Raw genomic sequence first — 241,651 nt, 5'->3', positions numbered from 1 at the left:
TTCCCCACAGTGACATCAGAGGGCAAAAAATTACCGCTGCCAGGTAAATATGAACAATGTAAATATCTATGAATGTATGTATGGCTAAATGTGGGATCGTGATTTACTGTGATGCGCTCCTTTTGCACCAGAGATGTGGCTGCACCCCTCTATGACCTGTAGTGTTCACTCCATTCTGTAGCTCTTCAATGTACTGTCAGACATGTTGCGTATGGTGTGATCAGCCACGATGCCCACATGTTCTGGGGGCAATCTTTTTTTTTTTTTGTTGATAGACAGTGTCCTCTGTTTGACAGCGTTGGTGTGAATTACTTAACGTAGATCTCTCTGAGTGTTTTAGTCTGTCAAAATGAAGGACGGCCTTCAGGTTTTTCCATCATTGTTAAAAAAAAAAAAAATTAGTCGATGATGGAAATTGTTCAGTTAATGTGATCCCTGCTGGCAAGCTGAAGAACAGGGTTTTTCAGGCTTAGTTAAAAGACAAGTATCAGAAGGTCAGAAAAACCAAGGCTGCTGTGGTCGCGGGAGCAGGAACACTGTTGAGGAAAGGGTTCGAGGAGGTCATGAAAGAGGATTTATCTGCCAAACTGTCAGTCGACACAGACAGAGGTGAGACATTGTCTTTCTCAGGCAGATCTCAGCAGAGGAGAAAGGCTGACCTGCTCAAGTGATATTGGATGGTGGAGGGAACGCTTTGAGGCTGAACCTGTCCTCCCTCTGTGGAGGAAGCAAAGTCAGAAATCCTCGTTTTATTTTTATTCCTCTCTCCCTGAGCCAGACCATCGGGACTCCTTGGTGTATTATGGTGTTCGCACAATGGCCACTAGCTACAAGCGAAAAAGAGGAGCTGTGTTTAAAGAGTCATTCATTTTTTAAAGTTTTTGCTTGTAGTCAATTTAATCCATGGTTAGCTCCATTTCACCAGTGAGAATTAACTGACGCACAAGTAATAAAATAAAAGGGGAAGAAATAAGTTCTTTCTGTACCTGATGAATGTAAATGTTGTCCACGATGGGTAGGAAGTAAATGCACTGTGATATTAGCATATAGAAATGTGTACAAATAACAGCAAGGGAACTTTGGCATCATTTCAGACTGTAAGAATGAGAGGCAAACATTTTAAAAAGTTAAGATTTCTCAATAAAGTTGTTTCTGCTTGGTGGATCAGATACACATCCAATTAAACACCAACTCATAACACTGTTAATTGACCATCCATCAAGTGTGTGTACAGATGAGCGATTGCAGAATGGTTTGTTTTATTATGTGATTTTTTTTTAATTAATTAATTAATTAATTAATCTGTTTATTTCTGTGAGATTTTCCTACAAATCTCTGATAATAGCAAAACTGTATGATCAAAAAGTAGAGATGCAAAAGCACACATTTTCTCCCCTAAGTCTAACCCCTTGTCTAGACCGCAGACGTCACATTAGCATCACGCTAGTGTGACGACAGCGTTCATGCTACACTGAAGTGTGTATCTACAGTATGTAGACCCAGTATTATCTGTGGATTTCAAAGCGACTAGCAGCAAATGAGCAGCCAAACCTTCTGCGCAGTCTTCCTTCGATATGTGTGAATGTTCCTGATCTTTTTTTCCAGCAACGTGATGCATTACCACTGCAGTGTGTGTGCGCACAGTGGGTGTGGATGAGCAAAAGAGAGAAAGGAACAATAACAGAGTGACGGGGGCTGCGATCTTGACAGACAGGTGTTGGTGATCAGAGCAGAGGGATTAAAAGTTTAGCTGTGAGGTTGTCTACTGGCAGTAAATGTACAGTTTGCCCACAGAAACACTGCAGAAATGTTCAAGAAGTTCTCGTGTCGTGTTTCCCAGCTGCTGGGTAAAGTGAAGGGAGAGAGTGAGCTGCTGTCTGACTGTGGAAGACACACTGCTCCGACTAGGTTACAAAATGTGGATAAAATATGTTTTCAGTGTCTTTGTACTGGGCACCAGTCTCGTTGTCTTCAGGTTACGTTTACGGTCGTCAGACGCAGCTGGGACGTGAGACACATGGAGCTGGTGTGCACAGCTGCATGGATTAAAATGAGAGCGTATCTATTGTGTGAGATGTGCATGTGAAAAAATGTGTCTGACTCACTTGCAGTAGAGATGGGGGTTAATAATGGAGGTTCAGCTCATCCATTTGCTCCGCTGCTCAGGCGCCTGTACTTCTGCTCACAGATAAAGAATAGTAAGACCTTCTCCGTTCAGCTTTCATCCACGTTATTTCCATTTCTGTTTTTCACTACCTGTTAAACTCTTAATTTCTTCCTGCCTCTCATTTTCTCAGCTCTTCCTGCTTCTTTCCACTCCTTTATTCATTCCTTTATCTTTATTTCATCAGCCCATCATCTCTCAGTCGAAAACAATTAGTACACCCCCTGATATCTCATTAACTATAAATGAGTTGGTAGAGTGGAGTTGAAAATGCCAACGCTAAGCTTTATAACTCCACGGCATACATCAGATTTCACACACACAAACACACACACCGATGCACTGAGCAATAAACAATCAATTTTGAAAGGCGTGTTTTTAGAAATAGGCAGCAGCAGAAATCATTTCAAGGGAGCACTAAATCTTTAAAAACGTTTCTCATTCATGTTTAATTTATTAAAAAGTATAGTAGGAGTGGAATTTCAACTTCATCTTTCAGCTTTTTTTTCCCCACCACCACAGAGAAATATTGATAAGTGAGACCTGCTGAGAAAAGACATTCCCACTACAGAGGAGAGTCTCAGTCGGAAACCAGAGGCTTATGGGACAGAAAGTGTGGAGAGAAAAGGACCTGTCACTTCCTTCTTTCATCTCTCCTCCCTCCTCTCTTCCTGTCTGTACCTTCCTCGCTAAACTCTCCATCTGCCTGTTTCCACTCATACAGGAAGCTCAGTATCTTTCTCTCTGAAGAGTCTTTCTCCCACCTCTTCCTTCAGTCTCCCGCTCTCTCCCTCGCTAAAGTCCCAACAGAGAGAGACAGAGCAGCTGTCATGCTTTCGTTCAGATGTGAGTTTCTTTTCCTCGGGTTTCCCTTAGAGTAGAAGCAGCATGGTACTGTATTCACTGAGAAAGGTGTGCGTGAGAGAGAGATTGTATAACACAGCATCCATGTGTATATACAATAATTTTTGGTTATATGACTTTTTTTTGCACCTGGATTCAGACAACATTCACCTGTAATTGCATTGGTCATTAGAGCTCATGCTCATCTTCTAAAAGGTTATTCCTATTTACTGCAATCTGGGGTGTATTTTCTTAGCTTTGCCATCATTTTGCACTCTAATAATAACATTATGCACACCAAGTTAATTTATGAGATCTATAAGTGCGCCCAAATTGCAAGAAGGAGGTCCAACAGCAGGAAAGGTGAGCAGTCAAATGATCATAAAGGTTTTAAACAATTCATCACTGACCAACTTTCTGACTGAACTCTGACCTGTGCAATGGGTAGGGATGTACCAATACCGATACGAGCATCAGCTATCGGTCCGATACTGTCTTCATGTACACTCATACTCATAAACCTACTCCGATACCCCACACACGATACCACGTCACAAAGAAAAGTCACTCGACACAAGCAAACATCCAACACGACATAGAGTTCAACAAGTTTGCTGATGCGTAGCCTCTTTTTTTTGTTGCGCCATCATTATCAGCGAGGGACTCGCTGTCCGTGTAAAACTGAAACAACCTCACAGAGTGCACTCGAAGACTGCAGCTAGCCGCTGTCCAATAAGTCCCAACGTACGTAAACTTTTTGAATGCCTCGGTTAATTAATCTGAAGACAAAGGGAAAAAACACCACTGCCACCAGTCTGTAACCCTCTTTTCTTGGAAATAAGTTGCTATAACTTCTCTTTGTGTACTCTTCGTTATTCTCCTGTTAATCTTCACTAAAAAGGCCTGACAGCTCAGGACACCCAACTTCACTCTTTGGGGTTCACAGCAGGGTAAACAAAACTGTTGCACACATGGCATCACACTCATACCTGTCCCCCCTAAACAATGACAGGTAGGAACTAATTAGCTCTTAGACGAGAGGGACATGAAGAAGAAGCTTAAATGCTACACATGTAAATGGGTTGTTAAAATACTAGCTAAAATGCTGTAAATAATAATGAATTAATTATCACATGTAACACTATTTGTAACAGTAAACTTAATTCTGCAAGTCCATAATAATGTTATGTAATGTAATAAAATTATTTTACTGAAATATATCACGTGCACAGTAAACTGCACAGCAGTAACAATAAGGAACACAATATTAGTAAAGGAACTTACTGCAAATAACCCAACAGTAACTATGATTATGCTTGTAGAAACTGAGGAACATTTCATGAAAAAAAACATGTTTTTAAAGTTATTGTAAGAACTGTAATGGCATTATTAAGTACTCGTATCACCAACAGTTTTTACTGACACTAAATATCAAACAGAAGCCATATTGTACTTTGTTGCTAGAAGCTGTAGGTTCACTACTTCTTAGCAGAAGACATAAGATAGCATTATCTCAGAGCCTCACTGAACATGGCCTCCAGGCAGCTGCCTCCGTCTCAAAACTGCTATGCATCCTTATGTGTCCGCAACTGGAGTACACATCCGTTTGGGAGTATAATCCAGGCTTTACTCTGACTCAACTGGGACCACAGCTCATTGTACCTGTGACAGACTGCAGTTAGTCCATGAGATCGTCACCAACACTTCAAACCTTCAGAGTTTCTATTTTACCTCCAGATCAAGTGGTTTATGGTTAGGGTTATTCTGAATTATCAGTTGGTTTCTTTACATCCTGTCTGAATGTGTGACTGCTCGAGTTGCTTGCCTCATCATGCCTTTGTTATAGCGATGATCTCAGCAGTTACATTGATTAGTTCGGTGCTATCGTGACTGATAACATTGACCAAAACTATAAAAGTAAGATCCAGTTGTAATGAAAACAGTACCCCACTGATCCTGACCTACAGCACTGACTCAAGTTAAAAAAAAAAAAAAAAGATCAAAATCAATGCAGCAGAACCAGAGATACCACAGATTCTGTTTGTTATTCTGCTAGCAGCTAATGTAGCCTTGAGCTGCTAAAGTCAAGCAGAGATGAGGAATTGAGCTACAGAAGGTCTGGTAAACTCACTTCTTTTTAACTCCACACCCCCAGGTATTCTTTCATTTTCAAGCTTGTAGTCTTCAGCTCCAACTGACACTGACATCATTTTATCAGTTTATCAAATTTCACTGTACTCCCTCAGGAGCTACAAAAGACTTTCTTCACATATACAATAGTACTCCCAAAGACCTGTAAACAGACTTTGATGTTTGAAATCCTTAACCAGAATTGTCCTTTAAATTCAGGCGTTAACGTACCCTACCGTATCCTTGCGTGGCTTAGCTCATTCACCGACTACACATTGTGTTTACTTAAGTTTCTTGCTGACTATTCCAAAGCAAACACTTGTTTTGAACAGCTTTCAAGATTGATTTCCCACCTTTCAGACTTCCATTGTGTTCTAGTATTACCCAGTTTGCAATACAGTGAACTTGCAGAGACATAGGACTTGAAATTGGTAATCCATTATATCGAACACTTTTTGTTTTTGTTTGTTGCTGTTGTCACTTTGTAATACACCCATGAGCAAAGACTTCTTTGAAAGCTCTTGTGGCAGTGACTTCAGCAGTTCTGACATCTGAGACTGAGTGGTTGACTGACAAAAAGCGTTACGTTGACAAGCTACAGTATGTTGTCAGACAACAACAAACAGAAAACGTGTAAAGCATAAAGTGACTTTTCTTCTCTTGCATGAACTAAGTTGCTGTTCTGTGGACGACTGTGAAATGCCAGTTGTCAGTGTGAACTTGAAAGCACCAACAGAGAGGTTTCAAAACACTCTGCGCTCCCTTTTTCATGAAAATAACGTAACTTTGACAAAAACCTAAAGGCGCGGAACTGTTCATTGTGATAACCACATTTATAGTTTCTGCAAGTTGAGTTTTATACTTTACTGACATGAACTTCCAGGCTTCCTGGAAGGTGAGAAATCAATCAAAAAAAAAAAACCTGAAGTGTTTGGAAAATGTTCAGCATATAGATGCTTTTCAGTTAACTCTGTGCATCAGAATCCGATGAACCTGCAAAGTAAAATCTTAACATGGTCATGTGCAGACTGGATTATTATTTATTTTTCCACAAATAAACTTCTACTTCTACAAAAATAAAGCAAAGGATGCTTTAATGACAAAAAACATCAAATAGTGACTTTAAAGGGATAGTTTGGGTTTTCTGAAGTGGGGTTGTATGAGGTAGATATCCATCAGTGTACAACTCAATCCAAAAGAGTTGAGACCCTGTATAAAATGTAAATAAAAACAGGATGCAAATCCTTTTCAACAACTGGGAGAAATCTTTGCATGTTAGGGGCCAAGGCCAAAAACCAACATTGAATGCCCATGACCCCTCACCATGGTAAACATGCTCCTGTCTCAATTTTTCTGGAACATGTTGCAGGAATTGAAAGTTGAAAAGGATTTGCAAATTATTGTATTCTGTTTTTATTTATGTTTTACACAGTGTCCAAACTTTTTGGAATCAGGGTTATATTACCTACAGTAGATTGCAGTGGACATGTCCTCAGTTTAGAGAAGCAGTGAGGAGTAACGGCATGGAAGCTAAGCAGCGTGCTGCTGTGGACAGGGTCAGCAGCAAAACATATTTTAAAATGCTTCAGTGTTGTAAAGGCTCACCAAATAGCACAAACAAACTAACAGATGGAGGCCACAGTAGACCAGTAACTCCTGAGATCTTGGAGGTAAAATGAGTGTTTTTGACAAAGAAGTTGGGTCGCTTTGGAGAAAGCGATATTTGGCATATGTAACAGTGGCTTCCAGACAGAAGAGGCTGTCTGATGGCATGGTAAAGCAATGAAAATATCCTAAATATTGCACACACTTAAACTGATATTGATGTTTGGCTAAAATATATTTTGCTGCTGACCCTGTCTAGAGAAGTACATTGCTTAGCTTCCTACACCGGTACTCCTGCTGCTTCTCCAAAATGTGGCCTTGCCAACCGCCAACTACTGTAGATAAAACTCTGACTATGGATAAATTTCTCATAAAACCCCACTTCATAAAACCTGAACTGTCTCTTTAAGCAGCTCATTTTAAGCTTAATATTGAAACATTTAAAATGCACTCTTCAACTGAAGAGAAATGTGGCCACATTTGAAATTTCCGGTATTTTCAGCCATTACCACAGGCTACTTCATGATTGCTCTCTGGCTTAACAATTAGCCAAAGCTAATGGTGCAATAATGCACTCAGAATTGGTTCCGGACCAAAAGAACAAATTTGGAAGGAGTTGTAACAGGGCAAAGTTTATACCTCTGATGATGGACCGCCACAGAGCAGCTTCATTAACACATATCTCTCCATTCATTATAACATTTTTGGAGCTGTTGCAGTGCTTAACGTCTGGCAAGTGTAATTCTCAACAGCCGCTGCCTCTAATCCTCACTCCCATACAGTATATATGGCTGTTCAGAGGGCCAGTGGAAATGTGCAGGCAGGCAGGTCTCCAGGCAGACTCCAATATGGCTGCCAGAGCAGGAGAGTGACAGTTTGGCTAATTAGAGCGCTTTTAATTTGCACTGCCTTGATCTCTCGTCTTAGCCTCCTTCAATCTGGGAGCTTGTGTGCGTGTGCAAGAATGCAAGCGTGTGTGTGTGTGTGTGTGTGTGTGTGTGTGTGTGTGTGTTTGTATATTTTCGGCTGGTTCAGTGTCACCTTGCGTGGTAATTTAGAAAGGTGAGATAGTTTTGAGAGAGGCTAAACGACCAAAAATCTGTCATTTAGCCTTCTTCAAACTCTGTCCATCCTTTACTTCTCCTCCTCCGCTAATTTATTTGTCTTTCCAAGCATAATTTTCTTCATGGCTCATGTCCCGTCCCTGGTTTTTCTGCATCTGGCTCCAAATTTCCCCCACACATACACACACAAACTCATATTTTCTTAATGAAAGCAGCAGCAGCAGAATTTCAGGGTCAACGATCACCAGTACTCGAGCACTGGTTGTTCAGCCGGTGTCCTTGTTTTGAAACTAAATGCAATGAGTCTTTTTATTTTTTATTTTTTTTAACAAAGAATTCAGACAGGAAACGTGCCGCTCCTCTTCCAGATCTTATCTCCAGGATGATAGGCCTCATAAGATATTTAAACAGCAGAAGGTTAGATACGTTCACGCAGAGAAGAGAAGATAACCAGTGTAACCGCTGACCTAATAACTCATAAGTCGTGTTGTTCGCCTCTCAGCCAGCCTCGACCTTTCCACAGTGTTCTCTCACTTACACTGTACATTATTAATGCTGCTTGGCCTATCGTTTGTGTGTGTCTCTGCGTCTGTGTGTGTGTGAGGGAGAGACGTAAAGGCCCTCCTTTTAGAGGGTTGACTTTAATATGTATTAATACAGTGGTGAGAATGTTTCCCATTATCACTCTTAACATCGTGCTCTATCAAACCGCCTCCTTCTACAGGCTGGCCCACATTAGGCTGTGATCTTTGATAGAGACAGCGAGTCTAATTCCCATTTTTAAAAGAAGGTTATTTCACAAAGAAAACCCCCAGGGCGAGGAGGGAAATCAAAACTCTGAAAATGAGCAAAGAATCCCGTCTTTCTGTCCTCTTTTATCTTCCTTAGCCCCTTATTCTTAATTCCGTTTCCTGCTTCTTTCTCTTTTTTTTTTTCTTCCCTCTCTTCTCTTTCTGTCCTCATATCTCTTCTACCCTCCATCCCTGCCGGAGGTGTCATTGTAAATGCCATGTGGAGAATAAAGGAGGGGGGTTATTGTTTGTGCCTGGGGACGCCTCTTTCTGTACTCGAGCGGGCGTCAGCGTGGACAGCTATAGAGTGACGAGGGGGGAGACGGGCGGCAGCGCACACTCATACGCACGCATAAAAAGACAGATATTTTGGTCACTGCGGCTCCGGCTGTGACGAGCCTGACAACTACTTGTGTTCCAAACTCTGACACCGGGGCAGGCTGGAGGCTCCTTCTCCGCTCTGCGTCAGACTGCTTTGATAAGACCACATCTAGAAAGGGCAGCTCTCAACCACAGCGCTTCAAAACTAGACTTAATGTAGGTTCTCTTCCAGCAGTAATACCGGGAGTTGTTTGGCTGCCCTTTTCAACCGCCCCACCGGGTACAGGACTGAAATCTTTCATTCTGCTGGCCAGGAGTGCTCTTTAATAAGCCGCCCCGCCTCATGACTGCGTTATGTGCATTTCTGTAAATATCACGTGTAATTTTAAAAGTTCAACAACAGAATCAGATTTCGAAAAGTTTTTTAAATTTAACTATTGTAATGCCCTAGAATAATGTTAGAGCATCTGTTAGAGTATAGGGCAGGCGGTATCAAACTGCCGGCACGGGGGTCATGTCTGGCCATCCTCCTCCTCCCTCCGGCCTGAGACATGATGTCAAAAATATAATCTAGTTGTTTCATTCCACTTTAAACAACCCAATTAAATAAAACAACACAATTCTGTTTAAAGGGACAGTTCATCCAAACTTACATATTTTCCCCCTGGCCTATAGTTCTATTTATCCATCTAGATTGTTTTTGTTTTTTTGTTTTTTCAGCCGTAGAGATGTCTGCCTTCTCTCCAGTATAATGGGGCTGAATAGCACTTTGCCTGTTGTGAGCAGTTTCGTGTAGGAACTACTTTCTACTTTCTACCTGAACTACTTTCTTTCTACAAGAAAGAAAATAGTTCCTACATGAAACTGCTCACTACAGTGTCTGTGGATTATCTTGAGTAACTGGGTCATGATTTTTCTCTCTGGCTGATATCTCCCAAACTCTGCAGCTCACACCTACAAAATCTAGATTGATTTCTTAAGGACTGCATGTTGCAATTCGTTGATTTTCTCTGTCCAAAAAAGACACTGCTTATTCATCGGCATTTCACTATCGGCAAGCACAAGGGCAGAGCAGATTATCAAGCTATCAAGTGTTGACAAAGCTAGAGTTTTCAGCTTTTACTCTGCAGCATTTGATGAAAGCAAAACAGACAATGCTCAGCGAGCCATTTTCATTAGCGGTATTAATAACCAATTCACAGTGACAGAAGAGTTGCTGAGCTTGTCCACTGCAGGTGCATTAGATCAGAAGATAAGTGCTGAACTGCTGTGGACGGGGTCAGAAGTAAAATATATTTCAGCCAGCAAAATAAATATCAGTATAAGTGAATGCTATATTTAGAATATTGCTTTGATTTGCTGTCAGACAGCCTTTTCTGACATGAAACTGCTTTAATATAAGTCAAACATCTCTCTCTCCAAACCAACCAAACTCCATGGGTGAAAACAGTCATTTTACGTTGCAGATCACAAGAGTTGCTGATCTACCACTGCCTCGATCAGCTAGTTTGTTTGTTTTATTGTGAGACTTCCGTGTTTTAAAAGAATGGTTTGGATTCACCAAAGTCACACAATAACACAAACTAAGTGACAGGTCGAGGCAGTAATAGACAGGTAATTCCCGTATTCCCGTGAGGTAAAATCACCGATTTCACCCATGGAGTTTGGTTGGTTTGGAAAGAGCAGTATCTGGCTTATATAACAGCGGTTTCTTGTCAGAAAAGGCTGTCTGACGGCAAAGTAAAGCGGGGAAAATATTCTAAATATAGCATACATTTAAACTCTATAGATTTTTTTCAGGTGGACTTTTTTAAGTGGCTAAAATACCTTTTGTATAGTATATTGTTTAGCTTTCATGCTGGCACTCCTCTCTGCTTCTCCAACTGTAAGTAATTGGCTGGCTTTCAATGAGCAACCCCACATTAAATCATTTGAATTAGCCCTTTAAGTTTGCATCACAACAGAGTGCTTGCAGAGTGCCTCTGTCTGTCTGTGGGAGTCAGAGAGAGCAAGATATTTGAGATGTCACAAAGGGAAGAAAATGAAGTTGGGAAAACCGATGATGTAACCATGGAGACATACCAAATTCACCTGCCTTAGGTTAAAATCACACACGACAGATAGGAGATGGAAGGATAATGAAAAGACCCTGTTAGGACATGTTCTGTACGCGCCGTCTTGATAGAAGCCGCCCACCGTCAGGCCCCAAAGCCACTTGTACGGCAGCAGTTTAAAGATAAGGAGTAATGAACCTCGCCGGTGTTGTACTGAAGTTGCGATTTTCAGTCAGTCATTTCAGGGCGGAATAGGATTGGGCTCAAGCACATGAATTACACCACCCTTATGAATCTAAAGGGTTATTTCACCTGGAAAGATTAGTCCCCGTGGTCCAGGCTTCTTGCACTGTGCTGTGCTACAAGATCAGAGTCAGAGTTGGTGTACAAAACAGCAAAATCGTATTTTAGCTTAAACTTGGAGATGAAGGTTTTTGTGCTTTTGGATGAGAAGAGGAGTTGCATGCTTCTCTACTGTCTGACAAGATTTTTTTTTTATATTTGATTGATGACAGTAAGATGAGAAAATCAATACCACTCTGAGTGTTAAAGGTATCTTGAGTAGTTTATGACCACTAGTAGCATTCTGGAGCAGTCAGTTTTTTGTCATCCATAGGTTTCTGAAGTTTTGGAGCTCACAGCGTGAGCCGTTGCCATCTTGGCAGCGCCTGACTTGCTGGCTGATCCAAAAATGAGCAAAGAGGTGCAGCACGGTGCAGCTGAGGTGGCTGAATGAAGCACATAGCCATCTGTGATGGTACCTACTTGTCACTCAAAGCTAGCACACCCTTAATTATGCATAAATTTAAGCCTAAGTATAGTGCAGTTTTCATGAATGAAGAAATTGGCAACCAAGACTAAAATAGTTTTTTGTATCAGGTTGTAAACATGTTTATTTCTGCTGTAAAATTGGACATTTTAATAGAATAGTTGCTGCTCAATTTTTCCCCATTTTGTTTGCATGTGGAAGCAAAAGTGCTAGGGTTGGTGAATTGCACAAATATATCAGCTATCAACGATTGGTTGAGTCCATCGGCAGTTGTATTTTCTTTTTGCAAATGTAATGGTTTGCTGAGTGAAAGCTGCTGCTCACCAACACACTCATTCAGCTGCACAGTACACAACCTCCCCAGAGGAAAACAGCCTGTAAAGCCAGAATATTTTTACATCTAATGTGGTGAATTTAGGATTTATTTCTACCAAATCTAGGTTGGTGATTGTTGTGGAAAAACTGACCTGGTTTTGGTGAGTTTTATTTTATTTTTCTGTTGCGTTTGAATGACTTCAGGAAGTGTACGGTTAAGAATATTTTCTTTCTTGACACTTTGTGAATTTATTTTGTTTATTGGACATAGCAAACGTACACTATGTGTGTAAAGTAGCAGACTTGGTGCTCCCACACATCTTAGTAGGTGTGTGGGGAGGCTACATGCACACACTGGCATAAATATATTGGCAGATGTGTAGACGGCGGCCGGTTTGAAAATTTTAACATATCGCCCAACCTTTGTATGTACGTACACGCATGACGCTACACATAGTCCTGCAGTTGGTTTAACTCTGCTTCTGCCAGCCTCCTTTTACAGGCTGGTAACTTTCCGACAAAGGTAGCGATGTACCAACAAAGACAGTGAAGAAGACTCAACATATTTATTAGACCTTTAAGAGCAATTACATCCTCAAATTCTGCTAGAAGTTGTTGTGTTGTAGCTGAGCTGGCAGCTCTACTATGAGAGGCTCTCTGTTGTGTGGGTGTCTGTGGGAGAGTGTCAAATACAGCTGCAACCATGTGGTTTGTCATGGTTAATGTTAGGCTGCTGTTCGTCAGCCCTAAATATCATGTGCTGTGTTTACTGTCACAGAGGAGGAATTTATCCTGTGTGAGAAGCACAAACTGAGGCTACGGTTAGCTGCTGTGTGCACAGTTAAATCCAAACAGACACATACAAGCTATAAAGGAAACACAAAAAACAGTTTTTATATATAATATATTTTGTTGGAAAGATCAGAAAGATTTCTAATATTGCCATTAAAGGTGGAGTGTGATATTCTAATCCAAGAGTCGGGGGGTGATTATCTTAATCAGCATAATCCTAGGTTAGTTTTTTGTTTCTGCTTCAAGCAGGAGGGAGCTGAAAAATTTACCAGCTTACTTACAAACACACTCTCGATTCCACATACAATTTGTGGTTTTTACGAAGCGTTACACAGTGCAACTATTTCAGCTCTGAGCTCCACTGGTTGCCTGGTGTCTGAAGTCAGATGCTTTGCATTACATGTGCAAAACATGTACTGTCCTTCAACAGACTTTGGTATAAGTCTGTATCTTTTTGGACACACTGCTCAACACGCATCATGTCACTTCCTGACAGCCTGGTTGCAGAGGTGTAGCCATGGTAACCTGTGCCAACGATGAACTCATTCGAAAATATATTACCCCTGTCAAAGTTAAACCTTACTTAATTAAAGCGTTGTTGACATTACACCTTGGTCTGCCTTGGGCACTGTCCACTTTTTCTCTCATGTTGTTGTTGTTGCTGTTGTCTCTACTGCATTGCATTGTGGGATATTAATGCTAGCATACTGTCCAGTGCTTTATAATGTAATATTTCCCCAGAAATAGTATGGCCCTCATGTGCTATTGGTTTCCGCCTCCCAGCTCTGGCTCTTTACTAAACTCAGACTTAGAGTGGTGCCGATCTGCTCCAAAAGAATGAATTAGTGTAATTTCCAAATACCAAACTATAAATTTAAACCAGAGGTCTTCAACATGTTTTTTTTTTTTTTTTTTTTTTTGCCGTGGACCCTATAGGTTATAATGACATCGAGCACTGTGTCATATTGTTTTGAATATTGCCGGTTCTTTTCTTGTTAACACATGGCACACAGCAGCAGTTGGTTTTTTTTGTTTGTTTTTTTCTAATGAATAGACCCCCTTGTCTTATTTTTGATAATAATTTATACAAGCAAACAAAAACTTGTCAAACCATTCTCAAAAATCACAAGAACCTTCAAGGCACTCTTTTTTAAGAGAATTAAAATGCCCTAATTGTCCCAGCATTGTTCTGTTAGACCTGGTAGAAACAAACTCTGACAACGTCAAGTCTTTGTCAGGATGTTTTTGACAAAGGGAGGCATCAGAGCGTGTTTGCTTTAAAGGCCAACATGACCATGCCATGACAATAAAGGGATTTTTAATTCTTTTAAGGAGAATGCCTTGGAGGGTTTTTTGTGATTTTTGAGTACGTGTGCCCCTGTCTAAAGAGAATCTCAATCAAACGCATTTTGAGTCAGGGAAGCGCTCCTACCCAAACATTTTTTTAGTATCAGAAATAATTCAGAGGCCCCCTTATAGCACCTCTGACGACCTCCTGATGGGTCATGAACCGCCTGTTGAGGACATGTGATTTAAACAGTTTAGATGTAAAATGTAGTTTGGAAATCAGCAATGTTTTATTACAAATTATACTTCTTTTAAGAACTCTATTAAAGCACTAGTTCATCAGACTGAAGTCCTTACTGTGGATTAAGCACCAGAAAGCCTGGATCCTAGCTTTTCAAAAATGCACCTGGATTGTGTCTTGTCATTAGACCTCACCTGCCCACATTTTTCAGACTTCACACCCTCGGTTTGCAGCCTGGGCTTTCTGCTCACAGTGTGTAGGCCTCAAGCTTAAGTATGATCCCCAGCGGATGTCACTTAGGTGATTTTGTTCAGACATGACAAAGCTGCCTCCAGAGCCACCACAGACATTATACAACTGTTTTCACAGGTTTAATAATACTCCTGGTGACTGATAAACTCAGCTTGATGTGTAAAATCGCTGGGGTTCATGTACTTACCCACTGCTGGGTGTGACATAACCATCCATGTTGTATAAAGCAATCAGCAGTCGGATAAGCAGTTTTGTTTTTTTTTGGGTGAGATTTTCGTCCTTTTTTTGTAACCACAGTAACAGACCGTTTTACAACATGTCGATGAAAAGTGAAAAAGTGAATCTGCTGCTTTGTGTTGCTTTTGTTGACGTCTCTCAGAGCAAAGCACTTACCTGCTTCATGCACAGTAAAGCTTCTCATTAAAAGCCTCTGAATGAGATTGGATGGTGTAACTGCGTAGAAAATGGCTGTTTGGGGGAAAAGAGCAAGTTAAGATCCCTTTTTGTAAGTAAAGGTAGCCTAGATTTCAGATGATGATGTTTAAGCTGCTGACAGTTAAAACTCCCACCATGTCAAACCTTTTGTTTGGCACAAAAACATCCTGCCAGAGAAGTAGGTTACGTCACCGACGCTGTATCGACAAACACTGTGTAGTTCCTTGCAAACAAAAAGATACTGTCTCTAAGTCTCAAAGTTATTTTAAATGCTGCATTTTCTTAGTATATGAAACTTTAAATTTCAGAATATGTTTTGACTCTGTCAGTGTGGAGATAACCACTCTCAAGACTCTCCTCATTAGGTGGTTCACTTGGTCCATTCTCTCGCTGCTGTCAAATTAAAATTCAGCAAAGTAAGCATCCTAATTCATCTCACCAAGGAGACGCTCCAAATAGACCCTTTCATCCACAGTGCCAGTCCAACATGACATTACTTTACACCCCCCTTTTTTGAAGTGTTTCTCCAAGCAGTATTTTGACTGACGGTGTCTTGGGTTTGTCAGTATCCATGTTCATCCAAGTTTTCCTTCAGCAAATTGGCCCGTATTTACGTTTACTCGCATTTTGTTTGGACTGACTGATAGAAAAAGCATGCATGTTGCCAATTTCTTTCCCCCCATGGGTTATGCAATTCATTTAACAGGATTATATTTAACTAGAAGCCAAAAACTGTCCACAGATTTCAGTCAGTCATGGATTAACCGATTTGAATTATTAATTATTGTGATTTCTTCGTGTTGTTGGGTGATTTTATAACCATCTAAATTGGCTACAAGGTATATGCATCAGCAAGAATGCTGTTTGCTACCACAGAGTTGACCACATATCAGCCAGCAGGACACTGTTAAAGTACTTTGCTCTCTTGCCCCTAGTAGTATCTAGTCATACAGATGGTTTTTGGTACATTTGCCCATGATTAAAGAAACACACAGTTGAATTTGTCAGCCTTTGGACGGCAGTGTTTGGTTGGTCGGTCCAACACTTTGGCCAGACTGAAATATGTCAAGTAATTCCAACTGCATTGGTTTCCCAGAACATGAATCCTGATTATATTGTTGATCCTGTGACTTTTTAGTGCCACCAGTAGGTCATTGCTTTTCAGTTGTCTCTTGGATTGTGTCAGCAGCTACAGAGAGGACGGGCACAAGATCTTGTTCATTTTTTGCCGACATTTATGCTTCCTGAATGATTTATCCTCATGACTTTGGTGACCCAATGACTTTTCACTCAAAGGTCCCGTGTGTAAGACCGACAGAGGTTTATTTGCAGACTATGGCAGAAGTTGAATGTAATATTCTTAAGCATGTTTTCATTTGTGTATAATCATCTGAAATTCGCTTAGAATAAGTGGTATATATCTACAGAGTGTGGGGTCTCTTCACCATGTTTCTTGGATAACCCACACTGGCTCTACATATCGCCTTTCACAGTTTGCATGAGTTTTGTGCCCACTGCAGGTTTCCTTACATGCTTGAAAGGGAAGAGTTAACATGGGTTGTTGGCATTCTGCAAGCTCGCCGCTAGATACCACTTAATCCTACGCACAGGTCCTTTAGAGTAACTTCAGTATTTTTTTGACCTGCCCTATAGTTTTCCATGTATCTGTGTCTAAGTTACTAATGGGGACAGGAATTTTTGAAATTGGTCCAGTATTGAGCGAGAGCACTGCAGCTGTCAGCTGGTGAAAAAGGCTGCAATGTAATCTTTACCGGCAATTGTACCCGTCAAAATAAGTCCACTAAAAGTGCTTGTTTTTACCACTGACAGGCTCAGATTGTTATTTAAGTGTCTGACAACATTATGGATCTATCTTTCTCTCTACGGAGATAGACCTTTTTTGTTCAAGCATAACTAGAAACAGATGTTTTATTGCTCCTGCCAAAGCCACCAGACTCTATTTACTGAAACAGTAATTTTATCATTGCCATCGTCATCTTCATTCAACCTCAGTAGAAACAAAACGAAACAAAAAATGACTTGGCTCATCTCTCCACTGTTCCAACAATCACTAACCCTGGTTTGATTGAAATAAACTCTTAATTCACCTTGTTAGATGTGAAAATATCGACAGATCAGGAGCTAGGGGAGGTTGGACATCAGAGAAGCAGTGGGGAGAGACGGCATGCGCAGCTAGAATATTTTCAAATCTAACTCTGTGAATTTAGGGTTTATTTTGACCAAAACAGAGTTGGGGATTGTTGGAGCAGGGCAAACATAAGCCAATATGTTTTTGGTCAATTTTAGTTTGTTTCTGTCATGTTTGAGTGAAGTCTGTTTTACGATGATAAGATGATGAAAGTTTCTGTCTGGTGGGTTTGGTGTAAACACTGAAACAGCTGTTTCTGGTTGAACAAAACACATCTCACTCTTCTGTTTTCTTCAGGGATCTTTTCTATAATGTTTTCAGACAGAGTAACAGTTTCAGCCTCTGAGTGGCAAAAACAAGTAGTTTTTGTGGACTTACCTACTTACAGTTGCCCGGGGGGATTGAGTTGCAGCTCAGTTTTGCTTCTGCTGGCTGCAGCAGAACAGCCCCTGTATGTCTTGGGCTTGTTGTCTAATTGTCTGGCAGTTTGTCATCGCAGTGTCCCTATTATTCTGGATTATTTTCCAGAATAATAGGGACACTCACTCTGAACAGTTTGCACTGGAACTACTTTATTGAAAACTTTTGATACTCTGTTGTGTGGATGGTCCACTGTAACTGGGGCAGTGCTGTGGAAAGAGATGTTTCTGTTGAATTTTTTAAATGTGATTTTTCAACACTGAGCACCACCAAAAAAAAAAAAAGTATCTCCTCTCAATGAAAGCAGAAAAATCAGAGGATATCTCAAAACAAGTTACACAAACTGTCCAGGCTGTTAAAATACCGTGGGAACTAAGTAAAGGCTCATTTATGCTACACATTAGATATGCGTACGGACAAAGCCGTCTGTAGTCTGCGTTAATTTTGTGCGTATTTGTGCATGTTTTCTGAAAGCTTACAAATAAGGATGAAACGGAGTAGCACTACCAGTAGTTTTGGTGGGCAGTGTAATGGTGCAGCCAATAGATCAAGCAGAATATGAAGAAGAAGTTTTAAAAATCTGAAATGTTGGAAAAGATGTTTGTTATCAGTTGGTTAGTGAAAAGAATCACATGATGTATTTGATGGTCATACAGACCGCCGCTGTCTTTTGCCTTTTTCTCAAGAGATATATTACTACAACCTTCTCCAGCATCGCCATGTTAGTTGTCAGAAAACTTTAACTTTTCTTCTTTGGGGTAACTTGTGACAGCGCCCTCTAGTGGATGCATTGCTTAAGATTCATGCCAAAGCAAAGGATGCACGGAAGTATGTGTGGAGTGATGGCTACATTTTGGTACACAGAGGCGGCATAAATGAGCCTTCAGATTTTTCATTTTTTCATCAAAAGTTATCAATCAAACGTTGGAATGCGAAATGAGAGTCCTGAGTGTTTTTAAAACTTTTGTCATATGTGTGGTTTCTCCAGGGAAAGGAGGCAGTGAAAGAAAGGCTATTTTATTGTGCTCATTTTAATTTTTTGACAAGAAAATAAAGAAAGAAAGCCTCTGAGAGATCCTATGGCAGAGCGTTCTCTCTCTCTCTCTCTCTCTCTCTCTCTCTCTCTCACACTCTCGCGCTCCTGAGTCATTCACTAGAAGAATACAACACAAGCTTCCACTGAAGATTTCCTTGCAGCATGCTCCATTGTCGTTTCTGTCTGTTGTCAGTAGGACCTCTATTTATTTCCACTTTCTAGGCATTGTTGTTTCAAAAACACAGTTTCTCTTCATCACGCTTCAAAGAATAGCAGCGCTGATTAGGGTCACTGTCGACCGGTCACCTCGACCGCCGGCTCGTTGTCGTCTGATTCTAGACGAGCTCTGCTACTCTCTGACACATGATAAATTCAGGCCATTATTGTTCATAAACAGAATGATAAAACAAAACAAAAACAGTAGTTAAATACATCGCTACATTGATATTACTGTTACTCAAAGAATGCTCAAGTGAGGCTTAAGAATCAAGCAATTATAAAATTGCAGTCAGGAAAGTATAAGTTAAGAAACCAGGAAATTGTTCGATTTTCAAAGCAATGCTAAAGTTAAAAAGATTAAAGAAAATCGAATGTTTTAAGGCTGTTGTTTAGTTAAAGCCACAATCTGGGACGTGTAACGCAGAAACGACCACGGCTCATCCGGTTCGCTTTTTCAGATCAGAGTTGGATTGTTTGCTGCAGCGGCAGAGGAGCCGCGTCGGAGCTGCTGCAGCACGAGGGGAGGAAAAAGAAATCTGCCTTCTTTTTTTTTTTTTTTTTCAGCCTCACAAATGAATGTGCTTCTGCAGCGCTACAAACAGCTGTGGTGATTTCACTAACCCGCGATTATGGCTTTAACTGGGCTTAATGACTTGAGCATTCTGAACTCATTATAGCAGAGAAAAAGATTTTATACAGTGTTTCCATTCACCAATAAACTTTTCATTGTTTGCCAGCTCTGTTGTTTCTATTGTGTAGTTTTCAGTGTTGTTTCAAGGAGTCAATTCTGTTTCAATTCAGACAGCGAAGTGGGTGCGATTCAGTCAGTATAAGCATTTGTAATTACAAATCGTTTGTCAATACTGTGAATACTACAAGCCTGTTAAATTCAAAATCCACTGAATTGAAATGTTCTCGACTCCGTCCCTGGGTTATGGTCTTCTTAAATGAGTTGTTGTAGCACAGTTCTGTATAGAATAAACAGCAGTATTTTTGCTATCACATTTTTCTCCTCTTTTCAGCCTCCAGTATTAAGATCCTGCAGATATTGCAGATACACATGTAGTCTCTTTTCACCACACTAGTGACACTAATCACATTTTACTAGAACACTTCTCATATCAGGAACTTTTTCAGTTGAAAAACCTTTGATAAGGCAAAACCCCATTGCTTTTACTTCAATAGACGTTCGCGGTGGCAATTTTGGGCTTGTTTGGGACAACATTTGGTTCACAGACTGATCGTCCGTGAGAATCTGCCCTGAATTTGATTTTTAGAGAGCCAAATATTCTTTTTTTTAATATATATATCCAATTCTGAAACACAAGTGGCCATCTGAACAAAGTTTTCTATCAGACAGATGAGGACACTGTTTGAATACAGCTTGTACGTCAGAAACAGAAAAATCCAGCTGCTAAACAGTTTTAATTTCTCAAAGAATACATTCATCTGTGTGTGGTTGTGGTTGTGTGTGTGCATGAGTACACTTGGATGTGTGCGTGTATGCATGTGCTAAGAGTTGTAACTGTAAGGGGTGATGGCGGGTAAATAGCTGGGGCCGGGTCAGGGGCTATAAGGGTCAATTTACTACCACAGTACTTTGGTCTTTAGAAATGATTGGAGGATAGAAGGGGAGCAGTGAGCCAATGGGGGTGGATCTTTTTGTGCAAATTGTTGTTCTGTTTGGCAAAACTGATGTGTATCGATGTGAAGGAGAAGAGGTCTGTAAATAGTATTTAAAATCAGTTTCAAATACTTCTTTGTGATTTATCAAGTTGGCACGACGGCACCACAGTGGAACCAGAGGAATCCAAAAAAATTAAAAGTAAAAACCTGGGAGAGATGGGAGGATTAAAAAAAAAAAAATGAGTTGTTGATAAAACACAGTGGATCTACAGTGTATCGGGAAGGAAGCTGAGAGTTTTTTTAGGTCTTTTCCTAAGAGTCGTTTTTTGATTTTGAACAGTGCAGATATGTTTCCCGTGTGGGAATTGAAGACATTCATTTGAAGATTAGAATTTTTTTTTTAGTTCGATTTCAAAATCAAAAACGTACCATTGTAAGTGAGCAGGTAGGTAACTAACTTGGGATTCTGGTTTCTGAAAAGTCTGAAAGATTTCAAAACCATGTTGTACAAACAAAACAGTCACCTCTGTTGCAAATATAGAACTTCTCTCTCTCATCTGTACAGCGTTCCCTCTTTAGGAGGATGAGGAGCAGGTGTAGCAGGGGTTCACCAAGAGAAAAGACGGGCTTGTTTTTCGGCTCAGCAGAGAGCACATTCCTCTTGGTAGAAAAGAAGAACTCAAATGTCTCGTCCATCATACCGTTTGTCTCTGTTGGTGTTCAAAACAGTCAAAACACAGTCACACGACAGAGCCATGCCATATTCAAATAATAGAGTATTAATGATGAGGAGCATAGGAATAATAAGAAGACCAGTAATGTAATAAGAATAATTAATAGTAATAACATATCATTCTAGGTTTTTTAAATTCTGTATATAAAAACAGTGGCGAGGAGAAGTTGGTACACAGTAGGGCTCTACTATCCCCTTGGTTGATTTGGCACATTATACTCACTCTCTGGTGAGAGCTACCTACTCATTCTCAGCACAGTTGAATATTACTGTTGCCTGGCGACCCATCCAGAATTTGTCATTTTGATCGTTTTAAATCTTCCAAATCACAGCAAATCTTTCGAAACTTTTTTTTTTTTTCGCAGCGGTATCGCAGGGCGCGATGCAAAAAACGACCCCAGCAAAAGCAAAATCTTGATCAACCCACTGTTGTAATAAGAATCGGTGAGGCTAATCTGCTGTGGACGGGTTTGAGGAATGTCAGTCTCGAGGCAGATTAAAAGCGTAGCCAGGCTCTTCAGGATGGGTCGCCCGGCGACATTTAAGGTTTCTGTTTCTTAATCTTGATTTTTTTTTTTTCGTCATTCAAAACTTAGTACAAATAGCTACATAAGTCTGAGCTATAATTTTCATTACATTACAAAAAGTAACTCAGTCTCTCTATAAGTTATGATTTTTGTTGTTCAATATAATATATTAGTTTGGTCCTCCTTCGTGTTCTCAGAAGCAAAGGCTTGGTTTGTGTAAAGTGTGAGCGTGTGTGTGTGTGTGTTTGTGTGTATAGATGTATGTGTGTGATTTGACTGTGTAGATCCTGTAAGTTGTTTGTGTTTGTGTGTATTTACAGGTCATTTTGTTTCGGTCTGTGTATCTGTATCAGTATGTTTAGGGTGCGGTGTTGTAATTTTCCATCATCAGAGTGTTTGGGGGTCTCCAGATGTGGGATCAGGTCTTCTGCTGGGCGGACACACCCTTCCAGTAGTCCAGTATGTCGTGAAGATCCTCATCCTTGGCGAACTGAACCTTTCGCCTCAGCGCATGTCCGGCTGCCACGTATCCTTCGTCCTCCATGGACGCCTGCCGGTGCCTCTTGCGGTGCAGTTTGAACCTCTCCCAGAGACCCAGGGTCGGGGTGCAGAGAAGCCCTTCCTCCTCCTCGTCTTCCTCGGGGCTGGAGCAGTAGCTGAGGTTGTGGTACTGGGGCGAGAGGGGGTAGTGTGGCGAGAGCTGAGAGTAGGCCAGCTCCCGCTGCTTGGCCTGCCTGCTGAGGGTGAGAGGGTCTAACACGGAGGGCTTGCGGCCCCCTGGATGGTGGTGGAGCTCCTGTAGGATCTGGGGGTGGTGCTGCAGCTCCTGGAGGTGCTGCTGGGAGCCGGGATAGGAGTGTCGGTGTTCGTTGTACTGGCGGATTCTCTGGGCTTCAGCTCGAAGGATAGCCGCTGCTGGAGTGACCGTACGGATGGGCTCTCCACCTCCGCCTCCCCTTTCTCCCCTCTCTCCAGGTGAGGTCCTCTCGATGTAGCGGGTCTCCGACGAGTGGTAGCCTCCCTCTGAGCGGAATGAGCGAGGGCTCCGTGCAGAGCCTGGAGAAGAGGAGGTGCTGGGCCTTTTGGAGGTCGGGGGAGCCTCCATGCTGTGGTGCCGCTGCAGCGAATGATGGTAGCTTCTCCCCCTCTCTTCTCTTCCTCCTCTTCCTCCCTTGTACACCGGAGAGAGGAACTCCCCTCCTCTTTCTGCTCTCTCTACTTGCTCAGAGAGAAGCACCAGCTGTGGCTCTGCAGTGGAAACTGCCCCTCCGCCTGCAGAAGAGGGGGATTTGATCCCCTGTTGGAAGGAGGTAGACTCAGATTTCAGAGCATCTATACAGTTGTTGATGATCTGGTTAACTTTATCGACTTCTTTAGCGATTGTTGAGATCTCTGCTACTGAGCCCTGGGGATTTGCTTGTGGCGACATCTCTCTCTCTCGTTCCCGCTCTCGCTCTCGCTCCCTCTCGATGCCAGACCCTCTTACCTCCATGTAGTTAAGTTTTGCAGGCTTGTGCGGCGGCGTTTCGATCACTTCCTGCAGCTTGTATGGATCTATCTCACCACCTTGAGGAAGGTAGGGCATTCTGGATAGACTGTCCCCGGCAGCAAGCTTCTGGGATCCTCCACTCCCTCCCTCTATATCCCCTTCTCCACCGTACTTGAGCTCTATCAGAGTCCTCTGGATCCTGCTCATCTTCCTTTCCTTCTCCTCCATGATCCTCCTCTTCCTCAGGCAGTGCACAACTAGGCCAAGGAAAAGTAGCATGCCAAACAAACAGCCCAAAATAGTCATAATGTAGTGGGTGGCTGACGACTGATTGGCTATCCTCTCAGGATTCCGGCGGCCAGTGGAGATGGTCAGACAGGTGTGGTTGAAGCGCAGGGAGTTTCGTATAGACGCCACACAGTATGTGTAGTCGGTGTTCGGTTTTAAGTTCTTAAGCTCGATATCTTCTCTTTGATTTTTCAGATTCTGGATATCTGTGAAGAAGCTGTTGTTGTAAAGCACCAGGATGTACATTTTCCTGTATGGATGAGGAATCTGAACCGTTATCACAGCACTCGAATGTAGCACCTGCTTTAGCATCATGATCGGATTGGCGTCTGGGAAAATCGGGCTTAAGCTGATTACCTCGTCAGGAGGGGTCCCAGAAGCACAATCATCCAATCCACAGGGGGAGGCAAAATCTGGGGGCAGCGTGGTGGAATCTGCGGCGCCGAGGACATAGAAGGATGTCACGCTGCCGTCGTCCGTGCATACAAGACTGAGCACGTGCAGAGCGTTGCGCTGGGTAGGCATGCGGGGGTTCTGGCTCAGGAGGTTGTAGCCGAAGAATCCTTGAGGGGAGTCGCACACCATCCTCTCGCTGGTCCTGTTGGGGAAGGACGAGAGCCAGCGCAGGAAACCCAGCAGCTCACAGGAGCAGTTGAACGGGTTGGTGTAAAGTTCACAGGTGGTCAGCTTAGAGAGTCCAGAGAACAAACTGCCGTCCAGCACCTGGATCCTGAAAACGGACAAAGGGAAAATCATATATTTAAATTTCACCTTCAGATACACTGACATAGCTTAATACACCATCATTATTTGGCTGTTCCACCTTAAAATAACAGCTTCATGCTACACTGATTTGTAATAAGGTGAATGGTGCCACTCCCATTCTGCATAACATACGGCTGTTCTTGCACTATGTATCTTTGGTGGCTGAATTGTGAGAAGTGCATAAAGCTTTGTGGCACTAATGAGGCTTTTCAGCTGTCACTTTGGGTCAAACCATGCTGTGCTGATGTGCGTTTTCATTACCAGTTTGATCGCACCAATCTTTATTGCATCTGAAATGGACCTTCTCTTTGTGTGTTGAGCTGTCAGGACTTGTGGCTTCTAATTGAATATTTGTTTAGTTTCTCTTCTGCGCAGCTGTTTAGACTTTCAGGTATCTGCTTTATCTTCCTGTTTCATGTTTGCTTTTGAAAATGACCGTTTTGCAAGTGCGTATCATTGAAAAAAATCACATTCAAGCGGGTAACCTTGCTATAATGGAACTACAAATCCCTTCTACATTGGCTGACATGGCGAGTCAATCCAAGTCAGTCCAGGCCAGCACATGTGTATGGAAAATGGTGGCTTAAGTCACACACCACTCTAACTATGTAACTGATTTTAGTGAAACTGGATTATATTTTTTGGAGAAAATGTTTTCTGGTTTCCCTCAGATGTCCTCCAACTGTTCTGCCTTAAGCCGCTCTGTTTAAAGAGTTTCCTGATGGACAGTGAAGCTTGACAACTTGGAGCACCAAGTCCTGGAGCTCTGGACCTCCAGGAAGAGGTTTTGAGGCCCCAGGCGAGGGGATCCAGCAGGGAATGTTGGCAGGTATCGGGGCAGATGTCATGTCAAAATCACAGCCAGGCGAGTGGGCAACAGAACCGGCCTCAGCAGCCTTTATCATGACAGATATCATGACAGAGCCAGGAGGTGACAGAGCAAGAAGCCGCCAGACAAAAGTAAATGTCGGACTGACTCTTAGCTTCATGAAATAAAAGGCTGATAGACAGACACCGAGCCTGCCCTCTTGCCGTTGGACTAGTCAGTAATATTAGCTGGCATGCTAAGTCTTGTGTTATTGTGCTTGTTTGATGTTTGGCTGTATTTGAACAGTTGTCGATGACTAGTTTTTGATTATAAGTAATGTAATCAGAATTAATGCACATGTACAGCTGTCCATATTTGCGACGTTGGTGTCAAATCACAAAAAGTACCAAATCTTACACAATGTTGCTTCTCCCTTTCTCCTACATTACCCACAATGCAACCCATCCGCAGCAGTACAGTCAGAGATTTGTGTGTGTTAAGCTAGTACCAGCTAATGTAGCCTCAAGCTGTTAGCCTCCAGGTCTGGTGAGCTTATTTCTTTCTCTCCGTACCCCCAGATGTTTTCACATTCAAACCTGTAGTCTTCAGCCCCTTCCACTGATTTGAGGGGTCATTTGAGGTAATTTATCAGACTTTCCACAGCTGTCCTCTGGAGCCACAGAAGGCTTTATATTTCCTAAACTTTTTCCACATATGCAATAGTACTCTCCAAGAACTCTACACAGACTTTGATGTGTAAAATAAGCGCACTCCCCCTTTAAAAGCACTCGGTATCAAGTCTTCTTATAGTTCAGTTTATGGTCTTAAACATCTCCCAAAATACCGTTTATCGAGCCCTGAAGAGCAGTTAAACTTGTTTCATTCAGCTGTTGCTTTTACATTTAAGTCAAGAGATCAATACCAGTTACAGTACTGATAGCAAAGAACAGGACAGTTATTCCCACTGAGAAAAAGTAAGAAGTTCAACTTTTATTGAAAAAATGGCTTGTTGCAGCATTGCATCATGGTTTACTGGGGATACTGTCACTGAGAAAATTACTATCTCTGCATCTACTGTGGTGCTTTCTTTTTCCTAGTAAGACTGCCCGACTTCAGTGCAAATTGGTGAATTAAGAAAGCAGCCCTGGGGATGATGACACCAAGCCTGACATGTTTTGGTCACTTAAGAAACAATATTTTACTACAGTCTCCTATCTAACTGCAGCTGTGCTAAAAATGTTGAAACTTGTTTTCTTCCTTTTCCCAGCTAGCATCATATACCAATGAACCACAATATATGTATAATATACAATTGCTATAGTATGTTTCCAGCGCTCAGTGTTCACCAGTTTTATGTGGCACATAATGGGAACATTAGTGTATAAAGGGGCCTATGTATACCAGAGTTCAGTATACATAGAACAGAGGACCCTGGGAACATAGACATGATTCTCAGTAGCCTTTTTTAGTTTTTGCTTTTCATATCATGAGACTTTTAAACAACAAAACGGCTACAGGGCTGTAATGATTAGAATTGATTAATCATTCAGTTTTACAGTTTCCCAGAGTCCAAGGTTGCATTTTCGAACAAACTATTTTGTCCAACTATGAATATAAAAACTAAGTGTGAACCAACCGTGATGTGGACTACTGGTATGGCATTATGGGGGTTGCCATGTTGTTGTTTTTTTGCAACCAGGGCATGTCCAGTTTCAACAAGAGCGTGGAGCTGGTGGATGACGTACAGCGACTTGGGCGGTGCTTGGTTTTGGCTCATCCGTTTAGAGGGAAACAATGGTGGCCTGCTGGGCCAGAAAGTTTATCCTAATACAACAACGTGTCGTATCTGAAATTATACTGAATACCAGAAATTATACTTTTAAAACGTTACCGGTGCCCAAACCAGAGACTATATAAACATACATTTTTCCCAAAGATTGTTTCTGTTCTGTCATTTAGTTCGTATCATTTTGACGCACCACAGGGTGATATTTGACAGCTCTGCATTTAAGCAGCACAGAAATCATGTTGCAGTTAATTCAAATCAGGAGATACTGGTCATATTGGAACCAGTGCTTTATTCATACTGGATTTCAGCACCCAACCCTAATTATAAACAGCAAACTAAAATATGTCTCTTACATTTTAAGTGAGAAATAAACAACGTAGCAACATAATATTGATCCATATTTGATCAACACTGCCAAATTTGACAGTTTGATCGAGTTTTGGGAGGCTCTGTTGGAAACCAGACACACAACAACGGCCGCCTGCTGACAATCTTTCTCGTGTTAAGCTAGGCGGTGCACTAAATAAAGTTTCTAAAAACAATTTAGGTGAGAAACAGATCTTCACTTTGAAGATCTTGAGGTCCTGTCCACGATTAAATATAGAGTCTGTGACAAAAATCCAAATATATCCCATTTTTAGTGATATAATGAAAAGGGGAAAATAAGATTAAATTGAAAAAGTTTTGGATTTTTCTTGATTTCTTGATTGATCACTAAAATTGCTGCAAATTATTTTCTCTGAAAAGTCATCTAATTAATCAACTAATCAGCACTTCCACAGCAGACGGACCCAGGTCGATACCTGTTCATGGAGAGGTCGATATTCTCTATGTTGGGGCATTCCCAGAAGGTGTTGGGTGTAACAGTCTCGATGAGGTTGGCTTGCAGGTAGAGATACTGCAGCTTGCCCAGGCCCCGCAGCATCCCCTCTGTCAGGTTCCTCAACTTGTTAAAACCCATCTGGAGAACCTGGGGAGACAAAGACAAGTGGGATTATTCTAATCTCTGAAGAGCGGGCCAGCACCAGGCATCACTCACTGCGAGCCAGGAACATACAGAACAAACAGACGACAGTTCTGTACAATTCATGTTTCACATGGTGATCTAAGCCTCTATGCTGTGCTGAATTTACTAAGATCTTGTTCACATTTTACCTCCTGGCACAGCTCCAGCAGCGGGGTAGATGTGTAAGCATGCCAGCTCATTATGGCCGCGTTCAGCTCAGTTTGGTGAAAACACTTTTGCCTCAATGTCTCTGGGAGCCATAATGAGCGGGTGTTGTCTTTCTTGTGTGTGTGTGTGTGTGTCCATCTGTGTGTGTGTAAAGTGGGACGAATTCCTCAAGTAAAAGTAGCAGTATCACAGTGCAAAAATACTCCCTTTGATTACAGTTACAAGTCTTTCCTTGAAAGTTTAACTAAGTAAAAATACTGGAGAATTATCAGATAACTGTAGTTAAAGTAACATACAAAGAGATTTTAACTGGTTATGAAACAGCCTCAGTTTAACACTGATTCCTCTATATGACCTACATAAGTTAACAAGACCGTTATAGCTAGGAGATGGGCTTTATTCTATATAGTTATGCTTAATGACTGCCACTGGGTTGAATTGTTCTTTAAATCAGAGGAAACGAGACTGTGTTTACATTTTCCCCGGCAAAGTCACAGTGAGTGACTAGCAAGTTAAAAAGCAGCAGAAGGAGATTTTTCTTCACATAATTTTATTTGTGATGCTATAAAGTTTGTGGTTATTACATTGGAAATACTACTGCTTTAGTCCACTGGCGTCTCTAAACTCAACATAATATGAAAGCTCTTTGTAGCCACTTTCAGTAAAAGAGTACTGAAGTATTGTCAGTAAAATGTACCTGAATATTAAAAGTAATTCTACTCATCATGAATTGATACATTTTTATTTTCTGCCTCATTCGATAGCCATCATATGAATGGGAGTAATTCTGAAACAGGACTAATCCTTCCGCATTTTATGCATTTATTTTTATCACAAGCAAGCAACAGGCTTGTAGTACAGCCGTACTTTTGAATGTTTGGTGGCATCTTGGCATGCTGAAATGCCAACTCCGTCAGAGTGTTAGACCTCACCGCACCACAATATGTGTGGGTTGTAGCCGCTGTGGTAGTGGGCCGAAAAACGCTTGTGGTGATTGGCTGTGAGCAAAACTATAGCAGTACTCTTTTTCCTAGATCTCAATATAAAAAGGATCAAATGCAGATTTTATTTGACTGGATATGTTTCAGGACTAGTTTGGACGGGATTATTTCGGTCGATACAGTATAGGTATTGAGTCCTAACACTCAGCCTTAATGCTGCTGCATTTTGGGCAGCACCAAAAAACCGGTGGGGTTTGATACCCGGAGTTATATATTACAGAATTTGTGCATTTGTGTGTACTATAAGCTGCATTTTAATACAGGTAATGCTGGATAAACCGGAGCTAATTTTAACTACTTAACATGCTGTCTATCTAATCTTTTTGCATGTACGTAAACCATAATGCTAATGTTATAACTCCCAGATAAATGTAGTGGAGTTACAAGTAAAATATTGTTGTGTTGTAGAGGAGTAAAGCATTTTAACAGCTTGACACACATGTACTTCCTATATTGTGTAAGTCCACTCAGTGTTGACAGTAATTGTAGTCAGTTGAAGCATTACTTTCCTCAGTTTGTTCTATATTGACAAAATAAACTCTTGTGTGCTAGAGTGCATTAGACACATTCACCGCTTCAGCTTGTTGCTGCATTACGTCAGCGTCGGCACATCAAGTGTTTATGATCTACACGGAGAAGGTGAAAAAAAAAAAAAGGCTTTTATTTTTCTAACTTAAATAAATGTCAATGCCCATGTTGCCGTGTATCACCACCCTAGCCTACAGCCATTACTGTGGTGGCTGGAACAGGAGACAAAAATACTCATGTAGCTCACCGCCTTTCTATCCAAGCTGATCCTCCTCAACACCAACTATGTCACTGTGACATCACTGTATGCAGGAAGAGCAATGGACTTTGCAGCAGGAGAATTCAGCTGTCTTTGTCAATATAACACACACTGAGGAATTTATTGCTTTTATTGACTACATTTACCATCAATTCTGACTGGACATCCACATTAAAACTTTCCCTTTAACTAGTGTATCTGTGAATGTGCATTTGTGTGGACGTGGATGTGTCTACAAATGTAGATCCGTCATTGTTGCTCACCTGCAGGTTGAATTGTGCTGAGAACGCTCCGTCTTCCACATAGCTGATATCGTTCTTGGTGAGGTTCAGATAGGTGAGGTTGCCGAAGCGACTGAGTGAGGAATAATGCACCGACCGGATCTTGTTCTCATTCAGCCTCAGATCCACGATGGTGCTGTCGAGAGAAGAATGACGGCCGTGGATGTTCGACGAAGACAGGCAAAAATAATCTGGACAAAACTCGCTCTTATTGTCAAGTTCTCTCACCTGTTAATGTGGGAGGGGATGGCCTCATAAGGCGGCTGGTTCATGCTGCAGATAGCCAGCCACACGAAGCCTTTCTCCCCTTCGATAAGCCAGCAGTCAGCTGTTACCGTTGGCAACCGCATTATTGACAGCAGGGCGAGCCAACAGAGGAAGGAGCTGGCTGTGGACAGCACCACTGATGAAGAAGCTCCAGTCACGTTATGTCTCTGCCGTCCCTGTCCTGTCCTCTGGGCCATTTGGGATGTCGTCACAATATCCATTGCAGAAAGCCGAGCAGAGATGCTTGCCATCTAACATTTATTCATGCAGGCCATCTGAAAGGGAGTGAGGGCTGGTTTATATAGTAATATATATCAGTGTGTAGTGGCTTTGTGTTGCCTTTTATCATCAGATTTGTGTCTGTGATGCTTGAGGTGTAGTCACAGCATGGCAAAATGTTCCTGTTTGTTTTGTCTCGCCTTGTAATCGTACAGCAGATTGAAGTTTTAGTTGACCTTGTGTTAGGATATAAGTAGAAATTTACCTCATTTCTGCCTTCATTGGCAGTATGTGTGTGTAGGTAAACTGTATCAATCATTCAATTAAGGGGTCACATTTGATTTGTTATGTATAAATTGGCAAGTTGAAGTCGTCCTGGTGCCAGATTGGCTGGTGCTCATGTCTTCCGCGGCCATCTGCATCTCTGATTGGACAAGCACCTCTTTTCTTTCTTCCTCATCGCTCGCTGCTCTGTACTTGGTGTGAGAACTCGTCCCTGGAGGGAAAAAAAAAGGGGAGCAAGAGGGAGAGGGGAGGGTGTTAGGGAAGAAGCGCTAATGAAACACTGGTTTATTTTGTGAGATACCAACAAACGCAACCCTGTTACCAGCACGATGAGATGGAAGTAGTTATTTCTACTTATATAACCATCTGCCACGTGCGCACACACATTTCCTGTGCTCTTAAGACGTTTCTTGACAAGTCCAATTAGCACACATTGCAAAGCACCTGCAAATACTAAAAATACACACCGTTTGACCCTGTTTGTACGCACACACACACATATATATTTTCTGCCACATCGTTAGCCTCAGGAGCCTTGATCGACATGAGCTAAGAATGGCCATCACTCTGATACTGTATCTAATTAATTAATCTGCTCTAAATAAAACGCTTCCTGGGAAAACAACTGATGTCTGACGGAACAGGAGAGACGGAGGAGCAGAGAGAGGCTTGCAAAGAGCCGTGGAGTGGCGAGGATGAGGAGGACAAAGTAGATGCAAGAGAGCAGTGTGTTGGGGGGGGGTTGGCGAGATAGAGTAAAGGGTGAAGTAGAGAGGGAAGGATAAGGCGGTGGGAGAGGAAGAGATTCTGTGTGAAAAAGAGGATGCTGGGAGGAGAGAGGGCTGGAGAGTGTCTGTCTGTCTGTCTGGGGAATTTTCTAGAATAGTGGCTCCCTCTTCTCTCTGAGAGCCTTTTTCTCAGCTGCGAGAGCAACAAACAGGATGTGATATCACGGGAGGTGAAGGAGAAAGGGTGGGAAGGAGCACAGGGTCCGGCTGTCCTCACAGGCATCTTTTGGCTGCCGTTCCCTCCTTATTGATTACAGATGAATAGCGAGGCAGTGAGGTGCTGATGTGTCACCTCTAATCTGTGAAGGAGGGTAAAAGAGGGCAATGCTTTTTGTGAATGGGACAAAGCTCCTCTCAACTTTTTGTGTCCTTGCGGGGAGCAAAAGTCCTTACGTCACACCCTGTTATCTCTCAGTGAACAGTCTCTTTGATGTTTCTTTCTAAAAAAAAAAAAAAGGAAACATCTTCCTTGGGTTTACTATCGAGAAGACAAACAACTATCTACTACAGCACTTCACTGAATTTGAACCCTAAATGGTTTTAAGAACATTAAACAACAAATTTGTTAACATTTGGTTTAAGTGACAGTTCACCCCAAAATAAAAAAAAAAGCATACATTTTCCCTGGCGTGTGTTTATCCATCTAGACTTTTTTGGTGTGAGTTGCTAAGTTTTGGAGCTGTCTGCCTTCGCTCCAATATAATGGGACTAAATGGTGTCCTGTGGTGCTCAAAGCACCAAAAACATACATTTGAAAAATTCAAAACCAGTGTCTCTTTCCAAAAATCATCACCAAAATACTCAAGATAATCCACAGATCATGTTGTGAGCAGTTTCATGTAGGAACTACTTTCTCTGTATTAGAAATAAAGTCGTTCCAGTAGATTTTAAAGTAGTTCTGGTAGATTCTACTGCAGAGAGTTCCCCCATGAAACTGCTCACAACAAGCTCTGTGGATTATCTTGTGTAACTGGGTAATGATTCCTGGAAAGAGACATTGCTGTTGAGTTTTCTTGGCAATTTGAGCAGAACAAGCCGAGTGCCATCAAGTTCCATTATACTGGAGACAAGGCAGAAATCTCTACGGCTGATATCTCAAAAACTCTGCAACTCACACCAAAACAGTGTAGATGGGTAAATACCACTACAGGCCAGAGAAGGAGGAGGAGGAGGAGGAGGAGGAGAGAAGAATATGTATTTTTGAGTTCGGGCTGTCCCTTTAAGTTAAACTGTAATGCAAAAAACTATCGCTCCCATGATGATTTGCTGGCACGGCATCACATGTGCTGTACATCAGCAGTGTTTCTTTACGTGCGCAGGCCGCTCAGGTATATTAACAGTTGCTCAAGTGTATTTGGTGACCCATTTGGCTATTTTTGTTTTTATATATCCGAGAGAACGATGCCACCCGCGACCAGTAAACTAGTGGACCATCTCCCCTCACTCTTCCACACTCTGCCCCTCCTGTACCTGCTGTTGTGGGTGTCTACTGATAATTGCACAGGTTCTGCAGAGAAGCACAGAGAGAAATAGTCTCCTGTTTAATGTAACCCATGGGATAGGTTAGTCTTCATTCTGGCACAAATCTTGCTATTATAACCCAATGATTTTGTTCTTCCTAAACTTAACCAAGACCAGCTTTCTGGCAGAGAACCTTGCAGGCTAACTTCTCCCATCAGCTTTAATGTAGGCCTACATCTGCCACTGTTTTGTAAAATCTTGTAAGTTGTTGGTGGTGAAGTAGTTTGGTACCATGTTGGTTTTGATCGTTTCGATTGGCATTATGTCATATGTCATTAACAACAAGCCTCCTCCAACGAAAATGGAATTGCAAGTGTAAAAATCTGAAACAGACATGTTTTTTAGGCAACTTCATAAAACATCCCGGTGATGAAGGACAGGTGAGACACATACAGGGAGACAGAAAACAAAAAAAAAACTGTAATTCTGTGGGAAACACTGACACAAACGTCTTTCCAGCTTCTCATCTATAATATCTGCTGTTTAAACAAAACAAAGATTCTGGAGCGACGCTAGCAGCTCCATGTGACAACATGCTTGTGTTTTGCATTTATTATGTTTACCATGTTCACTATCTTAGTTTAGCATGTTAGCATGCTAACATTTGCTAATTAGCACTAAATATGGGGTACATTTGAGGGCATGGCAATTTCTATTTCTGTCACAAGCATGTTTCTCAGTTACACTGCTAAAAAATGCCCACAATCATAGTCAGATTTCACTTAATGGAGGTAAAAGTGACGGCTTTTTAATCCGTTATTGCTCTTCCTTATTTAAAGACTCATCCTCCCTCAGCGCAGCGCTTCAGAATAAACCATGGCGTATTTCTGTCGCATCTTTTCATTGCAACTCTGCATCAAGAATGATACAGATATCACTTTAAAATCAACAGCAACAGTAAACTGTACTTCAAAGCATGCAGGGGCGATCCGTATGGGCCGGGGGCCAACCGCGGTCCGTTGCACCCCTATTTGTGGATAATGAAGTCACCAAAGTCATTACAGTTCCACCTGAGGGGAGCATTCATGTGTGTAAAAAACTTAAATGGCAATCCATCCAATAGTTGTTGAGATAGTTCAGTCAAAATCGCGAAGGTCAGCCTCATGGTGGTGCTAGAAGAACAATACGATCACCAAATTCATTAGAATCCATCAAATAGGCACCATAAAGAAATGTCTGTTCAAAATTGCATATCAAACCATCTTTTAGTAGATGAGATATTTCAGTCTGGACTGAAGTGGTGGGCCGACAGACTGACCTTGACATCCCCAGAGCCACAGTAAGAGCTTAGAGCAGGGATGGGCAGTTTGATACCTAAAGTACTGATATTACCAATACTTGTTTTGAATATCAATACGAGCATGTTGGAGCGGATTCTTGACACGTGCACTGCTCTTAGTGCATGGTATCTTTGCATCTCTGCTGCTGTTGTACTGTATGCATATGTGCAGCAAATTCATATTTCTGTTGTTCACCATTAAAAACAGAGAAGCATAAAAAGAAATGCTTGGTTTGGCAATTCATTTGATGGTAATGAATATGTATTCAGAGGCCTTTAAATGATAAATGCATGAATCATGACACACGGCTCCCCCTGCACAATAATACATCAAACACTTTTAGTAATAAAAGGAATATTGTTGTTTATATTGGTGATTCTGGTCTTGTACTGCTTGGAATCATATCACAATCAAATTTTGTGACATTACCCACCCCCTACTGTTCGTCTCTCCGTGTTCATTCTCATAGCTCGTCAGTCAACTGGCTTCAGTCTCTCAACCCGGTGACATTTAATCTGCAACAGTCTCGGGCTCGTGGGAAAATTATAAAGACAGCTATAAACAAACATTGAATAGATGACAACATTAGTCATTTTTTTGGAACTGGAGTGAATCACAGAACATATTGTTGAGCAAGGTTATGTTTTAGTGCTGGAATTTTTAGTAAAAATGTTTTACTGCAAATGTCACTGATTTTGAAAAGGCAGTCTTTACCTCTGTAACAGACTCAAGGAAACAATTTACGATTCCTGAATCCATTTTTTTGATTGCTGAATCTATTATTTAGAAATAACCAACACATAGACAGTTAACCTGATGCTAACACATAATGGAAACTGCCATTAAAACACTAATACTAATTAGCATGATCGCAGTAGTGTTATCATATCAAATTGATCCATTTTACTTAACATGCTTAACATAAGAGGACATGTGCTCATACTTTCAGGCATAGATTTTGTCTAATCTGTGGAAACTAAGTGGAAACTCATAACAGTTAACTCAGTCTGCTACTCTGCATTCAAAACTCCACACTGATCAGCTACAGCAGCCTCAGAGGGTCAAAATTCTGACACAAACACATTCTCAGTGGGTTTAAAAATACAGCCAGGTATTGAGTGCCATGAGAAGGCAGCCCATATAAACAAAATAACAGCTAAATATAGCAGTTTAGTTTCCACAAGGTGCAATAAATCGTAATATCAAATCACAATACATATAGAATCGGTACAAATATCGTTACAGTATTGAATCTAAGGTTGGGTGACATGTTGTTTACATTTGTTATACTCAGGTAAAAATTAATGTGCCATATAACAGATGACCGTCATATTTTCAGTTTTCAGTGTCTCCACTGGTCGCTGCTGAGGGGCAGTTACACTTCAGTTACGGCCATGAAGTGTGTGGATCAGTTCAGATCGCAGTATTATGGTTACTGAAAAGGCTGTGAATCTGGTTGCTGCCACAGAAAAGAAAAAGTCCCTGTTTATGTAAAGTCTCTACAGCATCTTCCTGTTCTCTTCACAGCAGAGCCGGTCCACGAAAAGAAAATCACGTGTGAAAAAATGCTGCTTCTAGGTCCGACAAGAATAGTACATAAGACCTCCAGTTTTAGGCTCACGGCAGCTAGCTAGCTCACTTTCACAACAAACCCTCTTGACTCCATCACACAGGTTACCCACAAGTCTGCCTTCTTTAAGGCCGACACACAGGTGCATTCGGCGTGTAATTCAAGTCCTTTACTTAAGCAAAAGTACATATACCCAGCATTGAAAATACTCCACTACAAGTAAAGTTTCTGTACTCTAAACATTACTGAGATAAAAGAATGTCAGTATTATGGCAAAGATTTATGTTAAATGTCAAAAGTAAATGTAGCATGCCTCACTGTGCACTTTATTACTAATAAAGCACTGACAGGGACCATTTTACTGATCAGATCAGATATAATAATATATCTGATGTTTCTGGACTAATATTATTGTTGCATTAATGTCAATGTTGCATTCTACTCCTGTAGAGCTCCTTTCAGCAACTGATTAGTGGTTTAATCTACAGTAATCATCATATTCTATAAGAACATCACATGTTTACACTATCTGAGAAAATGTGTATATCAAGATATATGTTGAATATCTAAAGATAGTGATATTATTTCTAAGCCATGTCACCCAGCCCTAATTGAATCGTTGCATATATAGCAGCATACTCTAGTTCTATTATTCTAAGCTTATTGGAGATGCAATGTTTAATCATGCAACTTGGAGACCAAAAGCAAATAAAAGAATGGGCACATTTTTTTTAGAGGCATTTCTTCAAGGTCACAAAATACGTATGTTCTCACATATGTTCTCCGAGCATCACTCATAGCCTTCAGTAGGTACTGGCACCAGGTTGAGCATGTAATGATCAGAACCAGGAAGTCCTGATTTCATGTCTGCATACAAACATCACATATGTACACTTGTAGGTGTGTACGTTCACACAGAGGCTTTTCCACCCAGTCAGCACAATCTATAATTGAGGGTGAGACTTCCTCCCACATAGCATGAGACAAACTACCCAGTTAGGCCACCAGAGAAAGGCGAGGAACTGCTGCCAGCTACACACACAAACAAACAAACAAGCACACATATGCACAGGAAATGTCCATTTTGCTGACCAAGGGTTAAGCTCGGGTAAACAAACTGTTGACAACGGAGAACAAGGGGGCTATAGCGAGTATGCAGAGCGGGCGGGGACACCGAATCATTTAGTTAACATGCAGAGACGTCTGATTTCTGCCTGACCTCTTTTTGTACCGAGAGGTAAGTGATGTCAGCTGGAAGGGCCAGAAGACAGAGCAGGAGGAGATACAGGAGCAGCAACTGGCTTCTACTTGACCTCTTTTTGTAGTAAATACACTTGTAGTAGCTAACGTGATATACGCAGAAGGAACCGTTAAGAGTGTGTCGGCCTCTTTTCCATTTTGCATCATTCATCGTCTTCCCCAACTCGGCCGCTGAGAACAATCACGTGAAATATTCCAGCACTCAGCATCATGACCAGCTCGCTTTCCAGTCATGTCACACTCAAAGATTTATAGGGTACAAACCTTCATATGGAGAGGAGGGAGACTGAGGAGGATCCTAACCTCGCTCTACTGAAAGGGTGATGGGTTAGGGTGTCGGGGGGCCGCCGTGGTTACAGGATGTACAGGGTTGGTACGGGTGCTGGAAATCCTTGAAAGCACTTGAATTTTAATGTGGTGTCTTCAGGGTTTGAAAAGTGCTTGGATTTTGGATGCAGTGCTTGAGGAAATTGTGATTGCATTGCATTCATAATAAATAGCTATCTGATTGAATATTTTTGCTTTTTTAGATTAAAAAAAAAAGCTGAAGACGAGGGAATTTTCACTGAGACCAAGTTTGCAGATAGAGTTCATCAGTGACCGCCCACTTCTTCAATGGCTACGTTTCTGGAAGTGAATTTCCCGTCCATTCACTCCATTGATGTTTCAGAAAATCCACATATAAAGAGTTTTAAGCCTGGAACCAAGTCAAGACTAACTATAAGATGAATTGTGGCCACAAAACATTTTATTCAGAGCAAAAAACAATTGGAAAATGTAAAAAAGGCAAAGCTACAGGATTGTGTACGTGATTATTTTAAGAGTGACAGAACTACTCATCCCATAAACCACTGCGAATGATACATAATTATGTTGTTTTAGCCAAATATAACTAATCAAATGTGATGAAGAAGTGAACATAATTTTGAGTTTGCAAATATGCAGGTTTAGGAAGTAATGGATTACATGTAACAGGATTACGTTATTAGGATACAAAAATGGTAACTGTACTCTATAACAATTACACAAACAAGGCATAATCGGATTAGATTTACATTTAGAAAAAATGGGAACTATGAGAAAGATTACAATTCTAAAATACATTTAAAACTAAATAATGACATACAATTCACTAGCTGTTTATCTTTGCCCTCATCTTGTTTCAACATCTAATTTTAAATTTTTTTTACAACTGCTAACTTTAGCTACACAGACTGACTTCTAACATTAAATGTAATCCAAAAGTAATGGAAGGAAATAAAGTTATATTTCTTTAAAATCATGATACCTGGATTAGGTTATTTGTCTCATAATACATTTTTGAAGTCACCCTCCCAACTGTGTAAATATGTAATTTACCACAGCTGTAAGGTGCTGGAAAAGCTTGAAAATGCACTATTAAAATGCTTAAGAAGTCCTTGACTTTAATTTTGGAAAAGTTGTACGAAATGTGAAGATGTTCATGTTCTCTGAAAAATGAAATATATTTTGGGGAAAAAAAAAACCTGGAGAGTGTTAAGAACTGGGCTTCGTACTCTGTTACACACAAACAGACAGAAACGCATCACCTTTCTCACACACTCTGCTTCACAGCAGGGAGCCGAGCCTCTCTGCAGGAGTGTTTTTCTATGTAACATCCCTTTTTTATTCACCACATCTACACACACAGTCAAAAGCAGCCAAACGTGCTTTTAACGATACAAAAAAAAACACAGACAGTCCAGCTTCCTTTGATTTAATGAATCTAGATGTCTTAAAACCTACATGACTGAATATCTTCATACAGTCATTGATCATAATCCCAGCGAGCCGGCAGCTTGTCAGAGAGAAATGAGCAGCAGCAAATGAGGCAAGTTGACAAGAATATTTTAAATCGAAACACAGACTAAGGAAGTTTTAAGCTTTCGCAACAGAAAACAACTTCTATATTGTACTTTCGATGCTGGATTCTCCTCTCAGACCTCTCCGTGTCAATGAAAGTATCCGGAGTCGGGCATAAAAAATGCAATAAAGATGTTTCCTGTTTAGAACGGTTAAAGATTCTTTCTCTACGTCTGCCAAGACAGTGATGTTTTCAGTCCTGTTTGTTTGATACTTAACAGATTTCAGTGACATCTGGTTAGGGGTTAGGACGCAGGCCAGGAAAGAGTGGTTACGTTTTGGTGCAGACCCAAGAGTTTACTTTACTACTGCTTTTACTTGAATGAATTCAAGCCAATGACGTGTGTGGATTTGATGCTGATCCAGATGCTGATTTGCCCATTAAAGGGTAACGTCAGTATCTTTCAACCTGGACCCCATTTTCTTATGTTTTTGTGTCCAAGTGACTAATAGGGACAACAGTTTTTGAAACTGGTCCAGCATTGAGCAAGACTGCTGCAGAGGTAAAACTGAGCTGCAACATAATCCCTCCAGGCGGCTGCGTACTGTCAAAGTACGTTCACTAAAAGCGCTTGTTTTTGCAACTGACAGGCTCAGATTGTGTTTAACAAGATTAGAGACGAAGATAGACCTTTTTGTAAAGAGTGAGATACTTTTTGTTTAACCAGAAACATCCGCTGTATCGCTCCGTTCAAAGGGACCGGACTCAGAGCTGGCCCGAGGCAAAGGCAAACTAAGCGCCTACTTAAGGCCCTCATGCCCACCAGAGGGCCCTCAAGAGAGCTTGAAATGGTGCTTTTTTTTGTGTTGTGATTATTGTCAGCAGTAAGCATACAAAATCTGGCTAGCAAATACTAATGAGTGAATAAATCCCTGCTGCTTCTGTCAGGGCTGGTGTCACGTGAATGCACACAGTGAAGGTCTATTACTTTAAATATTAAGGTGCAGATTGCCACATTTTTAGATCAAAAATCAGAGGGGTAAAAACATACCAGACTGGCATTAGTATGATGCAAACAACACAGCTACAACTAATGAAACTGATAATGGGTGTGTTAGACTCACAGTAGGTGTGTGAATCATCAAGCATTAACAGTAGTCAATAGTATAGACCCTTGTACAGTTTGTAAACAGTGAGCAAGCTCTGCACACACTTTGGCAATGGAAGTATGGCGGATCACAACAGCTTGTCAAAGGGCCACTGCAAACATGAGCAGTTTAGATCGCATCCCCAGTCCAGTCAACAGGTTTCATAGCTTGAAGCCATAGATGCCACCGATTGCTCTGAAACGTTCCTGACCCTGTCGTAATTCTGAACAGCTTAAGTCGCGGCTGTAAAAGGGTCTATTGGCGGCACTGAGGCAGACTCAAATTTTGCCAAGGACCCCATAAAGGCTTGTGCTGCCCCTAACCAGACTCCATTGACAAAATTTTACCTCTCTGGTCTACCGCTGCCTCCATCAGTGTTTCACCCTTTAAAAACACCAAAAGTCACACAATAACATAAACTAACCAATCTACAAAGCTCTCACTTAATACTGGACTAATACGAAATTTTAAAAAACTGCTGAAAAATAATTAAGTTACCAGATCTTCTTTTATTAAAATACCAAATTAGACAATTGTGCAGGTTTGGTTAACATTTGGACTTTCTTGCTGCTTTCTTATTTGCTGTGGTTTGGTTTCAGATGTTTTCCTATTAACTGGCCTCATCTGCTGCTGTTCACTTCTGTGGGCTCCTGACCGAGAAGTAGTCCAGCACACAGCTCCTCATAAAACCTCGACTGTACAGATTAAACGAACAAGATATGACATGTTAGTTAGAATGGAGCCGTTTGCTGCCTCCAGTCTGAGACAGACTGTCTCTTTACTGTAGCTTCATATTTAACATACAGACATGAGTGGTGTAGCTCTTCTTATCTGTCTCTTAGTGAGACAGCAAATAAGCATATTTCTCAAAGTGTGCGGCCATCATGACCCATTCCTATGCTGGATTCAGATTTTCAGTGGTTGACCAACGTGTATTTTTTAATGCCCAATTTTTAGAGAGCAGGGCAGCCAGTGGTCAGTACAGACCAGGAGGAGAATATTTTGAGCAGCCATGTTGAAAATCTGTACCTGTAAAGTAAATGTCCAGAGTAGTGGTGATACTTAAGCTCAATATTTTCTGAAGTGGAATTCAGTGTAAATAGTTTGAGAAACACTGCGATAGAAAAATACATTGGCTTATTAATATTATTATTGGCTCTTATTTAAGAGAGAGCGAGTTACAGTTTGTCAGAAGCCTCGTCATTCAACTGCATTATTCTGTACATTATAACACAGTATTTATTTTAGCCAGTACTGGTTTTAGATCAGATTTACTGTCCTTTAAGATGCGAGAACCGTGTTAACATCTAGAAAAGAAGATGGTGACTGAGGGAATTTAGTCATACATTTACAGTCAGATGCATTAGAGTTATAGTACAGGGCTCCAAACTAACTTTGACGCCACCTCCCAAAATTCACACGGGGGAACGCTAACATCGTTCCACAGCAGCGACACTAACAAGGCTGACTCCACATATGTCTGCAGAGATTGGCTGACGCTCATTAAGTCAAAATGCCAGATAATCAGCCTGATTAAACGACCGACCGATTAATCGTCTGTCACCACTACCTTCAAATCTAACTGCTGAAATCTTATCATCGTGTCTTTGGCCATCCTATTTTAGCAGCTATGACAACTTTGTACTCACCAAAGTAGTCGCCGAGATCTGGGAACACGGCATCATCGCTACAACATACAGTAGTTCAACAGGGCACGAAACATGAGCAGTCAGATAATCAGACAGGTTGTAAACAAGCCAGTCAACAGTTAAATCAGATTATTTAATCAGTTTAATTTGGAGGTAAATGGTTTATGTGAGCGCACCGGAAACGTCAGTAATAATCCGTCATTGGACAGAAAGACTGCGCCCGTGCTCAGTACAGTAGGTGAAACAGGAAGTCGGCTTGTAAACTAATAGATGTTTTTCACAAAACTTTTGGATTTCCCTTTAGCTCTCTGCCTTTAATTCAAATAATGTTGGTTAACCTGGGGCTTTGTTTCAAAAACTGCATGGCCATCTAAACTGGTCAGCTTTCTTGCCAATACCTTGACAATTAAACTGGGGTGTAAAATGTTATTATTTATGAAACGATGGCCAGAACTATGGAAATGACACCCAACTTCTGTTAAACCAGAGTTATCCTTTAACGCTGAAATAACAACACACACTCATCTCATTCCAGCACCCCACCATACCTTGTTCCTCCCTGTGACTGATGAACAACACTTAAGAGACGGTTACACTCCTCAGCTGGTTGTGAACGAGGCAGATATATGAGCGCATTGATAACAGGCACACATTAATGTACACACACATACGGTACATGGGTAAAGAACGACACACACACACACACTAAGAAACACACCACACAGTTCACCAGCTCAGTGAGGCGTCACACACTCTGCCTGCTCTCCCATTACTATTCCACAGCGGTGTGGAAACCGCAGCACCCAACAAGCTGTGAGGAGCCATCAACAGAAAACTGATGATGAAGGAAAATCAGGAAGACAAATGATCCATGTTGTCCGTATGCAGAACTGTACGTGTGCGTCTGAACTGTAAATCCATACTGTATTTGCATATAAGAGAAAGTCCTCTGAGAACAAGGTAATGATGAAGATGAAGGTAACTTCTCCTGTTTAACCTAACGAGGAAGATGTAACTGCATTTGTTCCAGTGTGGCATCAGAATGCAGAGTTTAAAATCATAATCCTTTTTTTTTCCATTTTTAATTAAATCAAGCTCTATTTTTGAGAACTGGGACAAAATCTTCTTGGCTCTTAAACGGGCCAACCTCCTTATGATTTAATTTTTTATTAAATGTAGACTTCGGCTCAATGTTCAATTTTTTTTCATTTCACAGCATAGTTATTTTTTAAAGTTGCTAGGAGTTCTTTTAATGCTAAACAAAATACACATTCTATCTTTTAGAAACCAGGAAATGAGACAGTGGAGCCTAGGATACAGCCAAACTTTTTTATGCCTAATTAAATCATGTTTATAGTACAAATCTGTCGGAGTGATGGGAATCTGAGACACAACTTCAAAGTGCCAACACTTAAAAAAAACAATTTAAAAAAAGATGATTTTAATAGCAAGTTTTATACCCATGTTATGAATAGATATTATTTGTTTTAGATGTCAAAGGCTTAACACTTTTTTAAATTGTTTGAAGTTGTGAATTTGTATCTGGGACAAGGGTGTTTTCTTGTACAAAGCAAATTTACAAAGTAAAAAAAATAAACCAAACCAAAACATTTAATAAATTACACACCTTTCATATATATACATACTTAAAGAACAAATTCTACCCAAAACTTTTTTTTTCTTTTGCTAGTACATGATTTGTCCCCGTTCTCAAAACTGGGTAAAGTCAGTATTTTTATGCAACAGCCATTCAAACTATTTACATTTAGTAATTACTCTAGTAGACAGTAGTGGCGGGGTCCGCCATTCCCACCCTGAATTCAGATTGCCACCTACACACAGGAAACAATGCACAGATCTAATCCAGCACAGTTTTATCTGATATATGTGAGCCTCACTGATCACAGTGTCAGAGCTGTATTAACTTACTGCTGCTGCAAACTAAACATTTCCTACTGCTGATGTTCAACATTCAATACGCAAAACACAGTGTTGTTCATCAAAATGAGCCTACATAACAAGACATGCTCATTTTCAGCATTTTTCGTCATCAGGTCAGTTTCAAATATTGCAGGGAGTTATATGACATGAAGGAGCAGCCACAGTGAGCTGTTAGATGAGTTGTAGGTGACAGGCTGCATACCCTCACTTCCTCAGCAAGTTAACCAACTCCTCTTACTGTGCCCTGCTGTCAAGTGGAAAATCTGGCAGCATAAAATCAGACTGCAGTCGCAAAATACTTTTGACTGACTTCTTATTAGAACAATGTGAGTTAGTTTTGGCTGCACTGTAAATAGATACATCAGCTGTTTTTCTGTCATATTTCTGGCAAAGTTGCTGCTCAAGGAGCATCTGCTGAAATATTTAACAGTGCTGTTACCAAGGTAACCGTGGGTGTTGCCAAACCAGCCAGGACTGAAATCTCAAGGATTACGACTTAAGTTGAACTGAAATTAAAATTAATACCAATATTAATACATTAGTGTACATATATATAATTGGTTTTGACTTGTGCACTTATTTGGCCAGAACTATAATAATATTGACAGCGCCCCCTTACATTAAGTTGTGATTAAGAACTTTTGGTTCCTGCCTTAAATGTAGGTACCGTAATTTGGTTGGTCCAATGTCACTGCAGTGCTAACAGCCACACAGGCAATTCACCAGCTGGGGTTTGACATTTTAGCTGTTGTTTTTTGCCATTAGTCCCATTTGTTATCTGAGCACTTCATACATTACTCCGTGACTCCGCCGGTCCATGCCATAACTCGAATTACTGTAACTTACTATTACTGTCAGTGTCCAATGGGGCAAACAGCATTTTGCTGCTCCTGTAGTTTCTACAGTTTATTTGCTGTCAACACAAATGGACCCATGAAAGAGAGGCAGCTAAACCCCCTCTGTTGTATAATGAAGAACAAACACAGCACTGACTGTGTGAGAGCTGCCAGTGACTCAGCAGTTGTTAACACAGGAACCAAAAGTAACTTCTAGTGGGAATCAGTGCTAATGTTAGCAAGCTAGCCTGCTAACTACCTTCTAAATAAAAAGCAAGTTAGCCAAGCATGCTAGCTTCCGCTTTCCAAGTCAAATACAAACTTAATAGCAGCATGAGTCCTCTTATATATTTAATGTCGTAAAGGGACAACTGTCTTAAATCACTGGTATTCTTATTGAGAAAATGGAAGAACTGTTTTGTATTATCGTCTGTAGACTGTACAAGGTTATGATGTGCTCTGTTAAGTAGGTCGCCACAAAAGTTGATAGCACGTCTCTGTCAGTAAATGTCAGTAAAACCAATGGAAACACCCTGTTAGAGGCCTAATCTTGGGACGCTGCCCCACAAACACTGTATTTCCTCTCTTTTGAAAAACGGAAAATCGTGCATAATCTGCTCGATCATTTTTGTTAATATTTTCTCACAGAGGAAGCGCAGAGAATTCAAAGTTCTGTTCAACTTTAATGTTTCCCTCGCTTCTGACTGCAAAGTTCTTGATTTTGCTTTGAAACTCTGCTCCGCGGATGCTGTCATAGGCGGCTTCTCTTAATGCCGTATGTATCCTAAAATTTACAAGGCTATTTTAGGATTGCTCCCAAATAATTTAGGTATTTATGTAACACAGAGATATGGACGTTAGTGGTGTACAGTTTCTCCCTTTGTTGCCTCGAGCCCTGACAGAGATGTGCTCGACAGTCTTTATGATGCTTTGAGTTCATCGTGTAAATTTGTCTGCTTAAAGGCTTGAAAATTCAGAAACTCATTTCTCTGCCAGAGTTCAAAGCCTTCGTTGGAGCTGTGTGAGATGAATCCATGGGAGTTGTCATTGCTCTGAATAAGATGTTGGTTTTGGGTTTTTTTTTTTTTTTTGGGATGCTAGTCCTCTGTCTCCCAGTCTTTCTATCTGTCTGTCCCCAGAACCTCGTGCATTATTTATCTAAAACTTCATCTACAGTAAGCTTCCACCTTGTTGCTGAGGTCTCCCTTTGCAGATTTTGGATTTCAGACGGTGTAACCTGGTTAAATATAGATTTTAGTAAAGAAAAAGAAAAAAAAGAAGAATTCCCTCTGCCTGTGTTTTTACTATTGATTCCCCAGGACGCAGAGATGTCAAACTGTGGACGAGCTTGTGAAGAATTAATCTTTTCTCAGTGTCTTGGGACTGCACATCAAACCGTATTACACAGTCAGTTTTGGACAGTACAAAACTACTCGCCCCCTGGTGTATACGCACTCACACACACACACACACACACACACACACACACACACACACACACACGCAAACACACACATACTTTACAGGGCACGAATGACACATGAGATTTGTGCAATCGATGAAAGTGAGTCATCTGGATTAGATTAGATTACAGAGCAAGAAGAAGAAGTGAGGAGGAAGGGAAGACAGAGGGAAGAGGGGAGGAGGCAACGGCAGTGAAAGAGAGTCGGATCAAAAACGCAGCTCGCTCCGAGGCAACTGCATCTCTCATGACGGGAGACGCGGGGCGAGTGTGCGTCTGTCTGTCGTCCGCACGATTCAAAGACATCCATGAGAATGTAATTTGTTTTGACTCCCGGTCTCACCCATCTGCACTCATCCATTTTACAACCCCCCCCCCCCCGCCTCCAAACCACCCACCTTCCCCCCCTCCCTTCCTCTATCAGTGTGATTGACTTTTACGGAAATAAGGCTTCAACATCACACAGAATCACACATCGCTGATGGGGCGCGCAGGCCTACGTTCCCCGCCAACCCCCCCCCCCCTTCTCCGCCTCCCCCTGGGGTTTTAAAGGAGTGGGTGTTGAAGGGTGGGAGAGTTTGGAGGTTGAGCTGACGTCCAGACTCGGCGTGATGGACGTTTCTATAAGAGATATGGAAACACGGAGCGTGACGGACATTTCTATTATAGAAATATTCCACTGCCTGCTACCCAGCCTGTGGTGCTGACAGAGAGACTGCTGCTGAGTTGTAGGGGACGGGGGCTGAGACAAAAACGCAGAAAATAACGCTATAGATACAAGCCCTTTTATTTTTCTCATCACGGTATAACATCTTCGTCTCATCTGTCTCCGTCTCCTTCCTGTGGCAGAGTCTCCCTCTCGCTGTCTGTCTGTCTGTCTATCTCTGACTCTGTCTTTGCAGTGTGGGGGTTACGCCAGCATAATAGGCACTGCCGATATAAATCTCCTCCATCGGCCCTGCGGTGCTCCACTTGTCACTCCCCTGCAGAGAGAAGTGAACATGTGAGATGCCATGGATGATCCTCTGTGGCGAAGCAATGTATGGTTACGTAATCCGTTTAGTATTCAGAGAGGAGAAAGGGAGAAAGAAGAGAACGGGGACAGAGAAAAGATGGGAAGCAGTGGTAGAAAGAGTCAGAGCGACATGAAAGAGAGCCGAGTAAATGAGAGCGAGGACCAGAATGGAAAATATGTCAGAGAATTATACAGTATATTATAATATACTGAATAATTATGCATACTATGTGCTATACTTCGTTTTTCTATCATGTCACATGATCTTCACTATCAGCAGTCATCAAACTTGTCATGAAACACTCCAGAGCTACGAAATGGCCCTTAAGATGAGACTATTTTGTCAGCTGCTGTTTCCAAGGTTGAGAAGGAGCTCTGAACATCAACTATACTGCATGTAGCTTTTGGTTTATATTTTTAATCAGTTAGAAAATGACATTTGTACCAAGTTCCCCAATGCAAATGAATAATTCTATATATAACCAAAGCTACAGTCCCATTTACATACTTTAGTGTACTTGTGGTCTGGAGCGGTTTTTAATGGTTTTGTGTTGGTTCCTAACATTAATGCTACAGCATGCTCCATAATGTGAAGCCTTAAATAAATAAAGTCAATGGGACAGTGTTTTCCTTTCCTAGATATTTCATTTTTAGGTATTCAAAACATGTTTAGAGTTATATCTTAACGAGTTGTTAACATGATCACGGCTGCATTGCGTTTCAGATGCAACACAACTGCTGGAGCTGATTTCAGCCATTCTAGATCAACGATTCCCAAAGTGTGGGCCGGGGCCCACTGGTGGGTCATGAAGGCCCCGCAGTTGGGCCTTGAGAGGTCATGCAAAAAATGAATGAAATGTTATTTTGTCGTATAAACCTGTCATATCTTGTGTCTCATGTGTTGATCAGAGTTGTGATTAAGGGTTTGGGTGGGTCCTACAAGATTTTCAGATTTCAAATTGGACCCTGACACTCTTCAGTTAGGGAATAGCTGTTATGGACAATACTTGTGATTCCACCATAAGTGCTGCAGCGCATCTCAGAAGTGTCCCAGAAGCAGATCTTCACTCTGCTGAGTCTATTTCTGACAGAAGCCGTGCCAAACTGCACACATCAGATCAAGCTGGGCAGTAGGTCAGACAGGGGAACGGCACGGAGAATCCAAGAATCAGTTAAAAAAAAAAAAAAGAAAACAACATCCTGTGCAGACTCTGAGACTCTCAGATGAAAAAAAACAATTTCACTACGTAACCTACTCAACCATGACAGAGGCAGTAAAAACCAAGTCGACAGGCAAAACACATGTGAAACGCTCCTGTTTGGGCAAGAAGCTGTTTGAACCGCAGACTTAACATAATACAGCCATGTACAGTTTTGAATTTTTTAATCATATACTCATCTGTTCAATCATCTAAAGACCCGTTAGATTAATCTCGCGACCCCTTGTAATGGTCTTGACCCGTTTCTGTTTCAACATGCCAGTGACCTTGTGCACAAAGCAACAGCCTGCAAAGAAATAGTGACATCATCTGACGAATGGATTTCTGACTGTGAGCTGGACCTCATCGCCCAACATCAGTGGCCGACTGCGCTGAGTGAAACCTCTGCAGCCAGGAATCAAAGTGGGGCAGAGCAGCAAAGGGGAGGGCAAATATAATGTTTACGTTAATTACTTATAGGTGTAATGTTTGGGTGTCCGCATACTTTTGGCCACTTTTTTTTTTTTTTTAGGTGTTTGAATGCTGTATTTAGACAGATTTTTTTTTAAATTAATTGATTCTAGTATTATAACATTTTATTTAAATTTAAAATGGGTTTAAAATGTTATATTTTTCATCCATTTACTCAGTCATTTTGCATTTCAAAATAAAAGCCTTTTTTAAAATGAATACTGTGATTTCATGAAAAAATACAGCGCAAATGTATTGATTATTTTTAACAATTGTTTTGAATTTTAATTTAGCAATTTATGCTTGTTTTTTTATATATATATATCTTGATTTATTCACTGATTATAAATAAACACTGAAAAAGTCGAAATATACTTTGATGGCAAACTAAAAACTCTGTAATAAGATGCCAGAAAGAGGTAAAACCTGTGCCAGATGTGTGACAGACAACAGTGTTGATGGTGTGAAATGTACATCAGAAAATTACATAGCACTTCTCCAAAAGCACACACACACACACACACACACACACACACACACACACACACACACAGAGGCCTGCACAGAAAAACAAACACATACACAGGTGTGATAACTCTTTGTTTGTGTGTGTGTGTGTAGTCCATCTCTCTCACTCTCTCTCGCTCTCTCTCTCTCTCTCTCTCTCTCTGAGCGGGCAGTAGGCCAAAGAGGGTTTTAACACGCTTAATGGGATTTCACACTCCGAAGTACACACACGTACACACTCTCGGACACACAATAATGTTGAAGATAAACATGTCTGAAAGCTATGTGTGATCCCAGACAAATAAACACACACACCCACACATGCACACTCTCTGATATAAAAGGATTTGTCAGGCTCTCACATTGTACACATGCAAAACTAATGGACTCCAATATCCACACAGTAACATTACTGTTACTCACTCATTTCCAAAAGACGCAGCCTCACACACCTGCCAGAGCAGAAACACAGACACATGTGCAGCCGCTGCATCCTCTGCTACGAGTCTGCCATTATGTGTCTGTCCAGCACCAGTGCTGCATTAGCGCCCCAGTGGTCACTGCGACCCGGTGCTCTTCAGGTGCTGTTAAGGGGCGCTCCAAATCTGGCTCCTGAGTATCAAGTACTCTGTGCCTGAAGGGCTTGAAAGGTGAGTCTGAGAAGTATGTACAGTATCTCACAAAAGTGAGTACACCCCTCACATTTCTGCAAATATTTAATTGTATCTTTTCATGGGACAACACTGAAGAAATGACACTTTGATACAATGTAAAATAGTCAGTGTACAGCTTGTATAACAGTGTAAATTTACTGTCCCCTCAAAATAACTCAACACAAAGCCATTAATGTCTAAACCACTGGCAACAAAAGTGAGCCCAATTTGGACATTTTCACCTAGGGGTGTACTCACTTTTGTTGCCAGTGGTTTAGATATTAATGGCTGTGTGTTGTTATTTTGAGGGGACAGTAAATTTACATTACATTGTATCAAAGTGTCATTTCTTCAGTGTTGTCCCATGAAAAGATATAATTAAATATTTGCAGAAATGTGAGGGGTGTACTCACTTTTGTGAGATACTGTAGCTGGCTTTTTTTGCAGAGGAGGACACTATAGTAAGACTGGCTTCACGGAAGTCACTATAGATCCCAACACTGACTCAATGACACAGCTAAAAAGTGTGTCAAACCACTCCTGCACCATAATCCAGTTCTCCGTTGATCCTCCGTTGCCAATACATGACTCCTGAGCTACAGTACATGGAGGTGATAGTGCTGTATACAATACAGATCAATGACAGAAAAGTATGTTATGCTGCAGGAGCAGTGTCAGAAGTTTCATTGGACATTTTCACTAAGGCTACACCTTTTTGTAATGGATTAATCTCTTGATAGTGGCATATTTTATTCTTTAATAGACCCTGATCGTCAGAGAAATACTGCACCTCCTAATTCAGAAGAGTTGTGACAACACAGAGTAATTCAATCAGTGTGAAAACCTTTTCTCTGAACTGAAGAATACTTAAGTACTTAACCTAAAACTTCAACTGGTCATGACATGAATTTATTTAATCACTGAAGTGATATGCAATTAAGATAATTACTGGCAAATGTATTTTTACGTCAGTGTGGGACAAGAAAAATAATAAACAGCTAGACTGTAACATTAGTTCAAGGCATTTTTCTCACTCATACATGCCTGATAAAGGTAAAATATAACAACGCTGGATGACGCATGGTGTCAGGAATTATATTTATGCTATGCAGGAATTATATTTAACAAAGAGGCGATACAGAAACATTTAGAAAATCAATTTTAAGTGACTACTACTAAAAGAAACACCTCCCTTGTGTTGATAATCCTAGAATATCACGCATGGGTGCAGACAAAAAGTAAAAAGTATGATGATGTCCAGCTTGCAGATCTTACAGAGCACCACATTGTTGTGTCTCTGTCTAAAATACTCCCACGCTTCAGGTGATCGTGGGTGAAATTTTGTAGCTGCGGCTTGTTCTCCGGGGGGAATCCACGCTTCAACCAGGCGCAGCCGTTGCGACGTGTGGGTGCGTGTTACTGACTGAAGATGTCAAGTACGTATAGGCAAATCACCCCAGAGCTAATTTTGGCACTTTTTTTCCTCTCAAAAAATCAAAAATTCATCTCCATCATTTTTCAAAAACGTCAAACATTTGCATGTTCCAGCTTCTTACCTGCAATTAAGTAACCTGTAGGTAATTTGAAGACATTTCTTCAGACTCTTGGACATTTTTTGGACATTTTATTAACTAAACTTGTAATTGATTAATCATGAAAATAATTATCAAAATCATCTATAATGAAAAATAATCGTTAGTTGCAGGCCTAATTGAGTGCATCACCATCACTCCAGCACCATCTGTTTCACAAAGGCGTAAAGTAACTTCTCTGTGCTGCATTCTCCTCTAACCGGGCACTGACTGCCGTGGATCCACGCTCACTGAAGCTGCCAATCTCCAAGAAGGAGCAAGTTCCAAACTTTTCAGAGCTTCCTTTCAAGCCGACAGTCGGTGACAATTTGATACTCAGGAGATTGATTTTTTTGTGAATTATTCCTCTGACAGCATGTCTGTTTTGACAGATAATACTCAAAAACAGGTGTGCCATGGATCAATCAATTCATCCAGAAAAGGCTTCTTAGAGAAATGGACTGAATTTTCCCAAACAAGCAGCTCTACTGTAGTTATCTGTTGTCTTCAGAGCATGCAGTAAAATATGGGACCTCTACACTGAGAGTGAGTGAGAGCGTGAGAGGGAGATTTCTTAGTAATAGAAAGCAGAGCTTATGTGCTCTGGTAGGTGGACCGTGTTATGGCCTGTCTGAAAACTTCTGCAAAGTTTGGCTTTAGAACTTCAACAGACAAATGACCGGGGCTTCATACCATAACTCATAGAGGAGAGGAAAGCATCTCTCTCTCTACAGTATCTGTCTCTTTCTCTCTCTCACACACACACACACACACACACACACACACACACACACACGCACAGTTAGCAGCAGCTGAAGAAGCATCACTCAGACACCTCAAGCTGTTAATTTCCTTCCTGTCTCGATACATGCAGCCAACTGTGAAATGTTATAAAAGCAACATGAGTGTGTCCGCTGAGTGCAACACACACACACACACACACACACACACACACAAACAGCCAAAATTTTTTCCCACTGCCACTTCCTGATAAACACATTATGGTTAAAAGTATTCATACGACCCGTAACTCTGCCACGAGTGCGTGTTTGTGTCACTGCATGCCTGTCAGCTCGTGTTGTTCATTTTGTGTGTGTGTGTGTGTGTCTGCCTGTGTGTGAGCTGGTGACAGGATTTGGGAGGTCGAACGTAATGGAAATGCTGCTCACCTGCTCCCCAGGTTGTGTTGACAGAGACACAGACAACCTCTGGAGCTGCTGATGGTGGGAACAGCAATTGAGACAAATGATGGAGATAATGGAACACTATGGTACTAACTTTTTTTTGTCGCTTTCATAGTTGCACACACACACACACACACACACACACACACACACACACACACACACACACCATCCAACTGCAGATAGCGTACATTCATTTATATTTTGTGCAGCCAGCACAGGCACAGTGGCACATCATGAATACTGACTTCAGAAACCTGCTTTAATCACAGACGGTGTTAGATATCAGTGTGACTTTTCTATATGGAGGATTTGAAGTGAGCAGACTGTGTTTACGCTCTCGCTCATGATGTCATTTTTTTTTTTTTTTTTTAATGCTGAAGATGCTGGAGCCACGGTCAGGGCAGGTGAAATTTGACTGGAGGACAGACAGTTCACTCCACACTCAAAAATACATATTTTTCCTCCTTGCCTGTAGGGCCATTCATTCTTCTAAATAGTTTTGGTCTGAGCCGCAGACTTTTGGAGATATCTGCTTTCTCTAATGGAACTAGATGGCGTTCGGTGTGTGGTGCTCAAAGTGCAAAAAAAAAAAAAAAAAAAGATTTAAAAACCGCAGTGTCTCTTTCCAGAAATCATGACAAAGGAGGTATTCCATCAAGGATGATAAACACGTCTGCGCTGAAGTGAAAAAGCCTAGCTTGAATTAACATAAACTTCCACTCAAGGCTTAAGCTGGTCCACTAACACAGTTTAGCCTGGTCTTATCAACGTTAACGCAAGCCAGCACGGAGAACAGGCGCAGCCAAGAACAGCTGATTGTAACAAAAAGACAGGAAAACGAGAGTGATTTTCTTCTCAGCATTGAAAGAAACCCTGCAGATTGAATTATATGAAGAATATAAAGAGATCATCATGACAAAAGGCTACGTAACACTGCCGCAATTAACAAAATGAAGGAGATGACTGACAAAAAAAAGATCCACGGAAAAAGTAAATGTCAAGGTAATGTGATCCTAGTCTGTCCTAATAGCTCACTCAGTAGAGTCTCTGCTCCATGAACTGAGGCCTCAGCAGCAGCAGCACAGGTTTGATTCCCACCTGACGCCGACCTACATCTTATCCTCCTTCTCTCATTCTTCCTTTTTCTTGTCTATCTTCAGTTGTACTATGTAACAGAAAAGGCAAAAAGCTGTTAAAGTCATTTTAGAGAAGATATACAAGCCTACTTAATGTTTATTTTTGCCTTCACAGCTTGAACAAAATGAGTGAATGAATAAATAGCTTCAAATCAAGTTTTTTTTTTCTTAAGCTATTTATAATGTTAAGCTTTTAAGTTAAAAGGTGTTGTTGGCTTTTGAAGGCTGTAAAATTTGTGAGACATGATTTTCTTTACTTTTTTTCTTAATTAATACGTTGTTTGAAACTAAAGTAAACATGTAAATTCATGCTCGGCCATATAGAAAAAGGTCTAAACTTGTGTTTCCGTACGGACATAAGTGATGTGAGCACAAAAACACACTTGCGCCTCTGGGAAAACAAAGGAAGCATCGGATACCTCAGAGAGTGAGAAGGAAGTCTAGAATAGAACAAATTAGAATATCATCAGACTCTTTTATTATTGTTTTAATGTAAGAGGCACCTTAGCAGCAGAATTTACATATTGTGTATTTACCAACTACTGTTGAAAACGTCTATAAAAATAACTTTTTTTCATATTTGCTTAAAAATGATCACTATATCAGTAGTACCTAAGACATATGTGTCAATCAGAACCAGTTTGATGACTCAAACATCATCTATTGGTTTTTACAGAATCGCTCAGCCCAGCTTTAACCAAGCCCAAAACAATCTTGTCTAATATTATCACACTGTAGCACAAATGTTTAAACAAACTGCCAACAGGAGAAGGTACTGAGCACCGAGACACTTCATTTCAAAAGAATTAGTGAAAATTTAATGAGCTGTGTGATTTGCATGGAGGTAAGTAGATTTTAAGTTGTTTGAATGGTTTTCTCTTTTAACCTCAGACTGTTTGATTTGAATAATTTAAAAAAAAAAGAGGAGCACAGTTTTGCAAGTTTTTTTTTTCCTTTGCTGCACTCATGTCAAGATTTATCTTGACTGTGAGGGTAGGCAGACACACACCAAAGTCTTTTTGAGGTGCTGGCACCGACAGTGAGGTTCAAACATGAAAAAACAGGAAAAAGCAAAGCGCCGTTTTTTCTTTTCTTTTTTTTTTTTTTCAAGACCTATCTTGAGACCTCTTGGAGGGGCCCCAACCCCCAGATTAGGACCATTGATCTTCCATTTTAATACAAGCTCTCCTATTGTGTCTCATGACTTTCAGTATCTGCTGCTGTGAAGTAACAACATGTTTGCACAGGAGCAGCACACCAGAAGAGCAGCAGCTTCAGTCCTCCATCTGTGTCTACGCACGATGCATTCAGGCACACTACTGAGTCTAGGTCACAAAGATTTTAGCACTGCTCCACAGGTCTGAAATGAGCTGGAATCTAGTCTTTCTCCTTCATTGAGAAATTCTTGATCTAGCCTCACGTCCTGCACGCCATCACTGCTTGCAGAACATATTGAGTACCGTCACGCCCCTCTGTGTTTCATACTGATGCACAAGGGACCCTTTAGCTGCTGTACGAGATGCTGCCAGATAATCTTTTTAACATGTGGTTCAGGTTGCGAAAAAATCCCACTTTGTCAAGTGACATAAATGAAGCCACAGGATAAAAGTCACATGATGCATGTGACATCAGGTCCCTTAAATCTTTTGATGAAGTTTTGGTTTCACATGAGACACAAGACCTGGTCTCCTGGGTGAAAGTCCTGCGTTTGTTTGAACCATTCGTCCACACCATCCATCCTCCATATGTGGACTTTCTACCTCTTTATACTACGTCGACAGCCTGGTGCATCTCTTACAGCCACCGATGTGTAACTCGTGTGTCTGTATGAGTGGCCAAGGGGTGTAACAAATGTTTTGCATTAGAGGAAACACTGTTGAGAAATTTGAAATGTTTGAGCCTCAGTCAGACTCAGAGTCAGATGGGTTAGGGTTAGGGAATCTGTTGTGCACCCAAATCAAAGACTAGCAAACATATCAGAATGGTTAAGTGTAGTTGGCATCATTTGTTAGCTTGCAATTAGCAGTGGCTGATACAGCTAATGCTAACTCTTGTTCTTTGCCATTACCAGTCCACTCTGCACTGGAGGTTTCAGGTTTCTTTGCGTGCATAAACCGTATTAGACTTGGATTGGCTTTCGACTTTGTTACATACAAAATCTCGCCCAGGGTACACTCAAATTTTAGATTTTAAGATTTTATAGCAAGCACAAGGTGGGAGGTCACACAGCGTGTGGTGTCCGCAGCTGTCCGTATTCACGTCCATTTGGTAATATATTTCTATTTTTGTTCACCTATGTGCAGCAGTGCAAAGTGTAAAAGGGTTGGGTGATGGCGAATATATATCAGCAGGTGTGGTGATTATTAAATACTCAGATGGTCACAAAACTAGTCTCATAATTCTGAAGCAGGTGTGCCAGTTACAGGTAAACATGATAATGACAGCTGAGCAAATGTAAAGCTTTACCTCAGGAAATGTCTGGATGGGTTAGAGAGTTTCACTTTCCATCAGATAGTTAATGATAGCAATAGAAATAAACACACTTATTTAGTGATGATTGCATCCGACAGGAGATATTTCAGCAGTAATTCTAATGTATCTCTATTCAAACATGGCAACATAGTTTATTAGTTAATCTGGTACAAGACAGCATTTGTTCTGTGATGTGTTTAAAGGATGAAAAGAAAGTTGTAACAAAGAAGAACCCTGGTAATCAGGTGTCTCCTTCATAAAAGAGCAGAATGTGTTATAATTGACCAGTTTGATATGTGTACATGTCTGTATAGTTATACTGTAGCAGCCTGGTGTCATTTTCAGGTCATTTAATAAAGGTAAACACAGTGTACCTGACAGCACTGCACTCTGGCGCAGCAGGCTGCAGACACACTATTCACTTAAGAATCCAGGTGTGTTCCAGCAAATCTGTTCGTCAGGAAACACACTCAGACCCCGAACACCTTTGCTATCTTTCATCGCTGTTGTCGGCCCATACTAATGCACCCCCACTAATTTCAGATGCACCCTCGGTCATTTTGTTCTGGAAGCGGGCCTGCACAGACATCTCCCTGCTCAGAACACGACTGTGAAAGCAGCTCTGTACTGACAAACTTTCCACAGATTGTAAGTACAGTCAAGGTCAGACGTTCCAGGGGACATAAACACGAGAAAAACACATTTTTCAGTGGGGGGATGTTTAAAATAGAAGCCTGTCTGCTTCGTCAGAAGCACGAGACGGTCTCAATGTGGTGACATCACCTAGCACAGCAGCAGTTGTTATACCAAGAGGCGTTTTTTTTAAGGTGCACTGACAAAGACACTTTTATAGAAGTAACAGTGAAATGTGACAACTGCTTTAAAACAAGAGAGTAAATGCAATGTGTTGCTTTAGTTCACTGTGCACCTGACAAGACTTTACATCAGAAACGCTTTTTTTTGGTTCTGATTTGATTTATTTTTGAAGAGCAGGTCTTTAAAATTTACAGGAGAGGAAAGTAGTACAACATGCCATTAACTTGTAATCGTGATCCTTTGTTTTGTGTCAGTAACTGTGCAGCCTCTGTCTTGTCTGTGCAACATTTGTCAGACAGATAATTTGGCTTTAATAATCTCCCTTAACATTTCGCCCCACCATTTTTTTTTTTTTTTTTTTTTGTCATAATGCACCTCCTACAGTTTTGGCCCCGGAGCTGAGACCCAGCCAGTGACTGGAACAGCAGCAGCTGTCTCGGCTTCACTGCCATTAAAACTCATCTGTAGTTTTTAGTGCTTGGTGTAAAGTTGCACTTGGCAATTCTGCGCACTGGCAAGTTGGAGGGCTTTAATACCAAGTGATCATGCAACATAATGTCGGTAAACTGCACATGGCGGTCAATACTTGCCAAATACTGTAAGTAAAGTCCAGCTTTCACTTGATGGAGCTCTGACTCATCTCTCTAAGAGAAACTGTTGTGCTTTGCTTGAACTCTTGATAGGAAATATTATGAATTATTTAACTTAAGAAGAAAAAAAGGAAAGGTCACACTGGGTAAAGATAAATCACTGAGATATTATGTAAAACTCTCAGCTGCATCAAATACTTTTGCTGTTTTACTTTGAAACTCGGGTCTGATGCTGAAGCGACGAGCTTTAAGTCTGTGGGCAGAAGGACATTGAATAAGTTGTCTACTGATCTGTGAGACAAACTAAATCCTCTGTGTCTCATTTAGTTTGGAGATCTTCTTTAATGCTGCTGCACATTTACTGTGATTCAAGCTGATAAAATGTTTCTCGTTTTTTTTTTAAATAAGGTAATAAAACATTTCTAAACTCTGACATGACAAGAACTCCAGCAGCATCCTTCATCATCCGTGTTGGCTTGTTTGAATTCAGCACTGTCCCGTGTATGAAGTGTCTTATCTTTCTCAGAAATCTAATATTGTCCCCTGGTCTGCATTAAACCACCAGCTGTAGGGCGCCTATTTGTCCAATGACACTGCAGGACAATGGATCACTTGCCCACACACACACACACACACACTGAATAATCAGGCCTGAAACATTAGTATTCCTTTGTTGTTTCTCATGTATGCAAATATAGTTGTGTTTCAGCAGAAAATGTCCATACTGTAGGTATACACTAGGTACACAAACACACAAATGCTTTTAAGAAACACTCAAAGGACCTTCGAGAGCAATAAATTAATCCGAAGCCATCTGAGAATAAAAGACAGTAAGTGAGTGCTGACTGGATGAGTGGGTTTATAATATACCATAAAGCATCTGAAAGCGTGTTTTTAAACCTTTCTTTCACCACTAAATTAAATTTTAGTGGCTAAATGAGCTTCGGTTAGAAAACAAAATCCTTAATTACTAATTAGTAAATGTAACATAACTCTGTATGGCTGTGATATGATCAGATTTCAGTGATTTCTCCAACTGTCAGCTGACAACTGTCATCTAAAGATCTATTTAAAGATGCTTTCAGACAACAAGCTGTTACCTCCTCTGTCGTCTCTAATGTAAACGCTGGAAAATGAAATGGTGGACGGTAAATATAATATAGTGCTCTGCATGGTGAATAGGGAATGGTGTTAGACACAGCCTGTGTGATACCAGGGTTTCCCCCAGTGTATTGCGAGCCTCAGTTCAGGTTTAGGGACCTACGAATTGAGGAGTTTTATTTTCAGGGGATGTATTTTTACAGTGTTTTTAAACAAAAGTGAGGTGGCTCAGTAGGAAACATGGATGTAATGGTTGTAAAGCTCACCAGCGACATCTGGATTAAATCTTGCGATGCACCGATTGCAATTCTCTGACTCTGTTCTCCAGTATTTTTGTGCCGATTCCGATTTTGAATAATTACAAAATATGTGTGGTCGTCAACGGCACGAGACAAATAAGTTTTTGATCCCATTTGAAAAGATAATTTCACAAATCAATAAGATTTGATTATCCAGAATGGGCCAGTCAATGATATTAGCTAGCTAAACTTTTAGCGAGAACCCACTCTATTAAGAGAAGTTATACATTTAAACTAAGTCAATAGAAGCAGCCTGTGGCCTGTAGACTCAGGCCACACTGCCTACCTCTACCTGAGCATGACGGCTACCTCGCTGAACCGCTGTGGCTCGCATGCATGTGGTGACCACACAGGCAGTGTTGCTGCCGCTCGGCTGCTACTGCCAGCCCTGTCTTTCTACACTGCATCTGTAAAGAGAAGTTAAAAGTTTGTAAGCAGAAAGCGGTGTGATTTTTGCTCACCCTCATTCAGAGAGAGAGAGAGAGCGCACTCTGGAAAAATACTGCCCTTCACCTGCTTTTTAAATTATTTTAAACATTTCTCTGACATATTCTACATACGGAGACATTGGGCCTCATGCAAGAACCACTCATCTGCACAGATTCATTCTGAAGTCGTGTGCACGAGTGATTTAGAAGAATTTGTCACATTCACCAGTTTTCTTGTATTTTGAATTTTCTTTCAGATCTGTCTGCTGTTATCCAAGCCAGTCTTTTTTTGTTAATGGCTGTATGTTTCATTAGTTTGAAGACATTTTGTGTTGAAAAATGCTGACATTATCCCGTTTGACTGCATTTCTTTTCAACCTATCATCATTAATTTAATGATTCCTCACATGCAGGTTTATGAAGTCGCTGTCCGGGGAACATCCTCACTTATTCTGTCCTCTATCTCTGTGATGGTAACTTCCCCTTCATCCCCTCCTCCTCCTCCTCCTCCTGCTGTTGCAGTCATCAATCGCCTTTCTATGGCAAGGCGTTGTTTCTTTTTCTTTAAAGCCATTTTCATATCGACACATTTCTTCTTTATTTCAGTGACAGTTGGACCCTCAGGTAACACGGCATTAACAGCACTCGATTTTTTTCCATTCTTTGCTCGAAGGTCCCTTAATTCCACTGTTAAAATCACAGATTTTCCTTTGTGGGTCTCTGAAAGCAGAACTTAAAACTTCCAACTGGTAAAATTATTCTTTTCACTCTTTGATGCCATTTTCATGAATTAACACTTCCTGAAATATAAGATAGGAAGTGTAGCCTTACATGGTATTACTGCGTTGTCAATTATGCTAATTTATGAGTCTCCTGCACGTGCAGCAAAACACGCACAGTTATCTGACAGGACATGTGCACACGAGCCCTTTAGTACGAAAAACATAAGAGAAATTTAAGATGAGAACATGAAAATGTTGTTGCATGAGGCCCATTGAAACTGTGATGTGTTATCCTGCTGGTATGATCCACAGATCAACAGATCCTTTTCACTGTCGCAGCAGAAACGTGCTCAGTCTCTAGACGACCCGCCGCGCTGCTCAGGTTGGCAGTGCATCCTGGGAATCAGAAGTAGCCAATAGCAGAGGCAGAGTTGCCTTCTGCTGCCACCAATAATACAGAACACAAATGCTTCTGGACAGCAGATGCAAGTTGTTAAATTAATAATTAAACTAATAACACTACGTTCGTGCAGCCCATTGCTCATAGTGATGATGTTTGAGGAAAATACAATTTCAACGGCTTTAGAAATTCAATAAATTTGCAGCAGTGTCAGACACTAATCGATTAAAAAAACAAAACAAAACAAAAAAAACAATGAGGATAAAAACTAAATTTCTTATTTAATGTTTATAAGAATGTGTTTGTGCTCCCACTCAGTTCATGTGAGAGTCGGCGTGTGCCTGCTTTGTAAATGTGTTCCTGGATAATGGAAGAAACCAGTGATTGATGGAAAGGTTAATCATTCCAGACAGATGGTATGTGCTGCTAAATCAGCATTAGGTGAAGTCAGACCCTTCCCTGTGTGTGTGTGTGTGTGTGTGTGTGTGTGTGTGTGGACATCAATGCGTGCATGCCTGCTTAGCCTGTAATGAGCTGGTGTCCGCCACTTGATTGGCCGTGAGTGGAGGGGAGACTTGGCCAGTCAAGCATCATGGGAACCAGCAGCCTCATTATTTTCATTGTATGGAGACGTGAGAGGGAAAAAAACCCCCAAAAATCTGTGTATCCACCTCCTGACTTGTGCTGTGAGTGTGTGTGGGAAAGCTGCTCTGTGACATGAGAGACAAAGCAGCTACCACCCAGGCGGCAGCCGGGGTCAACACCTCATCACGCCGGAGCTTCATCCGACTCCATACGAGCCTACGGAAACCTGGCCAAGGTCATTTCATAGCAACTGTGGCTCAAGTGGTGATTGGAATGACCCTACATGGGAGATGGTGTGTGTGTGTGTGTGTGTAACAAATGTGATGGACTCAGTGAACCTTTTGTCTAAACCTCATAAAATCTGTTGACCTGAGGACGCTGCTTTGCTGAATTGCCCACGCCATCATAAACACGCACACAATTTTAATGCATAGCTTGTTGATTTGCTAAGACATGCATTTTTAGCCACAATGCTTCCATGCATTACATACATAAAACATGAATCCGTGTAAACAAAATGCCTTCGCACAAGCAAATTCACGCACAGCCCCCCCGCCCCCCAACACGAGTACACACACACATATGCACACACACAAAATCACACATGAGTTGTAAAAGAAGGAGGAGGCAGCGAGCCAGAACTAGCACAATGTGATAAATGTGTTTTTACATCCAGTAAACACACAAAAACTCTCTCACACAAACACACGCAGCTAAAGAAGAAGAAGAGAGAGACACAGAGTGGCAGGTTTTGCGATGAGGAGAACAAAAGATTCCTTTCATCCCAATAATCACAGATGGGAGATATTTCCTCGTATTTAAAATACACAGGTGCTCGATTATTTCTGTGTGTTGCGCATCCCCCATGGAGCGATGCTGTCCGTAAAGGAGCCATATGTAGCAGCTGTGCTGTCGAAACAGTGAGTTGGGACCACAGACTGTATAATAAATAGGCTGAATCCCTATTTAACTTCCAGTCTATGGTTGAGGTGTTGTTTTCCCTGCCCCCTCCTCCCCAGACTCCAGGAAGTTCAGGCGTGCTGCAGGAGCGCCGCAGACGAGCGCAACGTCATAATTTGACAATAAGCAACGACAAGTCCTCCACTGTAAGTCGATCAGCTGTTTATAAATGCCAGTTGTCTGTCAATGTAAAGCCAAGTCCGTCATCCTGAAAACAAAAGCCCGCTGCTCTGAAAATACATCATGTGGAGTTGAAGTTAAGTGGCTGCCTGTCTCACTACCTGCCAGACTCCATTAACAAACTGTTTAATTTAACTGTTATAAACATCTACCCCTTCTAAAAGATTATTAATTATTTCTTATGACTCATAAACAGGCACTTACTCATTTGGCAAACATTCTGCAGTGAAGGGAGTTTATCCCAAACTCAGAAATACATAGTTTACCTTTGGCCTGTAGTGATATCTATCCATGTACATTCATTTATTTATTTTTGCTGTGAATTTTGAAGATAGATAGATAGATAGATAGATAGATAGATAGATAGATAGATAGATAGATAGATAGATAGTTTCATGTAGCAACTATTTTCTCTCTGCCATAGAATCTACCAGAACTACTTTCTTCTCTATTGAAAAGAAAGTAGTTCCAACATGAAACTACTCACAACAAGGTCTGTGGATTATCTTGACTAACTGGGTCATGATTTTTGGAAAAAGACACTAGTTTTTAATTTTTTAAAATGTACTTTTCTTTTTTTGCCGCTTTGAGCACCACAACCCAGGTGCCATTTAGTCCCATTGTACTGGAGAGAAGACAGACATCTCCACAGATGATGTCTCCAAAAACTCAGCAGCTCACACCAGTAGAGATGGATAAATAACACTGCAGGCCACAGGGAAATATGTATTTTTGATTTTGGGGTGATCTCTCACCTTAAATTTGAACTGAAATCGACATAGAACAAGCACACTAAAACAGTTATTCCAGTCCAAGATAGAAATATCAAAGGATGCCGTGGCTGTAGTGTTATTGTCAGAGGCAAGAATTTCAGTTTAGCATGTTTCCGTAGTCTCTGATGGCGTGTCATGGTCATTTTATGACCAAATGATAAATACTTAAATTACAGTAGATATACTGCAGGGTTCACCTTTAAATGAAAACAGCCAGCAGTGTTCGCTCAAAACGACCCGTGTTTGTGTTTTCCTGGAATGCAGCCATGTGAACAATGACTGACCTCTCTCTCAGCACCGAGGGAGGAAGTAGCATGATGTTGTTATACAGCAGCAAAACCTCTTAGGCTGCTGTTCAGACTGTAAAAAAAAAAAAAGAAAAAAAAGCTGGGTTTCAAAAAACACAAGGGGCTGCATTGATGTAGGCGCAGCAGGATGCTACAGGTGCTGTTGAGAAGAATAATAAAGGAAGATAATCCACAATCAAAGGAGTGTTTTCAGTGATAAATCCACATGTTTGAAAGATGCTGCAAAGGTTTAAAGCTACTGTAACCAATATTCTACATGTTAAACACACAATATGTGATTTGTGCTGCTAGGCATCTCTCACATTAAAACATTAACAAAAAAACACAGTTTAATGATGTTGTAAAGTAGCGTAGGATCATGGGAGTTGCTGTCTTTATTGTTAAACAACCAACGTTGCTGACACGACTCAGGCAGAAATCATGTTCACAGATGAGGTAATGCTCCATGGAGGGTCCTCACCGACTCTATTTTTGACAGATGCCGCGTCAAGCTGCACAGGGCAGGTTGAACAGAAAAAAAAAAAACTGTCTGTGCGTTGTAAACAAACCAACTGCGCAACAGTTTGCAAAGTTGGGGTCAAGATGCATGTGCAAAGCATGCAAGTCCGCATTTCAGATGTCAGAGGCTGCGTCGAGCTGCACAGAGCAGGTCGAACAGGACAGGAAGTCAGGGAGGAACAGCACAGAGGATCTGGTGAATTTTCAAAATAAATCACCTTGTGTGAACTCAAGATCATAAACACAAAGAAAAAATAAATTAAAAGATATTAAGTCATAAGGATGTGACCAGTGGTGGAAAGAGTACAGAAAGTCTGTACTCAAGTACAAGTTGTGTTACATTGCTAAAATAATACTCAATTACAAGTAAAAGTACTGGTGTTAGGAATATACTTCAGTAAAAGTATGAAGTATTCGTCGTAAAAACTACTTAACTACTAGTTTTAGTTACTTTTAACCGTTGATGTCACCATCACCTATCCAAACTAGGGTTGCAAATATTGTGTTTTCTCCATATCCAGTAGTTGAAAATGCTAACAATCAATTAAGATACAAAACATGTTTATTTCCTTCTTTTCTTTCTTTTTTGTGATTTCTTTCTTATTTTAAGTCCAAGTTTAATTTTCCTCGTTCAACAAAAGGCTCCATCAGATAAAACAATGTCAAATGAAGTGCAGTTACTGCCATGTTTATTGATTAAATACCCATCAATACATTTTTATTAGATGCATTCTTGATGGCAATTCATTGATTAATGATTAATCACTAACATCCTTATTCCAAATGTGTGCTGCCGCAGTGTTTTGTTGTTGTTTTTCATTTGTATGTCATTATTCTCATTGGCCTGTTTGTGACCAGATCACCTTTAAAAAAAACTACTTAATTACAGTAATCTGAGTGTTTGTAATTAGTTACTTTCACCCCTGGATGTGATAATATATCAGATATCATGATGTTGGAATAAAAACATGTGTCTATAACGCACTGAACTGTTCCAGCATATACTGTGATACTGCAAGGTAAATTATTTCATTTTCATATTTTTATTTTATGTTATAAAAATACTGCTACAGACCGCTGCATTGTTTTGCCAAGATCATTTGGTACCTATTGTTTTTAATATACTGAGGTCATGGGTGGCTACTTTTATTTCATTTCATTAAAGACGGAAAGCAGAAGCACTTTCAGTTAAAAGGAAAAACTGATTTTATAAGAGCAACATCAGATTATTTAATAAAGTACACTTTTTCAAGTTATAATTTTTCTTTGTTTTTTAATATTGCAATAAATATTGTATTGTGGTATTATCATACCACGAGTTTTTGGTTTTGTTACACCCCTATTATTGTACATAACAACAGAATCAAAGCAAGTTAACAAAATCAGGTGTAACCAAACTTTTTGTTCAATGATATTATTACTTATTTCTTGAGTTTCATTCTGTACAATGTGCTTTAGCAATACTGCTCTTTATTGTGATCATGCCAATAAAGCCTGTTTGAATTAGAAGTAGAATTTGATGTTGTTTTTTGTTTGTTTTTGTTTTTCTCTCTGCATTAAGAGCACTGGGCAATCCTCCAAATGTGACTCTGGCGGCCGAAGACAACGTAACCTGTTGAGCCCTCACTTAAAAAAAAGAAAAAATTATAATAATGAGAAGAAATAAAATATGAACAACAATAACAGCACCGCTGTATATCATCAGGATTATCTTTATGTTAAGGTAACAGTAGAAACGGCTCTTTTCTTTTCTCCCCTCTCCTTCTTTTGGTGCATCTCAGCTCTTATTATCATTATACACTGCCCTCCTCACACCTCTGTGCATCAGCACTTCTTCATGCAGCACATCTTTATCCATATAGACATAAGAAGACATGTTTTCTCTTCATAACACCATGTCTTTTCATTTTTTCTCTGTCATTTTTTTATTTATTTATTCTGGTTTCATGTTTTTTCTTGTCATATTCTTTGATGTCACATTTTGTCACGTTTAAATAAAAATGAAATAAATCAATTAAAAAGACCCTTGCTGTAGTAACACTGTAGTCTCGTTGAAATGAAGAACGGATGGATGCATTTTTGACTCGTGTCTCTGACGCTCTGGAAGCAGTTTTAGGGAGGAGGTGGATGTTTGGGTCAAGAAAAGCTCACGACTTTGACAGTTTCAGTCGTGTTTCCTACCAAAAGTTAACACTGACTATGTTTACATGCACACTAATTTTCCACATTATTCAAATGACAATATTCCACATTTCCTGTGGTTCATATAAACAACATATTCAGTTTGAATATTCTGAACTAGGCTGTATTCTGAATGTAGCATTTTCCCATTAAGACATATGGGATGTACTGGGATTATTTAGGTTCTCAGAGTATTTGTATTTAAAAGTCCTGGAGCTCCTTTTTGAAGAAGGTGTTTGAACAAATGAAAGAGAAAGACTGTTCATTATGCATATAAAGAGGATTACAAGTGGAACATTTATTTTCATTAATCATGTAAACAGCTTAGTAGGAATATTGTCTTTTTTTATTTTGTGCATGTAAACATATTCACTGGTTTCTGTTAACCAAAGATCTTTCTCTGAGCTTAACCAAGACGCTGTAGTTGCTCTTAGTGTAAGTACAATCTAAAGCTGAAACAATTAATTGATTATTAAATTAAACACCAACTATTTTGAAAATCAATCTGGGACCAAATTCTCTCTAAATATTTTTGGGTTGTGAACAAAACAAGACATTTGAGGACGTCATCTTGGGCTTTGGGAAACACTGATCAACGTTTTCACTACTTTCTGACATGTTATAGATCCAACAACTAATCAAGGAAATGATCAACAGATTAATTGACATGATTGTTAGTTGTAACCCTAGTATACTCCTCTGTAAAGAAAAGGTTTTAACTAGTCTGCACAGAGCCCTGACCTCCGTGACGTCATCACCCAACAGATGAATGACCATGATTGTGGACATATTCACATATACAGCGTTGTGCATGAACATGCTCATGTATTTTGTGAATGATGAACTGATCCGTTTGCAACAAATGAACGTCATTAACTCCCAGGAGAGTTGCATAGTGCAGCGGGCAATTCAGACACAGCTACCAGTCCCAGTGAAGTCAGTTCACATGAATATTTTAAGGAGTTTTATGAATAAATCAGATTCCAGCAGAAAAACTCTCAAATTTTTATGCAATTTGTGCTGGTGGATCTGAAAAAAAACAAAAAAACAAAAAAAAAAACAAGCCAAACGTGAGCCACATCAGCAACCAGTTTGAAACAACACAACAAACTGAAGCTTTCAACCACTGTGATATCTGCAAGTGAATGATGATCACAAGAAATTACTAACAAAGTGTAAGATCACAAGAAACAGCCACAAAAATCCTCCACCCAAGTCAAGGGCGAGGATGGGGAGCTGCAGTGATGGACGGGTAGGAGACCTCGTCATCTCAGTCCCTCCAGGAAGTTGCGATGTTGCGATCGCAACAATTAATGCATCAGCCCCAGTGAATTCTGATCAATGCTCTGCACGCTTTTAAAATATATGATTTTGCACTTGCTGTTTTGACTGAGTTTAAGCTTCAAAAAGGTTTTGCTTCTTTATCGAATACTTCTCCATGTGCAAATCCTGAGCCTTTTTGCTTTTTTTTCAGGCAACCAATCATATATTAGAAGAGGACACGTCACACTGGTGTCCAAGAAAATTGAGCCTTCTCCTATTTTTTCTCTGATATGTGCTGAGGAAATGAGACTCAACTCGTGTCTGCACAGGAGCCAGATGGAAAGACATTTTTAAAAGCGGTTCTCAGTACTTTTGTAGCTTCTTGTAGACCTGTGTGTGAATCTCTGTGGTCTGAAGTTTAGTTTCTCCCCTCTGTTGCTGTTTGTGGTCTAAGGTTTCTGCTCTATTTTACCCAACATTGCCTGATTTTGCTGCTTTGTAAAATAAGCTCAGACAACGCAGCACTGGGGGACCTTTATTGTGAAGAAGTTAAATAAAATGAGACATGGTTAACCAGCGTTTTACTCAAGACGAGCTCATATCAAGACACACCTCCAAGCGGGCAAACCAGATGCAAATCCTTGCCTTGCTGGCCTGACACGCCAAGTCAAACCGAAGCAGCAAATCTTCCAGTGTGATCACAGTGACAAAGTTTCAAACAAATAAATATATGATAAAAAAAAACACACACACACACACACACACAAACACACACACACACACAAAAGGGGAGATGCTAGACTGTGCAACAACGGCGGTCATAGGAATTTTTAAGATATTGTCATAGAAACAAAACCCACGAGCAGTCTGCCTTTTTTTAGTTTGTTTTTTTTAACAATACATGCAATTCATTCCAGCACCCTGCCAGCACCTGTCTGCCAGAAACCTGTTGGCACAGGTACAACAATCCCCAAAAAAGCCTGCAAGGGACTGTCATGTGAGCTGTGAACTTAGACATCACTGCACATATGGGGTTAATGCTCTGGTGTCCACATACTTTTGGCCATATATAGTACTCATATTACTCAGTGACAGTAAACTGATGAAGTTAGACAACGATGAAACCGTGGAATTTAAATAGGAGATGGTCTTTTTCAGCAGCTGAATGACGTTACTTGCGAGGAGGCACGTCAAATAATTTGCCAAAATAATACAATGAGACAGTTCTACATTCAGAGCAGCTCAGGCATCATTTCTCACCTCCACTCTTTGTGCAAATACTCTGTGAAGAATCGCTTACACAACCAGCAGAGCGCCGTTTGATTGGCATCTCTGAGCGAGCTGGAGGTGCTGCATCAAAGCTTCATTTCCACGGTTACAGTTCCACTCAGACACAACAAGCTGCTAATAATCTGTTTGACCACCGTCATATTTCACCACCGCGTCCCTCTTTGTTATGCCAACCTCCTCATATTCTCTGCATTATGTCTCAGCAATTGAATACTTGGCGAACATGCACACATTAAAAGGGCTATTCAACATCACTCAGACACATTGAAACGCCCGCTACTCTTTATAAAACGTCCGCTGACGATTAAGCACATCCATAAAATCTGAAGTTCTTGAGTGTCGCAAATCACAAAGAGTTTGAGATTAATTTAAACCGCTGCTCAATCTGATCAAACTTGTACCAGGAAATAAAAGAATGAGGCATAACTGAATGTCTTCCTTGAGTCATCTTCCGCATCAAGTTAAATTTCCTCTTAATGATTTATGATGTTAGTGTATTGTTGTTTGCTGCACATTTTTCAAACAAAAAAATATTTATTTCCCTCACAGATAAACCAGCTGTGTTGCTCCTTGATAGAAGTCCGGCTTCAGTTTGTCTCTGGATGCATTTTGTTGATATTCCTTCATAATTCAGCTCTGACATGCTTGAAAATTGTGACTTCACCACTTCTGGAACAGCAGGAAAATCCACTACATTTGGGGATTTGATGCTCTTATCTTTGAGGTGTCACATTTTCCTGAAAACATGAGATACGCTGTAATACAGACACCTACAAACATTCTCCTGCTGAGAATTATGAATCTGTCTTTATCAATTCTCCCAGATCACACTGCGCGACTACACACAGACACACACACTCACACACACACACACACACATACACACATACACACACACACACACACACACACACACACACACACACACACACACACACACACACACACACAAGCCTGTCATAGCAGTGGATCATCCTGTTCCTATAGCAGCAGTTGACCTTTAAGTTTGTATGTTTGAACATGTAGCTATTATTAACACAACCATATGTTGTAATTCAAATGCTGTGTTTCAGTGCAGTCAGTGTATCTACATACATTTACTCAAGCACATTTGAGGACTTTGAGTATTTTCATGTTCTGCTACATTATAAATCTACTTCTCTATATTTCACATGGAACTTTTTAGTCGACTGTCTTTATTTAGCAGATGTTACTTTGCATTTTTGAGTTAAATTATTCACCATGACCCACTACAACTTGAAAAAAATGTCCTTCATTAAATAATATCTGATATGTACAGCCTTTTTTGTTTGGATAAAATTATTTTTTTCTTTTAACTTAAAGTGCTTCTGCTTCCCTTCTTCTGTAAAATAGAATAAGATGAAAGTAGCCAGCCATGACCTATGCATGTGCAAAATATTGGCATGAATTGTCTTTATGAATGCTTGAATTATGTGTGTGCGTCTACAAATTTATGCAGCAGTCAGTAGCAGTCCTTTTCTAAAATAAAATAAAAATCATGAAATAAAATAACTATCCATGTACAGTACGGTATTGAGACATTTTTCTATTGCGATATCACGATATTAAATTTATTATTACATCACAAATAATCAACATACTGTTTATACAAACAGCCCTTCTAGTGCATAAGGAGTAGTTTTTCCTTTGAAACTTTAAAGCGGGTATAACAGATATTTTGGACCAACAGTATATGAAATGACAAAGTGAAAAGGGTCACTCAGAGCGATGAACCTACAAAGAATCTGCAGCTCCTCTCGGCTTTAAGGAGCTTTACGGTTTCATCTCATCGTTCAGCCGTCAGGTCCACAACTTTACCGTTCCGGTTCACTCTCACAGATCTCACAGTGTAATTTCCAGCTGCACGCGGCAGCTGTTTTCAGTGGAAGAAGCTCTTAAAAACCCACCTCGCACTACCTGCTCAGCGCCGAAACAGCAGAAACAGCAGAGTAAGAGACCAGCTGGTGAACACAGTGAGGCACTTAGCAGCTAAAAAGCAGATATTTCCCTCGGGATTTGTAGATCAAAAACAGAGCTAAGAGTGAATATTGGACTCACTGGGTGGCCAAAACATGATGCTAATGTTGCTTCATAACCAGTGGATGATTTTACAGGGGTGCCATCCTCCCCGTCAGCAAAATTACCAAAATTCATCCCACTTGTTAACCAGCGAGCCCCCATCCTCTAGCAGAGCTATTAATGTTAGTCTCGTCTTCCTGACTCATCCTACATCTGACTGGGGTTTATACTGGTTACAATCTATGACCCCGACCATGGCTCCGACATGTCAACAGCCAAACCGTGCTGCGTACTGAGAAATCCACGGCGCTGTCCGTGGTGCTGAAGTCACAGAACATAGCACCGTTTTCTCTCTGTGTTGCCCTTCTGTCAGTTTCATCTTGCATGTATAATATTCTCTAAACTACATACTATTACTATTCAATTCTATGCTATATTGTAGCCTATATTCTCCATAGAATAGTGTCACATTCATGATCAAAGTGACAAGTAGCGAGTGTGCAGTCGACAAAGAGTGACAGGATCATAGAGACACACTGCTCCAGTATAGAATCATTCAGTAGTGTATCCGCTGAATGACTGTAAAACACCTCTGCAACTAAATATTTTATGGCAGACATGACTACAGATGTAGTTTTTATGAGAGGGTGAGAAAATAGAAAATATATATGTCTCTAAGATATATTTTCAATGTAATTTAAATACTTGCTCTCTTCTTAGCTCTGTTTTTGGTCTCTACCAGCTACCGAAAGAAATATTTGGTTCAGCAGCTGCTAAATTAAATGCTGATTTTGTCTGTGAGATGTTTGGCGCCGGGCAGGTAGTGTACAGTTGGTTTTTAGAGCTTTCACACTGAAAACGGCTGACTGCCGAGGCCAAACAGCTCTATGAGAGCGGCAAGAGGTAAACAAAACGGCTAAGTGTCGGGTCAGAAAGCAGCTGAAAGCAGCTGAAAGAAGCTATGAAGCGCCGTAGAGCCGAGGGGCACCGCAGGGTCAGGTGATTACTCTCCAGCAGTTTGTCAATATGAGCAGCACCTTTCACCACAGACAGTCTTTTGATCCATTATTAGTATAAAATATTGATTGCAGCTGTTTTAAAGGGATAGTTCAGTAGCAGTAAATGTACCAATGTAGAAAGCTAAGGTTTGTTTGTATCTGTTATTGTGTGACTTCGGTGTTAAGAGTTAGTTCACTAAAGTAATAAAATAAAACAAACAAACTAGAGGAGGTCACTCAGTAGGGTGCATAGAGTGCATCTTCACAAGGCAGCCAAAACTAATATTAGGAGATAACCCTTTGTAATCACTAATATATTGATTAATAACTGTAGACTAATTACATGTTTTTCTCTCAATAACTGTAATGGATTACGAAAACATTTATTTTGTGTTGTTTTTTTGTTTTTGTTGGTGGTTTTTTTTTTTTATAATTACAAGTCATTTACTTGTAGTTAGTTACTCCCCAGCACTGGTAACAGGTGAGCCTTTTTTTCAGCCTAACAGTTAGTGATGACCTGCAGCCCAAACCTGTATGACAACAGCAGACAGTACTGAGCATAAATGTTCATGAAAGATTTTAGGCTGATTGGTCCTGCAGCATGCAAAATTAGCTGCAAACAAAGGATAAAATGGTCACCAATCACATGATCCCCTCCAGGCTTACACCTGGCTGAGATAACAGTACACTGTCAACTTCTGCAAGTTAAAATGACTGTTTTTTGCAAATTTGGTCGCTTTGGAAAGAGCAATATTTGCCTTGTAAGGCTGTGGTTTATAGTTGGAAAAGGTGGCAAGGTAAAACAGGGAAAATATCTAAACATAATGTACACTTAAACTGATATAGATTTTTTTTCATTGGTTGAAATACATTTTGCATCTGACCCTGTTCACAGCAGTACATTGTTCAGCTTCCTACACCTGGACTCCTGCTGCTTCTCCAAACTAGAAACACCATCTACTGTAAGTAATACACTGTGTAAGTGCCTCATTATAACCCTACTTTAAAATAAATTACTCTCCTCAAAGTAAAGATCTGAATATATTTTCCAACTCTGTTCAACACAGTAAGCCAAAAATGCTTTTAAAATCAAAATAATTTTTCCCGAATCACAAAAATGTTCCACCAGATAGATAGCAGAGGGTTCCCAGATGAATATTCATGTTGTGAAACATTGTCGAGCAAATTTAGAAATCTATTCCAAATTAAGTGCTTCATATTTACACCAGCTATCACAGGACTTACCTCTCAAACACCGTTTAATGCTGAAAATGAACTCTTTCTTTCACCGCACCTCACCTGCCTTCCCTGCCACAAAAACAACATCTGCACAGCTTATTTTTGGCTTCCCTCCGCCTCAGACGGGCATTGTTCTGGATTTGTGACGAGCTTATAGAGTCTGGTTCTAAAGCGATGACGAGGGATTATTCTATTAGTCATTTTTCCTCACCAAAATAATGTACTGGGGAAGATTTAATACGCTTTTAGGTGCTGGGTGGAAAAAGATCTGACTAGGCTGCAGATTTACAGCGAGGGGTTTCGACCATTTTGCATAATCCCAAGAGACATCTGTCTGTGAGTGTGAGTCCCACCTTGCAAATTTCACATTTGAAGAATTCAAATTAGATGCTTCAGGACAAGACACACAAACAGACTTTAGCAAACACATACAGGCAAAGATGCTAATTTCAAGCAGATAATCGGCTATTTGAGGCTAATCTTTGTTGCCCCAAAGCATGTACGCACTTTGAAATCTGATTTTAATTCAAAATAAACCATAACTTTCTTAAGTGTGTGCCTTTTTTTCAAAGTGTGTGTGTGTGTGTGTGTGTGTGTGTGTGTGTGTGTGTGTGTGTGTGTGTGTGTGTGAAAGGTAAACCCTCAGTCAGAAACTTTCCAGCTGCAGCTCTGTTTATCTGTTTATCTCCATCACAGTTTATAGTATTTGTTCATTGGTTTTTCCATGTTTGCACAACTCAGTAGATAAGAAACACTTTTGTCTCAAGTTATCCAAGCCCCCTGTACATACACACACATGCACATGCACATGCACACACACACACACACACACACACACACACACACACACACACACACACACACACACACCTCCATCTGTTATGCTCTGTCCCTCTCTCTCTCTCTCTCTCGTTCCTGGTAGTTCCTCTGCATACGAAATGCACCTCCCTCATACTTTGTGATTCGTTTTGTTTGTTTTCGGATTTGTTCCCTCATGCGTCGCGAGACGATCGTCTGTCACATCTCGGAGGCGTCTGAGCACGTGCGGCGTGGATGTGTGGGTCTGTGCTGAAGCGGGGACAAGTTATGTGGCTGATTTTGATCTGCTTTCAACTGTCAGCCGCCTCTGCTTCGACTTTCTGTCTGTCTTTTGCTCTGTCTGTCTCTCCTTCTACACCTGTCACCGCCACGCTGCGGAGACAAATGAACCACGAAGAAGCTGACAGGAACTTCTCAGGACATTTTTTTCGCCTCATGCGTGTGCTATTGCTTTCGCCAAGCTTAGCATTTTAAAATAAGCACACCATTACCACCTCCGTTTTAAGACTTTATTTTAATGAGTGTAAACAAAAGAGACTATCACAACCAACACTGTTCCTCTACGTCCCTCTGGATCAGATTTCATGGGAATGTCTACAGAATTGCTCTCAAGCACAAAAATGAGGGAGCTGTCTTTACACTTTGCAAAACATCTTGTATTTTTAGTCTGTTAAACATGAACAAAAGAACAAACTTCACATATAGAGGAGCGGGACTAACGTTCTACTAAAAAGCCAGCTCATGAAACAATTAAATAACCGAACTTGGCAGGTCTTCATCAGGGTTCAAACCACGAGACAATACCTGAGCCGAGCTTGACCTTTTTATGGATTCATCCAAAACTCCACATTAGTTCTGCTCGTCTACATGCGAGTCCATGATGTTTGCTCCTTTGTTTGAAGATTTTTCTTCAAGAGCACCCATGTTTGTTTGCTGGGTGTATCCCGAGATACGACAACATCTGTCTGGACTTTTTTTTTTTTTTAAATGTTACTGAACCTCTGAGTCACAAATGTCAAGAATTTGCTGTGGCAGTAAAGTAATATGCTGTGGTCAATAGCTCCTTCAAACTGAGCTGTTTTCTCTTTAATATCTCATCATTCTGTCTTTATAACTGAAACACGTATCCGCTCTGTTTCGAGGAGATGAGATCAGCTGAGCGCACTGCTGCAGACCACCTGAGGAGGAGTGGAGGAGAGCAGGGACACGAGCCACGCGAACCCAAACTGTGGAATAGTCTTGGAAGCAGACAGAAGAGACAATTCATTTGTACTGGAAACAGGCTGAAACTAACTCTCTGCACTGCCAGATTCTTTCTTTTACTTAAACTTGAGGCAGATTTAACCCCAGAGGTCCGATTATTGAATGAAACAAACGTAAGGATGTTACGTCATTTTAATTTTCTGCCTTCACAAAGGCAAAACTCAAACTGTCCTGAAATTGTAAAGTCATGTGATGGAAAAGTCTGATTCTTAGTCATAGTTGGTGGGTAAAAAAAACAAAACAACCAGCCTGTCCTGGTTTGTACCTGGATACCGAACATCACCGAGCACCGTCAGGTTCGGTTCATGTTGGTGTTTATCAAGAGACTTTAGAGAACTGCACATATGAATGATATGATGATCTTTTAAAACAGGGTGCATTAAATAATTCAAAAATGCATGTGAGGAAGACGCACTGCAAGCATTTTTTAACAAATGAAATGACACATACAGTGGCACACTTCCTGTGAATGGTTCGAATGGATTGAACCAGAAATGAACCAAGGCTGAAAAACCACAGTTTAACAGGACTAAACAAGGCCGGAGTGAACACGCATTTAATTAGACGCTTTTATTGTCCTCTCATGTGGACAATTGTCTTCACAGACATAAAAAAATGAGTTATAATAAATGTAATAAAGACAATAATTCAGTGAGCCTGTAATCAGAAACAGCTGGGATGAAAGTAAATACATATCTTAAATAGACATCATAAACAACGCAGCAGTGACTCATGAAAAGTCATTTGTTTGGTAACATGTAAGAGGGTGGAATAAAGATGTTTCTCATTGTTGTGGGTACCATACACCGTTTTTCATATCCATTAAACAAAGGATGTGAAGGGTTCTGAACGATTGATGTTGCAAATAATAAAACTTTAACGATAATTAATAACGATTTGTGCGGCGCAGATAAACACATTTACTGCCGTGATTGAACGTGGAGGGAATTAAAATGTTGTGGAAAAATAAATTCAGGCATCTTTATCTCCTGCAGAAAATCCAAACGGACAATAAATGTGTGCAGATATATGGCAGAGAGAAGCCGGAAGACAGAAATCAATATCTTCAAAAGAATATTTATGGTAAATTTGGTCCTAATTTGAACTAAAATCACACAAACCACAAGAATGGATGCTATCGACTTTCTTAACTACGGTCCTCTTTGTAATTATACCATGACATGACTGTTCATTTAACAAAAATATATCGATGTTTACAAATGGCACACATAGCACCTGTTCAGTCAGGTAGATACATGGATAATTAGAGTGTGGCGCTGATGATGGCTGAGTGCTGAAATGTGTCTGCTGCCGCCGCCGCACTTTATCAATAAACCAAGATGGATCTGCCCTGCGAGCTGCTGCGACTCGTCTAATTTGGATGTTTATTGGAGCCTATACGCCCAACCTGAGAGAGATCGGACCACTTTAATGATATCATCGCAGGTTGGGAACACTTCTTCCTCCCACTTTATCAAATCAACGTGAGCTATGTCACAGGAAAATCCTCCCTCTCTATCTCGGCTTCTGTGCTATCAGTCAGATTAAGTGAAAGACTACGATGAAGTCCAGGGGTCGGACGCCTGAAGCGGAGGATTCGAGATGTGAAAAGTTGTGCATGCATTAAATTAAACTAAATTAAAAACATGGACGTGAGGTACTTTATCCTCAGGCTCCTGAAAACTTTCCTTTGTAAAAGACTTTTACCAAATTTCACAGAAAAATACTTCTTTTTTATAAAAAGTATACTGGTTTCAAATTATTTTCACACATCCAACATTGTTGTGTTTTCATCAACAATTAAAAACATGTTGCAGGTTAAGAGTGAAGAGAAAAATATAGAGAAAACACCAATGAGCAGCTCTTTAGATTCAGCTCTGAGAGAGAGAGAGAGAAAAGAACAGGAACAGTGTATTCAGCAGAGTGCAGATCTTCACTAGGCAACAGATGGTGAAGCACCTACTGCAATGCCACAACAACTTTTTATAGTATAGTATAGTAAAGGTGTTATTGTTATTGTAAAGTGGAAAGTAGAATGATTGAAGAGCATACAATATGTGTACTATTAACATATCAATATTTATTTCTTTAAAATGTCATGATTTTTGTCACTACCAGTGTATTGCAACACTCCTATCGCTGACATTACAGTCAAGGCGGCAGATAACAAAAACAGGGATTTATTCATCTTGTTTTGTGCGTAACTTTAGCGTGCAGATGCTCCAGACGATCTGTCTGAACATTTTTCAGACAGAACAGAAGCCAAAATGTGTCCTGCAATAAACTTACAGGGTAAGTGCTGTTTTTAGCCTTGCAGAGCAGTCCATAAAATAGGTTTTTCAAGGTTTTTCAAAAATTGTGAATCACAGCAACCACAAGAGGTCCTTGAGAATACAGTCATCAGTGTACACAAAAAAATATTAGGCACATGGGTGCAGTAGTATGAGCAAACAGGTGCATACACATATCGCACACTCAGACGGTCATTGTGAGCCCTTCACCATCATAACATCATGATTTAAAAGTGCCTCAGAACTGATGGACATGAGATTTAAGGGGAGAGAGAGACCAAAAAGGAAGAAAAGCTTTATGATAATGTAAAGGCACCTTGCATCTGATTTACTAAAGTAAAAAATGAGGAAAAGAAGAAAAAGAATAAAAGAAAGTATATAAAAACGTTTTTATTATCTGTTGCGATGTTTTACAATGGTCATCTCCGTATGCCACATTGTTAGACATCACACAACCCTAACACACACACACACTCAACCAAACACATGATCTCTCCCAGCCTTATGCCTGTAATCAGATCAGATTTTTTTTTCTTACTGGACTTGTTTTTCTTTATTCATACGTGTGTAAAAAAAAAAAAGCTCAACCTGTGCACCTCTGCCACCGAGCCTCCACCGTCAATGAATGTCGACATTAAAGCTGCTCTGAGCTTGAAACTTAAATCATCATCGTCAAACGGCAGAAAATAAGACCTGACTCTGTCCTCAGTGTTGCACAGTCAGCATATGCCAAGAGCCCCGCAGCAGCCATTGTATCATTACGCACCATCACATACTGCGAGTCATAACAGCCTCGTGATTGATCACTCAGGACCGGGTATAATTTATGATCTGATGTGTGTTTTACTGCACATGTGGACTGACAACGCGGAGAGCTATTTACTCCTGCTGGAATAAAAACCGGGCTCCACTGAGACATCGTGACTCAACACTGTGCACATTAAAGGGACGCTGTGGAGTTTTTGACCACCGGTGGCACCGCATGGCGACACTTTGATTCGCCTAATAAGCATGTGTAAATATTCAAGCTGTGACCAGACAAGCCCGGATTGTTGCCATTTTCTTTTTTTTTTTTTATTGTTCCGGGGTTTTATCAGATCAGATTTCAAATGTGCATGAAAAACAGTCAAGACTCAAGTCCTTATTTTTGTGACTTCTTCTTCACACATTTCTGTAGCATGAATATGACTGTAAGCTGTTAAGTGATATATTATTAAAGTTTCTTTTATGAATACTGTGCAGTAATTTGAGTTCAAGTGTGCACTTTAACCTGTCTGCCTGCTCAGCCTCGTCTCTTAGAAATTGCTTTTATACATTCCTAATTTGTTTTCCCACTTGCACTGTGCGGGAAACATAATTGCTGTCTGGACGGTGGTCATAGTTCTTTCAATTAAATGAAGCGCTACCTTTATGTACCAGAGATCACTTATGTGGGTACTTAAAGGGCGACTTTCATTCTTTTCGGGGTTTTTTTTTTAAATGGAAACTCCCACTCAGCTGTTAGCAAAAGCAGTGACGTGGGTTCCAGCACTGATGCCCTCCCCTCCTGCAACCTGGGAGTTTATGTGTAGCAACGACATCATGTAGAGACCTTCATCTGGCCATGTGGGAAGACGTTTTTAGAAGTGCTTGGAAAAAATATTTTGATGTTAAAGCATGCAAACTTTGACCAAAACTTCAGTGTTTGATTTTAAGTACAAAATGCATGCTAGTGGGAAGTTACAGAGTGATATGAAGTTACATCTACATCTCATGTCTCGCACAATGTAGCCTACATTATCAGCATGAGTATTGCTGTCCCTTGTAGTGTTATCTTACCTTAAGTGTTTTATTTACGACAAACAGCGGCTGCTAAGTAGGAGGGTTAAAGTGAAGTGTTACTGATGCATTTTCTGATTTAAGTCTATAGAATTAACTGAAATCAGCAAAGACACCAAATAACATGTTGCCCAAATTCAATATCACGTAGAAGTCTGTGTGAACTTTTTTGTGTGTGTGTGTGTATCATGAGTTCTTTTTCAATAAATACCGATTTCTGAGTCATAAAGTGGCATATGCATTGTTTTTATGTGTGTGTATCATTTATTCATCCGGGCTCCACAAGACGCTCAGAGCAGCACTTGTCTCTGCTGTCAGATTTATCTACCCTCGCGTAATCTGAAATTCCACTTTTCCCCCCAAAATCACTCGTCTCTCCAAACACTCCTCTGTTCTCACCCAGAGCACCTCGTCTTCCTCTCTCCTGCCCCGGTTCCTCCTTCTATCTCTGTTCTTCTCTTCCTCACACACACACACACACACACACACACACACACGAGCTTTGTGCCAAGTTGTTAAATTTGAGCTCTCCATCTCCTTTCCCACACACACACACACACACACACACACACACACACACACACACACACACACACACACACACACACACACACACACACACACACACACAGGTAAACACAGCCTGGCAAAAAATAGCATTCATCTCTGCATCCATCTCTGATTCTGGGCTCAAAGATGAGAATCCTTTGGCAGGAATTTCTCTCTTTCTCTTTACACACACACACACACACACGCACACACACACACACACACACACACACACACACACACACACACTCTATCTCTCTCTTTCTATCTCAACACAAATTGAATCTGTGGTCTTGACAGGACATGAGGACAAGGGAGGACGAATAAAAATCACCTCATTACACACACCCTTACACGTGCGCATCCCCTCACACAACGTCAAACACACACACACACACACATGCACGTAGAAAGACGTACACAAACAGGTCATTCACATGCATTAGGGTTGAAAATAGAAAAGCCTTGAATCCTGGTCAAACATCATTTGGTGTGTAAACGCTAACAGACGAGGGCAGTATGCCACATGTGACTCGGGAAGATCAGGGCCGCTGTCTGGCGGGGAGGAGACGGGAATAACGCCGGCACACACAGACGAACGGAGCAACAGCGGCGAGCACAGTTGGTTTAAATAATGATGATTATGATTAAACTGAAGAGTGATGAAGGTCACGGTGACAATGCAAACGATGGAACTGATGATAACGATGATGTTCTCTCAGTCTTTATCTCGTCCCTCCCCCTCACTGATGAAGACCGTGATTCTCCAGCTGCACGTGATCCGTCGATGATCTCTGTGATAACTCCAGGTTTGACTGATGACTTCCTGCTGTGCGACCGTGACTGCAATTTAGAGTCCAAGGTGCAGCTGAAGAGATTATTGATCACGGCAGAGCAAAGAGATATTATCATAACAGGATCTGCAAAACCTCCTGCTGAGAATTTTGTTTTTAGGATCTTTATTTGTGCACAGCTCTGACAGATTTCAGGCAGGCCCCGGCAGGTTTCAGGGGTAAAATCTTAACTGGAATAATTTCAATCTTTTTTTTCACCAGAGGAAACTTCTTAGTCCAGCCACAGAAAGATTAAAAAAGGAGAAATGAAACAACAACCACCACAGCACAAGTAACCTAAAGGTTAATGAAGCAGGTCAGTGGCCACCAGTTCAATCCCTGCTTCATTATGATTGGCTGAGGCTTGTTTAAAACCACTGCAAAATACACTATAAACACACACACCTGTGACTGATTTACAGCAAACATAATTGTTTCAAAATGTCTGATTTTGTTGTGAATTTGGACTAAGTGAGCTACTTGTGAATGAATTGCCAAAAAAGATGGGCGGGATGATGGAGAGGAAAAAACTCATATTAATAAAGAGCTGGAAAAGTCAAGAAATGAGGCATGAAGTCAAAGTTTTTTATCACATATACTGTATATTAAGCTATATGTTACATATACGCCAGCATCTGGCCCAAAAATGACAAAGAAGTTTTGTATGAGGAAAAGTTTTTAAAACCGTTGAGAACTCATCCTGCACTTCAGTAAATTTACATCCTTTCTGTCTTGTAACACAGTGGAACATGGAAGGAGAATACATCCGTTCAGCAGAGCGAACAGCAGTGTTTCTGTGGGCCTCACTGTACAAAAGCACAACTTTCTAACTTTATGCACTGATTCTGGTGAAACTGAACCAGTTTATATGGAGAAAGTACTTCCTGGTTTCCCCTATGATGTCCTCCAGATGTTCAGCTTTAACTCTTGGTTATTTAACTTCAGAGTTTTCTGATGGACTTGTCGCTAAAGTAGCTAACAGTGACCGTGAACACGGGCGCTCACTGTTCTCAGACCTGGTGTGCAGAGAAAGGCTTTTAATTTTAAACAGTCACCCTCTCTCTGTCACTTTAATGACACTGTGAAAAACGGGGAATGTGAACTCTGTGATTTCGGCAGATATGTTTGGCCTACGTGCAGGTCTCAACCGAAACATCAATGACCGATGACTGATCTTGAGCATAATAGTTGCAGATGGTAGACTCATAGAATATCTATCTTCAATATTTAATCACGTTTTTCACTTTCCTTACTGCTAAATGTTGTTGAAGATCTGCATAGCTTGGTGGAGGAATAATTATTTACCAGGTAACTGTTTTACAAAAAGCAATGAGCCTAACAATGCTTAGCTGCTCTAAAATGACTGCAGACCACGGCCTCTTGAGGCTTATTGCTTTATTTTAGAAATACTGAGGTCATGAGTCCAAGTCCCCCAAATGCATCCACCCACGACATGATAATTTGAATTTTACTTATTATATTTATTCAGTGAACAATTCAAATAACATTTCTTTTAGATGTTATTTTCCCAGATGGCTCTGCAACATGAAGGCTGATTTAAAGCCTTCTTCACACTGCCCAGAATTTCATTCTGGTGGATAAATTCTTGAATGTTTACCAAAATCAGGCAGTTAAATTCCAAGAAATTCACAAAACAAACAAACAAAAAAAGAAGATAAATACAGAAGGAATAGCCTCAGTAGGTATGTCAACTTAACTGGCAGGACAAATCTGGGAGGGGAACTGCTGTGACATCCTTATGGGCAGAAATATGTGTCACTAGAAAATGAATCTGAATCACATTGAATTTGGATTGTTTGAACTTGAATGATTGCATTGAAAAACTGAATCAGAAAGCATGACTTGAAACTGAATTTGTGAGTTCAGAACTGAATTTCAATAAACCTGAAACTGACTATAATATTGTAGAATTGAATTCATTTGCTCTGAAACTGTTTCTGATCCTAACTGAAAATTGAAATTCTCATAATTCAGATTCAGTTTAGTGAGACATACATTCAGTCGCCGAGGAAGAACCATCGAGTGGTTTTCAGTATCAACACCCAGTGGAGATACTTCAAAAGGCTTAAGTGTTTTTTTATTCTTTGTAAAAACTGTAGTTTTATGGCTTGCTATTTCAGAGGAAAAATACTTTGTCTGAATTTTTGAATCTGCTCGTGCGTCAGTTCCCACAAGTTCACGGCTCAATGTGAGTGAAAGAAATAGTCAAAACAAAACATACTGTAGGTGCAGTTCTGTGGATCTGTGCTTGATTGATCTTCCTCAGCGACTGCATGTTTCTCAGTGATATGAAATAGATTTTTTTTTTTCAAATTTATTTTCACAATATTACATTCAGTTTCAAGTTTATTGGAATTCAGTTCCAAAATAATAAATTCAAATTCAGCTATTCAGAGTCAGTTTTTCAATGTAATTATTCAATTTAATCCATGTGATATATAGTTTGTTTTCTTCTGTTGTGTCTTGTGACATGTTTTTTTGCCCATATGCCCTTGAGAAAGCCCCTCTCAGCTGCCCCGCTTTAACTACTGACCGACACTGATCCACAGCCAACAGGATGTGTGTAAGTGTCAACTAAACGCACAAATCAGACTAAAGGTCTGCACACTGCACTGATAGCTCCAAGCAAGTTTAACGTAGCATCGTTTCAATCCAACAGAGACCTTCGTCATGCATTGTCAAATAACTGATGAAGATCTCTGTTGTCAAATCGTCAAATTTGACAAGGCCTGACGAAGATCTCTGTTAAATCCTCCCCAAAAAAAACTGCACTGAAATTGCTGGGAGCTATCAGCACGGTGTTTTGGATCTTTTGTCTGATTTTCGCCTTCGGTTAAATTTTTCAGATCCAGCTCCTGTAAACATCTTTTGATTGTGCGCAGCCTGGCAACATAATAATATCAATCTGAGAGAATGAATTTGGTAATTTGAGGGAACTTCAACACTGAAAAACAGTTGCTAACCTGCTGCTAACACTCTGCAAGCTCCTTCCTGTAGCCATAGCATCATGTGATGAAGTGCGTTTCATACTGCCACACTAACTTCATGTTTATTTGACACCAGGCTGAGTAAAAATACACTCTGACAAGTGAGATGCTACAGAATATACATCTCAATGTATTGTTTTATAAAGTAAACATGATAAACAAAGCTTTAAGCTGCATGTATGTTGAGCGTCTCTCTTTTCCTGTAACAAATCTCGCTGTCCTTGGGTGGCTAAAGCTCTTAAACCTGTGACAGCTCACAATTTCTCATATAGGGAAAGGAAAATAGGTTTTTTCTCCCCTTTCCCTCTCTCACATACACACACACAGACACACAATACAAAATACACTCTTATATTTGTGCCACGGACGTTTCCCCGGTGGAAATAAAGGGTAAATCACATGATGAATACCCTGCTCGCTCTAGTGCATGGGGTGCCTGTATGTGTGTGAATTTGTGCGACTGCATGCAAGCCTTGTAAGCATACTGTAGGTGTAAAGTTTGTTGTTAATATTTGCTGCATGCAATTTTCTGTCTGGACCGTTCAAGCAGTGTTTTGTATTCTGCTGACGTCTTCTCATCTAGCAGCGAAGGTTGGCGTTCAGAAGCAGCGAGAGCGAGGGAGCAGAATGGAAAACAGACAGAGGCGAGGAGGAAGGAGGCAAACTTTTTACCTCTGCAGATGGAGGACCTCTCCGAACCAGCTGAGTCTCAGCGCTTCGCTTTTCACATCACTATCAAAAAGAGAGAAAAGGGAGGGGCGGGTAGAGACAGAGGGTGGTTAGAATGACAAAGGTGAGACATTTCTGAAAAATCGTTCTGCAGCAACACAGACTGACAGCACTGCCACATTAAAAACACCAAACAGGGACAGCTAAGCAGCATCGGGACATAAAAACCCAGGAGCAGAAATGAATTTTGGACTCAGCCTTTTTCCCTGATAACTGTGGTAAAGTGAAACTTGTTAAATAATAATAAAAAACTGGATTTATATAACACAATTAATAGGACACCTCAAAGCTTTATGTGTGTCAGAGGGGGTGGAAAGATAGACTGGGAAATGGGACACAGAAGAGGAAAAAAAAAAGGAAAGGATTGTTGAAATAAGGGCTGCGCGGAGAGAAAACAGAGGGGGATTCCCATTAGAGAGACAGATGAAGGGACGGCTGAGGATGACAGCAACATCTGACAGTTGGCAAGTCAGTGATGGACAGAGAGAGGGAGACAGAGAGAGAAAGCTCCTATTTCCAAGGCTAATCCATGGCTCTGCCTCACAGGAAAAAAAACCACAGTCTCATACAGGGAGAGTTTACAACCGACTCTGTCCTCTCCGTCACGTGACCGTTCATCTACAAGTGGCAAGTAAACCTCTGCGTGCGAGTGTGTGTAGTCTATAAATGGATACAAAAGGCTTAAATAATTCAGACATGGGACAGAACAATAAGAGTAAGACCAGAAAATACAACTCCAGTTCCTAAAAATAAAGTTGGGATGCTGTGTAAAACATAAATGAAAACAGAATGCAATTACTTGGGGCATGTTTACCACTGTGATGCATCACCTTTTCCTTTAACAACATTCGGTAAGCGTTTTGGAACTGAGGAAATTAACTGTTCAAGTTTTGAAAGTGAAATTCTTTCTCATTCTTGCTTGGTTATAGGACTTCAGTCCAGGATCTCTGTCATATTTTGCGCTTAATAATGCACCACACATTTTCAAAAGGAGACAGGTCTGGACTGCTAGTACCTCAGCTTTTGACACTGTCTTCTCAAATAAGCAGGGACGTCTCCGAAAAAGATGTCATCCGGATGGCAGCATATGTTGCTCCAAAACGTGTACGTGCCTTTCAGCGTTAACGATGCCTTCACGGGTGTGACAGTTAGCCATGATGGGCACTAACACACTGATGCTGGCTTTTGAAGTTAGTGCCGGTAACAATCTGGACAATGACATTGTGTTTGTATTGTATTCAGTTGAATAGAAGTTGAAAAGTATTTGCATATCATTGCATCCTACTTTTACATACACTTCACACAGTGTCCTAACTCTTTTTTGAATTGGGGTCGTATCTTTTACTGCAGAGAGTTCCTGTCATTTTGTTCAACCCACACAAAAATATGACAAGTACCTATCACACATGCAATCACAACACCATCACAAAAAAAAAAAAAAAATATCACCACAAACTTGAGTCAACAGCTTAGGAAGTCTCATCACAAGCTGCACAAAGATACAATTGACCGTTTTCTAAGCCCTGCTGTTGCTACACCTGTCAAGCTTCCTGTGCTGGCAGAAGACTCGCAATGGTGGCAGATTTTCCACTCCAAAGCTTTATTTATTTTTTAAACAATGATCTTCCATTTCACAAGTAAACAAAAGCATTCTCCTTATTTCTTGTGGACAACTGTGGATTTTTGTCGGCTGAAACGCCAGCTGTCGCCAGCTGATGTTATCATCTTGAGCTAGCTGTAGAGTTAGATCATGCTAAAGCTAATACTCTGTAAATTAGCTGAAAACCACGTCTTCAGCTGACCTTTTTATGAATTAACTGACTTGAAAAAAACAGTAAAGGGATGTAAAATATGCACATAAAGGCTGCATGCCTCATGTATTATCAAGTCTGAGGCAAAAAGTCATCATCCAGTTGATCTCCACAGAAGATGTGTTTTTTGAGCAGTAAAACAGTAACTATTATTACTCAGGATAAAAGGATTTAAGAATGATTAACACAAGAGTTTGGCAAACATAACACAAGCTAACACAAGTGTGGCTGGAGTGACTGGAGTGTTAAATTCTCCAAAGCAAATAAAAAACACGACAAGCGCCAATATCATTACATCACAATATCATCCTTTGTAAATAAGACTAAGTTACAGTATGAAGGTATTTAGCCGGGCATGCTAACATTCAATGTTGAGCAGAGAGACACACTGTTATAAAGAGTATTGTCTCAACTTATTTATATGAAAATTGAGATAGCTCCTGTTATGGTGGTATAACTATACACTCAACTTGACTAGACTGTTTAATCTACTCCTGTGACTTTTGCTTTTTGTGTTTTTTATTTTTAGCAAGTTAAACAGAAACCACTCATGTATAAAGGAGAACTGGATTAAGTGTTGGAGGCGAGTCTCCATCCTTCCTATAAGAGCTGCTCAGCGGCACATGAAGCCAACTAGCACATAAGATTTTCCACATATGCAGCCCACAGAGCAGTACAGACTTTTTTTTCCCGGCTGAGCGGCTAACTTCTGAATAAGCCTTTGCTAACTTTGTGCAGCTCTTCTAGACTTTTCAAATGTTATTGGACTGAATCCTGATATTGACCTGAGTCAGGGTTATGACGTTCAAAAATATTTATCGACTGTTTTTTTCACAATGTAAGCTTATGGGAAAAAGTCAGATTGGGATGCAGTGCATCATGTGACGTCGCTGTTGCATGGTTTGGTCACTGTGTCAAACTGTCTCCAAAGCCTGGCGCTCCTCCTGGGGGCTTGGGACCACCGTCCAAACTCTTTATCACTCTGCGGCCACATTGCTTCAACGTGTTGAGAAATCCAAAGCCTGACAGACCTGCCTTTCTATTTATGGCACTAAAGCTATGATTGGGTGAGGGAGCGTGTCTGTGATCCCAGAGCCCTGTGTTCCCTGCTCAATATCCTCTTAATATAACACATTAAGGAGACTTTTCAAAGGGTTTTGTGTTCTCAGTAAAGTGTTTTCCCTATTGGTCGAATGTTCAGTATACATCGTATGTTTCCCTCAGTGAATATGTTGAAATCGCTCATCTGCAGCTCATAGCATACTAATGTTATCCTCCTTGAAACCTATGGTCTCAAGGACAGCTTTCCTGACTTTAAACACTAATATCTTCACAGTGGCTTAACAGATTTTTACCATTCAAACTGTGAAGCATCGATCTCCCTTTGATCTTTTGAAATTTGGGGACAGAGGGAACATAAGGATGACCCCTTGGACATTCTCTGTTCAGAGGTTTTATCAAACAATCAGTCTGTTGCACGGCTGTTAAACTGAATTGCGTTACGTTATCAGGTGTTCACGATATTTTACCCACCCCTGAAAATCTATTAAACCTAGTCGTCATGATAATAGGTGTTATTTGATCCCTTTGCAGCATATTTCCAAATGCCAAGAGCCTTTGAAGACTAACCTATTAAATTTAGAAATCATGAAATAATAATGTGAGCTAAATAATCTCTTCATCTACATTTTAGGATAATTTAATGCAAATTGGCTCGATGTTTATATTATGCATGCACTATTCTGACTCGTCTAGGCTTCTGTCAAGGTGCTTTTCTGCATCTTAACCTCTTTATGGTATAATTCGTCATTTGAGCAGCACTGTGATACCAGAAGCCTTTGATTCAAAAATGACTTCTTTTTTTAAAGTACATAAGAAGAAAGGATTCTTCATGTAAATTAAGATATCATTTTCCTGACACGGAATTAACTGTTGTCAGTGCAGAACAGACAGTCAGGCAATACTTTAAGCTTAAGGCAAAGTTAAAATAAATTCTACATACTCTGTGGAGTTTGTATGTGAAAATCCCTTATTGTTCACATATTGCATCAGTCACCAAATTTAAATCTTAAGCTTGTCTCCAGTTCCCCAAAATGGCACATGCTCTATACGCTTGTCACTAACCACATGTTTTTAAGTCTTTTGGGGCAAGTTAAGTCTTTGTTTGAGACAGATCTTCATCACGTGTCTCGATCTCTCTCGCTTTTGAGCACCGAGGTTCAATTTTGTTCTTCTGATGAGACACTTCCCAATGCAACTGCACTGTATATAGCCCTCAAGGAGGGGCAAGGGGGGTGACTGTCCCTCCTGGTGCCCCCATGTGAAAAAAAAAAAACGCAGCAAAAGTGCCATCTTTTATGCTCCTATGGTAGATAAAATGTGTTAAAGTGCCCTTCCTGTGGACAAAACTTGATAAAGTGCAGCCATTCCCAGAGACTGGATCGTGACCCACAGATGAGTCACAGGAGATTTTATTTAGGTGCCAAATAAATAAGAGACTATTGAAGAAATTTTGCATATTTAAGATTTATATCTGCAGAACACCCTTCATAAAGCATTTAAAATGTCCCATATTGTCTTCCTGATGAGAAGAAATAAAAACAATGAGAACTCAATCTGTGTTTAATATTATGTAAGTGTTTAATATTAATTCATCACAAGATTTATTGATAAGACCATTTATGACTTGGGTCGTGATGGTTTGCGATTTTTAAAAAGTGGACCCCCACATAAAAAGTTTGGGAAAAGTGCCCTTCAAGTGGACAAAACAAGATAAAGTGTCACCTGGAGTGGTCCAGTGTCCAAAACAAATGATTAAATGTCCTTCCAGTAGACAAAAATGATAAAGTGCATCACAACTTTCGGTGTGTTAGCGCCCCACCGCACACAGCTGGTGCCCTTTTTTATTTTTATTTGTGCCTGACCCACAGACAGCCTGAGTCTGCCACTGGTATTTTAAACCAGGGCCCAGATGCATAACACAACTAAAATTGTGTGTACTTACAAATAAAGAAATATGCACACATTCTTTTTTGCCAGATTTGTAAATCTGTGTGATCCTGTTTTATAAATCTCAATCCTTGTGAAGCTGAGTGCATGTGTAAGAGCCCCATTTCCACTCCCACAGTTAAGGGACCGAGTGAGCGTGTGCTCATCCAGGCAAAAAAGTATTTAAGTGTAAGACAAAAATATCACTGCAGGGCACAAAGGAGAAAGGTCTGCACATGTTAGGCTCCAGATAAATAGTTTAATTCTTTTTTAAGGCTACATTTCGATCTACAAGATCTTCCTCGGGCAAGCCCCGAGCACGAATGGATGTCGGAGCGATCACTTGTTTGCATATCAATACTTCTGCTCTTACTCATTAGACCTGTCGATGTGAAGAATGAGAAGCGAGGAGAGCACCGATTGTGTCGATGAGGTTCTCCACCTGCGCCTAAGCATCCGTCATTACAGGCAACCATTGTGCACAGGTGTGGCTATTTTTAGTGCCCATGCCATTTATCTGTAAACGATTATCACAGTGATTTATCAATCATCATTATTAAAGAGTCAGAGGGATTGTCAATGATGAATTTATAGCACTCATATTGAAACAGACTTTACATGAAAATATCATTAGACAGACAAATTGTGGCTCAAATGTAAAAAAGAATGAAGAAAATTCATCACTCGTTAAGCATTTGAAAGAGCTATTTCACAAAAATGAGTTCAGCGGTCCAAATAGTGAGCTGGAGCCATAGACTATATATTAGATAGCTTGAAATTCTATTTAATTATGATCTATGGTTGAAGCACGTTGTTTCCCCCTGCCCCCTTTCTATCCAGACATGAAGAAGCTCAGGCAGACTGCAGGAGCACTGCAGGAGCACTGCAGGAGTGCGAGACGAGCACAACACTGCAAATTGACAATAACAAGCGACAACGAGTCCTACACTGTAAGCCAATCAGCTGATTTTAACTGTCAATTGTCCGTCAATGTAAAGCTAAGGCTCTTATCCTGAAGACACAGGTCCACTGCTCTGAAAATGCAAACTCTGGAGCTGGGGTTTAGTGGCCGCCCGCCTTACTGCCTGCCAGATATGTCTTCATTCAGCAAATGTTCAGCAAACTAAACTAAAACAGTTATTCTGGTCTGGAAAAGAAATTTCAAAGGAGAACATTGAGGCTGTAGCATTGTTATCAGAGAAGCAAGTATTTCAACTGAGTATGTTTCCTTAATCTCTAATGGCATATGGTCCTTTAATGATAAATTACAATTAATATATTACTGATTTGTCCTTTAAAATGAATTTTATTACTGCAACTCTGATTGACACTTTGCAGAACGCTGTGTAGACTGCAAAAATGGTAATACAATCCATGAAACTGGCAAACAACCTAAAAGAACAATGTTGAACTGAAAGATTACGACCCTTTATCTCATATTTAATCTACTCCTTATCACCTGCAGCTGGCTCTACAAACCTGTGTGTACACAAGGTCTGAGGTATATGTAAGATTTGCACGTTCTCACTGCACATTTTTCTTTCATAAGTACCACTTTATGAGTGGGGCGCGGTGTATGCACAGTTTTTGTTCTTATGAATTGTTTATACATCTGGCCCCTGATGTTAAATAGTCTATTGTGCTACTTTTCCAACCATTTTCTACCTTTCTTTGAGTGCTTTATGAATTAGATCTGAGTCGACCTAAAACTTGAGCATAAGAGTTCATTCATGACCCTCTTTTTTTATTTTCAAAGGAAGGCAAAAGCCTGCCTCATCTCAAGTCTGTGATATGAGGGCCTGGTCAAATCAGAAGTCTTAATGCACAAAGTGCGGGTCAAGATGCAGTACTTGTTGGACTGTGAAAGGAAAATGCACCATATAATGGTCAGTATTCAAAGCTGTTTTTCACTGACACGAAACCTTTTAATGCATTGATCTGATGAATGAATATTTGCTTTCTGTCTGTGGTTGTGTTCCAGGATTATACAAAGTCAAAATTTACATGACACTTGAAAGTTTTTGTTTTCAAGTCACATGTCTTCAGGGAGTCAGATATTTAAGGGATAATTTTGATTATTTGAAGTGGGGTTGTACTTCTCCATTACAGTAGATGCTAGTCATCATGCCCCCAGTTTGGAGCAGGATTACTAGTGTAAGAAGATAGATTCAGAAGATTTTTGTTACTTTAACTTCTAGCCCTTTCCAATGGGAAACCGCTGTTAAATAGGCCACATATCACTCCCTCCAAACAAACCAGACTCCTTTGGCAAAAACAGTGATTTGTACCTTGCAGAGCACAGAAGTTTCTGGACTACCGCTGCCTCGATCAGTTAGTCTGTTTTTGTTATGCTGCAACTTTGGTGTTTTAAGAGGATAGTTTGGATTCACCAACATCACACAATAACATTAACTAACTGGATCGAGGCAGCTACTTTGTTCTGCAAGGTAAAATACCGTTTTTGTCAAAAGAGTATGGTTGCTTTGGGGAGAGCGATATTATATATATATACATACATATATATTATATATATATATATATATATATATATATATACACATACATACATACATACATACATACATACATACATACATATACATATATATATATATATATATATATATATATATATATATATATATATATATATATATATAACATATATACATACATACATATATATCTCATGGTGGTTGATCGTTGGAAAAGAACTGAACTGACCCTTTAAAACGCTGACAAGAGGTCACACAAAAACACAAACTAACTAACAGATCGAGGCAGGGGTGGACCAGCAACTCTTGTGTTAAGATGAATGCTTTTGGCAATGGAGTCTGGTGGCTTTAGAGAGCAATATATGACTCATTCAGTGATGATTTCGTGTTGGGAAGGCCTGTCTGACAGCAAAGTAAAGCAGTGAAAATATTGTGAATATAATGAACACTTTAACACTTTAACTTTTTAGGCATCTAAAATATGTTTTGCTGCTAACCTATGAATAAGTATATCATATAACCCTACTTAAAATTATCTGAACTATCCCTTTAAGTCAAGTCAACAGGTCTAAATTCTACAGCTCTAGTCTCTACTTTGAGGTTAATCTTTTATCTACTTCTACTTACAAAATCAAAAGTAAAGAAAAAGAAGAAAAACAAATATTAAAATAAACAACCTTGCTACACAAATACAGCAACACACACACATTCACACACTGCAGCTATGCTTTTTTATTTGCAAGAGAGCTGTTTCAGCCTGAGGATGTAGAGATGGACAGAACCAACAGGGACACAGAAAGGGAGAGACTGAATGAGGAAGAGAGGGATGCTGGGAAACGAGAGGAGGCCTGAGTGAAAAGGCAAAACAGCAAGCTGTTACAAATGAGTATCTGTTGACTGTTGCTGACAACTGAATGATACCACTGCTAACACGTGTAGCGATATTGATGTGTGTGTGCGTGTGTGTGTGTGTGTGTGTGTGTGTGTGTGTGTGTCCACGCACGTCCTACTGTATGAGCCTGTTGGACAAAATAAACAGTCGGTCCCTCAGTCAACATCCCTGAGCTCCCGCGCTCTGAGCTCTACTGCAGAGATCAGTTTTTCATCACAAACATCACAAACGTTCTTTAATCATCGCAGGCGACAAAGACAAACTCCACTGTATGCGTACTGTACACTCTTAGAAATAAGGGTTCCATAATGGTTCTACCTGAAGGGCTGAGGTTCTACCCAGAACCAGGGGCTTCTGAAGAACCGCTTTTTTGAAGAGGGTTCTTTGTAAGACTAAGGGTTCCATTAAGAAATGTTTTCATCCAAGGAACGGACGGTAACATAAAAGGGATAATTTATAAAAGTGTTCTCTGTAGAACCCACTAAGAGTGTTCTAGATAAAACCCTTTGAATATGAAAAGGTTCTTGGTAGACTCCCCCTGAGATGGTTCTAGATAGAACCCTTGGTATACAAAAGTTTGTCAGTAGAACTTCCTTGGTTGGTTTTAGATACAACCCTTGGAATGTTAAAAGTTTCTTGGTAGAACCCCCTTGGTTAGTTCTTGATAAAACCTTTAGATTATGAAAGTAGGTTATTGGTAGAACCATAATGATTGGTTCTGGATAAAACCTTCAGAATATAAAAAGGTTCTTGGTAGAACCCCCTTTCTTCTTCTTAGACTAAAAGGTTTCACAGTAAAACCTCCTTGGTTGGTTTGGATAAAACCTTTAAATTATAAAAGGTTTCTTGGTAGAAGTCATATTATTGGTTCTCAATATACCCCTTAGAAGATTAAAAGGTTCCTGGTAGAACCCCCTTGGTTAGTTTCTTTTGAAACCCTTAGAATAAACAGTAAAACACCCTCTGTGTTCTCAGTAGAACCCCCTGAAAGTGTTCTAGATAAAACCCCTAGAATATACAAATCCCCTGACTCTGTTCTTAAAAAAGAACACCTCAGTATATAAAAATGTTCTCAGTAGAACTTCCTGACTGAGTTTTCAAGGAAAAAAAAAAAGCTTGGAATATAAAAAGGTAGAGCCCCAATCTGTATTCTAGTGGGTTCTTAGTCGAACCTCTCATAGGGGGTATAATCCTTTATGTTGGGTTCTAGGTAAAACTTTCTGAAAGGGTTCTCCTATGGAGACAAGATGAGGAACCTGTCACGGTTCAAGCTAGCACCTTTATTTCTGAGGGTGTACAGTGATCACAGAGAATCGTGAGAATCATTTTTTGTCTCTGAAGTTGTTTTTGGCTTCAGTCCACCTGGTCATTTTCTAACTCATTTGACATTAAAAGGCCGTTGAAAACACAAATGAAAGTCGTTCAGGTGAAGCAGCATGAAGTGGAGGAGGAAACAGAGGAAAACAAAAGAGAAACAAAGGGGAGAACACGAGGGGAGAGATGGATACGGAGCCTGCAGAAAAACAAAGAATAACTAAAAACAGAGGCTCTGATGCATTACTGCTGGCAAATTAGCTAAACATAGAAACTACTACTGAACTGTCTCACACACACACACACACACACACACACACACACACACACACACACACACACACACACAGACACACACACACACACATGCAGCACTCTTTAGCTATTCCTTGTGCATCAGCAGTGCGTTTGCTCCTCTGTAGTCCCCTTGACTGCGAACGGAGAGGACAGCAGAGAGACGAGCTGGGTGTTTATTGTTATCCTCACAGACTGGAGTCAGTAAAGGCTAAAAACACAGTGACCAGAGAGCCCAGGAGCAGTGTGAGTGAGTCAGACTCAGCTGGTCTCCATCAGTGGGAGGTCTGCAGTGTGGGATATCTGATTTGTTGTGAGGGGAAAAAAAAAAAAATCAGGTTGGCCGCAGGCGAGCTCAGGGCACAGCGAGCCGGTCATGGCAGCCTCAGTCTCACTCCTCTGAATGTCATCTCTCCTGACTGCTGAGCAACATATGTGCTGGATGGGTAATTTACCGTGTGATATATGTGTAACGTATGTGTTGTTGTGACAAAGTGATAACAAGGGACAGCTCAGTAAAACGGTGGATAAACTCTAATCTGCTATCAGTGATCACAACATGGCAAAACAGTGGGATTATATAAAACAGATCAAATGGATTTTCAGCATTACGATGTCAAAATTAAACAAACGTTAAAGTGGATTAACAGCTGACCTCTTCAGCCGTCCTCATACTGCGATGTATGTTTGCTTGGACCAAACCGAATTCTTTTTTTTTCCTCATCCTCTTTGCTCCCTCCTTCATTTTGCATGCACTTCGTCTGATCTAAAATGCAGCATGGTGAGTTACTGTAAATTCAGCTACATTACATAACTTAAAAAATGTGCATACATTTTAAAGGGACAAGAAATCCTTCCTTAAAGGGATAGTTTGGATTATTGTATTGATAGTCAGTGTCAGACCTTCATCATTTTAGGAGCACAGCCACTAAATGCCTTTAGATTATTTTAAGTCCATGGAAGTAATGCATTTACTCAAGTGTTAGATAGATGAATGAACTTTTTGAAAAGTGAGTTTTGAGAAGCAGAGACGGGGTCAGCAGCAAGTAGTATTTCATCCACCTAAAAATAATCAATCATTTTAAGTGTACGGTATGTTTTGAATATTTTCACCACTTTACCTTGCCATCAGACAGCATGCGGCCAAACATTGCTCTCTCCAAAGCAACCTGACGTCCTCGTAAAAAAACAATAATGTTGCTGGTCTACCGCTCCCTTTATCGGTCAGTTTGTTTGTGTTATTGTGTGACTTTGGTGAATCCGACACACTTTTAAAAATGCCAGTCACACAATACACATACAAACTGATCGAGGCAGAGATGGACCAACGATTCCCACGTTCTCTGAGACGTCTCATATGATCGTGGTTTCCCATCAGAAAAGTCCTTTGTTCCTGACCCTCTCCACAGCAGTTCATCGTTTAGCTTCCATGCTGGAACTCCTCCCTGCTTCTTTGCCCTCACTTCATTTCGCTGTGCTGGGTGTGAAAAGGCAGGAAATCCTTTTAAACCGCGTGAAGGCGCCGTATCAGGTGGCACGTAGAAGCAGGCAGTGCAGACGCTTTAGTAAACTTTAATCTAATCTTTTCACAGCTTTTAAATGTTGGCAGGGACACAGCGGTGACTTTTACATTCGTATCCTGCCAAGACAAGAAATATGTGTTTATTAGTCTATGTTGTTCACACCTGGTCCTTTGTGGACCTATGTGTGCTGCATTAAAGTGAAGTGGAAAACGTCCAGTATCCAAATTGATGTAGGTTTGGAAACTTATATCAGTTCAGAGAAAAGTCTTCTTTCATAATGATTGGAGGGGCAGCAGCGTGGCAGGATTTCTTCAAAAACTGCTGTATCTTTAGTTAAATTGTACATTCATGCCTACTAGTGCAGGATGAGGTCACCATCAAAGATCGAGCTCTCAAAGAAGCTCTGCCGCTTTTAAAAGCTGAAATGACTGTTTATGTGAGAGGAGTCGCTCGCTGTGATGAACCCACAGATTATTATCACCTGATTGTGCAGTTCCCCTCAGCTCTGCAAAGCCTTTCAGTGTCTTTTAGTTTAGTGCTTTATTTTTATAGCCCTCAACTGTCCTGTTTTGGTTCAGTGGTTTGGTTCACCTGTACAGCTCTCATTGGAGCTGCAGAGGACAGTGTTTTGTTTTGTCTTTTTGGTTAAAAAAAGCTACCCGTTTAGCACCAAACAGCAATCAGACAAAGAACAAAATTATGGTCTAGCTGGTGAACACAGTGGAGGCATTTAATTCCATTTATCCAGATATGTTCCTTTGGAGCTGGTGGAGATGATAACAGAGTAAAAGCAGACTGAACATTGAACATGGATTTGCATGTTGCCTGAAATAAAGTTCAAAACAAAAGCTTAGGTATTTCATCGTCTGCTGGATGTTTAAATAGACCAGTTTGCTAATGTAACAACCACGAGATGCATCACTGTTTATTCTTAGATGTGCAGGCATGTAATTCTGTGTGAGTCGTGCATGTTTTAGCATCCTGATAACCCTGTTGGCGAGTTGGAAGGTCAAGCATTCAGAAGTAGGCTGGAGGAGGTGTTGATATAAAAAAACAAAACACAGACTTAGATTGTTTTAGTTCTTCTAATCGGAACTCTTATCTGTGCCTTTTTTATCGATATCCCTGACGGTAACTTGCAATTCTGACATTGATTTTAAATTTGAAGTAACCACAGGCTGCTTCTTACCCATGCTGAACCAAGCTCGTCCCCTTCGCTTCTATCTGAGTTGCATCTCCTTTAGGATAGGCTGTATGTTAAAGTGTAGGTTTCATATCTCTGATTGCTGCATTGTGTTGTTATGGATCTATAATACCTCCCAGTATTTGATCTGCATTTGATTCACCTTGTAAATGTTAACAAAAGAAAATCCCAATTGTAAATTAAACTTTCTTGCTTAAGACTGTTGACATGTTGATCTTTGGGAACATTACCTCATGGTGGTAACCTGTGTAGAGTATGAGTGACCCATTTAAATGGTTAGGTGTTGTTATCACATATGTATTGTTTTATACATTACCTACCTGCCAGTATCTTAACCAACTTTACAACTTTATTTACTTTACACATATTTTATGGTATACTATGGTATTTTCTGGTCTCCCCAATGATGGCATCCCACTGCACAGCTTGGTTATTTAACAGCAGAGCTTCCCTTATGGACAGTTAGCTTTAGGTTACTTGGTGCTAAAGTAGCTAACCATAACTGTTAGCTGTGAGTTGCCATTAACAGGCAACATACCTGGGCTCAGCAGCCTCTCAGTGAAGATGACCAGTCACTGGGACAAACAGCCTCTAAGACCGATAGGAAATACACCACAAAGGTCACTGACTTGGTTGGTTGGTTGGTTTACTTCTTGCTAAAGCCAGTTAGCTAACTGGTATTAGCTTAGTTAGCCATGACTCAGCTTCAACCAAGAAAACCATCTAGGTACTGCAGCCTGTCATCAAACTGGCCTCCATTGGTCTTGGACCCTGTTTTGACAGAGAGTTAGCTAAATATGACCACTCTTCTTAAACTGCTTTTGACTCTGCAGTGAGCACTATTTGTTTAGCTGTATGGCTGGGGGAGCCAAACAATGTCTACAACAAGCCCCTCCCTAGCTTACAGAAAACATGTAAGCAATTAGCACTCTGCTAATCATTTCATGACAGCTTTAAACCAAAAAGGGAGTGGTTTTGTTGGTCCTAAGATTCATGCTCTAAGTTTTGCATTGGCTACCCTAACACATTCACCATAACACCTTTATTAGGTGACAATGTAATATAAAGAATTGAAAAGTGACTGCCCATATACTATGTGTTATATGGTAATCCAATCAGCACTGAAATGTAGGAGACTATAAGTCCTTGCAGGTTCTCGTGAGCGTACCTGTTGTGTTTGCACGCTGCTGACAGTGTTTCACTGAAGACTCCAGCTAATGTTGCATAAAGCCTCCATCGCCATTATTTACAGATAATATGTCAGTGTTGTGTTTACAGCTTGTTGCACATGCCCCAAGTGGCCACTTATTCACTTGATCAACTATCAACAAGCACACTTGATCGAATTTATGCACATGCAAAAGCAGAACCTAAATCTGTGTGTGCAGCTCCATCACCTTTTCCTCCACCGACAAATCCAAATATAACTTGGTCATTCTTTGCCGGCGAGCAGAACCCCATTGCGTCAGAACTGTGAGTGTTTGGTCTCTGGAGTGCCGTGCCGGTCCACAGGACTGTTAATGAATGCAGACTCAAACCTGCTCTGTGGGACATCAAAGGACTCTCCCACGGCATTACAGATTACTTCACTGTCTGTGTGGACACTTAAGATTCCGACAAAAAAAAGTGTTTTCCAAAGGACAAACTCCGGATGACAAAGCCATCAAATCCCTTCTAAATAGGAAGAAGAGAGCTCTCAGGGCTTTGGGACAGGGAGGAGGCTAAGTCTGTCCAGAGGGAGTTAAAGAGGAGAATGGAGGATGGGAAGAACACCTACCAGGAGAGGACAATCTGCACCAAACAAACAAAAAAAAAAAAACAGTCTGAAGGAGGCATGGAGTGCAATGAGAACAATCGAGCAGGCAGCCAGGCCAAACTGAGAGAGGAACAAGTGGACTGCTTACAGCGGAAACAGCCAGCCTGTAAAAATTTCATGCAGACTATAGGAGTTAGCACTTGGACTTGATGACCCCTCCTTTCCCACTCCACAACCACAAGCGTTTACACTGAGAGCAGCACTAGAGTGAAACATAAATCCACCCCTTTCTGGAGTTTAAATGAGTTTCAGGTTCATGTCGATTAGTTTTTTTTTATAAATATAATTAAAAGGGGGCAGATCAGAACTTCTCCTTTGGCCTCAGAGCCTCAGAATAGGTGGGTTGGTGACTGACGGCTGCGCAGCAGGGACACGGACACACAATGTAAATGAACTTGCGCGGGTAATTGTAGCTTACAAGTCAAGAACAGGCAGCATTTTGTTAGCAGTGACAGTACAGTAGGCCGGAGGAGTTATTTTTGTAAGTGAAAGTTTCATTAATTTTCTGCAGGTGACTGGCAGCTGGAGCGTTTCTAAGGCATGGAGGGGCATTAAACTGTCCCGGGTGAATCATCAGAACAAAAGATGAGGAATTGTGCTATAAAATGTCAGGGTGTTTTATTTAAAAGTCACATTTACAGTACAAGCTTGTGCTTAATGGGACAGTTTGGACTTTGTGAGGTGGAATGAGATACTTATCTATAGTCAGTTTATCTACAGTAAATGGTAATTGGCACGCCCCCCAGTTTGGAGAAGCAGATAGGAGTACTGGTGTGCATTTAATTTGCTGTCAGACAGCCTTGTCTGATGGAAACTGCTGTTGCACTCCAAAGCAACCAGGGGCCATATTACAGAAACTTATAACTTGTATTCAACCATGGTAATTAGGGTTAGCACCTGATTTTGGAAAAAGCAATTACAGATGAACAACTCCTCATTCAGTGTTCCTATCCAAACTTGAGATAGAAAATGTATATTAGGCCTATACAAGAATCCTTCATATCACAAAAACAAAAGTAAAGTCTCTCAACTTTCCTAACTGTAGCAGTAGATAACTTACTAGCTAATTAACTTTCTAACTTGGCTACCATTAGCTACCAGTACTTTTTGCTAAATGATAGTGTTAGCTAACACTAGCTAACAGTGGTGTTAGCTAGTAGTGGTTAATGGTAATGTTAGCTAACAGTAGTGCTAGTTAACAGTGGTTAATGGTAGTGTTAGCTAACAGTATCCAAGTAAGAACTTGGAGGACACAGGAGTTGCTGGTCTACCACTACCTCGATCAGTCAGTTTGTTGTGTTATTATGAGACTTCGGTGAATCTGAACTAACACTTTAAAACACCAGAGTCACACAATAACACAAACAAACTAACCATCTGAGGCAGTGGTGCTCTGCGAGGGAAAATTAGTCCATAGACTTTGACAATATTTGGCTTATATAAGGCAGTTTCCCATTGGAAAAGTCTGTCTGATGACAGTGAATTTTTTTTTACATACACATACACTGATACTGATTCTTTTAGATGGGTCGTTTTTAGGTGTCTAAATTGCATTTTGCTGCTGACCCAGTCCACAGCAGTACATTGATTAGCTTCCTACACCAGTTCACCTCTCTGCTTCTCCATACTGAGTGTGTGCCGACCATCATCTACTGTAGGTAACACACTAAGCTAAGTAACTCATACAACCACACTTAAAAAAAGAACTGGATTATCACTTCAGCAGAAATGTTTTGGCTGGCTATATCCAAATTTCAAGCTGATATATACACAGACAGAAGGCGTAATCATGAAACCAGAAAATATGAAATATTAATTTCTTTCATTCTGGTTCTGATTATTTGTAATATAATTTACAACGAAGATCTGTAATTGGAAAAAATGCAATTTAATTTCAGTTGGACTTTAATATAAAGTACAGTTAGAGTTGCCGCAGTAGAGATCATAATTGAACTCCCTCGGTTATGAGGCAAAACGCCATTGTTCTTACTCATTACTCCCAGCATGCTCTGCTGGGTCTTTCCCTCTTTGGCAGGGTGTCAAACCCGCTTCCCTGCGTCGCCTGACGATGTTTTGCCAGGCGTGGAGTTAATCTCTCCTCTAAACAAATGAAAATGGATTCAGAAGCGACTGCAGATACCGAACGCCACGAATCAGAGCTCACATTTCTCTCGTCTATCTGCATGCACAGTCACGGGGAAAAAAAAAAAAGAAAAAAAAAAGCATTTTCCATTTCCTGCTAATAGCTGCGCTGCCAGACACACACGTGGTTGGGTCAGCGATCGGCTGTTGCATACCGGGCAAAGTTATGAGGCATTACTGCTGCACACGTCCACAGAGGAACACACAAACACGTCCACGCACACGCCTGAAAACACACTGCCTGAAAGCTGAATGCTGATTTGCTAATGAGCTGTCATGGTGACAGATACTGCCATTTAATTGGCTGGTAAAGGAGGCAATTAGAATTCAGTGCATAGATGCACTTCAGAGAGGGAGAGAGTTGGATGATGGTTTCTGTACATTATGTGTGTGTGAGAGAGCGTGTGCTTCAAAGTGAAACACACATCGAGAAACCGCAGCCATGTCACTCACTTCTTTAAATTATTAATTCTGATGATCCTGTTTAACTGCTGTGTGATCTGCTGCTCGGTGTGTGTTTAAGAGTGTGTCGGAGTGAGCGTGTTACTTTGAGTGTGGTGTGTTTCTGCCTGTACTTCCTTCATTTATTCTCTGCTTCTTCACTTCCATCTCTCACTCTGCTCCTCATCCTCATCTTTCACTCTACATAGATGACTCCCCCTCTCTGTCCCTCCCTGTTTCTTTCTCCCCCGTTTCTCCTGTTCCTTCCAACTATACCATCTGCTGGCACAGTATGCAGCATCTGTCCAACCCTTTTCCCATCATTCCCTCTTTCTTATTCCTATTTTCTTCCTGCCTTTTGTCCAGCATGTCTCTCCCCCCCTGCCTTTATTGACATCACCAGTGTTGTGAGTGATGAGCGAACCTTCATGAATGTGCTCATGTTTTTGGTGAACGCTGAACTGAACAGATCAGTTTGCAACTAGTGAATGTGTTGTTCACTCCTCCCAGTGAGCACCAACTAGGATTTCAAAATAGATTTCTAGTTGATATTTAGGCTGAACCTCCCAGACCTCTTTTTGAGCCTCGTCTTTTCAAGCAGCTAAAATGCAGTTACACAAAACACAAAAATAAGCTTATTCTTTTTCTAGATTTGTTCAGTTGTAGGTTGAAAAAGAGATGATACTGATTAATTGTAAGTTATTTCTCCCAAGTTATATCTTACTGGTTGTAGAAATGTGGTCCAAACAAACACGTAATTTCAACGCATTTAAAGTTCACCACAAAATAGAGAATACATATTTTTCCCCTGGCCTGGAGTGCTTTTTATCCATCTTTTGGGGTGTGAGTTGCAGAGTTTTGGAGATATTGGCTGTAGAGAGACATCTGACTTCTCATGGAGCACCTTGAGCTTCGAGCACCACAAGCTAAGTGCTATTTAGTTTTGTCACACTGGGCGAACATCTGTGGCCAATATCTCCAAAACTCTGCAACTCACACTAAAACTATTGAGATGGATAAATAGCTTATTTTGGTTTAGTAACAAAGGACTTTAATTAAACAGGAAGTTTGGTGGTTGAGTGGGTTAAGCATGGGACTTTCACACATGAAAGTGGGGTTCAAATGCTGGATGTGTGTGTTTTTTCCTGGCTTTCAGCTGAGAAGTTCTCATGTAAAATATTAAAAATACATATGGAAGTCCAGTTAGCATCTTAAAAAAATCATTGAAAAAAAACAGGGACACCATATTCTCTGAGGCTACACTGCAGACTGGAGTCTCTGTTAACAGTGAGAAACAGATGTATAGATCCACTCTTCTCCTCCATCTCGTCTTCTTGCAGTTTTCATGCATTGTGATGGATTCAAATTGAACTGCAAAGATGGAATTTGAGTTCCCAGATGAAAATTTCAACAGCATGTTGGCGTTTAAGTTTGCCATCTGCTAGAGTGTAAAATGTTCTCAAACTGTTAATTGCTGTTAATAACTATAGATATAAGTTCCCCTGGACATTAATACATTAAATTAATACAAAAAATATGAGCAGGAAAACATCATTACATAACCGTCAGCATCCCTGAGGTCTATATAAGCCTGAAAACAAAGCCAAAAGGAGGACAAGTTTTTCTTTTTTTCTCTCAAACCTCTTGAATTACATTATGCTCAAAGGTTACTGTGGACATTTTCCCCAATGACCTCAAATAGCGGCGTGGCTAACCCTGCTTAAAGTACAGTATTGTCAAAGCAGGTTAAACAAGGACTGATAAACAAGGCTTATGTAAGACGGATATTGCTGCTGTAGATCTTTGTTTACTGCTTGAAAAAAAAAAAATCACTTTCTTGGAAGATGACCAGTAAAACAGTTCGATAATTAGGGTTGTTCATGGCTCTACCTCTGTAAAAGATTGCTTACATTATTAAAAGGGAAAACTGCTCTTTGAAAAAAATTGGGGTCTTTTTGTTTGATATATGGAGGATGTAGATTTAATTAATATAATGTGGCAGCTGAGTTCTAAATACAGTTTTATACCTGGTTCTCTGCAGCTGAATGAAAATAAGATATGAGCGTGACCGGATGGTAACCCTCCTTAAAAGTAAAGAACCTTTAATAAAAAAAAAAAAAGTTTTGTTATTGTTGTTTTCCAAATGTCTGACATGTGTGGAAAAGTCTGTTTTTTATGTTGTACAATAACTTGTTTGCCCCTGTCACTATACCTCATACTGAATATAAATAGTTTTCTCTTTGTTGCTGGAGGTTGCTTGAAAATATTCATAAAGATTTTGCTGGAAAAATTATTCAGAATGTCAGAAAGAATGAGAACGGTATGCTCATTGATATACTTTAACTATAAATTATACCACCAATGGCGCCATTGTCTATCAGCTGACAGACCACAAAGACACATAGCATAATGCTGTTACTCTTAATACAGTGTTACAGTCAAATGATGAGGTGTAGTGGGTGTTTTTGTTTGTTTTGCTTATGTGTTACCTGCTAAGCCCCCCTGGAGGGTGGATAACCTGTGTATGTGACGTTGTGTAGCAGGTTTGTGGGAGGTGTCAGTGAGTCTCTCCCAGTGTGTGAGAGAGAAGCACCACGCGGCACACAGCCACAGAAAAGTGTTTTATGTTACTCAGGGCAGTTAAGTTACCTCAGTCAGGTGTTAAGAGTGAAGAGAAGCTCAGGTTGCTGCAGAGTAGTAACTGAGAGTCTATGTGTTGCGTTCGCTGCTGCAAAATGGGAAAGGAAGTTACCAACGCGTTTTCTTGCATTGTTCACAGCTGAGACTGTGAAAGCTAGTTAGCAGCTTGAATCAATCAAAAGTAAATTAAAATAGCTGAAAGTTTTCTCGGTCATGCTAGCAGGCTTTGTGGGTAGAGTAACCAACGTATTACCATGTAGTCAGGAAGTGGATCAGATGACTGATTTTATTTTTATTTTGTTTGAAGTGGCAGAAATATGTGAACACTTACCTGCACCTGCAAGCTAATATAGTGATAACTACTTAGAACAGCCCAAACTCAGGTGAAGCCTGCAGAGACTCTCACAAAAACATGATGTCATCTAATATTACAGAATTCGTTTGCCCCCACCCCACCACATGTTTAACCCTATACTATGGATGGATTTTTTACATAAAAAGATGCCCACTGAATGCAGCATTGGTTTTGTTTTGCAGTTGTACATACATAATTTAAGCAATCATTGCATTTATTAGCAATAGCTATTTTTTTGCATATATTTAGGTTATTTAAGAAGGAGACAGAAACACTTTAAGTAAAGGGAAAAAACATTTTATATGAACAAAACATGCTGCACTCATCATATTTATTATTTAAGAAAGGATATTTTTTTTAAGTTTCTAATATCACAACATTGTTTTATTGTGTACTTTTAATAGTTTTTGGTGACGTTACATCCCTATACTGTACTGTACTATACAACACAATTAAATTACTATACCATATAGAATACTGTAATGGAATGGACAGATATAAATAAATACTTAAGAAAAATACAATAAAATAAGAAATGAGGACCGTAAAAGTGGGATATGAAGGTTTCATGTGTATTTCTGCTGGTTTTCCTTCAGGCTGTGACATTTTCTGTCATATTTCCTGAGTAAATGTTGAATTTTGAATCCTTGTCATTTGGGTTTTATTGTGGTAGAGAATTTGGCCGTTGTGTTTTCATACAGGCTGATGTGAAACCAAAAGCGGAGTCTTGGTGGAATTTTTCTGCTCTCTCTGGGTTGCCAGGTTTGCCTCTTTCAACCAGTATCGATGGCCAAGCGGTGGTAATTCAGTCTGTGCCTTGTTTGTTTGTTTCTCTGTGTCTGGTAGCCCACGGTGCTAAAATAATCTGCTACCTGGCCTTGTCCGTTCAGGACTCAATAAGTTTACTTTACTTTGGGTTTTTGTAGCAGCAGTAATCTATTTACATTTATTTTCTTTGGCTGTAATCCCTGGCCCTCTCTCACTCCATTTGTCTCTGTCTTTCTCTTGGTCCCTCGCTCCTCTTGTACGTAGCCACTCTGAAAACCTTGGTCTCACGCCTCATGCATAATTTCTCTGCACATTTTTGTGTGTTTCCATGTGTGTTCGTGTTTTTGTTTTTTGTATTTGTATGTGCATGTGTGTATGTGTGTGTGCGTGTGTGTGTGTGTGTGTGCATGTGTGTGTGTGTGCATGTGTGTGTGTGTGTGTGTGTGTGTGTGCACGTGGCGTCTTGTATGAGCCAGTACAGAGCGAGCACGGATCAGTGACCTTCGCTCTGTTACATTTTTAAAACAGGCCGTGAATAATAGATTAAGTTGGAATAAAACAGCAAAGGATGAAATATGAATTAAAATAATCTGAATTACAGAGATGGTGGCTGAGGGAGAGAGGGAGGAAGGAAGGGAGGGGGAAGAGGGGAGGAAGAGAGGGGATGTGGGTGAGTGAGTGTGTGTGTGTGTGTGTGTGTGTGTGTGTGTGTGTGTGTGTGTGTGTGTGTGTGTGTGTGTGGGAAGGGGGGCAAAGAGGAGGGTTGGAGGGAGAAAAGGAGTCGACAGATCTCAAAGGGAATGGACGAGTAGATGTAGATGAATGACACTATAGAGGAGTGTTATTTTTAAAGACACGAAGCTCGGCAGTCACATTATGTACTGGCCAACATCATTATTAAAGGGATAGTTCACCCAAAACAACATAGACACACACATTGTGCCTCTTTTCGAAGAAATAAACTGTTTCCAGCACAGTCTGCTGATTATCATCATTATCAGTGTCTTTATTTTTGGAAAGAGACGTCACTGTTGAGCCTCTCAAAAGTAACTTTGTGCTGCTTTAAGCTTCGTCAGAGGCCACTGCACCACAGTTTGAGTCTTAAAATGCCAGCAAATCAAATACACACTATTGGGACGCATAGATAGCACTTCAAGGAAGTGGAAAAACATGTTTTAGTGTATTTTTATTTGAAAAAAAGATGGCTTTAACCAAATTAAATCACAGCTTCACCTTGGAGTAAAGATGAAGATCACTTAACTGAACCAAAAACGCATTTTTGTTTGGCATCTTTTATTTCTATACTTATTTAAAAAGCTGAAAACTAAATAGAAAAACAAAATGTTTACCTCTGCTGATTGTAATCATCTGAAAATAAATCTGACCTCTTTTCTGTTTTAGTCTATTAAATAATTCTGTTCTGTGGGAGAATTGAGACTCCTCTCATAATGAATTTGCTCAGATTAACCGACGAACACGACAGCAAACGAAATGCAATTTGTGGTCTTTATGCACCAAAAACCCACTACAAACACACTCCAACAGGCTTAACAGCTGAAAGTGCTATAAATAAAATAAAAACAGTAAAAAAAAAAAAAAAAAGGAGCACAAATGCAGGATCCATTAAAGTACAACTGAAGTAGCACTGAAGATGTCATGTGAAAACTAATGTTATGTAACTAATGTTGGACATATTAGTTCAAATAATCAAATAACAATAATCCATGTATTCAGCATGTCACACACTGGGAGCCAAACAGAGTTTGTCCCCAACATGTGCAAAGTGTGTGTACTTGAATACGTTTTGTTTGATGGCTTTTAATTTGCTTTTGTCTCCAAATGCTCTTGCACTGGTCTAAGTATCAATGGTGCAACCAGCAGCGCTGTGCATTGGCCCAACCCTTCTCCACAGTCATATATAAGGAAAATGTTTGCATAATAGTTAGTTCACTTAAGTACAGATTCTAACTCGGTTTGCAGGATGAGAGTTGCATGGTGAATCTCTCCATGGTGACATAGCAGTTGTCAGCCTTGCAATTGTCTGGAGTGTTTGTGTGTGTGTCCGTGCATGTGCATTTGCATGACCGTGCACTCTTGTTTGGGGTGGGTGGGGGGGCACAAGAGAAAATTTTTGCTCCAGGCCAGTCACAATTACATTACGCTGCTGTGCTCTTGTATAGTTCCTATTATTTTGTCATTTTAGTTGTATAAATCTCTGTTATTTATTTGTCTTACTTGTCTCTGTTCTTCTTATTATTACTGCTGCTGCAACAACCAAATTTCTGCACTGGAAATAAAGGATGAAAGGTTTATCTTATCTTATTTAGTTTTTTTCATTTAGATGTGGAAGTACCTTATTTTGGAAGGAGCTTAGTTGGATGTATAAAGAATATAACGGAAACTGACGGTCGAAAATGGGACAAACAAACAATACAGTAACTTATAGAAATAAATAACATTCAGTATTATTGTAACTTGAGTTCCTGTCAGAAGTTTTAGAGGTTTAAAGCCGGGGGAGGCCGTTTATTTTTGGTGTCATTGGGCAAAAATTCCATAATAATCTTTAAGTAACTGAAACTGTAATTCAAGTGGCCTGAAAGAAGACTTCTGCTCCTCCTCTTGGCTCCGTTTTCAGGATTTCGAAAGTCTGGCCTGTGACGGGAGACTCTGGCCAATCACAGGTCAATGTGATAGTTGAGGTTGAGCCTCAGCTACTGACCATCTTTGAGCCACCAATCCAAAGTGAGGGTAATTTCACGACCTCGGCACGGGACCTGGGAACGGGAAAAATCAAGCTTTCTTTAATGACTTCATTGAACTTTTGTTCGTGAGGACTTTGGATCATTTATAAATCATGTATTAACTTCATTTTCTTGCCTTCTGTTTGTCTACTTTTCTGTTCAGCTCTAAGGTTGGTTTAATGAAGTGCTCAGAAAACAAAAAACCATCAGTAAAGGCTTTCCTTTATTCTGCTGGGACACTACACAACTTTTTTTTGCTGTAGATCTTATGAAATATCAGTTTTGTACCATGCAACCAGCAGCAGAACCTCCTACTGTGCAAACAAGTTTTTTGATGATGGCTAAATAGAAAAAGAAAACTGTCTCAAAATAAAATTTTAACTTGAAGCAAAAAAACTTTGCTGCATGAGTGAAGAACTGAAGGCAGTTGAACAGACTCCCGCAGTTCAGCGCGACCTCTTGGACTCTCTGAACTCCTCCCTTTGTATTTAACTTGGTCGTTGATTCATGCAAAATTAAGGTTTGACTTCAGCAACTTTGATTTGACATTTCAGGAAGTGTCCTTCGTCATCACCATTGTGGAGATCTCCTGCCACTGCATCCCATAGAAAATCTATTGAGACTTCCAACTTTGAAGTCCTCCAGATAGCGAATGATCAAAAACAAACGAGTTCTTGCTCATCAGCAAACCATCGACTGCTCCGCTGCAGATGCTCATTAAATTCAGAGATTGTAAAAATGAGCTCTGAGAGAGACAACCTTATGGCTACTCTTTGGCTCGCGCTGGTGCAGAGAAATGAGGAGGGAAGAAGACTCAGAGGGAGACAGATCGACAACAGATCATCCCGGGTAAAGCATTAAGCTTTCCTCGGATAGTTATCGTCACGTTGAAAGCAAACTTGGCTTCGTTTTGTTGAGTTTGCTTCACACAAACAGCCTGCTGGTGACAGGGAGGTTTTAAAAGGAGGAGCTGACAACCAAGTCTCACTCAGTCAATCAAGCAGTGCATGAAACGATCAATCAGCCGACCAACTCTCGCCACGGACGCTCAAATGAAAGGAAACAAACAACAAACAACGCCACTTTTATGGTCTAATAGCACAGTACCCTGGTCATCAAGTGATAAATTGAAGTCAGTCAGAGTGGAGCGAGATGCTCTGTCCTCTGTACCTCTGTGCTAACACTGATGACATATTTCATAAATCATGTCGTTTTTTTATTGAGCAGCGAGAGAGAGAGAGCGCCATCGAAAAACCTGGTCACCAGGGGAGCTCAGACTGTGGAAAGAAGGCAATTTAGGTGACATTGAGGATGAAATGCATTTCATTTCCCATTGTTCTAAGTGTGAAGCAGCAAAAGGGACAAATTTTAAGAAAACTCAGTACACATTATGCGCCGTGCATTTCAATTCAGAACAAACCTCACAATAACGTGGGAGACAAACAGCAAACTTTGCAGCAAGTTGGAGACTCTTTCTGACATACTGTAACTTCACAAATAAGGATCTAAGCTATTCATTATCTCAGATACTCAGAACAACTGCTCTTAAACTTATAACAAAAAACTGGCTTCAGAAACTAACCCTGAGCACTGAGACATGGAGGACCAAGTTGAACAAGTAAAATAAATGGAGCAGTTAACATAAAACCAGAGGAATTCTTTCAATGGGACACATACTGGGGGCATTGTAGCTCAGTTGGTAGAACGTTCGCCCCATGTATTGAGGCTGTGAGTCCTCTGCGGTGGCTGTCGGTTTGACTCCCACCTAAGGCCCTTTCGCTGCACTCCTTTCCGTCATATCTTCCTATAAATTATAGGCATGAATCCCAGATAAATATACATAAAAACGAGTGGGACGCAAACTGTGGGCCAAAATGGAGAGCTACATGGTGGAAAACGGGGGCGAACATCGAGCATACTGCACTAACCTGACACGCCTGATGGTTTGTTACACAGAACCATCTGCGAAGTCGTCCTTAGGAACTCTTTGGAAAAGGGCAGGCACTTTGGAAAACCACTTGGCAGGAGACTGGATGAGCCATCTGTCTATCACATCTTACGCTGGGCTAACTTCAACCATTCAGATCAACCAGCAGAGCCTGCTGGTAAATTAAACTCGAGCCGAAGCCGGTTTGGAAAAGAGCGAAAGCATATTTTCCACAGATAAAAGCCTTCAGTGCCGTTCTTGGCACTTCTTTCAATGAAGAAATACTGTTCAGTTCTGACATAACTGCTGCTCTCACAGTATCTACGCCAGCCTTTTCAGGAGCCGCCATTGTTTGTTCAAGACAGGTCACCTCCATGGACACTTCTCGCTGTCTAAAATCACGCCTGTAGCTGCCAGTAGTCCCTCCTAGGATGCTGATTGGCTGCACCACTTGTGGTGCAGAGACAAATGGCTAACTTGAATCCTTGCAAGATGGATTCTTGCGTGATCTAGGGCAAGGTAAATAATGCTCAGCAGCTAAACAAAAAGTACAGGAACTGTAGACACTCTAAGAGCCAATAGATAGTGGGAGGAGCCAACAACCAAATATGGAGAGCACGTCCTTTTATTCTTGTTTGATGAGACTAATTCTGGTCTTTTTTCCGCAGTATGATTACTAAGCAATTCTTCATCCAATTATTTTAATTATTAATTTGAATTATTTGAATTATTCATGAAATTAATTTTGCTTGTTTAGCATTTGTCCTAGCCTCTCACTTTTTAGACACAACAGTTTATAAAAAGAACTTGTATTATCGCGCAACCTGGTTTCAGTAGTGGAAGAGGGAGGTCAGTGATTGAACAGTTGAGAAAAAGTCCCGTGAATAATATGAACTTAAATGCAAACATGGATTGAATGTTGTGTGGATCTGCGGGTGAAAGGGAGGTTGTAGGGTTGCAGGGGTTCTTATTGTTTTCAATATAATATTAGATTATGATTGTTTGTTCTATCCATTTTGTTTATTGCATTCTTTACTATTCACTTTAGTTATATGTCACAATGGTACCTCACATTTTGAAAAATAATGTATTAAAAAAAGCAATCAATACTGCATTTTGAGTTGCATTACAGTTTGGCCTCTAAATATTTAGTAAGGATGCACTTGAATCCAAACACGTTATTTGGGAAAACACAAATAATGCTATGGGAACAGATATTTCCTCTTATGAAAGTTGCTCATTATTATTTAGAAAAAGTCAGCTCCATGATTACCTCAGCATAATTAAAAAAAGGTCACATCTACCTTAATCGATCACTTTGTGCACTTAATGCACCAAGATTATTCCCTTCAGCTGCAGGATGTTTTTACATATTCACTCTCAAAACAAATGTTTCCATCAGTCTTTTTGAATTATGAACACCTGTAATGAAATTGAGTTTAAGAAAAAAACAAAACAAAAACGACACGAGTCGGGTGAATTAGCTTTTCCTCTAATCAAAGATATTTTTAATTAACACTTAGTTAACAAATGGTAGCATAAACACAAGTTTTCAAGTTGATTACTCATAAAACTCAGGCTGTTCCAAACAGTTTTTCCCACATTATTTAAAGGGATGTTAAAGTGATATGTACTTAATTACCATAAATGTGAACACAAGCTTTTAAGTTGTCAATAGTTTAAAAAATGAAGGTGCACCAAACAGATTATCTTTAGGTTTTCTGACACGCAGTCTTAATTGTCTGAAGCATTTTTAGTGAGTGGAGGAGGGGGCTTGAAATCCTGAACTCAAGGTGGAAAAAAATTAAGTTATCAAGCCATTTTCATTAAATTACAAACTAATAATAACTTGAATTTAGTCGTAAATCAGTTAAAGCAGAAATTTGAGTTTAAATTATGCACAATATTAGATCAATATAATTACTGTCATGATTATATCAACAGAACTCATCAAAAACAGTTTGAAACTTAAAAGGTTTTTAATTCAATAAATTAGAGTGCTTATATATCTGATTTTTCAATATCCCTCGATAAAGGGGAGCTGGTGGAGGGCGTCAGACAGCTCATAAGACTTGAGCTGCAGTTTCCACCCCAAGTGCACAGAACTTTTCATCCCAGGAACAAATTTTCAAGGAACTAAAACGTTCCTTCAGCTTGTTGTCTGTGTTTTCCACCAGTCTAGAGAGTGGTGAAGATAAGTCAAATTAGTTCACTGACGTACAAAAAGCAACAGCTGTTTTATACAATATTTTTGCGTGCAACTATATAACAATGATGATGCCATCCTTATTTTATTTGATTTATTCGACCAATCAGAAATTTTCCATGTGACAAGCCCCACCCCCAAAGTTGCTGTACTTTTAGAAAGTACTACCTGCTGAGAAGAGACTTTTTAGAGGATAAAATTGTTTCCCTGGAACTTAATTTAGACCCCATCCCCTGTGATGGAAACACACTGAGTTTCTTCAAAGGTTCCTGTGGTAGAAACATGACTATAGTTTAGTTAGAAATAAAAAGAGAGAAAGAGATAGATGGAAAGTTGAGTATGAGGATGTGAAAATACATTTTATAAATAATTATATACCATTATTAAATCATTTTGATATTTTGTTGGCACAACATTTGCATAAGGTTTAAAATAAAACATTTTTGTGATTTAACATGACTTTTGTTATAAATCACGCCCACATCTGGTCTTCTATTTGAATACAGATCGTTTTGTTGCTTGAACAGATACAGATTTGAATAATGATGTCTCTGTGCACCTCTAATAGAGTTTAACACTCAGGATAAAGTACCTCCTTAAAGTATTATTTGTAGCAAAAAAAAACCCCAAAAAAACGCAATAACTAAGAAATGGCAAGACAAGTAATCATCAGCAAAAGAAGAGTGGCCAGTGATAGTAAAGGAATTGTATTTTTTTTTTGTCTAAGACTTTGTATTGATAGATTTTATTTCTCCCTTCACTTTAAGTGTGTTACTGAATGGTATTTTTCCTAATTTATTTTCTGTAATTTATTAGCGTAATGGCTTTATACTGGGTTTGTATCTGTACTGGCTGGATACATGCCCAAAGGTAATAGTTATTTTATTTTCCTTTGATGAGTGGACGGACAGAGACTGATAAGGACTTGAGGCGATGCCCTGTTGATGATGTCAGTGAACGCCTCTCTGTTCTCCTGGGACTGTTGGGAATGTAACCTTTAACACAAAGTTAACTACTGATAACATACGAGCTGTGTTGTTTTACCTCAGCTGAACTGTCTGTTCAGTTCTTCTGCCATTTTGTGTTCCGCTAAAACAAAATTACAAAATTCAAGTCTTGAAAAAAACACAAGGATCTTAAACAGATATAAAATATATAAGATTCTTATGCCGTTGTGGAGGTCTGACATGTCAGTAATTTGTAAAGTAAAAGATTCCACTGCAAATTTCCTCCCATATTTCACCAAACACAGAAGTCACGTCCTGTGTGAAGTGACATCTCGGTGAACTGGGGTCTTTTTTTCATTTATTTTTGCACCGCTTTTTTGGCCACCTCATCTCATCTCATCTCATCTCATCTCACCCCACAGCATGGAGGCCCATTTGTAGAAAGAGCAAACTCAAATCTTGAAAGTTGATGAGCTGGATGACATTTTTTGTGTCTTTCAAAAGGCTTTACATCAGACAACAAAGCCCTGACATCATATCTGGGGGATAACAACAGTAAATCTGAGTAAAATACAATCCTTGGTTATAGCTCCTGCGAATGTGCTGCACAAAACACAGACAAAGGGGGTAATTACTAAGTCGTACGCCGTCCCCTGGTAATACTGGTCCTGTGTGAATACGGTTCATGCCAAAGAGCACCTATGAATAGATAATTGAATTGAATATGTAATTAACGTAGAGAGGTATAGGTCAACTTTGACTGATGTGAGGTTTCTCATTTCTATACAACTCACCAACTGTATTCACTTATTCAGAGTGAAGTGTCCTTAACCGTCATAATTATAATTTGTTTTCACCACCGTATGTAATACAATAATGAACTTGGCTATGTGAGGACAAACTTCCTCACATAGCAAGGACATCATGTGAATTTTAAAATAAAGAACAATACTACAATGGGTATACATTGCAAAATTGTTCACAACACCTCTCTGGTCTGCAGCGGAAAATACTTTCGCTGGTGGAAACTTCAACATTGTTTTGTCTTTAAATCAGAAAAGGGGAGCGACATTACAGTGCAGTGAACGCCCCGCCTTCCAGCTGTGAAAATACTGTCATTATCCGAGGAGTTGGCGCATAATTTGGAAATATTTAAAGATAAAATCAACTGCTAACCCAATACTGCTAAAATGGACTGCGAAATATTTTGGCATTATAATGTCAGGTGGTGATTTTAGTGACCAGGATGGTCTGTGGGTAAAAACAGAAGCTCTCGAATAAGTTCAGGGCAGTTTAGTTGAAGGTTGAGTGTTAAGCTACTTTAAAAAGTACAGTTAAATGCACAGAACACACATGCATTTGTGCATAAAGGAAGGAATATCTGGACAAACAACTAATAAACCTAATAAGAAACATAAAGCATTAAGTTAGGCTAAACAATTTGATAGTTATTAATCCAAAACTGACAGAAAGTAATCAAGTTACATTACTTTAATATATAATAATTTAACAGGTAGGAACTGTATTGGAATTCACTTTTAAAATAACTCTCTAAACCCTGAAAATAGGTGTTTTTTCAGTGACTTCGGCGGCCACATCTGTGGTGACACAGACACAGACACGTCAGTCTTCTTGGTTAAGGTTAAAAGAAACTAATGTATCAGATAAAATAACATCACGCTACTTCCTGCTGCAACACCGAACATAAACATGGGTCATTTGTTCAACAGCGTTTTCAACTCCTCTGTGTTTTGTCGATGAGCGCATCGTGTTACATGAGTTCAAGTGCATGTATGTGTCTTAAATGTGCCTGTGATATTCATGCCTCCGGCTCGCCTACATAAATACATGCGAGGCCTCTCGAACTGACCCACTGCCTTCCATAAATACATTTTGTTTTGTGTCTCCTGTGAAATCCCAGAGAGGATTTAATGTGTAACAGTGACCCGTGGTGAGAGTTTGGACATCAGGTGAATGTAATGTGCACATTTACTAAAAAAAAAACAACAGCTTTTTATGATCTTCCACTCCATTTCAGAAATAAATACTGTACTTCACAGCTAAAGCTACCTAGATCTCTGATCTAGATTATAAAACTGGTGCTCACTGTCTGATATAATTTGCATAGTTATAAATAAATATTTTCCCTCATTATTGCTTTTTAAATACTTTTTGCTGCTAATATTTGTGTACTTTCACATAAATAAGTTTCTGAATGCTTGACATTTACTTGTAATGTACTATTTCTGCTTTGACTTCTATCTCAAAGAAACTAATATGCAGAACACACAGTAATACATTAAGCATGAATGGAAATAAGTCAAGTGTCTGGTCTTAAATCAATGTGCTTAATGAATTATTAGGCAGATTAAGATTAAGTCCCTGCTTTATAGTTCTTCAAAATAAGTGAAAGGACAAAGTCACACATGAAAATGATCTAAAAGAGTGAGATTCAAAATGTCTGACAGTCTCCAGAATCTAAATTTGAACTCTTTTCAGAGTTTTGGGATCACAGTCACAGGGGGCAGCTGTCCAGAAAGTCATCCAGCCTGAACAGGAAAAGGCTCTTTGAGATCTGGATGGGTTCTGTTAAATAAGACTTGAGTTGTATTTAACTATATTTTAATGAATTTGACAGAGATGTCAGCCTTTTATATTATAAACTGGGCTATATGTACTTAAAGGGACAGTTCACTCCAAAAATCAGAATTATATGTTTCTTTCTTCCCTGTTACACTATTTATCCATCTAGATCATTTTGGTGCAAATTGCAGAGTTCTGGAGACATCAGCCATAGAGATGTCGGCCGTCTCTCCAATATAATGGAACTAAATGCCAGTCAGACTATGGTGCTCAAGGCACCAAAAGAAAGTTACCTATTTTCTGTCTCTCTACTGAAGTGCACCGACTGACCGTATTACCATGCTAGCTAGCTCAGCAGTGCTAATGTTACATTCCATGATGTCACAAGGACAAGGGCTGTGATTCAATCAGCAGGTGTAGTTTGGTAGAAAGAAAACAGTTCCTATATGAAACTGCTTACAACAAAGTCTATGGAGTAACACGGTCATGATTCCTGGAAAGAGGCATTGCTCGAGTTCCAACTATTTCTGTTATATTAGAGTGAAGGTAGACAAATAGGGCTGCACACTTTTTTGCTACATGTGAATCACGTTTTTTCTACCCAAGAAGTCCTCGAGAACTGACTCTCTCACACAATTCTTTATTTCTTGAACAAAAATATTTGTCGCACTCTGAGTCTTAAGTAACAAAAAGCATGTCTGAGACGCTTGCTGGCCTTCAAATGAAAAGTCTCCTGTCACAAAGAAATACAGCAAATCTCTCTTATTCTTTTACTGCAGAACACTTATTCAAAGTGATTAGTTTAAATTCTGCAGAACATAAAAAAAGAGAAAAGTGATGCACTTTGCTTATTGAGGTTTGTGTGATCTGGCTGCTGGGTTTTTGTGATGTGGTTTGTTTGTCGTCTCGGAGCTCGTCAGTCATCATCCTTCAGAAATGAGATTGCATAAATGTGTAAATCAAGATCATGTTTTTTTTTTAATGATTAATTGTGCAGTCCAGGCCAGTATCTTCAAAACCCTGCAACTCTTTTCACTTTCACAAGGATCCTGGAGGGGTCCTGGGAGTATGCCCGTACGATCTACGTGTGTTTTGTCGATCTGGAGAAGGTGTACGAGCAGGTGAGGGGTGAGAGCTGCTCAGGGCCGATCAACCTCTGTACACCCAAAGTGAGAGCTGTGTCCTTGTTTTCGGGAGTAAAGCCGACTCTTTCCTGGTGAGAGCTGGGCTCCATCGGGGCTGTGCCTCGTCACTGATCCCATTTGTGATATTCATGGACAGGATCTCAAGGTGCAGTCATAGAGGGGAAAGGTTGTGGTTCAGATGGCTAAGGATTGCGTGACTACTTTTTTGCAGATGATGTGGTCCTGATGGCATCGTCAGTCTGTGAGCTTCAGCACTCACTTGATCGGTTCGCAGCCAAAAGTGAAACAGCTGGGATGCAGATCAGCACCTCTAAATCTGAGGCCATGGTTCTTGGCAGGGAACCGGTGTATTGTGTATTATCTACTAATGAGTTCTGACCCCAAGTGTGGGAGGTCAAGTATCTTGGGGCCTTGTTCTCGAGTGAAGGGACAATGGAGTGCGAGCTGGGCTGGAGTACTGGAGCAGCGGGGGCGGTATTGTGCTTACTTTACTGCACCATGATGACAAAAAGAGAGTTGAGCCAGAGGGCAAAGCTCTCAATCTACCAGTCACTTTTCATTCCTCCTCTCACCTATGGTCATGAAGAATGGGTCATGACCGAAAGAACAAGATCGCAGATACAAGAGGATGAAAGGGGTTTTCTCAGCAGGGTGGCTGGTATTTCCCTTATGGATAAGATGAGAAGCTTAGTCATTTGTGAGAGACTTGGAGTAGAGCCGCTGCTCCTTTCCATAGAAAGGAGCCAGTTGAGGTGGTTTGGACATCTTGTAAGGACGCCACCTGGTTGCCTCCCTAAGGAGGTGTTGGGAGGAGGCCTTGGGGCAGACCAAGGTCCCCAGCTGGAACTGCTACCTCTATGACCTTGATAAGCAGACGAAGATGGATGGATGGATGGATGGAAGGATGGAGGGATTGGCAAATCACACTAAAGTATATATTGATTTTGGGATGAGCTGTCCCTTGAATTAGTGCAAAGATGGCCACTGAGCAACTAAAAAAGTAAGAATTAAAGGCTGATAACAAGCTCTGATATCCACACTGATACTTTAAGCACCTAACTACATTTTTTTAGTTGTTGAAGCTACAAGGACGATGGTGTACGGTTTGTCCACTGAGCGTGTTTGCAGCTGAGGACATTGTACACATTAAGACCAGGCCGGACGTCACATCTGAGCTGTCCTTGTGTCTTTTTTTGGTCCTCTGCCTGTAACACTACTTCCGTTTCCCTTGGCCACCCTCCCTTGCTCTGTGTCACAGGAACACACACATATACACACCTCTGATTTCACGTCTCATCACCCCCGTGACCCACATACACCAGGAATTAATTCATACAGGCTGGAAAGAGATGGAGAAACAGAGAGGTGACGGGAGGCAGACTGAACGAGGAGGACATGGAGCCCGATGCTAAATGAGAGAAAGCAGCAAGCTAAAGCAGAGAAGACAAGCTGAGATGGAAGGGGGGGGCGCTGAAGGCGAGATGAGATGAGAGGAGGAATTGGTAGGAACGCGGGGCGAAAAAAGGCAAGAGGGAGGAGGAATGGAGCTGGATAATGTAGCCGGTAAGTGATAGACTGAACAGCGGGAGAGGTAGAGCGAGGTCAGATGGAGAGATGGAGAGGAGGAGAGGAGGGGTGGAAGGGAAAATTTGGGTCGACGAAGTGCAGCTGCATCGGGAGAGAGCCGAGATGAGGAGGGTAAAAAGGGGGGAGAGAGACAGGAGGCAGGAAATCAGTTGAGCAGACAGAATGTAGAGTATGTGTAGAGAGGATAAATGGAGGGGGTGAAGATGAGAGAGAGGTAGAAAGAGAGGAGGAGCGAGGTGGTGGTGGTGGGGGGGGGTGCAGAGTAACCGTCATCAGTATTCCATCCTTGTACTCAGTTTCCAGCCAAGACAAATGAGAGCCAACATCAGGGAGGAAGTGGATCAGCTGAAAACACACCAGCTTCTCCCTCTGTCACCCCCGCTCCCCCTTCTCTATTTTTCTCCCCCTCCTTTCCCGAAACAGACAGAACCATATAGCCGCAGCAGCTCACACACACATATACACACAGATGCACACACACACACACACACGTACAGCATCATAAATAAACAGTGCTGTTTTGGTGTGTCACGTTCACCCTTCTCCCGGGTTATTTCAGCAGCCTGGGCGTCCTGCTTTGAAAGGGTGAGAACATTCGTCTCCTCCCCCCATGAAAGACTTATTTGAGGTGTCATCAAGTCAGGATTTTTTTTTATTTTTTTATTGACATTGTTTATTTATGAGTTTTAGCGCCTGGAAGGTCCCAAGAGAGAAAATATACAAATTTGTGCTCTGGAGTTTGTTAAATCATTTACTAAACACAAAACAGCTGTACAAGAACTTAGCTTTGATAAGATGTTAAACCAGCAGCATTTTGATTTCAAATCATCTGATCACTGAATAAGTTAATATAATTGACCCTTTGAGAAGTTCTGCCCTGCACCTGTCAAGCTTTCTGTTTTCACACTACACATATGCTGTTTCCACTAAAAACAAATGTCAGATTTAACATAAAGATTGGGTGTAATTATTGAAACACGAGGTCTTTGATTCTACAGAGAAGTAAGCTGATGCAGCCGGCTAATGTGAGCTAACGCTAATGCTTAAACTTAAACGCTTAAGGTTTCCTTTTGACACATTTTAAAATGAGAACCCTGTAAAAGGGTCTGAAATACTTACTTTACTTAAAGGATGTATACACGACATAATGTTAATGCTAACAGGCAAAGGCTAAAGCTATGTCCCACCAATCATTGGTCGGAGAGTGAAATACAAGACATAAATGTTGGACAATAGAAATGTGGGAAAAGGAAGGAAGGGATTAGATTAAGTGCGGCGAACCTTGAGACGGACACCCAACTAGATCAACCGGACCCAACCTGCCCAGGAAGAGTACTGGGATAACAGCTAAGCTAACCCAGCTTGGACCTAAGAGAGCAAGACCAAGAGAGATGCATCGTCGTCGATCCACATCCTCTTTCTCAAACCCCCACATCAACAAATCCCGATGTAACCCCTCAGAATAAGGCATGAGTTTGGCAAATGCATTTGCAGCTTACGTTAGAGCAGATAAAGACAAAGTTTAATCCATTTCCCACAGAGTGTGGAGAGTGGGGAATGGATTGTTTTACATTTCTGAAAGATGACAAAAAGACACCACCCTATAAACTCATGAAGCACTGAGTACTGCTTGTCTTGGAGCCCAATGCATACCGTTTTAACATGTACAAAAACACAAAGCTTAGCAGGCCTGCAGCGCCCTAGTCACGGCTTAGCAAAGGGTCAGCTCTCAGCACTTAGCAGTTTTAATATTCTGTGGTATGGACACATTTCTGGAAAAATAAATGTATTAACGGAGACTGGGAGTTTATGTTTGATTTCCACAATGCCTCTGGAGGCACTACAGACAGACCTACAACCAATAAAAGCAACAAAATGTCTGACATAGTGCTGAGCGATGCTTTCAAGTTGGCGCAGCCTTCAAAAATGGCAGCCTGGTGAAAAACGTCCTCAAACTACAGCCGAACGTAAGCAATGCAGTAACAGAATCTTAATCCATATTTGATCAACACTGCTGAGTTTCACAGTTTTATGTGAGTTTCACGCTCCTGGTGCGACGCTAACATGTGACTTTTCAAATCTGGATCTGTGACGTTCCTCTGTCCCTCATCGTAGCAAAACTGCACTTTATTAAATATAATGTCGTGATTGGCCCGACAGGAGTAAGGACCGGTGGAAATCTGTCTGAACAGGAGGGTTGCCAGGTGTGTCTGTCAGAGCAAATAAAACAAAAGCTTGCATATTCCTTTGGTTTCCAGCTTAGGGATACTGAGTACCCACTGATACACTTGAATTAAAAACTCTTGTGCATAAATTAGAGGTACAGTGTGTAAGATTTGGTAGAAATTGAACATAATATTCATTTGTTTGTTTTCATTTTTGTATAATCACCTTAAAATATAAGAATGGTAGTGTTTTCGTTTTCTTAAACTGAGCCCTTTATATCCACAGAGGACACAGATAATCTGGCTTGTTGCACCACCATGTTTCTACAGTAGCGCAGAACGGACAAACCAAACACAATTTATTGGTAATGACCTGTTATTATTTTATAATTATTTTCTTTCATTTAGAATGGGAACTACATAACATGCCTTCTTTGCCTGTAGTGCTGCATGTAGTGTTAGTGACGGCTAAGATCGGCAGACATAATGTAAAACACTAAGGTTTATCATATCTGCTGTCAGTGTTCGGTTGTCCTACAGTTTGACAGACATTAAATTGGACCAAGTTTCACAGAAGAACATGTGCCCGTGCTTCTGCTTTAACCAAGTCCCAAAAGTAGTTTGAATTCAGTAAGTAATGCTCAGATTAATCAGCATTACAATAGTATAAAATACTGTTGACAACTTGACATGTGTTTCTGGGATGCAAAAAGGCAAGGCATAGATCTCTGTCCTACGTTAAAACAAACTGTATTAAATCCAAGTGGCTCATTTAGATCACATCATGCATGCCCTTTAAATTCTTCTTTTTTCCCCACTGCAATAAGGTCGCATTAACCTTCTGTCCCAAAAATGGATATGATGTCATAGGTCTGACTTGGTAATAAATAAACATTGGGCAGAGAGGAATGCTGCAGTTTGCAGTGTGATAGTTGAATATTGTACCAGACAGGGTGGTTAAATGGTTAATGTGGGCCTTAATTTCTTTGTAATCTTGTTTTAATTTTTTAAGCTTCTGCCAGCTGTTTATTGGTGTCAACAATCGGACGATATCACTGGGGGTCGCCATTTCTGCTGCAAGTACTCATCCAATCAGAAATGTTCAGCGCTCCGAGCCCCAACCACAAGGTTCTTGTATTTTTGGAAACTACTATCCCCCAAGCGGGGACATTTTGGGGGATAAAATAATGACCCTGGAACTTAATTTAGACCCTGCTTCCTGCAGTGGAGATGCACTGAGTTCTTCCAAAGATTTCCAGTGCCTCGGGGTAAATTACTGTGGGAACATGGCTGATCTTGACACACAGATACAGTAGAACTATGACTTTTCAAAACGCAGCGTTTGTATCGGCTGACCTTGCAAGTTTGTAGGGCACAGGTACACAAAGATGAACCTGTCAGGACATTACACCAAGACCAGAAATCTTTGGACAGCTTTAGTTGCATTGAATGGAAAAGCTAATTTCTGGCGCTACAGTGACTATAGCTTCAGGCTACACAAGTGACAGCAGCTGAGGTTTCCTGAGGGCATAAGGACAAACGTAAAACATGAAAAAAAAAACTCAGCTACATTAACATGAAGTATAGATTCAGTGTGTGTCGGCATCTCACTACCAAAACACAGCTGGATGCTCTTCCCTGAGCACAATCAGTGGCTGCTACAGGGGTGTGCAGACATGATTATTTGTGCTGAGAAAGTAACCGCTGTATAACAATCTGAAAATAATTTTTTGTTTCTCTGATGCACCAGCTTTCTCCCTGCCACTGTGCCCCCTCCTCATTCACTCTCCACCCTACAAGACCACAGCTGCGCTCTCTCTCTCTCTCTCCCTCTCTCTGTCTAACAAATGGACATAAACCAAAAGAGGCTTCTTGGTGTCGCTGTTTTGCAGCATCTGCAAGCCAGGCGCAGACGCAGAAGCCGGTTCACGCGACACTACTCAAGCGAGGACACACCGGTGAGTATCATCGTTTAGTCCATGAACTCCATCTGAGTATCGCCCAGCTTTAAAGATATTTCAGGCTGGCAGTGAAGCGGTCTGATCACCGGCTTTGATTGACCACTGCAGTGTGACATTGGGTTGCGTTTCTTCAACAGTTGAGTCTTTTTCAACTTTTTTGCCTCAGCCGGCTGCTCTTTTACCCTGGCATCTCCTGCAGCCCCCCCCCCCCCCCCCCAGCCTGTTTGGACTACCACAACGCCTTGCTCTGTCTGAATTGCACCCTAATTGACCAAGTAAACCACAACTGGGTCATTATATATATGTTCCAGGGTCCTTTGTTCCCCTGCTCTATATAGCACATAATGTAATCTCCAAGCCATATAATCCTTTAAATTACTGGTTCCAAACCTGGGATCTGAGCCCCCCATAGGATGGTGGGGACGAAAACCCACAGGAAGTCAGCGAGACTTTGTCTTCTCTGAGTCAGTCAAAATTAGATTTCCACATTAACTAGAATCAAATGTCAAAAAAATATATATATACAAAGCTATTTAACATGACATATTTTTCTACCTAATAGGCCACTCCTCTCTGACCTCTCAGCCCTGTGATAATAAATCATTATTCTTTTGATAAAGAGCGTCTTTAAGCCTACTCTGTTGGGTTGTTGAAGGAAAAAATGTGAAGCTTTTACTAGAAAGGAGACATTTGCCAAAGGTAATCGTTCTAACAATGGAAACAATTATAATAGATGTTAATGTTTCACAGTAAAGCTTTGGATTGAATTAATTCTTTTGGCACGTATGTGCGGGCTGGGGGGCTCAGCTTTTCATAGATACAAGCAGGGAGGGGCTCCAAAGAAAAAAAGGTTGGGAACCACTTTCAAGTGATTTCTTTATTGTGTACATTTGTCATGCAAAATGCAAGAAAATGCTGCTCTGAAATATGGAGATTTCACTTTTCTTTGTTTATTATCATATCAAACTGAATATCTTTGGATTGACAGAAGATATTTAAAGACCATGGACTTTAATAAACTGTCTTTTATAGATGCTGCAGCCCTCGATTAAAGATGGCAATTAACTTTAGTCTTTGTTATTTAATAACTGCTAATGAAACAATTTGTACAAGGGCGAGTAAAAATTGACTTTGGGGAAACAGACTTCACAGACAACTATTTAAAAAAATTACCGTTGCAGCCTGGCGACACAGCTTTATGTTACCTTTGCCAAGAACGAGGGTCATCTGAAGCGTTTTACCAGGCCGGTCTGAAATATTGTAGCAGCAGCAACGGGCAGAGTAAAGTGACCTTCCAACTCGTTGGGTGTATTTTTCCTGATGAACTGCACAGACTGTGCCGGTCTGGCAAAAATTCAAAATCAAGAGTATAAATTACTAAACTGCGTGAATTAATCATCTTCTTGTCCCTGAGACTTTCCTGGGATCTTTAATGAGCTTCATGATTTGCCCGGAAAGATTTGATGATGAACAAAAATTCTACTCTGAAGTGCCAGAATCCACCATTTTTATTCTCCAGCATGGAGAATTTGAAATTCTTCAGCAAATGCAGGCTGAAGCCGGCGGTGCTAAATATACACTTCTACTCATGCTTTTTAGCAGCTTTGCTGATTGACGGGTGTTGGCGGGAGATGAACTATGATCTCGATGACACCATAATATCAGCGTGAGCCAGTCACATGCTCCGGCCCCGCCACGGCCTTCAATCAGCTCTCAGTTATCCCTTCAGTGTAATCTCTCCCCCCCTCTTCTCCCCTCCCTCCCTCTCTCTCCCTCTCTAAAAAGCACAAACAGCAGCACACACAGTAATGAATCCACCCACTCTCCCTCTGCCTGCCCCCCCACTGGGTTTTCCTGCTCTGATTACTGTTTGTTCATACAAAAACAAAACCCACTGTGGGAAGGATGTACAATTCTGGCAGAAAATGAGGAGACACAGATTTGTCATCTCTCTCTCTCTCGCTCTCTCTCTCTCTTTCACACACACACACACACACACACACGCCCTGATACAAGAGGATCAAATGGTTATCACAACAGACAGACAACACTTTCCCCTACTCCCTCTCATTAAAGGATACATCTGGCGATATTCTATATTTTTTTTATTGTCAACAAATCCCTTGAAAAGACCAAAACCAGTAATGAGTTGATCCGACTATCAAGTATTGTTTGTGTACCCAAAGCTTGATATATCTTGTTCCCCTGAGCCTCAGAGCTTCATTGTTGCCCCCAAACTATTAAAAACATCAGTGAGCCTCACTGTTGCTCAGGGTGACATATTTATTCATTACAAAGAACATACCCATCAGGACTGGAGTTTCATCGTTTGAAAGAGAAAGCCACTTGTCAATTTTTTAGAGGGCACAAAAGCCAAATAGCAGGGCGGCGAGGCCATCAAAGAAAATGTTTTCAAGTCTGCAGAAATAAGGAATTTAACTTAGGCATTAGGGATCATTTGATTTTCTGTTTAATGCTAACTACTAACTTGTCAATGATCTTAACCATCACGGACGCTGCGGATCCCAGAGAGGACAGAGGGGACGAGTCCTCTCCAACTTCTGGAAAACATGAAGTCGTCCCCGACAATAAATAATTTCTAATTATTTCACATCTTTGTTAAATACTCTGGTCAATTAAAGCATTTTAAGGTCTGTTATTTCTGTATAACAGACCGTTGCTATGGATGCAGTTCTGATTATAGACTCTGTAGTTTGTGTCAAATCATTGATTTATTTTGGTAGGTAACCATGTAATAACCAGGATAATGTACAGTGAGCAGAGCAGGTCATTATCATGGAATAAATCCTGCATCACCCTGTCAGGCTTTATTTCACAATAATGACCTGCTCACAGTGCATTATCCCTTTCATAAATTATCTAATTAAAAATATGTATTTAATAGAAGCAGACTCTTTAAATAATTCACACATAAACTCATAACTTTTTGAAGGTTTTGTTTATATCCTTCTGTATCTATTCTGCTCAGTGGTCTGAACTATGCCACTTTCCTGTTGTGGGGTGAAAACAAGCGCTTATAGTGCCGGGCCAGTCAATACGTGTACATCTGCGTCACTTCACACTTTAAAACAGGTTAGTCAATGGTGTTACTGAGTAAATGACGTGTGTGCCGACTGTGCCTGGAGATCAAAGTGAATCAGAAAATTAGAAAATTAGAATTAGAAATTAGACAAACAAATTAGAATGGAGACTCCTTGAAAGACCACCGGGAGCAGAGGGTATTTTAATATTTAACAATTCACAAAAATGGAGCTGACCTCTCTTTTAATAATGAATTGTGTAAACATAAAATAAATGACTGTGATGGGCCGGTGCACAAAACGTGACACCGACAAGCGCATCGACTTTATGAAAAGTTGAACATGTTTCACCAAAAAGCACCTGATGCAACTTTATCCAGTCAGCCAAACCCAAACCTTGCTTATCTTCTCCCAGTTGACTTCTGTCTCATGGCTTTGACTGAAAAACCCTGACTAACAGGATCATGGAGGAGGAGGATGTGGGCTGGTGCACAATTAAAGTGAGACCGACGACACATCTCTCACTCTTGTTTTTGTATTATAGTCCCACAGAGAGACAGACCAGCCCAGTGGGATTTCTCCCAGAGCTCCCACTGGCCCGTCCAACTATTGTTTCTTGTCTTATTGGTTTTGCAGTTTATCAAATTTTCTTACCTCAGCTCAGTCAACCTTCTCGTCTCAGAAGTTCACTCGGTCACAGCTTTGTCGCGTTGGCACATCAGGATGAGTCTGATTAAATCTAAAAGTGAGAAAAAGATATATAGCATATGTGTTAGTTTACATCTCTTTTTTGTTTTCCTTTTTTATGTTTAATAATGTTTCCAGTAAATGATCTGTGAAATATAACTTCAATGGAAATTTGCTCAGTAATAATAACAATAATAAAACAGTTTGATTAAGTCTAACTGTGTATTTTTTGAACAGCCTGGTTTTCCAGCAGTTCATACCAGGCTCAAAATCAAACCATCCCTGGTTACATGTGCAGTGTGATTTTGCCAAACAAGAATTCAGAATCTCAACAAAAGACATCAGTGTCTAAAAATAGTATTGACAGTAAAGCGGCAGAGGAGAAAACAGTGAAATCACCTGTGCCAGTACAGACAGTGTATCAAGGCCACTGTGGCTGCAGGGCAGATAATTTTTGAGAGACATGAGGACAAACTGGGTGAAATTCCTGCCATGCTATTTCCTCTAACCCGAGGTTGGTCCCACCTACATTTGTTTTCCTTTTGCTGGTTGTGTTTGAGACCTTTTTGACAAGAATTGATCATTGTTATTGGGTGAAAAAAATATGACGCATCTCCCATGACAGGTTTAGTAGTTGACTACTTTTTAGAAACCAGTGACCACTAAAATATAGTTGTTTTGAATGCCCTACCAACATGTTAACACTTTGGATTTTTAAGGAAATGTCCTGACAACTATTGAATGGATTGCCGTGAAATTTGGCTCTCATGCCATCCCTTTGGATAAGCTGTAAAAATTGTTTATCTATCTTTTAGCTAACGTGGGATGATTAAATTAAAATATCATTTTGTCAAGTTTGGTTTATGACCAAACCCCTGCAACACTAATGACTTTCCCATCAAACTCTGCTGTATTTAGTACTTAGTGTGTTAGCATGTGAACAACTTCCTCGTCTTAGCTTAGCATCCTATCTCGCTAAGTAAAGATGGTAACTTCAGGAAACATTATACCTACTAAACATCAGCATTGTGAGCATGTTAGCATGCTGATGTTAGCATTTAGGTCAAAACTTCACTGTGTTTAAAGGTAGAATCAGTGGGATTTGTCTGAGCTGTTCGTAAACACACCAGAAAGATACCAGGACGTCAAACACCAACGTTTTGGGTTGGTCAAATGTCTCCAGCACAGCAAAATAATGAGAAAAGTATGGAAATACAGGCAGAGGACAGTGTCTTAAGATACAACCTCCACCAAACATGTCAGTCATAAGTGATGATTGAAGGGGATTATCTTTATTATGAGCCTATATATTGTTTTTAAGGAAAATGTTGTGTATTATATGTTTAGGAACAGCCTCACAAAGCTAGCTCATTTATGGCCCCTTTGAAAACAGATGCATCTGTTTCAAATGATGTAACTGTCACTGCCGATATATTTCCATGTGTCCTTGAAGTTGCCAAGCCATTCATCGACTAGAGGGCGCTGCTCGGAGGCAAAAGAGTTTCTGTCAACAACAAATATGGTGACTTTGGAGGAGGTTGTAATAACCTTACTCCTGAGAAAGAAACGAAAGCAGAGGCAGTAGGCCAGTCATTCCCAAAGTCTGGGTTGGGACCCACAGGTGGGTCACAGGAGATTTTACTTGGGTCCCCAAATAAATAAAAGACAATGGAGGTTTTCCTGAGAGGAGGAAATAAAAACAATGAGATGGGCTCTTAATTCAGCCTATATGAATTTATTTGTTATTTCTAAAGTTTTCACACGTGTATATGTTTTCAATAAACAGGATAATATAAGGTGAAGACAAAATAGCAGAAAAGATGGTCAGGAACGTTCATATATGAATCAACTCTTCACAGAATTTATTGATAAGGCCTGCTGTGACTTTTGGTCGCAATGGTTTTTCATTTTTAAAAAGTGGGCCCCCAGGAAAAAAGTGGCCCGAGCAGCCATTAAATACATCATGACACAAAGACAGAATTTTGTTCACTACCTAACTGACGACGAACGTTATTTCCAGTATTGTTGGACTTTTAAAACGTCTTTGTCCTTTTGGTCAAGTCTCACTTGAACTATTGGCTTCACTGCTACACTGTACTCATGACGCACTGCTGTTTCATTGCTATACATAAGCTTTCAGGAAATGCGCAACGATATCGATAAAATGCACGCAGCGTCTGGACAGAAGTCTCTGTCTGTATCCATATCTAATGTTTAACATAAAGCCTTTAGTCTTGTTTAAACATCTTCCCAAAAGTTCAGACTTTAGATGAGACGCTCTGCTCTGTTTCTGTCTTCCCCTTCCTCACTTTCTCTCTCTGGCTGTTTCTGGTTCAATTTTACAGACTGACATAATCTTAAATTCAGAAAATAACATTTTTAATTAAGCAATATGCCTACAGGAAATTGGCATGTATTTCTTCAAATCAGCCTCTAAGCATTTCTTTAAGACTCTATATTTAGACATTAATTAAAGCATTGCAGCAGTGCACTGTTGAGAACAACAACTCCACGGTTATTACGGCCCTCTGTATTGTCCTCATTGCTTCTTTCTTGCCGTCTTTCTGAAACAAACTGCGCACACAAACACATTTACACACACACACACACGTTTGGATGGAGTAATAACGGGAATGAGATAGAGGCAGCCAATTGTCTCTACTGTATCTTATTTGTACCAGGGAAGATGAGCAATCGAAACAGAAATTAAATGAAGGGAGGAGAAAAAAAAAGGGGAGAGGAACAACACAGCAGCCAAAAAAAAAAAAGTGTTGTTAAGTTGAATTTAAAGTGCTCTGAAGAGGATAAGCAAGTAGGCCAGTCAAGAGAGGAGGAGAAATAGGAGGAGGAGAGGAAGAGAATGGGTGGAGAGGAGAGGAACAGGATGGGGAATTGATAAATAGATCATTGTATGCAAGGAGCAGCTCTGCCTCTCCTCTCCGTCTTTCCCACGTCTCCAACCACCCCCTCCGCCCCCCCTGACACCAGATAAACAGAATTTCTAACTCATCTATTTACTGTAAATGAGCCTAAATAAGGCCAGAACACAGAGGAGACACACAAACACAAAGGATCCACACACACACACCGAACAGTTGTACTGCAAACGTCTTTTTCTGTTTCACGCCTTGTTTGTCTTGTCTTCTCGTTGTCGAGCGTCCTCTGCAAATGAGCTTCTGTGTGTGTTTACTCAAGGTTTTGACAGGACTCATGGCTAAACTCTTAACAGCACAACACACACCGTAACACACACACACACACACACACACACACACAGTTACCCACCAGGCCCAGAGGCTCCTTTGACATACTGTATCTCTAATGGAGGAAGCAGGCTGGTGTTCCGATTAGATGTGAAAGAAACGGCGAGACAGACACACACCCTTTACTGATTTAATAGACAAACATAATAGGAACACTGCATGGCTGTAATGACTTGTAGCAGCAGTGGAAACATGACAGAAGACATAGAGAGGAGGGCACGGAGGAGGCAGGAAGCTACCTCAGAGAATTTTTCCTCCCTCTCCGATTGTTAGAAACATCTTGGCAACTTTTTCACATTTGCAAGCAGCCTTGAACATCATGTGTGTGTGTTAAAAGCCTCTGTGGGGGAATCTTTACCGGCCAGCTGTTTGTCCATGAGACGCTGTTCACGCTGCGGCTGCGGTGGCGGCATGACTCATAGAGGCACGGTCACATTTTGATAGATACGGTGAGGAAAGCTGCTTTGGATTTTCTGCTTTTTATTTTCAGTAAATGTGCAGAAACCATTTCTACAAAGCTCAAAAGTAGCAAAAGCAAAAAAAAAGTCAATCTGAAAAAATGATCTCCAGTGAGCGCATCAGATATTCCACCTTTTAAGTTTCTCTTTGCTCTTTGTTCTCACAGGGTAACTTATCATTTGTCCTCCCACGGACTGTACCAAAATTATTCTGGGGGGGGGGGTAAGAAAGAGGGAGAGTAATGTGGCTTTTCTTGTTGCTGAAGGGAGGGTAGTCTGAGGTTTTTTGAGAAAGCAGGAGAGGGTGATTGATTTTTACCCAACTCGAATTTATATATTTCAACCTCCCTTTGCAACCAGTTCTCATCTGAGGTCGTCATATGCCGGCGTCTTCATCGCCTGACACGAATTACATTGAAGCCACTGAAAGCCTGGTGCGTCTCATACAGACAGTAAAGGGTACCTTGAGAGTCTGTATGAAATGCTGAGGGGTGTGACAAAGCGTCGCTATGTGATGACCAGGGAATGAGAACAGGCTGTCCTTTGCAAGATGAAATATTGGAAAAAAAAAAAAAAAAAAAAAAAAACTGAATCGAATAGTCACACATGGTGGGTTTTAGTGTGCACACAGTAAAATAATCCTGTCACTGTTTCAGGGCTTAATTTTTCTCATCACAATCAACTAGCTAATAGGACCAATACAGCTATGACACACACAGAATATTAATATTTATGAATTATGGATTTTATTGATTAAATGTTATCTTGTCAGCAGTCACTGTCTCCCCTTCACTTTAGTCTGCACCATCACACAGAGTCATCAAGTGCTCCGAATTAAACAATAAAGTATGTCATTTGTCCGTGCCTCCGTAGAGCATCACACATACAAGCATTTTGTAACCTGACGCCTCCATTAGACATCATTTGTCTGTGCCTTCCAAAACTTTTAAAAAGCACTATTGAAAAATAATTCTCTTTTTATGATGTGACAGTGCTACGGTTGAGGGTTGATTAGGTTGTGACACAAAAAGAACTGGATAATATCATCCATCCATCTACAACCGCTTATCTGAAGTCGGGTCGCGGAGGTAACGGTTCCAGCATCCGTTTCCCTGACTACATAAACCAGCTCCGACTGGGGGGATCCCGAGGCGTTCCCAGGCCAGGGTGGAGATATAATCTCTCCACATAGTCCTCTGTCTGCCCCGTAGCCTCCTCCCAGCTGAACGTGCCTGGAAAACCTCCCTAGGGAGGCGACCAGGTGGGGTCCTTACGAGATGACCAAACCACCTCAGCTGGCTCCTTTCTACGCAAAGAAGCAGCGGCTCTGCTCCGAGTCCCTCACGGATGACTGAGCTTCTCACCCTATCCCTAAAGATCATAGTTTGGGTTAATATTGCTACTTCATTAAGGTTGGGTTCATCTCGTGTTCTTGTTACTGTGTGTCCATCGTTGTCCAAGTAGTATTGACAGATCACATTTGAGCGGGGCGTTGATAAACGGTCCATGGGGAGAGCAAAAGAGATGGAACGCATTGGCTGAAATGCAATGCAATTTAGCTTTATATTAGATTTTTTTTCCTCTATTTATCACCAGTAATTTGCAAATACCTGTTGATAGAAATTAGCAAAGATGTCACCTGGACCTAAAGTCCCATTTTCGGCTCAATTTGACTTGCTTATTTTTCAGTTTTACATTACACCTTGCACTCCTTTTGGTATGATCTTGATCGAGTTTCCAAGCAAACTGAGCCGATACTAAAAGGTAAAAACACTGCAGACCATTGGTCATGTGACACAGGACGTCCTGCACAAACGTGGCATTTTTAAATAGTCGAACTACCATCAATAGCGCCCACAATTTCTTATTCACTCAAAAATGTCAGCCTGCAAAACCAGGACAGAACACATTCCCTTCATATCCTCTGTTATAAGAGTAGCGTAGCTCCGTTTTGTGTGTGTAGTGAGTGAGAGAGCGAATGGCAGAGAGTGATGGTGAAGGCAGCGGAGCGGAGTGAAAGGTGAGCAGTGAAGTTGTCATTCAGATATCTGTTATCTGGGTGGCTACATTGGAATCCCTGAAGCATTATCCACTGCCCCCCAGAGGGTAAACTGTCATCAGACAATAGCTGATGGCTTCTGGGATTGAGGTTAGGGGACCTTAGTCATCACCATTACAATAATGAAAACATAGTTAAGGTTATGTAACGATCACGGTCATGCTTTAAAAAGTACAACATTAACTTTCGGCTGTAAACAGGAAACAAACGTGTCTCCCAGGTCCTTACTCCTTTGTTCCCATTATTATTATTTCTACTCCCAGTAGAGTTTAACTTTGTCTGACTGTACTGTACTGCATGTTGTGATGACTGATGCTGCTGTATGTTTTAGGAGGAGAGTCTCACCATTACGTTTTTAAAAACTTGAGTGTGTTACATAAATTTTGCCTACGGCATAATTCAAATTTAGCCTTTTATTTAGTAGCTATTTACTCTAAAATAAGAATTAGGCTCAAATATTCATGCTTTGTTATATTTTCCATAAATTTGAAAATTGCAAATTCCACTTCTAATGTGCATATTGGCGGCTACTGTGAAAATTATTCCACCAATACTGTTTATATTTTATGACACCATCTCAGTTTTTTATGTTTTGCCAACCAGTTGCACCAACGTCATTTTTGCTAAGTCAAGAGAAGGAGCCCATAGAAAATATTAATAACACTGCAGAGGCTCTGCCCCCACACCAGTATTTTTCGTCCAGTCCCTCACAGTGGCTTTAGATGCTCCCTGACCTGCCTTCAGGTTCAGCTGTGGCTGCATTTTCAGCCAAAACACATTTATACTGTACACACACACTCTCTCTGTCCCTCTCTCTCCTTATAAATCCTGAAATCCTCATTTTGTAAATACAAGGCATTTAAACGCCACCTGTTCTCTGCCTTCATGTCCCCCTGCAGTTTATGTGCAGCTGCGCTGCAGCACGCTCTGTCACAGCGAGGACTCCACTACTGCAGTAAACGACACTATCTGTGAGTCTATAAGAGAAAGAAACCTAATGAATACGGACTATAACAATTAGTAAATCTGTTTAATCTTTCTCACATGAATAGAGCAATCAGAGGTGAAGGAGCTATCAATAATACATGAAAAACATCCTGCCTGTATTTTTTCTTTCAATACTTTATCATCTTCATTCTCATCTCCTCCTGTCCTGAGAAATGTGTTATTGGTACAGATTATAGGCAAATAAGCTCAAGAGAATGTGCACTGAATTGATTTGTTTACTTGCAGGGTGAAAGATGTCTAGACATCTAAGATAAAACTTTTAATGTGGCTAAAAAGTTTCTTTTTTTTAGATGTCTGGGTCCAGTGCTGTTAAAACCGTTGTTAAATGTAATCAAGACATAAAAAAAAAACTTTTAAATCAGTGCTTCCTGGGTAAACATCCTATCCAACTATTATATTATTGATAGTATGTTTTGTTCCGTATAAACACATAAATTCTGAGTCACTGAGGTTCAGTCAAAAACAGGAAGCAGACCTCGTCCAACCTGTGTTTTTGCGTTTAATGGCTAAAACCATTATACCAGCTGTGCTACAGCTGCCCCATTGTTACATTTACCACACGCATCTGCAATGTCAAGCCTGTGACTGCTGTTCTATTTATTGTCTGCAGGAGCATCATTAACACCTGTATGTTAGGAGGAAAGTGACTGATCCTGTGCATATGGAAGAGTAAAGCTTTTGTTTTGTTTTTGACAGTTTTGGTTGATAATCTGAAGAGATAAACATTTGAATATGGAAGTAGTTGTCGTCTTTGTTCTTGTTCATTTGTAAGCAGATCACACATTTTCACAGATAAATTCAATTTGTATGATTTAGTCTATAACTATTCAAATGGTGACCTTTTAAAATACATATCCCAGCTCAAACAGTAATATGAACATTTACTTAAATAATTTACTCAAAATAATTGTATAGTAAATAGTTTAACTGATTAAATATATTTACTCAAGTAGTGTATGTAAGCAGTATTTTTAGGTACTTGTACTTGAGTATTTCCATTTTCTGCTTCTTTTTTCTAATTCTAGTTGTTATAGTTTTTTCTCTGCCACATTTATCCGACAGCTACACTTACTTAATTGCTGCAGATAAGATTTTCAACCTTAATCCAAAACTGTAACAGTATAATACTAAAAGGGACCATCTGCTGCACAATAACATACTTTTTTTGAAAATGTTTCTGTACATTTACTTAAAGTGGCTGTAATCAGTTTTTTCTTTCGTGTGTGTTGGGGTGTGTGGAACTAATTATGATTTCTGATTTTGGCTCAATAAATAAAATTTGATTTCAGGATTTTTAAAATCAGCACCAGTCAGCAGACAAAGTTAGCGAGTGGTGAATATAAGGCAGCATTTAGGAGCTAAAGAGTGAGATATTTCCCCCAGGAGCCGGTAGAAACCAAAACAGAGCAACAAAACAGAGAATAGTGGACTTGGTACATGGTCAGAAACAAAACTCAAAACTCCTGTATGTGTAAATAAGCAACTGCGTACCAACAGGTTAGTTTTCCACTTCAAAGGTAACGATACATAAATCTGGAGGCTGAGAAAACTGTTACTGAATGTTTAAAGGACCAGTGTTTCAGATTTAAGGGCATCTAGGGGTGAAGTTGGAGATTGCAATCAACTTGCCTCACCCTACCCTTCCAAATGTTGAGGAGAAACTATGCTGCAATGCTGCTGGGTGTTGTTTTGCAGGACGTAATAATGTACTCCTTGGCAAGCTCCGTGATATTCTCAGCCATGTCCTGAGTGCACGCATATAATGTGAGATCAGTTTGTTTAATGCATGCAGACAGGCAGAAAATACTATTCATGTTTCCCTACAATTTATATATTTGGTTTTTGATGGCAGTTTGCAAAAGATCGTCTCTACTTGAAGTTACAGTTAGGAGGAAGGTTTCTTGTAAGATTAATCTTGGTATTTAGGCAAAGATTAGGTTAATAAACAACTTTTTAGGGGTACAGTTTCGCTACCTTAGCCAGAAACGGACCACACGACCAACAACAACATGCATCAGGCAACACGCAGCAGGTGCAGCAATGCCCCCTGGTTAATAAAGTTTTTAGGGAGTCTTGCCCTCTCTAATGCCAGTGTTTGGTTTGTTGGTTCTGTAGAAATATGGCGGGGCCTCTGTGGATGAGGACACGTGCCCTCTGTAGATACAAATGGTTCATTCTCAGACAACTTAAACTCTATGATTCATATTTTCAGGTGACTGTACACTAATGAAACCTTTTATATTCCATTTATGCCATATTCTGACAATAAATCCCCATAAATCTGACACACTGGACCACTAAGTGGAGGGCTTTTACTTGTAATATTCTGTACGTGCTATATTGTGGTATTCATTTGATTCTTCCACCACTCATAATGAAAATTAACCCATAGAACAATTTTATCATACATCTACATAAATTTCATTACACGTTTTTAAAAATAACCTCATTAGACTCATTATAAATACAGATATTAGCATCAAGTGCCATGCTTATTATTATGAACACTTGAGTCACAACATTAACCAAGAGTTCAAATGATTAAGTCGTCCCAGCTGGGAGGTGTGCATGATGTGCTAAGCTGGTTTCCCCTCATTGTTATTCAGCTGCTTATCAAAAGGCCAATTTCAATTTAAGAGTCCACCTGTTACTCTTTGATCACTTTAGTCTGAACTTATAAACATGGAACAAGGCTCTCACTTATCCAGAACAGACAGCCGGGGCTTCATTCCCCAAAGTGTTTATAGTCTTGTTCTCGGTTTCTCATGCTGATCTCTGCTCACGTCTCTCCCGGATCTGTCGACTCGCATTATCCTGCTAATATTTCAGAATTTGTTTCCTCACATAAAACAGCAGGGATTCGTTTAGCAGGCACCGCTCTGAAAGTACAAGAAGCTAAGAAACAATCCCAATCAATATGGGACCTGTGATATTAGCGCTATGGATTTTCATTTCTGCCTGCTGCAATATGATTTTTAAAATGTATGTAGCTGTTCAAGGTGCACTGAGTGAGATTTCAGTGTCGCATAAAATTACCCTAATATATCTGCAGGGGCTACAATCAATATTCAGATGCAGGAATACACTCACACACACCCTCAGAAAACTTTTTTAAGATGGAAAATGGTGGGCGTTAAAAGCGAGTCACCAGCGTTACATCACATTTCATTCTTAAGCCAATAAAAGCAAACAACCTATTTTATCTCACACAGACCTGTGGATGCTGCTGTACTTGGCTAGCAGCTGGTAACTGTTGATAGCGGTCATAAATTACATAATGCACTTTTAAACGTCTAGTGAGGGAAGGTGGAGCCAAGCAAGACGTCTGGGCAGAGATAATAGACCAAATGACAAACGCAACCCAGTCGGGAAAGATCTGTGAATGAGCTTCGATCATAAAACACAAGAACCAGCCACTTGTCCCGGTTGACAGTGCCAATAAAGTCCATTCAAAAGAGCCAGGGAGCTGGAAGTAACCATTTCACACCATGTTTGTATTTTAAAATTAAGCCAAAGCTCAACAGTATCACATTTTGCTGTCTGAAACACGAGGCTTCCCCACAGCAGAAAAAAAGAAAGGAGTTAAAAAACTTAAAATCAATAATTGCTGAGTTCCATTTAGCTGCTTCAGTTTCAGGGTCCTGGTATCGTGCGTGCCAGCTCACTGTCGCCCTGTCATGGTTTTGAACGGAGCTGTCGTTAATGTTATTATTAACGCCGTTACTTCTGCTACTATGATAAGTCAAAATGTCTGTTTCCTTTAACTCTGCAGCTCTTCAAACAACCTGTCAGTCTCATCCCACTGTGAGGTTATGAAACATTTACAGCTCTACGACTGTGTAACCTGTTATGTCATTTTACACACTAGAGTTAGTTTAAAGGTGCAAAGTGAAACAATTTACATGTATTATTCACTTTGTAGGACCAGTGTGTTCAAGTGTTGTGACATTCTAGACTTTGTCGGTTGACTACAACGGCCTTTTACAGATGTAAAGGACTCTGGACAAGAAACTCAGACGGATGGGGTGTTTATGCATGCCTCTGTAACACGGTTTAATCCCAGCTCAACAACTACTGACACCGCTTTGTCACGCCCATCAGCGTCTCATACTGATGCACAAGGTACCCTTTAGCGACTTAATGAGTTGCTGTCAGAAACTCTATTTACGTGATTAATGCAGTGAAACGGTTGCAGTCTGAGTAGTGAAACGACTTGGCTAAGTTTGATTAACAAAACTACTTGGTTAGGTTTAGGAAAAGATCATGTTTCAGGTTAAATTAAGTATGTTTAGTATTTATCATATAAGCAGCACCCACCACAACACAAGCCTGACTCTTCTTAGGCTAACTCGGCTATCAGCATGATGCCAGATCACCTTCCTCACAAGTCAGACTGTATCTCCAAAAGTGAAGGGTGGTAGTTACGGTTGTGACAATGCACGCATGTTCAGTAAAGTGCATGACAGTGTCACCGCTCTCGGTTGTAGCAGCAGGATTGCATCCATCTCAATGGAACGTCTCCAGTGGATGTGAATTCACTCAGTGTGATCGAGGGCGAAGGGGCATCCATGTACAATGAAAATGTTTCAACTTAAACAACCCGTATGTTCGTGCTCATCCCGGCGTTGTATGACTCAACTATCAGTGAACGCAGGGAGACAAGAAGAAAAGAGGCAGAGAGGAAAGCAGTCAGCCTGAAGTCAGCCCGAGACACAAACACATACTCTATGAAACCACACAAATCACTGGTCTAGCTGGCTAACAGCTAATGCCTGTACAGTCTGTTACCCAGCTTTGACTTCCCAAGTAAACAGAACAGGACTCTAATCTGGTTTGAAGAAGCTCGTCAGATCTCTGCTGATGCAACTGTTTTGTTAGCTGTTTGAAATTATTTTGCAAGCAGTAGGCTTAAGCAGTATGAAGGTATTGCAGTATATCAGGGTATTAAAAAATCCCCAATGACGCAATGTTCAACATGGTCAACATCATAGATTCTGTCGTATCTATCATACCGATATAGATATGCTGTGTTGACGTGATGTGTTGCAGTGCACAGAACACGCCACAAGAGGCAGCGCAGCATGGAATCAGGGGGAGAAAGTTATAGGACAAACTAGTAAAAAATAAAAATGTCTCTGCCCTGTTTTGAGAATATTTTGGTTTAGCCCCGATGACAAAGTTGAACTGGCAAAAACTGCAGACTACTGATTGATCAGTGTAGCGTAGCTATGAGTGTGTAACAGTTGAACGAGTGTGAGATAATGAGTGGAAGAGAGTGACAGTGAGTGCGCACTGTGCAGAGGAAAAAATGAGCAGCAAAATTCTCAGCCTGGCAGTAAATGTACAGTTTAAGTTTGAGTTCGTCCGTGAGTAAAGGCTGCAGCTTCTCAAGACCAAATCAAAGCTCCTGAGTGTGTGTGTGTGTTTTCCAGCTGTGAAAATAGCATTACCATGACGATCAGCTTCGCCTTCATTGACTAAGTACTATCTGCTGTGGAGTCGAGTTGAATGGAGCCGACTCCCAGTTTTAGCTAAAGACCACCACAAGGAGACACCATCAGGAAATTTATAATTAATTTAAGTAATTCAGCGTTGCTGCACGACTGATCTTGAGCCCTTTTCCTTGGTAGAAAACTGACAAACAGACCAAATTTATATAATTGATTTATTAATTAGCAATCAGAAAAACTGAATGTTAACCATTATAAACCGTAAGATAAATTAAAGACTATTATATGATGTTAATTAAGTGTAAAAATTCCATTCACTTTAAACTTTATTTATATATTTATATAGCACCATATCACACAGAGACAGTTCAAAGTTCTTTACAAACCCACTTATGATTGAATGAATGAGTAAAATCTTACAACAAGGTCAACTAAAGTTAAATCATGAATCATCAAAACTAATGAAATTACATGTCTGTCTCCTTTACCTTTAGCCTTTGCTAAACGCTCTCTTTTGAAATGGTCAGTGACATCCCTGAGAACCGATCTGTGAGGAGAACCCTGAGCCTCGGGATCCTTCTGTGCACTGTACACGACAAAAGAAATCTTTGGTGCTTTCAGTTCAGTCGCTGGATGCTGCGAATGTCATGGCAACCACTGAGTGCAGCACAACATCCCGTCCATTTAGCTTGTATGTAAGTGCTTCACACATGTTCTTTATTGAAGGGGAAAAACTAACAGTGGGCACCTCTGGGGAAAGATGATATGTTGTAGAGACGATGGAAGAAGACAGACGAGATCAGGATGAAATATGGCCGTGCTCTGCGGAGGCCTTTTGAGTGTGATTACCAGTGTAAAGAGGGCTTTAATTTAAGCCCCCGGCTAAAGAATCATACAGTATGTGGATTTTTGAACAGCCCACATACTGTACTAATGACTCTGAATTCAGTTCATTTTTCATCAAAACGTACAGGCTGTGCTGTCTCACAACCGCTGGGGTGTACACAAGTGTGCAGCTCGCAGTCTTCAGAGGCAGAAAGTTGCGAACGTCTGTCATCTAAAAATGTAAATCGGATTGATGTGGTTTGTTGTCAGTAGCATTTAAATGAGTAAGTCATATTTTTGTGCGCTCTCAAGTTAACACAGAGTGACTACCACAGGGTGTTAATAGTGAAAAGAGTCTGAGCGGCTGCTGATTCATATGAAGATGTAAAACTGGGCTGTATTCATTAAAATTCTAAGAATAGGACTGCTGGTCTGGGGTGGCTGGTCAGGTCATGTGACCACTTACACCACCTAATAACTGTAAAAGGAAAGATCAGATCAGCACTTATGTTATGACCTAGTCTCCTATTAACCATTATACTTTATTAAGAAAAAACAGGTTATGCTGTGTCTTCGCCGTCGGCTTTCCCTCTCTTTCAATCGAGATGAACACACACATTAACCAAAGACACGTAGAAACCGTAGACTCTTCAATTCGGGATTCTAATGCAGAAATAAAAGGAAAGCCAAACTTGTTCAAGCTATGCAGCCTGATCATTCATTTTAATGATTTAATGTGGTGGCTGGCTGCTGAACCCGGCTCAACTTTTTCTCCAGAGCAACATAACAACATCTGGCCACATGTGTAAGCACCCTCTCGGGGCAAGTTATTTTGTACCATGGACAAGGTACTGCTACGATTTAGTTTGCAACTGTCAAAAAAGAAGACGGAATCATTGCTGCTGTGATAACTTTATAGAGCTGTTAAATATCTATTATTCTAAACTACTGGGAAGTGTTCTGGTGTCTAATGAGCATTTAAATTATCAGCGTATCGCTCAAAGTGTCCTTCCTGGATTGTATTTTATCTTCACACCAGTGCCTAAAGCAACATGTCAAAACAGTGTCTGCAGTATTCAGTCATTTTCAGTCTGATTAGCTTCTTACCCGTGCAAAAACACATACATGACCTACACTATTTTAAGGGGCTTCTAGGGGCCAAAACAAAAAATGTCTACAGAACAGACAGCAGCAGACTTTTCAATCTTGCCTGCCTCAAGATATAAACAAGACAGCTACGATTTTCCTCATCGAGCTCCAATACACAAATGACAAAAGTGTTGCAGCTTTCACAGATAGCCATCTACAACACATCATGACTTCCTTCGACCGGGAAGTAAGCTTAGGCTTACTATCCGTGCCAAGAAGACTTAGGTCATCTACCAACTGTCATTGACTGAGACAAATCTGATAGAACCATCAGTTCAACTTAGTGAGACGACCCTGGAAGCCATGGACCCCCCCAGTGTCGACTTTAATGAGTTTCAGTATCATCTTAAAGTTTCCAAGAGTCTTTCAAGATTGAGACATCTGAACAGACACCAAAATGATGGCACACAAAACAATGGTGACCCCAGCAATCCTATGTATCAGAAACCTGGACAAGATACTGACAGCATCTGCAGGAACATGAAAAGTGCCGTCACGGCTGTCTTTGAAGCATCTTAAATATTAGCTGGGAAGACAGAAGAACCAACGTCCGCTTCCTGAATGAAGCAAGAACAAGCATTATAATCAAAACCAACTAAGATGGAGTGGCCATCGTTTTTTTCATGACAGACAAACATCTGCTGAAAGAAGTCTTCATCAGCAACTAGGAAACCAGCACAAAGGGCAGGAATCGCCAGTGAACCATCATCCGAGAAAGAAGAGAATGAACTTTCAAAGCCAACAGATGTGCAGAATTAGAAGGAAAAAAGCAGATAATGGAAAGAGAGGCATTAATAGTCTGCTGTCTGGAACTACCTGTCCTGAATGCGAAAGAACTTTCAGAGCCAAAAGTGGACCCATAAGCCATTTGAGAGCCCAGAAAAACATCAATGGAACAAAGACCACGCGTCCTCGACCTCAAGGGATAGCCACAGTGACAACCACGCTGTAAGTTGAAAGCTTGTGCAAAAAGCCTGCTACTTTGAGTTTGTATGTGTGAACAGGGGAGAGGCACTATCCCATACACATCTGCATTTACAAAGCCTAAAGCAGACACCGGTTACCTTAGGGCCAATCAATGATTTTAGATCTGAAAAAGACTTTTCATTTGACAATACATGCAGTAATGGTCCAAAGTACAGTTATCAGTACCTTTCCTCATGAGTCCAGAAGGATAAGAGGATAACTTTCCACTTTCATTTAACAAGTTTTTCCAATGCACGCTAAACTTTATGAACACGGCCTCTGAGTACATGAGTCAGAAAAAACATTAATTTTTAAAAAGTTCGACTCAAGTGTTTAAAAACAACGAGCTACTGAATTACTGAAAAGGTTCTCATACAGTACAAAAGACAGTACGTGTAGGTCGCAGTGTGTGCGTGTGTCCATGCGTGTACCGGGTAACGCCATCAATACCTCCAGAGGTATGCATGTCGTGATTTTTTTTTTTTGCTCATTCGCTTTTTATACACACAATCTCACATATACATATATGCACACACACACATGCATAATGCTGCACCTTTATTGGCTCCATTTCAAACCCTTCAATAATTCAGTGATTCACCTTATAAATATGCATGCACAATTTGTAAAAAGACAGCGTGTGCATGCATCTGTGTGTGAGAGTGTGTACGAGTTTGTGTGCGTGTGTGTGTGTGTGTGTCTGAGAAAGAGAGATCCATCTGGTTTTAAGTACCTTCTTCTGAACAATATGGCAAATGAGGAAGCCTGCTATTCCAGTGGCTCCCCCTCACCATACACAGACGCACACACATTACGTGTACACTGTGTTTGTGGGCTTGTTTAAACGTATTTGTGGGGTCCAACCAGATTTGAGAGGCCACAAAGTTCAAGGGCTGTTTGAGGGTTAGGGTTCGGCATTCCCTCTGGGATTCTGTTGCACTGGCTAAGAGCTTTAAACACCCCGTGGGGATGGGATGGGTGGGCATGGGAGTGGGGAATAAGTATCATTAATGATTGTTCCTCATCACTCTTTGGACTCACCTCCCTGTGTGGGAGACCAGGATTTGAATACCAGCCCAAGCAACCTGCAAACGCATCCAGGCGTGTTGCCTTTTTGGTTTTCACGACCACTTTGCAGGTGATCGCATGGACCAGGGATCGGGCTGCCACCTGGCTCCGACAATGTCAGGCACCAAGTGGGTCAGTCCAGGTCGGCCACCTTGTTTACCAGGAAATTTAAGAAGAACAGGTTAGGAGATATAGTTAAAATAATGTTTGAATGGCCTGGTGGCTGACCTGGATGAGCCTGCTCCCCCAAGTGGGAGAACTGGGCTCGTACCCCGGATTCAGCCCAGCCTGGGCGTGGTGCCATTTTGGTGGGCCTAGTGCCAGTCACATGAGTCTATTATAGGTAGCCGCATAGATCAGGGAACAGAGAGGCCTGTGGCTGTCTGGGGATAAATGATTAAGTTCTTGGTTATTATCTGTATCGGAAAGCGTAACCCCACAAATTTAGAGGGCTGTTTGAGGGTTAAGACTTACCGTGTTAGGGTTGGGGTTAGGGGGTAGGGAACGCATTATGTCAATGACAGGTCCCCATGAATATAACGACACAAATCTGTGTGTATGTGTGTGTGTGTGTGTCTAAACAGCTACCGATAAAGAGCTGAGTCAGGTTTGTGCTCTCCCTACTTAGTATGACACGACCATTGGCCAAAAGGTCAACGCCTATATTTATTATGTGTGTGTGTGTGTGTAAATGAGAGCGAGAGAAAGAGAAGGACAGCATGATCAGATCAGATCATAACTCGCATCAGATGTCAGATAAACTGAATATTCAGCTTGTTTGTTTATATTAGTCTAAATAAGTAATAAGAGTACAGAAGAGAAGAATAATTTGTTTGTGTTTAATGTTTTTTTCCCTTTTCAGTCTAAAGCAACTCATTATGCATCCTATGTCACGAATTTATGGATGTATGATTCATTAATTATGTTGATTATTATTTGTTCTCTGCTGATATTACCCGTGAAGATGAGTTTGCTAGACACAAGGAGTACAACTCAGGCTGCGAAAACCAAATAAAACACAGAGAGCTGCAGTAATTACTTGAATAATCCATTAGTTGATCAAAAGAAAATGAGTTGCCAGCTATTTTGATAATCATTTAATTGTTTCAGTCATTTTTCAAGCAGAAATGTCAAACATTTGCTGGATCCATGCATGGATTCGCTGTTTTTTTTCTGTGACTTGTGATAGTAAATGACAAAAGAAGCACTTTGTGAAAATCACAGTTTCCCAGATCCTAATGATCTGCAGATTAATCAATAATTTAAAAAAATGTTAGTTGCAGCCCTAAAAGCAAAATAACATCTCTTGAGTAATCTCAGTTTTGGTTTGGAGACAACATATTTTTTTTTAACAAAATAACGTACTTAACTGTTAACTGGAGAAGTGACATTTGTAAAAGACGTTTACCAGTTTGGAAGAGGTGCAACAACAGACGCTGCCCATCTGCCCTCTGCTTAGATTTTGACCATTCTTGTCTTTGTCTGTCAGAAAACCTCTAATTTTATGGAAATGCTAAATTAAATTGCTGCATTATCCCCAAGTTACGCCCTTATCTAAATAACAGTGACTGAACGTTAATTACTTTTCAAAAAACATCAGAATGTGTTATTTTCTTTCTCATATTAACTTATTTCTGACACCTTTGTCCTCGATGTAGCATCGCCCCTGGGAATTTTCAATTCTGATTGGCTGGGAGGAAGAACCTTTGAGCGGACAGAATAACTGGACACGTACGGCTGGAGGTGTTCGCAGCTCAGAATGATGTGCGAGTGTAAAACTGTAGGTAAGGAAAAGCCTGGGGTTTAGAAGCTAAATCGCTGCCCAGTAAAAGAAAATCATGCATATTTTATTTCATTTACCCACTGGGTATTTTTCCAACCGTTACATTACCAGGTTAAAAAATTGAGACTTCTCAACTGGACATGACTTGAGGAGGGATAAAAAAAAAATGTGCTGCAGGAAGCATACATACAAGAGAAAACTGACAATAGAATATGAAAAAAATGTACAATATGAGGGAAAATCAAAGAAGGAAGGAATGTGGAAAGTATGCATCAGGGAATGTGCAAAATTCACAATGTGAGGTATGAGAATATTTGAAATGTGCAAGATCCAGAGGAAAAAATGTGCGTAATGTAACATTTAGAATATCAGTTTTTTTGTAGATATTCTCAGTTCATTGAATAGAGACAATTTATTTCCTGCTGACAATGAGATTCAAACAAATACATTTAATGAATTGTAACTTTGAGTACATAATTTCTTAAACATGTTTCTGTTGTTTTGTCATTAATAACACGTTTTTTTGATATCTTAAGCAGTACTGGATGACATTTTGTTCCTGCTCTGCCAGAAAAGTTTGGTAATTTCTTCACCCGATCGCCTAAAAAAATTCATCCACCTGTTGCCAATTTAAATGGAGCGCAAACGGACCACAGACATTAATCAGTGACAAGAACTTCCAGCACATCATTCAGCATTTTTTAGGTTTCGTTATGCAAATTTACTGCCCGCGTTTTCTGCATTTCTCCCCAACATGCAGCAGAAATCGCTTATGCGCTGCCGCTCGCTCCGGTCCATCACTACACAGCACATTAGAAATACCTAGAGTGGGATTTATGACCTCCTGTGTGTGTGAATATGTTGTTTATGTGCCTCTTTCCTGCTGTGCAGGGGAGCATTTTCTGCAGTAATGATAATTCACCATCATTAAGGTCTCCCATAATGATGATCCAGGCTGTAGCTGCCAAGCCTGCAGAACCTGAGTGGTTTTATGAAGCAGGTGAAATTCTACGAGTCCTTGTTCCATGAAAACACGCGGAGAACAAGCAACGGAACAATGTACTACACTCTTACATATAAAGGTGCTAACTAGAACCATAATGGGGTCTTCCGCTTGTCTCTACAGAGGAATCCTTTTTGGTTCCTCTTGGAAGCTTTTCTAAAGATTCCACTTGGATAGAACACTTTCAGAGAGTTCTACCTTGAACCCAGTACAAAGGATTATACCTAGAATAATCTGTGAAAGGTTCTACCCAGAACCCCCCTATGACAGGTTCTACAGAGAATCCTTCCATTGTGTAACTGTTTCACTCAGAACCCTCTGTGGAAGTTTTATCAAGAACCTTTCCGGGGGCGCCAGCGGGAACCCACCCAAGGGGTTCTACCCTGAATCCTTTTATATTCCAAGGGTTTTTATCTAGAACCCACTGAGGCGGTTCTACCCAGAACTTTTTTATATTCTAAGGATTTATCTAAAACACACTGAGTGGGTTCTACAGAGAACATTTTTATGTTCCAAGGTTTTATCTAGAACACAGTCAGGGGGGTCTACCAATAACTTTTTTTATACTGCAAACCTTTTATCTAGAACCAACCAAAGGGGCTCTACTGAGAACCATTTTATATTCTGAGTGGTTTATTTAGAACATGCTGAGGGTCTTCTACAGAGAACCTTTTTCTAATCCAAGGGTTTGATCGCAAACACATTGAGGGGGCTCTGCCAAGAACCTTTATGTATTCTAAGGGTTTTATCTAGACCACACTGAGAGGGTTCTACAGAGAACATTTTTATATTCCAAGGGTTTTATCTAGAACACACACAGAGGGTTCTACCAAGAACTTTTTTTATACTGCAAACCTTTTTATCTTGAACATACCAAGGGGGCTCTACTGAGAACCTTTTTAAATTCCAAGAGGTTTATTTAGAACATACTGACGGTGTTCTACAGAGAACCTTTTTCTAATCCAAGGGTTTGATCAAGAAGTCACTAACTTTTTTATATCCCAAAGGTTTTATCTATAACACAGTCTAGGGTTCTGCGGAGAACCTGTTTATTATGGTACAAAAAAATCCTTGACAAACCCTTGATGAAAGTTTTTTCAAGGATTTCAGGGTTCTTAATGAATCCTTTGGTCTATCAAAGAAACCTTGACAAACCATTCTTCAAAAAGGGTTCTTCAGATGCTAATTGTTCTGAGTAGAACCTCAGCCCTTCAGGAAGAACCATTTTGGAACCCTTATTTCCAACAGTGCACCACATATAGAAACCCGCAGGTGCAGACGCATTGAATGAAAGCAGCTGCACCGAGGAGAACATTTGAAGGAACCCACACTGTTCCCTTTAACTATGTCAAATTCAGCATTCAAATCACACACACACGCGACAAACCGCACACAGAGACTCACAAAATCCATCGCTGCACATACAAACACAGCTACAGCTGCAAGGACACGGATGTCAATCAATTATTAGTCTCATCTTCCACAGCCTGTCACTGTCACTGCAGCTATCACACTTCACACACACACAGCGCCGTGTGTGACTCTGTGTGTGTGTGTGTGTGTGTGTGTGTGTGTGTGTGTGTGTGTGTGAGAGTATGAATGTGTGTGTGCTGACACAGGTTATTAGCGGTCTACTCTGAACACCTGCACCTTGTGTGCTCTGAGCATATCTCTCTCTCTCTCTCTCACACACACACACACACACACACACACACACACACACACACACACACACACACACACACACACACACACACATTTTCACCCTGCCTTGTGATTGACAGACCATATTTTTGTCATCCAGAAAGGCTGAGACACTCGGGTGTAAAAGGATGTTCTCTCCCTCTCTCTTTCTTCCTCCATCCCTCATCCCTTGCTCCTCTTCTTATCTGTCTCCGTCCCCCTCCTCCCCCTCGGCTGTATATGCGTGTGTGTGTGTGTGTGTGTGCTTGTATGTGTGTGCTTGTGTGTGTGTGTGTGCGAGTGTGTGAACGCTCGCCTGGTGCAGCTCCCAGACTTTCATTGAAATGTTATTTAGCCAACCAATTAGATGTAGGGAACAGCAGGTGAGCCCTGAGCTCTATCCAATCAATGACCTTAATCCTCCTTAATCAACCAATTAAGATTCTATTATCGGCACAAAATCACACACACACACACACTCGTACACGACCACACTTGAATTGTAGAAATGCAGTATTAGCCTTTTTTTTCCTTTTTGCAGAAGTACAGAGATGCATGGGCAAGATTGTGTTATATATCTCCTTACAGATTTATAAAGGAACTATTAAGAGTTTGTGCTTCGGTGGATTAATTGAGGTGCGCAGCCTCGCTTTGTTTATTCGACTTCTAATTAATGAAGGTTGTTTGAGAGGATGAAATATTAATAACAGTAAAACTTCACCGGCTTGAGGTGGTAATAGCAACAGTCATGCAAAAACTTCACAAAAGCACAAAAATCCAAACACCAGGTGTGCAGGTCAGAAAGAGGAAAGGTTGAGTCCAAACACAAGATAATGTTCCCATGACGATTAATTAATATACTTCTATGGTATATATACATTTATATACACAGTAGTATTAATATCCAGGGTGTCTACTTTGATTTTTTGATAATAACAACAGTAACACAGTGTCATTCTGTAGGTTTAAAGGAATAATTCACACTATTTGAAATTACAGACTGTGTGACCTTGGCGTTTTAAAAGGATATTCAGATTCACAGAAGTCACACAGCAACAAATGGAGGCAGCCGTAGACCAGCAACTCCTGTGTTCTGAGATGTAAAATGACCGATTTCGCCTGTGGAGTTTGGTTTGGTTTGGAGAGAGCGATATTTGGATAATATAACTATGATTTCCTGTCAGAAACAGCTGTCTGACAGAGAGATAAACAGGGCTGGGAGCGTTACTTTAAAAATATATTCCAATACAGTTACTGATTACCTGTTAAAAAATGAAATCACCAACTTAATTTGGGTATCACAATATTAAAGTAACGTAATTTGATTACTTAAATCACTTACCTCAATACCAAATGGTGAAATTGTTTGGCCTAATGTCAGTTAATGAGTTATAATGTTTTATGATTGTTTTATAATTGTTTGTCCAGATATTCCTTTTTTTGTTATGTGCAAATGCACGTTTAGATAACTGCAGCGATCCACATTAAAATGTTACTCATATAGTATATATTATTTATCTTGATCTGAAGCTTCTGTTTTTACATCACCATCTAAAACCCTGAAATATTTTTCAGTAGTAGTAGTATTGACAGTATTGACAGGTTAGCTAGCTAACTGGATTTATGTGTAATTAACGTTAATAGTCAGTCTGACATGTAAATTTTTCTTTAGACGTTGGTAGATGATGACACTATTTTCACTGTACTGTGATGTTGTTCCTCTTTTCTGATATCAGCATAAAATAATGTTGAAATTTACAGCCTGTGAAGGATTTTTTTTTCACTAAAGGCCATGATAATAATTATTAATTAACTGTAAGACTAGCTGGAGTGATGTGACTCCAAACTCATGATTTAGGTTGTAATCTAACTACACGTGGTAGTAATCCTGCTAAATAATCCCCATTTTTACTAAATGTAACTGTAATTAGATTACATCTTTTTGCTATAACTGTTGAATCCTGATTATGTAATCCTGTTACATAATGCTTGAAAATAAAGCGATACAAATATTCTAAATATAGTAAACAATTAAAATGGCATTGCTTTGTTCTGGTGGACCTTTTATAAGTGTTTAAAATACTTTTTGTTGTTGACCCTGTCCACTGCAGTACATTGTTTAAATTCCACACTAGTCCTTCTCTTTGTTTGTCCAAACTGGGGACGTTGTGGCCAACATCTGCTGCAGGTACTACACAAGTACCTCATACATCCCCACTTCAAATAATCAGAACTGTCCCTTTAAGCCCTTTACTCGTCGTCTCAAATGTTTGGAAGAGCTCATTTTTAACCGTATCTATCTTGTTGGAAAATTACTTGCACTTAACTTGATTGAGCCAACTGTGGCACGCAGTTGAAGTATATTATCCTTAAGCCAAAATAATTTCCCAGGGTGCACTGTGTTTTCAGAGGCAGACCGTTTTAGATCTGGCATCCTTCTAGAAAACGGCAGAAAAAAAAAAATCCCTCTCAGCATACAGCCTGTTTGTAGTTTTCATTACTAATGATAGGTTTTTGATTTAGTTTAGTTTTACAGGGCTGACTGAACAAGATTAATTAATATTCCCCCAAAAGACTGCAAGGTTTGTCCATCAGTGGTAAAAGTAATATTACTGCTGCTAACCCTTTTTTTTTTTTGGTAACAAGTCTCCCCTATTTGGTGCCAAGTTTTATATAATTACAGCTGTCACATTAGACACCTGACCACACCGAGTCTGGTTCTGCTGTGGGTCAAAAAGGAGTTTTTCCTCGCCACTGTCACATACTGCTTGCTCACGGTGGACTTATTTTTATTCAGAGTACAGTGTAGACCTGCCCCGTATAAAAAGGGCGCTATGTAGATCGAATTGACCTGACTTGACCTGTATTTTAACTCATTTTCAGTCATTATTTATTTATACACCAGCCACCCTTGAAGTTCCCCACAGAAGGTGTTACAGCTGTTGACAGATGCATTTACAAACACTGCTGTCAGCTACATTATAGTAGGTTTTAAACTATTAGGGGAATAAAAATAAAATCAAATAAAACATGTAATGAATCTGAGTTTTTCATATATAATTTCTGAAATATGTTTCTGTTGTGTTGTCATTATAAAAATTGATATTTCAGGCAGTAAAGGACCAAAATCTTGTTTCACTTCTTCAGAAAAATAGAAATGTTTATAAATTTTTCATTAAACTGTTGTGTTTTAACATAATAATTCGATGAAGGTGATCATAAACTGCTGTCAGAGCAATAAGTCTAAAGTTTTATTGTACCGTGTTTGGTTTGTTTTAGATGTTTCCAATGAAGATACAGCCACTGATCAGGTAAATCAAAGGTAATTGATAGTTAATAATGATTCAACAAAGACAAACTGAAGCACAATAACAGTTTATGGACAAAAACGAACCTCAGTCTAATGATTTGTGACAGCGAAACTCGTGTTTGTGGATTTAAGTGTATAAGAAATGCCTTTAGGAAAATCAGTCAGTGATGGTTTGTGTAAAATAAACTGAACTCGAGACTGTACTGTGTTATTTTTTATTGTTTTAATATGACTTTTGGGTATTTTTATTTTATTTACTTGTCTTTTAAAAATGTCGTGTTTATGATATGTCTGCAGTGTTCAAGAAAAGAGATGTGTAACTGAAAAATCTGTTAATTTCAGTTAAATTGAGAAGAAAATATTGTAGATTGTCGAATATTTAGTGTAAATGGACATCATCAAACATATTTTCCTGACAGTTTTTTTTTTTTTTTGGTGAGACCATGAAAGGGTTAATCCAATTAATTACCATGAAGATCCCTTCCCACGCTCTCTCTCTCTCTCTCTCTCTCTCTCACCATCCACCATTTTTTACCCTCCTTCATCCTATTGTACACTGTAAAATAAAAGTCAGAAATGCCATAAATGTTTTAAATAATCTGCCTGCGCTTCCTCAAGAGTCCTGCAGAATCTTATTTGCAATGGAAATCTCTCCATCTTCTTCCGAGATCTTAAGAGTTTCAGTTGGGAAAACAGCCTCAAATGGAGGTCACAGCAAACGACGGACCGCGATTGATGATTTGAGGCGATCCACTAATAATTTATAGTAAATCGAACATGAATATTCAGGAACGGATGAGCAGAGACGCAAAGGGAGGGGGAAAAAATAAATCAAGAAATTCTATTTTTTTTCTGGCCCAGAAATAATAAAAAGCCCTCAGGTGTGACAGGATTGTACGTTTTCTTTAGTAATCCACTAGAAAATGCCCTATTTCCTCCCTGCCTTTAGGGATGTAATTTCTTTAAACAAATCTCTGTTTGAGAAATATATGTGGACATATATAACTGTGTTTGTACGTATGTGTGACAGAGAGGGCCGTTCTGACGTTCAGCGGCACTGACATCCTCTTTGTGTACCTCTTATTGCCTTTCTTCATCTGTTCCTCCATCACCCACATCACATTTCCGTAGCGACTGAGATTCCTACATTTATTCAGATTTATTTTAGTCCAGAGTTTTTCAAACAAGGCAAGTAATTGTTTGCTCTGAGCAATAAGATGTGGGAGGGGAGCGGTGAAAGAGAGCGAGAGGCAGGGAATTAAGTGAGACCTAGAAAAAACTGTACGGTGACAAGGACGCACGAGAACGCGGACAGTGATGGAGGAAGAGAATTAACGGTAGGACGGGGGCAAGTGTTCGTACTTTAAGTATGTCAACTTTTTATACTCAGAGAAAGGAACAAAATCATAAAGTATGTTGCTGTAAGAAAAGATGCATTCACTGCTATTCCTTTGGTATCGAATGTCTCTGTTAGAAATAGTTTATTGTCATAAATAAATTGCATTTTCAGTGATTTGACAGTGTTTGCTCAACTCAATTGAACTGAACTCGCTAAACCTTTATTTCACAGTACAGTAATAAGATGTAACAATTCATACTTTACATCAAATTAGACAAAAACTAGAAACAATATGTTCTTTATGAGACATTAAACAAACCCAACATTACTCTACTTAGACAAGCCGTACTATATATCAAATTAGACAAAAACTAGAAATAATTCTTTGTTAGACAGTATTAGACCCTTCTTTCAGCGTAACTTGGGACACATTACAACAAAACTTTACTGTCATATATATAAATATATCGGCTACTCCCCTATTTAAAAACAATCTATGAACCTGATTTACCAAGTCAAGCCCAAGGTAACACTTTATACTAACCACTTTTAATAAATGGTTAATTGATATTTAATTAGTTAATATTAGTTCATTTAGCTCAAAGTTACTTTACTGTAAAAAAAAAAAAAACATTCAAATAATATTTATATATGATTAAAGTTTTATAAACATAAGTTGCAACTTTATAATGGCTATCCAGAAGCACTGCACAGTATTTATTAACCATTTACAAGCATTAGAAACATTGGTTGCATCTTTCTGATAACCATCCATATAATGTTTATAGACAACATGTTCTCACTTCCAGCTCCTCAAACACTGCAGCTTGGTCGGTTGCCCTACGCTTCAAACTATGACTCACCCAGCATCCCCTCTAGCATTATGATTGCATGTGCACGGCTCAGCGGTCAAGTTAATCATTGCATAATAAATATGCAACATTTGGGTAAACGAAATAAAGGCACGACAAATCTTTGTGTAGGTCTAGGCAACAAAACTAATTTCTTATGTGTGGGAATCAAAATTACTTGGGTAGGTTTAGGAAAAGCTCATGCTTTGATTAAAATAAATGTCATGCTACATTATGTTATGTACATAACTGACTTACTTAAGTTTTTTTTGTTGTTGTTTTCAATTTTGCACTTATTAATGATGTTTATTATAAAGTATTACCTAATACTGTAGTCAGAATATGTGATTTGATCAAAGAAGTAGGCATCAGTCTCGGCTACTCTGCCACAGGACGACATAAAGAACGTGTCTCTCATATATGTGATTTATTTTATAGTACATTTATGTGGGAATGTGTCCATAATCACCCTCTAATAAAGTCTAATAAAGCTCCAATTAGGATATAGCTGCTGTCTGATAAAGAGCACATTATTTCTAGTTTTTGTCTAATCGGATACAAATAAAGGCTTGTTACATCTTGTTAGTGTTCTGTAAAATAAAGATTATATTTGTGATTTTACATTGTTTGCTCAGCTCAATACTTATTGAACTCTAAAGACAGTTCAGGTCAGCTGAAAAACAGGTTGCTGGGGTCAAACCTTTGTTTTTCAAATGATGAAAATATGCATCAACCTTCAAGTGTGACATTGCACAGAGCAGGGCGATTATTTTTTAATGGAGAGAAAGGCTACATTCTCCTGGGCAGCTGTGCAAACCGTGGCGGCACACACCGCCCTGGTTTCCTGCCAGGTTTTACAGCCAAAGTTCAACGAAACTGAACCTCCAGCGGAATTTGGCAGAAGATATGACGGCACAGATTTCACTGCAGAGAAAAATTAAGGCGAAGTTAAAGGATAAGAGTGGAAATATTCTATTCCGTTTTTGTTATTGCCAAAAAATTCCACAAAACGAGGAAAAGACGATAATGTGTTAGTTCGTCTCTCTTTACTTTGCTGACATCCTTGACCCGTTTGTGGCTCTCAGCCCTAAACCCATTTATACTGAAGCCTTTAGCACATCACAAATTTATACTTTCAAAATCTGGGCACCATATTTTTTTTAGCTATTCTTACTCTAATAGGAGGATACAATGAATTTGTTTGGGAGTGTTTCAGTATTTTCAGTGTATTGTGCAAAAAAAACAAATGACTTTTAAAAGTTGGAAACATATGGAAATGCATCGAATCAACTTCAGACCATTTTATGACTGAAACGTGAGGAAAAAACATGAAGTTGTCCCCTCTAATAAATAATTTCTAAATAAATAATGTAATGAAACGCCATCATTTTTAAAGGTTATGTTTATGTCCCCCATATGTATCCTGTTCAGTGGCCATCCCGTCTTCAGAAGAGCTAGATCTTCAGAGATCTTCAGTGTCAAATTAAAAAAACTAGAAGCATCATACCTAAAAGCTGCTGCATCACATTTTGCACGCTAAACAAACAAAACAGTTTACAAGTTTACTTCCTCAAAGAGTGAATGACTATAAAAGAAGAGATGTGTGACTTCAGGCCGTCTGCAGAGAGGATGAATGGCAAACTGTGGGACATGGCCAGTCAGCACTGTAACGTTTGTTTCATCACAGGTTCGATCACGATGTTACTGAGCAAATGTCACGTGTGCCGATTGTTTGTGTAGACTGAAGCAAATCGGAAAAGAATCTTAGTAATTTTGTAACATGAGTTTTTACCATGAAAAAACACGACCCTCCCATAAATCACTTAATTTTAGAATGGAGTTTGGTTTTGGTTTCTGTCTACCTGAACGACCGCCGGGAGCAGGGGGTAATTTAACGCTAATAATTCACATAAATTGAGCTGACCTCCCTTAATGAACCTCATAAACAGCACAGAGCATCGTAGAAAGTGGAGCTAAAGCCAACAGATTTTAGTAGCATAACTGTTTTCAGTATCTGTGCCAATTATAGATGCAAAACAATGTGTTTTCAAGTTCTGACAGATTTGTGTCTCCCCCTCATTACGCCTCATTAGTCCAACTTTAGTCCACTACCCTTCAATAACCACAGGTCTTTTTTTACTGCCAAAGTATTTCATATATGAATTAAGCGACTAGCAACAAATCTAGTGAGTTATTCAGACTATCAGTGGGAAGTGAGAACTGGGACAAACCAAATGTTGAGGGTTTTTGATTTGTACACTTCAATTATGCAGGTAAAATGTATTTTTTGAAAGATCAGACTCTTGGCTCTTAAACCTTGTTAAGAACCAACTCAACCAGATGGGAAATCTGACTGATTTGATGTTTTAAGGATGTGACAAAATATAAGATTTGGTTATTTCACAGCCATTTTATCAGTTTTATTTCTTAACTTTGCTAAGAGTCCTCTTAATGCTAATCAAAAAGCTGTAATTTGTCTTAAGCTTTGATTTAGAAGGGCTGAGACACATCAGAGCAATATTATTTAATTAATTTGTAGAAAAATATAAAGTTTTCCAGTGCTTGTGCCTAATTTCCTCAATTTTTTAAACCAGGAAGTCAGACAGGGGAGCTCCTCAGTAGTGGAGGTCTTTAGCTAACCACTGATTAAATCATGTTTTTCTAAAAAATCTAACAGAAATCTGGGACACAACCCAGGACCATTTTCATAAAAAAAAAAAACTACTTTAAAACAAAGATGATTATAATAGCTCATTTTTACACCCATGTTATCAGGGGGTATTGTTAGTTTCAGATTTTTAAGGCACTTAATGCATTTTTAAATTGTCTTAAGTTGTGAATTCTTGTCTGGGACAAGGATGTTTTCTGGCACTGAGCGAGTTCTGAAATAAAGCAAGCCAAATCATTTCATAAATTAAATATATTTCATATATATAGATGCTTAAAGATACTGGTGTATTGGTTTAATGTTTTCAAAGTTTTTTTAACACATGATTTGTCCCAGTTCCCAAGAATGAGAGACACACAAATCTATTATTTTGTCATTTATTCTCATGCATGCTCTATTCTCAGTCAGCGTTCCTCTGGTAGCAGCACAGCATCTCTCCATGTTTGTTGTTTATTATTGACACGTTCACTGTCCCCATCAATCCGCCCTTGGCTTATAGCACAGGGGAAGTTATTTCTAGGAAACCTTGTAACATAAAAATATCTTTTCACACCACAGACCAGCTCAGTCATGAGGTCTTTCAGTTGAAGCCCAGCGCCGTGGCATCCTCTGGTCTCCGTGTTGCCATGGCATCCTGGTGTTTGTACACATCGTATGGCTCAGTGAACAATTCCAACTTCATTATGTAAGTACGTGAATTTTTCTACCACCCTCTGTATTGTGTGTTTTGTGTGTGTGTGTGTGTGTGTGTGTGTGTGTGTGTGTGTGTGTATGTGTGTGTGTGTGTGTGTGTGTGAGTGAGTGAGTGAGTGAGTGAGTGAGTGAGTGAGTGAGTGAGTGAGTGAGTGAGAGAGAGAGAGAGAGAGGATGTGTGTGCTCTGCATTGCGTTGAACAGGGTAGCACATGCTGAGACTGGGGAACAGTTCTTTACATCTGCCTTAATTGAACCGCACTCAAGCATAAATTAGTCCACCCTGCCAACTCTGCACTTTCTGCTGTGTGTGTGTGTGTGTGTGTGAGAGAGAGAGAGAGCGAGGGAGTGTGTGTGTGTGTGTAAGTGGGTACCTGCCCACACATGTGTTTGTGCATTTGGTAAACACATTACAAACTGAACTATTTTTGGTTTTGTCTGTTTTATCTCCCCTCGGTTTTCTTGCGCACACACTCAGTTTCAGGCTGTTTGAAATCACAGTGTACAGTATAATTAGAGGAACTGAAGGATTGATCCAATCATTCTTTTGATGGTTTTGATTTCAAAAGTTGAATAATTAAGATCTCTTCCCTCTCCTGCTCAGTTTTTACTGTCTTCACCTGCTGGTTTTCACGGATACGTTCCCAGCCTCTCTATATTTTCCTCGTTTCTCACACCGTCGAACTTCTCTCATTTACAACTTTCAGTTTTGAAAACCAATTAGCTTTCTTCCCCATGTTCCGTTCCAGCTTTAAATATTAATATGCGATTCTTTCTTTCTTGTCTTTCAGTGGAGTTTTTCCACACACCCTCTGCCTCCCCAGTCATCACCGTGATCTGCAGGAGGTTCTATCTTCCACCTGCTGTTTCTTCGAAGCTGTTTCAGAAGAGACAGCTGTAAAACAATGAGTCCTCCAAACTAAATTACAAAACATCTTGTTTGTCACTGACTTCCAAAACGAGTCAAATGAGCATTTTCTGAATTCTGCTGCCTTCCAAAACTTCACAAAAGACCATTTTTACCACTTGGATAAGGAAAGAAAAAGACTTGGAAATCAACACTGCTGGTAGGCGGAAGGATGCAACTAACAATGACAAGACTAGCTAGGTAGTTTTCTGGCTTTTTGCTAACATTTGCCGATTATCCAGACGTTGCTTTTATGGGTCCAGAAACATTTTTCAGTCATCTTCAAAATTTGATTTCCTATTCAGTATAGAGGAGAATAGCACACCAGAGAATATGTAAATACAGAAAACAAAAAGCCCTTCTTGTTTAGGTTTAAGGCAAAAAACAGCAAGATTTCTCCCATGTGAACTGGGTACCAAGCTTGCTCAACTGTAATTGGAGCACAGCACAAAAAGGGGCGGGTCCTAGGAAGGGTCAGCTGCATTGAAAGTCAATGAACAACGTTGAGCAGCACAAAATCACCCGAAAAAGCATTCACACAAGTTAAAATGGAAGAAATACAGATGTGTGTAGAAAGAAATGTTTGCAAGAGGACAGCGTATGTTGTTTTAAGTGTTTCAACAACGCTGTCAGCTTTTTGGTGAAGAAAGTGTCTTAGGTTTGTACTTTGTGGCAGTTCGGCAATTGTTTTGGGGTGTGTTTTTGTTTGTTCATTGTATTTTTTAAGGGCATTTATTCTTGTAAACACTGACCTGACTGCAGACCAAAAATCCTGCCTGGCAACCCAATGTCAGCGACGTTATGCAGATATGTTTTTTTTTTTTTCAGTCCAATCAACTCCTCGCCTCATCAGTACGCACCACTGAGAAATACCCACTTTCCACTTTCCACTCTTGGTCACAATCACGCTCCTTTTGTCACGTCCCCACTCACCTCCTCCTGCTTCACCTTCCCTCACCCACCTCTTCATCTCCTCCTCACCACTACAGAGACTGTAAGGTAAGAGGAATCGAGAACTCACTTCAATCAAACCATCTGCACTCGTTCAAAGGCTTCACTCTTACTTTCTCATTCTCTCTCCCCCCCATCTCTCTGTTTAGCTCCCTGCAGGAGACAAGACATAAAAATCCCTGTGATGGGTCTTGAGTTGGGGGCGGACGGGCTGTTATGTAGAAAATAAAAGAAAAAGACAAGAAAGGAGAGGTAAGGAGAGGAGAGGGCAGTGCGGATCAGGAGAGGACAGGCGAGAAGGGAAGAGGAAAGGAGGGTCACGCTGGAGGAGAGGGGATCAGTTCAAAACAGAAAAAGCATTTTGAGTGCAGAGTCTGCTGAAGTGTATCGTGCGGGCCAGTGATAGTGGCGTCTGGAGCACACAGGAGTGTGTCAGCACTCAGATGACAGCGACAACTGGTGATCAGAAGCTATCAGGGCATCAGATTCTTGGGTTCTCCTTTGAAACGGGTTCACTTCACTGATGTCTCTTGTGAAAAGCGTGTGTTCGAGAAGAGAGACTCTATCCTCAGGTCACTCCACTGCAAGGACAAAAAACCCTAACAGCCGAGAGACAATACAGCGAGCGTGTTAGATTTTTGTAAAAATCTGAATATTTAACCTCCAATTAGAGGCTGCAACAGCGACGGAGGGGATAAAACTGTCCTGATGAACCGTACACTCGAAACGCAACGAGAGATCAGAGCCACAGAGATGATAAGAGAGGCCACAGAGCCGAAAGAGAGGAAAAGTCTGAGGGCAGAGGGCGACGAAAAGAAAGCAAGAAGTATGAGGTGTAAGAATAGACAGAGTTTGATGAGGACAAGAACATCATTTGCTGAAGTACTGACCTTCAGTACAATTAAGAGGTACTTTTAGAGGAGTAATTTTATTTTGTAATTTTATAGTTCTGCTCCACCAAAAACTTCAGAGTTTTCAGGGTGTTCTACTTTTTACTTTGCTACATTTATGTGATGAAATTAGGGTAACACTTTATTCGAAGAGGTGTGCATAAGATTGACATGAACTGTCATAACCATGTCATGAGACCTGTCCCTATGAGTATATATGACCGTTCATGTTTATTCATTTGGTCAATTATGTCATTTTTAATGCAAAATTGACATTTTCTGAGATGTCTTTGTTATGACAACTTGACATTTACCAAGCCAACAATGTCTTTGTTATGAAAACATGACATTAATCAAATGTCCTTGTTATGACAACTTGACATTTTTCAACACAGCAATGCATTTGTTATGACAACCTGACAATATCCAAGACAATGTAACCTGTCATAACAGGTCTAACATGGCATAACATGTCTAATTAACAAACTATTTAGCTTTATATGTCAACAATACATTATACTGTCATATGTGGTTGGTTTTGACACTGCCTGTCATGAGACCATTATAAGCATGTCCTTGATCTCAATGTAATACATTATGTACTTGTCATAAAGATGTAATTAAGTGTCATTACACTGTCAAATGCTTTTATAATAGTGCCAAGATTTTTTCTTTTGACCTTAATTAAAGTGGTATATTTTTATCTTGTCAAGTTGTCATAACATCTCGAACAATGTCAACTTTGCATTAAAATAAAACTGATTCAAAAACACTTAATGACTACATTCATAAACATTCCTAACGATTCCTTCTTCTTCTTTATGTGAGTCTTGTGTACACCTCTTCAGAAAATAGTGTCTCTGGACTTAATTACTACTTTACAGATTCAGATTTATTAAACTGCTTCATTATATAACAGCTTCATTTGCAGAGACAGCTGTTTCAGTTTTTATTTATTTTCCTAAATCATATTTTTGGCTGGGTTGGGGTTTTTTTGTGCACTCCAGGGAATATCAATCAATCAGTCATGTTGGATGATTCATTTTCAGAATGGCATTTATCTGTTTTTGCAGATGAACTCCTCATGCATGTCAAGTAATAAAAATGAGCTCTAACTCTATTAAAGTGATATGCACATTAATCTATCAATGATAACAATCCTTATTGGATTTTATGGTAGACATTGTTCTGAAATGAGCCCTTTTAGATTTTCTGCTTCAAGTACATTTTGATGATAATATAATAACTTTTACTTCTAACAGCTGTGGTCTTACTACTTTTACTTAGGCCTAAGTAAAATATCTGAGTGGCTCTTTCAACATAGGTTGACATCAGCTTTGGGCATTAAATTTAGAGTAATCAAGGCATAAGGGTTAACTATTTGAAATTCAGTTATTGCATCACAGTTACTAATCCCTGTTACTTCAACAGTTTGGAGGGTTGCAGGCTGCAGGTTGATATCTGTCTTGCCTGAGCTTTCAGTGGAAAGACTGATTCAAGAACATGTTAGCTAAAAGGTCTGGAGCTATGGGGAGCCTCGGGTGAAAAAGGAGGAAGATGCCCTCTGGCAATCTACATGTTGTGTTTTCTTAGTTGGCTACAGCAGCCAGCCACAGGTAAGCCAGGCCAGTATCAAAGGAAACACATTCGTGTTGGATGTATTTCACACAGGACAGTGGTTTTCTATATGTGGCGTTTACATTCAGTGCCAAAGCAGAATGTTGTGAGTTCTGAGAGGCAAGTAACAGTGTGGAGATCAGAGTTTTTGATGTGCATGTAGCACGTAGATAAAAGAAGTTCTTATCCCATCACAGCCCTGCAATTACAATTACAAAACACTTCTGGAGTTTCACAGGAAAACAGCAGAGTCTACCAAACAATGGTGACCAATTTTCAAATGTAAAAACAAAACAAACAAACAAAAAAAAACAAAACATAAAATGCCTCCATATTGCTTGTCTGCAATAATCCAAGTCAGCCAAATCCAAAAGCCCCAGCATGCCATTTGCACGCCGTCATAGTGTTCATGCGAACGTGCCTCCAAGCTAAGGATCTACAGTGAAGATTCAGGGTAAAAACATGGTGGAAATTACATTTTTTTAGACACCTTGGCATGTTGGGGCATTAGGAGAAATGGAATTCATGGACGCATTTCATGAGATTTTGAAAAGCAGTTTTCCTGTGAAACAGCAGTGTCTTGTGGACTGAAAAAACTAAACCCGACCTTCAATCGGCATGAGGGTGAGTAGATGATGACTGAATTTTTCATTTTTGGGGGAACTATCCCTTTACCTGTGTACCTGTCTTAACATTTAACATATGTTAGCAACTATGTATAGATACTGTAGAAAAAAGAAACCAAAGTTTTGATTTGGGGCTTCTGAGGATTCTGGGGCTTTTGTTTTGAAAGGTAAGAACAGAGGAAGCAATTGTGTGATGGGGTGTAATTGACTGTGTGTGAAGCAACACACTGTTACCGTCTTGTTCAGACGACAGAGCCTCAGTATTATATGTTGCACACGGGATCGTTTCGCCTTTCAGTGTCCTGACCCCGTAAGTTTATATTTTTGTTAAAATACAATAATTTTAAAGTTGCAGTATGGTATTGCTGTATTTTCCATCTGGCAACACCGGAGCTGCAGAATCGACCAATCTGAGCGTTCAGTCTAGTGACAGGGTCGGGTAAGGCTGCAGTCAGATATCAGAGTTAGCGGCTGTGTGTGAACCCCTGCGGCTTCACTGTGAGGAGTGATTTGTGCTACACCCGAGGCTAAACTGTTAATGGTTAGTAAATAGCTCCGAACCTTAAACCAGCTGCTCGTTAAACCGCGAGCTTGAGTTTTCTGTGCCTGCACACGTTAAAGACAGTAAATGTCACACGTGTGACAGCTTCAGGGTTGTTGGAAGGCACCTTTCATGGAGTTGAATGTTCAGCAAAGCTCATAATGCTCACAGTTGTTGTTCAGACTGCGTTACTGTTAATTAACCTGTTGGATCTTTTTTTTTTTTTTTTTTTTTTGGTATGCTGTTACACTGGATTGCATCATATTTTTTGAGGTATTTCTGTTATGCGAGTCCACTCTTTATATACAATGCATTTTTGTGAGATGCTACATACAAGTGTATTAACTCACATAAATGCCCACACACTAAAAATGAAGCACACACACACACACACACACACACACACACACACACACACACACACACACACACACATTGTGTTGTAGATCTTTTGGCGTGCCTGGTTTCCATGGGGACTTGAGAGCTGAATATTTTGGGATAGAGATGAGCACAGGCAGTACTCAGGCCATATGGGGTGTAGCTGTGTTAAAAAGGTGCCTACTACTCAGATTTAGAATTTACATAATGCTGTTCCTCTGGCCAACAAGAGCAGCTCCTAAAATTAAAAGGCAGAAGACTGAGATGCTGCAGATTTCAGATTTTGCCCTGAAATGTCAACCACAGCGCAAAAGGCTGGAAGATGCCGTTTAGTGCTGGAAAACAGGCACATACAAATGTATTTAATATGCCCATAACAGAGCTGCAGCGGACAAGCGGACAATTATTTTCATTATGGATTCATCTCTAGATTTTTGTGCAAACTCATAAAACTGAATAAAACAGTGAGAATGAGCACTGCACTTTCCCAGAGCCAGTCTTCAAATAATTTTTTTATCCAAACATCATCAGTTTAAAGTCCAAAAATATTGAATTTACCACAGAAGGCCGAGAAAAGCAGCAAATAATTGAATTTGAGAAGCTGAAAACGGCAAATGTTTGACACTTTGACAGTGACTTAAACTTAAAATCACTCCAGTATCAAAACTGTTGATGACTACTCTCTGTTGATCAACCAATCAATTAAATAATCGTTGTCAAGTTCTAGTTCATACTCCACGAGTTAGTATAAAGCAATACCAGGCATATTTAAAGGTCCTGTGGGTAGGATTTGGAGGGATTTATTGGCAGAATATGGCAGAAATGGAATTAATATTCAATATTTTTATTAACGAATAATCACCTGAAATGAAGAGTCATGTTTTTGTTACCTTAGAATGAACAGTTTATATTTCCAGAGGATACAGATCCTCTTCAGTGGAGGCTGTCATGTTGCAGCACCATGTTTCTACGGAAGCCCAGAACAGACAAATCAAACACTGGCTCTGGATACCACCTTTCATGCTTTTCGTCACCACCGCATGTTCACCTGCACACTTGGAAGGGGAGGGTGAAGTGAGTTGGTCGCAATCTGCAAGTTCACCACTAGAGGTGCACAGACGTGTCATTATCTGTACAACCAACAAAATTATCTATCTTTGTATCTGTATTTGGATAGAAGACAAGAAGCTGGTGTGGTTTATACTAGAATTCATGTTAAATTGGGCAAATGGTATAAATTCAATCTTAATATTCATTGTCAATGCAAATGTTGTGCCTACAAAGCATCAAAACAATTTCATATTGGCATAGAATTAATTATTATTATAATTATTATTATGTAATAATTGTTTTTCTTCAACTAAATGTAGTTTTATGAACTGTCTGAGGCTCACCTGGAGGACTGGAGGATATTGAAAAAAACAAAATGTTTTAGAAATCAAAGTACTCAGTTTTGCACTGGGAATAAAAAACTTAACCCACAACTGTCGTCTTAACCTGATGTTGCTTGTGTGAAATTAAATGAACATTTCTAGCCTGTTTTATGAGCTGAAAACACATCACTTTCAGATTCCATTCCGAGTACGGGGGACTGATTTGTGAGAATAATTTCTATATTCAAGTGATTTCCATGCCATTTAAATGGCATTCAATGTGGAAATCAGCATGTAACCCTCGTACTGTGAAAGTCGTTTTTGCAGTCCTCTGAAAGCCTCTTTTGCAGAGACTGATATCAGAGAGACGTCACCGTCTAGGGGGCAAGACAACCTCTTCACTCTCATTCATGGCTTTAGGGGACACAAGTCAGCTTTTCCCTTCAAACACTGTCACTCCGAGGCATTGGACCGATATCTGAACACTGACCTGCATAACCATTACCATGGCACAGTGTTATTATGATTCACTTAATTGTGCATTCAGTGATGATCCTTTCCCCATTATTAATCTCTTTTTTTTTCAATCTGAATTAGCTGCAGCAAGAGAAACTAATTACCGGCATATCACACAGCAACGTGTGCAGAGAGAAACATGCTAACAGGGACATTCAGGAGAATGATGACACTACTGTCCAAACACAATCAGCCTGAGGTGAGCGTGCGTGTTTGTGAGGGTGGTAGATCAGTGAAAGCAGTCAGAGAAGACTCGATTGTGTGAAGACGCTGTGCTGTGGGCCAAATGCAGTGATAATAATGGTTCTTCACAATGGAGAAAGAAAAACAAATCAAAAAAAGATGATTAGAGTAACTTCAAAAATATAACAGTGAGGGCTTAGTAGGTATTCTGGAGCTACCCCAAGGTTTGTGTATTAGCCAAAAGTTCAAAAATGTTTCAGAAAATGTTGAATGCACTTTTTTAATACTTGGTATACCTGAAAACATACCAGACACTGAGATTATTTGAGTTACTAAGAAATTTGTTTGTAATATCACAGAAAATCATCACTGCCTTCTGGTTCCATCATGAAGAAGATGATGGCACAGCTTCAATCAAAGGACCAAATTTGTGTGAGAACCTACATTGTGACAGCGAAAAACATGAAAGCTCCTATCTAGAGCCAGTGTTGGTTTGTCCATTCTGGGCTACTGTAGAAACATGGCGGTGCAACATGGCAGCCTCCATGGAAGAAAACCTGAACCCTCTGTAGATAGAAACAACTCATTTTAATGTAGCAAAAACGCAACAATTATTATTTATAAATATTGTATTAAATTTTTCCTGCATATTCTGCAAATAAATCTCCGTAAATGTTACACACCAGACCTTTAAAGCCGAAACATTTGTGGAGACTAAGCTGTAGGTATGCATTTAAGATTAAAAGCACCTTTATGTCCCTCTTTTCAAACATTATATTATTCATTTTTGTTATTTTGTTAGTTGACAAGATCATCTCTTCTATATACGAATTGTGTTGAGGAGTTAAAACAAGGTCTACAGCCATGCTAGCAGTTCAGTGAGACTCTGCTTAGGCACAGCTTTGAGCTACAATGCTAACTTTAGCATGCTAACATGCTCACTATGACAATGCTAATGTTTATCATGTTCACCAGCTTACTTTAGCATGTTAGCATGATAGCATTTTATAATTAGCACTAAACACAAAGTACAGCTTCAGCTGAATGTGATCAGTCATGTGAGCCTTGGGACGACACACGAGGAAAAGTGTGATTCATCCCCAGGGCACCGTGAATGTGTGCACAAAATCATGACAACCCATAAGACATTTGTTGAGATATTTCAGTCAGCACAGAAGCAGCGAACCGACCAGCAGACCGTCATTTCCATCTCTAGAGCAGGGCTTAAATCAAGTTTAAAAAGAATACATCAGTCAGCTCTTCAGAATATATTAGCATCACTGCTGCATTATTCTTTAAAATGCATGTCAGATTATCTTTAGAAAAAAATATTTTTCTCAAAGTCAGATTAGAGCAGAAGCCAGTCATGCATATGAGATTATCTACGAACACACAAAAAGTGCTATGTAGGTGTTAAATTGATATATGCAGGCCGTGTTATGTATATATGTTCTTCTCTGTTTAGGAGAATGCAGAGCGGTGCACAGCGATAAGTTATCTTTCTGTTGGTCATCTGCTGGAAATCTTTATATATTTGTGGTATTTATGCAGTATATTATGTAGTTTAACCACATGTGGGATGAGTCATTTTTGAATAACTTAAGAATTAAGAGTTAATTTATTCATTCAATCATTCACTCACTCCCACACAGTTACCTGAACTCTGTCTCTGCCTTAATTGCCTGCTTTCATCCTTAAATGGCTCTGTACACTCTGTTTGGATTAAAAATGAGCATTTTTATGGTGTGACATTCTGAGCACGTTTTGTGTTCACACAATATTCACCATGTAATCACCTGTTCAGACGTTAGTTTGAATCTCTAATAAATCTAGGAATCAATTTTACCATCTTTCTAGCAAAGCTATTAATATCAGAGGGTACACATTAAATCGACTTGACCAAGACCTGCACTTTTAAATTAGATTTTCCACTAAAGAGTGAACTATTTTATGTATGTTATTTTATACAGAGAATGGTAATTTTAGGGTAGGACCTGGAAAAATGCTGCTGTATTATGCATGTGCTGGTATGTTACATGAAAGCCACTGATACTATGATAAATAGGACCCAAAATCAAAAGTTTCAAGCTCTGCACACAGCGACTTTGCAGTATCTTAGACAACAAATCCCTCTTCTCTGCCTGAACCCTGCTGCCGCATTCGCTGTAAGTCACCCATACATTACATATAGCAGCGGCAGTGTGTGTTACTTATATTTTCAACACTGAAGTATAAAGCATAAAGCTCTGCTTGGGGCTTTCGAGTGACGCTGAGGAGAAGTTCAGTAGCTCCTCAAATTCCAGATAAAGGATGAAAATTCAATCAGACTGCAGGCACAACAATAAAACTGAAAACGATAGCAGATTAGCGCAGAAGTGATATACTGGGCTAAATTAAAGTAGGCTCAAGCAATCATCCACATGTAGAAGAATTTCACTGATCATGTACTTAACTCCGAGGCAGGAGGAAATCTCCCAGTGAGACACTTTTTTTTTTGCAATCACAGGAGCACAAAAGAGATGGGAGAGAAAGTTCCAGATTTCAGGAATATACACTGTTACTGTATTACAGCAGGCACTGTGTGTTTAAAGTACCCATGAATAAGCTAGTGGAGTGCTTATCAGTTACCAGTTTCCTGTAAAAACTGGCAGCTTGGGGGGGACTTGTTGGAATTTATAGGAGCTGATAGCGCAGTGCGTTATGCCCCCCCATGCATTTAATGCTAAGAGGGAGAGCGGTCCTGTTAGCTAACTTTTCCCAGACTGAGAACTCCCAGTAAACATGGCCGGACTGGGAACAAAAAAGCCTCTGAGATCAATGCAGGCAAGTTTTCTTACTAGCTAAGCTAGCAGCAGTTAATTGTTATCAAAGTTACTTTTGCAACAAGTAAAGCTTTCTTTCCATTAGGAAATGCCAGAAACAGTACTCGTTGGTACTGTATTCCTCGTCGGTCTCTGAGGCTGTGTTCGTCACGGTGATCGGCCATATTAACTGTGAGGCTGCTGAGTCTGGTTCTGTTACCCGCTAGCAGCAGCTAACAACTAACAACATGGGCATCTCGTTATAATTAAAACTGGGAATGGAAAATTAGTGACAGGTGACAGGTTTCTGTCATGGTGACAAAATGTTAAAACTATATTAGCAGTTTAAATTAAACTTAGGTTCGCTGTGCCCTGCAGGGAGAATATTACACCAAACCCCCTTTAAGAAATATGATATTTTAACAACTCTTTACGTTTTTGCAAAAATACCTAACTTAGCAAAAACAAGACAAAGAGCATCATATGTTGATAGTCTTCTTGTCAATTCGGCATCAGTATAAACCATAAACATAAACTGTATCTCTTTACAAACTTTAAATTTTGGATTTTGCTGACTCAACACACTACCAGCACCTGCTGTTAAGCTGTGTACGTTTAGTGAGTGAAGACCATGAGAATAATGTTGCTGAAGAAAGTGCACCTACCTGCTGTTAATATTAAATGTTTTATTTTATTTTATTATTATGAACTATTTTTGACACAAACTTGTTCAAATGTCTAAAAATAGCAAAGCTAGAAAAAGTGGATCAAAAAGTGGAGATGCAAAGCACATGTTTGCTCAAGGTCTAACGGTAAAGGGTTGCTACTTTAGCAACAAGCAAAAGCCATCTGTTCATCAGTAAAGCTTTGTAGCTTATATTTTCTCCATTAAATACAATCCAGTTTCACCCAAATCAGTGAATAAAGTTATAAAGTACAGATGTGTTCTCCTTCTGTGTTCATCAATGAAGTCTTTCATGATGAAGATGAAGATGGAGAAACATCACAAGAGCTTTCACAATAAGTGAGAAAGCAAATTTAGTGAATATCCCCCAAGTGCAGGATGAGTCATCAGTTTTTAATTGTTTTCCAGAGAAAGACAAACTCTGAAAGACCATTACAAATACCCAAGAATATCTACAAAACAACTTTATTGTTATCATCGGGTCAGATACCAGAATATAGGTGACGTAGAGTGCAAAACATGTGACAAAAATGCTTAAAAAACAATTTTGACTTCAGAGGAACTTTAAAGTTATAATATGCAACAGCAAAAATGCTTCGGCTTCATAACCAAACTGTTTTTTAGTTAAAGTAATTCTGATTTTTTCCCCAGACTGAGGTTCAGCAATCTTAAAATCCATCATGAAAGAGGAAAAATCAAACCAGTTCCCCCTGAAGGAGCAGCCTCAACAGACCAAAGAGTAATCTAGCCACGAGGCATGTTTCTTCATCTGTGAACGCTGCGGTTCTCACGTTTTCTTGACCAGGAAATCTCACTCTTGGGATGCACAGTGCTGCATAATCCACAGCCGAATAATACCAATTCACACTGGTGTCTCGGGAGAAAATTGCCAGCTGAACTAAAAGTACATGAGGGTATGCAGGGGAGAGTAAATTACAGCACTTTATCGCATAATAATTCTTGGAATGCACTGAACATCAAGCTTAATGTCTGAAAATAACGCCACAGTCTCTGAGGGCGAATAGTTCTTTAATGCAACGTGCCTTTTCTATTGTGCAAAGAACCACAGGAGCTCATGATTGTTTGAGGTCTGTGTCCTTTGGAAGTGCGCTCAGTGCCTCTCAGACACCCCCATGCATATTGCTGTAAGACTCACAAAAATGCTTGTGAGTACGTTTAAATGAGTTTGAGACGCTGAGGGGCACGACAGAGCGCCGGTGTTTGATGACATGGGAATGAGGGCTGGGACACTGGGGCAGGGTGAGACCTGGTTTAATGTAACTGTAAGTGCAGAATCAGTAAGTAAGTAAGTGTAAGTTTTAATACTTAACATCACACATATCAGAACTTATTTTTGATCCACGTTAAGGCCAGCATTCAAACTGTTTCCATGTATTTTATTGTTTTTGGTTTACTTTTCTAAGCAGAATTCAAATTGTGTGAGGCAGTCGTATGTGCCAGTTAGAAGTGAGAGAAAAAAAATCTATTCTCTTACATAATGTGATTCTTTACTTTACGATTCCTGAATCGTTTTTTTAAATTCCTGAATCAATTTTTATATATACTGTACACATATATAAATAAGTAGCGCTTTGGTCCTTTAGCTCAATGCTAACACATTATGGGAATTCCAATTGGCGCACCAACGACAATTAGCATCGCGATTGCAGTAACAGGGTCAATTTTACTTCACATCCTTAAGCATGTGTGCTCAGTCTTTGAGGCATAAATTTAAATTTAAATGCTCACATTTGTGCTGTGTGCTCTTTTCATTTTGGCCTAGCATTTTATTTTATTTATCATTTTGTTATGTATCAGCTTGATGAACAAAAACAGTTAAAGTTTACTTGAAAGTATTTAATTTACTACTTTCATATGCAGTATAGCAATGATGCTGCTGGCAATAAGAATAACTATATAGAAATAGCCTAACCACTCATGGACAGTCTTGCTGACTTATGTTGGTCACATAGAGATATCAGTATTGGTATAGCACGGACTCATGCAATATACATTTTAAGGTTTTCCGTTTTAGCAGTGCCAAACATGGGAAAAGGGGAAATTGTGGTGATTGTAACTTGGGACAGGGTTCGTAAATTTCCCTATCGGTGGTTTTCAGATTGGAATGAGGTTAGGATTCGAGGCTAGAGGAATTCTTTATGTTTATGGGGGTCCTCCAAAGTATAGGAACATAAAGATGAGTGTGTATGAGTATGTGTGGGAGTGTCAGATGTTAGACTGTCAAGGACCACTGGTCTGATGAGCAACACACATTCTACCTTGTGCATAGACTCTTAGGAGCACACACACGCACTCTCAGAGAGATTGCAATATAATATTCAGCTTCTGTGCAGAGATAAGGAAAGCAGAAACTAATAACATCCCTACCTCAACCCTCTCCTGTGTTTATGACACCCTTCGTATGCTAACATACCACGTCACTGAACAGAGCAAAATTCGACCCAAGCCTGGATGACAAAATGAGCCAAACAACATTTGATTTAATCAAGGTGCTTGGCGAAAATCTCACAGGCAGTTTACAGTCATTTTACAGTGAGCACAAAGCCAAGCGAGCGAGCAGCGTGCCTTACAGCTCAGTCGTGACGCTCCGTGAGGAGCAAAACACTTTGATTTCACTCAGCCAGAGAACATGCACATCTGCTAATGTTCTTTTCTAATTCAAACCTGAAACCACAGCGCAGTCTTTAAAATGGCATGTGGACAAGCCCTGGGCAGAGCTGAGAATCCCTCCAGCAGCATCATTTAGGTCTGCTGTTAGGAGGCATAAGGGACAAGTAGTGCACAATGCGAGGAGTGGATGCCTGTTGCCTTCCAGCCTGTGGCAATACATTAAATATGTAAAGTAATTTGGCCTAACATCACTCTAGAGTGCCAATACTGGAGCAGGAAGAGAGAAGGCTATAATAACTCTTTCTCGCCACAGCAGTAAAGCAGCTGCTCCCTGGGCTGCAGGATGATTTGGACCTTACTGTGACTGCCCATACATTACTAAAGTGGAGTGTGAAATGAAACCCAATATGTAGACACAAGACCTACAGTACCTTTCTTCACAGAGAGTCGATCTATGACTGGTTTATGGGGAGCAAGGCGAATGCATTACGTGGGAAAGCACAAATAATGCAGGGGACACAGCTTTCTTCTACCTGAAGTTGCTCGCTATTATTCAGGAAAAAATAGTTTCCGAAATGTAATGCAGTAATGTTAAAAGCACTGCTACTTTTACCAAAGGAATTCATTTTAATATTACAAATTTATTATGAGATATTTGAGGAGAAATCTGTAATTATTTACTGTAATAAAACATAAAATAACCATGATATGTCAGGAGAAATTGTTTTGATATGACAGAGACTCCTAGCGGCAGAACTTACATATCTAATTAATAATTAATTAGATGCTAATATTAAATCAACTTAACGCTTTAAATGTAGAACAACTGCATTTCCAATGAATATTAGATTAGAAAATAAATATTTGTACGATTTAATGGGGTGTCCACTTGCGGTCTTCAGTCTTCTGTAGGAATACAGATGTTGTTTCTGTGCACATCTACACCAGACCAGCGCTTTTCTTTCTGGACTTTATAAAAATGAGTACAAAATAAAATGCTTCCCCAAATGAATAATGCATGAGTAAGTGTTTCTCCTCCTCATTATTCTGCACGAATGATTGCAAAGGCATTCCTTGGTTTAATTAACACGTTCTCATCACCAGAAAAAAACACAACAACAATGGCATCTATTTTGTTTGATGTTGGGAGAGAAAAGAAAGTGGCGCAGAATGTCCCCGATACCATCGACACCGTCACAGCACAGTCTGCACTGTAGGTTTTTCTGTACCCTCCCTTCCCCACTGGTCTTTGCTATTCCTCCCATTCCCACCTCCATTCTGTGAAATATATTGCTCTTAGCACTTGAATATGTAGCCGTCCTGACTCTGTTGGGTGAAAAATGGCTTTCATCTAGGATTTGAGCTAAAGCAAATTACCCCTCTGGTGGTATAGATCACTTTTAAGGAGGTAGGGTTAGACACCAAGCGGGAGAGAGAGAGAGAGAGCGGGAGGGAAGCAGCAGGAAAAGAGGAGCAGCAGAAATACTGTATTTTGATAAAAGTAAAAGAGTTCGGAGGGATGAGTCAAAGAGAATAAGTGGGAACATTAATGACCAAGAACAATTCGATCTTGGGGTTTCAAACAAATATCGGTGGCAGTCAGGGTTTGTAAACCTCCTGCAGGAAATCCACTGCAGAACTCCTGGCACACGACAGGACACCTGGCTCAGGTGGTCAGATAAGAGGGTTTAAACCGAGATTTTATTTTAGCAGACAAGTGCAACAAGGAGAAGTTCTTTAGTGACAACCGCGTGACCCAAATCTTTTTCCTAATATTTGTTTTTGTCGTTTTGTCAGCCTCAGGGGAGAAGATTTCAAAAAGCTACTGTCAGACAGAAGTTTAATCACGGAGCAATGAAGCCTGTGCACAGAACTTCATCACTGAGAAAGTTCAACATCCATTTTTAATTGAATTCAGCAAACATGACAGGAGCCAGAAAGAGTAAGAGGTTCAGTGCAGGAGGAAAAGAGAGTTGAAACCAGAAAGAAAAGGACAGAGAATGGAAAATGAAATGGAAGAGAAACAAAGGCAAAGGACAAGGGAGGACAGGAAAGGAAAGGAACAGTGCAAAACAAGATAGGAAGGATAGAAAGGATAAAAAAGGAAATTTAAAAGAAGATTACAGAAATTAAATTGAAAAGAGGAGAAAGGAAAGGATGGAAACATCACAAAACAGGAAAAAAGGAAACAGTAAAGGAAAGAAAAAGAAAAGGAAGTGACAGTAAATGAAATGAAAGAAAAGGAAAAACAAAACAGGAAAAAAGTAAAGAGTGAAAACAGGAAGGAAAATTAAAAGGAAAGGAAATGACTGTAAATGAAAGGAAAAGAAAGAGCGAGGACTTTCGATCATGAGGGACACAAAGAACAAAGGAGCGAGGGACCGATGGCCCACGCTGCCCTGAAGCATATGTGTGCTGTGTTGTGCCAACAACATGGGCACAATTATCTAATGACAAAACCGGCTCGAAGCGCTCCGTCCCCCGCCTCACCCGCCGTATCACACACTCACTGTGGTGTTGACTCAGTCCTGACACATACCACCACACGCAGTCCATCCATCAGGACGCGGCGATGACAATGAGTGAGGTGGCCGCGGGCGAGCTGGATGATAGGTGCATTTGACAGATGGTCCCGTCAGTGCGGGCGTCGGGACGACATCGAACTTCCTCTTTATCATTTCCACTGACCTCTCTCATCCTCCTTATCATTCTCCTTTTGCTTCTGTTACTTTTCCGCAGAGAAGCACTCATGAAAAGGTTGCATCTCAAAAGTGCACCATTTTTATTTTGTCACGAAAAAGCTCTCCTTTTATCTTAGCAACAATGTAACTGTGGGTTAGTTATAAAAGTGATGGATGAGAGACATGAGATAATGAGATAAAGATAGAGATTTAAATTAAATGTGAGGACAAAGTACAGAATATTATAATAATAATTAAAAAATATATAAATGTAATGAGATTAGACAGAAAAGAGATACAAGAAATATGGTGAGGAAGAATGATAATGCTTAAAAAAGTAAGATGAGATCAAGAACGATATTTCATTGAGGAAAAGTAAATCCTTGTGACGTGCTGGTGTTTAACTGTTGAGAGAGGTTGAAACAAGTGGTTGACAAACAGCTCTTTTTACCTGCATCATTGTACACAGAGCAATGCAACAGCATGGCAGGCTCTAAACTTTACAGGCCAAATCTCTACATCACCACAATCTACAAGACTAACTAGCGGAGGCGGAGAAGAGCGACAGAAACGAAGCGCAGGTGACGCACTGCAGCAGCCACTTCACCAGAGAGCGCTGTGGAGAGCACGGCAGGTCAACGCTCCTTTGTTTGCTTGTGCTCTTATGGACTCTAACGCTACAGTGAGAGACCTTATTTCAAAGTCTGAGACGTGTTCGGTTTAAACAGAAACAGCTGTTTTATCACTTTTGCCAAACTAACCAGACTCCCTTTGCAAAACTGCACTTTTAATCACCAGCTCTGATCTGGTCAAGGTAAACCCTTAATTCATGACATGCAGGAGTGTGGAGCAGGTGACACTGAGAGAAGCTCCTCAGATCTGCTGATTTATCATTGAACTGCAGGAAGATGCACACTTTTACTTTCCCTGTCTGTGTGATGTTTTATTTTTTTGCGTTAGATGATGAAGACAGGCGTTAAAATGTGAGTCTAACTGGTAAAACGTACTCATGTAAGCTGATAGACGCGTTTAGTGTGGTGCACTGAACTGTAAAACAAAAGATTAAATGATTGAATATTTCTGCTGTACGGCCAAATCTGATCAACTGAAAAAGTTAGTCGTGCACAGCCCTCGAAGAAATGAAGCACATGAAATGAGAAAAGATAGCACAACTGAACAAATATGATGAGAAGAATGAGATTTTAAAATGAGATGAGATGAAAGAGAAAACTGGAGTTAAATAAATCTGATGTTAGAGAGAAATGAGATAATGAGCTAAGTGTGAGAAATGCTGGAGGTAAACGAGATGAGATGAGATAAACAACAACGAGATAATTAATCACTTGAAGTTGTCGAGGCCTCGGGCGTCCACGGGGGGAGGGTTGCGTTACATTTTTCAGGCGCTGGCTGCAGCTGTGTGAATGTTATCTGCTGTTGCCGTGGATGGACTTTCAGATTGTCAGACAGTCACAACCCTGTGCTCGGATCTGATTTGCAAAAATTGCATTTCACAAGTTTTTTTTTTTTTTTTTTTTTTTTTTTTTTTGCTGTCAAGGCTTCCTAAAATCACTCTGGATATGTCAAAAAACAGATTTGCGCTGGCAGCCTGAACAAAGCCGAGGAGGAGAATAAATAAAACAAGACTACAGACCTGATCAGACATTTGATGCCACTTTTTAGCGCTTGGCTTTTATATATTTGGTCATGTTTGGACGTATTTTGTTCAGTACCAGAAGAGTTCTGGTGCTACACTTTGCACAGCTGTCCAGGTGATTTTCTCCAAAATTATCTGCAGCAACCTTCCCATCTAACAGAATAAAATATCGCTCACCGGGGTTTTAAGAACACAGCCTGTTATTGCTAAAAAACGACTGTTGTCTCTACTGTACGGGAACAAGTTGATACAACCAACAGAAAAAAAAACAAAAAAACACAAAGTTCTGCACCCCGGCCTAGTTAGTAATTGATGGAAGCTTGGATTTGATAAAAGGAATTTTTGATGGGCTTGCTGTGAGCCAGATGAGAGAGATCAATGCTCAGCCAAACAAAATGACACCACAGTATTTCAGTACAGCTACAGTATGTGACAGACAGAGCTATCACGCAACAGACTCGGGGCGGCTGCTAAGATACTCTGGGCAGCCTGATAAGATGTGACACATGGTCCCCCACATGTCCAATGCATATACACAATCCTGCAGAGCATTTCTGCTTCCCTGAAGGCATCTTCCAGTCAGAGGCACCCTGCAGGTTTTATCGCCCCCTTCCCCTCCTCTCCACGTAGCAGCACACAGAGGTGGACTGACTGACATAATTTCTTGTTTCAAACCTTCACTCGCCGGCTTTCTGTCTCCGACTAAACTGCCAGCTCCATGTTCGCTCATGCCTAAGGACATCTGTCACGGATGCAAAGAACATGTAAATGGGGGAATTTTTAAGAAGAGGGTAAATCTCATCGCGTAAGCAGAAAAATATTTAGAAGGAAGAGATTAGAGACCTGAGGCTGCTAGTCACATCAAAGACATCACTCCTCACATCTCTCCCTTCCTCTTTCTCTTTTTCACTCGCTCTTGTTCTCCCCCGTCTCTCTGTGACTCTCCCTGCCTTCCCTCCATGAATGCGTGGGTGCAGCTGGTTCCTATGGCAATACCAGTCTCTCTAAGCCCGACCTATGTCCCCTCTCGCAGAGCACCGCCACTTCATTAATTATGTACACATGCGGACACAGACTGGCAGAATTTCCTTGACATTTATTTGATCTGCACATTTAGTGATTTGCATTTACTGTGCCATCATGTAATAAGATCCCTTCAAAGATGATCATTTCAGGTTAAGACACCAGGCTGTTCAGCAGGGAGATCGCACTTCCAAAATCTGCTTCCTAATTTTCCTGCACTTTCACCACTTCAGTGCTGCGATAAGGCTGATAAGAAAAAGACTCTTCAATGATAATTAAATCAGGTGTTCATCATCGGCACATCAGGGCCACTGATAATAATTAGCAATAATGTGATGCTCTGTTTATCCCTCTAGGGAGCTTCTCTTTTCGTTTGCCCTGCAGCTACGGAGCAGTAGCCTCATTTTACAGCCGGTAAGGAGTCGGTGTCTTGCTCAAGGACGCTTCAGCAGACTGGATGGCCGCTCACGGTCAAGTCATGCCGTTTCTGTAGCAACCAGGTGACAGACAAAGCGGGAAGACGAGTGCGGTAATCAGCCGGTGACAAGCAGCAGATGGCCCCGGATGACCCGTTCGGGAGATATCTGCTCCTGGAAAACCAGTCGCGGGGGGGAGACATTAAAGGGCCGATCAAGCATGATCTGAACAGGCTGAGAAAACAATTTACAGGAAATGTCTGACCTTTTCATTGTGATGCACACGCGAGCTGATGTGAAAAAGATGAGCCATGATTTGTTTCTGTAGCGTTCCCTCAGGCACCAAGACAGTGACGGAATGTAACAGAGTACTTTTGCACAAATAATGTACTTTATTACAGGCATGAGGTACTTCCATCTCATGCAGTGATTGAAAGAATACTGGAACTCTGTACTCAAGTACAAGTACTGTTATATTACCAAGATATTACTTACTTAAAGTAAAGCTACTGCTGAGAAAAACTCAAGTAAAAGTACTCAGTAATTAGTTACCTTCAGCCATTGATGTTTAGCACATTAGCAACAGCAGCAGTCAATCAAAGGAGTTTGTTTGGATATTAATCCAAATCATACTCAATACTCAATTATGATTGTGAAAGTAGTTGAGTAGATTACAAAGTGTAAGGCATACGTAAGTGTAAATAAAAATACAGACTTGCAAATGTACTGATACTCTACTGACAAGTACCCAATTATTTACTAAAATTATCTGAGTATTTGTAAATAGTTTCTTCATTTCCTTTCCGAGGCATATATTCTACTTTTTACTCCACTGCCTTTATTTGACTACATTTCAAATTAAGGTTTTACATACAAAATAAATGAAGAGCATCAATAAATAATGCCTTGTTATGAAACTACCCAGCAGTGAGTCTGAAAGATATGAATGAAACCTTGATTCAAAGTGTACAGATTTTTGAAATTACATTATCAATATATGTCATGAGATACTACATTTTACATTTTTATCACACTGCTGTAAAAATCATGTAAAAATATCACTTTTGCATCATCTGACAGTACAGTATACAGTCAGTTATGGGACTAATGTAAAATATTGACTTTGGCAATATTATTACATTCAGTATGTCAAGTAACGAGTGTCCAAGAGCACCAAATTGATTTCTGAAGGTGTGCGGGTCAGGGTGTCAAACTTCAGCGAAAAAACTTCAGTCTTTACATTATTTAAAAGGATCCCCGTTAAATGCATGATGGGAAATTGGATCATCGCTACGATATTTTAACTTGTGTTACAAACCGGAGCAGAGAGCGGCACACACAGCTCTGCCGAGGTTGCAAAATGTAGATAAACATATTTATTCAGTTAATTTTTATTGGTGATCAACCTTGAAGTGTAAACAAATGCTTCGAGCCTCCTCACCAGAAAAACAATCATCTAGGTCGCATGTGGAAGAGCTTATTCAGACTCATATTTCTGTTTACTGTACGGCGGCAACCTCTAGTGGCCTTAGTAATTATGACAGGAGAAGTGTAAAGCGTGATATGAGGACGTGTTGAACGCTTCAGGACGTGGTTATGCTCATGAGACACAGATGAGATGGGAGCCTGTATGGAGTCACAGACACAGGGTGGACAGGAATGACTGAAATGTCTTTTTACCGTAAGCCTGAAAATACAGGGGCATTTACAGGAATAGTGCTATGAAACAGCATTACCCTTTTTCATTTTGTAACGCCTAGTCGTACTTCTGCTGTTATTTTGGTGAAAGCAATGCAAAAGTAATGCATTACTCTACACAGACAGTAATATTGTAAAGTAACTCATTATTACTTATACTTTCCATTGACAGTAACCAGCAGTGTGTGATATAATCCTTTTTGAAAGTAACTTGTCCACAGAGTAGAGTAGAGAATAACACCACCGGTGTATTTTTACATTGTTGTATTTCTGTTTCTATTTTCTTTATCTTCAGTAAACAATCTTCTTCCACCGCTGGCGTGGAGTGTTTCATTATTCATTTGATGATGACATGGATGGATAATGAGGAGCTATATCAATAAATCTAAAGATCAATAGCTTCAATTAGGAAATAAAACAATAGTGACATGTATCGGTAATTATTATTTTTTAACTAAAAAATTTATTAAAATGAAATTGTTAATAAAAAGAGACAGGTCAACTTACCAGTATGAGCTTTTTATTGTTTTTATTTAAGTCTATTACCTGTGTGCCTTGATAAAAAAAAAGAGGCTAAATTTGAAGTAAGGCGGGTAAATTCAAGATAAAGTGGCTAAATTCAACATTTTTTGTTCTGGTCCTCATTAAAATTAAGTCATTAAAAGTGATGAATAATTATGTGAAACATTTTGTTGTACATTTTTTTAGTTTTATCTCCCAGCCCAAACTTAAATAATCTCTTAATAATTGTTTAGTTTGTTAAAAAGTTTTGAGAGAAAGAATTGATCATCAAAGAGCCAAATTTGAATCACATATTAGAAATAATTCCCCAGGAAACCAACAAACCTTTTGTAAGAGTTGTGCACATCAGCTTTAACTGCAGAAATCTCTGTATTTTCCAAGTCTGTTGGAAAAAATCTGAATGGCTCAGTAGCTTATCGGACCTCGTTAACATCATTATTCACCGCAGAGCCTCGGGTTCAGTCATACAGAAAACATGTTCAAATAAAGAGCAACTCTTTCTGTGAGACTTGAACTTGGCTTTTTTTTTCCAAATGCAATTATTACAAAAAAAACTTGGTAGGTTAAACAAGCAGTTTAGTGAAGGCTGTAAAGTAAAGTTGCCTCCTTCACTCCAGGACTTGAGCCAAGACGATTAAGTTTGTTTTTAATTCAAAACACACAATGCTATTAAATTTTTTTTTTTTGACTGAATGCCGGAAGAGAAAAATCAACAAAAGTTAAACCCTGACTTGCAACCCTGTATCGGCAAATAAGTGACAATTTTCACATTCATTCAGACATCAGCATGAAGCCCAGTGATTCTGAGAAAAAAAAATCACTTACTGGTCTGTCACTGATCTGTGCAAAAGACTGCAACCATTTTGGAAGCATTCTCAGATTTTTCCAAAAACCAAATATCAAGTGTGTAAAGAGAAAATGCAAAAAAAAAAAAAACAGTGCTCAATAAAAAAAACAAACAAAAGTAAGATATTTTTTTAAATAAGTGAGCTAAAATAATTAAAAATAGAAAAGTGTTATTGGCGATTATATTGAATAATAATAAAAAGTAAGAGGGCATTCACAGGAATATTTCAGGCCACACTAAGTGGCACTTTATTGCATTTTCTTGCACACACTGGGCCACAGAGCCCACTTTATCATGTATCATGTGACATGGCGCACCTTACGTTTTCCTGAACTGCCGCTGTATCCTCAACACAACATCCCATTATACACATACTCAGAGACACTCTCCCCGCTCAGCAGGTTTACTATTAATGCAGTGAGTGAGGTGTTGGTGGCTAATGGACAGAGGGAACACTCATGCAGCTCTTTGAGTGGACCGGCTCCCATTTAGGCAGAGTCCGTAACACTGGTTGTAAACGCACCATTCAAAGTTGGCCCCTTCAGTGTCAATTAGGAGAGTGAGCACCATTAGCCAAAAGCAGTGAATCGAAAAGTAAAACATTATTTTGTGATGGTTTCCCAGCAGTTGCATTCTAAAGCGCAAATAAACACGGCCACGCCTCTGCACGGCGTTAGATTCTGTGTGAATACAGCCAAAGCAAGCCTCAGTCTGCTCTGCCTGTATGTGTGTTGATATGTGTGAAACTCCTTCTGTAGCTCTCAGCAGAGGAAAGAAACCAAGAATGTGATGTAACTGTTGGCCACCACATTTTTAGAGGTTCGTCCTCCATCCTCAAAACGTGCTGTATTGGCTGGGGGCTACACACCGCGGCCAACCAGGCTAAAGCCCGGAAACGTCCCGAGCACAGAAATACATGAGAAAATAAGAAAATACTTGCAGAGGGCAGGGTCTTTGCACTTACAGACTCACAATTGGCCAAACTGTGTCACACCGATTTGCATTACAATTAACAATTTTACCTATTTTTTTTCTGAGCTGTGTCAAGTCACATCCAAGATTGGCCTTTTTCAGATTGGAGCCAAAGTGCGTCAAACCTGCCCAAAGAGTGGTGTGGTGACACCGACCCTCTTCTCTTCCTGTTAACAGTGGTTGCAAAACCCAACTCATGAGTGTGCAGGAGACCGGAGACAAAGGTGTTTTTAAAATATTCTGTGTTCAACTCTCAGTACTTGTACTTAACTGAATCTCTGTGGTTTGAAGTTTGGTTTCATTCATGCATCCCTGTTTCAATTTTAGGTATCTGCTTTATTTGACTATATATGCGCTTAAGTTACTGTTGATGAAAACCCAACATTTCCTGAGTTTGCTACTTCAGAATAAAAGCTTTTAAGTCACAAAATAACAGGGCGCTTTCATTGTGAAGAATTTATAGGAAGTGAAACGTGTTTGTTCACTGTTTTACAGCATATCATCAGTTAAAAGACACACCTTCCCTGTTGTAATGGAGATGAAAATCCCTGCCATGCTGGGCTGATGCATGTATATGGACAAGGAGAGGGTAAGTTATTTATGTTTATGTAAGGCTATACATTGTTTTTTAGGGAAAATGTTGCATATTGTGCCTTTAAAAATGTGACGGGGAGATATTAGGAGCTAGTCTGCAACAAACTGCAGATTATCTGAGCTGATGCAAAGCCTAAAATGGGTTGATTCTGTGTTATTAATTTGCTTGGCATTCTCCTCTCCACATGCTGTCACTTGGGTAATCAGTGGTCAGATCAATCAGTGTTTAATATGTCATGTGGTATGTCCAGTGTGTACAATATCTGGCTGGGCTCAGTCGCTTGCTGTGGATGTTTTCCAGACTTGCATCTTGTAGCTTTGCCAGGCTGCTGCAACACCCCTGTGGTTTATTTAGATTTCCTTTTTTAGCCGTTTCAGTAGTATAGAGAAAGTGCCAGGCACTAATTAAAGTACAGTAACTTTGTGTAATGAGATGCATATATGGCTCTACTTTATAAGGCATAAGGCTGCCAAATCCCTTTAAATGCAGGCTGGATGTAGGCTACAGCGATGTTGGATGCACTGTGAGCACACACTCATCAAAAACTCCTGAATCCACAGTGGACTTCACTTTCTGTTCCATTTTACCATCACAAAATGATCATGTCACTCAAATCAAAGGACCCAGTGTTTTGCGGTATTGGGCCAAAGTATAAGGAGCCCTAGTTGGCTTCTGATTGGCTCCTGGCCCATTGATACACAGCTGCTGGCTGCACACATCAAAGGGCTTTGAGGAGAGAAGAAGAAGAGCCAAATATTCTGACAGTCACTCAGTTCTAATTGTAGAAAACTCGGACAGACGGACAGTAGTCGACTGTTCAGCCATCATAGAGAGCTCCATTCACACACCCACACGACCACACACAAACAGCTCCACATTCACATAGTAAAACACAATCGTATGCAAGTAAAAACACGTCCACACGCGCGCACACATCCCAAAGGACCTCATTACTGTGAGTGGCTTCAGGACCTTTTGCTGATCAGGACACTCTTTTATGTTACATTTGCATCTTAAGTACATAAAGTGCCTTAAATGCATGTGTGCGCAGTGCGGGCACGTATGTGTTTGAGTGCGTGAGTGGGTTTGCTAAGAGTTATAGAGCAGCGGAACCCAACAGGGAGAGGAAGAGAAGAGGAGAACAGAGGTGAGCAGGAGGGAAGAAAGGAGGGGTGAGGCCATGCATGGTCAGAGAGGGCAGACGTGAGCTAAATAGCTGAGTTGGCAACTGTAGAGCAGAGAGGGAAGAGAAGGGTGGGTGAGTCACACTGCTGTGTGATGAGGTACAGTGTAAGGACAGTAGACTTTTTCTGTTTCTTCCTGTGGGGATATGTTCTCTGTGGCTGGAAGCAGCGAGCTGGATGTCTGCATAGAACACTGTGGTGTTTTGTTTTTTGTCTGTTTGACTCTGTATTTTGAATTGTGACGTTTTTATTGTCGCTGAACTGTGGTGCCAATTTGGTGAAGATAAGAAAAGAGATGAAGGCCTCCTTGTAAAAGCTATTGAAACAAATGTATCATATGGTAAAAAAAAATTATGTGGACACAGAGCATCCGCAGCTCCCATTCAGTCACAAATGCACCGGCAAGTTTGGCGACTGATTTTGGGTAAAAAGCAGGCAGTCAAGACAGAAAAACAGCCATGCATTGAAGCAACACAAGTAGGGTTGGGTACCAGCATCAGTACTTTTAAGAGTACCAACCAAATTACATTGGCACCACCGAGCACTAATTCACGCTAAATCAATTGGTGCCATTTTCAATACCTGGGAGTGCATCTGGGTGAGAGAGCAACAGAGAGCATAGAGCAAAAGAGAGAGGTTGACGTGAAACATCTTCTTCAGATAGTCACAGAGCAGACTGAAAAAAGTCAGCGTCAAGCGTATCATCAATTAAAAGACACACCTACAAGTGGGGAGCCTGGTGGTAGTGGAGATGCAAATCCCCATCATGCTGGGCTGACCAATTCAAGCCGGCACATGTGTGAGGAGAAGGGGCTCTCGTGACGTCGGCTACTGATTTTGGCTTATAAGCAGGCAGTCAGACTGAAAACATCCCTGCAATAAAACAATGCAAGAGGTTGTATTGTTTTATTTCATGTTACAAATCACTTAACCAAAAATGAATGCATGCATGTATTTGATTACTGAATGTGGCATCTTGCTGGTTCGCGCTGCGTTGTGTTGCACCAAAAGGTTTTTTGGCTTTAGGATGACCCTGTGTTTATTTGCCGGTGCCTTTTGCAGTGGCTCAGCAGGGTTGAATGAAGGGACTGCTTTTTCTCCCAACATTGCTGCTGTCTGTACAAACATGGCTTTGGGCCTGGCTCACAGTCAGGGTTCTGGTTCATCCCAAAGGAGTTCTGTGCAGGCCTGTCAAGTTCTTACACACCAAACCATGAAAATCATTTCATTATAGAGCTGGCTGTGTGCATGAGGACACCGAAACAGGAACCAAACTGTTACCCACAAAGATGGAACTGTCTGTGCTGTAGAATTAAGATTTCCTTCATGGTCAAGTCCAAACTAAAGCTGCAACAATTAGTCAGATAATCAATTAGTTGATTGACAGGGGAAATTCATCTGTAAACAGTCATTTTTCTACACAAAAATGCCAAACATTTGGTGATTTACTCACTAAACTCCCTGAATCAGATTTATACAGGAACTATTTATTAACTATGCATCAATTATCAGGTTCTTCCTGATTCCTTTCCCACCTTAGTAACTGCTCCTATTTTTGCGTACCGTATTGTAAAGTGTCACCCAGCTACAAATGTTCTTGGTCTTTCAGACACACTACATCTAAATGAGGCCTTTCTCCTTAATTTATGATGGCTACGGTTAAGAGTGCATCTCACAGGAGTGGCAGGGGCAAAGAATCTGCTCGCTGTTTGCTGAAATAACATGTTTTCCCAAAAAAACACTGGTTACTTACAAGGTCGGATATTATTTATTCAGTACAAAGAGCAGCCAAAAAACATGGAGAGAAAGCTGAAGGTGGAAGTTTTGTTTGTCACTGCATTTTCTTTTATCAGATATGTGAATATGTACAGTATTTACAAATATATGTAGCTTATATGTATCACAGTGTATATGTATTTGAATATGCATATAGGTAGCCAACGTGTTCTCATTCCCAGACCGTTAAACGCCAATGTTTTGTCACGCCCCTCTGCATCTACAGATTCACAAGGTACTCCTTAGAGTCTGTATGAGATAAACAAGATTTTCAGTAACTTTCATGTAAACCCAGTCGTGTCAGGAGGTGATTGGATTGATGGATCAAACTACTGATTCACCGACTGAAGTTACATCTGTGTGCATTATGGTTGAAAGTAGCATTATGAGTTGGCATTTTGGTCAAAAGACTGACTAACATTATATCAAAATCGGCACGGCTTACTTCACTTATGTCATGTGACTTACGTAAAATGACATACGTATTTTATGCCAACATTTAAAAAAGAAAAAAAAAAGGCTTCTGGCAGGCATGTCTCAAAGGGTTCCTGTGCATCTGTATTAGACACCAAGATAGTGAAAAAGCAGAGTCGGTATTTGATGAAATATGAGGTATCATCACACAGTCTTTATCTTATATCTGACAGAATGAATAGGAAGCGATCTTGTCTTCTTTTCACGTATATTAAATGTGTTTTATGTCTTGTGTTCTTTTTAAAAAGCATCTGAAGGCTGTCCAGATACTTTTGGCCACATAGCGTAGTAGCATCCGAAATGAGCGCAGTGATTTGAGAGCATCAGCTTTGTTCACACAATTCCCATCGTGTGTATTTGTGTGTGTGTGTGTGTGTGTGTGTGTGGCACAGAGACATAATGGTGCACCCAACTCTGCGTGACACGCATACAGACGCAGACTCACAACAGATATGAACTCCCGCGTGTGATATTTTCAGTTTACACGTCTCAATGTGTCCTTGACTGAGCTCGCTCTGAGTGACGCAGAAAGAAGCTCTGCACCCTGTAAAGTCCCCAACACTCGCGCGCATCTCTCTCCTCCCCTCTCTCCTCTCCTCTCTATCCTCCACGTGTCTCTCGTCCCACCACCCCGCCCAACAATCCAGTCCTGATTCTAAGGGACATATCTGGGGTTTAATACAATTTGTAGGGGAAGGAGGCAGAGAGGGATGAATGATATATTGACTTCTATATAAAAGCAAGGCTGGGGTGGTAATCTCATTTCAGGATGCTGTGATGAGATTCTGGCCTGTTTTCTCTCCAAGATGATGTGACTTTGGTCCTGACATCACCATGCTGCTGCCGTCTGTGTGTCTGTGTGTGTGTGTGTGTGTGTGTGTGTGTGTGTGTGTGTGTGTGTGTGTGTGTGTGTGGTGCACGTGTGTGTTTCATACTCCATGCTATTCTGATTTTATCTGGGAGCTCAGCTAAAATTGCATCTCTCCATTTTTCTGTGCATGGTGGAGATAAAAATCCAAGTATTATTTTGGCTCTCTAAACGTACTCTTTGCTCTCCTACAGTCGTATGTTTGAGGGATTTTAGAAAGAAAGCCATCTCGACAGAATTGCTGGTTATTAAGATGGTGAAATACCTGTTAAACAAGCCTGTTTCCCTTTTTTTTATGTGGGAAATATTCTGAGAAAGGCGGCGTCAACGAAAGGTCAGGCAGAGACTGACAAGCATGGAGATGTTAAAGCAACATGGTCGAACTATTCTAACATTTAGAACTGCAACAATTAATCGATTATTAATCAACTGTTATGATAATTAATCATTTTGTGTCATTTTTTAATAAAAATAACTCCTCTCTGACAGTAAGCTGAATATCTTTGGGTTGTGGACAAAACGGCACATTTGAGGACATCACCTTTGGCATTTGGGGAACACTGATCAACATTTTTCACCATTTTCTGACATTTTGTGGACCAAAAAACTAATTGATTAATCAAGAAAATAATCAGCAGATTAACTGATAAGGAAACTAACTACTATTTTATTTTATTTTTTATCTCTTCAACCAATCTACTGTGCATAATTCTAAATGTTTATGAGTAGAAAAGAGGGAACCACTTCTAAAAAGGTCTGGTTCCACACATCATTTTTTTATGGAGGAAAAAATGCTCCGTCTGCTTTGTATGTCTTTAAACCAATCATGGTCTTGGATGGTGCAAAGTCCAGGATGCAGCAACAGTTCCCCTGCAAAGTGGTAGTGCAGGGGTTTATTTTGGTGGAACATTTGCATGACAGGAGCCGAGCCCTGGCATTAAAATGTCTAAATCCTGCAAACAAAAAGGTAACAGCTGCTAGCCTGTTTATGTTTATTCTGTTAGCGACCAGGAGCTAATTTGCCACTTTCAGGTTGCTGGCTTTGAGGTTGTCGTTATTTTCCCGGAGTGATGGGGACCCTGAAATGCAAACAGTGGATGCGGACTCAAATTGTCAGCCAATGGCAGGCTTAATCAGGGTCAACGGTGCCTCTGTCATTTTCATTCTGCAGCCAGAACACCTGTTTTTATGCTAGGTAACTTTGGTGGACAGGTAAGGATATATGCATAACACTTTGTAGCACTATGTCGTACTTAACCAACTATGCCACTGATTTTGGTGAGACTGGATCATAATTTATGAGGAAAACGTAAACTGGTTTTCCCTCTGACGTCCTCCGGCTGCTCTGCCTCAACTCTCAGTGATTTACAGAGTTTCCCGATGGGCAGATAACTGTACTTGTTGCTAAGGTAACTGCTAACTGCAGCTCCTGTTAGCTAGTTAGCTCAGTTAAGCGTGCAGCTAGCTGACTCAGCACAAACTTGGAGCTCGGAGCAGCAGGGGAATGTTAATCTTTACACCGCTAGTATAATTAGCACTGACCACCAGCCAGTTGCTGGCAAAATATGCAAGTGCCTGGTCAATTTGCTCGATGTTTGGCTGTGTAATGTAATCACAACAAAAGCAACTGTCCATACAGTATAGAAGTGAACTGCACTCTGAAACTGCACCACGCTGGAAAAAAAAAAAAAATCTTACACAATGTTGCTTTAACTGCACATTCATGTCTTCAGAGCAGGTTATTAAACCCCAAATTATTAAAAATGTGATGCTTTTAAGCCTCCCTTCAATTCAGAAAATGCTTTCTTTTCACTATTTCAATTCAAGCCTTTTACGTTTCTTAAACAGAATATCTTCCACATGCTGATATTGTTCAGATGCAGTTCTCGTTCTGCTGCAGGAGACTCAGAATACCATAACAAGCTCCTCCCTTCCTGTAACAGGTGATTCTGAACAGTGCTACCTTTTGTTGTTCAGCTCCTCTGGTTCAGGTTCAGGCCCTGATGAGTAAATAACTACATACCACAGTTAACCAGACAGTGTCGCCTAGCAACAACTTACTGTGTATGCTTGTTTGTGTGTGACACTCCAAGTGGTTTAGATTGCGTAATAGTGGTCACATAAAATATTAATTTATTCTTTTCATTATTTTTTCCTATTATGCCTTTTTGACATTTTACGTGTTGCTGTATGTGTTGTTCATGTGAGTTGATGTTTAATGTTCACTTATTTACATATTTATTATATTCAGTTATCAAATGCTACTTGTTGCTGCAGAATGAATTTTAATGTAAAGCAAACTGAGTCCACTTGTATTGAAAAATGTTATAAAGTAGTGTTATAATGGATTATATGTAATTGGGATTATATATTCAGATGACAGAAAATAGAACCAGATTACATTTGAAAAATGTGTAATTAGATTATAGTTAAATTGTCAAGAATTGCTGGATTGTAATTTTGAAAATACATATTAAAATATGACCATTTTAAACTTAAATTTTTCCAATCATAATCATCTCTTAACTCATTAAAAGCACATCTGACATACATGGTTTCTTAGACAAGCGCTTTATTTTGTGGTAGAGAAAAAAGAATCACATGCAAAAAATGCATTTCATTTGCACAGAAAATGTTTTAATATGTTTAAAGAGAAAAAAAGGATATTTGTGGAAACCAAATTTTTGTGGCTGTGTCCATGTTTCTAGTGTAAGTTTTTAGTGTGCAAGATTTTCAGCATTTAATATAAATAAATCAAAAGCAATCAGATTAAATTGTATTTTTCCCCAGTGGATTGAGCAAAATTGCCATGAAATTTGTTTAATACATTTCAAAGTAATCTGACCCAACCTTGCATATAAATACAATGCTTGCCGAGCCAAATTATTATATATTGTTATACAATTATTTGACATTTTTGCAGCCTCAAAAGTTAAACACAGCAGACAGGATGATGTATTTGAGAACAACATTGCATCAGATTATATCTTTGTACGTTATGGGTTTGATTTTGCAGAAAAGACGAGTCACGCCACTCTGCATATTGTAAGGAAATGACATGATCCACCTCCTTGACTCTAGTCACTCTGTGAGTAATACCCTGGCATCTGATTCACATACAGTGGGATTTGCTGGAATTTTGATATGAACTCTCTTTTCACAATCGTGCTGCTTTCCTCTGCTACTCAAGAAAGATGGCAGGAGAACAGCTTTTCTGGGGGATGGACAAAACAACAAGAGCTCATTAGAGTATAGTACAATCCAATACAACTGATATAAACACAGTTGTGGCATCATATGCTTCATATTGCTGCTTACAATTTGTATTTTAATATGACTCGTTCCTTTTTTTTTTCAAATTATGCTCTTGGTAAAAGCTTATTCTTGGTTAAGTTTCTGTGTATCAGAGCAATGCAGTGCTTGCAGGAAGACTGGAACAGTCCTGAGCGGTTGACAGCGCCGCTTGTTTGTCGTTACCCAGGATTCTCAGGGTTGTCATGGTAATGCATGTCTGTGGGAGATCTAAGGGGGATAGAGAAATAAGGATGGGAGTACATCTAACATTGAGCCATTGTGATACATTTAGAAACTCTTTGCCTTTGCCTTGCTTAAGTTCTTTTTATTGTGCGTTCGCTGTCTAAAGGACGTTGTGTAACACACAGAGAGTGTTGGGCTCTGAAATCTTAACAAAGGTGTTCTGCTACTTCAGATGCAAATCCAGTTGTCAGTGGGTACATGTTTTATTTCAAAATGTCACTTTTCTGACAAAAATATGTAAATTTCTGTCCAAAACCTCAAAACACACTATATCTGATTTCAAATTAAAATCTGCTTAAAATGTTTAAAGATTATTATTTGAGGAATAGCACCTATTTGCTTTCTTATTGGTCGGATCAATGCTGCTCCAGTGACCTGTGAAAAACGTTGTGTAACAGTTAAAAAATACATTTATATAAATTCACGGGTGCAGGCACGGGTAAAAATTATTTAATTGCTGGTTGGCAGCAGGCGAGAACAGAAATATAACACATACAATACAGTAATGTGCTTTTTTTCCTGGAGAAATCAGAAATGAAAATGATTGAGCAGTATGACATAAAGGCAAAGAGAGCCAGTGGAGGATGCTAAATTATGGACTATACATCATCTAAGACCAAGTCGCCAATTTTGGCGCGCTCAGAGACTCAGAGAGCTCCAGCAGCTGCGAACACGTGTGAAAAATCACAGTTCCGGGCTGCTGCGGGTTTGACATAAAGAAAATTTAAGCTGGACCTGTGCAGAGCTCCGTATGGTAAATATGAAGCCACTCCCAGCAGCCGTTTAGCTTAGCTTAGCACGGTGAATAGGCACAGCTAGAATATTTTAACTTTAATCTCGTGTTTTGGAAGTTGGGATTGTAATTTATAATGATCCTAGATTAGTGATTAATTATGAAGGCTTTTATTGTCTTCAAATCTTAAAATAAAAGGAAGAAGATTAGAAAAGAGAAGCGTACATAATACAAAATCCTCTCAAACTGGGGGCCTGTGGTCTAATGTGCAACTAATATGGAGGTCCTTGACATGAAAAGCTTGAGAACCCTTGGTGTACCGTAGGTAACCCCAGTGCTAATCACAGAGTCACACCAGATGATTAGGTTAAATTTCTACTTTTGTACTTGCAGCAGTTCATTATCAAGTGAAACCAGATAAAAAGAAACTCTGTATATCCAATAAAACTAGGCGAATCGACTGTATTTGATTTTACTTTTAATGTAACTGCCTGTGGCGGTGCATTTGCAGCCATTCTGCCAACAATTTGTTAACATGTCACCTGTTCTGCTCACCAAGTGGAAGAAATCATTGGTATCAAAAAATTCCTGATATCTACGACTCCGAATTTAAGTGGGAGGATGAAGATTTTTTCCTGCCTGGCTGCTCGTGATTATGGTTTAAACAACATGACATGAAAGCACCATGAAGCTCAGAAAATACAGAGTGAAAACAACTGATCGCTGTGTTAACTTCCTAGAGATTTTGATTATTTTATATTTGATTTTTCACTCAATATTGTGACATACACTATGTTGATATGAAATAATATTCTGGAGTCTTGTTGTCACAGGAACAGTTACAGTGTGAAGTTAACCGCCTGGCAAAAAACTAATAAAACAACATGTTTTTCACTTTACAGATTCAAACAAGATAACAAGTTGCTTTGTGAGTTTTACAGGTGCTGGTAGGTTAATTTTGTTTCCTTTGGATATAGAAACTGTTTCCCGTCTTGGTAACTAAGAGTATTTCCTTCTGTCGGTCTTCAGAGACTCGTGGAAAAGTAGTCATTGTTTTTAAAAAGAAGAGTTGCACTGCAAAAACACAAGGTTTGTCACTGTACCTGACATTTATCAACGCCCTGTGCACTTTTATATTTTATAATTTTGTGCTGTTTTGACTGAGCTTGAGCTCCAGAAACATTTTGCTTCTGACAATACCTTCCTGATGCACTTCTTCATTTACAAATGAAGCATATTTTGAAATCTCAAGCCTTTTTGGTAAGTTTTCCTGGAACATCCAGAACAGACTGTGGTTCAGTTTTACCTGAAACAAGTTGCCTTTGATTTTTAACCTTTTTAAAAACACAGCAACACAGCATGGACTGATTAATGTTAACTGTCCTCTGACTTCCCTTCTTCTATGTGAGGATTTACTGGTTTTCTCTGTTTAGTGTCATTAAACATTGAATATATTTGGTTCTTGGGCTGAAAAACAAAAGAAGACACCTGAAGACCTCTCTTCACCTTTTCACCATTTCCTGATGATTTGTAGACCAAACAACTAATTGATTAATTGAGAATGGCAGATTAATTGATAATTGATTAATTGATTGAGGAAAATAATCATTGGTTGCAGCCATGGGCTGGATAGCTGTGAACGGGATTTTTTTTTCCTCCGCAGTTAAACTGAAATTAAAGAACAAGTAACTTCTGTAAGTTTTAAGTGAAACCAATCTGAAAATACTTGAAGACGACATGTCACATCACAACAAAATGCATGAGAGGGAGAAAAGTGACAGTGACAAAGACAGAAAATGATAGGCTGACTACAGGCGGCCATTAGAAAATCATATACACCTAATGCTGCTTTCACTCACACGTTTAACCCACGGCATACGCCTAAACACACACACAGATACAGAAATAGAGAGGGTGTCACATTTCCAACACTTTGAGTGTAAACTGCAAACAGCTGTCAGATATGAAAGCTGTTTTTCCTCTTGTTTCTTTTTCCTTTCTCTGGTTCTGCTCTCATGTGCATACTGTAGGCACACACACACACACACACACACACACACACACACACACACACACACACACACACACACACACACACACACACACACGCAACACTCCAGTTTGTCTGCAACTTGGCTACAAAAACAGGGTAAAATGCACAGCGCTGTGGGAAATTAGAGGATTATACAAGAAGAGATATTTAGTTTAGACTCCACACACACACACACACACACACACACACACACACACACACACACACACAGGCTTTATCCCCAATTGACGAATATACACACCTGACCTCTGACCTCATTCAAACACACGGAAACAAGAAGCTCACCCACTCTCTGTCAGTTAATAATTCACACACACACAAACACCCTCCCCACCCCAAACACACACCATGCGCACTTGGCTGCCTCGCACTGTTTTCCCCTGGTGTTACTGAGCGCTAATTGACAAAAGGTTTGTATGGTTTAGCCCCTGTTGTGATTGCCAATTGGCTGATTTCACAAAGCTTGTGAATAACTGGCGTGATAAACAACGGCACGTTACAGAAACCTACACAGAACTGAAACATCAATGAAGTGGAAACACCCGCCATGTTTAAAACAGAGGCAGCAGCAGGAAGAATCAGACAGTGTCACCTTTACCATTAAATGTCAGGATCACCATGCATCATCAGCTGACATCATTAAGTTTATAGACTGCAGGCTCAGTTTTACATTAATATGCGCACACTGCATCTGTGTCTTATCAGTCATTAATCATCTCTCACGTGTCCTAGATGTCTTTTTTTTTCCTGAACACAAGTAACAAATATTCAAGTCAGATTATTTCATACTTTTTCCAAAATAAATCAGTACTTTGATGATGATTTTGACTTTGGCAGTAAGGCTGAGTGCCCTGTCTATTTCATATTATATTTTCACTTAAGGAAAAGGGGCTTTTAGGGCTCAGTCAACCTTAACTCATCAAATACACTCTGTAAATTCTAACAAGTTAAGTTTACTTAAAAAAAAAAATAAAGGAAACCAATTACCTTGGGAAAAGTTGTGCATTACTGCCACATTACTGCCACAACTCAGAAAAAACAAGGAACTATTGTAGAATGAAACAAGCAAGAGGGCAAAAAGCACTGGAAACTCAGTATAAGCAAGTAAAATTAAAAGGCACTATTTAATTTAAGGAGGGACAGTGTTTGCATCGTTCTGCAGTCAGATTAACAATAATAAATATACAACATCCAGGTAGATTTTCAAAATAAAGGTACCAAACTACTTGGGTAGGTTTAGGAGAACATCAGGGTTTTGGTTTAGAGAAGTATGTTACTTCCACATGTCACGCACAATATTTATGTAGGCTACATAAGATTAAGATAAAAAAATATAATAAAAAAAACCTGAGTAATTTACACAGGAGATGAACCCGAGCCTCCTGTGTTTGTTTGACCCATCCATCCACACTCCATATGTGGATTTTTTCGCTCTTTCTAATATGTCACCTAACTTCAATGGCATATTGCAGACGGGCCACTGATCAAGTTGCTGTATTTGACACGTTGCGAATGACAACAGGCTGGATCAATAACGCACAAAAACACTTGACAAGACATAGATTTTTTGGCAGCGAACGGTACGGAGGGTTAACTTGAAAAACTGAGGCTGTAACTCAGATGTTTTCAGTGACTTGATAATGCGGTATGCTAGCAGCCTGTCACCCCTGGTTAGTCGGTACATCTGTCATCACCTTTCATTGAACTTCTAGTTCGGCTGCGTTCAGACTGATTTCAGCTCTGCATCATGAAACCAAGCCACCTCGTTCCTCTCATTTAAACACCACTGCGGTGGCACAGTTAGAGCACACCACAGCTGACCTTGCCTCGACTTTTTTTTTTTACTTGACTAACTTTAAATGCTGCGCTCTTGCCTGAACCCTGTTCAATCTGGGATATACAAGCTGTGTCACACTCTTGTACAAACCTACAGTAGAAACAATCAAGTTATAGACATCTCCGCCGAGCACACATCTGAAGTTTTCTGCTGCTGACATACATACTGTAGCAGAGGAAGGAGAATCTGTTTTTGATTCTCCTCTCAAAGTTTGTTCCATTTTTTATGTGCATAACGTTTTTTTTTGGGGGGGGTGGATTCTTCTTGTGTTTCTTAGAAAGCTCGGGCTCTGAGCCGGTGCTGTTGCGAGCCCGGAAAGCCCATCGAGACACTGAATAGGATATTGGACGACACAAACAAACTTGACTTGACATGACTTGACAGACTGAAACCACAAGAAATATGATTTTTCTCTTTGTAGATGCCGAGTTCACACATGTATCACAAATACACATAAAGTAGCTTCTTTGGTCCCACAGTGATTCTTTTTGATCCTCTACCGTAACACAGGAAGAAAGAAGCAGAGCAATACTTGCCGACTCTACTCAGAGATTCAGGTTTTAATGTTGCCCTGATAATTGCAGTGTCAAGCTTTTTGTTCTCACGCAGCATATAAGAAGTGTACTATGACAATGGCGGCGGATTTACCACTCAATTTTTTTTTTTACATCCTTGATTTTCAGACAAAAGCAGAGACTGTATTATCTGTAACTAGCCAGCCATATAAGCTAACGTCAGCGCCATGAGTCCTTGAAAAAGCAGTCTCTGGATGACTGCATGTTTCACACTGACTCATTTTAAACAGAAAACACTGTAAAAGGGTTTCAAATGCATACAAGAAGGCTGCATACATGATACCATGCTAAAAGCTGCATATCTCAGGCAAAACATCAACAGTTAACAACACTATGTATCTATTGCAGTTAGCTGTTTGCTGCAACACTAAAGCTTTGTGTCCATCTGTGAATCAGACATGGAGGCCTAATCCTGGTCGGTCTCTAAGGCTGTTTTGTCCTGGTCCAGTCGTTGTTGACGGGAAGGCTGCTGAGACAAGTTTAGTTGCCCGCTAACAGCAGCTAACAGTCACAGTTAGCAGCAGTTAGCTATATAGCAACAAGTTAAGCTATCTGTCCATCAGGAAACACTGCAAATCACAGAGTTGAGCCTGAGCAGCTGGTTGACATCAGAGGGAAAACTTGAAAATATTGTTTTTTATTGTTTTCAATTAAATAAAACTCTAAAATACCATTCAGAATACTAATGACTGTGTGTGTCAGTGTTGGGATAGACACTGGTGTAGCCCTAAAGGTGATGTAAAGCACAAGATGTGATAAAAACATTTTGACTTGATACGAACTTTAAAAGCAGAAGAGAGACACTCATGCTCGCTTAAATTATGATACAGCATCCAGACCCAGCTTCCATTAAATGGGGAATTACTGTCCTATTATGGCTTTGTTTTTTGTTTTTTTCTTAATGTTTAACCTTACATTAAGATGCATTTTAAAATGCTGGGGTAAATAAACATTGATTAAGCTAGCAGGCTGGGACATGCCAACGTTTGCAGCTTACATTAACAGCACTAGTTCATCAGTTCCTTAAACCTTCTCTTCTGTATTTGTTTTGAAAAAAACAAAAGTCTCTGAAATGCAAAGTATCTCTCACAGCTTCAACATGTGTAGAAATCCAAAGTCTGAAAGGCAGCCGGTTATAAAAGAAGCTTCTGGGTTTTAACTGACCCAGTAATGTTTTTTTCCAACAGAGAGTAAAAGCAGTTCAGGGTTTGAACAATTCTTCAAAATATCAAAGTTATCTGTTAACTAACAGAATGAATCATCTTTGCCCTACTTCTCTACCATTTGCAAGGTTTTTAGGATGCGGAATAACCAATGTGTTTGGCATAATGCTGTCTTGAAAATTAGGTTTGGCTGTGTTTTTGCTAGAGTGCACAGTCTTCTAACTTTTAAGAGCAGGACAGAGATGTTCACAATTGCTTAAATTATCGCATCATTCAGACCCAGCTCATATTAAATGCAGAAATACTGTGCTCTTTTGAGTAGGGCTTTTTTTGGACATAACATGTAACCCCACAATAAAACGTGGTATGAAACACAGGGTTAAATTAGCATTAATTAAGTTAGTAGTAAGCTAGTTAGCTGGGACATGCTAGTGTTTGCAGCTGCCATTACAGCAGACAACCCGTTCAATCATTCCATTTTTCTCCTGCATTTGTTGTTTTAAAAGCTAAAACAAAAACAAGCCCAGACTCTTTAAATGCAAAGTATGTCTTTTATCACAACCCAAGGCACGCAGCTGCAGTATGCGTGGGAATCCAAAGCCTGACATGCCTGCTGTTTCTAGTTACGGTTGCTAAGCTATGACTGGACAAATGCTGGCGGGGGAGGGCAATTACAGTTTCCGAATGGTGAACTAAACATGTAAAAATTGAGTCTCAAGAGCATGCACTGTGCCACACCACGGAAAGATAGATATGTGGTTCTTAAAAGTCACCACAATGCAGGAAGTAAGGCCTCAGAACCTTTTCTACATATTTTGGTTGCTGTCTGAGTGTTTTCTTTACATCTTCTCTTCGACATAGCCAGAACTTGTCAGGTGGTGAAAGGAACACCCGGGTATTAAATGGACCTACTAATGGTTTTTCAAACAGGGAGCAAAGAACATTTCAGGATTCAAAGATTTCCTCAAATTTGAAAGATATCTGTTAGCTAACAGAGAGAATAATCTTCACCCTTCTTCTATATCATTTTCTGCTCTCAGGATATTTCAAGCAACGGGAAGGAGATACAAATGACACCCAAACCCTGGAGAAATTTGTCACCAGAGAAGAGAGAAAACAGAGGGAGATGCCTGAAAGATAAGAAAGGAGAGAGGAATAAAAAAAAAAAAACAATCTCCCTGTTGCTCGGCTGCTGCAGGTATCTGGGGGTTTGAGCGACAGATCTTTGTCGGGAAATGGAGGAAGAGCCGATGTGATGCTCAGTCAGGAGAGGTAATACCATTTCAATAGTCCAGTCTCTAGTAGTTAATGGGACAGCTGGAGAGATTTCTCCCCTCTTAGCCCTGAAGAGCACCTCAGAACAGAACATCAGAGGGTTTTTCAAGTCTCTGCCAGGCCACAGTGTCTCCAAACTACCTCTGCCACAGAGACAGTGCAGTCTGCAGAACAGAGGGCAGAGGTAATGAAACAGAATAGAGACAAGAGCAGCCTGGGAGGAAAACACATCTATTGAACACTTTTCTCCAGCTTTTCCCACCCTTTTTGTTATTTCTTTCCACTGCCTTTTCATTTCACCCTGTGGCATTCCTATCCCTCTCTCCATCTCTATCACCTCTCACCCTCCTCGCCCTCTCTCTCAGCATACACTCCACGATCTCTCCTTGATTTCCAGAGAGAGGCTGGTATAGCAGCAGCCGGCATACAAACTAGCTGACTCAATATACACACACACAGGCTGCATGAATAAGGGTGCGTGCATTGTGGCGGTATGGAAAGATGGAGGCAGAGATGGCGAGAGATGAGAAGGGGGACAAAAAGGGAGGAGGGCGAAGGTGTTTGGGGAGGGGGGATAAAAAGGAAAGGAGAAGGTGTGAGACCTTTGCCGGGGAGTTTAGGATGGGATTAGCTCTAGTTCTGGCATGCTGGCATCAGCAAGACATGCGTCAGCATACATTAAGCAGCTCATTCATCATTCACGCTATGAGCAACGAGGTATGAGGTCACCGTTTGGTTGGCTCATTGTTTCAAAACGTTAACGCTCGGGTTAATGAAACCGGCTCTCAGGAATCCTTAAAACTACGGCTTGAGACCCGAAATGAGTCAAGTTTTCAGGATTCCCAGACGAAAAGGGACGCATCAAAATTTGATGAGCCTTCGGCACCATCTCAGCACGGAGAGTGAGGTATAATTCAGGGTTATGAGTGCATACAGCTACAACTATTAAAATTGCTTATATATGGATTATGTTAAAAGCGCCAGTTCATCCAATTTCACTTATATACATCTAAGAGTAGTCTCGAGTAGCCAGACCTGTTTTAGTGCTGCACCAGCGCTGCAAAAAGTTCCAGCTATTGTTCTGGAATAGAGACAAGTGAGGCTCTGGCTCGTTTCTATTTCTTTAACCAAACTAAGCCCAGGATGCAGCAACAGTGCTTTTGCAAAAATAATGTTGGGATTTGCAGCTAAATGAAGAGTCTCTTAACCTTTACACCCCTAATCCTTTTCCTTTAGGTTTTGGGTTTTCAATCTGAAGACATCACTTTAGGCTCTGGGAAACTATGATGAGCATGTTTTTTTTTTTTTGTTTTTGTTTTTTTTTACAGTTTTTTGACATTGCCCAAGTTGCACATGGGGACGCGTGCCCTAGCTTTAAAATCACTCAAAGTAAAAGGTAACAGCTGCTCGCTTGTGCATGTTTGTATCACCAGCAACAAGGTTAGGGTTGCTAGCCCAGAGGTTCTTGTTGTTCCAAGTAGCAATGGGGACTTTGAAAACAGTAACACGCAGATTGCACAGGGAGAGCAGAATGCTGACTAAAGTAATAAGCCAGTTGCAGTAGGTAGGTCTATCTGCAGGTACACAGTAGTACAAGACACTCCTCTGGTCGTAGTAAAGCCGCATTGAGCCAACAAAACCATATGGTTGGGTTTTAGGCACAAACGGAACTTGGAGAGGGTTAGAAAAAGATCATGGTTTGGGTTCAAATAATATGTTAATCCAGGTATCTCACAGTGTGTGCCGTGAAGTGGGTGTGAAGGAGGACGCAGATAGATCCCTCTCAATTGCAGGATTATTCCAACAGCCTACTTCCTGTGAGTCAGACTAACCTAAATACAATGTAGGTAAATGGAGCTGCTTTGAACAGTTTTAAATGGAGCTACTTTATACTGTAGGGGGTGTTATCTATGAATATAAGAGATGAGAGAGATTTCCATGCAGCACAAATGATTTTACTTTCAATATATAGATCTTGTGCAAATAATAAAATTATTCAATATTGTTTTATCTTATGTGAGCACAATGAAATATATACACACAATTTTTCAGGGGCTATGAAAACTGAAGATTTTTATATATTCAGTTTCTATATTATATTGTCTAGGGATTTGAGTTTAGCATTTAATAAGCAAAAATGCACTTTTGCAAGTAAAAATCCTCTACTCAAAATATTATTTATATATATATATATGTATATATACATATAAAAAATCTAAAATATATTATTATATATATATATATTATTTTGGGTAACATTAACAGTAATATTAACAGTATGTAAAATATTAATTCCCTAACAGCTCAGTACAAAGTTCAGACTAACAGCATTTCAAGATTATCTAGCTGCAGTATTGCAACATATTTCTGAGTGAAACAGGATAGACATGCGGGATATAATGTAAGGAGGAATTTAATCCAAACATTGAAAAGTGGGCGTGACGTAACTCCATGTATCCTGCTGTTGCTTGATAGCAAACTAATAGATCTTAGCCCTGTGCCACTAAAAGTTGAGGACTGACTGACAGGTGGAGGTCATTATATTATTGGTTGGAGTTGGTTGGTTCAAACCCACATGAGCACACATCATATTTTAATTTACAGGAGGAAAACATGAGTGGACTTGGGGTTTTATGGTATATATTGTTGTATAGGTGCACAATATGACTAGGGATCTGATCTACAAGGGTTGAAATACTTTTTTTTTCCATTTCATCTTGACTTTAAGTAAAAAAAGAATTTCATTTCCCTGTGAAATGCAGTAGAGTAAAAAGTAGGTATAAATAATACATATAAAAGGGAAATACTCAAGGAAAGCACCTTATAATTGTATTAACAGTAGCAGTAACCTCCAACAGTGCAGTTCAGTACAGCGTTTCAGTTACTGTACTTAATCACATTCTACTGCTTTCTTTAAGGTACATGAACAACAAAGGAAAGGACAAAGCACATAAGACACACTGATAAATCACAGATTAGGAGGAACGGATAGTAAAATGCCCGCCCCCCCCCCACCTTGCTTCACTATTTGCATACTGTGTGCGTACATGATTGTGTGTGTTGCTGTGTGCATGTGTGTGTGCGAGAGTTGCAACTTGCAACAATAACTTCCTAATTACAGTTCCCCAGTGTTAGTGCAATCTTCCTGAAATGCTAACTAGCCTCCTACTGGGAATATGGTACATTATTAATCCATGTGCTTGCTTGAGCGTGTGTGCATCCTGTGCAGGGAAGTGTGTGTGTGTGTGTGTCTGCAGCAGGTATGTGTGTATGTGGGTGTTGGTGCATATGTTTGCACGTCTCTATACACACACTATACCTTCCTATTCAGAACCCTTTTCATATGGTTGTGTATATATGTGTTATGTATCTATTTATCGATCTGTCTATCTGAATACAATGTCATGTCATGAGCGCGCGTGTGTGTGTGCGTGTTAAAAAAATGATACACAGAATTTAAATGTGTGTGGGTTCAGCTACTTTTCTCACGACAAGTAAGCTAATCTAACATTTGTTTACAACTTATTTGTATTCCAATCGTATTTCAATAACAAAACACAACATGAATAAATGTAACAGAGGACAATTTCCCGACAATAGCACAGTAAAAAAAAAAAAAAAAAAAATGTCTTCACATTCAGACCCAGTCAGCAGGGAGGTGCCACGTTAACTATGCATGCAGATTTGCTTCCACACCATGGGGTGTTCCCTCTCAACAAAGATCAACATTATGACAAGAGATACTGCCGGCTCTCTGTGCACCAACATGCTTAATATGAGGAGCTAGCTTCTGTTGAAATATGGATGACTTTGACAAATAATAACTGATGAGAGTTGATTTTGAAATTTAGCCTGGGATTTCAACAGATACGTGCTCCGTGTTGCTCCCTCGCAGTCGCAGCTAAAGGGGTGAAAAATGCAGTAAATGGACTGGGGAGAGCGGGGAGGGATCTCTCATTGCACAACAGTGTTTCTTTAGTATTCCTGGAGAACTTGCCCCAAAGTGATGCCTCTGGGTACTGAGATTGTACCATGGATGGGTAACCCCCTCCTGGGTCCGCGGCAAATGATACAGAGAGAAAAGACAAAACTTCCCTCACAACTTCAGGTGAAGGTTGAGCGCAACAACCGGGTGCTGTGACAAGACGGCGTCGAAATTAAACCCATCACTTTTCATTCATTTTCTGCTTGCAGACATTCCAGCAGTTCCTACTAAAGTTGTCACTTTTCATTACTGGCGATTTTTTAATGTCGCCACCTGCCTTATTACAGATATACCCATTAAAGTCTCACCATTTTTGACATTTGTGCTGCCGCAGCACAAAAAGAGAAAGGTAAGACTTTATATTAAAAGGGACAGTTTGCCCCAAAATCAAAAATACACATTTCCCCCCAAGCCTTTAGTGCTATTTATCTGTCCAGATAGTTTTGGTGTGAGTTTAGAGCTGTAGAGATGTCTGCCTTCTCTCCAGTGTAATGGGACTAAATGGCTTGTTGTGCTCAAAACACCAAAAAATACATTTGAAAAATTCAAAACCTGTGTCTCTTTGTAAAAATCATGACCCTGTTACTCAAGATAATCCACAGACCTTGTTGTAAGCAGTTTCATGTAGGAACTACTTTCTTTCAAAGAGAAAGAAAGTAGTTCCGGTACTACTGCAGAAAGAAAATAGTTCCTGCATTAAATACTTAAGCAGTCTATAAACAAATTTCTTATGCATGTTTATAAATGTCTTACAATCTCACAATACATGTTTATTATGCTATTAACACTATTTTATTAACACGTTACTTTAATAAGAATCTTGTAAGGGGCGTATTACATTTATTACAAGCACCTTAATACAAAGTGTTACAGACAATAATAATTTAAAAATGAGCTCATGCTTAACTGTTAATAAATGCATAATAAATGATTAATTACTCTTATTAAGCCTGGTTCACGCTTTAGATCTGATATCCCCAAAATGCACACTTAACTGTTAATAAGTGCATTATAAAGGACTGATTAGCATTAATAAACATTGTTCACACCTTTAGAACTGATACCCACAAAATGCATAATTGACTGTTGATAAGTGCATAGTTAACAGCTAATAAATGCATAATAAACATATAGAAATCTTAATCAAGCAAAAACAAAAGCTTAGTAAAGGTTTAACAACACCATAATAGTTTAATTAGTTAAACTCAAATGTGTTTGTAATGCTATTTTAAACATTCATAAGAATCTCATTAAGCTTTTATTCATATTCTTAAGCCTTTCAATTCTTTAAACTGCTAACAAGTTTCTAATAAATTCTTATAAATGTCTTATAATCTCGCCATAAACATGTTTATTTTGCTATTATTAACACTAGTCTATTAACACTTTAAATGAGAAAAGGCCTTATTACCTATTAACTAACACTTAATACAAGTACCTTAACATGAGCAAAGCTCTCAGTGTGTAGCTGCTTGTAGAAGGGTTTTGTTTGGTTTTATTTAGTGATGTTTTTTTAGCTCTCAGGAATCAAACAGAGCAGTTTGGTAACCACAGGTTTTCTTTTGTTCCAGCCCGATCAAAAGTGTTTCTGCTCTCACAACTCTTGAGACTGGAGAGGTGTGCTGCAGCAAGCACTGCAGTACTAATGCAGGATGAAAGCAAGATGAGCGACCTCTAAGATAGTTATCAATGAATTCCCAGGGCAACTAAAGACTTCGCCGTGACTGAGGATCTCTGGCCTTGAACAAAACCGGCCAACCATTTCTCACACCCAAACGCATCATCATCCTAAAATGAGTCATTGAAGCTGCTCTGTTTTAGCGGAGCTATCTCATGTCTATTCATGGTGTGAGCCGAGGAGTGGGACCCTGTTCCTCTTTCTATCAATCTGTCTGTCTTCTTTCCCTTCCCTCTCTCCCTCTGTGGCACTCAGCCAACAATTGGAGTCAGTCAGTGGAAAAACTCTGTTAGTAGTCCATGCCCTATGGGACAAAGTGGCAACAACATCCGTTACAACAGATAGTGGGGCAGTAGGCAGGAGACGCAGGGCACAGCAGCCAGACTTTAACTGGCTGAGCGACTTTTTGTCGCACACATGCACTCAGAGGTGTTTTAACTGCACATCAAGACTGTTTGAACAAGCCTGGACTTTTGCTGCACAGCCACATTTTAACTGGGTAAGGCTTATGCATTCATGCCAAAGTGGTTTTAAACCACCACAAGCCACTTGGCAGACATTCTACAAGTCTCCGCTCTACTGGACAGTAAGGCTGGGTACTGAAGCCTGGTGCCAAAATGGCACCAATTCCTACATGTCCAATTATTATTATTGTTTTTTTCCCAAGACTGTTCTGCCACAGTCCACCCTACGGTGCTGTGATTGGCTACTATTTCTACTGTCCTCTAAATGGCTGTGGCTGTGTCGACTGACACTGGAGGTTAAGTTTAGCAAGGCGGAAGCTAAGCTTTAACTTTGTTTTAGACTTAGCTGACTTCTTTTCTGTCACAATTTGGTTAGGCACAAACTTCCTGGGTAGGTTTGGGTACAAAAAGTTCTTGTGTAAGTTTAAGAACAAAAACTATGTGGGTGGGTTTAGGTATAAAAAACAACTTATGGGCACATGAACTCTGGTAGGTTCAGGAACAAAAACTACTCAGCTCCACGCACTCATAACCCTGAGTTATACCTCACACTCTGCACTGAAATGAGGCCTAAACTTTTTTTGGCCCAGGGCTCATCAAATTTTGATGTATCCCTTTTCATCTGGGAATGAAAGTCATCAAATAGTTGTCGGGGGAAGGCCGAAAAAAAAGTATTCAATGTGCAATACATTACCAAGAAGGCATTAGCTGTTGCTAATGTGTCAAAACTTTGAAGCCTTTCTTTTGTTCAAAGTAAGCCGAAGTGCTCTAATACTCATCATCACTTATATCTCTTCTTGTCTGGTGTAATCAGAAAAAATTGATTTTCAGAGACTTTGTTTCCTGCAGTCTGGTGCCTTTTTGAAGTACACAACAGCATTTTTATGTTGAATAATTTGAATTTTAATTCTCAGGAGAGAAGTTGCATAGATCTCTGGCATTAACTAACATTCATTAGTTTTCTTTTATTCGTTTAGTTTTTGCCTCTGCCCTCGGAAAGTTGACATGGTAGATTTTACAAAAAATCTTTTAAGAAATGGGAATTTTCCTTCAGAGGTCTGGTTTGGTGTAACTATATTGTTATGAGGGTGGAAACAGTAGACTTAGAGTCTTACAGGGTTTATATACATTGCGCAGTGTCAAAAACAGGATGTGATAATAATAATATGGAAATAAGGTGTGAAAAATTGTCATAAATCAGGAGAAGCGTGGGAAAACTGTGACCCCAGGAGGAAAAAGGCAGAGATCAATGAAAAATGTGAGCCTCTTGGTTAAATCCAGAGGGTTTTTAAATATGATGCTGTCACAAGTTTATTAACTGGTGGCAGGTTGCAGCAGGTAACGTTAGCCTACCATTAGCTAGTAGCTACTTAAAACACAGTTAAAATGCCAAACTTAATGGTCTTAAGTGTGGCTGTGAGTCCAGCACCAGGCGGGACATCTAACAAATGTTTAAATTCCAATTGTGTGCAAGACACATTTGAAAGCAGAGGGATTCACTGTGCTCGACTGCTTGTGTGACCCCATGCCGAGTGTATCAGCCGGCATTGTGGGCGTCCCTGGCTAACTAGATGCAACGTGTCATAATGACTTGACATTTATATCTATGATGGGGAGACCACTCATGATGACTACAGCAGCCTTTCCTCAGGTCTGAAAATATGATCATTTTTCTGCAAAATAACTACTGAAGTCTGAAGCTGGAGTCTGTAGAACTCAAAATTTATTTTGCCGTTATGAATACTGTAGCTTTCATTTAGTGTTGAATTGAATAAACAGTTATGTTGTTCAATTTAAAGTCAATAAAATAAAAAGTTCAATGTTGTTGACATTCATTTTGTATGTCTTTCTTATCTTAAAAGTGTCCTTTAAGACACCATTTAGACACTGGTACCATTTTAAAAGTAGCATTTTAATGCTGGTGTCAGAAACAACCCAGATGATATCAAACCCGACAGGAGGGCTGGACCATTCCTCCAAAATATATTCCCTCATGTGATGTTTTGACAGCGATGAAGGGCGCCGTCTTACACCTCACTCTAAATTTTCCCATATGTGTTCAGCTGGGTTGAGATATGGTGAGTGCGAAGGCCACAGTATATGATTCACATCATTTTCGTGCTCATTAAAGCATTCGGTGACCCCTCATGCCCCGTATGGAAGCAGCTGCATTCATTATGTTTCTCCACTCATTAATTCAGGTTCTACCTATAAAGGAGCGCCGCTTTTACATATGAAGTTCAGTTTACTCGTCGCCAGGCTGTGACAGAAAAAAAAACAGTTTCATAATTTCTATTTCCGCTCCAGAAAAGATGGAGCACACAGAAATCAGAGATACGGACTAAACATCAGGATATTAACACTTCTGTTGGTTTAATATCATCCATTGATCATACATCTATTTAAGTTGTCACCTGTCTATACTATGGGGTGTATGAGAATATTGATAGACTCCTATGAACATGATCCCCTTCAATCATCAGTTATGAACCACTAGGAGTGTGTAGTGGTGGCTGTATCTGTAGAGAACCTGCCCTCTGCCTCTGTTTAACCAACCCCAAACATCAGTATTTGACATCTTGGGAATGACACACAACAATCAACCATCATTTCGAACAAATCCCACTGGTTCTACCTTTAAATCCACCACTCACAAGCCCCCCCACCTTTATGGAAATGCAACACTCAATCACCGGAGTGCCTCGTTACTTTGTCGCCCGTCTGGTCAACCTTGTGCATGCCTCCTGCGTGGATCTGCATGTTGAGACTCTAAACTCGACATGCAAACACCTGTGAATGATTCCACTGAACTCTTCCAGGTAGACACAGCTTTGTTCTGAAAGTTTTACATTAGGCCATTAAAATTTTTCCCTACTTCAAATGTCTCAGATCTAAAATAAGAAAAGTGCTGACAAGAACAGATGAAACTACCATTTCAAAGGAGCCTCAAAATCCCAAAACATTAGCGCTGTTAATCTTTTATATCTTAATATTCCATCAATATTTTGTGCACAAGATATAGAGCTCATGCAAACAATTTCTGTTGTTGTTGTTGTTGCAATGATCTCTCAAATGTGGTGGCAACAGTTGTGACAAATGTGTCAACACTGAAGAACAAATTTAACAATGAACTTGACTGTCCAAGATAATATCAGCACTCAAACAGCAAAATATAAAATAAACTTGAATTAAGGGATCAAATATACGAAAATACTGTAGCTGTAACAGGAAAGTAGTGGGCCGATAACAGTGGTCTGCAGATATATTGATCGGGCTTTACTCTGAAATTGTAACTTATTTCTTTTTTTTTTTACATCTGTCTCTTGTGAGACCCCAACTTTTTGGACATGCAATACTCAATCACTCAAGTTTCCCCTTTAATTTGTCATCCATCTGTCATGCAGTGTATGGATCTGCATGTTGAGACTAACATGAAAAACTAGATGTGCAAATCCCTGTGCATGCTTTCAATAAAATATTTCACAAGGAAGGGAGATACTAACAGCTTAGAATATGTATTATTATTATTATATAAAGTATTTTGGTTTTACAGTCCGCCATTACCAACTAAGCCAAAAAGTTCCAAAAGATTACAGTTTTTTATCTTTTTCATCTTGATACTCGATCAGTATTGTGCAAACCATTATTATGTGAGCAAGATTGAAAATTTATCTTTTGCAACACTCAATCACTGGCGCTCCCCTTTAATTTAGCACCTGCCTGGTCAACCTCTTGAATGCACAAGCGCTTGTGGCCGGATGTTCTGCAGTGCATAGATCTGCATGTTGAGACTGGCATGGAAAAAACTAGGGAGAAACTGACAGCTCAGAATATTAAGAAATGTAGTTTTACATTAAGCCTTCAAAGTGTTTCCTAACACAGAGCTCTCATCTCAGATCTAAAATAAGGAACGTGCTGACAGGAACATACAGATGAAATTACCATTTCAACTGAGCCTCAAAGTCCCAGAAGATTAGAATTTATCTTTTCTACCTTGATAATCAAATTGAATCAAATAATAATTTTCATCTTATGTTAACGAGATAATTTTTTTGGGGGGGGGCACTGGAGGCTCTGAAATAGAGTCTGACCGATACTAAAATGTGATAGACTGATATTATTCTTCATACAGAAGTACAGAGGACAGTTTTTTTTGTTTTTGTTTTTTTGAAGTGATCCCTCAAATGTGACAAAGATATGTCAACAACGAACAACAAAATTAACAATGAACTTGATTGAACTTGAACTCGATTGTACAAAATTATATCAGGGCACTGAGACAGTCAACTGGTATTTTTAATCATTATAAATAACTGCAAATTAAAACACACACACACACACACAAATAGAACAATATATATGTTAAACTATGTCTGCATTATGGATTGATATAGCTGTAACAGGCCAATATCAGTCTGCCGATATATCTGTTGGGCTCTACTCTGAACTCTACTCTTGTGAGTCCCTCAACTTTATTAACATACAATACTAAATCACAGGAGTACCTTTTTAATTTGTCACCTGTCTGGTCAGCCTCCTGAATGCACAAGCACTTTTCTGCAGTGTATGGATCTGCACGTTGAGACCAACACGGAAAAACTAAGGAGATACTGACCAGCATGGATAAACTAGACCTGCAAAAACCTGCGCATGGTTCCATTACAATATTTCAGGAAAGATACTGACAGCTTAGAAAATGAAGTACTATAGTTTTACATTAGGCCATTAAAGTGTTTCCTTCCCAGATCTGAAATAAGAATCACGCTGAGAAGAACGTAAAGATGAAACTACCCTTTCACAGACACCTCAGAGAGGGGAAGAGTTGGGTTTTTCCTGCCTGCAGCCCACAGTGTGGAGAGACGCTGTCCAGGGTGCTGAACGCTCAGCCCGCTGGACTGCGGTCTAAACCGTGCCGGTGCCTCATTTACTGGCACTGCAGCCCGTCCCGGGACAAAAAAAACTCAATTAACACAGAGAGGCCGGCATTAATGTGCGCAAAATTACACGATTCAGATAAATCTTTAAATGCTGATCAGGCTCGGATCAAAGTTGCACCGTTACAAGAAGCACCGCACACATTCAGGAGCCGATAATGTAAATCTGGATGTATCTGCGCCCGCATTAGCAATGGACACAAGAGGGTTGGAGATAAGACAAGCAAGTCTGCCTGGGAACCAGCAAATCATTCATCACGAACACACAGACACACACATGAACACACACGCGCGCGCGCGCGCGCACACGCACGCACAGATGGGGGTCAGTGTCGGTGATTTGAGAACCGCAGGAATGCCAGAGCTGCAAAGTTGCCTACGCAATGCGAGTTCAGCCATCGCACGGCGTGCAAACGCTCATTTGTGCGCAATCTACAGATGTTTCCACTTTACCTGAGCCAGATGTGGAGGAAGAAGACGCCGTCTCGCTTCCTCGCTGGTCTCCTCCTCAGCAAAAAACAAAACAAAACGCTGCGCTCCTCTCGTTGCCTCTGGCAGAATGTGAAGCTGTGTTGATGAAGGGTTTCTTTTTTTTAAAGTCTTTGTCAGTGATTTGATCCCAGCTTGCACGGGTCTCCTCTGCGGTCCCTGTGAGGAGCAGTGGCCGGGAGAGGAGCTCTGCGGGGCGGTCACAGCAGCAGCAGCAGCCGGTGTGGAGATCCACCAGATTTTTTTTTTTTTTTTTTTTGGGTGATGTGATGATGTGCTGCCTCCTCGCCGCTGTCTCCCTCGTTCTCCGTCTCTCTGCTCTCAGTTTCTGCCTCTCACACTGCGTCAGGCTCCACTCCCCCCTCCTCTCCCTCCTCTTCCTCTCTCTATTTGACTGCCTTTGACTCTCTCTCTCTCTCTCTCTCTCTCTCTCTCTAACACACACACACACACAGCCGAACAGACGGTGATTAATTCGCTGGAATTCAGGCTCTCTCTTTCTCTTTCTATATGTGCCTCAATCACGCTCAATCCGCCGCCTCTCCTCTCCTCTCTGAACTGAAGCGACCGCCGTCCAGCTGTTCCTGTGGAGGAGAGAGGGTCGCATGGCACTTGACGCGCCGCAGACAGTCATTTAGATTAGATGCTTTCCCATTTGGAGAGCCAGATAGCCTGATAAGTGCTGTACTGTACTATCAGAACCCCAAACTGGCAAAGAACTTGACGAAATTGCATGAAATCCAGGCTGTTGGGAGTTTCTGTAGGAGAATGAAACAGTCAAACAGCAGCATTAGAGAAATACTGTAGGGGAGACCGGGGATGGTAGTAACACTTTCTGTCTGAGCATCAGTAACTCAGTGGTTGTTCCTGGTAGATATCTCAAACTTTGACACATGGTACCCATATTTTTTTTTACTAGTAATAAAACTCACTTAAACATCAAATACAGTTCTGTCGAATACGAAGTGGTCCAACCTACTGGGGGTGAGTTGTAACGCTAGCTGGGGATAGAGGTAACAATCACCACATTTACAACTATTATTAAAATGCAATCTGTATCTGGATACGTCATCTGTTTGAGGAAAAACGTATGTTAATGCAAGGTGTAGATCTGCCTGACCACAGTTGGAGGTAGCCTGGCTCGCACTGTGTCCAGATCTTAGTCAGATCAACTTTATTTATAGAGCACATTTCATACAACAAGTGTAAACTCAATGTGCTCCAACATACATCATACATAAGAAACATAAAATATCATTCAAGATAATAAAGTATGATTTAGAGTTGATTTTAGGTACAGTGAGGAGACCTTTATTTGACAATCTAAAGGATCTCTCTGGATTGTACTACAAGAAGGAGCTAAACAATTAAAACATTTAAAAACAATAAGTAGTATTTAAAAAAAAAAAACAATTCTTTGTTTTATTGGGAGCCAGTGAAGAGAATATATAATAGGACTTATGTGGTCACACCTTTTAGCTTTTGTTAAAACTCTGGCTGTTGCATTCTGAATAAGCTGGAGTTTATTAAATGTCTGCTTTGTCAGTCCAGCAAAAAGTGGGTAGGTGTAAACACAATTTGTACATTAATCTGGATAATTTATCCAGATACAGATCACATTTTAATACCAGGTGTAAATGGGGTCAAATCCACACTATCCAAATTATGAAAAAAAAATATTGACCAATAAAGAACAAAATGTTTTGAATAAAGTGAACAATTTAAAGTGACAAAAAATTAAGTACTGTCAGGGAAGTTTTTTTTTTTGTTTTTGTAAAAATGTGTTTATTGGCTTCAAATGGAAATGAAAATGTGGTGTAGGTTTACATGTATCTTTAGAGGGGTAGCCTGCTCCATAATGTGGGATTAGGCATCTCAACTGCATTTATTTGGCAGCAAATCCAAAATATTAAAATAGAAGTGCAACAGTCAGTGTACCTCGGGGAATATCTATCAGCGCATTTACATATGGCAGCGACAGACACACACCAGCGCGTGGGATCGCACACAGCAGACGGGGCTTTGGTGTAACGACAAAACCAGCTGAGCTCGTGTTGCCATATGCAGATCCACAAAAAGCAATGTGACATCCCACATCAGCCTACTATTCTGTTTTTTCTCTTGACTGTCCGTCAGTATTACAACAATAGTTGATGCCAAGTACAACAGTGAAGCTGCAAAACAAATAGGAAAGCAAAATAAAAATAATTAAACTTACAGATTCCATCTTGGAAGTCAATATCAATCTATCCAAAGAGTGAGAAAGAGTATCTATGAGTTCTGTCTGCTTGTTGCACCAGAGTTGGTGTTAGCAAGAAAAGTAGTTTCAGGATTTAACTCCAGTTGTACAAGTATGTGCAGCACGTCATCACAGCCACAGTAAAGCACATTAGTTCTAATATACTTAAACATTTATCACTGTAATGACGGTGTTACAAAATCCATGTATCAGGAATGTGCATGTATCACAAAAAGGTTTGATCACACCGTAATCACCACATTCGATATTCCGCCCTCTGTGCAAATAGCCACACTGCCTATTCCACTCCAGGTGCAAATAGACACATTGGATACTCCACTACGTGTGCAAATAGCCACATTGGATACTACATCCTGAGTTCAAATAGTCACAATGGATATTCCACCCCTGGTGCAAATAGCCACAAATATCCAATGTGGCTATTCCACCTGTGGGGCAAATAGCCGCACTGGATATTCCACTCTGGGTGCAAATAGCCACATCGCCTATTCTACCCCAGGCACAAATTGCCACATTGGATATTCCACTCTGGGTGCAAATAGCCACTTTGGATACTGCATCAGTCATCAGTTTTTCAGTCATAAAGAGATATGCTATTTCTCCTTAAAAAAGGAAATGCGTCCAACATGTGTCTGCAAAACTGATGACATAATGACCTGTTACAACTAACCCGGTGTTAAAGCACTCCCCGATCTACCCTGTTAATTGGGGCGATGGGTCTCTCTCTACACCCCAGCTGCTGGTGGACGCACAGGTCTCCTGGAGGCAAAGCTACAGTAGCCTGACCAGAATGAGCAGTCCAATGTTATTTGATGTTGGCAGTTTGCCTAAATGCACTATGGGGCAACCTGATGTCCTGCCAGCAGACATGGTCAGATTAACTGCCTCTTTAGTACAGGCACACATGAGCTCACACAGGCATGGAAGCAGATAAATAAACAACTTGAAAGAGAAATGAACGGATGAATATCACAGCACAATATGCACACGTACTGCAATCTAAAAAAAACATGTCTCCTGTTCAAAGCCTGGCACATTAACTGCCTCTTTTTTCACAGATAGCACAAATCCACTGTTGTATGTGCTCTGGCTTACATCATATGTCGCATTAGTGGATATACTGACTATATATAAACCCAGTAATCTGCCGTTATATGGCTGTAGGTGAAGGCTGACATTGGAGTGAACCGTATCCTTGTGACCCTCATAACGCATGATTGAGTAATTAGGAATTAGGGGGATGAGACGCAGATGAGGTCAGGGAGGGGAAAAAAAGGGAGAAAAATAACAGAGACATCATCCATTCACAAAAATCCCTCTTCCCGTCTGTCTCAGTGCATACGCAAGGAGAGAATAGAAAAGAACAGAATAGACCGTCCTGAAGTGTCCGTGAACGACAAACCAAATAATTTACATCAGCTCTAGAGGCGCCGTTAGCAGCTGACCTTTGACCCGACCTCTGACCTGTTAATATCTCCACAGAGGATGAATTATAATGAAGCATCATATTATTATTGATAGAATAAAAAGATGACAGTCCATTTTTAATATGCAGTGGTGCCGTGGTGATTTTACAATTAGAACTGGGTCACAGAGACTTGGCTACCACTGAGGTCATGTCCTCTGGTTTCATGGAAATGTTAAGAATTAAAACTAAAAACCTCAAAATTCATATAAACATTTAAACCCTATTTCTGATACTAATTATGGTCAACATATAACACTTAAAGAACCTGCTCTATCCTTACTTACAAAGTACTTTTATATATTCTAAATGATTACCTTTATTGCAGACAGAAATATTTTGTAGAACCTTTAAATTTGAGATTTTATTTATTCACGATCAGTTCAAAACAAAGTGCGAACATCTGGTGACATCTACTCTAAAATACAAGGTTAAATGTGGAGCAGAGAGAGAACAAAAATTTGCAAATCCATTAATCAGTCATCTCCCAACAATTACCATTTCAACACACGGTGAAACAAACATTAATAAATAATTGGTAAGTTGCGTGATGACATTCTAAGTTTTGCAAGCTATTATTCATTTAAAGTCTGCAAAAAATCTGCAAAAGTGTCGTCTGAATTCTGTAGGCGCAGATTTCATGTGGGCCCGGTAATTACAGAGTAGATGTGAGCGGCCCGACTGTGATCAGACAGCACTGATCGTGATGGAAGTCTTGTCAACCGTCTTGTCAGGAGGATGGATTTTATAGGTCATAGCCAGGCACAGAGGAGACGGCTGCTATGTTACATTAGGTCAGATTCAAAGTTTTGTTTTGACAACTTGTAAATCAACTTGTTAATAGCAATCAGCTGTGAAGTCGGTGCCGATCAGGTCTGTGTGTCTCAGTCAGGTCGGCTTCAACATATTTCAGCTTTGCATGGGCCCAGCTTTAAAATAACTGATGGATCTGTGTGGCCCCTATCCATAACAGCGAAGTAGTTAGCTAGTTAATGTACAGACACTCTTCTGAGCCACAAATGCTCGTTTTGTGACTTCAGAAGCGAGAGAGTCTAGCAAACCCTCCACCTCAGAAACCAGCTGTGAAAGTGCAGAAGATGAGGCTAACACAGCTAACATTAGCATTGCTACAACTGCTGCTGACTTAGCAGGTACGGCGCAGTTTGAATTATGGGAGAGCAAAGGGGAGCTCGGCTGTCCTGAAAAGGACATGAGCTCCCCTGAAAGGTCACTTTGAGACATTTAGGGGGAGCTCTCAATCTCTAAACCATTACAGATTATATTTTCTTTTCTTAAATTAGATCTCTCTTTTTTATTTTCCTTAAAAAGCACAAGAAGCTTCTTTATTTGTAGATAACAAAAAACAAGTTTGCTAAACAATGGTTAACAAATGTTTGGCTTCATTGTTTTACCATGTGATGTTTTTTTCTTGAAGGGATGTGAATGAGAAGCAGAACATTAAACTGTGTCCCCCGGCGGATTTCCTGATTTTTTATTTAATTATTTTTTTCTGCTCTGATTATTCTTTGATTTTGAAACAGTGGCTTCATTTTGTTGTTATGCAACATGTATTAAATGTTATCGACAGTATTAACTGTCTGTAGTACAAACAGTAGAATCTTTCGTGGAGCAGCGTGATCGACTGCTCTTCTGCACACATCCATGTACACATGTGCATGTAACATGTTTTAGCAGCAGCTTGCACTGCAAAATTTGGTTCTCAAATAAGAAGAGACCTGAAAATATTTAAAGTAATATATGTAGTAGGGAGCCCCTGAAAACGATAAAGACCTCTGTTCTCAATTACGGTGTTTATGAGGTCGTTGCTCATTTTTATGTGTTTATATATTGTATCTTACAAGTCATGCGCAATATTTTACATATCTTTTTTATTGCTGTATGTACTGTGTCTTTGGTGTACTGTGTTGTTTGTTGTATTTAAGTTTATTGCAGCTGTGTGTAGCACTATTGTCCAAGTCAAATTTCCCTAATATCTGGGGCCAGTGCCATTCAATGTATTCCGTAATTATCTCTGCATATAGGAGCTTTATTGTTAGTGGCAGAGTCCGCCACTCCTGCACAGGATTCAAATTGCCTTCACACGCATGAGGGCTTCAGAGGAAACGATGCATGCAAGTAATCCATGTTACTGTTTGCACTTGTATGTAATTGAAATCAGCCCTATTATTTATTGTTCACTTCTTTTCTATACGTTGTATCAGAGCTGCATTATGTTTCTGCTGATGCCAGTCCAACATTTCCTACTAATAATACTGCTTAACATTAAGATCATTCAACTGGTGAAACAGTCAAAGGAAACACAATGAATTTGTCGCAGAGGTTAACGTTAACCACGATCGTTCATTAAAAATGCATCTTAAAAACAAGACAGTTTTCATCATTTTTGACTGTGAATCAGTATTAAATATTGCAGGAAGTTGTAGATGAAGAGCTTCAGGCAACAGACTGAACACCTCGAACTTATTTATGAATTCATAATCTTTGGGAATCGTTAAATTAAGTTAAAGAAGAAACTCAAGATAAATAATATATAAACAGAGTGACTGAAATGAAATTTCTTGGAGTAATAGTAGATCTTAAATAATGCTGTAAACGACATAAATTATATCAAAACTAAATATCAAAGTCAATTGCAATTTTATATAAAGTGAAAGATATGTTAAATGATTTGTCATGATATACTTTGCACGGGTCCTTCATATTCCTTCACAGAGAATACTGTGCAGATGTGTGAAGGGAGACTAAAATAAAAAAAACACTCCAATATTCATCTTTCATAAAAGAGCCATAAGAATTGAACCGACCAGCCCACTCTTTACCAAATTAAAAGCACTAAAATTTATAGACTTTGTTCACTTCAAAATGGATCAAATCCAGTTTAAAACAAAAAAAAAGCATAAAATCTGAGGTATTATCCAGCAGAATCCAGAAACTGTTTCAAATGTGACAAAGTCGACATAACTTTTATGTTCAAGAGGAAAGCAGTAAGGCAATCAAAGACGTTACTCTATAGAATAACTGTAATGACAAAATGAAACAATAAATACGTTTAAAGAAATGTTTAAAAATAGGATACTGAATGCATATGACATGGATGAGGGTAACAAGTACAGTAAGACAGGAGGCAGGATGTGTGGGTTGCAGGGCCGGCCCAAGCCTCAACGGGGCCTCAAGCGGAGTTTGATTTGGGGGGGCCGCTCACCACCTTGGTGCCACCAATAACACTGTCAATGTCAGCGCTTGGTTAATTTGCACACCTACTGTAAATCAACTATTTTAGTAGTTGCAGCTATGTTGCTTACATCATACCAATTGTCAGCCTGGCATGGTTGAGGCTTTCAAAATAATGTCCCACGTTTCAACCCACAGAGCTATGTTATAAGAACAAAGAACAGTAATATGGTAGGTAGTGTCTTTGGCAACTTATATGAAAAAACTCATTTAAATGTGGAAAAGTCATCCCGCCCCAGCCAGTCCTTCCTACAAACTCTTTGGCACACTGTCGCTGTAAGAACAACGTGGATCTGTGATAGTGACAACTGAATAGATCCCACTGTTGACTGATGGTGATCTTTGTCGCTCTACGTGATGCACAGCGGGTCAGGATCACTCTCACAACACTTAAGGTAACAAATCAAATCTCATGGTGTCAATAAGATTATATAAACTGGGGAACTTAGTCGGGATTTAACACTGGTGTTAGCTAAGAAGATAATGCTAACAGGCAACCTAGGATCAGAGCCATCAAAGTGACACCCTCACAGTGCCTGTTGTTTCCAACCAACTTCAAAATTATTAAAACAATTAAAAGGACCAGCAGCAAATCCTCAAAGTTTTTACATGAAAAAGTGTTTATCAAAATATGCAGCTGCCAATTATAATACATCAGTTGATTAACTGATTAATTATTTCAGATGTACTTGTGCTGTTTGGTGGTTTAATTTAAAACAAAGCATCGTGTTAATAAAATGTTCATATGTGCAAAAATGTATTATTTTGTTACTTTTATTTGTAAAGTAACTGAAGTTGTCAGACAAATATAGAAGGGTAAAACAATTACCTGTGAACTGTGGTTGAGTAGAGGTATAACGTTGCATGAAAGGAAAAGACAAGTTAAATATAGGTGCCTGAGATTTGTACTTGAAACCACATCACTGTGTAGGATTTAGTGGAATCTAAAGCGGTAGATATAGTAGATTTCAACTAAATCACTTGCCAAGCGTGGAGGAAAAGCTACGATGGCTGCAAAATTTGCAAAATGCAAAGGCCGCCGTTTGGTTTGTCTGTTCTGGGCTGCAGAAACATGGCGGCACAACATGGCAGAGTCCAGGGAAGAGGACCTGCAGTCTACGTAGATAAAAACATCTCATGCTAAGGTAACGAAAAAAACACAACAATTATTACAAATGAAAACATTCATGTGAATATTATATTCCATCTCTGCAACTGATCCTCTTAAATGTTACACACTTAACCTTTAACTACTTGAATAAATGTACTCATATTCCACCAGTGCTGAAGAAAAGAAAAACTAGAAGAGTTCACTCACAAAAGCAACCTCAAAAAGAACATTCGTACGTAGCGTGACCAGATGAGAAGGAGACTCATGTCAGAAGGATTAAAATGTATCGAATGATTCAGAATGTGATTATTTGTTATTAATATTATGAAGATCAGTCACAGATTCTGTGGATGATATGAAGCACAGTGTCCTGGGGTATGAACCATAATGCACAGGTGGCAGGGGCATTAATCTCAGCTGCCGAAAAGATTTTTTAAAAGCTGTAGGAGCCAACAACCACATTTCTAAGATATTTTTATCACGAAGTCCTCCCACAGCAGCGTCTGCACTCTCTGTCATCTGGTTTAGAACAGGTCGAATTACATCAACAATCTGTTATTTATGATGGCCTCATTAGTGCAACACGCAAGTACAAACACATCAATATTACTCTGACGTATTTTACAAAGGGAAACAGGACATTTTAATACCTAAAAGCAGGAATCGCAGCCTACTAAGTGATTTGATCAGAATATTTCCACATATTCAAAGTATAAATTAATATACAGGTTAATTTTCTGGACAAACAGGACAAGATTCAGGACAACTGCTTGTAATTTCGGCATTGTTCAAAATTTTCGTCCTATTCGGATGCAACCCCTTTGTAATCACCAACATTTTTATTAGTAAGCTAACTGTATTTTAATTACTATCAGTAATTACTTAATATTTTTCCTCAATAAGTTTGAAGGACAACAATTACATTTATTTTATAAAATAATTACATGTAACTAGTTATTTCCCAACATTGCTTGAGGGCAAAGTACTGAAAATCTGTACTCAAGTAAAAGTACTGTTATATTACTTAAATTTTACTCAATTACAAGTAAATGTGCTGGTGTTATAAAAATACTCAAATAAAAGTACAAAGTATTCTTCTTAAAAAACTACTCAGAGTATTCAGTTACTTTTTAACTGGTCATGTTAAATGCATTATCAATAGCAGACATTCAGTCAAACGAGTTTCTGTTTTTTCCAGATCTTTTGTCTAAATTCCTCCAAACTCTGCTCTGTTCTGCTGCTCAGCGGTCACGCCCACCTCTCCAAGGTCGCAAATTTTGTGTGTTTTCCTCAAAGGCAGAATCAGTAGGATTTGTCCAAGCCGTTTGTAAATGCACCAGAACATCCCAGGACGTAAAAGTAAAAGTTGTTTTGGGTCGGCGAATCGTCCCAAGCACAGCAAAATTTAGATAAATTTGGAAATACAGACGGACGACAATTTCTGAGCAAATACTGACATAACCACACACTTCCAGTGGGTCATCAGTAGTGATAAGCACAGATATTTATATAATTATCTTTGATCATTTTTTAGATACAAGAGTTTTTTCCTCATTTTCAAAAAAAAAAACAAAAAAAAAAAACAATATTAAATGAGATGCATTTACTGTCATTTCTGGACTATTGATTAAATATAGATTAATACATTCTCAATTGGTTAAATTCTTAATTTGTGATTAATTGATTAATGACTAATATTCTTACTCTAAAGCTGCTGCTGCTGCTGTGTTTTGTTTTTCATCCATATCTCATCTTTTCATTGGCTTGTTTGTGATCAGATCACCTTATTGGCTACAAAAATGCAGACGAAAAGTTTGCATATTAATTAGAATTGTACTCAGTACTCAATTATGATTTTAAAAGTAACTAAGTAGATTACACAGTGTAATGCATACTTAAAGATGAGTTCTGGTACAGATTTGAAAATCAACTCATAAAATTACAAGTGCCTCAAAAATCTACTTAATTACAGTAGTCTGAGTATTTGTATTATAGGTACCCCTTGTGTTTAGCCTAGCAGTTGTTGATGTTGAAGTTATATTTTGGTTTTATATGGGTTTTTCAAAAACTGTGAATCACTGCAACAACAAGAGGTCCTTGAACGTACAGTTATAAATGTGCACCAGAAATTTTAGACAGATAAGTCCAGTAGTAAGCGAGATCAGCTGCGGACAAGCTGCAGCCCTGTTGGTCACTCGCGCACAAGAGCCGTCACATGATCTAACAATAAGCACCCTTGACTCATATTGTCAAGACGCATGTTCAAATGTATTCACTGTTAAAAATAAAACAGTGATTCACACTTCTGGTGTTAATGCAACTCTGTTGTAGCACTTTTCTCACCCTGCATCCTCAGCTTCTATCAGTTTTTTTTTTTGCTCTTTAGAGCGACTTTCAGCAACACCTGGAAATTGAGAATGAAGCCTTTGCCTTCAGCCGTGAGTCACAGATGCAGTCAGACACATATACGGCGCTATAGATCTGTGGTAATGGTGGTACAAGACCAGGAGTTTCAAAAGCAGGAGTTATGTCCCATTAGACAGGATGTGTCACGTCTTGAACAGAATGTGTTCTGCTTTGTGGTCTATTGTTGCTATAAAACCACAAAATAATGGTTGCTGATGTCTCAGATTGGTAAAAAAAAAAAAAAAAAGTTCCACTCTCAGACTCTTTTGCAGTTACATAGGAAAGATGTTGATGTGATGTCACATCACATCAGGATATTTTTGTCCAGTTTTCTGTGGAAGCAAAAATGGACCCAGCAAATATAGATACTAAGGCAAACGTTTTCAAAATGTTTTAGGGTGGACGTCTCCTGTGAGCGTTCGCCTCTCCAATCATCAGAGGACATTTTAGATTCAAAGTTTGCAGTCACAGTTTTGTGACTGTGACGCCATCGTGTGAGTGTGTGTTCTCAAGTAAACACGATCGTAATGACCTTAATGTGTAGGAGTACTGGAGGGCCTATATTGTTGTTTTAACAGGCTGTGATTTGATTCCTTATGAGTGAAATGTGTCATCCGATAGACTGGATAACAAACTGGATTCATTCACATGTGAGTAACCAAACAAAGACATCCACACACCTCATGGAAGTCAGATAAATGCACAAACATTTAGTATGTGTTTTTATCCTCATTTTACATGCTTACATGCAGTGTGGCTGACAATGTACAGCCTTACATACTGAATTTATTATACATGCACATTATGTAAGTTGGAAGCACCACATCTGTGTGGACATACACAAATAATAAGTACATGTGCACATATGTATTATTCATGCACATAAACATGAGAAATTATCTGTTCTGCTGCAACGGTACATGTAACTTTACATTGCCTTTGTGCTGCATTGCATTTAATATGATGACTTATGAAACACAAATATATTTGCTGGCTAACACATACAGTATGTTACCATACAAAAATAACTCATACATGTTTGTATTGGATTTTTCTATAAATATATGTGTAAAAGTGCATGACAGTAAATATTTGTTCCCTCAATATGTGCATATGTCAGTATAAACAATAAAATAACAATTAAAAAAATATGTTATGTCATTGTTTGGTGTAACATATACATTTAACATTTAAGTCTGCTTGTCAAAAACGAACCCTGGTTTGTGCCTCTCATGTAGCATCACTGAGATAAGTATTTTTTTTGCTGAAAAAACTGCAATCTCATCAAAACAAAGAGGTTGACTGGAAAATTACATCATTACATCTCTGCTCAATTTTTACAATCAAAACTAAAAAAAAAAACTTCATAATTTGTATTGGTATATATTGATGTTTGTGTCCAATATTCTGTATTTTCATTCATTGTCATATTTCAATCCTGTTTGATTTGTGCCACGAATTACACATATGACGTTTCTCAATTTAAAAGAATTTTAGAAAGGGAAGAATGACTTGTAATGAAGATAAGAATGACTTTGACCCCATAAAAGCTAACGTTAGCCGCTGAATCTATGATGCCTGTGTGTTTTTGCCAGGATGCAGTCACACAAGCAAAAGTTCGTGCTCATTCTTTCTTTTCACGGCTGATAAAAGGACCAGAAGTCGCTGGATTAAACACTTCAGGTAAGATGATGTTACAAGGGACGGAGATGTTGATGTTGATGATTTATATTGTATGAGATGAGATGAAGGTCACCGAGCAGTTTCACACAAAATTAAACTTTCTTGACTTGTTAAATTATCTTTTAAATTCACAAATATCATATGTATAATTCAGGGCACGGTTCAACTGGGATCAAACAATTATTCGTCCCTCGCAATAGATTACGTTCATACTTTTTCCAAAATAAGGTCCCATAGACACACTAGAAGAGGAGTGACTTTGCTAACTCATCTCAGTTTGGGCGCCTTTCTGCGTGCACGTTTCCTCCAGGTTCTCCAGTTTCCACTACTATCAAAAAACACGTATGCCAGGTCAACTCTCCAGTCGGTACCCCTGACCGAGGTGCTGTCTTAGAACCGGAGTTGATCCCACTGCTCCAAATAACAAGGTGGGTTAAATGAAGAGACTGAATCTGACTGTATAATTGTACTTTGTAAGGCTGCATCATCTCAATAAAGTTGACCTTTACCTTTATTAGCTCCTGCTATCAGCAGTCTGTTCTCCCTGTGGATATTTTGCATGTGCGTTACAAAAAGAAAAAGGACATGCAATTTCAGTGACTTATAGAAGACAGTTCACCCCAAAATCAAAAGTACATATTTTACCTCTGGCTTGCATTTTGGTGTGAGTTGCTGAGTTTTGAAGATATCATCCATAGAGAACATCTGGCTTCTCTAGGATATAATGGAACTATATGGAACACGGCTTGTGGCGCTCAAAGCGTGAGCATTGCATTTTCATGTAGGAACTACTTTCCTCCTGCAGGGGAATCTACCAGAACTACTTTCTGTGTAGTAGAGAGAAAGTAGGTCTCGCATGAAACTGCTCACAACGAGGTCTGTGGATTATTTTGAGTAACCAGGTCATGATTTCTGAAAAGAGAAATTGCTGTTGAGTTTTTCAAATGTATTTTTTTGGCACTTTGAGCACCATGGCTGAGTGCCATCCACTTCCATTATACTGAAGAGAAGACAGATATCTCTGAGGCTGATATCTCCAAAACTCAGCAAATCACACTAAAGCTATCTAGATGCATAAAAAGCACCACAGGTAAGAGGAGAACACGTATTTTTTATTTGGGGGTGAACTGTCCCTTTATATGTAATGGTATTATTGGGGAGGCACAAACCGGGGATTGACGATAACATCAAATATAAACATATTTATGTGCTGTGATTATTATGTTAACCTCCAATACTTTATAGACTCTATGTTCTCATAAAGAACGCATCTATCACTTATGAACACAATGACATCATGATTCCATATGTGTCTCATAAAGGCACATACTGGTATGTGGTCACACTGCATATCTCCTCCCTGTATGGGTAAAATACTGCAAAGATATGCACATGCATGCAATCACAACACTGCAGTCAGTACTGTCATGCCAACAGAGAGACAGAAGACAGAAACACTGACAGGCTGGGCAGACCAGATAGACAGACAGACGGAGACATGTTGGCAGGTGGGTGGTTTAAGATGATTGACAGCACGAGAGAAAAGGTGGATGGAGGTGAGAAGGACGTCTATCAGGTATTGTTGGGTTACTTTTGACCCCTGTCACTGCGCAGCTGTCAGGAAAGTCACCTTCATTTATTTACATCACGTGTCGTATGTATATTTGTTTATCAAGCATGTTCTTGCAAAGCAGGTGTAAAAAATAATATCAGAACTTAACTAAAATTACAGCCTCAGCACCGCAGTCATGGTCAGTTTTGTTGTTAGGTCGAATCCGAAATAGAAGATTCGAAGATACACGATTAACAATCGACCGTTTGCCAAACCTTTTTCCCCAACCAGCAACTGTCCGCTAACGGCTCAGCGACCATAACTAGACACGGCAGATCTGTCAAACTTTGGATTTCTCAACATGTTGAAACTGCACTGTGCTGTGGTAAGAGAGATACTCAGCATTTAAAGTGAGGAGGCCGGGTGTCTTTTTTTAGCCTTTTCCAAACCAACACAAGAGCGAACATGCAGGGATTAAGTAAAGTTTGTCGGCTCTAAAGTTAGCTGCAAACAGGCATAATTTATTATAATTATTATTATTATAAATTATTATTATATTATAATTAAATTTATTATTATAATAAATTTATTGGTGGGGTTACAAATTACATTTTAAAAGCCTCATTAACAACAAGCATGTACTGTGTAGTATTCACTCACTCATGGGCAGTTTTACCATTAGGCATAGATAGGCAATTGCCTGAGGCCTCGCCGGCCAGGGGGGCCTCGTGGATTTGTGGCGTATGGCACCGAGTGCCGGAGGAGACACCAGAACAGCCTTGTGGATGCAGCAATTTACTTCTCAGCAGAGAGAAAGAGAGAGGGCTCAGGGCGTGTGAAAGAGAAAGAACATGTGAACATGGAAAGAACTTTAAACTTTCCTTGATAATAAAGTCTGATGTTTATATCAGAGAAGTGTACAAAGTGAACTGAATTATTATCTCAAAATAATGGAAGCATTTTCTCAAAATAAGGACTTATTAATATAAGTAACTATTTTGAGATAGTAACTCAATATTTTGACCTATTTAATGAGTTAAATAGGTCAGTAGATGAGATGAGACAGAAGCTCAAAGTTTGTGTCCTTTAGTTCTGTGGCTTTGTTAATGAGAAGCCTCCAGTTTAGTTTTTGTTCACTATATGTGACTGCGTTTAGTAAAATGGAGAAGGGGCTCACACTGGATTTTGCTCGGGGCCTCCAAATCTCTACAACCACCCCTGTACTCACTGTGTAAAGACTGTTACTGGATGCTATCAGAGTGCAGGATAGCATTAGCCACTCTGTCCTGCTCGTAGTGATCATAATGGATCACAGTGAGGATGCTGACATTTTTACTAAAGCTGACAAAATCTGGCATTTCAGCTGGCAAAACTGACAGCTGTTGACTAGAAATGAGCCTAAATGTGAGTGACTGTTTGAGAAGGACGTTATTTCAAAAAATAAAATGAATTTCTAGTTATGAATCGGCCTATTATCATTGTGACCTACAGGTATTTGCCTTCCAAGAATGGAAACCTCAGCAAGTACAGCTTAGCTGGTCTTAGCGAACCATTGACACATATAGACATGGACAATATGTCAGCTCCCTACAAGTTAAGCAAACACATCTTGAGTCTGGCTCCAGATGAAGTCACCAGAACAAGATGGCAGCGTTCATGTCTGGGATATTTTGGCCTCATTTTTGTACAGTGAAAGAAAGTGGAGACACGTTGTCCATCTTTATTTATGTCAGTGCGGAGAACAGTCACTTCCTGGTCAGCACACACTGTATGAAAACTTACAGTAGCATAAGTCCATCTTAAACTGCACTTCAGAATACAGCTCTACAGTTTTTAAACAGACACACCATTCTTCTAACATACAAGAGTTTATTCTGAAAATGAAATATAAACCTAAAAATAGAAAACTGGAACCCAGTTAGTTACATCCAAGTTTATCTAAAGCCAAACTATATAACTCAAAATTGATAATATATTATTAAAATGTAAATGAAATCCTGCTGCATGTGTGTGCAAGACTGAAATTACAACATTGAAAAAAAAATAACTGATGCAAATCAACCAAATAAACCCCTGATAAATGTGTGTGTGTCTGTGCATGTACAAGCAGCGTGAGAAGTGAGTGTGTGTGTGTGTGTGTGTGTGTGTGTGTGTGTGTGTGTGTGTGTGTGTGTGTGTGTGTGTGTGTGTGTGTGTGTTAATCTGTGTCATGTGTGTCTGGGTCTGCAGCCCCCCAGAGGACCAAAGTCTCCTTTGATACGGAACGAAAGGCCAGCGGTGGCAGCGAAGACTAGCCGAGGCGAGAGAAAACATGAAAGCGGGAGCCGTAATTATGCTTAACCCTCACCCCTTCAGGAGAGATTTGGTGATGTAACATCACTCTGCCTTCGTAAGGCTGATAAAACACCAGCACCCCGCTCTACCTTTTTTCATAAGGCTACAAGAAAAAAAAAAAATCAGCACAGATGTGTAAACACACACTTGATGGAGGAGGAGAAAGAAAAAAAAATTTTAAAAAAGCACTTGAAATGTTGAAAGCAGCTCCTCTAATCGCTCTTACTCTGTAATTAAACCCAACCGTCACAGGGTGGGTTTGGACATGCGGCGTCTCACCAGCTCCATCATGCTGCTCACACGCTCGCACACACATATGTATTCGCACACACACGCACAGACACATGCATGCACTCATTTATCTCAATACGGTAATAACACTAATGATATCCCATGGGTACCTCAAAGTATAAAGGAGGGACTGAAGAAGGAGAGTGGGAGAGAGAAAGAGTGGGAGAGTAAGAGTCTTTGTGAACAGTATGCTCTCATCTCTGTTGGCAGGAACGCCATTTGTGAGTCTGTAAGATGTTTAAATAGAGACAGCAACTGACGCGTGCGCACACACACTCGCTCGGAAACGCTCGCACATGTACACACAGACTGAGTGTGTGCGCTGACTAGAAGACAGAGACTGGGGGAATGGAGAAGAAAAGAGGATTTAAGCGACACTGGCAGGCTCTCGCACTGTTTTTAGGTCAATGACAAGAAGCCTATTCAACAGACAGACACATGCAGACGCACAAGTATGAAAGTACACAAACACTCGCGAGCGCGCACAAGCTCAAACGTACACACACACGCTGTGCATACACGCAAAACATACTTAACTGCATTTACTGTCAGCCCTCAACAAAGAATCTCTGTAACAGTACTAGAAAGGCTTGACAGATATCATACTCTCTTCAGCTGGTATTTTTCCTCCCCATTGTCCTCCGTCTTTTCTCTCTGTGTCCGTCTTTTTTTTTTTTACCCCTCTCCGTTAACATGTAAACAGGAGTTTGCTGATGCTGTTTTCTACATGGACCGGCTCCATTTCCTGTCCTGTTTGGACACTGTGTGCTCCTGACCCACCATCTTGGCCGGGGTTCAAAGGGACAGGGTGTTTGTTTGCGCGTGTGTGCGTGTGTGTGTGTGTGCATGAGTGCATGCGAGTGTGTGTGGAGTGGTGGGGGGATACAGGAGCAGGCATACAGATCAAAGGGGATTGAAAACAGTCTGTCATCCCACTAGGAAGCATGAACTCTCATACATATTCACAAGAGGGTGTGTGCATGTGTGTGCATTTGTGTGTGCGTGCGTTTATGTGCATGTGTGTTTGAATGGCGTCCATTCATTTGATACTTCACTAATCACTCATCTAAAAGAACTTTTCACTTCTTTAAATGGATCCAATCTAATAAAGCAGTGAAGTCCACACATGCATAATAGTATTTATGCAGCACTTTAGATCTTGCATCTGTGCAAGTCAGGGACAAGCAGCCTTGTTGACGTGTGTATGTTTCATACATGCAGATACAGCGATCACCTATCCAAATATTGAAGGGTTAGTCCAGATTATTTGAAGTGGGGTTGTATGAGGTAGTTATCCACAGTCAGTGTTTAAACTGCCTGACATCAAGTCCCCAGTTTGAAGAAGCAGAAAGGAATAGCAGCAGAAAAGCTAGGCAATTTTTGTGTACAGGCTCAACAGCAAAATGTATTTTAGACACTTAGAAAAAGGTCCACATAGAAAAATGCCATATTTAGAATATTTTCACCGCCTTACTTTTGCTATCAGACAGCCTTTTCAATTGGAAACCACCATTATATAAGCTAAATATCACTGTCTTGAAACCAACCAAACTCTATTGGAAAAAATCACACATTTTACTTCACAGAGCACTGGAGTTACTGATCTACCGCTGCCTTGATCTGTCTGTTTGTTTGTGTTATTGTGTGACTTCACTGTTTTTACGGGTGAGTTCAGATTTACCGAAGTCACACAATAACACAAACTAACACATCGAGGCAGCGGTAGATGAGCAGCTCCTGTGTCCTGCGAAGTAAAACAGCTGATTTAGTCAATTAAGTCTGGCTGAGTGAGAGAGAGCGATATGCAACCTTATGTCTGATGGCAAGGTAAAGTGATGAACATATTCAAATATAGCATACACATGCTGCTGCTGGGGGTGTGCCAGCCGCCATCTACTGTAGGTAATACACTTTAGATAAGTACCTCATACAACCCCACATTAAAACATCTGAACTATCCCTTTAAGATTATTTATGCATACACTTTAAATCTTGCATGTGTGTAAGTCAGATGTGGACGTGTATAGCTTGTATGTTTCATGTAGGAGTCATCTATCCAACATTAAAGGCTGGGCAGTAGACAGAAGAGTAACCATAATTCTGTCCAAACTTTAAAAGATTAATTACACTGCTAGGTAGTGCATAAAAATGACTGAGGTGGGAAGGCATGCTGAACGTCATGTTACACTTTTTAAAAAAGCAAGACCATACTGCACATTATTAATGTCTTCACTGGATGCTCCCCTTGACTTGAAAAACTGCAAAACACTCGAACCCCAATATCTCAAAATAATACAGCAGCATTAAGTTACAGCTCATATCACCATCAACAATCCATATCACATGACTTGGACTTAACACCAGTGACTCATGACTTCACTTGAACTTGAGCCTTTTGATTTGAAAATACTTGATACCTTCCCCTAAACCCTTTAAAGTATTAACAAGAGAGGATCCACGAATCAATTCATTTCCATGTATTTTCTGAAACAACTTATGTTAACACTGTTTGTTCCCAGCAAGTCAACACTTAATTTCTCATATCCACTTTGTTTGAACCGATCCACCAGCGTCCAATCAAGTTGAAGGAGAGAACCATGAAGATATTATTATAATATTAAAACAGCAGCACTGTTTCCTTAAATGTATAACTCTTCTGCATTAAAATGTCTAAAAACAGTTCGACCTACATTGTATATTTTGTTTAGTTCTGTAGTAAAATAATCCATTCACTCTGGAGAAATCCATAATTTTCTTCAAGGTAGTGGTACGTTTCATTCGATCACCCATCAGTGACATCCGGCAAACACGGGAAGGAAGGCAGTGACCGTGACTAACTAACATGAATAAATCTTCAATACATCATCTCGTCCGTTAGCCTGATTTCTGCCCGAGTCGTCTCAGATTTTCATCAGCAATGATGGTTGTTTAACGATAAAGACTACAACTCCCACGATCCCACAGTACTTCTCAAGGTCATCAAACTACATTCGTTGTTGTTGTTTTGATGTTAAGCAGCAAAACCTACATACTGTGCTTTAAAGCAAAAAGACAAAACACATCCCTAATAATTTCTGTACAGTCCCACATTTACTGTGTAAATATACAAAAAAAACAGCAGATAATCCAAGTTGTCAATGGGCTTGGCTCAGCCCAGAAACAGCAGAAACAGATTAGTGAATGAAAGGCCAAACACTGTTAACAGAAGAAGAGAAGCCAAGAAGAGAGTCGAATAAAGCAGCAGACTTACTGTACACGGTTCCTCTGGGCTGAAGAGAATATCCAGTAAAGCCAAAACAAAAAAAAGAAGCCGAGGGTTAAATCCAAGCAGAAAAAGGTGAAGATTAGAAAAAAAAAAAAAAAAAAAAAAAGAATCAGCCACTCTGGGGATCAGCACTCTGCCTGATAGCACATGGTTGACCAAGTGAGAAATCCAGCTGGTTCTGCATACAAACAGGCCCTCGCACTCCTCCAAATGTACTTTGTCTTAGTCATACTTGTGTGCTTTTTTTCTCTGCGGGTCTGTCAGAGCGCAGGTACAGTGTTCAGAAGCTGGATTAGTTCTTAAATATTCTCCTTTCTTCAAGTCACTTTCTCTTCTCTCCTGTCCGATTTCCTCCATTTTGGTTTGTTTGGAGGGTTTTTAGCCCCGCCCACCACCACAGGTGTCACTCATTTATCTCCTCCAGGCTTTAAAGGACTAGTCTGCATTTTGCCCCTGTTCCTTCCTTTCCCCTCCATGTTTTATTAATCTGACAAACCTAGAAACTCAGTTTAGGCTGGATAGTTTGAGGTTGCAGACATTAAGTTTTAATATCCTGACCAGTTTCCTCAAAAACAACTTTGATAGTTTAGAGATCTAAGTTGTTGGACTGCAGCGTAATGTTTGGCAAAATCAAATGTGAAGGTAAATTCTGCACTAGACATAGACTGCTATAATTCTTCCACACCAGCTCGGAGCTGTTTTAATAAACGGTATCATACACAGGTGCATCTGGAAGTAAATCCTTCCAGCTTTGCCCAATGGACAGTTCATCTTCCTGTCACTATGTACAAGGTTAAATTATTGATCATTTTACAACGCAGGGTTGTATAATGAGATGCTTGGTCCATTTCCCTTTACACAACTCACAAAATGAAAATACTCAGGCTTACAAGACACCAATATTTAAAAAAAAAAAACGGACCAGAAACCAGAAAAGGAATGGAAATTGCAAGTAATACTAAACAAATAAAGCATCCTAATGTTTTCACCAAGCTTTAGAAACAAAGGCAGCAAACTTAGAACAACCGTTTCATTCTGTCATTGTAACATTTTGAAGATATTTCGTTCAGTATAGGCCTTCTTAACTCATTATAAAAAAAGACAAAATAGAGTAAAATGTGATTAATTCTCAACGTCTCCTAATTCACATAATTCAATTCCGTCTGGATGTTTTTAAATCTGCAAACTTAAAGAGCCAGAGGAAGGATTCCTGTTCTCAGCTGTGTGACTAAAGACCTCTGAGTCCTTGTTAAGTTTGTTGTAACACAGAGATACAGCGCCATAATTATCCCCACCAGGCATCAGCCAGGAGGGGATCATGTAATCGCTTCCGTGTGAGTGCTTGATGACATGAAATACAGTTTGTCTGCAGCTAATCCTGAATATTACTGGACCAATCAGCACGTTCATGACAGTGACTTTTATGCCTTTATGTTTTTATGGCCTGAGGTATTATGTTTTCAGGACATCCCATTGATTTGAACACGGTATCTCAAGAACACCTTGAGGAAATTTCTTCAAACTAGGCACAAATGTTCTCTTGGATTCAAAGATGAACTGATTAAATTTTGGTGATCAAAGGTCAAAGGCCACCTCACTTATACATATTTGTCCATAATTCAAGATTTAATACGCTAATTATGATAAAATCACACACAAATATCTAACAGGATAAAATGATGAGGTGATGGCAAAATGTCAAGCGTCAACTTCACTGTGAGATTGTAGTATGTCACAAATGACAAAATAGGAGATAATACACTTTAAAAACAGCAAGCAGCTGTGTTCTGTATAAAGGCAGCTATTTTACATTCTCTAAAGCCCTGTATCCCTGAAACATTTAATATATGGGAGACACATGCATCGAATAGCTGTGAGTAAGTAAAATATCCAAGATCTATACATAAAAATAAAACTATTTTTCATGATGGAGTGCTGAAGATTTTTGCATCTCACAGCCTGAGGAAAGTCTGGTGGTACGGAGACGGATACAGTGGCTGTAAATCCTCAGGTGTTACACTGGTGGTTCCTCAAACTGCACAGTTTAAGTCTACAGGAATAAATGTTCTTATATATCTTTTCTGTGCACTATTCAAGTGTTTGTTTTGCACTTGGCATTTCCTCACAACTCTGACTGGATTGTTTTTTTTTTTATCATCATGAAGCTCTGATAACTGGAGGTACTTCCACCTGACAGAGGTCCAGATTATTTCCATGCATATGCATCTCCTGCTGTCCTCCATAGCATGATTAGTTCTTTTTTAAAAAGGAAAATTCACCACTTTTCATGCGGGTGTCAAGTCAGTGTTGATGGTAAATGTAGTCAATTGAAGCAGTAAATTCCTCAGTGTTGCTCTATTGACAAAAATGCTAATGGAGCCATGCAGCAGTGCCTACATGTACCAGGATGCATTGAGAGCGAGCTTGTGGCTCCCGCTCCAGTGTTGCATGATATCACCACCCAAGCCCAGAGCTATTACTCTGTGGGACAAAACACAGTGTTAGGTGACAAAAATACTAATCTAAGCTGAAATAGCCTGTAGTTCTTACTGACATCCAGTGATGTCACTGGATGTCAGGAAGAACAACTGATTTTGAAGCAGAAGAACTCAGGAGTTTATTGTTTCAACTGACTACGTTTAACATCGACACTGACTGTATATCCACAGGAGAAGTGGGGAGTTTTCCCTTTAAAACATGGAATCAACCAGTGGAAAAGGCTGTTGTGATGTGACGTCCGTGAGGCAACCCTGCTAGTTTGTTTTGTCTTTAAAGACCAACCACAAATTTACAAGAAAAACTAAATGAACATTTTAAAAGTCAAAACTGCTCTTTATTTTTGTTGAAATAGTTAGATTTGGTTCAGTCAAACTGTGGAATATTAAATCTTTGCTCATGATATTTTAGCCTTTCTTATCCTTGGCTGTGGATAAATTACAGCTTATATGAAATAGTTTTTAAAATACAAAACTGTGAAATTATCGGTTATCTTTTTGGTATCAGCCATGAGAAGGTGATGATTATCAGTTATCACTATCGACTGAAAAAATCCATATCGTGCGTCCTTAGTAATTTTAGACCCTTTAGCAGCACTTTCTTCCTGTATTTTTCCCCAATTTAACGTCTCCCTCTACCTTTTGTCTTGTTTTCTCTTTCTCCATTTCACCGCTCGGTCACGCTCGCTCCATGCACTAACTGAATGTTGTGTTGATGCGTATGTGCGCGTGTGACCAACTGTGTGTGATGAGAGACAGAGATCATACCATCAGGTTAAAAGCAGGCAGAGGGTCTACAGATCTGAGAGCCTGTATCTGCCCTGTGTTGTTTTCTCTTTGATTTACCCATCTCATTAGGCATTTTTTAACGCTGGCCTGACACTCCAGGTGCCGATGATGGTTCAGACCTTCATCTATTGTCATGAGATTTGGGTCGTGACCAAAAGAATGAGATCATGGATACAAGTGAGTTACTCTGCAGGGTTAAAGGGCTCACGCTGAAAGACAGAGCTCAGACATCCAGATGGAGAAGAGCCACTGCTCATTTACCCTGAAAGGAGCAAATTGAGGTGGTTTGTGCATCTCATCAGGGTGACTTCAGGCCACTTCCTTTTTAGGTTCTCCGGACACATCCAACCGATAGGAGATCTGGCAGTTGACCCAGAGCCCGCCGGAGAGGTTATGTATCTCATCTGACCTGGGAATGCCTCCAGATCCCCCAGAGGAGCTGGAAAACGTTGCTGGGCAGAGGGGAACCTGAAATACCGTGCTTTGCCTACTGCCACCGGAACCTGGCCCTGGACAAGCAGCAGAAAATGTATGAATAGAGCCCAGGAAGCAATCAATTGCTGTTAGAGACAGTGGAATATTTCATCGCAGATTAACATCCTCTAGACTAATATGACTGAAATAGGGAACTGTTCTTTAAAATGTATTGAGGGGGGTCAGGACCTACACATGTGACCATGTTGACAAAAAAAGAATTTGCCTCTGTATTAGGGAATGAGCGCATAGAAAGCACCAGAAAAAGTAACAGAACTTTTTCTAAAGTTATATGTTGCAATAATAATGCATGGTTGTCACAAAATCCCCAGCCGCAGCCTCAGCACACCGTTTGGGAGCCATTGGCTTACAGTAAACGCTGCTGGTGCAAATGAGATGAATGTGGGGATTTGACTGGACTGACTTTAGATTCCCAATCTGAATCATTAACCCAGTCCTGGAACACAGATCGACTGGTAAATCGAAAGCTTTGCCTTCCGGCTCAGCTCCCTCCTCACCACAGCGGTCCGGTACGACGGCCGCCTGTCAATCTCACGCTCTATTTTACCCTCACTCGTGAACAAGACCCCAAGACACTTGAACTCTTTCACTTGCAGCAGCTCTCTCCCAAGCCCAGAGGGAGCGATCTACCATTTTCAGACAGACAACCATGATCTCAGATTTGGAGGTATTAAATATAGCAAACCTATAAAGTTATTTCTCACATCTACCTGCATTACAAGATAGTGCACAACTTCATAAAGCCTTTTAAAGATGCTGAAGATTTCAGCTCACCCGTTTAATGGTTTTGATGATAGCTGGTTCAATCAGACTGTGAGATGTAACAGCTGTAATGGAGATGATTATCTTTTTTGTAGTATACTTTATCTTCCCAGATGCCAAAATCCTGTCCCATTCTGCGAAGTATTTGAAGATTTACGCTACACTGCCGTCTTTATAGTGCTTAACTTTTTAGCACAACCCTGACATGTTGTTGTTAGCTTCCCAGCTACTTAAAGTGTTTTTATTAATCAAAGGAATCTGCTTTGGCATTTTTAAAACATCTACTGTACATGTGAACACTGATAGAGGAGGAAGTTTCAGTGAAAATAACAGAAATGCAAAGTGGGGATAACTTTGTGCAGAATGGTGAGGGGCAGGAAAGAAGAAGCAAAACAGAACAGTATTCTTAACATGTGCCTCAAAACAAAAAGGTTGCTCCAAGATGTTTAACATTGTGCGTAATATTTTCATATAACTGTGCATCATCTGCATAACATTGATGGCAAAAGCCACGGTTCTTAATGATCTGACCGAGAGGAGGCATGTGTAAGGGTAGGTGTTAAGATATAATGTGTTCCCTGTTGATCTGTGGTGCAGGAAGAAGAGCACAGCCACACAGGACTTGTTCTAGTTCTCTGGTTCTCTTTTAATTCTGGAGCTGGTATAAATCAGCAGCACACAGTAGTTGTCCACAGTGTGTTAGGCAACTGCAAGGATTCATGTCTCCAAATCAGCAGAAGTTTCCCTTTTTTTTTTTCCAAAAAAAGACTAAGAAAAGTATTCTACATGTTCACGTTCCCTCACCATTATCCAGACCACAATAAGAAGAATACAGAGAAATAAGCTTTTAAACTGTTGACCACATACGTCCAAAACTCTATAGTGGTGATAAATGGGATATAAAACACTGTTGGCCCCATACAAGAAACAAAAGCCTTATTTCACATAAAACACAAGAAATCATAAAGCTGAAATTACAAGGTTTTCATTACATGACAATATGTGAAACTGACATTTAACAAAGCTTACCTGCTATAAAAAAAAAAATGCACACAATAGTCATCAGCAGTGTGTTAGGCAACTGCAAGGATTCACATCTGTGTCAGCAACTGAGTGGCTAGGTAGCATTAGCTCAACATGCAACAGAAGGTGCTTCTTGTGAATAAAGTTTCTATTTCTGCACACAAACATCTGTGACTTTCAGATTTTGTAATGCTTACAGTCAAAATGCATGTTATCAATCATTGTGAGAACACTTTTAACGCAATGAACATAGAAATATTGACAGCAGTATTGCTCATGCGCTCCAAAGAAGTCCAGCTCAACAGTATTTTCCTTTGCTGAGGCACGAATGGTCCGTGAGGAGGAACTTTGTCTATGCAGTTACGTCATTCACACATCAGATGGCTCTGAAACAATAAATGTTGAAGGGAATCATATAATTCTTTTTCATGATAGAGGTTATTTCTAACTCTGTTACACATGTATATGGAGATTAACAGAGGGCCCAGAATGGACTCCTGCGGGACACCACAGTTAAAATCAGGCTGACATTTGCTTTAACAACAGAAAAGGTTCAGTAAGAAAGGTATGAACATTGCAGTTGTAGGAAAGTTTCCCATAAGACCGATCCAGGTTGCTAAAAGGTGCAGAGGGATGTATACTTAGCATACTTTATCTTCCCAGGTGCCAAAATCCTGTTGCTGTCTGCTCGGCATGTACAGATTTGCTCCGTGTTTGCCTTTAACCTTTTAGCACAACACTGTCATCTGGTAGCAAGCTTTAAAGTGTTTCTATCTATCAAACAAATCTGCTGTGGCATTTTAAAAACATCTACTATACATGTTAACATCGATAGAGGAGAAGAATGAGCCGTTTCAGTAAACACAACAGAAACCAATATGCAAGAGACGCCCCATGTGAAACTCTAATGGCTGCCATAACTCACCGCGACCTTAATACTTCCCTGAAGACCCCTGTATCTGTTTATGCATATGTGTGTGCGTCTGTGCATGTGTGTGCGACACATTGATTTATCTGTTCTCGGACGATTTAAGCAGTGTCTGTTTTAAATGAGCCCATTTAATGGTTTACTGTGTTAACAAGTCCTGCAGGATTCTTAAACAAGCAGAGACATAAAACAAGTAGAGAAGAGGTCCAGAGACAGGAACAGAAACAGAACGTTATACACAAGCACGAAGGGTTCTTCAGCGTGACTCTATAGGAGAAATCTTTTTTGGTTCCTGGGAGAACCTCCTTTCAGAGAGCTCTACCTAGAACCTAACATAAAGAGTCATACCTAGAACCATCCATAAAAGGTTTTACTTAGAAGTTCCTATGAGAGGTCCAACAGAGAACCTTTCTAAGGTGTCATGTCCACCTTCTAGGCATGCTAACAAGAACCCACATAGTTCTACCAAGGTCTACCAAGAACCTTTTCACATTCCAAGGGTTTTATTTAGAACCCACCCAGGGAGTTCTACAGAGAACCCTTTTATATTCCAGGGGTTTTATCTAGAACAAACTCAGGCGGTTGTGAGGAGAACCTTTCTATAGCCAAAGGGTATTATCCAGAACCCTCTTAGAGAGTTCTACCAGAAACCCTTTTATATCCCAAGGGTTTATCTCTAAAACATTTGGGGTTCTACAAAGATTTTTTTAATATTCTGAGAGTTTTATCTAGAACCCACCCAGAGGGTTCTACCAAGAACATTTTTTATATTCTGAAGGTTATATGTAGAATCCACCCTGGGGGGTTCTACGGGGAACACTTTTATATTCCAAGGGTTTTATCAAGAACACAGAGTGCTTTAATATTATGGTGCTAAGAACCCTATATGCAATAAATCTTAAAGGATTTCAGCAGACGTTGAAGAATGCTCTCTTCTTTGAATGAAAAGGGTTTTAATAGAACCCTAGTCTTACAAAGATCCCCTGACAAAACCTTTCTTCAAAGAATGGTTCTTCAGAAGCAAATGGTTCTGGGTAGAACTTCAACCTTTCAGGAAGAATCCTCCTGGAACCATTATGTCTCAGAGAGTGTAAAGAGACAGAAAGAGAGTTCATCTAAGAGAACGCAACAAAAAAGTGAGTAAAGGTTACAGGATTGAAGTGACTGTGTTCAAACAGAGGTGTTCATGAAAAGCATACATAATGTGAAACTCACATGTGAAGTCTTCTCCACCTGTCAGCCAGTGCAGGAGATATGAGGTGTTGATATGAGAGCGTCGGCCTCATGTGTTTCTCCTGCGCCCGTCCTGCGGAAGCTTCTCTCCCTGCAAAAACGTGCCCTCAGGCAACAATAGACAGGCTTAGTTTCAGCGTATGTGTGCATGTGTGTGTGTGTGTGTGCGTGCGCGTGCGCTCTGCATGTACGTGTCCATGTACACGTCTTTGTCTGCGTGCCTGCACGGGTATTTGTGCGCCGTGTATGTGTCAAGGACAGCTGTTCCTTCTGTTTCTTAGTAGGGCCTCAGGCAAATCCCCATCCAGCCTGTCCAAACGCTCCTTTCTTCTGGGGACAGCGAGAGATTGTCACCGTTCTCCGCCCTTAATAAATCCTTCCCAACGGCAATCAACCCAATCTGAAACCTCCGCTGCTGAAAATTTCTGTTTGTTTAATTTCAGTGCTGGTAGCCTGGGACTTGTGTGCTTGAAGTGTTGAATATAACACAGCATCTCTCAAACATCCCTGTCTGCATTTAATGTACGGTTCATGGGTGTAGATTAAGTCTCTGCATGTTGCTGCACTTGAGCAAAAGCAGGACAAAGACGGAAGTTAGAAGTGTGTAGGGCAAGACCTATAAATCACCACAATAAAAAAAAGACTTTTGTCTAAAACACTGACATAAATAAAAGGTGGATGGCTCATCTCCCTTTCATCCCTCCGTATGAAACTGAAGCCAAAATATTCCAGATAATAGTGCTGCCAAATTGTTGCGCTGGGGACGTCATTTGGCGCCAGAGTCTGCGCCATGGTGATCAGGGTTCGAGCCATACTTTCAAGTTCCTGCCCAGTCAAGCAAGGTTCAGCTGTCAATCATGACATAAAATCCCTTGTTATATATTTTAAAAAGTATTCAGAAGTATTCAAATTATATTTTACTGAATGTATCTGTGATCTGACTACGTCTTTTTTTCTGCAACTGTAACGGAACACAGTTTCCTTCTTTTGTGTCCTAATTAAATAATCCTGTTACTCCTGTCGCCTGCATTCACTTTCTTGGAGTGTGAGGGAAGGGTGGCGGAGAAACGAGTCAAGTTATTGGTTGCGTTTGAGGCAGATTTTAGGCCAAGCTTTGGATTTCTCCATGTGTTGAAGCCCTGTGCAAGCAGTAAAGAGTTTTAAATTGTTTAGAGGGTTGTGTCTTTTATTTTTACTGAAAATATACACTCTCCTCAACCTTTGTCTGCAACAGTAAAATCGCTTGAAATATTTGGTAGTGTATAGTTTGGTGTAAGGCCAGAGATGCAGCCTATCAAGGGCTAAACTCAGGATCAGGATCCACGGACCGGGCCGGCAGTTACTGTTTTTGGGAATTTTAGTTGAGTTCAGTTCAGTTTTTGAACTATTGGGGTTTCAGAATAATTGGCCAGGAGACGGAGGTTCGGCTCCCATGTGAGACCAGCATCTTTCCCCAAACCTAAGCAAGTAGTTTCGGTGCCTAAACTTACTAAGACCTTTACTTGAAAGTACAGATGTGGCATATACTCAGACTCTGACACTCTGGAAAGGCCTGCCTGAGGAAATTAGGTTAACAAAAACTGTCTCGTCTTTTAAATCCCTTTTAAAGACACACTTTTGTAGACAGGCTTTTATGTGAAACACTACCGTGCTTTGCCTCTCAGGAGTCTAGGATCACTGAAGCGTCTTTGTTTTTATTGCAGTTTATTTGTTTTACCCTCAGAGAAATTGAGGCCTGTTTGTTGCTGTGTTTTTAGTTTATATCTTTTATATCATAATTACTTTTTTAACTTGTATCATTATTTTATTATTGCTGTATTTTGTGTGGGGGGGATTTTAATGTATGGAGAGCACGTTGTAAACTTTGTTTTTTTTTTTTTTAAAAAGTGCTAAGTTATTATTATTATCATATTATTATTATTATATTTATTATTGCTAACTTGAATGCATGATGTTTGAAAGTTTGAGAGTATCACAAAAAAATAGAAAATAGTTAACCCCAAAATCAAAAATTCATGTTTTCTATGGCGGATATCTTCAAAACTCTGCAGCTCACACCAAAAATAATCTAGTCGGATAAAAAGCACTACAGGCTAATATGCATTTTTGATTCGGGGATGAACTGTCCCCTTGAAACTTGAACTTTTTCTGAGCTCTTGAAGGACTTCTTGTTCAAAGTTCACTGTCGACCTCGGAGCATTTGTTTCACCACGAGGTCCATTTAGTGACCGTCTTAATCAGCATATTTGACCTGGAAAACAAATGGAATTTTGAACCTTTATTCATTATTAAAACCAACAAAATCACAATAACTGGGCCAAGTTTGTTTGCTGACCACTGATAAGCTAAAAACGCTTCTGTTTTTTCAACTGCTGTTTCCAAAACTAAGAACCTTCGATCACTGGATATTCTTCTTATTGTCATCATATATTATTTATATGTTGTCATCAGGGTCTGAAATTAAGTTTTTCTCCTCATTTACCACTGTGGCAGGCCACTGAATGTCCCCATCCACCCGTCCGTCCATCCATTTATCCGTCCATCCCATTTTTCCGTCCATTTTCTTCCACTTATCCAGGATGGGGTCACGGTGGCAGCAGACTAAGTAGGGTATTCCAGATGTCCATTTCTACAAACCACTCACTTTTCTTGCCTGTCCCTTCTGAAATCTGTTTTGAAAGCTTTAGAATTTTCGGAGTCTGACAATAGAAACATGCATCATGTCATCATCTGACCTTAATCCTTGATTATTCTTAACTTAAGCATTGCTTTTTTAAAAAAATATTTATTAATATAAGAAAAAACACAATGGTTGGTGACCTGATATCTTAACCTGCCACAGACAACATTTATCCTGTATTTGTCAGATGCTCATTTCATTCCCTGGCTGCCACGGTACTGGATGTTTAAAGCTTTGTTAGCTTTTCTGTGTTTCTAAAAATGTTTAAAATTACTTAACCTGTGTGTTGATTCATGTTATTTTACTGGCTTTGACCCAGTATCTCTTGGTTTTCTTACTGGCCTGAATTATTTTCTCGAGTCAGACTCCTGGCTAAGCAATTTAGCAGCGTTTATGGAAACTTTTCTTTCAGCTTACGGTGGCTTTTCGGCCCCTCCTGAGGTTTACCTGCAGCTACCCTCGCACACCCACACACACACGAAAACACACAAAATCTCATAAAGGAATATTAGTAGATACTTGACACCCAGCTTTCTCTCTGTGGCTTTAAATGCTGGAAATTAAAAACACATTAATAACTACAGTACATCTCTCCAGAGGAGTTATACTAAAGATTACAAAATGTTTATTCAAAGCGGGAATCACCAGAGCAGAATATGAATGTTGTTAAGATTTTCTAATTATTGCTAATGCATTCAGCTGCGCTATCCTTCAACCTTTCTCCATACAGTGAATATTTATTTTTCCCAGCAGGGTGGGTCTTAATATATGATGTTGTCTCTCTGCATGTAGTAGTTTAGTATGTGCAATACGCTGCACATGTGGCTCTTCGGCGCACTTAAGCTCAGAAGTTCTATATTTCACTGAAGTTCAGTTTCACCAAAGCTGTGTCTCAGTTCAGGGTTTCTCAGTGGCCTCTGGGTTCAGGATTCTGACCATGTAATCCAGTTGGAGACCCTCTCCTTATATTGCCTCTCTGCTGTCTGTCACTGTGATAAAAAATGGGAAAAATGCCCAAAAAATACTGAAGAAAAGCACAGACCCAATTCCATACCACATATTATTTCATATGTATTATTTTTGTTGTTTCGTCTGATTCTATGTTTTTATTCTCAGTGGTGGAAACGAGGGTCACCTTCAGCGTTTTCTCTGAGAATCTTAATTTAATGAAGGTAATCAGATTAACAGTCAAATTGCAACAGTGAAATAAAAAACTTTATTTTTTAAAGCGACATAATTTATTGCACTGTATTGCAGTGGTCCTGATAGCTCAACACACTGCAACAGACAAGCAAATTAAGAAAATATATTCATCAGTTTGACGCATGCACCATTATCTCTCAATTCATTCATGTTCATTGCTTTTTTGTGTCCCCTGGAAACAGTTTCTGTTGTCGTCTGTGCTATTTCTGTATTTGGTTGTGTTTTTTTCACATTATTTGTCAAATGTGTTGCATGTGCTCTCAAATGGACCTTTCCTCACTCCCGCCCCTTTTCGCTCTGTCCAATAACAGTTGAGCAAGCTTGTTACCCGTCGCCTTTCCGCTTTCCTGTATGCTATGTGTAAGACTTGTCTATGTCAAACAGGAAACCAAATTTTGCAGATGTTTTAAAAATGTTACTAGAGCAAAATGTGATCACATCTTAAGTTAACTAATGTAAGCAAAACACCACCTACATAGCTAGGTAATCTGCATCAATTGTTAGCTAGCAAGTTAGCTATCTTAAGATAAAACAGTCAGTACCGTAAGCTTTTGTTTGCTCTAGAGCTTATTTTCTACACAAAAACAAAATCCAATGGATGCTAACTTCTAAATACTGGGAGCCCAGTCTTACACCTGGTGCAAAGCTGTTGCAAATGTGGCCTAAACAACGCATGCTCGGCCTAAACTTGCTCATTAATCAATCAAGTTACTTTGGCACAGCTGATATGTGTATCCTGCTGTGCACTGCTGGTGCAAGAGGCAGGACAGAGCAGGATACCCGTGATGGCAAAGGTAGATTTGGACACACCTTGAATAAATTAAATCCATTGCACCTCACGCTTTCAGGTTACGCTTTAGATCAGCCTAACGTTGGGTCTCTGAATGTAATGGAGACTTTACACACCTGCACTTTATCTTCAACTGTTTTTAATTTGGCCTTTATTTTTGTAGTTGGTCTTTATCTTTCTTGTATGGTAGTATTCAAATATACTGTATATTTCATATTGTTTATAGTCCTTGACTACTTATTGTAGCTGTTCAATGTCATTTTTGGGGGTAGATTAATTATATTCTGTCTAATATATAAAACCTTTGTTTTCTCTAATTGTGCCTTAGGGCACATCTATTCAGTCGGCTTTAATGCCCTTTGATCATTCATGAACTGAAGGCTGTTTAAGCAGAGGGAATTTAGGAGAGTCAAACTTGATGAAAAAAGATGTTAAACACATCATTGTGTTCATTAAAACAAAAAAAGCTACCTCTAATCTAGGATTACAAAGGTGCTTTGTTTTTCCTGTACTTTTGTATGTAACGTTTCTTTTCCAATTGAAAACTAATCAAGTGGAGAAAAATAAAAATGAGCATTGTTTTGCGCATTGAAGGTCCTAACTGTTCAGCTCAGACGTGCACTGTTAAAAAAATAACTGAACATGTCTGCCTTAGAATGTGAATCTATCAATATTTTGTGATAACAATTTAAATTATTCTTATTTTTTGATGTTGTTGTATGTAAAGCACTTTGAAAACTGCATCAGTGTATGCATTGTGCCCTGTAAATACATTTGACTTTCCTTTCAGCTGTGGTAGGACCAAACTGCAATGAATTAATGGGGAAAAAAATCGATTTCCACTTAAATTACACCGTGGCCGGTAACACTGCAGGAATGCCCACACTGGGGGTATATCAATGTGCAATCACACTTGACCCGCACTGATTGGAGCCACTCTTAATGAAGCAAAGATTTCTTTTCCATGCCCAGAGAAGGGACCTCGGCAGGAACCTCTTGCTCAACTGGAATAGATGTTGAAATGTCCCTTCAGAAACCCGAGGCTGTGTGGTAAACCCACGGTGAAGAAAATAAAGAAATAAATAAAATAAATATCCAAGGAAAGCGTATTTGTGCAGTAGAGTGGTCAACACAATAGACCTACACTGCAGACAATAAAAAGAGGAGAAACATAATAAGAAAAAAGTCTTCATGACTTTAGATTTATCAGGCAGAAAGACGTATAAACCACCTTCTACCTCAGTCCGGGAGTCGAGTCGTATTAGCGTGCGCGCCCTATAAACAGAGTATAGACTTTATAGCCTGCAGCTACATGAGAAGATCTCCTTTCCAGATTATAGTCTACTTTTCCCTTTTCCGGCAGAGTTCAGCAGCGGTCACAGAAACTGTTTCACTCAGTGCTTCTATTTATCTGCATTCTTATTCATTTTATTAAGCTTCATTATCGAATGGTGCACGGTTGCTTTGTGTTCGGAAGGAACATTTGAGAAATGTGCTGTATCATCATATTCTATTCCAGAGTGCTGTTTGTTTGTTAATTATATTGTAAGAGGCTTATACTGTGTGCTGCTGCATGTATTTTTACTGAAATTACATGCAGTCACAGGGATGTAGAGCGCCAGCCTTCAACCTGTGTGTCCTTATGTGTGTCTGCAAATATTGCATGTATCTGTGAATTTGAAGCACAAATCTATAGAGAATAATCAATAATTCTATTCTGTACTATGTGCATCTTTTGAGTATTGTCTTGGATGATGCATTTTTTAGCAAATTACACTTCAATAGACTCATCAATTATTGTCTGTCTATTGATTAGTGCTTTACAATACACACACACACATACTGTGCATTTGCAAACACACACTGTGAAGAATCTTTGCAGAAGAGGAGTTGTGAGAAAAGAAAAGTGTTAGCAGCAGGAAATTTAGCTCCGAGCTCAGAGAATAACCACATCTTCTTGTCTAATTGCGAAACACCTTGGCGCAAAAACACTAAATATGAAGATGGATTGAGCTGCGGACGCGGTGAACTGGCAGCAGTTATTAAAGATGCAGCTACAGGCTCCTGTATTAACATTTTAACAGTGAAGATACATGAAAATATTCAGGACTATATGGTAATACCATTGATGCAGGGAGGCTCTCTCTGAGATTGCAGGGTTTAAATGGACAATTTAAAAGGTTAAAGGTCATGTGTCAACCAAACTGTTAGCTGTATGATCCCAATAACGTGTTCAGGTGGAGGTCACAGTGTTATCATGACTTTATTTATGAATGTGTGAGTGTGTCTGAGTGCGGAGATGTATTACACTGCACATCCTTGTTATCGCTCCTATCAGCGAGCCCTGACTCCCCGCGTTCTCTGCTAACATGATGAGGAAATGTTGTTAATTAACATCCCAGCAAGTCGCAGACATGTTGATACAGAACATGTCAGTGAAATGTTCACTGAAAAAAACA

The 241,651-nt window shown here is 40.0% G+C and overlaps 1 protein-coding gene and 1 long non-coding RNA gene across 2 annotated transcripts; both read right to left on the bottom strand.

The window, feature by feature from the left end:
* Nucleotides 1-18,633: 18,633 nt before the first annotated feature.
* Nucleotides 18,634-30,896, bottom strand: LOC146329627 (protein ELFN1-like). The gene is made up of 4 exons (XM_084714901.1): nt 30,384-30,896; nt 30,138-30,291; nt 27,716-27,882; nt 18,634-24,280 (listed from the first exon to the last, which is right to left on the bottom strand). The coding sequence occupies exons 1-4, from the start codon at nt 30,671-30,673 to the stop codon at nt 22,192-22,194; spliced, it is 2,700 nt and encodes an 899-aa protein (XP_084571027.1). The 5' UTR covers nt 30,674-30,896; the 3' UTR covers nt 18,634-22,191.
* A 27-nt stretch (nt 30,897-30,923) lies between these two features.
* On the bottom strand, nt 30,924-207,857 carry LOC146329626 (uncharacterized). The gene is made up of 4 exons (XR_014769825.1): nt 207,140-207,857; nt 126,036-126,120; nt 84,339-84,398; nt 30,924-31,137 (listed from the first exon to the last, which is right to left on the bottom strand). It is a non-coding gene; the product is annotated as an uncharacterized LOC146329626 (long non-coding RNA).
* Between the last annotated feature and the right edge of the window lie 33,794 nt (nt 207,858-241,651).

This window comes from Lutjanus erythropterus, chromosome 3, assembly GCF_056507025.1.
Source record: "Lutjanus erythropterus isolate fLutEry1 chromosome 3, fLutEry1.hap2, whole genome shotgun sequence".
Lineage (NCBI taxonomy): Eukaryota > Metazoa > Chordata > Actinopteri > Lutjaniformes > Lutjanidae > Lutjanus > Lutjanus erythropterus.
The sequence above is the reverse complement of the archived record's forward strand: the minus strand, read 5'-3'. Positions and strand labels throughout refer to the sequence as shown.

Bases quoted from the DNA above. Each gene is read 5' to 3' on its own strand.
- LOC146329627 (XM_084714901.1), bottom strand. From the start codon at position 30,673: ATGGCAAGCATCTCTGCTCGGCTTTCTGCAATGGATATTGTGACGACA. The intron at 30,292-30,383 runs GTGAGAGAACTT...TTCTCTCGACAG, and splicing joins ATCCCCTCCCACATTAACAG to CACCATCGTGGATCTGAGGC. The intron at 27,883-30,137 runs GTGAGCAACAAT...TTGTCTCCCCAG, and splicing joins CAGCACAATTCAACCTGCAG to GTTCTCCAGATGGGTTTTAA.